Below are 212383 nucleotides of genomic sequence, written 5' to 3' on the forward strand. Positions count from 1 at the left end.
ATTTTACATCATACAGAGGTCAAAAAGGGCTTTTTGGAAGTAGTAAAAATGGAACTTCATCTTAGTATATTCAAAGTTCATTTTGTTACATAAATAAATGTTGTAATGTTTACTGAAGTTACGTTTACAAACTGTCGTTTTTTTTTCTAATTTTGGGCCCAAAATAAATAATAAAGAGGTTAGGGTAATAGGCCTGTACCTTTTAACTCATAGGTACTAGTAGTAGTTATAAAAAAAATTGGACTGGATTTTGAAAATGTGTCATTTTTGGAGCCCTAAAACCACATGTGGGACTGGTGGCAAAAATCTGAAATGTTTACACCAGTAAGTACGTTTTATGTATTTTAAAACCATATAAAATTTATTTTGTTACTCCACAGGATTGATGAGTAATGAAGCCAACAAAACCAATAAAAACACTGTTCTTTCTAACTGTTCCTTCTAAAAACGTACCCAAAAATATGTATGTAATTTTTTCAGATTATAAAAATTACAACTAAACCATTAAAATGAATAAATAAATAATTAATAAATAGTCAATTACAATATGATAACTAGTCAATTACAGAATGATAAATAATAATTACAAAATGATAAACAATTCAAATTCATTAACAAGTGGTTCAATTCATTTTTACCTTACTTTACTAATGCTAATGGAAGTTATGAATAAATCTTGCATTTTTTGATAACAAACTTATCTAACATAACTTATTGCTCCTGCCATTTTTTTATTGAGTAGAACTGATAAGTCCTCATTAGTCTTCAGTGTAATGTTATATCCTCTTCCAGTAGTTGATAGAAAAAGCTCTGAAGGCGTGAGAATCTTTAAAATATTTTCTAGTTGAACCTATGTTTGAAATCCCTCAACGATTTCCTGAATGAAGTCCCAAGACCCTGGAAAAAGTGTACTCAATATTCTTCTTCATTTTCATGTATTTTGACTTCATTGACTTCGTCTAACCACCACTTGCCATCATATACACAGCAGACAATTTTTACATTTTGGCTTTGGTAAACTTATAAAGCAGAAATACTAATGTCCTTGTGTACCGGATACTAACGTAAATGTTTCTGATTCAGAGGTCGCCCGAACTTTCAGAATACATTTCTGATTTGTTAGAACATAAGTGTGAAAGGTTCTTGTTTCTGGGATTGTTGTGATTACCTGATAACAAGAACTGAGGTATCTTTCAGTCTCTTGAATGTGTTTATTAGAGCAGAAAATAAATGTTATATTTTTAATATTGTCTTTGCAATAATTGTACATTTCAGAAGGTGTAAAAATTTGATTCTTGACTGTCCTTTGAAGACTTGCTTTAGTCACAGTCCTTTTTACAGTTCCACCAATATCCATCCATTGTCCTTTTCCGTGGTGAGGCAAAAAAATGTCATTCAGCTGCGATTTCAAAATCTTCTTGATGGTAGCACAAATTTATGAATTTTTTTTTGTTTTTATACTGGATGAGGAGCCATCAGAAAAATGTTTAAAAAATGTTTAACTTGTGGTAACAGTGTTTTTACTTTATAACTTGCTTTTGGAAGTGTTATTTCACAACGGTTAGCAGAAACCCACTGTTTGAAGATAATTTCAGAACTAAAATCTCCCAGCTCTCATACAGTAATCTGAGCATCTCATTACGCCAAGACATTTTTCACACTGTGACAGCATGCACATTTCACTTCCTATATCGCATACCATGGTTGAAAGGAGAATTTTATAATCAAATTTTTACAGCAAATAACATGAGTTTTACATTTCTGTGGGTGACAAACACACAGAGTATCTGACCCACCAGCCAGAACACAAAATTTAAGTCTTAAATCAGAAAATTTTGAAAAACCAATTTTTAAATTATGTTTACAATTCTGTGAAGGCTGTGTACAATTCTTTTAAGTTACATAAGATAAGTTTTTTGAATATTAGTTTTCTTCCAGTAAGCTTGTCTTACAGAGACACAATTCTTCTTGTCTGGTATCATTTGGCTGTGCTCATCATTCTGGTAAAAATCTTGGAAACATTTAATAACATTTTCATTAATTATGTGACTGGGTTTCTTTTTGCTGATTTGTGAAAAAATTCCACTTGTTTTAACTAATTATTTGGATTTTCAAGCTAAATACTGACTAACATTAAACTCATTTTGAATTTTTTGAATGCTCCAGGTGCTTGGTAATAAACTTAAAATATTAGTTTTTTCCTGGATTGATGTAATTGTTTTCATTTTACCCTTTATTTTAATGATTAATTCTTCATATTTCCTACTTAAATCAGCATAATTTTGTGGTACTTAACTGGTTTCTTCTGTAGAAATATTTAAATCAAAGGAATCATTTAATTTACTGGTAACTGGCTTGGCTATTTTTGTAATTTTATTTTTTTTAAAATTGGTTCCTTTGCACTGCTCTATAAAGTTTGAACCTTAATGAGGGAAATGCCAAGAGTTGAACAAGCTTTATTCACCAACTCGACTATAACACATTGAGACTCAAATATATTTTGACATTCCGGTTCGCTTTCTGTATCATCTTGTGGCTTTTGTATTTTGTTTAAGCATTTTGTATACAGTGCTCTGCCTGGAATTAATTTTAAATTTGGATTGCTTGTTGAAATTGTCAAAGGTATTTCTTGAAGAGATTTCATAACTGGTTTAGTATGATAGCTAAATGGGTCAGAGCAACTTTTCTCATTAATATGAAAGTATTTATCTAAATATTCAGTTTTATGAGAAGTACAGATATTTTTTTATTTTAGTACATCCACTTCTTAATGATAACAATGTTATTTGCTGTTCAGTAAACCCTAAAATATTGTGCAATACTGAAGATTTATTGTAAGTCAACTTGTGACATACTGTTTCATTGTGAATACCAATTGAATACTCCATAATCAGTTTTTATAAGCAAAGGGATCTTATAATAACAATTCAGTTAGTATAAATTATAAAATTACCAACTGCACCTCACTTTGTGTTATCCCAGTTTCTCTACAGCTAAAATAAAAATTTAGCTAATTAAAAAAATTAAAAATAAAAGATATCACATAAAACAGAAGAAGTTCACTGCTAATAAAAACAGTAACTGAGCCTTCTACAATGTTTACATTCAGGATTACACAAACATTCATGTCCATGCATGTCTATTAATTTTTATGTTTAAATATGAGTTTGTGTGTATGAATCCTACCTACAGAAACTATCAAACAAACCAAGTTTGTAGGATAGCTATCCTACAAACTATCTAGAATATAAGATATGTCATTATAGACATATCAAAATATTTAGTATAGTAGGCCTACATTATCATCTGAAAAAATACATGCTGTGAATTTTTTGGACACAGTTAGAAGCAACAGTGTTTTTTGCGGTTTTGATGGCTTCATTACTTATTAACCCCTTGGAGTAACAAAATAAATTTCATATAGTTTTAAAGTACATAAAACATACTTACTGCTGGAAAAATTTCAGATTTTTCCATCTGTTTCACATATGGTTCTTGGGCCCCAAAACTGAGACATTTTCAAAGACTTATGATTTGGCGGCCATTCTTTTTAATCAAGAACACTCGGTAACAGTCCAATTTTTTTTACAAGTACTAATAGTACCTAAGAGTTAAAAGGTAAAAAACAGGCCTGTTACCGTAATCCCTTCATTATTTATTTTGGGCTCAAAATTTGAAAAAAAAAAATAATAATTTGTAAATATAACTTCAGTAAACATTAAAAGATTTGGTTATGTAACAAAATGAATTTTGAGTACACTAAGATGAATCTTACTCTTTCCAAAGAGCCCTTATATAGCCCTTCTGAGTTATGTAAAATAAGAATGCTACAGCTCATGGAGAAAGTGATGAAAATGGCTGTTATTACCTGTTGGCAAGTTAGAAAAGTTTATTATTCAAGAAAAAATTTTTTTTAAATATAAAAAAAAATACTTTTTGCCACTACAATGTGGGTAGTTATCATATACCAATATCATCAAAATCAAAAATAGTGGTGCAATAAAAGTTTTGAAAATTTTTGAATTAAAATGGAATACCCCATGATTATAATAATCAGTGTACTATTTACACTGCTTACATTTCTTTTGCTTTTGATTTATTTATTTCAGTATCAAAGTGTACTATATATGTCATCATATATTATCTTTCTTTTCTTTATTTATTTTTTTCTATTTAAATTTATATATTTTTAACTCGCACCTTGATGCAAGTATATATTTTACTTCCCATAAACTGCAAATCTTAGTCTATCATGTGTATTTCATGTATAGCTGTATTGTAATTTGTAGAACAAATAAATAACTAATAATAAATGGAAACTTTAACTTTTATATAGCAGAAAATTAACTCATATTACTGAAAAAATATAAATTTTTATATTTTAAATTAACGCATTAATTTTTTTTCTTTTTATGTTTCATCTTAATGTATTTTGTACCGAGTGAATAAAAAGTTCACCCAATGTTTTACTTACTATTCTTTACATCAAAATAGGTAAAAGTTTTATAAACATAGATCAGGAACACTTAATCTTATATATCAGTCTGCCCATTTCTGTTTTAAACAGAAATTCATATCTCAAAAACAGAATGTACTATTTTAATTAAATTTAATACATATACTTAAACCCGCATCTTTTATAAAATATGTAAATATGAAAACTATTCTTTTCAAAATAAGAACTACATTTATTAATTGTTTTAAAGCATTCATGTTTTAGAAACTATTATTTTTGTAAAAATTGTTAAATTAATTAATTAGTTAAGAATTTTAATGTGAACAAAATGGCAACTTATTTCTTCAATTACAATTTACTATCAAATAAGTTATGGAGGAGATTTTTTTTTGATTCACTGCTTAAATTCCAAAAAAAAGAAAAATAATCTCAGCACAAGTAGTTTTGCCTAGATTCATCTCCTCCTTTGCAAATTTATAAAACAGGTAATTTGCTGTTGACTTCACTGTCATGACAGATTGTTAATACAAGTGAACTGATTAATACTTTATTCTTTATTCAGATCAGTACATAATTATACATTATATCATTACATATATCACATCAGAAATGGGCAGTTATGCTAGTTGTTACATAAAATAAGAGTAGTTTCTAGCAATTAGTGTCTCGACCTTTCATCCGGAGGTCCCGGGTTCAAATTCTGGTTAGGCATGTTATTTTTCATAGGCTACAAAAATTACATTTCATATTCCTACATACAAGCTTTGAGTTTCTGTAGTGAATTTCATCAAGCAAAAAAAAAAATAAATAAATAAATAAAAGCTGAAAGTGAAATGTTAAGGAGGCCAGGGGTCACATTAGCCTGTAGCACCTAGGAGAAAGTAAATAAGAAAGCAAAACATGACTACAGAAATGTCACAAAGTACAAAATTAATAAATAAACCAACTATTGATGAAAAGTCAAAATATCAATGAGCAGTAAGACTTTTCCAAATGAACAATCTTATTATTACTGTTTTCTTAATTATTAATTCATTTCTAACAAAGTTATTATTTCTAATTTCATCTTAACTTAGATTATTACATGTTTATATAATATATTTGAGTATTATTTTTTGATTTAATGCAATTGCTAGTTTTAGATTTTACATGTATGAATTTTTATGTTTTAAAAACTTAGGTCATGTGACCATTGTCAAATTGTTAAATTGATTAAAATTTTAAGAATTTTAATGTGAACAAAATGGAAATTTATTTGTCCAATTACAATTTACTATCAAATAAGTTACGGAGGAGATTTTTTGGGATTCACTGGTTAAATTCAAAAAAAGAAAAAATCTACTCAGCACAAATAGTATTACCCAGATTCACCTCGTCTACAAATTTATAAAACGGGTAATTTATTACTGACTTCAGTGTCATGACAGATCATTAGTATAAGTGAACAGATTAATAATTTATTCTTTATTTGGATCAGTACATAATTATACTTCATGTACTGATATATATACTTTAACTTGATATATATATATATATCACATGTTCAATTAGTACTCAGGTATTATGTTAATAATAATTTACAATCTTATATGACATTGGTTCTTTTTTAGTATGTGCTACAGTTAAAAAGTTACATATTTTTCTAATTTAAAATCTGCAGGTGGCAAAAGTGAGTTGTGGTTTTAATAAATCTTTATTATGGTTCTACATATGCTAAGTTAATATAATTTATTTATCACTTGTTTTGGCAGGTGTTTATGGTATATTTATTTTTTTTCAATTATTAAAAATATTAGTTTTTCCTCCATTTTGGAGTCTTTCACTTGATTTACAAAATTGATATTCATATACTTTTGTGTTTTAATAAACTTTATATTATTGCAATCGAACCATCTTAATAGCTTACACCATTATTATCTAATTTAAATAAAAAATTTTAATTTTGGTGACCATTTTGAGGTGAACCCGATAGCGGCCATTCATGTGTTTTTGTAATCCTGTAATGATGCTTAATCTGAATTCAAAATCAAAATCAGAATTTAAGACAAAAGCCTCCCAAACACACATAAGTGTTCACATGCAAACATACATACTGAATTCAAAATGAACTGCTCATTCGTTGAAAAAGTAAACTGATATTAGAATTTAAAAAAATTATTATATGAATATGTGTTCGTAGTAAAGAATTAGTACACAATGATGAATGTTAGAGAGGATAATGAATTTGCAAAAGAAAAATTTGGAGGCATTAATTTATTGTTAAATACAGTACTAAGTAGCTGAAATGTTAAATTATTAGTGACACATGTTATAATAATATGAAGAAAACTCATATTGAAAATTCATGTATGATTTAAAAACTAATTGACTGATTTGTAAAAGCAAATGCTTTCAAGTACTTTTAAATAAACAAATTGAGGTTTCTTGATGATGATGTAAACTTTTGAAAATTGCAATAATTGAAAGTTGAAAAGTTGCAATGGATGACATAAGACCCTTCTCATACACCACTGTTTTATAGTGAAGTGTATAGTTCTATTATCTGATAGAAGTAAATGTTATTATTGAGAAATGACTTATTGAGAAAAAGTTCAAAAAAAAAGGAGATGAAGTCTGATTCGACCCAATGTGCCTTCCCCCTCTAAGATCCAAATATTTCATTAATTAAAATTTCATTTGGCTATAACACCGGAACCAATGAAAATAAGTACCACTTATGATAAATAGTTGAAAAGCTCTCAATGAGGGCTTATTACTACAGTTAAGAAAAAGTCTACTGCAAAAGTGTCCAAAAAAGCTTTTTTGGACACTTTTTGTTCAGTTGATTGCAATCAAAAGGGGAGGTGCATATTTAGATACTGCAACAGTGCTAAATCCAAAATTTCAACATCCTATGGTCAATCGTTTCTGTATGTACAGACGTCACACCGAAACTAGTCGAAATGTTTTCAGGGATGGTCAAAATGGATATTTCCACTGAAATCTGAAAACTGAAAATTTTCGAGATCCCAATACTTCCTTTACTTCATACAAGGAAGTAATTGCTATTAATTTTATTATTCAACTGACTATTGTACAAGTATAGCTTAAAAACAAGATAATTTATAAACCTGATTGTGTAATGTGTAAATTACTAAAAGATAATATACAATTTCTTTTAAAAGTTTTAAATCACATTTTCAATTTGAAATCCGTCTTGATCTTAAATTGAAGCCTTGAGACTGAAATTTATTAACTAAATTATAACATCAAAAACCTATCCCTATTCATAAGTCAAATTCAAAACTGTAATCCATCAACTACAAACTGATGCGTATTTATTTAAGATATGTGCCAAAAACCATCTGAATAAATCTTTTTAAAAATGCAATTTTTTCTCTAGAAAGTGAGATGGATTCAAGGAAGGTCTAGGAGTACAAGCATATTTCAAAGTATTTATTCATTTGGATCTTGATAGTGAGGATAAATTTTAATCGTATTTTTTAATCTTTAAGAAGATTTTGAAACTACAAATCAAAATCCTAACTTGTCACTGACTATGTTTAAATACAGTTACAATGAAAAATAGTTTTGAATTCAGATACATGAATATACTCATAGCACAATATACAAACTGAATACAGCAGTGGTTACAAACACCAAAATTGTAATAATAAAACTTAACCAGATTACCAAGAACCCATGTGGTACAGGGATTATGAATCTACAATATATGCTGCTGGATAGCCTCATTGATTCTTTCACTGTGTTAGTCAGGAGAAACATGTGATGGGTCACCAAGTGAGTGTCAGTGCTTAGCAGTGAAAAAGCTTCCATCATTTCTGGTTGTAAGAATTAATATTATGTCCTACTTTAAGTTTAAATATTTTTTAAGTAATTTGTATGTACATATCATATGCATATCTCGAGTATTTTTTCATAAAAATGTAATATAAATATCTATTCAACTACACTGCTTAAATCTCATATGCTGAATATTAACTTAAGTTATTGTGATCCATCTTTTGGCTTATCTTCTTAAGCTATCATAGATTTTTTTTTAATTTCAGATGAAAGAAAACTGCTTTTTTCCCCATTTAATTCAGGTAAAAATTTTCTAGTTTATGTAGCTTTTCATAAAAAAATATTCTTTAGGTAAATCAGTGTATTATGATAAATATTAGATTTAAATTCTTTTACACATTTTTACATCAATTATTAATACCAAAAATGTTATTTTCTTAAAACATTTTGGGTTTTTATTATCTTTTTTGTTTTGAATTAGGAAGGAACTAGGAAGACAAATTATTTCCCTCTGTTGTTCTTTTCTCTCCTTCAATATTCTTTTATTCTTTCTGAAGTGAAATTATTTTTTTTTTCCTGAAACATTCTTGATATTCTCCCTGTTACAAATTGAGTTATGGTTCAACTCACATCAGCAGAGCTTTAGATAAAATATTGTACATTACTTCCAGCATTGACAGCTCTCTGTAGTTATTTAGCATAACAATTTTTTGTTCAATTCCATTGCAGTTTAGTAGTTTTTTAAAATGTTTGGCCAAGATTTTTCAATTGTCTGTGTTGTGCACAAGTTTGCTTATTTATTAAGCTGCTGTATTCTTTTTTCCTTTGTAATGTAAAAAAGTTGTCAAATTTACTTTTCTTCTTTAAATTTTCTAATCAAAATATAAATTTCTCACATTCTTTTTTGCAGAAAAGAGCTATGCTTGTTTAACAATTAATTTTTAAAGTTTTTATTAAGGAGTAAGTCAAGTAAATCAAGTGTGAAGGAATGTATAAAAAATCAAATCCTTGGCCATATTCTAGGTTTGTAAAAGTGACTAATTCTATTATTCAAACTATTTAATTATTTTCTGTATTTTGTAAAGAGTAATAAAATTTAATTGAATTCTTAGACCGATCAAAATGCTCTTCCAACCATGGTACTTTTTCAGAAACTTGATTACAACACAGCTTAAATTGTCTTTTCCTAAATTTCTTCCTCTTATTCAGTTGTGAATATTATGTAAAATGGGATATATATTCTGAACTGACTTGATATATGTACAGGTACAATCAGATGTAAAAAAGCTTTTATAGTTTTTTTTTCATTTAAAGAGAAAAGCATTATGATGTAAAAAGAAAAACAGCATTTCATAGTACCCACAACCAACAGAATAGTGGATAATTCTTTCCCTTCCAGTCCTCAGTAACATATATTAACAAGTAATCTTTTATGAGTAAAACATTTTTAAAAAAGCTCAATACAGCAATATACATCATCTTATAAGAGTCGGTCAGCCAAGTCATTGCTAAAGGAATATGTAGCAATTTCAAAATATTTTATTTTGCAGTTAAAAATTTAGGAAGAGAAATGACAACAATTGTTTCGGCACTTTTGCAAGTGCTTGTTGGATGAAGGAATATGTACATGCTGACGTATCAGTTATTTTAGCTTGTTTTTAACACTTAACTGAGTACTGCTCTAACCATAAAAATCAAACCTTTGCTAAGAATCAAATTCATGACCACTGATTTACCAGGTAGTACTGTTCTAGTCGAGCTAAATGAAGAGGTAATTTTTAATTAAAACAATATTAATAAAAAATAATTTGTTTTTTTTTAATCTTGACACAGTATTAAAAATACAAACTTCATGATCTGTGATATTTGACTAGATTTAATTTAATAAGTCAATACATATTTTTATTTTATTGTTATCATTTTTACTTTCAAATTATATTCAAATTTATAATTAAAAAAAGAATGAATTTATGATAATGATGAGCTATGCAGATTTAAAAAAATGAAATCAATCTTACAACTATTTATCTCGATAACTCTTTAGATACATTTACATCCAATAATAATGAAGCATAGTTAAGAGATATATATATTGTAAAATTTATTTTATTTACAATAAATATTTTGGTTAAATTGCATGAAAAAACTTCTATGTTGTACATTAAGTGATTTTTTTTTTTTTTTAAGAATATCACATTTATATTTTTTATGTTTCTTTTTGTCTTAGAACTGATATATGTGTTAGGTACATTAAATTACAGTAACTTTTAAATTAATTTTTAAATGCAATTCAGTGCTATTAAAAATTGAGCCTAATAAAAATATAAAAATGTACAATTTATTGTTTCATTAAAATGCTTATAAATTTAATTATGATAGTAAAAATAGAAAAAATATATGTACACTATTTCTGATTTATAAATTTATACGATAACATTATTAATTTTTTTTTTTTTTAATTTTATGTGAATTTCAGTTTTAAATTTCAAAATATTACTTTTCTTTATTACTATTGTTATTATAGATATGTACTTTCTTCTTCTTTTTTGTTGAAGGAAAAGAAAGAATATTAAAACAATATAGCAGATAAATTAACTTTAATAATTTTATCGCTAATAAATTAAGTAATATAGATTAAAGTATAACAAATAATATAAAATATGCATTAAATGCTATTTTTAACAAAACACAAAACAGTGGATAAATTCTTACAATATAAAAGTGAAATATAATAATAATACACAACAATAACACTTAATCTAGGACTTAAACAATTACATTTTTGGCCTTCATTGTACTTAAAAAATATAACTATTAAACTAATATAATAATATTAAATTGTACATAACTATTAAATAAACTAATTAAAAGATAATTTTAAAATAAAACTAAAAAAACAAATGCAATGAAAAAAATGGAATTTTATTAACAAAACTTATTAACTTTTCAATAAAACTTGTTTAAATATTTTACTCTAAAGTAAATTAACATTGATACTGGTTGAGACTTTTTTAATTAAAGTTACAAATTAAAAGTTAGTGATGTTAAATGCTTTTCTATTCAGTGTTTTGTTAAATTTTGGTAATAAATGAATTTATTTTAGTTAAGATCTAAATGGCTGTATTACCAGTGGCACTTTGGTCTTTGAATTTAATTACTATTACTGCCTCAAGTATAGCAGCCAGAGACAGGACAAGGCCAACTATCATACTTTAAATTGACTTCAACCTGTCGTGAGGCAGTGTAATCTTAAATAAATATAACAGTGAAAAACTATACTTTTCATACAAATGAATAAAATAATAAAATTGTCAATCTCCATGGCAGAATAGTGGTGTTTCAGCCTTTCATCCAGATATCCTGTGTTTGAATCTGATCAGTCATAATTTTCATTCACTTTAAAATTTCAAGCTTCCAAGTTCACATGGTGAATTAATTATAAGCAACAAAAAAATAAAAAATAAATATGTATGTAGTTATTTTAAGTGCCATAACTGTAGTCACTCATAAAAAGGTAAGCATCTTGAAAATGCTGCTTGTTTAAGCACTCCATGCCAGTCTTACTATGAAAAGAAAGAAGTGTTTCTTGTCTTTTTCACTGAACCAAATGTACAATTGCATATCAGCATGCCAAATTCATTGAAATGCAGTGATATTCAGCTCTGTAACACCTTTAATTTATTCATCATGTGGACTTGCCATTCTCTAACTCATTCCCCACAACACCATGTTAAACTGGAATATCAATTAACAGTTTTTGTTATTAAGTTATATCATTATTATTCATGTTTTTGGAGTTTAATTAATTTTACATCTACTAATTCCACGAATTACAATTTATGAATACTTATATTCCAGGAAATTCTAAACATTATTAATGAAATGATAAATATAATTAAAACTAATTTTACTAATGACAAATGGGTAAATTGTGGACCAACTCTGATTGATGAGACAAATTTCTAGTTTTTTATTGTGTTTTACTATGACTAATTTTTTACCTTAAGACAGTCAAAGCAGCAATGCCATAAACTAATTAAAAAGAATTCCACAAAAGGAGGAAGAATATGTTATAAAAAATGTGTAAATTAATTTTACAAAAAAGGAAGAATGGCTGGAATCTTGGGAAACAGTGGAATTCCAGCTTTCAAAAAAGAGGAAAAAGCAGTAATAGTACATACAGTACTACAGTACAGTAATACAGCGGTATTGTTTTTCATTAAAGCATAAAACAAACTATCTAAAATTTATAATATTGTTTTTGCAGTAAGACAGGGAGGTAAACTCTTTTTACTGAATGTTGTTTTTTATTATTCAATTTTGTTTTGGAGATTATTGTATGGAGAATAGGTGAGAAACTGAGAAAGAGTGGGTTTTTGAAAGTCTGCAAAAATTTTGACAACTTACTGTTGTTAAAAGAAAAATTGTTGATCGAATAAGTAATCTCATATCAATTTAATTAATGAAGCCAGTCATGAAAATAAAACAAAGTATATGAAACTAAGTAGAGAAATATAATAATGATTATTCTGAGCGCAAAGTATGAGTTTTTAAATAATGGAAAGATTTATGTAACTGGGTTTTGCCTTTAATGAGAACAATGATTCAGAAGGAGAAATAAAGAAACAGATTGCTGTATCTAATAGATGCTCTTATGCTTATCTCAAATTATTATCTTGTGAAATTCTTTTAGAAAATATAAAAATAAAAATATAATATAATTTAATACAATCTTTACTATTTTATGGCTGAAAAAATAGTACATTAATTAAATGATGAGAGAAATAATTAATCAACTTTAAAAATAAACTTCTAAGGAAGAATGATCTTTGGTACTATTCAAGAAAATGGCGTATGAAGATTAATCAGTAAGGTACTAAAAAATAAACACGCTGAGTAAGAGTACTGAGAAGATCAGAAGACAGTATGGTGAAGATAGCATTAAGGAGAGAATAAAAGGAATTATAAATATCTCTAGAAAACCAAATTTAAGGTGGCTGAATCAAATTCCTAAAGATCTGACGCTTACTGAACTAGTCAAAATAATAATTAATATTTTAGAGAAGCAACAAAGATTTTTTTGGAGAGATTAAAAACTTCTTAAGACTTAAGTGGGTGCAGAAGTAAGTAACAACATAAATAGAATATCACTAGTGTTTTATGTTACGTACACTAAAAATTAAATTTCAATATTTAACAATGTCACAAAAAATGTTATTTTATGTCAGATTTTTAACCTTATTAATTTGCTTAAATAAAATAAAATTTTAATTGTTAAAACTTAGTATTATGCATACGGTTGAGCAATTAAGAATTAATTACCTAAATACAGAAAATTTAACAACATAAAATATTGTAGTACATATTGAATTTAAATATGAGCTTAAATATTATAAGTTGATAATTCAGCATGTCAGAGTTGCATTATTTACTAAAAATATTTCAGGATAAAAAGCTACTTGCTGTAAAATTCAGAAAAAAGTGAGATTGCCAATCTTAAAACTTTTTGAAATCTGGACTTTCAGTTTAATTTTTATTTAACATTCAAATGAAAAGACTTTATTTCTAATTGAGAGGTGTCCACACAACTGCTTTGGAACATATGGAATATGATGTTAGATTTAAGGAAAAATTGTTTTCAGAACTAATCAGTATCTTCTTCAAACTTTCTTTCACAATTTATTTTTTGAAGAAATATGATGGCTTCAAAAGATTCACCTTCAAAAATAAAAAAGGAAGTAAATTTTATGAAAATTATTTTCCCCAAAAAATTTATTATCAAATTAGAATGTTGCGTTCTCTACAAATTTTGAAGAAATAAAAATATAACCAAAAGAAGAACATTTTTTGTCACTTGTCTAAAAGAAACTAATGTTCATAAATCTATACTTCTGGTAATACTGCACAATGAAGTTCCTAGGGCTGATAGTATAATTATTTGTCAACCTTATTTTCTGTCTCTTGGAGAGCTTCTTTGTAAACTTATTTTTTCACAAAGCATTACTTATGTACTCCTTAATCTAGATTCAGTCCTACAGAACTGTTAAGTAACTTTTATTTTAAGATGATTTGTTGTGCTTTGTTGTTTACTAATGAGTTTTTCATATATGTAATATGCCTTCAGCAATAATTTTATTTTCATAAAAATCAAAGTTGTTTTCACTGAAACATACTTTTAAAAAATACTGCTTAAAATACTCAACTTAATTAGAAAATTATTTCATACATTGAGTGTGAAATAATGATTAAAGGCACTAAACTAATTTTGGAATATTTTTATATACTAAATTATAAATATCACTGAAATAAATAAACATAGTTATTGAAAGTAAAATTATCAATCCTTTAGTTAAAAAGTACATACTTATCTCTAGCCATATCTTAAGCCTATAAATTAAGCAATTTAAGTTTATTTTGGCACATAGAAGTCCACAATTGTTTTTTTTAAGTTTTGTTTTTCTTTTTAAATGTGCAACAGTATTTAAATGACTACCACACTTCACACTTATCAAGAGGATTCATCTTTGATCTAGGAGGACAGTTGAATACTTCAGAGAATTCTTTTGAATTTGATAATGATCCGATAACTCTGAATTTTGAAGGAGCATGGGCATCTTTTTCTATCTGGAGATTCATAGCTTCATCAGTACTGGCTGAGCACCACACCTTTAAAAATACAAAAATATGTTTTATTCATAAATATGACAATTGAATTGTGATACTACATAAATGGTCCAACAGTAATCAAATTTTTTTCCACATATGCTTAAGCCAAAATGTATATCAAATCACAATAATAGTTTTCTGAAATTGTACACAAAATCTGATCAAATTATTATGTTAAAAATTTAAAGTCACAAGAATTAAAAAAAATCACATTTAAATTTTATTATATATCCAAGTTACAAATGAAATTTCTCTCTAAAACACATTTTAGAAAAATGAATTTAATGTGTAAATTATATATTTATAAATGTATCACTTACAGTGAATCTGAGCAAACATTATGATTTAAAGTTTAATGAAAATTATAAATGTGAAAATAAGCCATGTTGCTTTAAGTTAAGTTTACCAGGTCATAAGAAGTATGAAAATAAATCGCAAGACTGCAACAATTTGTAAAGCAACTGTGTGGGATATTCCATTTTTAATCTCAAATTTTCTAGTAAGTACAAATTATTGTATGGAAAAACTTAACTTGGTTTTTCAGAATGGACATTTACTTCTGTAACAGAATAATTTATTAGTATTTTCTCTTGTCTGATCTTATTTTTATTTTGGTTAAATTTTTTAAATAAGAATAATTTGTAAATTTCAAGTAACACAATATTCCAAGTGCTTACTTTAACGGTTTCTGAATTATACAAATGAACAGTTGATTACAATATTAATTAATAAATATTATTAATTTATGGCATGAGTATTACTGAGAATATTAAAGTAGTAAATTATAAACTTTACTGTTTTCAAAAACGAACAAGAATTTGAGTTGATATTGATTATATAAATAATAAAATGTTTTAACACTATACTGCTGTAACAATTCATTTATACAGAAAATATAAAAAATAAAAATATATAAATGTTGATTAGCATATAAAAAATCCAGCTCAACTTAGAAATCACTCATTTTCTAAATATATAGTTGCAAATAGCTCCATAAAGATTTGGAAATACATCTCTACACAAGTTTATGAAAGTAAGTCTTAAACTTTTAACAAAATATTGTTGTATTTCAACTCAATTATAAACTTTATTTTAATAGAACTGATCCAGTAGTAACAGAATAAAAGTTTTCTGCCATAAAGAACAGAATATCACATTTTTTACAAGACTAAAACTTTTGAATGATTTTTTTCATCTTACAGCTTAATTGCGACTAAATTATAAGAGAATATTTAAATTAACAAGATAGACAACTGACTTAAACCAATATACTGGAATAGTAAGAAATGTACGTGCAATAACAATTATTACCAATTCTGTAATAAGAATTGATCAAGAATTGATTGAGGTATTTTCAACCATTTAACTACTTCAAAGAATTTATTTTTCAAAACTTTATAAATATAGTACAAAAGATGCAGAAGGTCTTTGATAAGACCAAAGAAAGAGAAGTGATTTCCTAACCAGATGGTTCTAAAACAGTCAGGGGAAAAAAGATTCCCTAGAGGTAGGCATCTGTAAAATTTAAAGTAGTGACAGTAAGGATAAAATGATAAAAGTTAAAGCCAGGTTTAATAAACCAATTTTATATAACACCAAATTTAAAAAATTTCAAATACTGCTTTACTACATGCTGTTGACATCTATAAGTTACTAATGACTGTAGAAGTTGATGTCAACTAAAAAAAAGAAAATACATTTATTATTGAAGTGACAAGCAAGTAAAAATATTAATCAAGTCATAATGATGCACCAGATAGATTAAGATTCTAACAAGGAATTGTCTTAATGTATGAAATTCTGATTAGTTTTAAACAGTTTGTTAAGACAAGAAATCAGTAAAGATTTAAATATTAGATTTAAAATTTTTCATTGTTATAAATATATGTAGGTAAAATATATAATACAAAAATTACTTTCTTTATATAACTTGTATTAATCATTTTATAATGTTCATGAGAAACTAATAAAAAGAAAAAAAATTTTTTTCAAACAAATTATCTATGTTACATTTCATTGTCATAGTAGTTTATTTGAAAGATTTTCTTTCTGAAAAGTAATTCCTGCATTTTCTTCAGTTTTAAGGAGCCTTCCTTTACTGGAAATACAAACAGAAAAATGATTAATGCCTTTGTATAGTTCAAAGGCATTATTTTACTTGCTTTATTTTAACTCGCAATGTTTATTCAATATTTTTTCATGTTTGACCTCAAATCTTGCATCCTTAACTTAACATACTTCCTGACATAGCTGATTGATGAAATTTTGCAGTTACTAAGATCGAGTGACAATACAATATTCCACCATTACTTTTGCAAACATCTCCCCATATGGAGGTAAATTAAGGGTGCGGGTATAAAAAACTGCAAAATCTGCAAAACAGCTATATGGGTTTTTGGGGTTGCAGATGACAAATCCGATAGCCGTTTCACATAAAAAAATGACAAAAACTTGGTATGGGAGTTTTCATGGTTTCGAATTTGAGAACATTTCATTATCACTCATATATATATATATGTATACACAGATGATTTTTGGCAGAATTTTAGGATTGAAGGATCGGACAACTCCAAATTAACAGGAAGATAACCTTGCAATAATTATGCATTATCAGAGATGCACCGAATGAGAAATCTTTTATAAAAACTCATAAAAACATTTGTCGAAAATTGTGATAGTTAATTAAGTACATGAAATAAAAACTTCATTTTGTTACTTTGGAGAGTAAATGTTTGATTAAAAATTTATTTGATATTTTATTAATATATTAGGAATTCCACAATATATGATGTTACCTTTTGAAATCCAAATTAACCTACTAATTAAACTCATACAATGCATGATAATAATTTGATTAAAGTATGACTAAAAAGTATAAGACAAGTTTTTTAAAATTTTGAAAAAATTTTGTAATATTATTATAACTGAGATCACAAAGTTGTCTTTGCTTGTTAAATTTGGCAATCAGTGTAATAGATAGCTGTTTAAACTTTCCCAAATGCAAATTCAATTTCACTATATTTCCAAAAAGATATTCTTTAAGCATATTTCTATGTATTTAGAAAGTAAATTTTTGAATTTTTAAAAAATCTAGGCCTTATGAGAATAAACTTATCACAAAGATTATAATGCTATCCACTATAATGTGCACAAAAATTGGTTTCCTGTTATTGGTCAATGCAATCTGCTAACAAAATAAGATAAAAAAAGGAAGCTTTATAATCTTATTTTAGTTAGTTCGGCCCAGTATTGTTAACAGCTGCCTTTTAGATAGGTCACTTATTGAAAAATTGGCATTTAAGTTTAACAGTAACAAAACTTCTCTAAACAAAATTATCATCAATTTTATCTAATGTTGTTTATTATGTGCTCTTACAGTTGTGCAATCAAATATGATAAGCTATTCTGCTTGAGCTCCAACTCTACCACTACTCAGGTAACGGTAGTTTGGTAGCTGTGCATTAAACTACCCTATTAAATTTCCATAATGGCAAGTAACTGATCCTGGACAGAAGACTTTGGAGTAACCACTTAACTTGTCACTGTACAAGGATAAATCAGTGATATCATAGTACATTCATAATTATACACATGTATGCACTTTTTTACTGTATAAATAAATTTTATGTTGTATTAAGTTTTTAGTTTTATAATATTGAAATAATGTACACAAGGAAAAAAAAAAAATGTTGTTATTAAGGTTGAAATGATGCAAAAATACAAGTTACTGAATGAAAGGGTCTGAAAATGCATATAATAATTTCTTATAGATTACTCTATTTGCTTTTGCACAATATCTTGAATATTCTATTCACTTTTTGTTTTTCTATCCATCTATTAATAGTAAGTATAATTTACTGTATGACAGATAAATATTTCATTGACGTGCTAGTAGCAGAATGACATTTACTTTATACAATTTTATTCATTATACTTTAATTGTAAGTGTTTTTGCTTTTATAGTGCACTACTACTTCTTCAGTTAAATTTAATATACATTTTTTAATTATTTTTCTCTAAATAAATAAGACAATTTTTATGTAATATTATGTATTTTTGATACATAAATATTATCAAAATCATCTATGACTACACCAAAATGAACAGAATCCTCAAAATCAGTTTTTACTATGTAAAAATTGACAGTTGTCTTGATCACTGATAATGATGGTAATGCAGTCTGGAAATAGCATTTTAGAACTGAGAATGAATACATGAGTTATACAAACTTGTCAGTTTTTATAAGTAGCTACTTCAGTGTATTTATGAGTGATTTTTGTTTTAATTTCAACACATTAGATGACATATTTAATAAAATATTAATGTACAATGTAGGGCCCTGTTTTATGAAATTTCTTGATTAATTAAAAAATATATATAATAAATATATATTAATTATATATATAGAAAACTACTGTCAAACTATAAACAAAACTAAATGAAGATTAAATGAGCATAAAGATCACTCTGTTATTAATATGAATGACTACAGTAACTGTGAAATATCAAGGGTAAATAATTTGATTCAACAATACCTGAATGTTTTAATAAGGCAATTATTACCCATTCTACCACAATGAGTGAGGAAGATATTAAAAAACGGTACAGATAGGATTGTAGGATTGTTTATAGGAGACTAAAGAGGATACTAGAGCAATAGTTTTAAGGATAGGTGCAAATTATTTATAATGACTTATAGATGTATTCCAAAAAAAGAGATATTAGCAGGCTCTTAGAGATTGGGTACTTTGATAGGTTTAATAGGTTAATCCTTACATGCAGAAAGTTCATGTCTAATGCAAGAAGTTTTCTATTTTAGGTAAAGGTCGGTATAACAAAAAATGCACTGCTTTGTTCATTTACCTGAGCAAATCCAAGAAAGAAAAGTTGCTTATGGGTCATATTTAGTGCAGGTAGAGGTAATTCTTCTTTATTCATCTCAGCCCAGTCAGAGTATGCTCGGAATGCTGCCTTCAGTCCACCATTATCAGCAATATTTTCCCCTGGAATTATATTTTACAGTACTTGTTAGTAAAATTATATAAATAAAAATGAACATGTTAAATTTATAGCATGAAGAGTAGAAGGCATTTTTCAAACACTTTTCAAATGAAATCTGAATTATGTGTAAGAGAAAGAGTTTGTATGTATATTTTGCAAGTTTTTTATTATATTAAGCAACCCTTAAAAAAAATTAAGCAACTTATAAAGTTGTAAAGTTTACAGATGAAAGTACTACATATAATATTAGCTTTATTTTGTTAACAGACAACAAAATAAGTTACAAGTTATATATTTATTGAGAGATGTTGTGGAAACATTAATAATAAAATAGTATTCTTTAAATAAAACAAATGGTTTTTAAGAGTTATTTATCCCAGTTAAATGAACAAAATTGTGATATTCTTCAAAAAAATTTATTGTAATATTAAAATGTTTAACTGCCAATGACCATTTATCCATTAGCCATTTTTTCACAGAATGGCAGATTATGCCTCAACACTGATAATTGGAGAGAATGGTTTAATGAATATAGGTTCATTTGTTAGCTTTTTATTCATAATTCACTCTTTTCTGTTTCCAGAATACCTCTCTCTGAGCCATTGCAGGCGTTGCAGCATCATTTCCTTGCATGGGATTCAGTTTACAATCTTATCCATAATCTGACAAATTAGCTGGCTCAATGAGCAAACAATATCAATATGCTTCTTGATTAGAAAACAATATGTGTTGCAAACTTCTCTGAAGGATACAGACTTAGATGTAATTTAGTGATTTTATGTGCTTTAACTTTATAGTGTCCTACATGTGATGAAATTAAATTTTGTTAACTAAAATAATGAATAAAAATTAAATTGTATTCGCAATAATCAAGTTCTAATTTTTTAATTAATCCTTGTGGTTTAGTGATTAGTGATTTTCTTTTGATTATGTTATTCATATATTTACTGTTGTCATATAAACAGGGTGAGTGACTTAAAAACAAAACACTATAAAAAGATATTTTCACAGCCATCTTGGTAGCGATTTTTAGGCTTTTAAGAGTAAAGAAATAAAAACATAGCAAAACTCCTTAAATAATCATCTTTATTTAAGAATATTTACATATTTACTCTTATCAAATATGTTATAATTAAGAATTTTTGGTCATATGATTATTTATTTGTAAATAATCATGAAGAGTTGGCAATGATGTCAATATACTTTGAATATTTTCCTTCAGTTCACCAAAAGTATGAGCTCCTGTGTCATGAATCTTCTCAATCAAGAAGTTCAGCAAATAAAAATTTTTGTAGGGAATTCCAAGGAATGTGCAGGCGATAAAACTAATTTTAACTCTTTGTTCTTTTGTCAAAGTCCCATAGTAAGATCATTCATTATCTTGTTGAAAGAATCATCAATAAATCACTCACCAGCAATTAATTTAACCCTTGTAGGATCAAGGGGAGGCCTGTCAGCCCAACTTAAAAAATGTTGAAAAAAATTGATATTCTTGGTTACTTCGTGAACTTTATCATGCAGTTTAAAAAAATATATTTTTTTTTATTTATTACTTACTAATTACTAAAAATATCACTTTTATGGGCCTCTCAGGCCCTCTCCTTGCTCCCCCATAAAACCTATAAATTTTTTTTTAATTTCATAACCAACTGAAAAAATTAATAAATCCTGCAAAAAAATTAATTTTTTTTGGAAAAAAAAGTAGTTATTTTATTTAGTTAAATACTTATTTAGTTAAATAAGTAGTTTTATTTTTCTGCACAACTGTTGGCATTTTCTTTTTGTCAGTTGTTTCATTTGTTCATGCAACCTTTCAGTTTTTACTAAAACAGTTGAGGTTATGTTAGCTAGTTTTGAAAAATTAGTAATTTAGTAGAACAATCAAGTGAAATTGACAGTATACTTGAAGAGGAGATTACAATTATGCAATTTTTGATGTGATGTGGTTAGTAAAACAGAAGATAATGTTATACAGTTCAATTATCAGGAAGACTGATTTAGAACCTGAACCGGCAATTTTGTCACAATAATCACACGAGTCTTTGGAAAATGTACATTGTAATATTACTTTTCAGTCTACTAGAACTATTTACTTATGTAAAGGGAAAACCCCAAAATCTTACGTTAGCTGCCCTCAATGTTATCGAAGAGGGCAAACTGAAAATATTGTTAGTGAAAAGTATGGCCTAAAACCAGAAGGAAGGTATGATTCTGCAAAAGAACTATTTCAAACATTTTTCACACTAAATATTTTAAGTAAACCTGTGATTCATTCTAATAAAAAAGTTGTAAGGAGAAACATTTCAGAAACGAATGAAACAGAGATTTTGGCTTTTGCTGGTCTCCTTATTCTCAAGGGCACATACAAAGACAATAAAGTTGATCATTATGAATTACAGTCAATCTTATATGGGCGTCCTATTTATTCTGCTGTAGTGAGTCGAAATAGATTCAAAGAAATAACCAAATTAATAAGGTTTTATGATAAAGAAACAAAAAAGAGCATCAGACTGTAGATAAGTTTGCGCCAGTTAGAGATGTTTTTTAAAAAAATAAATAGCATATTTTCAAAGTATCTTTCACCTTTTTGATCACTGCAATAGATGAAATGCTTTCTTTGTTTCGAAACCGATGCCTATTTAAAGAATTCATGAAAGACAAGCCTGGAAAATATGGCGTTTTGATAAAAATACTTTGTGATTCAGTAATCCAGTATGTTTTGAATGCGGAGTTATACAGTGGAGCATCTGACTTTTTTTCCTATTTAGCCTCCGGGAATCACCATCAAGTATTACTTCAGAGGATGAATGAGGATGATATATATCAGTGTAAGTGTAGTTTTGTGCAGTCTCAGGTTGACCATTTCTGAGATGTGTGGTTAATTGAAACCCAACCACCAAAGAACACCAGTATCCACAATCTAGTATTTAAATCTGTATAAAAGTAACTGCCTTTACTAGGATTTGAACACTGGAACTCTTGACTTTGAAATCAGCTGATTTGCGAAGACGTGTTCACCACTAGACCAACCCGGTGGGATAGGATCATCTGACTTGGTAAAAGGTACTACAGCACTTGTCTGGTCTTGTCAAACCAATTGCTAAATCTGGTAGAAATTTCACGACTGATAGATTTTATATATCTGTGGATCTTGCCAAAAAATTATATTATGATTATAAGCTTACCCTTGTTGGGAGTTTGCAATTAAATAGAAAACACATTCCTACTGAATTAAAGGAAATAAAAAATAGACCTTTACATTCTTCCATGTTTGCCTTTAATATAGCTGTTTAGAAATGGCTCCAGTTACTCTAGTTTCATACATAATCAAGAAAAAGCCTAAGCATAATCTTCTCATGCCTTCTACACAACATCATGACGATAGAATGATGACGACAAGAATAAACCCGATATCATATTATTCCACAATAGTACAAAAGAAGGTGTTGATTCTATTGACCAAATAGCTAGGAATTATTCTGGTTGTCTCTGACCATGTTTTATACTCTAATTGACATCATGAGCATAAATTCATATACTCTTTTCATTGGAAACTTGGTATAAAAATCACAACAACCAGAGGCTTATCTTTTTGTGTCAACTGGCCCTGAAACTATAAAACCTCAAGTTGATGAACAAGTTAAAAATCCAACCAGCCTTAGTAAAAGAGTAATTAGGGCTATGGAAACTGTTCTAGAAAAAAAATTATTATGTGCCACCTGAAGCTGGACCTCAACAGACAGGTGACATGCAAGATGTCACACATGTGTATGGGAAGCAGCTTTGAAGAAATTGAAATATAAAATTTGGGGGTCAAAAACAACTTGTGAGCAATGTGTGGAAATCGTTGTAAAAAAAAGTAATTTGCCAAAATTGTGAAACCAATTATGAAAATGACCAAATAAATGTTAAAAATATCTTTTTTTTGAATAAGTCTGATTTATTTTCAATTTTTAACTGAGTCTGATAAATAATACATGTGTTCAGTTTACTACTCCCTACAAGTACTGGAATGACATTAAGAAATGTTGGAAATGAAATTATAAGTAAAATAAAAGTTGTATTCACAAGCTCATGTTGTAATATTTAGAACACAAATTATTTCTGTTATAGTTATATGATATTATCTATATTAATATGCATATATAATGAAAAAAATAATAATAGTAACATAGGTACTACTTTTTGTTAACGATGAATTTCAATTCATCATTAACAAGAAGGTAATATTACAAAAAATTTCATGAATTTTCTGTGGAATATAGATTTTAAAAACACCCTTTTTTAAAACCACAGCTTCACTTTTCTTATTAATTTTTTTATGAGCACTTAAAGATTTGTTTGTCAGCAGTTGCTGATCAAAAGGGAAATGCAAAAATGACTTTTATAAATATAATACTTTCTTTTTCCTGTTTAGGCTCCGGTAACTACCGTTTAGATAATTTTTCAGAGGATGAATGAGGATGATATGTATGAGTGTAAATGAAGTGCAGTCTTGTACATTCTCAGTTCGACCATTCCTGAAATGTGTGGTTAATTGAAACCCAACCACCAAAGAACACAGGTATCCACGATCTAGTATTCAAATCCGTGTAAAAATAACTGGCTTTACTAGGACTTGAATGCTGTAACTCTCGACTTCCAAATCAGCTGATTTGGGAAGACGCGTTAACCACTAGACCAATAATACTAGTATTATTAAAAATTACCTAAGGTGTTTTTTCCATTTAAATGTTTGTTATTCAACTGGTAATTTGAATACTGCTTAACAATGCAGTCAGTTTGTTTCTTAAATTTTTCAATTGTTTTGTTATTCCACCACTGATGAAGATTTCCATACTTATCATATTCACGACCTGAAATAATATATTATTTTAATATCAACAAACTGAAGCATAAAATTAGTAAATTTATATACATTTCTAGATTTCTTCTAAATCAGTTTAGAAGAGAATATACAGTAATTTTTCAATATTTAAAACAAATTGGGTTAATGTTAATAAAATTAAACAAGCTATCCCAAAAAAGCAAACAAAAATATTAATTGTTAAATATTAATTTAACAATTAAAATTTTAAAATTAATTGTAAACTGAAAAAACAGTCAAGCTAAGTAAATATGCTGTGAAATTTTAGAATTATTTGATGAAATTTATTTGTAAAATAAGTGTTGTTAAAAAATAATGAATTAAATCAAAAATATATACTTTATTTTCATCATTATAAGTTTATACATGTTAATGTGTATTTGAAATTATGAGATATGTATAGTTAGTTATATTAATAAAAAAGTGCTATGATTTAAATATAGAGAAAAATGACACTAAAAGAAAAGTAAAATATGATTTAAGAATAATTAATATATAGCATCGCCTGATGAGCTTAACAGCGTAAAGAAATATTTTATTATGATAAACAGTGAATGCGAATAATTAATAAATCCATTTAAACAATGAATGCATGTAGACAGCATTTAGTTTTGTATGTTCTTCACTTTCTTTTGACATCAAATACTTAGCATCCAGAACACCAAAACTATTCTTTTTCTTGGTCTAAACTTTTTAACTATCTTTAAAAAAAAAATGAATGCTCTTTTATTAGATTTTACTTTTCTAAACTAACCAGAATATTTTGATTAAACAATCATCAAAGCATAATTTAAAAAAATATAGAAAATAAAGACAGATTACCGATTGATCTGTAATTATTGACTTCAAACTTAACATTTTTTTGAATTGATTTAATCTTTGATAGTTTTTGTTTTTACTCCCATTAAGAAAACATTTATCTAATAAGACAATAGTCAACCAATTTTTTTTTTTTTAATAAATTTTGATTAATGTAGTCATTTTAGGTAAAGATTCTGCCCAAACCTGTCAATTTTTTTGTGATTATACTGCATACTCAATCTGTTTATGAATGAATTTTTCACCTTTTTATCTGCAATAGCTTGAACAGGGACTGTAAAATGGTTTAATGTTATTTTTAATTACATTCATTGCTGCCTCATGGAAGTACTTATTAAAGTAGTAACTTATTTCTTTGTAGGCAGCAAAACCTTTTCCTGTTTTTAACTTTTTTATTTATTTTCTAAATTTAAATATGATTCTCCTTTCAGCATTTGACATTCCTAACTTGAATGTTTACAGTTTTTTTGTTTCTTTAACCTCCAGCCTTTTTTCTGTTTAGCTACATCTAATTTATTCTGGTTCTTAATGTATTTGTACTTCTTTACTAGCTGATCTCCATTAAAAGTTTTACAAATTTATACTCATCTGTATTTTAGTATTTTTTTGTATTTTAGTTAGTAATTCTTTGTTAATATAACCAATCTTTACTTTGTGTTAATTTTTTTATAAAATTGATCTTCTTAGGACATGCAACTTCATAGTAGTGTTTGACTGCATAAAGATGTTTGTACTTTGAATTTATTCATTATGAATTGTAAACTGCTAATCAGCTCTATTTGATAAGGTGTAAATTTAAATAAATAATTTACGTTATTCTCAAATACCATTCTTTATTTTATTATTTCGTGTTGGGGTCATTTCATTACTTAGAGGAAAATTAATTAATTTCTAAATATAATCTGATAACTCTAAATCAGCTACTTTAAGTTTATCAATAAATAACTGTAATCAATTACTGTTCTGCATATATGAATAATTCTTGTAAACTCATTTACTTAAAATTTTTAATTAAAGCTTATCTCTAAAATCTAGTGTTTATTTAGTATACAGATTATTAACAACGTCACCCCCAAAAAGTTAAATACTTCTACTGAATTTACTCAAAAATATATTTCTGTAAAAAATCATGACTGAATTACTTATTAAGATACCTGGCATTATTTGTTTTAGGTTTAATAAAGTTTAACTCAAAATTTAATTTTATCCTTTAAAAGTAAAGGATACCTTTAGTATCCTTTAAAGTAAAGGAGGTTTGCAAGGGCAAACTTTTACAATATTCTGCTCTACATAAACTCAACAAGCTTCTTTGTAATTTTCTGTTGTGAATTAATTCATTAATAAAAACTATATATACAATAATAAATAATATATATATATATATATATATATATATATATAAATATATTATTTTACTAAAATTAATCTTTTCAACATATATGTACAATTATACATAAATTTTATATGTACAATATAACATACATACATATTTATACATATTTTTATATGAGCAATATTCTGCTCTACCCTTCTGATGTGGATATTTCTACCTTGAGTATTTTACCTTGATCATCAAATGCATGTGTGAGTTCATGACCCATGACGACACCCATTGCACCATAATTGAGTGCTTGTTGCTGTCTTATGTCATAGAATGGAGGCTGTAAAATTCCAGCTGGAAATACTATTTGATTACGTGTTGGAGTGTAGTAAGCATTCACTGTAGGTGGAGACATATTCCATCTGAAATAAAATATTTAATAAAATTCCGGCTTTAGCCTGATATGAATTCATCATAGTGAGGATGTAATATAATTTTGACATTTATTAAAAATGCAAATAAATTCACTACAGCAAAAATTAATGAGCAGACTAATCTTACCTCACAGTTATATAATTTTCGTTACTAAGAAAAATGTGTTTTTGAAGATAAACTTTAGTTCAAGTATTGAGTATGCAAAAAAAAAATTAATTAAATAAAATTTTAATACAAATAAGCTGTAAAAAAATTAGTGAAATAAATTCAAGAATAAGATTACACTCAAAAAATGTTTACTAAAACTTTTCTTAAGAACTAAACCTAGGTGGATATTTCAATTGTAAAACAATGATAAAATTGTTAGAACTACAGAAAAGTATACACATATAAAAAATCAGAAATAAATGAATGAAAAAAGAAATAGAAAAAATTTAATGAACTTATAGATACAACAAATAAATAGATATATTTTATTTATATTCTATATTACTTATAAATAATTTAATGCTATATTATAAAACTGCCGATCTCTGAGTATTTCATTCGGATGGCCTAAGTTCAAATTCCAGTCAGGCACGGCATTTTTATATTCCCTCACACAAGTTTCTTTGTAATTTTCTGTTGTGAATTAATTCATTAATAAAAATTATATATACAATTATAAAATAATATATATATATATATATATATATATATATATATATATATTTTACTAAAATTAATCTTTTCAACATTTATATTATTCCTCTGTACTGTTAAATTGCATTTTAAATTCTATATTATAAATCACCTAGTACAGAATATTCAGATAAGATGTATCTTACCTTAATTTTACCATGAAGTACTTTCATGGGATCCCACATCCTCAGTCATGATTGAATATTTAAATTGCATATTCAAAATTAAAATTACTAAAATAAACTATGTGCATGGTGTAATATTTGTTACATTACTCTAATATTAAAATGAAAATTGCTTATTTATTTATTGCATGAGTGCTGCTATCTGTTGCAATATTTATAAGATTGTCTCCCTTAAACACTGTCTTATGGTTTATCAAATTAAAATTCTGTTTGTATTGACATATATATATATATATATGTCAATATGTTTTTCTAATGTGTTTTTTGCCATCTTTATTAATTTCTAATATTGTGTTAATACCAGAAATATAATCTTTATTGTTTATTAGATGGTTTGCCATATTGGATATTCCTAATTTATTATTTTTGTAATTTCTATAATGTTCAATAAATCTTAGTTTCTATTTGTTTTTCTTTTATAAATACCATCACAATCATTACATTTAATTTTATAAATTGCACACAGATTATTTATTTTAATATAATTATTTTTATTTTTTAGATTTTTATTTTGTGAATATTAAGTATGTGTGCTGGTTTAAATATTTCTTTATTGTAAGTTTTAGTAATGTTTTAATGATATTATTAGTATATAAATTCTTGATGTATATTTTTCACTCTTTTGTGTCTTATTATGTATTGGTTATTATTATTTTGTTATTGTGTTTTGATAGTTATTTTTTATAAATATTATTAAAGTAGTATCATATCCATTTTCAACCGTTGTATGTTTTATGATTTTTATTTCATTATTTAACTTTTCTTTTATGAGTGTACTTGATTCCTTTATTAATCATATTTGTGTAACTGTTAATTTTATGAGACCAAGGGTGATTTAATTTTTTATGATTGTTATATTAATAGATATAGGTTTTCTTCATACTGTTATTTCAATTTGGTTGTCCTTGTTTATTTTGACATTGGCATCTAACTAATATAGCATTCTATTATTATCTATTTCAAATGTGAATTTTAAATTTTCATTAGAGGACTTTTATTTGTTTAATATTATTAAATGTTCATCGTTTATTAATGGTTTTAATATAATGAAAATGTCATCAACATACCATATTATTATTAAAACTTTATGTGTATGAATGAGGCCATGCACAAATTTCTTTAAAAATCCTGTAAATATATTTCTGACAGAATTGCTGTTAGTGTAAATTCCATAGATAAGGTATTTTTTTAAATATAATATTTCTTATTAAATTCAAAATAGTTTTGTTGACGTATATTTTCTATAAGTAATAATACGTTTAATAAATTTTAGATCTTCTGGTTACTTTTTTAATTTATTTTTTATTATTTTTATGTTGTGGTCTATATGTATGCTAGGTTACATATTAGTCATAACTAACCATTCTAGTGTCATTACATTTAAACATTTAACATTTTTTACTAATTCGTAACCATTTTTTATATTCAATTACAGGTAAATTAATTTTTTTCCTAAGAATTTTATATAATATTTTAACAAATTATATAACATTTTTATATATATATATTGCTCTTTTAATGTAATTCTATATTTATCATGTAACATGTTCTACATTAATTTTATCCTATATATCTGTTCTATACAAACCTACAATAAACTAGTGCAAATATTTTTGTACTTTTTACTTTTATTCTTCAAACCTCTTAACAATATTCACTTCATATTGTTTTGCAAATACAACTACTTTGTCAATTAATAGTTTTTATTTTTTCTTCTTTTTTCATTTATTTATTTTTTCTTCTTATTTGTTAAATTTATTTTGTCTGGAATGTCAACTACAGTTGATTGTTTAATATAACAGTTGAAGTGGCAACCTACATTTAGATAAAATTTTTGTAAATTGTTTTTGAGCATAATATTATTTTCCTACATACATAAAATTTGCATTATTATTTTTGCCAAAAAATAAAATGTCAGCTGTACAATTAATTCAGTCTAATATGAATTTGACAGCATAGAAAAAAAAAAATGTTAAAAAGGTCTACTGATAAAAAAACGATCACCACTGGATTTTTATTTCTCAATATTTTCCTTCCCTTGTCTTCAAAAATACAAAAAAATTCCTGTTACAAAAATCTGTATTTTTATTTGTTATACATGTTTACAACATATTGTATGGGGAATATCTTCCCCATACGATTCATATTACTCCTCTGCACTGTTAAATTACATAATACAAACCACCTAGTACAGAATATTGAAATAAGACATATCTTACCATAATGTTTTATGAAAGTACTTTTGTGGGATCCCGCATTCTCAATCATGATTGAATTAATTCCATTATTGCATAATAAAAATTTTAGAATAAAAGTACTAAAATAATGAAAATTGCATATTAATTTACATGAATTCTGCTATCTGCTGCAGTTTTTATAAGACTGTCTCCTTTAAATACTGTCTGATGGTTTATAAAATTGAAATTTTGTTTTTATTTATATATGTAATATTTTTCTAATATATTTAATTTGATGTCATCTTTATTAATTTCTAATATTTCTAAATTTAGAAATATTAATTAATTATAGATATTTATAAATTTAGCTTAGCATCAATCATTTTATTATAAAAGAAATTTAATTGAAATTAATATAAAAAACCATAAATACAGAGTGATTCAAAGAAACGGGAAATTTTGAAAGTTGTGTTGGTAGCCGTGGGCGATTGGTACCACTTGATAAGTGGCGCCAGCCTCTCTAACCTAACCTGCCATTTAGTTGTCATGGATCCTTGGAGTGGTGTGCAGCGTTTATTTGCTATCAAAGCGTTTTACAAAAACAATGACAGTGTGGAGGGAGCGCGTAGAGGATTTCGCCGTCATTTTAATATGGGACGGCACGACCGTGTTCCATCAGCACATGCAATTAAAACATGGATATCTAATTTTGAGGAAACTGGTTCGGCAATGAAAACGAAACCTCCAGGCCGTGAACGAACCGTCCGTACACCACAGAATGTTCAAGCTTTACAAGATGCTGTTTACAAGAAGTCCACATCGGTCAATCCGTCGTCTCTCAGCAACTTTACATTGCATAGTTCAAGTGTTCGAAGAATGTTAGTGAAAGACTTGCAATACCATCCATACAAGTTACAGATCGTCCAGGAACTGAAACCGAACGATGCAGTTGTGCGAGTACAATTCTGTAATGTAATGCTTCAGAAGATAAATGATAACGAAGAGTTTGTTCACGAACTGTGGATGTCAGACGAAGCGCATTTCCACCTCAGTGGATTTGTTAACAAGCAAAATTTCAGATACTGGGCACAAGAAAATCCTACGCAGCTACACCAGCGTCCGTTGCACAGCCAGAAAGTGATCGTGTGGTGTGCTATGTCATCTTACGGTGTTATAGGCCCTTATTTTTTTGAGGATGACAACGGTCTTGCGATTACAGTGACGTCGGCTCGTTACGTAGCCATGCTTGAAACCTTTGTTGTGGAACAAAAAAAGAGATTTCCACCAATTCTTAACACAACCTGGTTTCAACAAGACGGAGAAACGTCACATACTGCACGAATATCGATGGCAGCTGTACGTCGATTGTTTGGACAACGTGTCATTTCACGAAATGGTGACATTAGATGGCCTCCCAGATTGCCTGATCTCTCAGCTTGCGATTACTTTTTGTGGGATCATCTTAAAAGCAAAGTGTTCCACAGTAGACCTGCTACAACGAAAGAACTGAAGGCAAAGATCCGAGAAGCAATTGCGGAAATTCCAGTTGAGATTTTACGTCAAAATGAACAATTTAACGAAGAGACTTCGTGAGTGTTTACGTAGAAGAGGAGGTCACCTGCAAGATGTCATCTTTAAAAAATAAACTAAATTGTATGTATCCCAAAATGGCAACATTTGTACAATTACATGAAATAAAATTCATTTTCTAAAAAAAGTTTTTCATTAACGTTACTTAATTTTTAAAATTTCCCGTTTCTTTGAATAACTCTGTATAACCTAATAACTCATGAAATCAAAATTTATAATTTAATCAAAATTAAAAATAAAAGTAATTCTGATGTACAATTTTTTAACCAGACCAATATGTTAATAATAATAATTCAAATAAATTTAAACTTAATTTTATACATTCTCAAGAAAATTTAGATAATAACATAAGTAATAAATTTGTTAACTTAAAAAAATCAATTTTAATTATAATGAAAAATTAATCACTAATTCTTTCAAATTCAACTTTATTGATAATAATAAAATTAACACTACTACGAACATTGTCACAGATTACGAAATAAATTCCTACAAATAAAGAACAATTACATAATATTATAAACTAAAAAAAAAAAAAAAATAAAAAACCAAAAAATAGCAACCAAATATTAGCCAAATTATATACTATCACCCAAAAAAAAAAAAAAAATACTAATAAACCATTTATCAATAAACAAATTAATTAAGAGAAAAATTAAATAAAAACAATCGTTTAAATTAAAATATTAAAAACCAATTAAAAGAAATACACCAATTATGATGACAGTTGAAAAATATAATAACTTAATAAACAATACATTGTTGATAATAAGTCTGAGGAAATAAATGACTCAACTAATACATTTTTAAAAGTAACAAAAAATTTTAAAAAAAATCGCAGATCAATTTTTAATTATAATAAATTAAAATACCATTCTAGGTCAGTGTTTCACAACCTGGAGGTCGTGAAATTAGCTTACGACTTTACACGTTAACAATAATGAAGTTTTATGAGGAAAAGATCATTTATTATAAACATTTTACATTTATAAAAATATACATGCAAAGCAAATAAATTAATGAGATGGTTGAATTGTTTTTCATTTAAATTTTTTTCTATGCGTGGATTTATTAGAAACACAAAAGCAAATGATTTTCAAGTGATGAAATACGATTCCTATATTTATTAGCGCAACCATAGACGACACACCCTTTTCACAGAGGCAAGACGTGGCGAATGGGATTAATATTTGTAATGCTTCTGTGACTAAATATCTATACTCACTTCGACGAGCAAGCCAAAACGTATCCAAATCTTCAGTAACGTCTTAACGGTAGACATTTCGAGAGCTGGTCGTGAATCTCAACTGGTAACATAGCAGCTTTTGCAACATTTTCACTGAATGGATTTAGTACCCATCTCTTCAAGAAATCATTTTTATTTTCCAATAAATACTCCTTCAACTGAATTTTCAGCTTATGCAAATGCATCTTTATGCTACCAAAACTGTGGTGAAAAATAGTGTCTTCATCCAAATTTTTTTCAGTATAATCGGAAATGAGTTGAAACATATCAAAATTTTTGCTTTGAAGACGAATAATCCAGATATCAAGATTCTTAATGGAAGCACGAAATTTGTCTGTCATTAATAAAATGTTTTTATCACTTTCTTGCAAATTTGGATTCATGTCGTTTGAGTGCAAAAATACATCAGCTGAGTACGCCAACAGCAACTTATACTCATTATTCTGTAAACCCATTGAGATTGGCGTTTGTTTATCCTGGAAAAATATTATAATTCATCTTGTAATTACAATAACTGTAAGTTAAGACTTATCCTCGCGACAATCATCTGATTTCTGTTTGAAAAAGAAGAGTTTTTCTTTTCGCCATTTCATCGCATATTTTTTTGCGAACAGCCTTTTCTGTAATGGTCGACTTTTAATAAAATTAATCATTTTTTCAGCTTTACAAAAAATTTGTTTGAAATTTTTCTCAAACAAACTTTCAGATTATAGCAGGGTTTTAAATGATTATAGCTTCAGAACAAAGCATTCTAGAGAGATGAGCTGTACGTTAGATGAAAGAGAAACACTCTGTTTCATATCTGTTCAATAGATTTAAATGTGTGCTTCCTTAGTGGCCCTGCAATGCTTTGTTCCGAAGCTATAACCATTTAAAACCCCGCTATTATTTTATGGACACACTGTATATTACATTCCATGTTTTATATGAAGCAACCGAAAATCAACATTATCCTTTTTGTCAAGATTATTGGATGAACTTAAAAGTGAAATTAGATGATCAAGACAGAAATAGAGAATTTAGGCTCTGCATGACATATGTAAATCTTATACAAAAAATTTAAGACAATAATATAAAGGATATTGATATATGCTATTTGGTATTCTGATCATTTGATTGTCAAAACCATTACATTGTTCCTGTTTGTGTCTGGTTTTTATAAGAAAAACTAGGATTTCAAAAAACAAGGATCCAAATCTGCTATCAGAAAAAAGACTGTGGCTCCAATATATCTGGAGAAATCTCCAGTTATTTTTTCCAGGAAATAAAAATCTGCTAAAAGAAGATACTATAAATTATTCATCAGACTTTGAAGATGAGAGTCTGTGCTTTTGATTTAGTCAAAGGTTGATGATTTGCTAGGGGATTTGACTTACGAAAAGAGAAACTTGTTAGATGAAGATTTAAAAAAAATTGTAATGGTATAGAAATTTTGAGGAGAAACTCAAGCAAGTTTTCATAAAGAATAGGAGCTTGTGAATTGTTGCGATATCCATGGCTTGAGTGGATATTGGAAAAGTTTTTAACCACAAAAAAAAAATCATTTATATTTTGACTCAAAGTGTATACATTATGGTTAACTATTATTACTCTTGGTATTTATTAATAGCTCCTCAGAAAAGTCCATAAAAAGTTTGTTAATAACAAAGTAGGGAAACTGTTCTTGTTTTTGTGAGGTATGTTTAAAATAGTTTAAGGATATTTGATTTATATTAATATTTAGTATCTGTATCATTGAGATTTTCTTCTGTTTTTTACATTTTACTCATTTTGTGATGTGAATGATACAGAATGTAATTTAGAAATCAATTAAGCTATACCATTCCGTTTTTTATAAATTCTTTAAGTAATAAAAGGGAAATCAGTAAGCAGATCTTACTGATCTTTAAATAGAGATATTTTAAAGGCTAATAGTAAAATACAATGTGAGGAACACTGTATTTTACTATTAACCTTTAATTTTTATTATTAACCTATAAACCAGTACTCTCCACTCTATTTGTTCATTATTAATTGTTGATGTATTAGTGAATAGTAGTAATGATAATTACAAAAGTCTCTTTTGAGTTCCATCTCCTTTTATATTTATCTGAAATTAACTTTTTATGATCTAAAGATTTGAAAGGTTGAATGAGGAATTGTGATTTTTAATAATTCATATAAATTCATGCAATAAAAAAGATGTATTTAAAGAGTTCGGAATTTCTGTTTCACAAACAACTTTTACTAACCTGGTCTTATTTACAGGTTGTCCTAATTTCTGTAAATTTCTTCTCATATTGTACTGATTTGCATGTAAATTATTTGTAAAATACTGGTCTTCTTTCACATTTAGGTCATAATATTCTTCATCAAGTTGGTCACTGTTAAGAATAAAATCTGGAAAACCTATAAAAATGTTTTTTTTTCTTAGACAAAGTTATAGTTAAATAATAATAATCTTTTAAAAGTGAAAGTTTTAGTATTCAATCAGCCCATTTCTGTGTTGTTTAGTTGATTATACTTTCTGAAATACTTCTTCACCTGGAAGTAAAAGCTAAGGGACTTAAAATGTAATAATTTTCCACAAATTTCACCATCACAAAATACTTTAAATAAAATAACTTTTTCTTTGAGTGTTGAACAAACATTTTAACCCTTCCTTCACAAATGAAAGATTTAACTGTATACTTTAATCTCTCCAAGGATATCTTGTATTGTAATATTCAGCAAACCTTTCGGTTACATAAATAAATTGTAATTGTAGCACTTTGCGATAGTGTTTTCATTATAAACAATATTTTTCAATAATTTGTTATGAATAAAGTTAGTTAGTTATGATAATATATTTTTATTCGATTATTTACTACACCTAGCATTCAGTAAAAGTGAATTTTTTAGGTATAAGAAAACCTCTATTCTAGTAAATAAGATTATTATATTAAGTGTTTTATCAGTATCTGATATAGTTTGATGATAGTGATTATTTGCAGATTTTAATATTAGTGATATTTCCTCATGTCTGTAAAATTTATTACTTGTTTTACTCTGTATTTTCAGTATTAATAAAAATTATGTTTTAGAAAATTACTTAACAATAAAGTGAAGCAGCATATGATGAAAAGAGCAACAAAAATGCGAAACACTTTTAAAGTATAAAATATATAAAATTAATGTAATTAATAATTATGGAAGACATGCAATGTGCACGATTTGAGTGGATGCAAACCTGCTCGCTGCATTCACAGCACAGTGGTTTCATTTGTAAAACAAGCTATTTTTCATTTTAAAATTTAATTTTCTATTGCAAAATTTGCTATTTTTACCTCTATAAGAACAGTTTTGATACTCTGTTTTTCATTAAAAAAAAAAAGTAATAAAATTGACCCATTTTATTAATAACACCAAAAGTGGCTGAATAGTTAAGTTGGTTATCTGCTTATTATGGGTTTTTTTTATCAGTTTTTACTTCCTTCTACGAAGTAAGGCAAGTATTGTAATCGCGAAAAAATTTGGTTTTCAGATTTCAACAGAAATATACATTTTGACTAGTTTGGCGTGACGTCTATACGTACATGTATCTCGTATAACTTAAATATGATTAGCCGTAGAATGTTGAAAATTTGTATTTATGACTGTTGTAACATCTAGTTGTGCATCTCCCCTTCTGATTGCAACTGACTGGGCCAAAAAAATGTGTGTACAATCACACCTCTAAATAAAGCAGGGTTTCAATTTTGAAATATTTGGAATTTTTCTTAACTGCAGTAATAAACCATCATTGAGAGTTTTCAGTGATATTTCAAAGTAGTACTTATTTTCTCTGGTTCCAGAGTTATAGCCAAATAAAATTTTAATTAATGAAATAATTGGATCTTAGAGGGGGAAGGTACATCGGGTCGAATCAGACTTCATCTCCTTTTTTTTTTAACTTTTTCTCAATCAGAGGTTAATAATTATTAATAAATCAATATATTTAGGTTAAAAAAAAGTTAAAATATATATATGAAGTCAGATTTGAATTGATGTGTACATGGTTACAGATCCGACATTTTCTCACTTACTCCATATTACTTACTTCAGGGACGTGAAACAAAATTAATACATACACTACGATAAAATGCTAAGGAAACTTTTAGGATCATTTTTCGTGAGTGTAACTAAATGTTGCGTGTTAGTATTTTTTGATGAACACACGTAAACAGTGAACTACATGCAATATGGTTCAAATTGGTGTCCCGAAGCTCGTGATATTCAGTTATACTCACGAAAAATGGCCCTCAAAGTTTAGGGCCTTGTTTACTTGCCAAGATAGGCAGGTAAACAAGCCTATTTTGTTTTACTTTTTACACATTCTCAAAAACGATTAGCTGTAGAATATTGAAATTTTTCATTTTGGACTGTTGTAACATCTAGTTGTTCAGTATATTTAAAGCCTATATTCGTACTAACATTGATTGTGGAACAAACATTGCTCATTATTCTGCAATTTTACCTAAAAATTTGAATGTCATTGTTTTGAAACCAAAGTATATAAGAGATGTGTGACCTACTGAAAATTCACAAACTGTAGTTACAAATATTATAAAATCAGAATAAATATACAAACACAAAAACCCTACAACACCATACTTATTTTAAACCCAGTAAAAAAATGTTAAAAATGTAAACTAAAAATTTAGTAACCTTTTCCAGTTTTGTTTTTATTTTAATTAAATTTAATGAAAAATATGTATAATGATGATGAAATATGATATGTGTGAATAGGTAACACTTGATTCTCCATTTCTCCTCTGTAAATACATTTTTTTATTTATTTATGCATTTGTTTCAGCCTACTTGATAATAAATAACAATATAACATTTAGTAAACTTTCTGTTTCATTTTTGTTTTAATTTTGTTGATGATTACATCATAATATTAAAAAAAAACATAGTATTAAACATTTATTTAAAGAGTGATAAACAAATTTTTACTCTATCCTAATATTTCAGGTAAGATTGTAGAATTACTAACTGCATAAATATTTGATGTTAATAAAAACTAATATTTTAGCAATTATGTAATTGTCTATTTTATTAAAGAATTGGAGAATCGTATCTCACTTTTAAATGAAACAAGTTTAAATGAAGTGCAGCAAAAAATGCGTATATGTAATTTAATAGGCATACAAGGAGGTCATGTAGTGTCCACATCAGATTTCTTTAGAAAAGAGATAGTAGTACTAGTAAATAGGCAATTTCTCTAGGGTGTCAGTACATCAATATTTTAGTGTTTACAAAAAAAAAAATGAGTCAAAGAAATTTTGATTTAAAACTTATATGGATATTTTAAGGAATAAAGATCTACATCAAGCAATAATTAATGGCATAATTGATAAATGGTGACATTGAAGTGAAACACCATTTACTAATTGGCATCCACATACAATTTTCATTCCCAATTAGGAATTATATACATTAATCGAAGAACAAGAAGCTGATGAGTTTACATGTTGGGTTTATGGCAGTGAGATACTGTCATTAAGAAAGAATGGAAAAATGTTTGATTGTGAATATTTCAGTAATCAGTTGACATTTGCTAACCAATTCCCTGACTGAATTTGAGCTGCTGTTTGTTCATAGCAACCTGAATTTGAAATGAGCTAGAGAAGATGGAAAAAAGCTAGGTAAGACTGCGAACAAGCCAAAGTACAGAATGGGTGAAACAAGACACCATGATGTGTTAAGTTAGCTGATAATGTGCAGCTCAAATAACAGTTAACAACAAAATAATTTCCTACATTCATTGATAATATATGAGTTAAGCATTGGATGCGGTGATGAATAAGGTTTACTCGTTGACATCATTTTCTTTAACCGTGAAGGGGCTGCAGGAAAAAAATTCTCAACACCAGAAAATTGTACAGGAATCATAGTACTGAAAGATGTGAATAATTTGAACTGTGTGAAAGAACATTTAAAAGAGATAATGTCAATTATCTAGTGTTAGAAATAATATAGAAAACTTAGTTAACTCAATGTGGATGGTGATCAATTACTAAAAATTAACTGTTGTTAAATAAATTGTTATAATAATAAATGGTTTTCTGTAAATAAAGTACTTCATAAACTCAAAAATGAGTTTTATTTAGAATCAAAACCCTGTTTAGATGTGCCCAAACTTTGGACGGTGTCAATGACGGTACTGTGTAGTTTGTCCTAAAATATATATTTTATTAATAGCTCTAATTACTATTGTATTCTTTTGTTCAACGTTTAGTACAAGAAAAATATCTGTATTAAACATTAGCTAGTTTTGCAAACTGAAAAAAGTGCAAATGGCTGTAACAGATTTTAAAAAATGGGCTATTTGAAAAATAAATATTTAAATAACATAATTTCTATGAATACCAACCATATTTCAAATTTTTAGTAAATTGAATTTATTTCTGCAAAACTATAAAAACAAGAAAATGCTTCCATTATATGCAAATACATTTTTATTCATTTTTCCTAATTTTGCAAAAATTTCTTATCAACTTAGCATCCAGACTTCAAATTTGGTTAAATATTTAAGAATAAAAACACAAATTAAATAATTATAAATTTATGTTAAAGAAATTACACAATTGAATCTAAAAAATCTGGTGGACAGTTCAGTGCACTAATAATGGGTATACTTAAGTTTTATAAAATATATTCATAATTATATTTTATTTAATTTGTTTTTACTGTTATTAATAATTGGTTTTGAAAATGGTATTTTTTTCTCTAAACATATATATACAAATATTTATTTAACTAGAAAAGTTTTATTTGTCTAAAATAATAATTTTGTTGCTCAAACCTTTACATGATCTTTTCAGTTATACCAGTATTAATTTCTTGTTTGATACATGTGAAACCCTATGTCTTCAAATTATTTTTTGAGTATAATTATTTTTAATATTAATAGATAAAAATTTAAAAAAAAAAATTGTAATGATTAAAAATGAATTATCTATAAACAAACATTCCTTTTTAGAATAACAAAAAAGTAATAAAATTAAGGGAGGATTAATAAGGGAGGTTGATAATTACTTTTACTTTAATTGTTTTTACAAGTACGATTGTAAGAAATATTTTCAGAAATGTCATGCATAATCTTGACTGATTTTATTTGATTAAAACATTAAAAATGAAAAATTTACCCCAACCTTCAATGAATTATGTATGCACAGTATGGATTTTGCAAGTGGCATGGAAAAAATTAAGACTAGTATAGAAAGAAGAGGTAAAGAAGAGTTACGTTAAAAATTTTAATCTTGAAATTAAGAAAACTGTAGAGCATGATAAAAAAGCAACTAGACTTTGGAAGAGGATAATGCTATTTACTTTCATTAAACTGAAAGAGAACTAGTTATAAATTTATCAGTTGATGGCAGATAAATCAAATTGTTGTGAAAAAGCTAACAGAATTATGAATACTGGAAAGAAGAATTATATTTTTTACTTACATTGAACTCTGTAAATCACTTAATTTGCTTATTATTGATTATTAGTGAGGTAATTATTGTTTGGGATGATTACTCTTATAAAATTAAAAATAACTGCAGTTGTATATTTACATTTAATGACAACAATTGTATTTTGATTGTTATAAATTAACGTTAAAATTTTTTACATTATAAAATGATTATTTCTGAGATCAAATAAACCAAATGTGAAATATAAATATTTTCAGATATGCACATCTAGTCTTCATCAATAAAAATATTGTAATTGTTTCATTAAAATACCAACTTAAGTTCCAGCTAAAGAATACTCTTGGTTGCCTTAAACAAGACAGATATATGTTTAGAATGTGGTCACAAAGTTGGATTAAATTTGAAGTGAATCAGACTATTCAGTGCTTTGGCACTGAAATCTGGTTTTTGTGTTTGTATAATTTTTATTGTAGTAGTGTGCAAACTTATGACCTGTTTTGGTATGCAAATTACAACAGTATTTATAGCATTGTTATTGTTGCTATAAAATAACTGTTACTTAAATAATCTATATATATATATATATATATATATATATATATATATATATATATATATAACAGTTCTATATAAAGAACTACATGTTAAACATCCATACATTATGAAATACAGACAAACTAGATTACAAAGAACTAAGTATATTGAATGAAGAGACACAACTCAAGCTACTTTTTTGTCTTCATTCTAAATATACCTGTAGCCCAGAGATAAAGGACACTATCTCCATTTTTGTCGAAAATGGGTTTATGAATGAATCAAATAGTATTTTTTGCATTCTTTCCATTAGTATACAACATTATCTCCAGATGAGAGTAATAAATAAGCTACTTTTAAAATTACAGCATGTACAAATTTTAATGTAGTAAACGAAACTAAGTGCAGATATCATATTATACCTCTTAGAACAATTCTGTAGCCCTGTGTTAACGGACATCATCTCCAATTTTATAATAGAGCAATTTGAAGTGTTTAATTTTTGCTTTTTCTAATTTCCTTTGCTTATCATCATCCTTCCATCACAACTTTTTCTACTAAAATACCTTATTAAGAAATTGAACTTCTATGTATGTGTAAAATTAAGTTACCAGAAAATTACTGAATTACAATAGAATGAAATTTTTAGGGCTTTCTGGAATTCAAAAAAGGCTTACAATTTAAAAAGACAGTTCATTGTGTCCTGCATTGAAGTAAAACCAAAAGAAAGATGTAAAGGTACGGATGATACAAAACCAAAATAAAATATTTTTCATTACAGCTTAAACATAAATGGTGTAAAAATAAGGGTGTGTAAGGTAACATTTTCAAATAGACTAACTATATTTAATACAGTGTTAGTTAATAAAATTCAAAAACAAGAACGTGGAGGGATGGTGAAATAGACTAAAGAAGACGGCATACACCTGTCACGAAAACACCTGAAGAAATAATTCAAAATGATATTCAACACATAAATGTTATCCCAGAATATGAGAGCTACTCTATTCATACTTGAAAGTTAAGAAACAGTTTTTAAGTCCCGATTTAGATTTAGAGAAATTGCATTAACTGTATCAAGAATTCTGTGCTGAAAATAAAATAGGTAAAAATAGTAGCAAAAATGTGGCTTTATATGGATATATTCAACAAAAAATTCAACTTGTAATTTAAACAGCACAAACAGATACTTGTGATTCATACGTAGAAAAATTAAAGGGTGAATTAACTTCAGATGGTAAAAATCTATTCAAAGTAATTATGAATTGCACATAGGGAATCACAGAAGTAGTACGAACAAAAAAGTAGATACACAAGATGCAAAGAACAGCCAAACAGTAAAAGTGTTGACAACGGATCTACACAAAATGCTTACCAAGACCACACTGTAAACAAACACTGAAATTTTCTACTGCAGGAAGTTGTACATATTTAATTTCAAAATTTATGATTCCAATGATGACTTTGTTTTGAAGTGTAGGGCATGAAACTAAGGCAGAATGAAATAACTTCTTACATTCTAAAATGTGCTGAACAAAACATTCCCAATTCAGAAATTGAAAAAATAGTATGGGTCAGACAGTTGCTATTGCCAGAAAAAAAATTTGCTATTGTTTTCTGTTTTTTCTACATTTTACACCTACAAGTATATCCACGTATAAAGTGTATTAGTCATAAATTATTTTTAAAAAGCCATACGCGTATGGAAGCAGACAATATCCATGGGCTGATAGAACAAAACAAGAAGAAAATAATAATAAACTAATTACAGATATTGACACCTAGGGATTGGCAGCAGCTGGTTCACCAATGTTCAGAAAAGTATTATGTTTGCAATATGGAATTTTATGATTGCAAGGATTTTAAATCACTGTACAGTAAGACATTTAGATTTACTTACAGAAAATTTTTAATAAGCAGCCAATACTCCTGTCATAATTTGTTCACATTAAAATTCACCAAGAAAATATTGGTGAATTTTTTTCTAAATATGAAGCTGATGTTGACAAAGAATTTCTTTCAGTTAATTTACGAAGAAATCTGAGAAAGAATGAGATCAAGTTTTCAGATATATTTGATATTAGAGTTGATCCAAAACACATATCACTATTAAAATACAAGCACCTGTTAACTCTACTAAGTATTTACCATCAGAGTGTCATCTGTTTTATCAAAACATATTTAACTGCAGTGAAGTAAATGATTTCCCTGAAGAAGAAAGTGATGAAGACTAGAGGAAATAATCATTTTAATGAAAGATTTAATGTAGAATATTAGTTTTATTAATAGACTGTGCTTGAATTTCTTGTAGATTCACTACTGCTTAATAATTTTTTATTAATAATTAAATTTTTTGTTGAATTCTTTTTTTTTATCATACAGTAGATAATATTACTACTGAAGAAATGATTATAGTTTTTAGTTATTTGTAAATTTTTTTTGAGCATCCGTAACAATAATATTACATTGTATTACACTTTTTTGTGTGAGCAAAATAATTGTTTAATAATTAATCTTTTAATTACCTTTTTCTTTTAATTTTAAGTGTTACAGTATTGAACAATTTATTTGACTCTTGACAAATAAATCAAGGTTGTGTTGCACTATCTTTCATGTATTTTTTAATAAAATAATTTTTTGCAAAATAAAACGTAATTTTCTTCAGACTTATTGCTTTTTTTTTCACAAATGACTGGACATGGTGTTAGAATTCATTAAAAAAATATTAAGTACCTAGGGGTATAAAACACCATGTCCATTTAAAAAAATATAAAACAAAGATTAATAAATATGTAATAGCACCTGTTAAAGTAGACCTAAATAAGGTATTATAGTAGAAAAAGTTATGATGGAAGGATGTTGATGAGCAAAGGAGATTAGAAAAAGCGAATTTCAAAACTTCAAACTACTCTATTGTAAAACTGTAAAAATGGAGAAGGTGTCCTTTACCTCTGGGCTACAGATATGACATCCTAATTTATTAAAATTGTCAGCAATAATTTCAGCTAAAACTGAAATTCATACAACACTGATAATATATGTAAAGATGATTATTGAAAATGGATTGATATAAGTAAAAAATTTCATTACATTTTTAGTTGTATTAGGTTATCTTCCAAATAAAGATTTTGTCTAATTTTCACTCCTCACCATTTTAGAAAACAGAATTTTTCAGTTTAATTGTTCAATTAAAATTATAATATTACTTAAATATGTAATAATCATAATCTTACTTAGAAACATAATTATAATATATATATATAAACACGTATAATAATAAATAATCATTCAATTTACCAATCATATCAGTTATAGCATTTGCTTTATCCTCGGCTAAAAGCTGAGTTTCATCATCCATCCATTTAAGTCCTTTTAAATTTTCTTTAAATGCTGTTCGAATGTCATTTATCATTTCTTCAGCCTGGAAAATAAATTCTAAAGTATCAAAAAGCCCTTTGTAAAGTTAATTTTTAAAGTGAATTCTTCAAAAGCTCAACTTTTTAGTAATATGATAAATTGCATATGTCTATCACAAACAAGTAAGTGGAGAGTATGTGGAATGGTACACCAAGCTCTCAGAAATCTCAAAGGATTCTTTTACCTCTGAAAGACGTTTTTGAATTATCTTATTTACATTTTTAGGAAAACAAAATTCATATTTTTCATTGTGATGCGTACATTTTTGTCTGTTGTGACATAATATTGCTGTTAGAAGATGATAATAGACTATGACAGTAATTCATATAAGAGAAAAAAAAACATATTATCTCCTGCATTCAGGTAGAAAAAACCTCATCAAAGTGAAAAAACTTGAAGTGTTCTCACAAAAAAAAAAACTGGAGAAGGGGAATTTGAATTGCAAAAATGGGAAAGATTAAAATAGAGGAAATATTCCTCCTACCAGCTGCCAATGGTAATATAATAGTTACTTTCAAATGGTTTACATAATTATGCAATAGTTACTGTTCAATTTTCAGTTGTTGGATTAGTTCTGTTTTCTGTGCTGTCTTCAAACAGCTCAATGGTGTTAATTGGTGTCAAGTCAAAAAGTATGAGCATTATAAATCTTCCAAACATATGATCTTGATTATGTACTTTTTTACTAGAGAACGTATAAATCCACATTTCCTACAGAATGGTACTAAAATTTAATTAATAAAATAAATTAAATTTAACATTATAGAACATTGAAAATTAGTAATAAATTATCAAAAAGATTGTTCTGAACAGCCTCTGTATAATGAGTTTTTACCACTTTTCTTGAGTGCATGATTCTCCAGATTGAGACGTGAAGGAATAATCTTAAAATATTTTACCACATATCATTATTTTCCTGCACATTCTATTATAACTCTATAATTTGTTTGTATCAATAACATATACACTTTTAATAAGTAACAAATGATATATATATATTTATATATATATATATCATTAATGCAAGATAGATAGATGAAAACAAAATAATCGAAAACTAGAAACCACCAGTGTTAAAACAATAACTAACTAATTTATTTGATTTTGCAAATCCTTAAGGCTTAATATCACAGTTAATTAAAATATTGTACAAATGAACTGGAATAATGAGAAACTATATTAACAAGTCCCAATTTACGCGAGTGTAAAAGTTCCTAGATAAGAGAAAAAATAAATTTCCACTGAATCACAATTACTTAGAAAATTCTGCTAGTCTTTGAGACTGCTGTTTCAATTTAAGGCTTAACTCATTGTTCGCATAATACTTCATTTCTCATAATTTCAGAACCTATTCAAAGTCTCTTCTCAATACTGAGTCTTATAATAATTATTTTTAGGAGTTCTACTCATTAACAAGAAGTAAAGAATTATGAGACATCCAAATTTGCGTGATTATTTTGTAGTAATTTTTTTAAATTTATTTTTTAATATGTTAATTAATATTTATCTCAAAACTATTAGAACAGGTATTGTTAAGAATGTGTTTATAAAGATTAAATTTAGTTTTGCGGTCTAATAGTTTTATAGTACAATATTTAAAATATACTTACTTTTGCTTTTGCATCACCCTGAAACATTTCTCTAACAAACATAGCTCCAACAGCCATACCCAAAACTGTATTTGTGTCTGTGACGCAATACCTCCATTGCTCTTCACCACCCTCAGCACCTATCAGTGCTTTTCTTAAACCCTTGTATGCATCACGGAATGGTTTTGATAAGCAAGCTGTAAGGCTTCTAACAGTCTGCCAAACTAAATAGTTGTTAAGAACTCTGTAATGAAATGAATAATAATGAGCATCTAAATGTAACTGATACAACATTAATTAATGAAAGATGCTTTGATTTTTTTTTTTTTTACACATAGAATAGTTCTTAAAAATGTTTAATTTACATAATGGTGCATTTCTAAAATAAATAGTATATTTATTGTCAGGCTGAATTAAGAACAGCTTTCATGTTACTTCTACTTATAAAACGTACAATTTTACTTATATTGTTAATGGCTACTTTTATATAATTAACAATTCTAAATTTCCTTTGCATTAGTATACTGAATTTAATGTATTTTCAACATAAGACTTCATTATCGTAATTTCTACTAATATTTCCATCAGAGTTGTAGGATTAGAAACATTTACTAAAATGTATTTTTATCCTTACTCGACTGAGAGATGCCTCCTAATTCTTAAATCATCTTCAATCTTAAATAATTTACATGTAAATTGTAAATGTAGCTGTAGTTATATTAGTACAGTAAAATTAACTTAGAATGGTGGTGTAATAAGGGACTACTAATTAGAGGCACAATGAAACTCTGGGAAAATGTTTTGGCATCTAATTTAAGAAACAGAAGAATCTTGAGTCCCACATGGAAGTGATCTTTTGTTTTTTATTACTGGTTAAAAGGTGAAAGAATGGGTTTTCCATAAATAACTCAAAAAATACAAATCTTAGATAATCCACACATTTCTGTCTATAAACCAGATCAAATTCCTGACAAAACCTTTGTTAATGTGACTTTCTACAACCAAAGTGGACCAAGATAAATAGTCCTATGAATTTTTTTTCTGTTTAGCCTCTGGAACCACTCTAAGGTGTTACTTCAGAGGATGAATGAGGATAATATGTAATGAATGTAAATGAAGTGTAGTCTTGTACATTCTCAGATCGACCATTCCTGAGATGTGTGGTTAATTGAAACCCAACCATCAAAGACACCAGAACCCACAATCTAGTATTCAAATCTGAAAAAAAAATAACTGCTGGATTTGAATTATTACCCCATTTTTAATTCTTTGAAAAAGTTAGATTTTTAAGCTCATTTTTCACAAATAACTTTTTAACAGACACTCAAACCAAAAATTGTTTCAAAAAGGGGACTTGTAGGGCTTTCAATTCTTGATAATTTGCATTTTTTTTAACTCTGTACGACCCAGATTTGAGTGAGAAAAGAAGAAGAACATGTGAAAAGATTTCCCAATTTCCAAAAAAAATTATTTTCTGAAAATAAATTTACCTTTTTTATTAACAATAAATAAATCAGGTAAAAATAATAATTCTCCTTTTCTGAAATTGAAATGATTTTTTTAATTTTTTTAAAGTAATGTTAATAAAACAACTGAAAGTTTTTATTAATTTGCTATTAATAATTATATTAGGAGCACAGGTACTCAAAATAGAATCCTTTAACCTTTAGATAATAGTATATTCTATCTTGAAATTCTCTCCTTATATTTGCATACATATTAACTGTAAGGAATGGAAACACATCAGTAATCCAGCTCTTCAGGACTATATATGTTACAGGGGTTTTGTAAACATTATTCAGCCCACAAGAAAAATTTGAGGGGTATAAGGTCTGGAGAACACACTGGCCATTTCACTGATCCTGTTCGACCTATTGATTTTTCTGGAAATTCAATATTAAGAATTCTCTTACTTCTCTATTGAAGTAGGGCAATGGACCATATTGCTGGAAAATGGTTTCACCTTGCAGGAGTTGTCTGAGTATTCACCCATATTCCCTCTAACCACTGGCACAATTTCCTTCCTTAACATCTGCATACACAGCTCCTGTAAGATTGCCATCAGTGAGTTAAGGTCTGATTACATGGTTACCTAGAATGGCAATTCCAAATGTTAACTTTTTATGGTTCTGGGTATTAGATCCAAATAATAAATGTGGATTATTGTTTTTCTAGTACCTACAATTACAATTACTAACACAAGCCACTTTTTTAAAAGTGCATTCATTGCTGAAGCATGAATTGGGTTATTAATATATTTTTTTTAAGATGAATGATTTCTAGCCTCTGTGTGAAAATGCCATGCATGATAAGGATTCAAACCCGGGACTCTGGATGAAAGGCCTAGATGCTACCACTCATGCCATGGAGGCCGGCCTCCATTATAATATTGTCCATTTCTTTGCAAAATTGAATCCGGCATTCAGAATCATCTTTCTTATAATCTTTATTCAATTTGTGAGAATGGGATTTATTTTTTTAAAATATTTCTTATAAAAAAATGACTTATTTCAAACTTATTACTGACATTTCCAGTAGACTATTAGAACTGACCAAAAACTTGCAAAGAATATCAGTTTTTATCATTATTTGGAGAAGATTGACTTGTTTTTGTTGTTAACATTTCTATTTGTACTGTGCTTATCTACTAACTTTCTAAGGTACCTTTTTGAAACAGGATTATCAGGAAAGCATGATTTTGTTTTGTGATAATTTCTTTTACTTGCTCCAAAAGTAATACCATTTTTTTTTTCAAATGTGCATGCTATTATGATCAAGATTCTTGTAGGAGATCAACACATACTGGTGAAAAAACTGAGTAATCCCAGGCAAAAACAAAAAGAAGTACTGAAGAAAAACGTTTTACTGTTAAACAGTACAGCAGTTTATAGTATTAATTTTAACATTAATGTAGTAGTTGTATCACTTTCTAACCAAAAATAGATACAATTAAAGCCTGTATTCATATTGCCATTTTTATTATAAAAATAGAGTATGATTCAAACTAATCCACAATAGTATTATAAAATGTCAACAATTAAATGAATGCTGATGATTTAATTCAAATAGTTAAAAAAATGTTAAGAGAAAATCAATGAATGTAAAATGAATCAATAAATTCTCATGATTCTAATTTTCTTTTTGTATTGTTTACTTTAGATCAGAGAGTTGTACAAAGAAGCACCCTTAGTCAGTAGGCTCTTTAATAGCTAATATCTTGAAAACAGTGAAAGATATCATTGTGCAGTCTTCAACATCATCTTTTTTTGATAAATTTTATTTTGAAATGATCTGTCATATGATAATAGTGCCACTTCAAATATGGTGAAAACAAGATGACAGCCAAAATTTTAGAATAGGTTAGAAAAAGTATTTATGGCTACAATAGATATGACATAGTCAAAATTCTTTAAATTAACATTTATAGAAGAAAAAAATGGGTTGTGGACTTACTTCATATACTTTGTGTAACTTTTTAATTTCATAATAAATAACTTCGAAAACTAAGTTTTTATCAAAAATTACCTTTATTAATACTTTTATTAATTTTGTGTATTTTTAATAACATATATACAATAAGTAAAAAATTTAGTTAATATTAGATTGCCACTCTTAAAAACATGTTGAATCTATCCAATTCAAGTAAACAAAAAATTGTGTCACTTGTGTATGGACATGTAACTGGAAGTGTGGTTTGTTTTTTTTTAGTATTGAACAAAATAAAATGGTTACGAGTAAAAAATTTAAATAGCACAGGATTTTCAAAGTACAGTCATCATATGTAAAGTTACCTTAGTTAGGAAAAGCATTAGTGTGACCAAAATATTAATGATCATACTCAGTCAATTTTCACTACATTGGGAAAAATCAACATTACTTCAATTTTTCACAATAAGTAAAAGGCACCGATTTTACAAAGAAATTTATAAATAAAAACTTGTAAAAAAATGTTAAAGATGATAAAATTATTTTTATTTTGCATTCTTAATGGTCTCTCTACATTAAAGTAAAACAATTTATAGAATTCTGAAATTGAGAAAAAAGTCGTATTTTTTTTTGTAAAGAAAGAGGTACTTTTATTTGTTAATAACTTTGGAATGAGGTACTAAAAACGTAATGAAACATACTGCATTTGATAGATTAGAAAATCGCCAATAGAATCTATGTCCTTCGAATTGTTTGATAATTATGGTTGTAAGGGGAAGATTTCTTGATTAGTCACTTCTATTTCCAAAAAAATAAGCTTTAAATTTTATTAGTTAAGAGGCAGAAAGTCCCAAACAATTTTTAAATTGCCATATCTCAGATAATTCTTAAGACAGAAAATCAAGAAAGGAAGCAAATTGTCAGGAATTGAATGCTCTACAACTTTTATTTCAAATATTCATTTACAAATAATAATTTTTTAAGAAACAGGAATACTAAGGATAACCATTTAAGGAAGAATGAAGGTGCCACTTACCTTTCAAACTAGGATAACAAATGTATAAATTAAAGTTCCACTTATCAACAATTTTAAAAGTAAGTATCCGAGTACTACTGTATGTATCCCACCAAAAGTATATATCCCACCAAAAGTTGACTACTAGAATTAGGTTTTTAGTTTTCTGTTATTGTGTTTGGTGGTCAAGTTTGTTTTTTAAAGCCAACCCAGGGAGTACAGAGTCGAACAGAAAATAAAACTGAAAGTGATGTTAAAAGAGATTTTGTCAAGAATTTAATCTAGTTTAAAAAACATAAAAGTACATGGATTACTTAGAATTTACAGTTTTTGAATTATTCACAAAACGCCTAGTTTTTACCCTTCAATCTTTAATTGAAAAAAAAACACCTCTATAATGGATTTAGAACTCTTCCATTTCTTAAATTACAAGCCAAAATAAAATTTTCTTATAGTTTCACTATGCCCCAAAATTATTTTGTGCCCCTAATTACTTTCTTTGTTGAAAGTCTATTTGTAATATTTACTGTACTAAAGTTCTTACAATCATTATATACATATATATAATAAAAAAATATATATATAAAACTTTCTGAAAATTCAAATAGTTCATCAACATACTAACCACTGACCCACTTAAACTCAAAAAACATCAACTTAATTACCAAACACAGTAACAGAAAAACCTAAAAACACTAATACCAATAGTCGACTTCCATGGGATCCTGCATCATCAGTCGGTACATAATTTTACAATTACATCAACAAATAACAAAAACAAAAAAGAAATAATAACTTAAAAACTTCATTCCAGTATGACAGTGAAGTTGGCTTGTTACAAATTTTGTGGTTGTCAGGGTTTATGTTTCCTACATTTTTAAGTTTTTTTTTCTTTTCTGTTTCTGTGATTTGTTGATGTAATTGTAGAACTATGTACTGACTGATGATGCGGGATCCCACCAAACGTTGACTACTGGTATTAGTTTTTTTTAGTGTTCCTGTTACTGTGTTTGATGGTTAAGTTCTTGTTTTTTGATATATATTTATATATAAAATTTAGAATACATTGTTCTAAATTAATTATGCATTACTATTTTATAACTGAGAAAAAAAATATTTTCACTGCATAAACTTTATAAAAAGGCATTGTAATCTTTTTGTCATAAAAAGGATAATAGAAACTATCATTATTTATTTTATATAGCATGCTAAAAAAACTGATACAAAATATCAGTCCCTCAGATCAACATTGCCAGTTGTGTGACCTTTTACATGTCACCACTCCAGTGCTATATAAGGAAAGGACTATATTTTAAGTTTTAGTACAGATTGAATTCCAATTCTGTTTTTAATATCCTACATAGATATTAATATTTTTAATACTTAAAATTACACTTGAACAATTAAATAATTAATGTAATTTGTACTTACATTTTACCTTCTTTTGTATTGTTGTATTCAATTATAATTTTAGTCAAATTTGCTAAATATTCTGGTGCATAGACCACAACTTTTTCTTTATTTGTTATTTTCTTATTTACCAACCTTAGTGCATCTGAAAGGTATTCTGTCCAAGACATCTAAAAATAATAAAATTCTCACATTTTTATTCATTTATGCAATACAAAATAAGAGGAAGAATTTGTAATTATAAAGAGAAAATTAATACTATAATATAAACTATAACATAAAATATAAAATAGAATATAAATATAATATAAGTTGAATAGGGGTATTAGGAGTTACAGATAAGGAAAAACTCATTTTGTAGTTGGTTTTTTTTAAATATTGTCTTTTCTTAATTACTGTTGTAATTAATCTGTTTCTGTTCTTTGCTACACTTGTTCTACTAAATATGGTTTATAACTGTAAATGATAAGAATATAATAAATTGGAGTGATTTTCAAGTTAGAATGTTAGATCATATTTTGTCTGACTTCTCGACAATCTTATTCAGTATTTTTTTAATGATTTTTTAAATTTTCTTGCTATTAGTTTTTATTACTTTTAGTTTGAAAATTAAGTTCATATGTACTAGAACAAAATTATGAACTTTTATTAATAAACACAATAGCTGTAAATAAAAAAGTGACTGAAATTTCTTTCTGTAATTCCTTATCATTAAGATAATACTTTTAATACATTTTTTTTTTAATGATGAATTAATTCATTAATTCACCAAAGAAGCTTCCTGAAACTTGTTCATGGAAATTTTTAAATGGAAATTTGTAGTGTATGAAAGATACCAGCTTGATTGAGACTGAAAACTGGTACCTCCGGATGAAAGGGTGAGATGCTATCACTTTGCCATTGAGATCAACATTTTTAATTAATAATCTTAATTAATAGGTATTTATTATTTTGTCACTTAAAGATCAACATTCTCAACAATTTTCTAACACAAAATTTACCACTTACCACTAAACTTATTATGGTTAAAATGTAAAATTTGAAATGGAACATAAAAATGAATGTAATTTCCATTTATGTATTTTATATAATGAACAAAAAATAATTATAGTAAATTGTTTAAATATTTTCATATGAAATAATTTAAAAATGTTACCTAACTTACAAACACATTTTAAAACGTATCTATTTTTCACAAACACTAATAAAATTTATGTGATTCAGTAAGAAAAGGAATAGCAATTCAAGACTAGAATGAAAACATACTGATTTGTGGTAATACCAGTTTACTTTGGTTAAAATTAATTTTGTTGGTTCAAATTAAATCTAAATTTGTAAATTGTTGGACTCAAACTGTGAAGTTACAATAAGTACCCATTATTATTAATTGTAATGTTCTAATTCACAAATTTAATTTAAATTCCATTTAAGCATTGAAAACTATCTGCATCTCCTAATGTGTTTTAATCAAGCATTCACACTTACTCATATAGGATTAGAACAAACATAATTTTATAACTTATTTTCCTTTAATTTTACTCACAAATGGTGCTAGCTCCTCCAAATCAGCAACTGCCATTCGATGGTAAACTTTTTCTTCATCTCTTCTTTCATCAGAAGGAATTGTGATTTCTGCCAAGTGCGTTTCAAATTTTATTACTTCCCTCATTTGCTCTCTTGTTGAATTTTCTTCACCTCCCAAAAGTACACCAATCTAACATAATGAGTAAATACAATTTACAATTTCTGTTACAATAAAACAAAACCACAGCATTCAATTTGTTTTAATTATTGATAGATTATTTGGTTTCATTGTAAGTTAATCTTTTATTTCACTTCCACAAATTTGAATAGAATACTCTAGGTAAATTGTAAATTTAAAAAAATAAAAATAAACATGATTTATGTTTTCCTTTAATAATTTTTCACCAAAAATATATACATAGTAATAGTAATAATGATATAGTGATAGTAGTAGTAGTAGTGGTGGTCTAATGTAAGAAATTGTAGTTTTAAAACTGGCATTATTAGAAACTTCAGAATAAAAAAAAAATCTACCAAATTTTTTACAAATTCTATGTATTTTTAAAAATGAAAACTGTTGCATTCAAGTTTTAAGCATAAGTAGATTAAAATTTAAATGTAAAATTTATGGTCAGTCACATTTGAGTAAATCATTGGAAAACAACTTTTTCTTAATTATAATTTTTTTTTTTAATTCTTTTTTCTTATGTTTAATTTTATACAAGTTTGCCAGTGAATAATCCTTAATGTAAAAATATTAAAATTTATTTAAATTTATTTATTTAATTTTAAGAAAATTATTTCTGTAATGTTTTTTATAATTTTTTAGGTATGCATAAGAGGCTATATTAAAAACTTCATGTTAGGTACTTTTGTAACAAAATTTTGTTACAGTTAGCAATTTTTTGGCAAGAAAAATATGACTACTTAACTAGTTGAAACTGTTCACTTATTTCTACAAAACTACTGCACATTTATGTAAGCTCTCAAGCAGCTGAATTATTTTGTTTTCTCTTTTTAACACTGCTTATGATATTCTAGATTCTGATCTCAAAATGTTGTTTATGCCCAAAAAGCATGATGAAGTATATTTACTAAGAAGTTTTCACTCTAATTTTTATTAACAATTTGTTTCCATAATGTGAAGTATAAAATAGTTTGACAAAAATCACATTTTTCATTCCTCTATACCAAGAATAAAAGAATGAATTTCTTACATTCTTCCAAATTTTATTAGTCACCTTTTTAATGCTGCAACACAGAATATTACTTCATCTAGGACTCAAAATTTTCCTTCCTTGAAATTCTTTTTTTTAAATTCAATCCAGAGATTTTGATTTCGGTGTTACAATTCTTTTTTTTTTTTTGTCTTCAGTCATTTGACTGGTTTGATGCAGCTCTCCAAGATTCCCTATCTAGTGCTAGTCGTTTCATTTCAGTATACCCTCTACATCCTACATCCCTAACAATTTGTTTTACATATTCCAAACGTGGCCTGCCTACACAATTTTTTCCTTCTACCTGTCCTTCCAATATTAAAGGGACTATTCCAGGATGCCTTAGTATGTGGCCTATAAGACTGTCTCTTCTTTTAACTATATTTTTCCAAATGCTTCTTTCTTCATCTATTTGTCGCAATACCTCTTCATTTGTCACTTTATCCACCCATCTGATTTTTAACATTCTCCTATAGCACCACATTTCAAAAGCTTCTAATCTTTTAGAAGCCCAAATAACAAAATTCTTCTATCTCCATAATCTTTTCTCCTCCTATTTTCACATTCAGTGCGCCATCTTTGTTATTTCTACTACATTTCATTACTTTTGTTTTGTTCTTGTTTATTTTCATGCGATAGTTCTTGCGTAGGACTTCATCTATGCCGTTCATTGTTTCTTCTAAATCCTTTTTATTCTCGGCTAGAATTACTATATCATCAGCAAATCGTAGCATCTTTATCTTTTCACCTTGTACTGTTACTCCGAATTTAAATTGTTCTTTAACATTATTAACTGCTAGATCCATGTAAAGATTAAAAAGTAACGGAGATAGGGAACATCCTTGTCGGACTCCCTTTCTTATTACGGCTTCTTTCTTATGTTCTTCAATTATTACTGTTGCTGTTTGGTTCCTGTACATGTTTGCAATTGTTCTTCTATCTCAGTATTTGAACCCTAACTTTTTTAAAATGCTGATCATTTTATTCCAGTCTACGTTATCGAATGCCTTTTCTAGGTCTATAAACGACAAGTATGTTGGTTTGTTTTTCTTTAATCTTCCTTCTACTATTAATCTGAGGCCTAAAATTGCTTCCCTTGTCCCTATACTTTTCCTGAAACCAAATTGGTCTTCTCCTAACACTTCTTCCACTCTCCTCTCAATTCTTCTGTATAGAATTCTAGTTAAGATTTTTGATGCATGACTAGTTAAACTAATTATTCTGTATTCTTCACATTTATCTGCCCCTGCTTTCTTTGGTATCATGACTATAACACTTTTTTTGAAGTCTGACGGAAATTCCCCTTTTTCATAAATATTACACACCAGTTTGTATAATCTATCAATCGCTTCCTCCCCTGCACTGCGCAGTAATTCTACAGGTCTATTCCAGGAGCCTTTCTGCCATTTAAATCTTTTAATGCTCTCTTAAATTCAGATCTCAGTATTGTTTCTCCCATTAAAATTCTTACAGAGTTATTATATTTTAGAAAAAAAAAACAACAAAAAACAGGATTTTAATTTGATAAAGTTTATAAGATTTATTACAAACAAGAAAACTGTTCAGTTTTTGCAAATCAGTCAAATCTATCAGGAGTTTCTTCCTAATTCTAAGATGCGCTAAACAATATAATAGTGTTTATAAAACAGACTATGCTACTGCAATAATTTCTGCCCTAAAATAAAGTATCTGTGGTGAAAACAAATATTCTAGTTTTCCTTGTATGTTTTTTATCAGCCTGGTTTTGTTTGTATTTTATTTGAACTTTTGGGATTAGCAATCCAGGTCATAGCCATAGCTTTTGAATTGTATGTATACATTTATTCTAATCATACCTCCATAAAAACAGAACTCTGCAAAAAAATATCTTGTATTTCGAAATTATTAAATATAGATTTGCAATGTTTTGATAGTTATCCAAGCATTCAGTTTACCTCAGCCACTTCCCAAGATAGCAGACTGGCTGGTTTTTATTTTTATTGTGATAATTTCAGACATATCTTTTCATTATGTACATTAGCCACATATATGGATAAAGTGGAAGGTGAAAAAACTGATAATGAAACCAGATGATGTAAAAAAATGCTAAGTTAAAAAAACTGTTAATAATAATTTACTAGAGTTAATGATCGATTTTAGTTTATAGAGAAACCTTATTAACTTCTTAACTAGAAATAGTTAACCTATGAAATCTGATTTTATACCTTTGTCATATACTCAAGATATTCTTTCAGAACTTTCTCATTAGCTGTTTTATTTAGATATGTGTCTCTTGTTGGTAATGTAAGACCTCCTTGATCAACCTGAAAAAAAATGATAAACATTACAAAAATTAATTAATTTTTGTTATAGACATTGTTACTTTTTAATACTACAGTAAACATACATAAAAAACATATTACCACTCACTATCTTTTGTTTAAAACTAAAAATGTTTTGTAAAAGTTCAGCAAAATGAAAACATTACATTAAAATTAAAAAAAATTTAGATATTAATAAAAATTACAAATTAGAATGTGTAAATATTACACATTCACAAACATAAAGATCAACATAAATTTATGCACTACCAAATAAATTATTAAAGTAATGGTTTACTTGGTTTATTTAATTTAATAACTATTTTGGAATAATTAGTACAGACATTTTATATCTATCTGATTATTCTGCTAGTAAGAATAGAAAATATTTTTTTCACTGACAACTTTTATGTGAGAAAATTGTTTTAAAAAGAAATTTCTAATACATCAGTTTTTAATAGTAGTTCTTGAATAAATAGAATTCTCTATTTATATATTAAACTGTTTAGACACTTATAAAAATAATGTACTGAACTCACATCTCTTGTGATAGTAGGAGTATGATAAAAATACAAAAGTTTTATTTCTACAAAAGAAGTTGCCAAAAAGAAATGTAAGTATATTATTTAAAATATTTATAAATTTATTATTTTATGATCCTATTCATATTTCTTAAGATATCCACGTTTAGTTCACTAAGTAATGAAAAGAATTGCTAAAGGAATGATTAATATGGATTGCAAAGATTAGTGCTAATATTTGGTGGTGCAAGATATAGAAAATATTTTAATTAAAATTTAGAACAGAATAAAAAACTGGAGAAGAATATCAAACATATCAAGTAACTTTGCAAAAAATTAATTCATTAGATTAAATTATTTATCTTGTACTGGCAGCATCAATAATTTAGTAAAAGGAAAGAAAATATAAAGCGTTAAGCATAACACACAACTGAAAAGATGAAAAGAAGCACCTGCTAAAAAGGACTACATGCTAACTTTACTTTCTGTATTTGAATCAATTGAATGTGAGATTTATATATTATTTTAATAAATAAAATTTCTGTTAAATTTAAGTTTCTTTTTATTTGTATACTTTTCTCCTTCTGCAAAGTTAATAACAACAAAAATCCACAATGTGTTCTTTTGTGACTAAAATAGAGATTTTCTATTTTCGTCTGATATTCAAGTTCGGCTACCACAATTTGCAGAGTCATGCAGAAAAGGATATCTCTCATTTAAACTTCATGTTAAAGGAGATAATCTATAATTAATTAATCTTTTAAGAGAGTAAACCCATTATTTAATCTTATCCATGCTACCAGCATTTATTCTCCAAAATATGAAGCAAGCAAATAATTTTGCCTATACATGAAAATATTATTTCATTATAATTTATTTTCACATACCTGAATTATATACATGCTGGAATTTCTGTCATCTTCCATAACAGCCCATGTAAATAATCCACCCATGTTATATTTGTTCTGAAGAGTGTGCAGTGTAGTTTGTAGATTCCAGTTAGAAATGTTGAAATAATCTCCTGTTACATTCCATCCACCAACTTCACGTAATAAATCAAGCATTGGTTGAGCACCAAGTGCTTCCACTGTATCGTTGGGATCCATACACGACAGGTAATAGAGTTTAGCTTTCTTTTCTGCTTTACTCTTCATTGAATTAAATGGCTTTTCTATGTGTATATAAAAATATTGATTAGCATTTTTACTTCAGTGACTGCAATGTGCAACACATTAGAAACATGAATTTACACATTATATGCATTTTTTAAATGTTAAAAAAGACTTCTGATTATCTAGTAAACCAAATACAGAAGAAAAAAAAAATACTTATATTAAAATTGTATTTACATGAATAAATTCATTTTAAAAATTCCATCTTTATATTACCAGCATGTGAGCTAAACTATTTGTAAGTATTCTGATATTGACTATCAATTAAAGTTTTTATAAGATTCTATCATTCAGTAATCATTATATCATAGTGTGATGAATTTAATGAGTAATATCATGATTAAGAAATAAGTGATTATGTCTGTTAAAGTATGAGATATCATCTATCTTCTTTACACTTAGCTAATTAATTTATTTAATAACTAGTTATTTTAAGTTCACCATTTCAATTAAGAGAGTTTCTGCCAAAGCAAGTAAACTATCTTTTTCTTTTATTTTGCTAGGTTTCTCCTTTGCCCAGAGAAGCCAAAATATATAAGAAGGGATATTGAAAAGAGAAGGGATAGATGTGGAAAAAGGATGATCACCTTCATTAAGCAGAAATTGTGGGAAATTGTAGCACAAAATAAACAATTAGGAACAGGCAAGAAAATTCAAGGACCCTCCAAAGCTTCGGTTGCCTATCACACCTATAATCCTTACATCAAGGCATTCTTTCCCAGGATGTGAATAAAAAATTAATGACGAATGATTTTGTACTGATTGTTGAAATATATGTTGTAAAAAAAATGACTTTTCCACATAAAATTAAAGAACTAATTAAGGACAGAGTTAGGTTTTATAAAGTAACAGCCTTGCTGATACCAGAAATTTTGTAAAATGAGGAAGTATCTGATTTCACTAGTTTACTGAAGTTAAGAATTATAAGTTTTTATCTTTAACTTCAGTAAACCAGTACTGACTATGAAATTGTGATATTGCTTGCTAATTATATTTGCTTGTTAAGGCATGGTAAAAAAGAGATGATATTACAGAATTAAGTTTAGTGTTCTGCTGGCTCTTTTATTCTCCTGTAATTAAATTCCACTAAATTATTCATGTCCATTTATTTGTTCATCTGCTTTGTATCTGATGAGCTACAGCTTTCTCATTCAAATACTTCCCTAACAATTTTTTCCCTCACAATACAATAACACTAACCAATAAATTTTTTTTGTGTATCTGGAATCATATATGGTGATTTTAACTAATTTTGGGGTGCTGAATTCAAAACTTTTATCAGAATTTGTGAAGTATGTCAAATTTTTTAGATACATATGATTTATCTTCCAGTAAATGCATAATCACCGTCAAACCAATATTTAAAAAAAATTATTATTTATGTGTATTCATTTAAAATTTGTTCAAATCTACTGAATTTTTATTTATTCAAATACAGATAAATTGAAATAAATTAATATAATTTTAAAACAACAGTTTCTAAAAGTCTAAATCTTTAGAAATGTCTTTAAAACAACAATTTTTAAAAGTTTAAATCACTGGAATTGTTTTACTTTAATTTTTAAAATATGTTGACAAATGTTTTCGCTTGTATGATGTTTGATCAGTATCTCTACACAAAAACCAACAATAGTCACTCATCATTCCAAGATCCCATCTTCCGTGGTTTTTCAGTAATAAAGTTTATATGGGAGTGTAGGAAATGAATTTTTAATGACATCCTAATCCTAAACGTTTGTAGATATCCAATAGCTTATTAACCAAAATAACATAGTTTTCATCTTTCTGTTGCCTAAAAAACCACCAACAACATCTTTGAAGGACTTCCATGCAGCTAGTTCACATTTGCTAAGTTTATCGTCAAAAGTTGAGTCCTTAAGCAGTTTCTTGATTTGAAGTGATAAATATACCCTCCTTGAGCTTACCTCACTCATTAGGAAAACTTATTTTTAAATGATTAAATCCTGGTCCATCTTTGTCTAGTGCCTTTATAAAATTTTTCATGAGTCTGAATTTTATGTGAAGTGGGAGCAGTATGATTTTACCACTCTTAATTAATAATAAATGCTTTACATTTTTTTCACCTGCCACACAGTTCTGTCACAATGGCCACTTCTTTGCTTGGTAATGACTTTTTGTATTATGACTATCCCAAAGACAAAGAAAACAACAATATTTCATAAATCCATCTTCTTAACCAAGAAGTAACACAACTTTCAGATCACTGCAAATTTGCCACATATGCTCCTTGTATTTTATTGCCTCTAATATTGATACTATAAAGTTTCTTTCATATGTTTATTTCATATCGACTGCATGAGCTGATGGAATGGATGGCTGTTTCCATTATGCAATAAAACTGCTTTCATGCTAACTTTTAGAAAAGTCAATAAATGACACCATTGTTCAGGAATATGCTGAATTCCAAGCTCTTTCATCAGGCCATCGACTTCAGTACAAATGCACAATGAAATTTTCATAGTAAAACAAGTTGATAGAGTTTTATTTTGGGTTCTAAATGTAGTAACTTTTGTGTTTTCCACTAAAAGATTCCACTGTTGCAGTCTAGACCCCAGAAGTTCAGCTTGCTGCTTTGGTAGCTGTAAATCGCAAACTAAATCATTAAGCTCATGTTGTTGAATTACATGAAGTGATTTCTCATCAGATACTGGAAGAAATTTTACAGTATCCTCGACATCATCTGCTTCATTTTCAGATTGTTCTTCTAGCAATGTTGGATTAGATGGTGGTACAGGTACAGGTAATTCCTCTCTGTGTGGTACTGGCTTTAGAGCTAAGACATCTGCATATTTTATGAACTTACTATTTTTGAAAATCTAAACATATTTGTCATACAAAAGTAGCAGTCAGTGGAATAGTCCATAAGCTCTTGCCAAGCCACCAGTACAGCAAATGGCATAGCTCATCATTTCCCCTTCAACCATTCAGTTAGAGTTACTGAGCACCATATGCAAATAACATGAGGGGCCCAGATTTTATCTTTATCCAGTGTGCAATAAAAATAAAATTTTTAAGCTATTTTTATCAATTCAGAAAAAATAATCTTTTTTGAGATTTAGCCGTAAGTTTACCATAAACATAAAAAAATTGTCTGGATGATTTGAACACCCATGAACTTCAGCAGAAGCCATGTTGTACCAAATAAAAATGAGAAAAATCACTTTTTTATTATAAAGAATTGATAAAAATATGGCAAAACACTAATAACTCTGTGAAACACAATACACAGTATAGACAAATGAAGCTAGAATGAATAAGATTTTAGGCTCTGTAGTATGTAGCAACTGATGTCTGTGTGATGTCATCATACAGACATGTTTGTATGTGTCTATTTCTCATGATACAGCATATATATATATATATATATATATTTTTGTTCTTTATTAAACATCTATCCATATTTTTTAAAAGTAAAAATACAAAAACTATTCTTAATTGTAACCAGTATTTGATCAAAATGAGTCATTGTAAAAACCTTTTTTCAAATTTATGATTTATGTAAATCCTTTATGAGGTCACCTGATTCAATTATGAATCGGTTGCAAACTTGTTAACTCACATATGGCTTAAAAATGGGGCTTATTTTGTTACATTATCTTAAAAAATACATTTAAAATAAACTTAATTTTTTCAGTAAATCTAATAAAGTAAAGAAGTAAATTTCATATTAATCAAATATATAAAAAAATTTGAGCATTTTATAATTACAGTAATCGTTAAACTTTTATTTAGTTTTCATTTGTGCTCATTAACATACTGCAAAATAAGAATTTGAATTAATTAAAAAATTAAAGAGAATATTTAGAGAGAATTTTACTTGTAGTTTTGTATAGATAACCCTATCCAAATACTATACTCATGTATTGTTGCAATAAGCGTTAATTTTGTAATTTTTTGAAATCATCTAGAAACCACATATATACCAGTAAAGAGAATGCTGGATAGTCAAGGATGGGGTTATAAAAAATAGTAATGGTAAATTTTTCTGTCCATAGATTGTTAATGATGAAAGAAAGAGACCAAATTAACCCATTCTATCAAAATGTGATCTCTGACTGATACAAAATTTTAAATGGGCCAAAACAATTATTTTTGACTAATCAAGACACTGCTAATTTTCACACTTTTCAAAAAGAAATTTAAATCTTATTCAGGTCATTTTAATTATATTTCTTATATACATTAGAGCAATAAATAAGTTGTTTTACAGTGAGTGCAATTTTCTAGCACTTTTCCCTCAATATTATATTCACTATAACATCATAACACTAATTACATTATTTGTTTAGTACTTGTAAATGTGAGGTATTTATAAAACAAACAAAATTAAAAAAAAACAATAATGAATTAGAGTAATAAATGGGAAGGTGAAGTGATTTGGGTCAGTGTGGAAATGATGATTATAGTAGTATAGTAATTGTAGAGTTCCTGTAGTCAAAGAATTAATTCATTGACACAGTTAAGAAAATAATTAATAATAAAACTATTGAGGTCCTTACAACTCTTCAACATTTATATTATATTAAGTTTTTTATACATTTAAAATACTCGTATAATAAAGCACTTGTTACATTGAAATGAATAAGTGTAGCTGAGCAGTTATAGCAAGGCACTGGCAGAGGGGAGTAGATGTACAGCTGTAAGTAGAGGAGAAAGTGCCTTGCTAGAACGGCTCTGCTATAAAGTTTTTATTTTAGTATAAACCCTTAAAAAAAATAAATACTTACGTAAAGCATTCTTAACTATTAGCTGGTTTTGTTGATCGAGCTTAGTGAATGTTCCCCACATGGATTTTCCATCTGGTATAGGATTTGCTCGTACCCAGCTTCCACAAGCAAATTCATAAAAATCTTCACAAGGATCAACAGATTTATCAATGGAGGTTAATAGCGAAGCTGCCGTTGTAATACATGTTTCTGTTAAGCAGTACATCTCATCTGAAAAGTAATGATCAATAACATTAATTATTGATATCCTACATAAGATTCAAGAAGCAGTTAAGTAACAATGTTATAATTATTTTTGAAGGGTAATAAATTAGTAAATAATTACAGAAATAGTCTGTATAAACTAGATCAGGTGCTGGTTTTTAAACAGTTTTGTGTGGGAACTAGTAGCTCAAATGTTGTATCACTTACAAAAGATTTTATTGTCAAATTTCGTGCTTCATAATCTGAATTATTGAAGTTTATTCAAATGTTTATCCTGTAAACCCTTGAATATCTCAAAATAATGCTTGTATGACTTTTTCTATCGCTATATAAATTTTCCAGTTCCCAAAAATTTTCTTTTGAATAACATAATTTATGAACTATCAATTAGTAATAAATAATATAAATTTCTGCTGTATTAATAGCAATCTTATGTTATAAACAGAATTCTCTAAAAGGTCTCACTAAAAAAGTAAATTTCTGCACCAGAAATAAATGTGTAAGTGTACAAAGAATAAATTATAACTTGATTACAAAAAACAAAGACAGAAGCTAAATGCTATTGCTAAAAGATAAATTTATTTATCAATCACAATTTTTAGAAAAAATAATTTAAATTTTATAGTTTAGGCATAGAAAGTACAAAGTTTTATTTTTTCTTAGACTTTAATATATGTACTCATATGTAATTAAGTTACTTAATGTGTGTATATACACACACACACACACACACACACACACACACACACAGAGATAGAGAGAGTGAAAGACAGAGAGTGTTTCTAAAAACCATTTCAAGAATTCAGGGAATGGGTCCCCCACTTTGAAATATGGAAAAAAACTTTATATCAACATATGTCCAAATATCGCCCTGAAATTTTATATACTGCTAGGATACCTAGAGGTTTACTTGTAAAAAAAATAATAAACCTGATCTCTCAATCCGTTTCACAATGGCGGCCATGCAGACTTTAATTGTTAATAACTTCATAACCGCTGTTTGTTTAAATGTTATGAGGATGTTGAACTGACTGTTTATGATAAAGATAAAACTTGTTTTGTTTGTGTCCTCCAAACCCACGAATATGAAACTTCGATCCATTTAGAAAGATGTCGTACACTGACACCTGGACTGCACTGAAAAGCATTGATAATTTCATCAATAATAGCATCCTGTTAGACAGATCGTTTGAAGCTGGTACGAATACTAGGTAGTGAACCAGTATCGAGGAAGATTGCAAACATTCGCGCTAATTGTTTAGGTCCTGGATTTAGATCTGGAATCCTGCGATTGCAAAAACTTATTTCATATTCTGTTGCAGCAGCTGTAAGATTACCATTACACACACCCAGATTGAATTCCAAATCAGCTTATTCCTCTGTTTAACAATCCGGCTGTGGAGTCTCCAACATAAAATGATTTTCAGCCCAAAGAAAACCACAATGATGTGGCTTAAGAGCCTCACTGCTTGGCTTTTAGGTGTTACACAGACATTTTTCTGCAGGCCCAGCGACTCCTCTTGCTGGATGTTATAGACGGTTATAGAACAATCTTGCAGGAGGCAGTCTGTGTTACAGCCAGAGTCAAACCAATAGATATCTTAGCTAATGAGCATAAAGAACACTACATTTCCAAGGTAAATAACCTATTGATGCCAGAACGAAAGCAGGAGATTGAAGACCGGGACCTTGCATCTTGGCAGATCAGGTGGGATGAATCCTCACAGGTTGCTACACGCATGGTATATTTCCTGTAGTGTCTGATTTAGATGTGATTAGATGGGTTTACCCCAATCGGTATATCACACAGTTTCTCTTCAGGCATGGTGCCTTTCGGGTGAGTTTGGCTAGGTTTCGTTTGGTGAATTCGAGTCAATCGCCAGATTGTGGAACTGATGATACAGTGAACCACGTCTTCTGTGTCTGTCCCCGATATGAGGTCGAACGTTCACGAGCTGTTAGGGAACTTGAGAGAATACATTCCTTTCTGGATCTCCGTATTAACTGGATGATCCGCAAGGAGTAGTCTATAGTGGCTGGTTTTCTTCACACCCTTGCGGTATGCAGCTCTGCAGAGGGAGTTTAATCGAGGTATTTGATCATGGTAGGATCCCGGGTGGCTAGGGTTGCGGCCTAGCCATTGGATTGGTTGGAGGTAGGTGCATTGACATCGTGCCACGGTTACATTGGTATTGTTTGTGATTCGATTTGGGGTTCGCACTGGCAGGGGTGGCCGTACTGCCGGGGTATGGTAGACCGTGCGACCGGGGACGTGGCTTCGTCCCGCCGATGGCAGTCCCTGATTGTGATTTGGTAATGCCGTGAGAGACTCCATGATAGTACCGGGTGTGAGTGAGTGCGGGGTTTGTTCCCGGCTCCTGCGCGAGCCGGAATGAGGTTACGTTCCCCTTGTTAGACATAATTTGGTCGACTTATTGGATGTAGGTCTGTTTACACAATTCTATATTGCGTAATTCTATTGGTATGAGTGTAGCACTGATTTGACTTCGGCATTGGCATTCGCAGTCACGAACGTGTTATCAAATTTATATTAGGCGCGGGGTCCACGCTTCCGCGATCTCTGTTAGTTAGTTTGAGGGAATCATGTTAGGTTGAATGTGAAGATGTCCGTTTGAGGCCTACGTGAAAGCAAAATTTGATTTATATTTTACTGATGCCAGTGTTTGCCGAGGCATTTACATCGGTGGCATCCCGACCGAGGCGATGCTGATGACTGTAAGATGTAACCAGTTAGAGGGTCTAAAGACGACTTCCGGTAAAGCCCTTCTGGGCTCGGACGGAGGAGGTGATGTAGCGACCGTAACGTCACAAGGTGGCTGTCTTTCCGTACAGTGTTGGGATGTTGTAAATAAGTACAGCATTACTTCAATGGCAAACCGATCACGTTCAAACTATAATTCAGAGAAAATTTCCCTTCGCTAACGACTAGCGCAGTCGTTCCACGGTACTGGATATATATAATGTACTTTACAGAGTGATTTAAACACTAATACAGTATTGTGCACATACTTGATTAGTTGTTATCTTATTGCCAACTTTGAAATAATAATTTTTCAAATATTTTATTATATTTCTGTTATTAATAAAAAAAGTTTTTCTAAGTAATTTTTTTTATTTTTTTATTTTACTGTTGTTGTGTAATTTCCATTTTTTTTCATTTTTTAACAGTAAATTTTGTTTTAAAAAATTTTTCATAATACCAAAAAAAATTGTGGTTTTTGTTTTCATAGTACTATTCTGAAAAAGGTGTACTATTTCTAAATAAAATTCGAAATTTTCTCTTCAACTTACTTTACAGCGATTTATTCAAAATTAAATTCTCTACAAGTTGTATTTAAAGTTTTATATGTTTGTTACCAATTTAACACAGTTATTGTATGTCAAAATTAAAAAACTTTGAAAAAAATTGAGTTTTTTTTAGCCAAATTTGTTTTTACCCTAGGTTTCTCAAAAATTACTGGAGATACGGTTGTGGGACCTATTTTAGTACATTCTACAGTTCAAAGACCATTAATCATTAATTAACGTTCTAAAAATTTCAGCATGACCTCATTTCACCGGGGTAGCTGAAATCTGAGTGAAATTTTCACGAGTCGTAAGTAGCAAATTAATCATTTGTTCTTAAGAACTGTTTTCATTATTTTCACGAGTAAAATAGGTTATGAAAGTCCTGGGAAAAACCAGTGATTTCATCGTTGGTTTAAACCAACTAAAAAAATAAATTTATACTGAAACCATCAAAGGAAATTATATTGGACAGTTTCATATACAACATGAATAATCTCTGGGCCTGTTCCAGACAACAGAAACGTATTCAAAGTGGCTCCTGACTAAATTCTTAAATACCAAAGAGCACGTTTCAATTCTAGTTAAGTGCCTCCAAATCCATTTTACAAGGCCCAAATTTCTTCTCATCACTAAAACTATATTATCTCTTGTTCATTTAATAAAGCTTAGAATTAAATGTAACATCAAGATCCTTAATTCTATCTTTCTTAATATTCCAAGTACTGTAAATGTATCTAGAAACATTAGTTTTCTGAAAAAGTCTATGATCATTGTTTGTAGACATGCATGATAAATCTTAGTGTCCTCTGCATTAAGTTGAATTACATTCAAGGTCCTTACAAACATTGTTAATAAAAATAAAAAACAATGAAGAAATGAGGATGGAAACCTGCGCCACACTAGAGTATATTTTTAATTTTTAGACTGAACACCACTAAGTTTAAATGATCTTTTTTTTTAAATAGGAGAACCAACCCAGGCCATTATGTAGGAGAAAAAACATAATTCTGCTACTTGAGAAACAAAAGTTGATGTGAAACTTTATTGAAAGCTTTCTCAAAATCTAAATATATAATGTCTACTTGTCTCTGAGACTATACCAAAGGTCCAACATAGAACAGAAAATTACAAAAATTTGATATGGTTGAGCGGTTCTTAATGAAATCAGGTTCTTGTGGGCTAATAAATTGATAACAGTTGTAAACATCTTACTGATAAGACGTTTTTCTTTTAACATTGACTTATTTTAACTATTGACAATCAACTGTTATGAACAGAATAATTTTAAATTTTATTTTCATTTTGATTCCCATTTATAAAAATTTATATGCAAAACTATAAAATCCATAATTAATCAGTAATCCGTGATGATAGAGGAATAATCCAAAAGTGCTTGGATAGTAAATACTTATCATTTTTGGTTAGTGGCTACTCTATTTTTATATAAATTGTATAATACCAACGATGCCAGATGTTAAGAAAATTGAACCTAAACTATATTTATGATTATTTGTTTCAATTAGCCCTCTCTCTCTCTTTTTCTGTTTAGCCTCCAGTACTACCTTAAGGTATTACTTCAAGGATAAATGAGGGTAACATGTATGAATGTAAATGAAGTGTAGTCTTGCACAGTCTCAGGTCAACCATTCCTGAGATGTGTGGTTAATTGAAACCCAACTACCAAAGAACACTGGTATCCACGATATAGTATTCAAATCTGTATAAAAGTAACTGCCTTCACTAAGATTTGAACCTTAGAACTCTCGACTTCAAAATCAGCTGATTTGCAATTATGATTTCTTCACTAGACCAATCCAGTGGGTTCCTATTCCTATCCCTGATGGGCTTTACTGGATGTCGTCTTCTACACCCTCTAAAGTTGATAACACATCATAGTCATCAATCAGTCTGGTCTCTTTCAGCATCCCAGCGTTGTAAATTCCTCAGCAGACATTTCCATCAGTGTATTTACACAACTTATTATCACCTTCGATTGGCTTCTTCCAGCCACGACTACCTACTAAAACTAAGTAGCTGTATCATTTTTTTAATCTACCAGTATTATAGAAAATCTGTGATGATGCAGGACTCAATCTCAGATAGTTAGGTATGAGTTACTATTTGGTACTTTACAGCTGGATTCTAATTTGGTTAATAGACTCTTGTAAGATACAGTATTAATTAAAAAAAAAAAAAAATTAGAAACCACATTAAATAAAGTAGTTCCTTAAGATAACCAAAGTTATGCAGCAAGTTTTTACTTGGATATAAACAAAAATGTTACAATTAGAAAAACAAAACAATATCTATTACAATATTTTAAACACAATATTTTAAACAAAATAATTTGAAGATATTTACCACTTGTTTGAGCACCAACATGGACCACATGAAGAGGATGTTCTCTGTTCCCAGCTGCACTTAGTAAACTTCCAAATACAAAGACTATAAGCAAAAGCGAAGCTACAAGTAAAATCAAACATTTCTCCAATAAACTTCTTGATTTCCATATGGTTGAGCCCTGAAATAAATATATTCATTGATTCATCAATATATTCAAATTTTTTTAGCAGTTAAATTCTGTATAATTAATTCTAGTATATAGATTAACTCTAAAAGTATGAGAAAGCATTTCTGGGTAATAAATTTAGTTATCAAGTGCATATAGCATTACAAACTATTAAAATTATTATGCAGAAGTATTATGCAAAAAAACGAACTTAATCTATAAAATATTTACAATAATGACATCCGTAATGGCTTATTGTTGTCTTTTGGTCCTTTGATCAGCCTTAAGTTATTCAAGAAGTTGGCAGTAGTGCATCTCGTTAACTATTCATGGTCAAAATCTAGAAAAGGAAGAATTTTTGAGTCCCAGAACACAATTTCCAAGACTTTACACACAGACAATCGAGTTTTGGCTTTAATAGGGCAGCATCTCATTTTTTCATTCCATACTCACTTCTTTCTTTCTGAAGTGTAGTCATTAACCCAAGTCTCATCACAGGTGACTATGTAGTTCAAAAAAAGATCCTGGTCTCGTAAAGATCCTGAAACTGTTGGTAGATACCAAGATGAGCATTTTTTGGTCCTCCGACAGAAAACACGGGACCAACAAGTTTACATTTTCCATCACCTACGCTCATCATGAATGATTTTTTTGGATACTATTATAATTGACTTCAACCTTGGCAATAATTTCATCACACATAAGACAAAGTTCTTATGTGTTCAGTTTCCAAAAGTTTACAAAATAGAGCGAATGTATTCGTTTGTCAGCTGGTGATTTTGGCCTCTTTTTCAACCATTTTCATCATAATGAAAAAATTTTAAGCTAGAAAACCATACTTAGTTGTGAGAGAGTGGATTCCCCGAATTAGTCACATAAGTTTTCGCTGGCTAGATCGCTCCTATGTCATCGTTGTACACTGCCCTACTGACCATGCAATGCTCTAAGACTTGTGACCACCTCCTGATGTCCTCACTACATCATCTGAAGGTTGCATTGCCCTACTCCAATTTTCATGGGTCTCTGAGCAAAATCCTCGATTATATTTCATTGATGCATTGAACTGTCTTCAATGGTATCTGTTTTAACATATTACTCTTAAAAATAAAATTCTTATTTATTAATTCTTCAGATATTTAGCCAACTTTGTTTTCACAGAGAAACAAATTGAATTAGAATCAGGCCTTTTTAATTTACCTGTTGGAGATAAATCATGATTATTATTTATCTTCCAGTTCTTGCATTTCTTTCAAACAGATTTTAAAAAGCTAATTAATGCATATATTCAGTAGTTTCAGCATAAACATGTTAGTTTACCACTGCTTATGAACAGAAGATCAGTTTTAACTTCTTCAAAATTTACTTTTTCTTTTCTTGTGTTCACTGAAAACTAATATGAAACTCCTTTTTTCAAAAACCAGGTGACTGTCACTGCTAGATACCTTTCCCAGACTTGTAAATTGAGGTTTTTAAACTTAATTGATGAAATTCATTTAGCCTTTTTTAGTGCTCTAACAATCTCTTCTTTTATATTAACTTTAGAAAGAGTTTTACCTTTGAAAAACACATAAGAGCTAACTTTTCCACCTACTCATATTAAGTGTAATTGTGCATTTACATTTTTCATTGCCTCCTGTTCTAATCACAGTTGATTTGTTTCTTTTTATTTATTGTGTAACATTGGCAATTAAAAAAAAACAAAAAAAACAGAAGTAATATTTGTTAGTTAGTTCCTAGAGTTTAAAATTGGATAAAAATTATAAGTTTTTCTTAGAAATTTATGGTAATGTCAATAATGTATTATTGTTTGGATCAGGAAGATATTGTGCTGTTAATTTTTGGTACTAAAATGACTGTACTAATAAAATGTTTTAGCCAACCTAACCTTAGTGAAAGATTTTCTATATTAAAGTTATTTGCCGCTGTTAAATTTTAAGTAAGCTTTCCCTCTAGAATAATTTTAAAATTATGCATATAGTTTAATGATGATATCTTTGCTTTGAAATGTTCCGTGTTATCATAAAAACGTAGAGTAAATATAAAATGTGACTTAACACACAGCTGCAGAAACTCATGCTAATGATCAAATCATTAATGATGATTGAGCAGTATAACCTATTATTGGTAGATATAATATGAAAAGCTTGAGCAACTCAATTGGTATTTGAATAATAAATTAATGTTTGGAGAAATGGCCTGAATACTTCTTTTGATTGTGTGTTCCTATTGGTGGTTTTGTGGTGCCTATTGGTGATTTCTTTTTTTGGCAGCTATGGTCTCTAATACAGATCATCATTTCACCCTTTTTGGAAAATAATTAAAAAGAGAATTAAATTAGTTAAAAAGAGAGTTAAGAGTTTTCCATGCATCAGAATGAGTCCTGAAATTCTTGGCAAAACACGAGATCGAATAACTTCAACAGGCATCTTGCTCGCCAGACAGACTTGGCTCCCCGTGATTTTCACTTTTTCCTAAGCTTAAAATTCTACTTAAAGAAAAGAGTCTTGAAGATAGAAAAGAGCTCAAAAGAAATGCCACAAAATGTCTAATGGTGCTCACTAAAAATGATTTTGAAAAATGCTTCAACAATGGAAACATTACTGGGAAAACTTGTTACATCAGAAGGGGTCTACTTTGAAGGGAACAAGTCATTGAAATAAACAGATTAAGTATTTCTGTTTTTATGAGCCAAGGTTGGATACTTCTGATCATACTCTTACATGTTATGTTTCAACTAATGATATTATATACTAAATAATATCTATATATTATACTATATAATACTAAATAATAATTATATACTAAACATTTTTTTTTCCCAACAAATTTTCCCTAAAAAAATCTATCTGTGCTCAGTACTAATAATGTTACCTAAAGCTATGATTGGTCACAAATCATGATTTATTGTATTGAAATAGAATAAGTATGTGTAGAATATGCATTAGTAAAAAATCTTTATATCTTATCACCAAATAATACACCAAGATGATGTCTGTAGTAAACATACATCTTGATCAACTTTTCATCAAAGTAATAAACTTTGTTAGAATTGCACTATTACAACATAGTTTTTTAGAAAACTTTCTTGGATAATAAAAAAGCGAAATTTTCAAATGTTCTAATTCATGTGAGTGAAATGGCTTAAAAATGTAAACATTTAAATATTTTCTTAATAACCCCCCCCCAAAAAAAAAGCTGTTTACATTGTTTTAAATGACTATTCCTGGCCAGCAGCTTTGTCTTTTCTCTCCAATGTCACTAAAAGATTGAAGTCAATACCTGACTTTCAGGAAAGCAAAAAATGTAAGTAAGGTTAGTAAATAAATGAATATGCCGCTCTCCATGGCAGAGTGGTAGTGTCTTGGCCTTTCATCCAGAGCTCCTGGGTTCAAATCCCAGTGAAGCATGTAATTTTTCATATGCTACAAAATGCCAATTTAATATTCCCATGCACCAGGCTTCCAATTTATATGGAAAATTAATCATAAAAAAAATAAATTCAAAAGTAAAGTAGCTGTCCATAAATCTATCTAATTTAAGTAAGAAATCACAGACAGATTTTTCCTAATGACAAAATTATTTTAAGATTTTAAACATAAGTTCTTTGAAGTTTAGAATAAAAGTTTAAACTGATTATTAATATATTTATTTAATTAGAGATTCTAGCTAGTTCATGAATTGGAGCCTGCGAATGGTGTTTTTAATTACATTTGCAATTCAAGTTTTATTTTTTGACACTATTTGCTTAACGTGTAGTTGCTTCAGAATGAGATAATTTTCAAGACCTGCTAATTAAATGGATAACAATTGTGGGAGTTTTTATCTAAAAATTCTGTACTGGAGACAAACTTTTATTGTTGATTAACTTATCGCAAGTCATCCTTTTATAACCATAAACTTGTTAGCAATAAGCACAAATCTTATCTTTACTGTTCTAATCTTAGTGACTGCTTAGGCCTGCTGTGTTGAGTTATGAATAAAAACAAACATACTTAGTGAAACTTTTGATGCCCCTTACTATAAAAAATTAACAAAACACATTTCTATAACAAACTCTTGTCTGTGTAACCACCATTCTGGAAAGAAAAGTCAAATTTGATCTTAAAATCTTAAAGGTATGTAACCTGTGTTGTAAATATTACCAGTAAAAAACTATTTGCTTAGAAATTTCTAGTTTTAAAAATATATAGAATTATGTTACCTAAAATTTTTAAACTTTTTCTTAGCAATAGAAATTTCAACATTGTGATGCTGATAGAACATAAAAAATCTTTCTTTCTTTTTATATTACAAACATCAGTATGAGTGTCTATTAATTATTTGTTTAAAAATATTTGTCTGTCATATTCCTTTATTCAATATTCTCAGTGTTATTTGTTAAAAGTGATTAGTACAGTGAATTTTTATTTTAATTTTAGATTAACAATGATTACATTATTTTTGGGAATAATTTATATTAAAATGATTCAGCTTTGATCATATTCATGATTAAATTGGGAAGAAATAACTAGTAAAAGGAGAGAAAAGGTAGAAAAAGTTAGAAAAGTGTTTATACCGATTATATCTTAATGAAATTAGTAAAACAGACTATGAAGATTTTATTTAAAAAAATCAATACCATTCAATAAAAAATACTGATGAACAAATAGAAGAAAATAAATAAAATAGCAGTGGACAATGCCTCCTCAGTTTTAAAATTTGTTGTAACTTATACTTTTATCATTATCTTTTGTTCTTTCATTATTGTTTTGCTTTTATTTATTTTTAAATTAAATTTGTGTCCAGGTAATCAGTTAAAACAAATCACTATTTTTCTTAATTCATTTGTTCTTAAAATAAAACTCTAGGAATCTTTACTATTTTAATTTCTATGGATTCTGCTTGTGCTTTCAAAGTTTTCTTTGAATTCTGTTACTGCTACTTCTGTATGCAAGTTCAAAAAAAGAGTAATTATAAGTTATATTTGTATGTATTTTTAAAGAGAGATGTTATTAACCCTTAAGCTCAAGACTTTTGTACATGATCTGTTTCATAATTTGGATTTCTGGGCATGTGATATGTTGAATTTACAAAGAGTTTTTGAATTTTTCTTCTGCTTTTTTGGCACTGTGATAGATCTTTTTATTTTTAAGTATTCTGAAAAATTAAGTTTTTGAATAAGAAAAATAGTAGTGTGGCATCCTTTTGAGTAGAGTGATTGGGCAATAACCCTTTTTGGTTTTCTCTAGTTACAATAAAGAATGTGTGATAAATTGTTTTACTGAATAGACATTTATCCAGTTACAAGTCTTTTAAACAGCAATTAAAATATGAATAGCATGCTATGTTCTCAGTTCTTATATACTCATGTAGTGTATAAGATATAAATATACAGCATATTCAGTTTGAAATCAGTTCAGTTATTGATAATATTTTTATCATCATATTATTTACTCATTCATTCATTCATTTATCATAATTTTATTAGAATATTTCTCATACTGTGCATCTTTACTTGGAGAAATAAATAGTTGCTAATATTATACAGAAAATAAAATAAAAATGAAAAGTTTCCTTTTTAAAGATTTGTTAGGTATTGCATAATTCATTAACATGTATCAAGTAAAAGGAACCACTTAGAACATTCATAAATTAAATTCTAAACCAGGAATGAATTAAAAAATGAAAAAAAAATACTATAATTAATTCTTCAGGATAAAATTAGACTCTGCTACATCAGTATCAAGTTAGTTCTTGATGTAAGTATCTAGTAGATCTTGAAAGCAAATAATCACTCTACTCTCTTCCCTATCTTCTTTTTCATTACAAAACCTACTCATGCCTGCCCTTTATTTGAAGCTGTGTTAATTATTCTAAAATCACCTGACTATAAGTCATTTTCCTTTTCCCACCGAACCTCGTTAATTCCTACTACATCTACATTTAATCTATCCATTTCCCTCTTTAAATTTTCTGACTTACCGACCTTTTTTTAGACTTCTAACATTCTACAATCTGACTCGTAGAATGCTAATTTTTAATTTTCTGGTGACCTCTTCCTTACTAGTCCCCACCCAGAGATCCAGGCAAGGTTGGCATCTTGGAGTCCCTTACATTTTAATGCCAGACCTGCATCCATCAATTGTCCATTATTCAATTCTCATTGATTGTCCTTTATACTGTGTACAATATATGTGTGTTTTTTGTGCATTCCTTATTTTTGTATCTTGTTACTTCTTTCTTTTCATCAATGTCTAGTAATTGCTCAGTCTGAACAAAATGAAAATCATAAATTAGATATGCGGTTGTCTCCATTTTATCTCTTGGTCGGTGTGATGGTTATTCCTCTTTATCTGTAATAATGTTATGTCTTATTCACTTTGTACTTATACAGCCTTTCCAGAAAATATTGTAATTCCTTGGATTCATAATGCCTGAACACTAATAGCGTTAATTAATTTTTTCTCTGTATATCCTAACACACGTAGGGGAATACAATCGCCTTGAGACAATCCTGTTACCCCACCACCCCCTCCATTCCTAGCCTTGTTGAGCTTTACCTGAGGTCATCTGTTAAACCTCTAAATCTGATTGCATATCACAATCATCAGTTTGGCTTCTGTCAGGAAGCCACTGATGCAAATGCGTTGGCAGATATTTCCATCAGTGAATTTACTTAACTCTACTGCTGCCTTCATATAAGGCTTTTTCCAACCTCACCCACCTGCTCTAAATTGTAGTCCTCTCACTAACTGCTTAGTTGTTTCATGAAAGCACCATCCCCCGGCTTATCTCTAACACCAAAAGACATAAAATAACCATTTCCCATAATTAAATGTCAAACTAGATGGTATTAGCAAACATTTACTCATTTGAGACTATTAGAAAAAACTAAACTCTATTCTCATACTCTTCAAACAAGTGTTGATTGCAATACCAATAATTTTGTCTTACAAATACCTATATCCATCTCTTAATTTATCAAAGACAATCAAAAAATTCAATGTAATTCTAACAAAACATACACTAACTCTCACTATCTGGACAGCTTTCGGGAGAGAGGTCAATGTCTTCACCCTCCCACATGAGAGCTCCATCACAGAATTCCTAACACAACCTACCTCCATCCTAAAAAATGAATAGCTCAACTAAACGGGGCCAAAATGCCTATTTTGGTGAAGTAAGTGCCTAAGAGGGACCCTAGCCACTCAGATTGCTACTCTATCTATTAGAACATCAAACTCCTTCAGCAACCCACTGCTGCAAGGCCAGAAACCTAAGGAAATCAACAACTATATTACATTAACTTTGAGTTTTCCGATTCACTTGCAAATCTAAATCAGAATTAATTCTTGCAAGTTCTATAACTATTCTAGTATGTTCAGCCTTGTACTTTGAACAGATGTACAGGATATTGTGTACATTGTCAGTAACTCTACAGTCTGCACTTAAACCTGAGCCAGTCAAGCCAAACCTAGCTAGCAGACCAAAGTAAACCAAAGAAACCATCACTTTTTTGGCACAGTGATTGTTGATTGCTGTTTTTGAATTGATTAATTAGTTGCATGATATTTATATGAGTAATGCTTCCTGTTCAGCAGGGGCACTATCTGCACAGAAAAGTTAAATGGCCTAATTTTGTAAACATGTTTTTCTGCTAGACTCCATATCTTAGACCAGTCTAGATGATATACAATTTAGAGGACCTGACAGAGAAGTTTTCTTTAGCTTTTATCGATGCTGCTGAGAATCCGATTCCCTTCAATAGGTCAAGAGAGAATTGCTGCTTCATGGACAAGGAAGTTGTCTATGTTAAAGCAATCCGTCAGCCATCTCAGGCAAGCTGCTCAATGTGAGGATAACCTGGATTAGCGAGCAGTATTAGGTATTAGTAACTATTATAGGCAGAGGTCTGAATATTTTTGTACAGTTACAACATCTAAACAAGAATCTTGGTATTCTTTTGATAGGGAGCGAGGAATAAAGACCCATGGGATGTTGTGTACTTGAGTCCTAGGACATAAGCATAAGAAAGACATTCTTCTGTCAGCTCTCTTGACCAATGATGGTGTAGAGTATGTTAAAGCTGAAATTTTGTATATTTTATTAAATGATCTTTGCCAGATGATGTTGAAACCAGTGAAGCCTTGTATCATCTGTGAGTTCAAGAGGAGATTACAGAGGCTGAGGTGTCAGGTGATTTGTAATTATGGTAAGAATAAAACCCCAGATTTTGATGAATCAGGTAGAGTTCGTAGTCCATTCTGATAGAATTTGTGTTGGTACTTTGACCACTACCTTTAATAGAAAGCTCTTTGCTGGTTACTTTCCTGTTTGTAAGGAAAAAGGTGTTACTTAACTCTTATTTAAAGGTGGAGACAAGGACCCCACCATGGGCTTATCTTATAACTCTTTGATGCTCCTCCTAGTTGTTGGTAAGGTTTTTGAAAATGTTTGGTATCTGCGCATTAACAATAGGTTGAATTCACAGAAATTATTGATGAATGATTAATATGATTTCAACCCAGGCAGGAGCACGGAGGATGCCAGTCTTAAGATTACGACATTGTTTCCTCTAGTGAATCTCTCTATGTTTTAGGCATCTTTTTGGATATATCTGGGGCTTTTAAAATTTTGTGATGGCCCTCTGCCCTGTTTCAGCTTCAGAAGCAGGATTGCATGCAAAATGAGCTTAATTAATGTACTATTTAGTTATTTCAGTAATCGAGACGTTCTTTGAGATGGCAGCTTGGAGATGACCTTCTCATCTTATCCATTTTTTTTTTTTTTTCCATAGAGTTCATTTTGTTTGACTAAAAATTGCATTTCTGTCTAATTTTATCATGCTATAAAATAAATTATAATTTTAATGATTACTTGTAGTTATTTACTACATGATTTTTTCCTACAATTTTTTTTTACTAGATTATTTCTTAATTTAAATTATTAATTATTAGATTAAATTATTATTTCTTAATTTAATCTAATAATTATCTCCTTCATAATATGGTTTCGCTTGATTTCATTTTAATCCACCAGAGTACTTATATATTCCTTCAGTATACTGTTTGGACCAGACAGTCATGACTATTTATACATTTTACCTAAATTTTTTTAATTTATGACTTTAATGTAATATTTTTTTACTCCTGATGATGGCTTTCAAGTAAGCTGAAAGATCTAGAGTTTATCTCAGTGTGCTGGTTAGGTGAATTTTATTAATTGTTAATATTATTTAATTAAGTATTACTTAGGAAGAAGATTTTCTCAAATAGGAAAGAGCAAATAAAAGTGTAATTAGTTTTAAAAGTAAAAAAAAAAAATTAATTTCAGAAAAATTAAAAAAAAAAAATACACATGCATTATTTAAATTATTTTTCAGTTGTTATTTGAATACATCTGTGATATAAGTAAATTAGATTATTTTGATTTCTTACAGAATGGTAACGAATATGGGTAGCAGTGGCAGAAACTCCCTCAGCAATTTGTGTTGAACCAATACTACTTGAGTCTTCTTCAAAATCAGCTTGTTTGTAGCGAGTCATCTGTAAATAAAAAAAATAAAAAAGTATTTATATTACTTTTTATTTTAAATTTATAATATGGCAATGAAAGTTAGTTATTATTTTTCTAACTTTTGCTTATTTAAGAATGTTTAGCTTTGAACACAAGAGAACAGGAAAAGTATGTTTTCTCAATAGACCATTTTAAGTAAGTAAAAAAAGTTATGTGTTGATGTGAGCACTTGAAAAGTAATTAAGTGGATGTTCTTAAATAAATATATTGATGTTTTCTTTGAAAGGGCAAGATTATTTGAAAAGAATGATTTTTCATTCGTCAAATTCATTGGTTTGTATCAGTTGATGTATATGGTTGGGATCGTCTAATATCAATTTTTAAATAATGAATAATTCTTATTAACATACCTTTTTACTTTCCCGCCTAGCACTATAGCAAAGCTGTAGCTTTAGAAAGGAAAGTATTGTAATCGGTCCAATTTGGACATATGCAGTTTTCACCAGATATTTTTTTTTGTTAACCGAGGAATCCAAAAAACAGATGGAAATGTTCACATGTACGTGTATGTATTCGGTATTTCACACCACACATCTCCAGAACTACTGGACCAATTTTGACAAATCTTGGTCAGACTACTTCCATAAGGGGGATATTGATGACATTGAATTTTCAACGTAAAAGGTCAAGGGGGTGAGGCTTTAGAGTAAGGTCACAATCAGTATTTTGAGATTTCACCTAATTAAGGTCTTATTTTTCTTAGGCACAGTTGTTAAAATTAAAAAATAGTAATATTTTTAAAAAAAACATTTTTCAAAATCGCTTCCCCACCCCAAAATGCTCTAAATAAAGTACTGTCTACGTGGGTATGGTGCTTCATTAGTACCCCCTCTCACCGCAAGGAGCGGTAGTGTAGCACTGATGTACATCTGCTGTTGTCGTCTTTCTCTCTGTCTCTCTTTTTCTCTTTTTCTGTTTAGCCTCTAGAACCACCATAAGATACTACTTCATAGGATGAATGAAGATGATATGTATGAATGTAAATGAAGTATAGTCTTGCACAGTCACCTCAGGTCGACCATTCCTGAGATGTGTGGTTAATTGAAATCCGACCACCAAAAAACCACCTGTATCCACCATCTAGTATTCAAACCGTAAAAAAGTAATTGCCTTTACTAGGATTTGAATGTTGTAGTCGTCTGTTATGTTTAACGTCACAGGTAAGCGGTAGAATTAAATTAATGAAAAATATTTAGTGTGTAAAAAAGTATTTAAAGTGACCGCTAGAACCGCCACATCTGCGCGAATGAAATACGGTATGCGCGCGCGCTTTAGTTAGAATCATTGAATTAAATAAACAAAAAATGTTATGTTTAAATAAAATGATAAATATTTTAAATTTAATTGTTTGTGTAAGCCCGTGTATCAGTAAAAAGCATCGTGACGCGAATGTCCTACAACTGTTATCAGCTTTTTTTAGTTTTATTTATTGAATATTTATATTTTTGTGTTTTTTTAAAACATCTAAATATATATCTAATGTGTATGTGACATATAAATGAGGTATAGTCTTGTACAGACTCAGGCTGACCATTCCTGAGACGTCTAGTTAATTGAACCACAACCACCAAAGTACACCGGTATCTACTGTCTACTATTTAGATCCGTATAAAAAAAAAAATTAGCTTTTACTAGGATTTGTCCTCAGAACCTTCGACTTTGAAAATCAGCTGTAAAACTGATTTGCGATGGTGAATTAACCACTAGATAAGCCTTGTAGGCTAAACGTCTAATCGAACTTGATAATTGTTTCATTATTATAAATGTTTTATTATAAATACAACTATACAAAAATGTAAAAATTTTATACGACATAAATTTTGTAAATTTTGCACGTACTAATTTTAAAGCCTTTATTATTTAGAATTTGTTTTTACGAAAAGATTTGGTTTAAGCAATGATTATGCATTATATTGTCATTGTTATCTTGATTGATGGCATCAAAGATGGTCTTGCAATTCTCTTTTTTTGTAAGAAATAGAAAGAAGTTAACCGTTCGAGAAAAAACTGACTGGTAACTCTATACTGAACCTTGCTTGTAACCTATAAGTAAAATTGACTAATGGTTTGCGGACGACAGGTTAATTCAACCTTTACTTTTATCAGTACTAGATCACAAAAAAATGCAGTACGGGTGTCAGTGTCCACGCGAAGATTTAAAAAATATTCAATATAAATTTTATTTTTATAGGCTGGATTCTTTATCGTACTATTTTATTTTTAAAATACTCCCTGAATGAATAAATGTCGATAAACTTTATTTCCATAAAGAGAGAGGAACAAAGTGTTGTTTCTTAACATGTAGTCGCTTCGAAAATGAGATCTGGATCAGCCAGTGCAGCGGTATAAGAGAAACAACTATTTGTTATAATAATAACCTTTCTTACCAAAACTTTCAAAAATAACTAAATCTTATTTTTTGATTGACTTTATATATAATTGGTTTTATTTACACGTTAATTATATTTCAAATATTACATTTATAATTTTACAGTAATTAAATTGCAATTTTCAGTTTTACGCCTATTAATTTATACTTTATAATTACAGTTTACTTTACAGTTTCCAACTGAATCGTTGATAGTTTTTATTTTCAGCTATTTGTCGTTGTAGATGCTGAGTATTTGAAATAATGTAACGATCGGCAGAATAAAAAAATTAAAAATTATCATTCCATATTAGTTAATATTTTTCAATTACATTATACAAAATGACTGTAAATATGCTGGCGTCTTAATCATCCAGTTTCGAGTTAGATTATCGGCAAGATTTTGGCATATTTTCATCTATCGTTTTTCACCTGTCATTTCATAATCCAAAATATGTGGAAAAGCACGTCTGAGAAATAGTAAATAAAAGCTTTATGTAGAGAACGTTTTGCAATAATTTACATGATATTCACTCATAAAGAACAAGTTATGCTAGATTTTTAAATAAAAAATGTTGCTCTATGTCGATTTTTAACCACAATTTTTTGGTCTCATATGAAATTATCTGAATGCTTAAAAAATGAGAGCCCATCTTAGGATGGAGGATAAGGGAGGCGCCGGGTTTTGAGGATCTATCATGATGAGCAGGAAAGTGTCATTTAAAAAAAAAAAAAAATTTTATCGTAATTTGTGATCTAATCTAGCTTTCCAAATTATGATTATATATTGTTCAGATAAAACATCATGATTACGCCAGCACAACAGAACAATCTTATTTATTAGGTGCTTCTTTATAAGGGATTTTGTAAAAATAAAGGTTTGAGATCTTAGCTCCTTTCAAACGATCGGTATACGTTCTTAGGTCCCGTTGAATTTATAAGAAAAAAGGCCGACAGATATTTCTCTATATAATGCAATCATACGCTTCAAATTTGTCGTTCATCTCATCTTCTGAAGTAATACCTAACGGTGGTCCCGGAGGTTAAAAGAAAAAAAGTCAACCTTTGGAGAAATCTAAAATTTTGTCGGTTATCTATATCCAGATTTTATCACTTAATTTTCTCCATTATTATTTTTATACAAAAAAAAAAATGTTAAAGGTTAAAGTTATAAAGCTAAATGCAATGTAATAGTTTTGCGTAAAGAATTATCAACATTTTTAAAGATATTATTAAAATATTTATACTTTCTGCTAAGATCGTCATAATTTTTATATTGAGAACATTTATCTAACTTTCTTAGCCTCGTCATAACTAAATCGATTTCGTTATGACGAACCTAACAAATACTAAGAAAAAAAGATTTAAAGATTTTCTGAATATTATGATAATTCGTTTATATCATCTCAAGTTAACCCTTTAAACTCTGAAAGTCTAAATTTTTCGAACCCAATGGGGCTACATCCACAGAATAGTTTCTTATCTTCGTTCCTAATGTCCGTTTTCGCCCATTAGAAAATTGAGCTCATTCAATTAAGCTTTTCAGTTAAAAAAAAAAAATTGTATCTATTAATAAATATCTTTATAAAGTCTTTGAAAAATTTCAGTTATTATTATATTGCAGTTATAATCGCGTTCATCGATTTTTTATTTGTATAAAACCTCAGGAATACGGAATTTTAATACTTTGCTTTACCGTTTTTAAACGAACAAACTTGTAACATAAGTATATTTGGAAATTTTGATCGTTTTTCTGATATTTGTGTCGGTGTGTACTTCATAATTCCTTGTTTTCTGTACTGATACAAATTTTCACGGAAAACTTTTATGTTTTATAAAAGAAAAATTACTTTTATTCTTTATTATTATGTAAAAATAGTAATTAAGCTAAGGCCAATAAATGTATCTGTCTTACGTAGAAATAATTCTAGATTAAGATAGCAATTTCATTTTTAACGTACGTTTTTCTGAAACAGATACAAACACAAGCGTCATCTTTAGGTTCACAAACTGAATTATATTTTATTCTTTATTTCATCGACTTTTTTATGGAAAAAAGTTATCAGAGTGTTATATAATTGCCCCTATTTTTTTATTTTTTTCGGTATTACTTTTTCGTTGAGCTCATTCTCTATTTTATTTATTTATTTTTATCTGTAATTGCTAATTATTTCATTATTTTAATATAGCTGTCAACAATGAAGTTTTAATATTACTGAATTAATTTACTTAATTAGCACCGAACAAATAATGAGCTTATCAGTAATTATGAGGTACTGAGTAGAATATAAATTATTTCGACTGAAAAAAGAGTTCAGAATTGAAAATAATTTGTATGGTAAAAATAACAATATGTTAAAAAAATAAAGTAATCTAATTCGTAGATATACAAGAATAAAATATTTTAGCCACAACAAAATGACCCGTTCTACTTAATATGATTAAATTACATTTCCCAGAGATGCTACTACTTAAATTTAGGTCAATGTCTTTGCTGTACGTTTAGCGACCTCCTAAATATGAGAGAGGAAGCTATTACGAAATTTGCCTGTTCTGATTTTATCTGTATCTACGCATTTATATAGAAGCCGTGTCCCTGTATGTATTTTTATTTTTTTGTTTGTTTGTAGTTCCTCTGTTCTTATACTAACCACGAACTACCAATTTCATGAACTGGTTAACTACCAATAGTGAGATTTAAATAAAAAAGGCAATCGCATTTTATTTGTTAAATTTAAGACAATATTACTATAACAGTAATATAACAAAATTTACTTGTCCTGTTTTGAAAGAAAAACGGTTAAATTTTAGTAAACTTGTACTAGAGTGTAACTGTAACTCATTACATAAGTTTATTTATAATGACAGGTAAGTTTGTGCGGGATTATTTTATTTTGCTCTATTCATTTGAAATATCTGTAGTGCAATGAAAGACGAATTTTGTACAGATTATTATTCAGTACTGATAGATTACCTGTCAGGTGCAAGAGTATAATAAGTTCTTAAAAATGGAAACTCGGTTTAATTTGTTAAGTAATGAACGTCCTCTTTTAAGCCGCTTGTTAAGCAAATAATGTATCCGATGATTCCGTTTCATTAATTCTCAGAGCGTCTCTTTGGAGCTCAATTCATTTCCTTTGTCACTTTCTCATTAGAATACTTATCTTCACTTAGCTTTCAAATTTTATATAATTAAACTACTACTCAAGTTCTTTTTTTTTGTTAATAACTTAAGAATTTTATCTTAACTGGCTTGAACAGACAAGTAAAAAAAGGTAAGTATAATAAATTTGTGAAAAGGAAAACATAAGGTTACCTTACTTCTTACATGTGAAAAAAATAAATAATGAACCCAAAGTATTAGCTTAGGATTATTCAAAGTTTATTACCGACGGCTGACAATTTAGCTAATCTATTTTTTTAAACATCTTTTTAAATCAATAATACATATTAATTTTTACAAAAATAGAACCACTTTATATAAAATTTAAATAAAAGACGAAGTTAAAAAGATATTCGTTTTAATCTATTTAAGTTCCTCAGATTTTTACTCGGCGTGTTTTTAAATCTGTGCAAACTTTAGCAGTTGTGAGTAAGATAGTTCTGCGCTGACTTAAAAAGCGTAAGAACAGTTATATTCTCAGTTTAATGATAAATTATTACGATCCAATTTGGTGAATAATTAATTCAACTTGCGAGAGTTCTGTCTGATATCTCGAATGTCTAAAAATTATAAAAGCACTTGATTTCATATTTTCATATATTGTGAATAAGAGAAAACAAAACCGTAATTACACTTCATTGCCAACCCAAAATCGGTACTGTATACCAGTAATATCATCCGTATATCGATTACCACATGCTCGGTCTTTAATCGAAAATCCTGTGATCTTTAGATGAAGGGACTGAGGAAATGGGAAAAGATGCAAAAATGATTATGAATAAAGCTAAGGAAAAGAAACTTTCTTTAAAAATGTATGCATTTTAAATTTGCACATAGTACAAATTCTACGCACGACAACAGTTTACTGCGCCATTAAATCAAAAAAATTATCGGCCCAAAAATTTCTTTGATGCCGAGGAAAAAAGTATAATTTTTCTACTATCTATACACAGCTGAGAATATTAGCTGTAAAAGTAGCTTGATTATTTAGTTTGGATTTTCGTAATCTGGGATGTTGTATCGGGTAAAAAATTCATTACCTTCATTTATCATAACGAACGACGGGGACCGAACTGAATCGGTTAAGGTTTAAAATAGTTAATAAAAAAAAAAAATGTTTTATTATTTATCCGATATAAGACCTACCTGTCTTTTACGCAGACAGATGTCGTTAAAGAGCCTTAGAAAAACTCTAAGGAATGTCTGACGGAAAGGGAAAAGGTCGTAGTTTCATTCATAATTCATGATAACAGTATGATGAAATCGGAAGATGTTTTTCTTTGGAAGATGTTAAAATGATTGCGCGATGAAAAATTTTAACAAAAGAAAGAAATTATATTTATTCGACTTTGACCGCGGTGACTGCGATCACCCCAGTCACACCGTTTGTAGTACAAAAATCAATGACTCGGTCACCGATGAGGAGAAAACCGATGGCATAATAGCATCCGGTAGCTCGGAAAATATGTATGTTTATTTCTTAATTTCCTGGTTATCGTACACTGACATTCCGCACTGACAGTTTCGACAGTTTTAGCTAAAAGAGACTGAAACAGGAAATGTAAGTTAATAATTAGGAGGATAGTTTTTTGTCGCAAAATGGTTTATACGTACATTAATATCACAGACATGAATCGTGACTGAAACTTAAGAGGGGAGCTATTCTACATTTTATAACTGGTTTTGTGTTTTCCAAAACTCGTCACATTAAGAATAATAATCGAGTTATTTAAATTCCAATTCGAACATTCTCTAGAAAAATAAATTTTTATCCGAATTTTATAGAAAATAAAGTACTAAGTTTTCCTTCAATTGTGGAATAAAGTAAAAACATTCAAACACATTTTAAAATAAATTTCTTATTTTATCTTTTCAGTGCCCATTTAATAAAACCTGAGTCATGATTATAACTATAAAAAGTTTTGGTTGCAGCGAGCTGTGGAACTGTGACTGTAACAGTATAAGGTATTTTCCGTATATTACATTACATTCCGTATATTAAAAAAATTACATTTTCTATTTATACATGAACATTTTTTCTATCGCTTAAAATAATTTTTTTATTGAATTAATTCAGATTTGTACAGGCGTAATATTAATCATATTCCCACACTTATACTTCAAGGCTTATGTGGGAAATTAATTATAAAATTAAAATATCTTATATACGAGGGTAACTCAATTATTATCCGCAATGTAGTTATAAATTTTATTGCAATACAAATAGGAAACTTACATGTACATAATTTTTCAACATAGTCCCCTTGCATTTCAACGCACTTGGTCCATCGTTGCACAAGCTTCCTGATGCCCTCATAAAAGAAGGTTTTCGGTTGAGCTGCGAGCCAGGAATGCACCGCTTCTTTCACTGTTTCGTCCTATGTAAATCGGCGGTCCTTTAATGCTTCTTTGAGTGGATCAAACAAGTGGTAGTCAGAAGCGGCAAGGTCAGGACTATACGGAGGATGAACCAGTACTTCAAAGTTGAGTTTCTGGAGCGTTTCAGCAGTGTGGGCAGCAGTATGTAGACGGGCATTATCGTGCAACAACACAACACCTTTCGACAGCAGTCCTCGACGTTTGCTTTGAATTGCACGCTTCAGCTTGGCAGTAAGCATTTCACTGTAACGCGCACTGTTTATTGTCGTGCCTCTTTCCTCATAATGTTCCAGTACTGGGCCTTGTGGGTCCCAAATATCGTAAGTATAAGCCTGTGGATTTTCCTGTGGATGGTTGGGTCTTGAACGTGTTTTGCAGGGCGAATTTGGATGTTTCCATTCCATACTCTGCCGTTTACTCTCCGGCTCGTAATGATGGATCCATGTTTCGTCACCAGTGATGATTCTGTCTAAGATATCCCGTTCGTTAGCGATCCAAATTTTTTTGGCAGATGTCCAAGCGCGTTTGTTTATTTAATTGTGTGAGTTGTTTTGGGACCCATCTTGCGCAGACTTTATGAAACCCATGTCTGTTGTGGATAATTTCGTAGGCACAACCGTGACTAATTTGCAGACGATGTGCCACTTCATCAAAAGTTACTCGTCTGTCTAAGAAAACCATGTCACGTGCACACTCAATGTTTTCCTCATTTGTGGCGGTAAACAGTCGTCCGGATCCGTCGTCGTGCGTAACACTTGTGCGACCATTTTTGGATTTTTCAATCCATTCGTAGTCACTCCATTGCAGCAACACACTTTTCCCGTACTGTACCGAAAGTCTTCGATGAATTTCGGCCCCTGATATACCTTCCGACCACAAAAAACGGATCACTGAACGTTGCTCTTCTTTGGTGCAAACAGAAAGCAGAGCAGCCATGGTTAACGGCAGGGTAGCGATAATGGAACTAACATAGCAGCATCAAGCCTGCACAGACATAAAAACAATTAAACCACACATGCGTCATCTACGCAACACGACAGTACTACCAACATAAACAAAAAATATAACTAAATTGCGGATAATAATTGACTTACCCTCGTATGTGAGTGGTATTATGATCCGGATATCTCCTGGAAACCTGAGCAGTATTCTTTCAAGGCTCTCTGAAGGAATCTACAGGAAGATGTGTTTATTTTTTGTACTTGACAATATGTATGCTGTGGTGTTTCGCTCTAGGGCACCCGAACATGGATAAATGTTTATATTAAAAATTAACAAAAAATATTAGCTGAGAGACAGTATTGAGGAATGGTACCATTAAAATTTGACCGATGCGATCTCTCTATTTGTCGAGAGATTGTATAGAGAATCGGTTAGATCTTGTTCTCTTGGGGTTAAAAAGTCCACGATTATCCATCCTGTTTTTGCCGTTATAAAATTAAAGAAATTAGTTTGAATTTTCTTTTAGTGTTTAATTTATCAAAATCGGGTAATTCGAGTCCGTTCTTGAGATAGCAATTTAATGAAATTTTTTTATAAATAAAATTGAAATTTTTTCTGTAAATAGCAAATAATGTGTTCTGCACGTTATCTTCGTATCTCGTTCAAAGCTTAGGCCTAAGCTCATCGCTATAATTTGTCCCCGGCTGCAGTATTAACTTACTGCATCAATTTCTGCCTATCATCGCTAGTTTCTATTTTTATTTGATCACAAATTTAAGAACAGCAAATTTAATTTTAGCATAACTTGCAGAATAAACCCTAATTGAAATCGTATTTGTTGTTATATTATAAACTATAATATTTGGGACTGTCCCCTTTTGACGAAAAATACATTTTTAACATTCTCATTTTCCTGAATATTTTTTCATTCAAGTTATCTCCACCGATTGAGATCGCTATAAACTGATCACCAAAATCAATTAAACGATTTAATCCAATAGATACTCTTTAAGGAGAAAATTGAACAATTTTCAGTTAAATATTTTGTGAAATTGTACCGATGAGTTCCCTTTCCTTTGTAGGTAAGTATAAGAACAGAGAATCGCCATATAGTTCAGGACGTGCACGTACATGTACAGTACACATTTTCTCGAATATAAGAATTTCTGAGACATTAGCATTGTTTAAAACTAGTCGAGTATGTATTTATAAAAACACTTTACAAAAAGTTATATTTTTAGAAAGTGTTAAAATATTTTGTAATGTTTTTAAATAAAATTAAATAAAAAAATATATGATATTAATCGCATTTATTTAGTTTTGCAAACGTCTCTACGTGTTTTAAACGATACTAATTTTTTAGTTTACAAAAACGCTATTCGCAGTTTGCTGCTGATTTTTTCTTTTAAATCGTCATATACTAAGACTTGCTTTAAGGTTTTAGATGTTTGATATAAAGTTTAAGTCGGTGATACAACGTATCATATTTTGGTAATAAACTTCAATACGTACTATCTTCAAAGATTTTTAAACTTATGAAATAAGGTAATTACTGTAGCTTAAGAGAATTTAATCAGCGACTTAATGCAATATCGATTTCCTACTATTTAAGCTAACAATAATTTTTTAATTAAAAATTTCACAATTACGTAAAAAAAATTAATTAATCTGGTAATCTGAAAAATATTCATATCATTAACTCATTATTATTACTAATAGAATAATAAAAATATAAACTTATTTTAAATGTATTATAAAATTAATAATATAGAATAAATAAATAATCAGTAATTTTCTAAATTTAGTCTACATTTTCATGCGTAAATTTTTAATGCCACTGAGTATTTTCTTATAGAAATGAGAGGTTTTCTGATGGTTATTTATTCTGAACAAAACCCTACTCTCTGGTTTACGAGAATCCAAAATCTAGTTTTCGCTATTTCAAAGGAAACTTTTTATAGTTTATTTCCGATTTTTTGTTCGTACTACAATAAAAAAAACCTACCCTTAACTGATGATCCCAGGTTATGTTTTATATCACATTTATGACCCGGCCGAAGAATAAAGAACGTCGAGATGATGAAACACTCAAATCATCTGCGTCTAATAATTCTAAGAAATTTCGTAGCTGTTTATCAGGTTAAAGCAATTTTAAACGAAAATTATGCGGTGAGGAGGTGCCACATAAAAATATTATTGTTATAAATTTATTGTGAAATCACTGCTACCGCACCACAAAAAAGAGATGCGAGTCAAAGTAAACTTTATTACAAATTTTCTCTCAATTATTTTTTTAAACAGTTGTATAATACGAAATAAGGAACTAGAGTTTCTCTTAAGTACTACACTGTTTTTATTCTTATAAACAATTTTTTTCCCGTAAAGTTTTCAATTTTTTTTTTTTTCAATTTTTACAGTGGCCTACCGTAGCTTTCTCTTTAACATTAAAATGATCTCTGTTTCTAGATTGCAATATAGATCACTTAAACTGTTTTTAAATTAATTAAAAAACCAAGTAAAAAATTCACATCGGGAAACGAATGAAAGCAAAAGCAAGAAAAGAGAAGTTAGGATATTTTTAATTTAAGAATTTCGAATATCGAACGACTTTCTGAGAACAAGTAAAATTCGTAAACCGGGAAATAAGGATAAAAGTAAAAAAATGTTTCTAGAAATAACACACTAGCAAAAAAAGTGATACTTAATTAGTACAGAACCGAATTATGATAAAGGGGTGGAACCAAGTCTTTCATGATGATATGCGGATGATATTTTCTGGTCTCATCTGCAAATTATTATGAAAAATTTTAAATAATTCGAAAACTATTACTTTAAAAACGTGTTATTATGTACTTATATTATGCTATGTATTATGATTTCATTAATATGTACTTATTAGAATCCAAAGTGCTGTTTATAAATTACAAAATGATCAGATTTATAAATTTAACGATGGATGCGTTAAATTATTTATAATGAATTCCAGTTTTATAAATTGTTGACTTAGAGTATAAACGTCAAAAGATTAACGGAACTTTATTATTAAACTTACACATTTATTTAATAGTACTCATTCAATTTTTTCTCGAAGAGGGATCCTAATGATTAATATTATTTATTAGTAAAAAAAAGTATTAAAAATAATATATTATGCACTAAATTTAAAAAAAACTAGAACTTTTAAAAATTATAATTACCCTACGTATCACGTTCACTAATCGTCCATGACGACGCTGAGAATTACTACGATTGTGATTGTTTGAAGACATTCCAAAATTTAATGCCAAGTTTTAAGAGAAAAAGAAATGATAATTAATAACTGATTGATTATTGAAGTTTTTTGAAACCTTTATTTTTTATCCTAAGATAACAACAAGCCGCAATTCAAAAACACTAAACGAGTTTTGAGTTTCCTTCTTCATTTAACAACGTACAACAGGTTAGATAGTAACTAATAGCATGCTTAAATCTAATATAAATATTAAATTTAGAACCAACAATCATTATCGTCACAATATGCCTGTTTATATTAGAAAGAAATTTACGCTTATCTAAAACTGATATATTTTCTTTGATTAGAGTTTTTCCTCAATTTATTAAATATTTAATACCGACCTGCATAAGAACTGTCAAATTCAGATAGTTTTTAATTTTGAAATTTAATTACATAAATATCACAAAAGTAAAACAGTAAAATTACTGTAATCTGGCGATGAGGAATGAAGCTTAGATAAATGGTTAATATAAAAAAGACGGTTTACATACGTTAAGACAATTTTTGTGGAAAATACCTCTTCTACATCCATCTGAATATTAGAAGTTTTAAAAGTAAAAATTTAACAAATAATCTAATACAAAGTTCAATAAAAAATTTTATAAAATGTTTTAATTATGAAAACCATACATAATTAAACCGGTTAATTTCTTGTCCTTTGGAAGAAAAAAATTTAAGCCTTTTCTAGAAACGAATTTGCAAAAGAAAATTATTTTTTTTCACTGATTCAATCTGAAAAAAAATTGTCGGAATTACATAATAAAACACTATGTTTGTAAAATTATTTTATCAAGTAAACAATCCAAATTAATTTTTTCTTTAATAAGTTTTATCGTTTTAATTTTTTGATTTACAAAAATAAATTTCAGCTGGCGAACGTTTTGAATATTCGTAGTTGTGAATTTTCTGTAAGTTCCGTCAATATTTATGAAAATTAAAACATATTTTTAAAACTTATTATCCTTATCTCTTATAAGTGCATACCTTTATTATAATTGTTTACAAGCTTACTTTTTAAACTATAAAATTAAAAAAAAAAAAAAAGCTTTGTAGGTCACGCGTAACTTTGACGACTAACCTCACATTACCGAGCAGGCCGATCCGGAAAATTAAAAAACAGTTCGATTATTAAATAGCAAAGGTAAAATTAATTTTATTTTACAAAATGTTATTGCAGAGAAAAAGTAATAAACCATAAAATAAATATATATAAACAACACCACTTCCTACGGGCAGAGTGTTGCGCTTCTTCCGATCTTCCGGAAAGTCTTGGGTTCGAATACTGGTTGGGCTTGGCATTTTTCACTCGATAAAAAATTCATCGATCGTAAGATCAACTGTAATCCGACTTCAGTTTGCATTTGCTAAAAGGAAATAAATGTAACGGTCGTTTATTATAAACCACCGGGTTTTTCTACTGATAAATTCGTCGTCGCAAATCAGCTGTTTAACAACTGATTTTGGAAGTGATTGGTGGTTCAGAAGTTCAAATTCTAATGGTAAGAAACTTTAATACGAATTTGAATACTAGACAGTGGACACCGGCGTTCTTTGGTGGTCGGGGTTCAATTATCCACACATCTCAGGAATGGTCGTTCTAAGTCTATACAAGACTAAACTTCATTTACACAATTTTAAATCCATTAAAAAAGTCATTAAAAAAGGAATGTTTGCACTATTCTTAATTAGTTATATCTGGATGGACTGCCAAATAATTGAGTTATCAAGAATCAAAATTCAAATCGTGTGTTCTATACAGTTTTAGCGATAACGCCAGCAAAAAAAAAAAAAGTCTAAATTTTACAGCAGTGGGCTAAAACATTGCAGTTAAATTCAGTCTTTTTTACGTACCAGTTACTGGTCTTAAAACGACCGACCCTAGATATACTTATTTAAATATTCATTAGCTTTAAGTTAAATTCTTCAAAGCTATTGTGTTTAACTTGGAATTTTACTTACCTTAGAAACAAATAAACGTAAGCGAAGAGAATAAATAATATATCTAATCAAAAAATACATTTCATTCTAAAGAAAAAAACTAATCGCGCAGATTTTTATTTATAAATTAGAAAAAATGTTTATTGTCTGTGGCATTTTTTATCTGCATCGTTATGTGTAATTAATATTTTACTACGACTTCCTCGATTGAAAAAAATCAAAAACATTGTTTTAGATTTATGTTTTCATAGACAAAAACACTGCTTCAAGACGATTTTTTGGTCCCCTTTTCATCTAGATTTTGGACAGAGCCCTTCGTATACTTTGTCATATGTAAGCTTACTAAGATTTTTCGCTACTTAAGAAATCACTCCCTTTTTCTTATCTCTGTAATTTGTTCTTGAAACCTCAAAAAAGAAAAAGAATAAAATAGTTAGCTGTAATAAAGCAAGGCCTGTGACAGATGTAATTGTGTTTAACATTAATTTGGATTCTTTTTCTAGTATATTGAGAAGAATAATTAACAAGATGAAGCCAAATGAACGCATTTCATTTTAAGAATTTCACTGTGTGCAAGAAAAAAATTCTTTAAAGTTAGTCGGTTTAATTAATTTATAATTGTAATAAACAAAATCGTTAATTTTTTTTTCAATTATAAAGAAATTTTACCTATGAATTTAATTTTTGGAGATTAAGAAATCCCTACGTTTAATAACTTAGAAGTGGATTATTTAATATTAATCAGGGATAAGGTATCTCAAAAAATTTGATATAAAGTTAATGAAAATTAGATCGATGTGACATTAAAATGATGTAACTCTTGTAGTTAACTTATGATAAAGGTTGTGAGATTAAGTTGTAGCCATTATTTTGGCCTTACAATAACGTTTGAGCAAGTACATGTCGCGCATTCCATTTGTAAAATCAGTTACTGATTCTTGCACCAAAAAAATTATTTAACCATATTATTTGATTAAAAATATTTTTTAATGCTCACAAATTCACATAATAATTATTATCGTTAACCGACACCGCATTCATAGCTTCGGTAGCAAAAGAAACCATTTGAGTTCAAGTTACTATGAAAAAAAGAAAACATAAATAGTAAAAAAATTTAAATATCTTGAAAGAAAATGCAGTCTGATTATAGAAACTTTTTACTTCCTTGTACGAAGTATTATGCTCGCGACAAATTTGGTTTTCAGATTTCAACGGAAATATTCATTTTAACCATCCCTGAATCCATTTTTACTAGTTTCGGCGTGAATTCTGTACGTACGTATGTATCTCGTATAACTCAAAACCTGTTAGCCGTAGGATGTTGAAATGTTGGATTTAAGACTGTTGTAACACCTAGTTGCGCACCTCCTCTTTTGATTGCAATCGAATGAACCAAAAATTTCCAAAATCCAAAAAAATTGTATTCAGAATTACAGCCAAATAAAATTTTAATTAATAAATATTTAGATCTTACAAGGGGATGGCACATCGGTTCGAATCAGACTTTATCTCCTTTTTCTTTTTTTAATTTTTTATTTTAAATTTAAATATATTGATTTATTAATAATTATTAACCGCTGAGTGTATAAAGGTTTTTACGATAAATAATAGTCCAATAAAAAAAAAATCATGAAAAAATATCAGAAGTTATTAATGAACAAAATTGTATGTACTTTTCATTTTAAAAAAATGTGTAAATGTAATTTAATAGGTGTACAAGAAAGTCATGTGGGTCCACACAGATTTTTTTCAAATATTACGTCGTAATTTTATCACTGAACGAATCAGTAATTTGTTAGGTTTATTTTGTATCATATTGATCATTTTCAAAAATATTTTTCATAATCTACTCAGTCGTAGTTTGAAGCATTAAAACTTTGTTAGCGATTTTCTTAATTAAATAACTGACATTATTAGATAATTTTGGTAACATTATTGTGTAAATTATTTTTATTAATCTAAAATTTATTTTCAATTTAGATACTTGCATATATTATTTTTCAACCTTTTTTTAACTGATGAATTGTCTTACCCGCAAAAATAATGTTAAAACCCTCATAAATATGTTTTTAATTTACAGCGGACAATAAACATACGTTTAATAAATTTGCACTTCACTTTTACAACTCTTTCTCTTATTTCGTATACAATTCATTATGAAATCGTTCAACCTATTAGACTCTGCAAAATAACGTCAGTTTGATATCACATTTTATTCTTTGCCAATTCTATATCAAACTACTGAGAATATCCTTTTCTTAAAATCTATTTCAATTTCGATATAATATCCGAAAAATTCAACGTATTCAAAATTTTGTTACAAATAATAATTTATAACTTAATAATTACAGTATACATTTCTAAATAATTAATATTTAGATAACACTATTCTGTTGATAAATAAAGATAAATACTGGAATTCTGCGGAATCCTGTTGATTTTTTGTTGTATTAACATATAACTCAATAAACTTGCAGCTAGATCGTAGATAATCAGATAAATCATATCAATATAAGAACAGATTAATAATTAAAATTTGAAAATTTTAATTAATATTAAAATATTAATTAAACAAATTACTTTGTATCTAATCTGGTAGTTTTTTTTTTTTTTTTTTTTTAATTTTTCTACGTTATTATTTTGAAATATTATAATCTGTTTATTTTTTATGCGAGTACATTTTATAAGTAGAATATACTATCAGACAGCAATATACGTAGCACTACTGACATAATAAAAATCAGATGTGGACCCACATGACTTCCTAGTACGCCTGCCTATAAAATTACATATACACATTTTTAAAAGTACATAAAATTTTATTTCACCAATAACTTTTCCATCTTTTTTTATTGTTATTATTGAATTATTATTTATCGTAAAAAACTTTTTACAATCGGAGGTTAATAATTATTAATAAATCAATATATTTAAATTTAAAAGAAAGAGTTAAAAAATAAAAAAGGGAATGAAGTCGGATTTGAACCGATGTGCCTTCCCCTAGTAAAATCCAACTATTTCATTAACTAAAATTTTATTTAGTTGTAACTCTGGAACCCATGAAAATAAGTACCACTTATGATATATCGTTGGGAAAAGCAGTAAAAAAAGCAGCCTCTCTTCTCAATAGTAAGCAAAGGTAAACGGTTTTAGTAAACTAAAAATATCTTATTTTAATATTTTCCTTTTAAACATTCTTGTTAATTTTATGTATATTTCTTTAACAGGAATATTGTCTCTTAATGTAGCTGTCTTGATACGTCATTAGTATTGAATTTGTGATCTTATTCCGAGTTATATTAATTTAGAAGTACGAATAATATAATATCTACATTTTGTGTATTAGAAATTGTAAAATTTCAGACGCAAAAAGGCCATTATTTGATAATTAAAAAGTGTAGGTATTATTATTATTAAAATAATTATTTAGAACTTATTTAAGTATTAAAATATTTAAATAAAGCTGAATATATTAAAATTTTCATTTTATATACTTACAGAGTTATCGAACCCTAACTTCCTTTTAATTCTTTCCATTTTGTCTGTTGAAAACAAATAGGATTGACGATACTTATGTTCACTGATAAACCGCGTAAGTCTTAAATAAGTTAAATTATAACAAAATCGTTGCAGATTATCCGGAGTATACTATACGACATAATTTAACCACGTATATTCAAAGGGAATGAAAAGAAAATTCACAGGTAAATAATTTCATACATTAAATACATTTTACGGTGTTTATCGCTAAAGATAAGATAAAAAAAAAATCACTGGTATTGCACGTAACGTATAACTCGCAACATTTGCATAGTGAAATAAAAAGGCGCTAAGAGGACAGCCGCAGAACTCAACACATTCTGGTTAAATCAAGTTAAGCGCAATGACTAACGTCATATGTGGGGAACAATTCATTACATCAAGGTCTTAGCCTAATGTTTATGTATAATTTCATTCAGCGAAATTCTAACGTTAGAATTATGTTCGAAAGAGCATTCCTTTAAATAGATGCCTCCATTTTGTACGTTAGCCAAAATTCCAAGTTTTACGTTGAAATTCTAAATCCGTTTTTAATACAGAATAATATTTACACGTTTCTGTAAACGATTTTTTTTAACCTAAAAATCGTGTCGTTGTAATTATTTTAACTTTCTAATACTTATATGTGTTTTTTATAACCGCAACATAAAAGTGTTAACATAAAAGTCTAACTATAAAATATTTTGCTGAAAAATAATGCTCTGCAACCCTTCCAAAAAAGGTTTCTTTTGTTTGGAGTGGATGGTCAGCAAATTATTAAAGTAAATTTTTTGAAAGAATGAAATACGGGTACAGAAAGCACCGTAAATCCTGTTAATCAAGTTACACGCGTAGATACAGATTTAAATATTTCACGAAACCAAAATATATTTTTTTAGAGTTAGATCATCCTCTCTCTCTTTTTTTTTTACGAGGACCAAAACCTTCTTGATTTTACTTATAAATGGCATTAGCCCGAAGTGGTATATTGAAGTACACCTATTCTTCATATTCACACGATTTTAAAGTGAAATAAAATAAAATCATATCAAATTAAAATAAAACATTAAATAATACATACTTTTAAGTGTTAACGTAAAGTTTAAAGTTTAAATATGGCGCATTACAGCAACACAAAAAAAAACATAAAGGAACGCTAAACTGAAATTACAAAAACTGTGTTCGACTGAAATCAAATATTTTAGCTACAATTCAGATTTTGTAAGTATAAAAATATCTGTTGCCATGTCGGGTGAAAAAAAAGTGATTTTTCATTTGTTAGCTCCTATACCGTTAGTAACAAAGTAAAATAAACCCTTGTAATGTAATTAGTATCATACAATCCATTTTTAATGTGGCATGTCCTAATAAAAGAAAAAAAATGGTTTGTTCTGTGTATATAGTGGTGTGCTACTGTGCATATATATATATAAATGTTGTCCTATGAATGTACTTGAAAATATTCCGAATCGGATTCCTTGAATAATTTTTTGTTCAGAATATTTTTTTCTGAAAGTATGTTTTCTTTAAAATATTCCATTTGAAGTATACATCTTTTCTTTTTATTATCTTGGTTCTAAAAATACATCTATCTAGAAATCTTAATTTTGGGAAACCGTTTAAAAAAGATTCTTTTGAAATTTACATTGTTGGTGGTAAGGTGGAGATACGCTTAAGATTTAAATGGTGTAATGTAATTATCATTCTTTTATGCTGGTATAAACCGCACTGTTCTCTTACGGAGTTACGGCAGAATATAATAAAATTTATTTCATGATTACGGAAACTAATTTATTGCTATACAGTATCTATCCCGGTCTTTCTATAATACACGCAAAATTGTTCATTATCTTGTCAAAGAGTCTTAAAAAAAGAAGACCAAGTGAGCATCAAGCCTGAATTTACTCTTGAGGAATAAAGTATTTTCTTCCTTTTTTCAGACACCTAAATGCGACTAACTTATCCGACAATGACGATGAGGGATTAACCGAACAAATAAAACCAATATTTTTCATGAGCGGTGGAATTGTGGGACACACTCCAGTTGATCTTATGGAAGCTAATACGATAGCTGACACATTACGTCAAAGCGACTAGTGAGTCATCAGAGATTAAAAAAAGAAACAATTGGAATGTTACGATGGAAATTTTACAGAAACGAGCAAACAAAGTTAATTATCCTACTTTTGATAGATACCGAATCGAACCATCTTAAAGCCGATAAAGTAGTCCGTGATTTCAAATCGGCGTTGAAACATCCAGGAACACACGCAGTTTTGCATTTATTAAAACTGGAACAAAAAAGTTTTACGTATTGCTTCGAATGACGAACGCAACTTATGAATCGTGCTCACAATGAATTATCTAAATTATTGGGTCACCCTTTGAATGGCATTTCAAATTATGAACATTTCCAGGAGATTTCTAAGAAACCAGATCGCATCGTTATAATCATTCGCTTTACGTTGAAAAGAATGCTATGAATTTTCTTTAATAGTTAAAAGTTGTCCTTGACTTTTGGAACCGACGTTATGTTTGATAAGTAAAGTCCAGTAAATCAAAATTCAACTGTTTTCGATAAGTTACATAAAAATAGTAAAATATAAAAAAATTATACTGAAATTATTAAAAGTAATTAATAAGAATTAGCATACATATTTATTACTTTTATTTTTACAAGGAATTGCATTGTTAATTAAAATACATACAATGACCCAATTCTAATTAAAAAAACAAAAAAAAAACATTTTCTCTATTTATTAAAATACCAATTTAGATTTGATATTTTTGTATTTCGTGTAACGCGTAGTACATAATATTTTCTTATCGACCTACCTGGTATTCGTTTTTACTGTAGTAACCTTGTCAATGTGACGTGAGTTAATCAACAAAGTGTAATTTCCTAGTTGTTTTTAACAGACTTTTTTAAAAAAAAACTTATTACTTTCATCGCATGTCGGTATTACTTTCGGTCGCATGTTGAGAGTGGGGTGGTGAAAATGAACTTTCTTTCCGTTTTGAGGTATGAGTACGAAAATACCGTTCACTTAAATTCCTTATATGTTTATACATATGGTTTCCTTACACGGAGTGTTCCGCAACATATTCACTAAAATTCAGATACTGATTCAGGGAACAAAATGAGCAAAAATGTTCTATTATCGACATAAGTCGTATTTTATTTCGTTTTTCTTCTGGATTTTGTGATTTTCAACAAAAGAAATTTCTCAGGAACGGGTAAACCTACTGTAATTAAATTTGGCAGATCTAAGACTAGTATCATATTCTACAAAATGAAAAATTTTGGAAACGTCAACTTCAAAAATTTCAAAATGGCGCCCATATTAATTTTTTTAAGCTTCAATACCTTTGTAATTATTTGTTTTGTCAAATTTTTACTTATACAAAATTCATTAAGAATTTTATTTTGAACAAAATTACCTCTCATTTGTAAAAATCTGTTGACAAACAATCGAGTTATTGCAGACAATTATCCCGGTAGTTCGCTTGCGCGCCGTAATGCAAGCTGATAGTTTTTTGCCTGTTTTTATTTCCTTCATTAAAAGTAATAAAAATAAATTAATAACAATAAAAATTATCACCTTGCATTATAGTGCGCAAGCGTACTGCTGGGTTAATTGTCCGCAATAACTCGATTGTTTGTCAACGGATTTTTACAAATGAGGTGTAATTTTGTTCAAAATAAAATTCTTAATAAATTTGGTAATAAGTAAATATTTGATCAAACAAATAATTTCACTGATTTTGAAGATTTAAAAATTAAAACTTAAGAATAATTTGTTCAGAGCCCAACGTCTCCTATTGTTATCCGTGATTGGTGCTTATAGGACTGTCTCTCGAAAGGCAGTCCTTATTATTTCTGGTATTAAGCCCATTGATATTCTTACGACTGAGCCCCAATTACGTTATGATGCTAAGAAGGAAATGACACCTCTGGGTGCATAAAGAAATAAACGGACCAAGGCTTCCATTTATGGCAGATCCGGTGGACTGAACGTCCGATGGCAGTTCCATGCATGGAATTTTTTCTGATGTGAGAAGTATACAGATAGTTAGATGGATTTTCTCCAATCGGCATATTACACAGTTTCTTTCTTGACATGGTACTTTCCGATTTAGGTTGGCCAGATTTGGTTTGATTAGTTCAGATTTGTGTCCGAAGTGTAGAATCATTGATCATGTGTGCCATATCTTATGTCTGCCCCAGGTACGAAACGGAATGTACCGAAATAGCTATAGAGTTTGCAGTATGAACTCTGATTTTGATCTCCAAGTTAATTGGAAAACTGAAAAGGAATGGAATATAGTTGCTGGCTCTCTTAGATTCTGAGCTCTGCGGATGATGACTGAGGGATCTGGTGCTGTTGTAAATGTATAGATAGAATAGCAACTCGAGTGGCTAGGAGCCCGCCTTGGCGCTTACTTCGTCAAGACTGGCGTTTCGGCATCGAGTCCTGGTTAGCTGGAAAATTTCGCTGTTAGGATTAGATTGGATGCAATGGAGCTGCGGTGTGAAAAAATGTAGGCATTGATCTCGCTCCCAAAAGCTGACTAGAGCAGAGAGATAGGGTATGTTTTCATTAGAAGTTTATTAAATTTGTAAATTTGTTACTTGATTTTGAGAAAATCAAGAAGAATTTATGTAAATTGAATTGTACGAAAAAATTGTGGTTGTTTGCGATCAATACGTGTTTTGTTGGTATGAGGATAATATTTTTGGTGTTTAAAGACTCAATCAAGTAATGTGAGTGCATAGTCTAATAGAAGTTATAGGAAGAACTTTTGCGTCAAACCTTCTGTGTTAAAGGAAGGCACGAGGATCGCGCTTCCGAGAATCGGTTAATTTGATAGTTGAGGGTTGTATTTTATGATAGGTGGTCGTGGTTGGAGAGGCTATACGAAGGCGATGCGATATTAATACATTAAATACACTGATGGAAATGTCTGCCGACGCATTTTCATCGGTGGCATTCTGACAGAGGCCAAACTGATGACTGTGTTGTATTATCATGTTTTAGAGGGTCTAAAAGACGACCTCTGGTAAAACTTATAACGGCTATGAACGGTGGGAGTGGTGCTGCGACCGAAATCGTCACAAGGCGGGTGTCTTCCCCTACGGGGATCAGGTTGTGGATTTAATGTCTGTGATGGACAGAGTAAAGGTATCACTTGTAGGGCTGAATGTACCTACACTTCGGTGGGACTGCACTCTGATGAGCAATACCGTATCCGACTCGGCGAAAAGGAACAGAACACTTCAATGCTTGCCCGGAATGGGATTTACTTATTAAGGATGAGTTCCCATTTTTTGGAACGACTCGCGTTTCATACTGCATCATAAACATCTATTACACTTATACACATAAAAGAGATGTATCTAATTTAAACATCAACTTTCGAGAAAGATAATACAGTAATAACATATTGTGCTTCACTATATCGATGAACTTTGTTTGTAGATAGTATTAAACGTACAGATGTTTTCTAAATTATTAAAAATAAGTTTGCAATCATTTTCAGTAAAAATCATAAATGGTTACGGTATTAAATTAATCTTTTTAAAAAACTTCTTTAATGTAATAAGTGAGGTATTTACATGTTTAATAAATTGAAATATAAATAAAAACCTATCATTTTACACAAAATATAAAAGTGATCTTTATATTCAAAATAAATTCAATACTGTTTTGAAAATTCAATATGTTTGGACAAAGTTTGATGAAGCTAGCGACAATGTAAAAAAAAATTATAATAAAAATATTTAGCTTGTTCAAATTAAACTTTTTTAATAAATAATTCCACCGAATTAACTCTTGTTAGGAAGCGTATTAAAGAACTTAGCTTAATGATATTTTTCCATGACATATTTAAAATATTACGAAATATTAAACGATGTTAGGAAATGCATTTTTTTTCAAGGCAAATTATCGTTTCATCGCGTGTTTAAAAGACTGCCATTACAGTCTCTGAAGTGAGTTTTCTTTTTTTATCTCTGTTTGCAGTATTATCGTACATACACCAGTCTTATGCGAATAAATCATAAAATAAGCGTTTCTTTGTAAATTCACAAGGTTAACTTATCTGAATAATGAAAGTAGTGTTAGTGCTTGAGAGTGACCGCACGCACGAATTCATGTTTGCTTGCAATTTTAACTGAATAAGGGAGAAAGAAACTTAGTGTGGTGGCAGTTCAGTTAAAGCTTATTCATAATTACTTCAAAATTTTATACGCTGTAATTTACCTTTCTAAAAAAGTAATAAATGCGACGGCTATAGTGGCTCATGCGACGGCTCAGGTAATCGAAATATTTTTTATTTTAAATCAAGAAAATTAGACTTAGATATTAGGGACATTCCAAGTAGACTTACTACTATTAGTATTACCTACTCTAGTATTATTATAAGGGTCTAATTAATTAATTCCTACGTGGCATCCGAAAACTTACCTTTGTGGAGTCCATGATGAATTGCCAAATTATATTTTAAATGTGTTTTTTCTAAGGTTCTCGGTGAATTAAAAATTGATATGAAAAATAACGAAATCTCTTCACTATTAATAAGACAAACATTTTTAAAAGTTAGGGATGAGCAATTAACATTTAGCAGAAAAGTAGGTAGGTATCTACATCAATTTAAATAAAAATGTTATTATTTTGATAACATGATTACTGTTACCACCAAACGGCAACATCTCTTCCGATAGTTATTTTATATTTTTTAATTTAGTTGTCATAACAGTAATAAAACCGAAATAAACTAAAATAATACTATTTTGAATGATATTGACAATAATTTGTTATAAACATCAATTTTAATTATTAATTTTAACGTGCCTTATTTTCTAAATTTTAACTCTTCATTTAGTATGTGATGATCAAATAATTCTTCAGGTGATGACGATTTGAATAACATTAAAAAAGCCAGATATTTAGATAATATTTATCTTGTGCTTAAATATAATTATATTTAATTCTAGTCAAACATTGTACAGTTGTACCAGACTACTTCTCACTCACAAATCACAAATAAAGAACGCGGCTGCCTACAGGCCTCGAATCCAGAAAGCTTCATGGGCTATCTGGAGACTTCCGGAATATTGGTAAGAAAAATAAAAATATTGTTTTCACCCCGTGAAAGGGTTATACTCCTTCCGATAGTATTATTTTAAAAATTTATCGTCTCTTTTTGTATGATGCTTAAAAATTCAGTAAGAAAGTTACAGATCAAAAGCTAACTAAAAGTAAAATTCAAACGATAAAAACATTCACCGATCTTAATGAGGGAGTAAACATTTTTATTTTTTCTATACATACCCAGAAAAATAAATTTAGCTGGCATTATGTGCCTTACAATATGCTATTAATAGTAAAATATTTTCTTCAGGTACAAACCGACCTTTCATCACTTGATCGTATGATAATTATGTGGCCTTCACAAGGTGATATGTCAATCGCTTGAAACGGTCAGTCTTTCTGAATCTATTTATGTCCGATTGTTCAGCGTTTCAAACCGTTAAACTTCAATATTTTGAACATCTGGCTCAAAAATCTTGAGATAAGATTTGATGAGTCAGTCTTCACGAATACAAAACCTGTAGGAGAACGAGAATTGTGTTGAATGATCTTTACTTCAGTAAAGATTCCTCTTTAATAGAGATTTCTGGTTCTGGTAGTAAAAAGATTAATATTGAATTCTTTAATTTTACGGTTGTCATAAATGGAGTTATTTCTGCTGTTGTTTGGTTAATGTAATCGATTGTCCTGATTTAAAGCTGCCTTGAATGGGAAATAAAATATCCTTAGTTTTTATACGGATCTCAGGAGTTAAAGAAAATAATAATCTTAGAGAAGAATGTGCAAACAGTTAATCAATTTTAATATCATTCAGGATCGATCGTAGAACATTTTCTTTCTCATTCGAAAGAAAAAAACTCTTGAAAGAAGGCCGACTTTTCGTTATTTTATTTTGTTTCTTTTTAGAAACTATCGACTCATTCAAATTTAAAGTTTTACAAACAAAACGAATTAAGAAGTAAATAAGAAACAGAAATAAGTAAACGATCCAGAAACAGATTAAAATAAAATAAAACTAAGAAATAATTTTTATATAAATATTAATTAATTTTTATATAATAAGAAATGATTTTTATATATTTTAACAAGAAAAGCTTAAGTTAATAATTCTGAAGCTTTCACTATTTTGCAATCAGAAAGGCACAGATTTTGTGGAGTTCAACGCACCACAAACGTTAGATTAACCGATAGACCCAACACACAAGCACAAGCAGTAAGTTTCAACTCATTCTCCACTGTGACTCATTGCAAAAGGGAGTATTAATACACCACTACTCAGTCATCATAACCCTTAGGTAAAAATTACATACCCAGTCATCATGACCCTCAAAGTAGGTAAGGCTACTTGAATACGCCGAACATTATTGCTACCATTAGATACCGTAGATAAAGAAACGTCAACGTTGCAACTTGCAGCATCATAACGAACCGCGCTTCTAACTTGCCCCGCTCAAATTTTTTCGAACTTAAATTGAGCGTTACTTAAGAATGATGAAACGAATTTTCATCAAATCTTCACACGCATTACTTCAGATAAACTACTACAGTATCTAAATTTCAATGAAACCGATCTAGCAGTTTTAAAGATTTTCGAGCCAAACATTTTATACGTAGGCCTACAAATAATTATATAAGGAAACCAAAAATTAAGAGAATGGTGTTTTCGTCCTCCTCATACCTCAAAACGTAAAGAAAATTCATTTTCATCATCCACTCCCAACATTCGACAGAAAGTAATACTATACTTTTCTTCGTAAATCGGGTAAGAACAACCTAATAGACAATATTCTGAATTATCATATATGCTGTAACGATGTGGAATCTAATTAGGTGGAAGTTACTCCTTCTTTAGAGAATTTTCCCCATTTTTCAGTATAAATATTCCATCTTCAATGGAATCATATCATTAACGATATTATTATCGTTAATGATAAACACTAGCTTATAATTTTTTTTTTTTAAATTATAGAAAATATTTATCGGGAGTTATGTGTCAAACTTCCAACAGATTAAGAAGAGGAAGGTCCGCTTCACCACGAGATTCATTATGAATTTATCGATATTTGATGTTAAGAAACCGATCTTAATCTTAAGTTTCTGGAATGTAGTAAATTAACGACCAAATATCGAGAGGAATACTTTCTCTCATATTTTTGTGAACAATGATAAGTTTAATAAAATCGATTGTTCTGATGCTTGGCCTAGGAGGATGTTGGTCTCTGGTTCTTCAGTTAGATTCGATTTATTTCTTTTTATTCTGACCTACATTTTTGTTCATTGTTATATTTTAATCGACTGGCGTAAATTTTTCATTACGTTGTCCGACTTTCCTTTGCTCATTATTCCGAGTAAGATCTAAATCGGCAAAACAAAATTAAATAAATTTATAAGTTCTCTTTGGACATTTTACGCTAGTAATCTTCACGGTAGGTTTCCTTTGAATTTTCTGCTAAGTGTATCACACCAACGTAATTCATTCTTTTGTTACAATTTTCTCTCATCGACCAGCTACTTACCCAGCATTCTGATGTGCTGAACTTAGATTAAGATTTGGTGAGGGATCTAAGGGTGATTTGAAAGGCCGCAGATAAAAAATATTTTGAATCAATAAGAAAAGATAATAACAAATAATAAATTATTATAATTTATCTGATAAATTAAGAGCAAGAACACCAGGACGTTTCATTGACACGGAAAATTAAACTACAAATAATGTAATAGTGATAACAAATTAATTAATTTACTCTTTCTTTTGGTTTACACGCTGTCAACAAACATTAACATTTCTACTAGGTTCAGTAATCCTCTTTATTCATCCAGAATGAAAATCGACCTTTCTTTTGTGTACAGACAAGTCCCGACAGTAGTATAGAATTTAATATACTAACTGTCATAATCATACGAACACTCACCCTTTTCACTACAAGAAAATAAAAGCAGGAGTGCGAGGAGGAGAATATTAAAATTCAGTTCTGAATATGCAAGTTTTTTCTTCGGCTAGTTAAACCCCGGTTCAAGTTTTACTTTTAGTTGCTTAATGGTATTATTTTGCATCGATCAGTAATATTATATTGAAGACAACTTTGTTTTAGACAAGACTATGTTGTCTGTGACGATCGATGGTCAAGATAAAATTATTATTTTCATTATTAATGACAATCCAAACCAAAATAATTATTTTAACCTACTGTTTAATTTATGAGAAATCTAGAGTATTATTAATAATAACTGCATATCTAGTTGAACATTTTTGAGATAAATAAAAAATTTTTTTTTGAAAATGTTTCATCCGATAAGTCAGTAAAATTAATATCTTTGAATCAAATCTTAGTTTTATGTGTGTTCATATACACAATATTATTCGTTATCATTAATAACCATTTAATTTATTATTTATAAACATTTTAACTTTCCTGAATAGTTACAATTTATTCTTGTAATAGTATACTAAAGAAGTTAAGAGGCGTACAAATATGACCACTCAATCGATTCAGAATTTTAATTTTCGCAGATGATATTGCTGGTATGTTCGTGTCAAGTTTTACATTACAGCTTGAATGCAGGAAAAGAAAACCGGACAAGAGAGACATGACCATTAATTTAACTAAGACTTTTGGTTATCGGTTGGGGAAAGAACAAACATTATATTCAACTATATAACGAGAATCTAGGATGAAGTCGACCGCTTCAAGCATCTAGGTTTTACGAAGTGTGTCTGAGACTGGAATAGCTAATGCTAGAATAAATGATAGATCAGATTCTCTAGGAGACTATATCAGTAGAAGGTTCACAAAGAAAGAGAAGTAGGAAAGAAAACAAAAAGGTATGTTTTCAGTTGACCGAATCGACCATTAAAATTCATTTACTGAACGAAAACTCAACCCTACGACATTCTAAAGCAATTAAGTTGCACAAAAGAAATGTCTTCTCTTATATTATTCACATTGCAAAATGTCTGAAATGACAGAAATTGTGCAATTTCTGCTTTCTGTATTTGATATTACTTGTCAAATTTGTTAAAACTTAAATTTATTAAAAATCTTTATGTTGAATTTTTCCGACCGTATCTAAAATGTTGTCTTGTGTTAAAATATTTGTAGGACTAATTAAAGACGTACTATCCTTGTCTTTCTTAATTAATTATTATCTTATGTAAACCAGTAGGAGCGGAGTGTATTAAACAGTGGGGAAGGATTCACGACCAGTTCGAATGAGATGTTTAAATGTTTTAAGCACAAAAAGCAAAAAAAGTACAAAAAGTGAAATGAGAATTTTTTTAAGGCCACATTTTGTATTCCTCGACTGTTTAAAAAACATACCAAATAGTTTTTGGTCACCAATTATGCTAATTTTGTTCACAGAGGTAGAAATACTTTTTTTTTGCACAGAATTTCGTGAATATTTATTTATTATTGTATATTATCCCGATTTGACCCCGTGCGATCTTTTTCTTTGGGGGTTTATAAAGGGTTAAGTGTATATGCCACAGTTACCAGCTGACTTAGTTGACTTGAGACACAGAATTGAAGCAGCTGTCGAATTAATTACTCCAGACTTGCTGATTAAGTCGAATTGTAGTCTTTGAAGTGAGTTGTGGTGTTATTCTACGCTTTCTGATTTTCTATCGGTTTTCCAGATTTTATGGTTTTTTTATTAAGGATCGAGAGACTGTTTATTGTCGGTTAGAATACATTGAAAGTGTTTTACGTTTTTTCAAGTTTTGGACGCTGGACTAACTGTTTATTAAAGTTTTTTAGACATGAACCTCATTGTCTGTGTAAGACAATTAGACAATAAATAAGGCCTATTATTGAACTTGTTATCTTTTCCTGATAACGCTGTTTACTGGATAGTTGTTTATTATTATTAGCAATTGTATTAATTACTGATAGGGGACTATTATTTTGTAGTCTGATAACAGACTTTAGATATTAAAATTGTTTTAATTTTAACAGTGTTGATAAGATAGGACTGTAATAGCTTGACTCGTTAAGCTATTTTTAATTTTCACTGATATCAAACATATTAGAATAATAATTGTTTATTACATATTTTACCTGTTGGTGAAGTCTGGGACCCCCCTCCCCCAAAAAAAAGGGCGTGGGATCCCTCATTTAACTTGGAACCAGGTCCGCATTTCTGAGAAGTCTACACACTTACTCGACTCGTTCACACGTGCATGCGACCAAGTGCTTCCTCGTAGGTACAATTGGAGGGGCCGTCCACTTGTTTATTGGTGGACGGCTGAAATTGCAGTAAAAAGAAGAGAATACCTCAGGGCTAGGCGGGCGGCGACGAGATCCTATCTTTACTCAGCAATAACAACAAATTCGGCATTTTATAGAGTACAGAAGAAGGAGCTTGCTCGGCTGATAACGGAATCAAAAAAAATGCTGGAGGCGTTTTATCGCTGAAGTGGAGAATAATCCTTTGGGTAAACCACATCAATTACTGGTTAGAAGAGCACAGAGACCCAGAATTCCGATAACTTGTGAGCACGGAGAGATTGCGAATATAATAGAGGAGCTCTTTCCAGCTGGAGACGAGGTGCTTGCGAATGAAGTGGCTGAGGTAAGGATTATACCACTGTTTACTGCCGAGGAGCTTGATGCGGCAGTGAGTCGAGTCCCAACTGATAGAGCACCGGGACCTGACCTTTTCTCTAATGAAGTCATTAAGTTAGCAATTCAGGCTGATCCTGCGGCGTTTTTGAATGCCTGTAATGCGTGCCTGGAGGAAGGAGTATTTTCAGGAAGGTGGAGGTGACAACGATTAGTACTGGTCAAGAAGCCCGACAGAGAATTGGCTCTCCCTGCCTCTTATCGTCCACTGTCAATGATTGATACGACTACCAAGATTTTGGAAAGATTGATACTTCAGCGGCTGCCCTGCGCGGTCGAAGAAGCAGGTGGAATCCATGACAGACAATACAGTTTCAGGAGTGGTAGATCTGCATTGCACGCGATGTCTACGGTGCGTGGAATGGCAGAAAGGATTATGGCGGCTCGCCGGAGACCATCCAAAGGCAAGATGTGCGTGCTTGTGACTTTGGATGTAAAAAACGCGTTTAATTGCGTTAAACACACTGCGATCATGAGTGCAATGAGGACTCTCGGTGTTCCTCAATATATTATGAGGATGATTTGTGCTTATTTAAAAGAAAGAAGGATGATATATGAGCTTCATGATGGAATATTGGAACGGGAAGCGAATAGGAGAGTTCCCCAGGGGTCGGTTCTCGGGCTGACCCTCTGGAACATAACTGGAATGCAGTGGCGAGATTTGCCAAAGTAGTTGTAGACAAGCTGCGTGTCGCTGAAGAAGGCTACGAGGGGAAGGATTTCTGTGTGGCGGACGGGGCTGTGGTTGAGTGTCTAGGGGGCCCCCCCGACCTTGTGGGGGTCGACTGGATGCAATGAAGCCGTGGTCACTCCGCTGTCACGGGCCCGTAGGTAAGTTCCCTTTTTCTGAAGCTTAGACTGTGGACGTCCTGGTAAGTTCTGTGTAAGTATGTGGTAAATACCTGAGAGTGTGCGTGTGTGTGTGCGCGCGCGCGCGCACGTGTATGTGAGAGGCGTGTATGTGTACCGCAATTTGTTTGACTGTTGTGTGCGTTTGGCTTTTGCCTGTGAGGGCTGACTGTGTGTGTGGGCGTAATTGTGTTTTGCTGTATCTTAGTGGTGCTTGTGTTTTATATCTTTGTGTTGAGTGTGGGATTGTATTGTGTTCTTTGATTGCGGTGTCCGATTGTGTGAGCGGGCGTTTCCCCCTTCCTGAAGTAATGCTGCATAAGCGGTTTCCAGGAGGGGTGGATAGCCAGGGATGAAGGTTTAGTCGGTAGTGCGCAGGAACACATACGCACCTAATAATATCTTGCGGAACCTGTTAGCGAGCCCGACACTGTCTAGGCGCCCGTAAATGGGGTTCCTCTACTTCTATAAAAAAAAGACTTGCTGATTAAAGTACGGGATGAACTCTCCTATCGGCTGGACGTGTGCCGTGTGACCAGTGGTGTTCACATTGAACACTTATAGGAGAAACTGTTTTAGTTACTCTTTTATTTCAAATATAATTTATCAGTGTAGGTAAAATTTAATAAATATCACATAACTTTAAAAGCTCAATATTCATTTTGAAAGACACTGTACAATCGATTTGCTAATACGCTGATTCAGAGTTTGGCCCATCAATAAACTAGCATATTCTCAGAATTATTTTACCGAAAAAAAGTTTATTTAAATAAATGATTTATTGCGATTTTCAAATCACCTTAAATGAATTAAGTAATGGAAAAAATATTTTACAAGCACTCAAGAATTCTACGTTTTTTTTAATAAATGGTTCCTTCCTGAACGCTTTAAAGGGTTTTGAAATAGTTGTGCAGATTATTTTGGTTACTAAAATTATTTTAGTTGATTTTATTCATCATGGATAATTGTTATTGGATTAAATTTTATTTTTTAATAAGAGATAAAGGATAGAATATTTAGAATTAATACAGCTGTAAAAAATATCTTGAACATAATAAAAAGAAATTTAGATTGAAGATGAAATAGTAAAAATATTTAAAAAAATGTATTATGATAACACAAATAGCATGTCAAAAGCTGCATACTTCCCTACACAGATGAAAATGAAATGACAAAACATAAATAATCATATTTAAGGTTACTAATTAATTTAATTGACGTACTGTAACTGTGATGTTGTTAAAGGACAATAAAAAATAATTTTAATATATTATTAAAAATAGCTGCCTAACATTACTTTTCATCAAAATGAACTTTGCATATTTTACTGCTAAAGTAATCACAAGTAAACGCAAAAAAAAGGAAACACTCACTTTACATACGTTTTTAAACAGTAAAGTGTACAATAAGCAACGTGTTATGCGTTCCAGAGCGTTTATTATAAATACAAACAAATAGGCCTGCATACTCGTATTTACTAACATTATATATTCAACAAGCTATAAACTATCACTAGACAAATATAATTACGTTATAGTTAGGAAGAAGAGTGGGAAAAAAGTATGTTTTCGTTAATTATAAATACTCAATGTCATACAAAATAGAAGTTAAAAATAGCAAAGATACAGATAATTTTCTAGCGATGATAGATTACGTACAACCCAACATGTTTCAAGGCAGTAGGGTCAGTTTTCAGACAGTCAGTAATAATATTCTTACTAACTTGGTTATTTTTATATATTATTCACTGACAGTATTTTTAAACAGAGTATTTTTTAAAAATATGTCACTGTATTATTGGATTATTTAAGTTATTCTTTTATAATTTACTTTTCATCAAAAATAATATACAGACGGGTTCAAAAAATGTACTCGCTGTTTGTAATTAAATAATATCTAAACAAAAAACTTACACTCACTAATCTAATGTGTAATGTAGTGTAAGGTATTAAATTTATCGCGGTAGGCGGAACTGGCAATTTATGCCACGCATGCGCGGGTGGTTGGTGGTGGGACGAGCCAGTCATATTAGCCAGTAGAGTAAAAGACAGTCGAGTAGCAACAATAGCTGAGGTTTTGTTGAACGCAAGGCGTACCGAAGTGGTATTGGAAGTACGAGAACATTCACGAGGTTCAACGGCAGTGGTAGAGAGAGTTTGGAACACCGCTACCAACACGTCAAACAATTGTCCGCATTCGCGATAAATTCGAAGCCGACGGAACTGTTAAAGATGTGCAAAAGGAAAGATCCGGCCGACGTCAAACAGCTGCAAGTCCGGCGTCCAGAGCTGCGGTATTGCAACATTTTACCCAATCACCGCAAAAATCAGTGAACAGGGTGCGCGCGAAAGAGGGGTGAGCCGGTCAAGTATAAGACGCATTGTGCAAAGACGAATGCAAAGTGGAAAGTGTACATTCCAAGACTGCTGCTACACGCGGTGAATGAAGACGACCCAGATCGAAAGAAGTAGTACTGTATCTGAATGGTTTCAGCACACGGTTGGTGAGGATGAGGAATTTGCAGGGACGTTTGTATGGACTGACGAGGCGCAATTCATACTTAACGGTACAGTGAATCGCCAAAATTGTGTCTACTGGACTCCTGAAAATCCTCACGCTCATGTGGACAGGGCAGTGAATCTACCGGTGGTTGCTGTGTGGTGTGGTCTATCAGTGCGTGGTTTGACTGGTGCCTTCTTCCTCGAGGGTACCGTAACTGGTGAGGCGTATCTTGTTATGCTTCAGACAAGGATTTTGCCCGGCATCCAAAACCTGTATTGTCATGAACCTTTTTACGTGCAAAAACACGGAGCCCCGTCCCACTACCATCGAGATATCAGATTATACCTCGATAAAACTCTATCCGGACGGTGGGCGAGTCGAAGAGGTGCTTGCTGAGCACCCATCTCGGTCTTCTAATTTGACACCTCTGGATCTCTATCTCTTGGGGACCGTCAAGAATGACGTGTATCGACAAAAACCAGCAAAAATCGATGAGCTACGTAAAAAAATCATAGAGTCAGGTGCTGCCATTACGCTAACTGCCATACACTAACAGCCGTAGTTCGGTGTGCAGTTCGGCACCATGGGCATTGTATAGAAGCTGCTGATGGACATTTCGAACACATATCATAACCCTCTCTCAGTGCCAAAAATTGTCACGTCAAGTCAAATTTGTCACGAGATAAGGACTAGCAAACAGCGAGTACATTTTTGGACCCTCTAATTGTCGGTAAGAAATTTATCAATCTAAATACTGATGATGAAGAATAAATAAAACAGGAGTAGGAATAACAGAACCTCTCTATTAACCCAGTCACTGTTTCCAGCTTTTTATTTCAATAGGTCAAAGGAAATTTTTATCCTATCCATTTTCTTACAAATGTTCAGGAATATGGAAAATATCGATATTAAAATAATTAAAAAAATAATTAAAACAAATTTTTCAAGATTTATTAAGAAATTATTAAAATCGTTACAGATGAGGTTAATTGTGATGAAGAAGGAAAATGAAAAAAAAAGTACTGACAGAAGAAATTGCAGCAGTCTTACTGATAAAACTGGTTCACAATTTGTAACCAAGTAATGGCTTCCCTCTCTTTGATTAATAGTGGTGTTAAACTGTGATGATAATCTACGATAGACCATATTATTGCGTCGATAATGTTAATGCTATTTCAAAATACTTTACGAATAAAATAAAACATTATGAATTACGTATCGTTAAAAAATAAAGCTTTACTTGTACCCACGTACACGTAAACATTATTAATTATTATTGCTTGTATTTAATATAGTTTGATATTTCAATCGATTCTTTTAATAAATAATATTCAGTTAATTAGGAACAAAAATAAACTTTATAATTCCCCCTAATGAATACTTGTTATTTAACGGGATTATAACAACTTAAAATCAAGATCCCGATTAATCGAAGTTTTCGGTATTCAAGCCGATAGCAGCACCGATTATTCCAGATAACTAAGACTTACTGTGTAAATAATATGGAAAGAGACACCGGGTAGGTTAAAAGGTAAATAACGTTTATCCATTAGGAACCGATCAGTTTCTAATCCGCGGTCCCTGCCCAATACGTTTTACCTGTGATAACGGGTCATCTATTTACATTAAAGGAAGAAATCTCCACAAGGTACAGAATTAGTTTTTTATGAAAAAGAAGAATGTTTGATCGGAAACAATAAATTTGCGTCATAGCCTACTGAAGATGGATATTTTACATCACTTCGGGATAAAACAAGATACCATAAAAAAATTAAATTATTAAAATCTGCTTATTTAACGTAAAGGATAGAATTATTAAATTACAAACCTAATCACAATATTCTAAAAAAAACCAGTTTCCAGTTTATTACGGCTCCTAAAAAAAGGTTTCATCCTACATTACTGTAGATATCGAATAGCGAATAGCGACAATTATTATAGGATTGTAGAAGTCATGGTAGGTGTCGTATCGTTCTCATTAAACTGTCACTTCAACTGCCAACCCGTCTGTTAAGGCCAAAACTTATTATATTAGAGGAAGATCGGTTTCCTAGAAAAGTATTTAACCTTTTTAAGAACCAGGTAAAGTTTTTAGGGAAAAGTGAAAGATCGGTCGATTAATTGAAGAAATTAATTTCCTGTTAAAACTATTACGTCAAAAATAATATTTATTTATTTAGTCTTGTCTGAAAAATAGTGTGATTTAGCTAGTAGTCTGGCAAGTAAATGAAGCATTTTCAAGAAAACGAAAAACGATTTGCCTACGGAATTATGTTTTACCGTTATGCAAAAATTTAAAGCGACATGATTCTGAAATATGTAATTGTTGTTCGTTTTAGTTTTGTTAATTTTTGAATGAAGTCTAGCAAAATATAATATCGCACCGTAACCTTCAGAATTTACTGGACATTGTAAACTGTGTTTTATATGAAAAATAAATAAACAGGTCTTTTATTATGTAAAAAAAAAATTATTTTGAATTATGTGTAACGTAATTAACGAAAAAAAAAACAATTTATTTCATCACTGACGATTATCATGTTATCTCGATTATCTCATTCTGCACTATTAGCTTTAAAATTATACACTATTGTATGCTTCATTCTTGACTAAATTTTCTCTTGGTTAACAGATTAACTATCAGGATTACCTAGAGTGTCAAAATATTATTTTTTATGGGTATAAACTACCGACCCGGTTCTGAATTCTGCAAAATTTTCTTCTATTAATTAGTGTACATTACATTTTCTTTTAAATAAGTGTCGTTTAATAATTTTTGTTTTTATAAATAAATAGTCGATTAAAATTGAATTTTTAATTTTGTAGAAAAAACCTTGCCCGTAGTATAAATCTATATTCATGTACGAAAGGTGAACTCTTTAAAAGGTTACTTGTTAAATAATCAGGAAAGAAAGACGTTTCGATTTTGATACTACACTTCATTCTACAGCCACCTGGTTATTTCTTGAAGAAAATCGGTTTTTAGTGGCATTTCTAACCGACTAAGTTAACAAGAATTATCTATTGTGATCTTTTAATCGTATTTACTTGAAAAGATCCTATAACAATTTATATTTTAGTGTTTATTTGCGATTTAGTATAAACTACAGAAAATTGTGTAGTATTTTATTTTTAATTTGCATTTCCACTTGTAAACTATTTCGAGTGTTTATTTCGTTTTTCTCTTTTTCTTACACTCCAATTCTTTCCTTTCTATCGCGTAGTGAATAAATGCATTAAATCAGATGAATTAGAACGGACAAGAAAGGCTATTTTATCCTTAAGTTTGAACCAGTAATTATGACTCTCGTCATGGTTCTGATATTACTTCGTGTGGTGGTATAAGTACAATTTGCAACACGACAATTTTAAAAAAAATTTAATTACAGTAACAATAGCCTACATAGAATATCAAATTTATATCGATGGAGTGACCACAACAAATTAATTTCGTATCGAAATGTTTTCATGTTACAGCCTATTATCAAAGAAGTACGATAAACATGAAATTGGATACGACAAATGTGTTTTCATTAAAAAACCGAATCAATAAATTAGGAATAGTCTCTCAGCGCATGTCTTCATTCATATCAGCATATCTCTGAACAACGATACGTTATTTTTTATATAATTTATACGTACCGATGAATTTAAAATGTAGTCAAAATACAACGCTTGAATCGAAATTCTTTTTTTTCCAGTCTAAAAGAGAATGCTTCTTTATTTCTGACAGCATGTTACAATTACATAGTTTTTAAACAAAAGCTGACCGAAAATTTATTTTGGTTTTTTCTGACAATATTTTTAAAATTTTTAGTAACGCATATTTTCTTATCAAAAGAATAATGTCTTTTGATAAGCTTTGAACAGACAGCTTTGAACAAAACTGTCTGATTTTTAAAATTTAATTTAATTGCATCTGAAAAAATAAAATCTATCTTTAATTATAATTTATCACGTAATTTAACAAATAATTATTTATTTTATATTTTAAAACACAATACATTATCGTGAGTTTATACTATTCGCACAATATCGTAACATTTATTTTATTAATAAGATATACTAGTATGTCGTTTTAATTATTATAATCAATCAAATTTAATTCCTACCACAATTAATACTTTAATTCTACAATAACTTATACGCTATTAGTAAAATATCTGCTAAAAGCAAGTAGTTCGAATACAGTGACACATCACAATGGATGGTGATGACCGTTAAATTAATCCTGATTAATACTTCTTCGTTGTGAATTTTTTATCGGGTAACATAATAAAAAGTATCCAAATACCCACAAGTGGCACGAATAAGAGAGGAAAGAAAAAAATTTTAGGGAAACGTAAATACTTTCATTTGATATTTCAGCCATATTAAGTCCTGAAATAGGGTACGCAGAATAGGTTATAGGAGAAAACATTTTCCTGCGAAATGAAGAAAAATCTCTTAAGGGTTTACTCTTAAGTTATATAAGTCGAACAAAAAACATTCTTGAAATCAAAATTTAGCTTTAATTTTAATCTCATGTAAAGAACTTACCTCGTGTCCAAATCTAGTAAAATTATATCTATAATCATATTCTAATTCGGTGACATCGTTTGCGCTCTGGTCTTATTGCAAAATTCAGGAGGGTAGTGTTTAACATTCTTAGCTGTTATTCGTGTACTATTGATCTCAATTTTATGAATAGGAAGCGAAAGCTGTTTGAAGGTGTAAACAAAATTAAACAGTTGCGGAGTAGTTCATTTTCCTTTACGATCTCTTTTAAGAATAACTTAAAAATCGGTTGTATTTTTCTTTATTATATGATGTAATAAATGTTTTTTTTTTCAGCAGTTAATTTCGATTTAAGCCGAAAAAATTTAAATTATTTTATTTTTTTAGATTGATAAAATGAGATGTACTGCTTACGGAAAAAAAGTAAGGATAATAGAAGATATTAAAATGTATTTGTGTAACTTGAAAATAATCCATTAATTAATCTTGTTGTTATTTAGTTGTATAAGAAAGCGTGTTCTGCGTTCAAACATCGCTGTTTATACTACATCCATCAATTAATTTATGAATCAAGATTGCGCTAAACCAAACAAATCTGTTACATGTAAATCAATCTTCCATTCAAATAATTAAAATTTTATCCTCGATCAGAAGAAGAAACTGTGCAGAAGTAAAACAGGCGAAAGAAACTATATAAAAATAATTAAAATCTTATCTACAACATAGGAAAAATTTTATATTAAATGTAAAAAAAATTCTTGTCGTCATTTTTTATCAGATACTTGTTTAAAATTACTTGTTTTTTTAAGAATCCGATGAGTCTACAAACCAAACTTCGTAAAAGGGAAGGGGCTAAACAGGTGTAAACGATCTAAAAATGAGCATAATCTTTGGTAAAAGAGTATAAATCTTGAGTATGAGTATAAATCTTTGGTAAAATTACCAAAGATTTGATTTTTTCGTTTTGTTACGATAAAAATTTACCCTAATAGAACTTTTTAATTTCTGTAAATTTTACCCATTTTTAAACGAAATCCTTCTCGCGCGTTTTTTGGTTCTTCTTGAAAATCAAGCGTTCTACGCATGAAACAGGTCAAAGAAAATCAATTATTTTATTTTTTTATAATTATTTAGCTTAATTTTAAATTTGGATTTTAAGAAATTGAATCTATCTTGTATACATAATATATATAAATATATATATTTATATACATATTTGATTCTTTCGATCACCATTTATTACCGATCTATGAATCTTTCCAATTAGTAGTCCTGCTAGTAGCGATCTCTCCAATTCTCATCTCACGTTCATTTAGTTCAATTTTTCAGTTCATATTTTTCCTTGGTTCTTGATATTTCTTAGATCCCTTGATTTCTTATTTGTAAATTTCCTTGGATTTTGAGATCAGAATGCTATAAGTTACGAAAATTTTTGTGGCTACCCTCTAAAAGGAACGGACCTCAAATTTTGAAATTTTTGCGAATCAAGAAATGGATCTTGACCAAACCAATTTTCAAATCTGTGTAACAGCTGATTTTGAGATAATTAAGTAATTTCTCCTAACTTTAAAAAACCCCTTAAAATTAAGTTAAAATATTAATTAATTATTTATTTATTTGATAATTTAATACTTCAGTGCTTGTAATTCATTTTATCATCGAGTAAGAATGCTTGGTTAGAGCATACCGCTTCACTTTACGTTCGAAATAGTTTTAAACGTTTGAAGTAATAACTAAGCGGAAATATTAGTTTAATAGTAATCGTTTTTAAAGAAAGCCAGTTTATGTACGCATTCTTCATTCGAATAATTCGTTTTTCGTATTACGCAGTAAAGTAAACCAATAGAAAAACTTTATTTGTTGAACTGTTTTGATAAACAATATTATACTTCTATTAAAAACTAGCTGATAGCAGAACTTATTGTTGCTTTAATTTAACAGAAACTTCCTAACAACAAACTACACGCACTACTGAAATATAAACACTAATCCACAAAAATACAAATTAGGCAACAAATAAAATGAAATTAAACGTAGAAATAAATTGTGCATTTATCCGAGTTACGTATATACTACAACACACACTCTCACTTACATCCTCAGTTAAAAACTCCCTCACCAAATGGTAAAAAAAAAATTCGTTTGAAATATATAATTCTACACACCAATTCCTAGTCAGTTTCTTCCTTATACATTCCCAGCTCTTTTACTTCTCTTATCGGTTGAGAACGTGCAGTCATCAATACGAAACAGCTACCCTACATTTTATTAATTCAACTTCCAAGACTTACTGAGTTTTAAGTTACAAGTTACTAAAAAAATTAAAATTAATAATTTATTATTTTTATAGTAGGAAACGTTTCTTAAAAAAATAAAAATGGGCCACAGAAAACAAAATTATGTAATGAGTAATTGAAATTTATATTTTTTTACTGGTTATACTTTCAACATTACCAAAATCAAATCTTATCGTTTAACGAATTTTCTAAGAAAAATAATTGTTTTGAAATGTTGAACTCGTATACCTTTAAAAATAAAAACTAATTTAATTTTGGATATTTTATACGTTTTTAATTTTCTGAATCTCTATATTAGTAATTCAGGTTTTTAATGTTTTGTGATCGCTAATTGTTATTAATTTATTTATACCGAAGGCTTTCAGGCGATCGTAACTTCAGCTAATTTCAGGCTATTCCTCCATTACAATTACTGTATCTTTTTTTGATAAAGGATGAATTTTATAGCTCGTGAAAAATACCAATCCTGGCCGGGGAATTCGACCCGTAATCTTCCGAATAAAAGAGAAAGACCTCCGTGGTATTTTTTTAAGTATTTATTTTTAAGTACATTTCGTTAATCTTTAACCGGATTTAATCGGCATTTTAGTTTTTTCAACTTAAATTACCAAGCGATATGGCTTCTAGCATATTTCGCTCCATATTGCTACTTTAGTACGGACACATACACAAAGTTTCTGATCGGTTTTATAGAAGAAAGGTAGTCTGTAACATTTAAATTAGTAGTTCATAAATTTTTTATTTTATTTTATGGAAAGAAAGTAACCGTTATTTCATACAGAATTGTTAAATATAGTTATCGTCAAAGTTGAAAAAACATTATTTAGGGATTGCAAAGACAACACTATAAGTTTTCGTAACAAATTATATGATCGAATTACTCACAGGGATTTATAATTCTTTACAGACCTACTTCTAAATACAGTGCACTCGAAGCACTTTCGAAAACCTTTATGACCTGGATTTAAATAAATCTTCAATTTCCACATTTTCTGTAACCATCTAAAATAATTATTATCAATCATGACCCATAGAGAAGAATTAAGTCTTATCAAGGTTCGACTACGTAGCTCTAAAATCACAGGCAGTAGTTACCTGAATCGACTTGACGGTCGACTTTTGATATCAATTTTTTATTTCACATTAGTTCCTTTGTGTATTTCTATATGAAACGAGAAAGAAGATAATCGAAGAGCAAGTAGCTTTTTTTGTTTTGTGTTAACGATGAGAAAAAATTAAGCTCAACGATCTTCAAAGTTAGCAAGTGATCCAAACTCAATTAAATATTTAAATTTTATTCCACGAGAAATGTAATAACGACAAATAGTCTGCTAGTTACTTCGTTGTACGTCCCGATTAAATTCCCAAGAACTTCAAGACAATCTTAATTTTAACACCATCATTAAAAAAATATTGGTTTGCTTGGCATTTCTCCCGCCACCACCTCATTCGGTCGCCCTAAAGCATAAGACCGAAATGTCTGTGCCAAAAACGGCTACTGAGCCTCGAAACAGTTTATCGACCAGTGTTCTGAATAGCTTCTAGAGCTTACCTAACAGCGTGAGCGGACTAAGCGCGGTGCCAAACACCACCAGCTTACGTGTCCCAACCGCTTACTTGTAACATATTTTCTAAAATGAGTAGGCGCACCTCGTGAACTACTAAAAATATATATGAAATCCATAAATTGAAATTTACTTCGTCTAGACAGCAATTCGCTGCCACACCTAGGTCGCTGAATGCCATCAAGTACCTGTCCACCATATTAAAGTGCTTGAAGCCTTAATTGGCTGGTAATCAGCCATATATCTCTAGGTTATCTTCCCATAGCAGTGCGGTAGGAGTCTTTCCCTTAAGTAAACTACAGATGCCGGTTGAACAAAGCAACCGCATCAAGAAACTCCCAGACGGTCCGACAATGCGGCTCTCGCCACATTGACTCACCGCTTGTGAATGGCCAATTTTACCCTTGACCTCTAAGTTCCAGGGTGGCCCGGTCTCTGCCCCCCCCCCCCACCCTAAGAACAGGGCAGTCAAACATCAGGTGTTCATTTGATTGGACCTCCACGCAGACGCACAGATCATCAGCTACCAGATGGAACCGAAACATTTATTGGTTCAAATTAACATGGTTGGTGAGTACCTGGGCACCCGTTGCCCTTAAAAACGAACTCGAGGCATACCATCCCCCCAGATCCCGTATAAACTTATATAGGGATCTTCCCTTAGTCGTGGTGTCCCACTCCAGCTGCTATGCTCCCATTGCGAGGCTCTGCAGCCTCTTCTGCAGGCGGGAGATGGACAGCTGAACAAAATTTAGATCCAGTGCATTTGTAATCACCGTTCTGTTCCGGTACTGGCCCGGTCCGAAACCGCATCCTTAATACCTCGGCCTCCCGGCCTCTTCGCAATCTTCACATAGCTGCCCAAACTTTCACCACTAAATCGATTGGGAAAGCCTTTCCTAATACGGTGGTAGCCTCGTAGAAGGTTGTTTTAAAAACACCAGTGCAAACAATTAAGGCTCTGCACTGGACACTCTTTAAATTCTGAAGAAGTGCTCTATTCACATCCAACCAATGCGCCCAAACGGCCGCCGCGTGAGATCATGCTTTCGAAGACGCCTCGGTACACCATGTACATTTGACGGCCAGACAACCCATAGTCCTTCCGAGCGATCCTCCTAAGTTTGTGCATCACTGAGACGGCGTCCGACCACATTAAGCTACTTGCCTAATGTGGTTGTAACTTCTCATCAAATAAAACACCTAGGTACTTATGAACTCTCACTCGGCTGATTACACAGCCTTTATACTTAATGTGGGGGTTTCGACTGTACGATAATTTGTCTGCACCTTGAGAAGCATATACTTCCTCTTAGGTACAGAAATCTTTAAATTTTGAATGTTCATCCAACCCTCCACGGTTGATAAGGCCGTTTGGTCTCGATCTTCCAGCCGCGGTCGTGAATTACCACAAACTAAAAGGGGACAGTCATCGGCGAAAGCCTGGGCGTGACCCCTTCTGGGAATATCAATCCCAGAAACCTGTCAAATACCAGGTTTCACAGCAAAGAACCGAGAACGGAACCCTACGGGCTTCCCCTGGTGACGGATTTTCCTCAGCTAGGTGTGCATCTTTAAGCAGAGCTGTACGATTAGACAAATAGTCATGTATTACGACTTGCAGGACTACGGGAACATTGGGGCGTTCCAACTCATAGAGGACGGAACTCCAACATAAGGAAGGAAATGCTGTCTCTATCTCAATAAAAATTGCCAAAACATATTTACAGTCGGCGCTTTCCACCTCGGCAAGAGCATTTAAGAAGCAATCCTCGGTGTCAGCTCCTTTCGTGAAGCGATACTGGCCTTGATTTAGAAAACAGTTCACCTCAACGCCTTTCCAGAGCCGTTCCACAACCAGCCTTTCATGCAAACTTGCCGATTACCGGTAAGAGGCTGATGGACCGATAACTGCCGACCTCACTAGGATCCTTTCCTGGTTTTAAGAGCACCCTCATCAAAACCACTTCCAACAAGTCGGGAAGCAGCCCCTGCTTAGCACCTCTAGAACAGCCTGCCAAGCGGCTCTCTTATGACAGGCAGCAGATGGTAGAATATATCCGGGTCAAGTTGGTCAATCCCCGGTGCATTTTTCAGTGCCGTTCGAGAAACCAGTCGGTCTACATCAACGGGATCCACAGTCCGTATACCAGGGAATGGTGTCTCACCCGCCCTGATACCGACTTCTGCTTCACCCTCCGGAGCATCTGAAAATAGAATAACCAGGAACACCTGATATGTCGCCACAGATGTTACTGTGTGATCCCGACCACCAAACCCGCATCGAACACTGGACAGCACGTGCAGTGGCTTTGGTCAGTAACATAATTTCGCCGCTGACAGGGATTGCACTGCAACTCGCGCATGGAGTCTGACCAAATTAAAAAAAATATGTAAATATCGTTTGAATTCTACAAAACTTAAAAACTGTTTTTCACGGTTAAAATATCAAACTGTACATCTTGATTTTAGCTATCACAGTGTCATCTATGATTATTCCACGTGAGTTTGAAAGCAAGCCTTGATAAATAGAGTTTAGAATTTGTGAAAAAATTTAGCCGTTATCAAATTAGAAAAACACATCGTCAGACATCATTCGGTTTTTTTTCTATTTTTTTGTTCTAAAAAAAAAATTTATTTATTCTTAATCTTTGTTTTGAAGTAATTAATAAAGAATTACTAATGTAGAGGATGATCACTTGAAATATTTTCTTTGCATCCTTTTTACCCTTTTTTTATTTTTATGTTATAAAACTTTGGAGGTATGAATTCTTTCTATAAAAAGAAGAATCAAACACTGTGTATACTTCCATAATACTCTGCAGAAATAATTCAAGTTCAGTTATGACTGCACACCGTCATCTAACTTTTTACTACATTCATAAACACGTGTACTCCTTAGCTAAGTTGTCAAGGAGAAAAGAAACGAGGCGGGTGATTTGTATTGTTGGAGCGTTCGCTGTGAAATTGTAATAAAACATGATAATAATAACAACGAAAGGGACGTCACTAACATTTTCATCACATTAGTATATTGAATAAAGAATTAATTACAGTTTTAGGGGATTTAGGGACTTCCCTTTAAACAAATATTATAGGTTTAATAATAGTTAATTCTCGCGGAAACAAGATGTTATGGATATAATTCCTTACACTCTTAAAACAGAACAACTTCCTCAGAGATTTAGCTGTAATCGATAAAATAGACCGTAGTAATTACGCCCAGCAAATTAATGTTGTAACAAGAGTCTTCTACACTCACTAGATCGATCGTTTAATCCATCTCATCCTCGTTAAAATACGTGCAGAATATGACCGAAGTAGTAATACCAAAGTAGAAAATAGGTAGATAAATATCTTGTAAAACTTTAGAAATCGATTATTTCCCAGTTACTCAATATCAAGCACAAAAACTACATACGGCCTTTATTACAAACAAATAATTTAGCTCTGAAAAAATATCTAGAAATAAAATAGTGGAAAGCACTTGTATTCACTTTAAAAGGTTTTATAACTGAATTACTGCTATATCTAAAATCGTGAAAATCTATTACTTCTTAAATCATGGTATTATTTATCGATCATAGAGCACGGGTGTAGAAAAATTAATAAATAAATTTAAAATAATAAACAATTAATAAAATAATAAAAAGACAATATTCAATAGGCTACTTCTCAATGAAATAATATTTCAAAAATGTTAGGCTAACCTCCAAGGCCAACCTAAAGAGATTATTTTTTTTTTTTTTTTTTTTACCAAAAAGAAACGTTTTTGTATTCTAATTATTAAGTTGTGGAATAGAATAAACCAGGGTTTGTTACTGATCAAACCTAAAAAATCTTTAAAAAAATACTGCAGAAGAATATCTATCCGTCTTAATTGATTGTTATAGCAGTATTGAACTTCTAAAGGTATTCTAGAAGGAATGGACCAAATTGTTTCGTTATCCTCCGACATAACAACGGGTCTTTTCAACGAACGAATACTGAAAAAGCAATACATAGAAATAATTTACCTCATTCTGTAATCAAAGTTAAAAGATATTTTATTTCGTACTTTATTTATATTATTTTGATATAACAACGGGTCTTTTCAACGAACGAAAACTGAAAAAGTAATACATAGAAATAATTTACCTCATTCTGTAATCAAAGTTAAAAGATATTTTATTTCGTACTTTATTTATATTATTTTGATGGTATTAACAGTTGGAAAAAATTTCATTTACGTTAAAACTGGATGAATTAGGTTTTGACTGATACTATTTGCCCTGGTAATACATCTATGACGCATGTAAGTTATCTGAAGTAAAATAGAAACCAGAGTCGCTTTTTAAGAGTAATGATATTTACTATAAAGTCAGGTGAACAGAATGTCGGTGTCAGCTGTATGTCAGCTGAATATCTATTGCATTTCGGTGGGCTTAAATGTAACGATAAATCTCTTCACTTATCACCTTCCCAAGGTAGTAAGTCTGACACGTAAAATTGTTATTCGTAAGGATTTCTGTGTAATTATTAGGAGACCATATCAGACGTTGTACAACTTTTAAGGTTATGGCGCTTAAAGTTATATAAAAAAACTTTGAAGGATAATCCTTTTTATTAAGAGGGTCAATGTAATAGGACTCACTATTGACCAAGACCAAGACTGTCCTGACTATTGACCAAGTCGTAGCTCTTAAAATTTAGTTAATTTTCAAACTTTAAGTATATATATCTGTTTAATAACATATCCCAACTTCAGCTTAATCTGGCAAATTTGGTACGAATAGTTTTTCAGTAAAAAATAATCATTCGATAAAAAAATAAAAAAGCGATCGTGTTTGCGATAAAGAACAAATAAACGCTGTTTTGTTCTGTTTTAACGTACGGAAGGTAATGATTACTATCAAACAAACTATAATTAAACAGGAAAGTGCGTAGATAAAAATCACTTAAGTTCATCGCTCTCTTTCGGTTTAATTGTCAGCACGTTAATGTACTTCTCTCTTTACCTTAATGTTTTCTCTCAAAAAGAATTTTCAAACTTTAATGACTAAAGAATATTGACCCGAATTCCCGTCGCTCCAACGATTCTTTTATCTCAGAAATAATTGGAAATGTAATTTAGTTCGTAAAATATTAGCGTAAATTATATTAACAGAAACAGATTAAAATTATGCAGGAACACATTTTTTTAATTAAGATACAATCAAATCGGTATTCTCTGTAGTCTAAATTATTATGTTACTAGTGGAACTGGAAAAATTTAATTGAACAAAATAATAAAATACCTACACCAATAAAAATAATTTAAAAAAAATACGATAGTAATCCCTTATTCAGAAAAGAACGCGTTTTTTACTTATAACTCGTTACTATAATAATACGGACATACAGTTACAAAAAAAAAATTGATTGGAATATTCGATGTCTACTATCACATTTATTTATTACGATAACATTTTAATAATTTTGTTGTGATGACAAATTTTGCTTACAGTATTTAGAGGTACTTCACCCTGTTTGGAAGTTTATATGATAATACAGCAATTAGATTTATATTAACTAAACCTTGTAGCTTAAAATTCAACGTGAAACCAGAGTTTAACAACATTGGTTTATTGCAAAATGATTATATTTATAAATAAATGATTATAAATTAATTGTAAAGTCGCTTATAGTGAGAATCCGATTATAATGAGTAAAAATAAAAAAATTGCTTGGTTTCCTATATTTTAAATGAATCGTAAAGTTATTTTAATGAACTGATAACGAAGTTAGAATTCGGTTATAACGAGAGGATTATTTTATTTCTAATAATGAATTTGTTCCTTGAATAATTAAAAACGTGAATGATTCTAGAATACAGGTACAGAAATTAAATATTAACCATTAGTACTTTATGTTTGTAATACTGAATATAAAGATGTTCTTCATTTAGACTAGGGAGGCAATGGCATCTTCACAATAAGTGAAACTGAAGCGAAATGGAAAGCGAAAGTTTTACGAGATTCAAGGGTCTGGCAGTATGTGCTCGTTATAAACGAGTGAACCTATTCAAAACAGAAAAAACTTCCCTTCTAAACACAAATTAAATAAAAGATACACAACGTCAAAAAGAATACAACATTGTATAAGAAATTTGCCTGAACTTAAAAACAAAAATTAGAATCATATTGAATAAAATTGTAAGTACATACTTACTACTGTATATGGATAACAAATTGTAAACTTACCTAACATTGGTAAGAAGGTTATTTTTATTTGGTGAAGAGAAAATTCGCTAATTTTCCTGTGTTTCGCTTAATTATTTATTCACCTGTTGCACTCCCGGTTATTAACACATCGTCGTCAGCATGCACATAAACATTCATATTACATCTGTTAAATATGTATATTTTTGGAATCAATGATCCGAATTCACTCGGAGAGTGGTAGTTCGTTCTGGCTCGTAATCTTCTTTAGTTGCAATTGTAGCAAGACCGGATTTTTTTAAAGAATTCTGAATTGTAGTTGAAGGTACAGTATTCTACCCTCTGTTGATTAATCTGATGGGTTCAAAATTATTTGGATTATATCCTTTTTTTCTACTAAGTAGTCAAGTAATTGTAATACCAGTAAACGTCTGAAATGTACTTTAAAATGGTGGATAACGCCTTGATACATCGGTTGTAGCTTTACAGTAGTGTTTGGGGCCAAAAAGACATTTATATGTTAGTGAGATTTTCTAGTACCAGCGGTGTTCGACAGTTATCAATTAACAGTATAACATGTAATAAAAACTTCGTCCAAATCATTTTTTTCACTTATTCTTATCTTTTTTACCTGTGATTGATTTTTCTATAAAGCTACTCTAACTTATGACAGTTCTTCCAACTAGTTTAAACAGTGGAAGTAGAAAACTCATCAGTTTTTAGAATTAGGTCGCCCGTTTTCTAATTCCTCATTAATTTTTAATTTGACGTAAACTGAAAGAATCTTTTTTTAACCTCCGACATTAGTTGTGTGCAGTAAAAATTTATCAAAAACAGCACAACACGCTCGCAGAAAATACACTGACTTCAGCTCGAGTTAAACATACGAATATACTGAGCAAAGCCGTTTAAGAATCGACTATCTGAACTCAACTGTAAAATTGCTCACCTTCCCCATCGCCATACTACCTGCATAAACGTCATAATAGTGGAGGAATGGAATTTCTGAGAATCCAGAAATAGCCAGTCCAAAACTGCACATGGCTTATTATTGCTCCTGGGTTGTTTCTTATTATTCTCTTTCACTTATTGTGACCAGGTCATTGCCTCTCTAGTCTGAATGAATAATGTCGTTATATTACAAACATACAGTACTAATGACTTTAACATTTAATTTCTGTTACTGCATCTTAGAATCATTCACGTTTTTAATTATTCAGGGAAAAAATTTATTATTTGAAAGAAAATAATTTATTCATTATAATCTAACTTCGTTATTAGCTCGTTAAAACAAATCGTTATTAGCTCGTATATATACTTCGTTATTAGCTCGTTCTATTCATTAGAAATATAGGAAACCAACCAATGTTTTTATTTTTTCTCGTTGCAACAGGTATCTTGTTACAAACGACCTCGTTATAAGCGAATTCCTCTGTATTCAGAATGACTGAAATCAATTTTTTCACTTACTTTATTCAGAAAACTAATTCTGGATCACCAAAATACTTTCAGTTTAAGAAAATGCTGTTAAGATTATATTTTCTCTTTGGTTTTCCAATACGATTGTATCTTTTTTCTTTTTCCTGTTTAGCCTCCAGGAATTACCATTCAGGTATTACTTCAGAGGATGAATGAGGATGATATTTATGAGTGTAAATGAAGTATAGTCTTGTACATTCTCAGTTCGACCATTCCTGAGATGTGTGGTTAATTGAAACCCAACCACCAAAGAACACCGGTATCCACGAACTAGTATTGAAATCCGTAAAAATAACTGACTTTTCTAGGACTTGAATGATGGAACTCTCGACTTCCAAATCAGTTGATTTGGAAAATACGGTTGAATCTAGTTCACTCGTACTTTTCGTGAAATCTTTCATACAGTCTAATTATTTTCAGTGTAGAGGGTGATCTCTATACAAGGAACTACCTTTTTGTTAACCCTGCCAAAGCTTAAGAATCTATTTATTCATAACTATGGGGTTATTATCTTCACATTTATACAAAGATGTATCTCTTCACAAAGAAATATTTCTTTAAAAAAAAAACAATTTCTTCATATCTATGGTAGTCAGGATTAGGTAACCAAAAATCTTTTACGAACTTAAAATTTCCACTCGAAGTGTTTTTACAATAAATAGTATTATGTATAATGAATATAATTATGTTCTTTATACAATTTTTGCCGCTACAGGAACACACCAAACATAGCCGCCAGGTTTTCTATCCGTAGTGACAATACTCAATATACTGAAATGTAAGAATTAAAGATAAAATAGTGTATTTTTTATTATTGTAACCGTTTCTAAGATAATTCATGTTTCAGTAATATGAGTATGAAAGCCATATGTTTTATTATTTTTATTATTCGGGTACGATGCGATGGTGAATAGCCAAATCATGGACTTTTCTCCGTAAACATCTTGGAAAGAGGAAATGCCGAGCATCTACAAAGATGCAAGGCAATTGTTAAGAACATCGTCACCGTTATAGGCAGACAAAAAACGTGTCCATGGAAGTAAAGAACGGGCGTGCTGTGCTTTCTACCTTATTAGAGAATTTCAAGGCGAAAAGAAGAATCAGACGCACGAGAGCTGCTGTGGATGCTTCTACGAGCACTGCAGAGCCGGAGGAAAGTGCGATTTCTACCAGCTCGAAAGAGCCCAAGTCAGAGAAGAAGAAGAAAAAGAAAAAGGATTCTGGTGGTAAGAAAGAATCTTTACCACTCACGAGCGTTACGCAAAGGGGCATCCTTCTAACCTCAAACCATCCACAAGTGGAACCGTGGATACTCGTGGAAAGTAAGAAGAGCAAAATGAAGGGGCAGAGCTCTGAAGATAGGATGTTGTAATGGAGCAACCAAAACCTCCCTGAGGAAGCACCCAGACCAGCAAAATCAAAAAAAGAAAAAAGAGGACTCGTAAAGAAACGATCCTCGTAAAAAAGGTCAAGGGAAATAATTATTCTGAAACTCTCAGTCAAATCCGGAAGAGGTGAAACTGAAGAAAACTGAGATGAAAGAAGTGACAATAAGAAAGACCCGAGCGGGAGATGTACTGATTAAACTCCGGAGCGCCACCAGAGACAAACAGACGTTCAGTACTGCCCTGAAGGCTGTACTTGGAGAAGGTGCCGTAGTCCGCCATCTGGAACCGCGGAAGGCCCTGGAGATTCGGGATCTAGATTGCGTCACAGAGAAGGAGGATGTGGAAGCAGCACTGAGAAGAGATTTCGAAGACTTAAGAGCCACTGCTGGGTTAGCGTAACCATTGCCAATACCAGGGAGCAGAAGGTAGCAGCTGTAGAGATCGGAGGGAAGGCTGTCGCCAGATTACTCAGTCAATCCAAGATAAGGATTGGCTGGGTGTATTGCCAGATTAGGCCTAGGGCACAGGTCTTTCGGTGTTTCAGGTGCCTTGGGTATGGGCATCTGGCTCGTGGATGTAAGGGCCCTTTCAGGAGCCGGCTTTCCCGTAAGTGCGAGCGGTGGAAGCAAAAGATTAAGACGTGTTCTGCCCCTCTCGGTGCATGATCTGTCTAGAAAAAGGCGTGTGTGCACCGCAGCTGATCCATACACCCGGAATAAGAGAGTGTCAGGTTTTCCGGAAAGCCCAGGAATAAGTGAAGAAAAGGCTTTGTTAGAATGTTCAACGTCCTACAGGCCAACCTTAACAGGAGTCGGCTAACCGATGACCTGCTACTACAACTAGCCAGGGACAGGAAATACGACTTGGTGCTGATCTGCAAACAGTACCGGGACCGTGACGATTCCCAATGGTTCTGGGACTCACGTCCCGGAACCACTGGTTGTCCCGGAACCAAACTGTTGGCCTCCGACTGCAACTATTGCCCCAGTGTATGGGACGACGCCGAGTACACATTTTCTCACATGTGCTCGGTGGGCAGCAGATCGAGGGACACTAGAGGCGGAGCACTGACCCCCCACAACGTGGTTGCGATGATGCTCCATGACCTGATCAGCTGGGAGAGTGTGGTCCGATTCGTCGGGAGCATTCTCAGGCCCAAGAAGGGTGACCTGGATAGTCGTAAAAATTAAGTAGCGGCCTTCAGGCTAGAATAAGAGGGCTCGGCTTGAAGGAATATGTTAAACGGTTCCGGATCGAGTGCCTGGTAGAACGGGGGGGGGGGGGTGGTTTTAGTCGGTAGTCTGCTAATGGAGGTTGGATAAGACCCCCAGAGGGAGCCCGACAATCCGTGGGTAAATGCATTTCCACTTCCCCCCCCCCCCAAAAAAAAAATAATATTATTATTATTAATTATCGTTATTTACTTTCGACTTATCTGAAAATATCAAAAATGAAATAAATAAGGGAAATGTTTTTCTGATCAGGCCACAAATCCCTTTGAAAAATTCCACTGTAAAACCGATTACAGTATCAAATTAACCTATCGTTCGAAGTAATTTATTGCAACTGTTGCATTAGCTTTTTATAAAAGATTGCATTTACTAGAAATAATCTGTTTTTCAATTAACATTACCAGTCACTGAAACGTATGACTATTATGATTATTCTTGTTTCAAAATGAGAAGACTAAATTTAGACGTAAATTAATTTCGTTTCGGTATTAAATTATTTATATAGAATACCTAACATAAAAGAGTTATACGATTCAGAAGAAAAATAACATTAAAAATTTACAACAAATACATTCATTCGAACACGCGTACGCCCATGAATACACACTTACAAAGGATTTTTATAGTAATGTAAACGTACTTATATTCAGTAATGTGCATTTTACTCAGTAAATATTATTATTGTGATTTTTTCAAATAATAATTATAATTTTTTTTTTTTAATAAATATTCAAATAAAACTTTTTGAATTACTGCAAGACGTGCAACAGGCGTTGCACGTTTATCAACGTGTCTTGATATTTTCAAATAGCATTCTATTAAAATTAAGGACACGGTTTTCATCTAAACTTTCCATGTCTTTTTGGCAGGTATTATTTATTCAATCTATATTTTCCAAAATTTATTATATTCTTATAAGTAATCTGATTTGTATTATATTGTAAATAATTTTTTTTTTTTATTATTAAATATGTTCCTAAGATTTAATAGATAGGAATTATCTATGTACATTTTTTAGGGGACTTGGACTACCATATTATATATTAATTTTTATTTTTAAATATACATTGTTTGCCCTTCCTTTTTTTCTGTTTAGCCTCCGGAACCACTGTAAGCTATTTCTTCAGAGGATGAATGAGGATGATATGTATGAATGCAAATGAAGTGTAGTCTTGTACAGTCTCAGGTCGACCATTCCTGAGATGTATGGTTAATTGAAACCCAACCACCAAAGAACACCGGTATCCACGATCTAGTACTAAAATCCGTATAAAAGGAACTACCTTTACTAGGATTTGAACCTTAGAACTCTCGACTTCGAAATCAGCTGATTTCCGATGACGAGTTAACCACTAGACCAGCCCGGTGGGCGATATAACGTTTTCCCAGAAAGTAAGAATCGTTTGTGCATCGTATGCGCGCAGCTTCACTCACAAGTTAAGGCCAGTTGGTCTCAGATGTTGTGATAACGCTGTACGAAATTCCGAAGCTGTACTTTGACACGAAGTGATTTTGCGTGTGTTTAAAATGAATAGAAAAATGAAAATCCCGCCAACTTCGAGGTACGATTGGTCATGTGTTTTTTGAATGCGCAAGTTGTTCGTTCTGTCGAAGTTCACCGTCAAATTACTGTCGTATGTGGTGACAGTGTAATGAATGAAGGAAACGTAAGAAAGTTGTGTCGTTTATTTACAACAGGGAAAACATCTGTTCATAACAAGCAACGCTAAGGACGCTCTATTTTCATTACTGAACAACTGAAAGAGCAGATTGACAGACACGTTCAAGAGAACCGGGATTTCACGATAGACGAACTTAGTGACAAATTTCCTGTACGTTCACGATCTTTGTTACATGAAATTTTGACTGATCACCTAAATTACTGTAAAATTTGTGCCTCTGATGGATCACAAGAATGTTTACAGACAAACACAAAAAAACGAATGTTTGCTGCTTTGTCATTCCTAGAGCGGTATCATAGAAATGGCGATGAAGTGCTGGATCACATAATGACTGACTGGTAATGAATCGTGGGCTTCAAATTACACATCAGAGATTAAAGGTCAATCGCTTTAATTTTAAGCGCCAAAAAAAGTTCAAACACTTTCAAATGGCAGACTGATGGCCAGAATTTTTTGGATCGCCATGTAATCTTACTTTGTGAGTATATACCTCGCGGAGAGACAGTTAGTGCTGACTCGTCTTTGGAAATTTTGATGAAACTTCATCACGCAAGTCAAAGTCGCGGACGTGTTCTTTTGACCCATGGAGTGTGTTTGCTTCTGACAATGCACATCCACATGCTGCAAAACACTCAAGAACTTCTCAAAGGTTTTGGATGGGATTTTTTGATCATCCGCCGTACAGTTCAGATCTCGCTCCAAGCTGTTTACAAAATTGAAGGAATTCGTGGCGGAAACCGCTATGAAGGTGATAATGACGTCAAGACAGTTATTTATGAGTGGCTTACCGGACTGTGGCAGACTTTTTTGACGTCGCACACAAATCTAGGGCCACGATTTGAGAAATGCTTGAACTTAGGAGATGATTAAGCGGAAAAGTAGCTTAATTATAGTATATTACGATACGATAATTATAGTATATTACGGTTAAAAATAATACAATAAATTTTTGATAAAAAAACGATTTTAACTTTTTAAATGACCTTCGCATACAAATAAACGTTTAAATAACTTTCTACGTAACACTTGTAATTGTGACCAAGCATTTCCCTAAATAATTTTTTTAAATAAATTATCTTTAAATAAATATTTTTTTAGCTCCTTCATTGTTAACGTGTTACTTCTGTAAACTCACCTCTCGCAACTTCACATGCAGCTCCAGTTAGACATTGATTTTTATAATATGACACTCAGCCCATAATGTAAATCTTTAATAAACCTTTAAGTAAATCTTTAATCGAGAACCGATCAGCAGACAAATACGTTATATAACGATCATAAATTTACAGTAAGCAATCTACCTAAGAAAGGATACCAAATTATCACGTGGAAGACATAATACATTGTACAGTAATCTCAATTTTCTACAACAAGCCCCGCCGTTGTACCAAAAGGAGAACTCCATAGTTACATAAATATAATTAAATATTAATATACAATAAATAATTTATTTAAACAATTTATTGTCGGAGTGTTAGAGTAGCTTTTTATCTACTCGATTCAGCTGCATGCAGTAGAAAAATACAACTTATCGGATTCTTTAACTTTAAACAAAATGATAACCTAAGCTTTTCTAAACTTTGCCTATTTCTTGTATTCTATTGGACTGACTTTAACTATTCATGCGACAATAGGAATAGTTTTACGTCTACATTGAAAAAACAATTCCCCAGATGTCAAAAATTTACAAGTTTTCGACCGTTTGCTTTATTTCTTTAAAATTTATTTCAATGTAAACGGTGGGTATTGCATTTTCGCTAAGTTAATGAGGAAAGTGAAAACTCTTTTTTTTTCAAAACTTTCTAATAAAATTTTTCATCTTTCTCTTTTTATCGAGTGGATCAAACCGAGAGCTTGTTTTTTAGCAATAAAATAAAATATAAGTGTCCAAAATCCGAAATGTTAACAAATCTCATAATTTTAGGTTCAAGAACAAATCTCATTCTCATATTATTTCTAATTTTAAATAATGATCAATATGTTATACATGAAAAATAATTGTGTCAGATTAGAATTCATGCTTTATTAAAGGTCTATGTTATTGTAAATTAAGTTTCCTGTATAAGATAAGAAACGGTACCTGAAAGAAATTGCTAGAATAAAGACAGGTGTACGACTAAAATATCTATACGATTGATTTTTCCGAATAACATCTGGATATACTTTTTATTTTTCTGTTTTCTTGATAAAATTCTAACTATTATGTTTAATTATAAAATAAATAATTTTATGATTTTTGGGTGAAAATATATATATAAAATCTGATGTGGACAACACATGACTTCCTTGTACGCCTACTAAATTACATTTACACATTTTTTTTTAAATGAAAAGTACATAAAATTTTATTTCATTAATAACTTCTCATATTTTTTTATTGTTATTGAATTATTTATTGTAAAACTTTTTTTACAATCAGAGTTTAATAATTTATAAATAAATCAATATATTTAAATTTAAAAAAAGGAGATGAAGTCTGATTCGAACCGATGTGCCTTTCCCTAATGTCCAAATATTTCATTAATTAAACTTTTATTTGGCTATAACTCTGGAATCAATGAAAATAAGTACCATGATATACATCGCTGAAAAGCTCTCAATGAGTGCTTATCACTGCAGTTAAGAAAATGTCCAAAATCAAAAAAAAAAATTGGATTTTGAGCTTTTTTGGACACTTTTGGTTCAGTCGATTGCAATCAAAAGGGGAGATGCACAACTGGATGTTACAACAGTCCTAAATACAAAATTTCAACATCCTACAGCTAATAGTTTTTAAGTTATGCGAGATACATACGTATGTACAGACGTCACGCCGAAACTAGTCAATATGGATTCAGGGATAGTCAAAATGGATATTTCCTTTGAAATCTAGAAACCCGAACATTTTTGCGATTGCAAAACTTCCTTTACTTCGTACAAGGAAGTAATGAGTATTAACCATCAGTAAAAGATACAAAAATTCTTCCTTTTTGCAATAAAATATTAGATATTTTTATAATTTCTCTCTTCGTTTAACTTTATCAACAATCAACTTGTGTTTGTTGTAATTTTCATTACTTCGGGTGAACGATTGATTTGTATGTAATAGAATCGCTTGGTTTAATGTAATCTGCAGTTCAGTAAATTAATTGATGGACGTAGTATAAACAGTGATGTTTGAACGCCAGGACACGCTCGCTTTCACAATTGAATAGCAACAAGATTAATGCATGAAATCTTGCCAAGTTTGATTTACTTAATCGCTTATGTCAGCTTTATAACTTAATTTTACTGCCCTTTATTCTTCTTCTTCTTCTTCTTCTTCTTATTATTATTATTATTATTATTATTATTATTATTATTATTATTATTATTATTTCGCCGTATATCTTTTTACATCTAGTTTTATTATTAAGTTAGAAAAATTGTTTTCCCATTTTCTTATACAAAACAAAAAACTGAGAAACAAAAAAAATCGAATCCCGATAAGATATAGTGTTATTCATACGCTACAAGATTTCCATTTCATACTCCGCCGCACAGTCTTAATATTTATGAGGTGAATGAATCAACTGCCAAAAACAGGAAAATATCTTATGGAGTAAAGAATACATAGTGAAAACAAATGGAGTAAAAATACTCATAGAGAACAGTATAGAAATATAGCTTGAACAAAGGTCTTATGGCTGTTGTTTACTTTATTTTGTGAATTCAGTTTTCTTAAAACATTATATTATTTTTTATATGAAATTCTCTTTAATTAGTATGGATTTTTATATTTAATAGTAAGTAAACGGGGAAAAAAGTAGTAATTACATTTTTTATAGTAATTTTACTTCTTTTTTAATAAGAAATAATTCTTAATTCTTATTATTATTCTTATTTTTAATATCAGCAGGAAATAAGAAACCATTTTACAAGAAGTAGTTAGTAACTTTTCATTTATGAGTGTGTGTGCACGCGCGCTCCAGTGTATACTAAACTGTGCATACAAAATTAACCTTAATTTTAAGCTTAATATATGTTTAACCTCCACGTAAACTAAACGAGTATGCGTGAACGCTTAAACTTCAGCATGAAAACTACAAGAAATTTACTACTAAATTTATGGAATAAAAAAAATGTTACATTACGATTATTAATAGTCTAAATATCTCTTGTTGGCTTTATAAAAATCCAACTACTGGTGTAAATTTACTTCATCCTAAAGGTTGTTTTTTTGACTGTTCTTCTTTTTTTTCTTTTCTTTTTTTTTACTATACATCACTACAATTAATTTGAGATGTAAAATTTATTGTCATAAATTTACTAAATTTGTAAAGAAAACTAACTGTATAGTTGATCGTAAAGATAAAACGGAAATATACCAAAGGCGATTTGTTATAAAAGCTTCAAGAAATCTGATCACGGAAAAACAATATAGATATTTACCATGAATTCAAGTGTGCCTATAATGAGATCACAGAAAAAAATACACGAAGAAAATCAACCGATCAGGCCAATAATAAACTACAGGACAGCTCCGGCATACTAATTAGCTAAAAAATATTTAGAAATATTTTAAAAGAAATGGGGCGTTTGGAAAACAAATTTACAAATATGTAGTTAAAAATTCAATAGATGTGGGAAATAAATTAAAATAAATGAAGGTTACAGAAGGCTTATATTGTTCCATATAAAAATTTATATCCGTCAGTACCAGTTGAGGAAACAATTAATATTCTGGAATTTAAACTAAAAGAAATAAATAGTAACGGAAGTCTGAATAAAGAGATTGGGAACACATTGAGAGTTATTTTGAACCAAAACCAGTTTAAATTCAATAACAAAATGTATAGACCACAAGACGGACATGAATGGGAAATTCTTTGTCAGGAATTTTAAGTGAATTTTTATTCAATATATAGAAGAAAATCTGACATCAGGGATATTACAACTTGTTTTTATTGTTAATTACTTACTTAAAAATCTTGATTCATTCACTATAACTCTTTTCGTAGACGACACAACCAGTTCTATACCTGAAGATAATTATTTTTAAAAAATTGAAAATTCTATGATAGCACCTCAAAAAATAATTCAATGGATGGATTGTGACCAACTCACTTTAAATAACGATAAAACATTGTGCTTCGAAGGTAGACGTAAAATACCTGATCGTGTGGTTAGAATTCCCATTAACGATAACGATAGTACTTCTGTTGTTCCAAAGAGAAATTCTGGGTGTTTCATTAGATGACAAGTTCTAGTATGATCATATTATTTTACTCTGTAACAAATTACACTGTACTTCTTGCTTAGAAGCGTCTTAAAACGCCAAGCTTGTCATCATTATTATATAGTTATTATGCCTACATATTTTCTCGTATAAACTATAATGACATCTCTTGAAGCTCCCTCAAAATGTGAGAACGAATTTTTTAAGATACAAAAATGGGTTGACAGATAAGCTAGATTATCTGGCGTCCTAAGTGTGAATCGTGTAGACCCTTGTTTAGAAAATTAAATATGTTAAATTTCTCCCTGTGTTTATATTAATGAATGTGCAATCTATGCTAAAAAGAATGGTCAGTTTTCTTTAAAAAAAAATAACAATATCGATGAAACGGAAATATATCAATTGAAAATTGTTGTAAAAAAAATCAAGAAATCTGATCACAGAAAATCAATATTTGAGATATTTTTAGATATTTGACCATGAATCCAAGTGTGCCTATAATGAAATCACAAAAAAAATATACAAAGAAAATCAACCGATTACGCCAATAATAAACTACAAGACCATTCTGGCATACTAGTTAGCTTTTTATCTTATAATTTCTTTTTATATTTACAATCTATATTATACTAGCCGGTCAAGGCTCCGCCTCCTGGACCTCTGACGCGTTCGTATTCTCGTGGTTGTGAAAATAATAGGGTTGTACCGATTTCCGTGGCGGATTACTAATGTCTCCACCTTTCATCAGGAGATCGCGAGTTAGAATTCCGGTCAGCATGGCATTTTTCACACGCTACAAAATTATCTAGTAACTGTAAGAGGCGTTAGCCTGTTGTTACTATGTAAATAAATAAATATTAAATATTTTACAGATAATTAATTTAAAAAAACAAAATTAATCCTTTTACTTCATGATAATTCTGTTGCCAAGATGACAGAAATATAATAATGAAGTAAAAGGGTTAATTTTTTTTCTTTAATGAATATCTTTAATTTACAACTTATCCCCAAGGGGGCTAGGGCCTCAATGTGTGGCTTAAAACCTTTTCTTTTCTTTTTCTGTTTAGCCTCTGGAACCACCTTAATGTATTACTTCAGAGGATGAATGACATTAAATGCATTTTAACATTTGATAATAATTGCAATTAATATTTTTTAGACATAAAAATATGGACAAAATATAAACGGAAATTCAGAAAAGGAACAAGAAAGCTAAAAATTGGTGAGAACAATTTAAGGCATGTAAAAAAAGGAAATTCTGTTTGTAGAATGTATTATTTGTGAACCAAAAAAAAAAATTTATATAACAAAGAATTATATAACAAAGTAGACTAATAAGATACAGTGAGCTGGAAAGGCAAGATTTCTATTTCAGCTTTTTTATCCAAAACAAGAAGTACTGGTGAAGAAAGTTAAAACATAAATAGCCCCACTTAGAGATTTGTTAGAAAAGGATTTTCCTTATCTTAGTCTTTTTTATATTCTTCCTAAAGAAGTTAATGAAAAGCCGGAGTGCAAGTGACTCTGCATGGAAGAGTACTATAAATAATCAGGGATGGTAATAATGTGATGTCAGTAATTTCAGACCCCAATGAAGGAGCTGGAGAGAAATTGAAGGGGGATAAAAAAACAGTAATGATATAGGCTCAACTCAATTTCCGCATGTAAAATTAAAAATATGAATTCTATTGAAAATATGAGTACTTATCTTTCTCATTATGTCTGTGTAACATCAATATCCAGGAAAGAGTCAAAGTTTTTGAGTAAGTTTCTATTTTACACTGCATAGCCAACATCAATTTCCTCTTGAATGAGGAAATTACAAAATGAACACTAAAACAGATATAATTAGTATATTTTAAGTAGAAAAGCAAACAGAAATTTTTTATTTTCATTTATAAGGATGGATGAAAACTTATTTTCTTTAAGCGAGACGTCTTCTCAATTCATCTAATGACCATCCTCTTAAAAAACTGATTCTAGAATTTCACATACACTAACAGAAACATATAATTTTTACTAAGACTTTTAAAATTAACGTTTCAGAGAAACAAGGTTCGATAACCGATATTCCCTACTGAAAAAAAGTTAATTCTAAAAGATCTAGATTGAAATTTGAATTAAGTACTTTGAAGTATGTATACTAGACCACAGACATCCAACTTAACAGATGTTTGTGTATGTATTTTGCTTGTGAACTAATTTATAGTTACAACAACAAACTGTAATATTCACAGAACAGTTGATGGACAAAACAACTGATTTTCACCAGATTAGTAGCTGTAGAATGGCAGTGGTTTATCAGAAATTTAATATTTTCCCTTTTTAAAATTCACTTTCATCATTTTTATTTACAAGTAAATGTCTGTTTACATATTTAAATATATGTTAGGAATGTTGTAAATAATATTTGGAAATAATAAATTAAATCATTTAGAGTTGAATGACTCCAGGAAAAATTATCAATTTTATCATGAAGACAGTATTCAGTTGTGTTCTTTAAAAATACTTTTCTCTTTTTTTTTAGTACTGCAGAATAAATGTAAAAATGTTTCCGGGAAACTTAGAAAATATAAATAGTTGATTCAGTAGTTTATTTATTTATTTTTTTATGAATTTACTTAATTGTACATAACCCAAAAAAAATCTATCAGAACACAATCAAACCTTTCAAATTTATAGTTAATGCTGATGTGAAATTATTCATCTTCAAACAGCCGTCTAATAAAAAACCATTGAATAAACAAATTTATACAATCATATTATTTTTACAAGAAACTTAGTTTAAGTACAGTTGAAATTTAATTTATTAATTCTAAACGATCTATGTAGCCTCTACTCCCTTATAGTCTTCACTGAATTTCATTAATGTTATCCCTTGGGACAAGACAAAACAAATTGGTAGGGTATACAGAAGACAAGTTAATTATTATAACCTGAACTTTGAACTCGATCACTATCATTAACTTTGTAATTCCCATTTAGGAACTTAAGTTTCTCTCGTTAAATTAAACTAACTTGTAATAAAGTTAAGGATTAGAAAAAGGAGCTCCAAGTAAGAAATGCAAAACAAAATTAATACGTTTTTAGAGTTCTGTCTTTATTTTATAATTTATTTTTATACTCCCATCTAGAGACATTATAGATAACAAAGCAATATTTTTCTTTCATTCATAGAAGTAATGACTGTGTGAAACAATAGTATAACTACTGAACTTTCTTTGTACATTCACTCAAAAATTATTAAAAATAGTTTATGGTGGTGCATAAAACATTATAATTGTTTCTGTAGAAAACTGAACTCCCTTTAGTAATGTATGTGCAGAAATTAAGTTGGGAAAAATTCCTATTTGTTCCTACATTTTCAGGAAATACAGAGAATAAACTCTTGAGTTTGTAAAATAGAAAAAATTCATGTTCAGTATTATTAATTCAAGTTCAGTTTATCAGCAAAAAGTTTTAATTTTATATTTTCATAACACCAACATTCTGTTGGTGTTCTATTTAATGTGTTCTGTTGCTGGTGTTCAATTTAAATTCTGATATTCACGTGTATTGTAGTTTAAAAGGTGAAGAGCTCTTAAAAACAGGCTATAATTTTTTTAAAGGTAAGACTATCGGTATCTAAGCTAACATTTTCTTTTCATTAAGATTTTTCTGTTGGCATTGGATGTAATGCTGCTAATTGAATCAGGTTTTGAAAGATTATTGTTTATGTTATGTCTGAAAAGTGAATGATTTAAAATGTATTAAACTAATAATGATGTATTTGTTTACTTAATGTCATTTTTTATGTGTTTTTGTGTATTTTGAGACATCCAAGTGAGTGAAGTTTACATCATTTTTTTGTTCCATGTACGATTTTCATGTTGTTGATGTTTATATGTGTGCAGCTTGTTTCAATGAATTGATCTGTATATGTGGATTCAGTGAGAAGAATGAAGGGTTTTCTGTGTTTTTTACACTCAGCGCACATGTAAAAACTGCTTTTTACTAGTATATATAAAGTTTGTTACAGTCTGAGCAGTGAATCTCATATACTCCTTGTAAATGAAACTTCATGAATTTTTTCAATGTGTTTGCTTGATAATATGTATCAATGGATTTGTATGCAATCTTTTCATTTTTGTGATATTAAGCACACCCCCACCACTCACATTAGTAGATGAGTGTTAAGAATTTGTTTTTTTTTGTATGTTTATTAGTGGTCTGTCATACACACTTGCTTCAACTAAATATTTTATTGTGCATAGTTTATCCTCATATTCTTTTATAAAAGTGGAGTGTCATTTAGTCTGCTATACAGAATTCTGCTATACATTCTGAAAGCTAAAACTTTATATTGTGTGACTGATCAGAGAAGTTGTGCATGATTGTATCAGTTGTTGTGGTAGGCTTTCTATAGATTTTGAATGTTACTTCAATGAAAATCTTACATAGAAACAACAAGCAATGTAAACATGATACACTTGAATGACTCAAAATACATAAAAAAACTTACACAGAAAAAGATTTTTTAAATTATTTTTAATTTACAATGTGAACTTTTGTTGATTTTTAAAGACTTTTCAATAAACCTTCATTACTTATATATAAAATTTCATAATCAGATTGCATATCATCAAAGTTGATTCAAATAAAGATAAAATTATCATTAATTAGCAAATAGTGATATAAATCATCAGAAAATTGGGATATACCCATTCTTTCTTCTTGATGAAATCGCCATATAAGCTTGATACTTGTGTGTGGGATATGAGAATGGAATTTTTGCAGCAAAAGAAAAATGCCATAGCTGATCTGGATTTGAACCTGGGACCAAATTTGAATACATTATTTTTATATTGGTATTTCAAATTTAACTTGAAAAAAAACTTTTAATGTTGTATCAAGTACTTCGAGTAAAAACACGATTTTAGTGATTAGTTTATTACAAAAACATTTCACTTTAGTCTGTGAATACTGAGTATGCTCAAGTCAAAGCAAAATGTCTCTACCAAAAATAAATTAGTGCTATAACAGTAAGTGTTTTTACCACTCTTATATTAACTCACTCTTGGACTATGTTTGTAAGATGGACTGTGTATGTGGGATTCATGGTGCGGAACCTTTCAGTTGAATTTTTAAGCACTTCTGCTTATCCATTCGCTCTAAAATTTTGCATATAAGTTTGCTCCTGATGACAACACATTTTAGCAACAATAGACTAATTTTTTCTCCCCAGTCTTAGGTCCATTCATCACACACATGAAAAAATTGGCAAAAACATAAAATTTGTAATTTGAAGTTATGATTTTCACATATTCTAACATATCACCATCAAAGCTTGTTGTCAAATTCACTCTGAGGTACCGACCTAAAATTATTTTTTACCTTTTAGTACGTTTAATTTAAGAGTGGTGTTTTAAAAATCCTTTTTACACATTTTTTGTTGTTAGTTAAAATTGTTAAATTTAATTATAAACATAAGCCTTAACTTTTTTTTTTTTGTCTTCAGTCATTTGACTGGTTTGATGCAGCTCTCCAAGATTCACTATCTAGTGCTAGTCGTTTCATTTCAGTATACCCTCTACATCCTACATCCCTAACAATTTGTTTTACATATTCCAAACGTGGCCTGCCTACACAATTTTTTCCTTCTACCTGTCCTTCCAATATTAAAGCGACTATTCCAGGATGTATGTGGCCTATAAGTCTGTCTCTTCTTTTAACTATATTTTTCCAAATGCTTCTTTCTTCATCTATTTGCCGCAATACCTCTTCATTTGTCACTTTATCCACCCATCTGATTTTCAACATTCTCCTATAGCACCACATTTCAAAAGCTTCTAATCTTTTCTTCTCAGATACTCCGATTGTCCAAGTTTCACTTCCATATAAAGCGACACTCCAAACATACACTTTCAAAAATCTTTTCCTGACATTTAAATTAATTTTTGATGTAAACAAATTATAATTCTTACTGAAGGCTCGTTTAGCTTGTGCTACTCGGCATTTTATATCGCTCCTGCTTCGTCAATCTTTAGTAATTCTACTTCCCAAATAACAAAATTCTTCTACCTCCATAATCTTTTCTCCTCCTATTTTCATATTCAGTGGTCCATCTTTGTTATTTCTAATACATTTCATTACTTTTGTTTTGTTCTTGTTTATTTTCATGCGATAGTTCTTGCGTAGGACTTCATCTATGCCGTTCATTGTTTCTTCTAAATCCTTTTTACTCTCGGCTAGAATTACTATATCATCAGCAAATCGTAGCATCTTTATCTTTTCACCTTGTACTGTTACTCCGAATCTAAATTGTTCTTTAACATCATTAACTGCTAGATCCATGTAAAGATTAAAAAGTAACGGAGATAGGCAACATCCTTGTCGGACTCCCTTTCTTATTACGGCTTCTTTCTTATGTTCTTCAATTATTACTGTTGCTGTTTGGTTCCTGTACATGTTAGCAATTGTTCTTCTATCTCTGTATTTGAACCCTAATTTTTTTAAAATGCTGAACATTTATTCCAGTCTACGTTATCGAATGCCTTTTGTAGGTCTATAAACGCCAATTATGTTGGTTTGTCTTTCTTTAATCTTCCTTCTACTATTAATCTGAGGCCTAAAATTGCTTCCCTTGTCCCTATACTTTTCCTGAAACCAAATTGGTCTTCTCCTAACACTTCTTCCACTCTCCTCTCAATTCTTCTGTATAGAATTCTAGTTAAGATTTTTGATGCATGACTAGTTAAACTAATTGTTCTGTATTCTTCACATTTATCTGCCCCTGCTTTCTTTGGTATCATGACTATAACACTTTTTTTGAAGTCTGACGGAAATTCCCCTTTTTCATAAATATTACACACCAGTTTGTATAATCTATCAATCGCTTCCTCACCTGCACTGCGCAGTAATTCTACAGGTATTCCGTCTATTCCAGGAGTCTTTCTGCCATTTAAATCTTTTAATGCTCTCTTAAATTCAGATCTCAGTATTGTTTCTCCCATTTCATCCTCCTCAACTTCCTCTTCTTCCTCTATAACACCATTTTCTAATTCATTTCCTCCGTATAACTCTATATTCCACCCATCTATCGACTTTACCTTTCGTATTATATATTAGTGTACCATCTTTGTTTAACACATTATTAGATTTTAATTTATGTACCCCAAAATTTTCCTTAACTTTCCTGTATGCTCCGTCTATTTTTCCAATGTTCATTTCTCTTTCCACTTCTGAACACTTTTCTTTAATCCACTCTTCTTTCGCCAGTTTGCACTTCCTGTTTATAGCATTTCTTAATTGCCGATAGTTCCTTTTACTTTCTTCATCACTAGCATTCTTATATTTTCTACGTTCATCCATCAGCTGCAATATATCGTCTGAAACCCAAGGTTTTCTACTAGTTCTCTTTATTCCGCCTAAGTTTGCTTCTGCTGATTTAAGAATTTCCTTTTTAACATTCTCCCATTCTTCTTCTACATTTTCAACCTTATCTTTTTTACTCAGACCTCTTGCGATGTCCTCCTCAAAAATCTTCTTTACCTCCTCTTCCTCAACTTCTCTAAATTCCACCGATTCATCTGACACCTTTTCTTCAGATTTTTAAACCCCAATTTACATTTCATTATCACCAAATTATGGTCGCTATCAATGTCTGCTCCAGGGTAAGTTTTGCAGTCAACGAGTTGATTTCTAAATCTTTACTTAACCATGATATAATCTATCTGTTACCTTGCAGTATCGCCTGGCTTTTTCCAAGTGTATATTCTTCTATTATGATTTTTAAATTGGGTGTTGGCAATTAATAAATTATACTTCGTGCAAAACTCTATAAGTCGGTCCCCTCTTTCATTCCTTTTGCCCAGCCCGTATTCACCCACTATATTTCCTTCCTTGCCTTTTCCAATGCTTGCATTCCAATCTCCAACTATTATTAAATTTTCATCTCCTTTTACGTGTTTAATTGCTTCATCAATCTCTTCGTATACACACTACCTCATCATCATCATGGGCGCTTGTAGGCATATAGACGTTAACAATCGTTGTCGGTTTAGGTTTTGATTTTATCCTTATTACAAGTCTTAACGTCAGTTTAAAAATGAATATTCAATCAAAAGAAAAACATTTTTGGTTAGTTTTTATCAAATATTTTGATTATATTTTTTATTTTGATTGCGAAGTTTCTCATACCTCTAATTGAAGACAACCTTGGTCTTTATTAATTTTTAAACTGCTTTTAATGATTTAAGTAATTATAAATATAATTTCACACAGCAGAACTCACTGTTTGACAGCTGATTTCACAACTCTTCAGTGTATGAATTATTAAAATGATTTATAGACTCCTACATTAATTTTATATGTTATAAAAAACGCGTAACTTTCCCGGTTTCAACCTCGACAAACCTTTATTTTAAATACAGAGTGTATCACGAAGTTCTCCCGAAACTTTGATAACCTATTCTATTAGTGAAAATAATGGAAAAGATCATTTAAACATATGTCCTAAAATAGTTCGTTTGCGAGTTACGGCTAGTGAAAGATTTCGCTCGGATTTCGGCTACCCCGGTGAAATGAGTGAATTGCATTAACAATACATGAAAAAAGTTCCATTATGTATGTTTGAATTTGTACAATATACGCTAGTTGTAAAATAAGATAATTAAAGCAACGTTAATTAAAATTTCATTAAAAAAAAGACCTTGGACTGTGTCAATAATTAAATTTTTAATTACCGCCCTCCAAGTTTATAATAAGAATTACGTCAAATTTTCAGGGAGTATTTAATATGCATTTTAATCCCTGAATCAACAATTAATGATTAGTTTTAAAGATTATAAACAGGGAAATAAGGAAATTATCTCAAACTCTGAATTTCTTTAACATTTATTCGTAAAGAAATTGTGCAACTTTGAAGCCTTACAACTTCGTAGTCTTGAAGTATCTTACGTTCATTTAAGTTTCCTTTAACTTTAAATTTACGAGAACTTTTCAAAAATTGATACTATCTGCTGTAGACGGCTGACTGACTAGCTACAGATACAGTATACTAGCTGAAATACTCGATCTTCCCTAGGACAATTAATAAATCTTTCGTTTCTTTTCTTTTTTTTTTTATTTTGCATCCGCAAAATATGTGCACTTTTTGAGCTTACAAAACATTTTTCACAGGTAATTCAATATGAAATTTTAAATTCAAACTGTGAACAGAATGTATTAAATGTAAATCTTATGTTGTCGTTTTATCCTTAATATAGAGGATATAAAAAAAAATCCGGATACATGTTTTCTTTGAATTTTCGTAATTATCATCTGTGACAAGTTTTTATTTGCTCTTCGACTTATTAAGTATATCCACTGAATTAAAGAATCAATGCTTATTCTGTTTTTGATTGTGCTCTTAATGATCGTAAAATGCCAATTCCCTCTTCGTTTCCTTCGACCATCCATGTCGGCTTCTTTTTGCCACGCGTTTGTTCTGGGTAACTTTTGAATTCAACTTTATAATTACTTGCAAATTTTACTACGATTACTCAGTGTGTTCTTTATTCAACGTTGACCACTGTCGTTATACTCTTTACTAGCTGCCCGAAAATTGGGCAGCTATAGTGAAGAGTAGTGTATCGGTGAAGGATTTCCCTTACATCGTTCCTCTTCTCATCCCCGTCGAAGGGAGTAAAAAAAAACCTTTCTTTGAAATGATATCTTAAGATAAACAAAGCTACTGAATTTTGAGTTTCCAGTACTTCCAGTTTTCTCACCTCTTTCAACCCTCATTTAATTAATATAATCCCTAAGCATTGTTAATCAAAATATTTTTTCCTTGTTTTTCCTAGAATGCCCTTGTAGTAAATAAACCAAAGTTTAGCTTTCTGCGTGTACAGGAAATAGGAGAATTAACAGGCAAGTCAGCTTACTTATTTATATTATTTATATACAAAAATAAAATTATTTTCTTATTTATTATTGTATTTGCACTAGTTGAAACGCATTATACACACATCACTATGCACTACTGAAGAAATCCTACCTATCAATGTTATTTTTTTGTATTATTTTAATTTTATTCAGTAGAAGTGAGTCAAGGAGTGCGTCGTTATATTAATTTTTTATTTGTGCTAGTTGTTTTTTTACTAGGTGAATTGTAAAGCATCAGTACAATTCTAGACATGCATAAATAAAATACATGTCATAAGTTAAATCTCACTCTTGAATTCTTGGATACTAAAACATGAAGTAAATAATCTATTATTATCCATGTCACAAAAAAAAGAATTCAAAAATATGAAATTTTATAGTACACAGAAAACTAACAAAGAATGAACACTGTTATTCAATCCTTAAAGGATCCAGACATAAATTCCTAACTTTTAGAACTATGATTCACAGGCTATCCAAAACACTCATCCTACTTGAAGACTGCAAAATACCAAGAACACTAAATTCACATAAAAACGTTCTAATTGACAAAATATTACACAAAATCAAATAAACAAATAATAAATAAATAGACAAAATTCATCACTAATGTCTAAAAATTTCATTCAGAGATTAAATTTAGTGGTTTCCATTTAAATCCTAGATAACTGTCTTGAAATTTTTTTAAAAAACATGTGAACTCCTGGAAGGTTGGGTAGAGGTTAAAACAACTGACCAAATAATACTAATTTAATCACTTCTAAACAACAACATCATAAAAATTCTGAGTTTTAATTTTATTATTATTCATTTGTGAGAATTTTTAAAGATGAATTCAAGAAGGTTAAAAAATATTCAACTCCTCATAATAAAATCTCTACATTTTTAATTTTTTATGTAAATTAAGTGATAAATTTTACGTAGATATTACCCATAAGAGATACATAGAAAACGTCTACTGCTAACACTTTTGGTAGCAACCCTTGAGGTTTTTATAAGAAGTTTAACATAAATATATAAAGAATTCCATGCACTCAGTGGTCATAATTTATACCAACCCCAGCTACTAAAAAATAAAGATTTTTCCAAAGAGATTTTATGTTTAAAAATCTTCTACAAAAACATCTTAAAAGATTTCAGACCTAAAGCATTAGAGTTCTGCTGATACCCTGCAACCAAAAGCCAATAAAGTTGTATAAACCTTCCGTAATGTATGTGGCTTAGAAGTAAAGGCCTAAAATTTATATTAATGTTAAAATTTGTGTTTTTACAAGTTATCATATATTTTTTTATATTTGTCTTATGATAAATTTTAAAATTGTATCAATCCACCTATTTCAGCCAAAAATTCAACACATTCATAGATATTTGATAATAGCAAACTTCTTTCCTGTATGAAAGTTTTTCTTGTTAGTCTACTTTTGACTTTTTCAACCTAAATAATAAAATTCTGCAACATCTAGAATATTATGATCCCTAATCCTAATTATTTATTAACTTCCTTTTTTGTTTTCATTATCATTGATATCTTCTCCTACTGTCATCAATGAGTAATATTTTCTACTCTCAAATCTATCCTTTATTACTTGATATATTTCTAGGTTGAAAATCAGTGGTTATAAAAAACATTTACTAAATAAGAAGTTGATCCTTTGCCTTTTTCTTTTATGATACTTACTTGACTGATTTGCTCATTGCAAATAATTCTTCTTTCATTATACTCATATTTCACCCATTCCTAATCCCAATTTAAAAAATTGTACTACTTCTGTTTTAAGAAATACCTTCTTCAAACTAAAAATGTTATGTGGGTGGTGCTTTTATTTTTTCTTAAGCCTGCTTGGTAACATTAAGTTGAGTGAGGAGGAAACTGATTTCACTCATACCCCATGCTCTTTCTAAAATCAAATTGGTCATCTTGCTAGTTAAACATGTATTTACATCAGACATAATCAGATGATCTTAATAATTAATTACCTTTTTTTTATTTTATTTTATATCTTAATACTCTGAGATCTCAACTTCTTTTTTCTCCAAAACCTCAAATTAAATTTTTATTTTTGTACTATACCCCCTCTATAAGTCTGCCACCTGTTAGCTTGTTGTTCTATCCCTAACAGCATATTTCTCATACATCATTTTAACTACTAAATTTTGGTTTTATTTCATACATTCATTATTTTCTATATGCTGCATTTATCTGTACATAATAATTCATTCATAATAATACAGTTTATAATTATTCTCTTCTTTGACTCTCTATATTTCTTAACCTATATATTTATTTCTTAACCTCTATATTTCTTAACGTTCTTTCTTTATTGATTTACACATTTTATTTATTTTATTTCTGAAGAGTTATGACTTCCTATCTTAAACATCTTTTGCAATTTTATATCTTTCATGTACATTGTTCAGTTTTAAAATATAATCTCCTGATGTCTATGTTTTTACATTAGAATTTACTGTTTTATCTAAGATCTCACTTGTCTTAATTTTTTTTTTGTGTAATCCATTTTTTCTACATATCCATATTTTGCTAGTTATTTCTAGGTGATTCCTGTGGTTTCTTCAGAATGTACTTTTAGATCGGTAAAAATTCCTCACATCCCAGTAGTGGTTACAACATTTTCCTTTAGTCTCTTAAACTTCAGTCTATTTATCACAGCTAAATTTTGGTCAGTATCCATTCCATTTCCTGGAAAAATTGATGTACACACAATTAGGTTTTAAATTCTGTAACTAAACACTACATGTCTATACGGTTGCATATACATGCCATATTTTTTATATTTTTAAAAAGAGTGTTTACTGTAAAAATAATATATTTACTTCAAAAATTCCTAAAGAGCAGTTCCTCTTTCACCTCTTCAACTATCTTCCCTTCTCATCCTCCTTCTACTATGACATTCCAGGCTCCCGTAACTAGCAAATTTTCTTACCTTGGAGATATTTGATTAGGTTTTTTAAGATCTTTTATGTTTTTTGTGCTTTTGCTGAGGGATTTGGGCATTAGTCTTCACTATAGTTGTAATCTTAACCTTTGAATCAATACTCTCCAAATAAATTCTCTGATTATATAATTTGTAATAATATTTTCTTTATTTTATATTTTTATTACTACTTTTTCATTTCTATTATCAGATCACTTATTTCCTGCTCCTGTTTCTATTTTTCCTCACTAATTTCTACTCTCTATGCCTAACCAAACTATTTCTAGAGTGAGATAAATTTATTTTACATTAAAAATCTGTACCTATAAAGCAACTTGTCCTGACTGACTGATTGATTCACCATCACCCAGCAAAAACTACTGAAAATAAATTGATAAAAATTTCTATACGTGTTCTTATGGTGTAAGTGCACACTAAGTAAGGATTTTTTTTAAATTCCGAGTTTAAAGGGTTAAAATAGAATAAAAATTACATTTACTATTTTTTGACTTTCTCAGTAAAAACTGAAGATATTAACTTGATTTTTGGTGGGTGTAACCTTCATATGTGTATATAAAAAGCAATTTCTAAAAGCGTCTCTAATATGGCCTTCAATCACGCCGCGTCACTTCGTTTAGTTCTGAACACGAGCTAGCACGTAAACATGTCTGCTGCAATAGCATCTCCCGCCAAGTGTGAAGTGCGTGTGGTAATTCGATATCTTCAGGCTGAAGGGTGTAATGCAGCTGAAATTCATCGACGAATAAGTAATGTGTACAGTGAAACTTCAATGAGTGACAGCAAAGTGCGACAATGGTGCAGGAACTTTAAAGCAGGACGTGCAGATGTTCATGATCCAGGCGGTCAGGGAAGGAAGCGAGTGTCAACTGATGATCTCGTTGAGCGAGTGGATGAGGCAATTCGAGAAAATCGTCGGTTCACAATTTCTGTATTGAGTGATACTGAAGTTGAGTGATACTGAGTTTTCTGAAATTTCAAGGTCAGCTCTCTACACCATTGTGAGTGAGAGACTTCAGTACCGCAAACTGTGTGCGAGATGGGTCCCAAGATGCTGTCCGACCATCATAAAACAATGAGAATGGACGCACCCCTAACGTTTCTCCAGCGCTACCGCAATGAAGGAGAAGATTTGTTGAACAAAATTGTCACAGGGAACGAGACATGGGTCCATTTCGAAACTGAAGAAACAAAAGAACAATCCAAACAGTGGATGCATTCACATTCTCCCAGTAAACCAAAGAAGTTCAAGCGAACTTTCTCCAACAGAAAGTGTATGGCTACTGTGTTCTGGGACCGGAATGGTGTTCTTTTGGTGGAATTCATGGAACTTGGCACGACCATCACTGCAGCCTCATACTGCGTGACTCTTCAACGTCTACGAAGGGTAATTCAGAATAAGCGGAGAGGAATGTTATCATCAAGCATTGTCTTTCTCCATGACAATGCTCGGCCTCACACTGCAGCTGTAACAAAGAAGCTCCTGCAGAGTTTTCGTTGGGAAGTGTTTGATCACCCACCATACAGCCCGGACTTGGCTCCATCCGATTTTCACCTCTTTGATCACATGAAACGGTGGTTAGGAGGACAACATTTTGGCACACCCGTCGAGCTGCAGAACAGCGTAGAAACATGGCTGAAAACACAGGCGGCTCCGTTCTATGATGAAGGTATTGGAAAGTTGGTACCACGCTATGACAAATGTCTAAATCGGAGTGGCTTTAAGTAGAGGAATAGCTTAACTATGTAAGTACTTGTTACTAATAAAAAATTTTTTATTTCACTGTGGTTTTAATTACGCGACCGATCCGACCTTGAAAAAAAAATAATCCTTGTATAAATAAAAAAGGATCAAATCTGTACAATTTAAACATTATAAAATCTGTAAAACTAAATAAGTATTACACTAAGCTAAGAAACTCACTTCAAAACTAGTGAACGTTCCGTCATCTCCCTACACTTTTCCGACTCAAAAATTCGCCAGCCATTAATTGGAATTAAAACTAGTGTAAAGCAGGAACACTTCGATAGTTGTACCGGAGGGTATAGTATAATATCGTATGAAATAAAATATCTTTACGTTATTAAATTTAAGACGTTTCTTGAGCACACACTTTACATTTCTTAAAAATAAGATCTTTTAAGTTTAAATTCAGTTCAGTAATTCGATAAAAATTCAATTTTTTTTACGACTAAGTTATTTCTAGCCTCCAGGTTATGTAGAAAACATAACCGCTATTTTACTACTCCCGTTAAGTATAAATTCATTTTTAAATTTACGGAAACGTTTTATATCTGTCGTTATCTGATATATCAAAGACAAAGTTAAATTTGTGATCATTAAAATTGTTAACAGTCGTATCTGAAAAGAATTTCCTAACCGAATTAAGTTGAATAAACATTCGATAAATAAACTACAAAACTTTGTTTTCATAACTTTCATTATTTTCTGTGAATGTCGGCAATATTTCAACTATCTAGTGTAAGCAATTGTTACCGGTTAAAAAAAAATTATTTCCTTTTCAGAAATCCGTAGCGAAATAATTCGTACACTATCTGACTTCTATTAATAATGGAATAAAGAAAGAAGAAATATATAAGGGGAACATCTTCATGCGTTTAAGAAACATAAAAACTAATTTTTAGGACAACTAGCTCACCGATTCAAGTAAATTTTTACAGAGTTTATTAGCACTCGAATGTTTCCTGAAATCTCACCGTGTTATGTAGTAGTATTATATTGTAACAATACCGGTATAACAGACCTTAGTAAAGGATTCCTACCAATTAAGAAAACAGTAGTAGAAAATAGAATAATGGGAGAAATCCAGAAAGGGGCTAAAAGAAACCCTTTTAGTAAAAGTAACAGATCCGTTTTACAATCGTCTTTTGTAATGCTGCCCACTGACACACCTAAAAAATGTTGTCCGGGAGGAGAGTTACCGGACCAAGGTTTGGAATTTCATGGGAAAATGTGAGGGTGGTCGATCATTTTCACACTTCAAGTTGGATCCGGTCCGGCAAGTAAAGAGGATAGGAGTATAAATACTTCAGGGAAGATCAGTTGAAATGAGTTCTGCGAAATCAGTCTAAGCGAGACGTTATGCTGAGAGTCTGCGAGAGTGCTACGATAGAGAAGTCATTATACGAATTCGACGCGAGTAAGGTGACGTCACAAGTAATTTCAATACACGAAAACAAGAAATGGTTCGGTGAGTTACTGTAAGAAAGTGAAAGAGATAATGTACTAAATTTCTTTCATAAATTGTAAGGGTAGTTTTATTTGTAAACAGCAAAGGTATTTGAGCGAAAGAACTTTATACTTCTCTTATCTATTGTACTGTTGTTGTTAATAAAAAACTAGTTGTTAAAATTAGCGGTCACTCTAATGTCTTTTGTCAATGGGACTGAATTCTGGTTTTCATTATTTATTTAATTGTGAATAAATCCTGACGATTACTTTAAATTCTGTTTTGTATGTAATCACTGTCTGTTATTATTATTGTTGTGGTTCTAATTACTATGATTATTAATTGTTCGTTATTGACATTTATTATTATAAATGTTGTCATTATTATTGTTCTGATTATTATTACGGTTGTGATTATTATTATTATTGATTTATCTTGTTTTACTTATGTTTTTAAACCAATAAAATGTAATTATATAAAAATTGTTAATTGGCAATCTCTCAATATCCTGATTCCAGCCACGAACACGCGACAGTATATTAGACATTTATAGATTCCTGAATTTATGGTGCTACACCCTATGTAAAGATCACCACGAATTTGGAGATTTCTGTTAGATTAATCTGAGTTAATTTCTTGGTAAAAGTAAATGTCTTTTAATATCTTAACTCGAAAAATCAAAAAAACTTAAAAGAAATAAATACATCCTAGAATTCAGTAATTTTCAAAGTGATATGTTTAACCTTACAAAAAAAATTCTTTGAAAGAACTTGATATAAAAATCTAATCTTTCAGTACGTTATTGCCCGTACCGTTCCTTGCAGTCCGATATGAATTTTGTTTGCTCGATCGACCGATCATTTGTTCCTCCTGTTAAAAAAAAATACAGATACTTTATTATTTCCTTTAGAACTCTTGTTCGGTCCATATCGTTCAAAAAATTTATTTCTTTTGACATAAGATTGATAATCGAGATATTTGAAACTTCAAAACGGATAAATTTACTTTTAAAGGAAAATGATCGCACATGCAATACGAGTGCTGGCCCAAGATGTGGCGTCTAAACGTTGTACTTCTACACATGCAAGATGGAACTTTGTTTTAAAAGTTCTTTCGTGTTGCAAAAGCATAATTAATAAAACTAAATCGGTTATACCAGCTAACCAGAGGAAATAAAAAATTAACAAATATTTCATTTTTAAGAAAAAAGTGTTTACTCTCCCAACAGTTCTTTTATTTATTTTTTATAAATTAAAGATTTCTAAAATAAATTCAAAAATAGCGATGAACAATACAAAAATGACAAATTATAGTAAATAAATTCGTAATTTTTATAATTCTTTTCAATTTTGCCATAATATAAAGAAAATGTTTTTCTACAAACTGACTTGCAGTTTCTTCAGTTTTTTGCCTCTGACATCAATGATGATATTTCAATGTATATTTTTTGATGAACGAATAATCAATCGATAAATAAATAAGAAAATTAACGAATTCATTTTTTTTTTTTTTTTATCAAAGTCTGCTCGGGATTAAAACAGATGTAAATAAATGATGCACAAAAAACCTGAATTCATCTTTTTTAAATACATTCCAGTAAACAAAATTATTAGTAGGACAGGTCCTACATCTATAGTCACGCAGAACAAAATTATTTAATTACTTCATTTTAATTTTTTGTTTGCTTTATTTCGCTGAATAATAATTACAATACTAAGTGGGCGATTATTTAGTCGATTGTTATACGAAACGAGATTATTATACGGACTATGCTAATTGTATGATGTTAAAGTTTGTAATTTATTTTAATAATACACTAACGTTTAAAAGATGACTGTGTAAATGAATAATAACCGATATATTTGAATAGTCACCTTTATATCCTTTTATAAATAGCCTATATATGTTAATTAAGAAAATGTCGCACAAAGTTAATGAAGAATTATAAGAGCATTAGTCGTTTCAATAATACACTGTACTTGAAGAAACAAAGCACAATTTTTATAAACTATATTTTAGTTTGAAAGAATCCTTCAAATAATCTGAATGCCATTAAATTTTGTTTTAAAAAGATTATTATAGTTGGAACATCTTTTCATGTACAATCAACGAATTATTTAAACTTTGAATAATAAAGGAATATTTAATTAAGATCACTTTAGTTCTACAACAACGTTTTTAAAAGTTATTTGCGTCTGAAATAACTAAAGTTTTCCGCTCAGAACAGACATGGAATGTGTGTGTGTGTGTGTGTGTGTGTGTACACATTTTATATATATATATATATATATATATATATGTGTGTGTGTATATACACATTTGATATATATATATATATAAAACAATACAGACTACAACGATCTAAATAGATGTGTTTATATTTCACCGTTAGGTCTAAATATACATTAAATTAAAACCGCCGATCTTCATGGTAGAGTCTACCGATCCCCAAGGTTGGTCGGGTTTCTGCCTTCCACAAGATTCTAAGCTTGACTCCCGGTCAGACATGGTTTTCAAAAGCTAAAAATTTCCATATCGTATTCCAACACACAAACTTTAAGCCTATATGATGAATTAATTACGTAGAAAAAGTATAATTTTTAATATATTTATTTATTATAATAATGAATAAGCATTTATACTAATTTTTCAGCACAAGTATGCTGAAAACTACAATTATTGGTTTGTAACATTTTTGTATAACGTCGTATACAAGGAATATTATATTCATCGTTTATAATTAATTGCCTTACATATGTTTATAAGAACGCCTACTGTTCCAAAAACAAAGTTTTGTTTTCATTAGCATCTTTAATTCAAATACGGTCAGTTTCAAATAATTTCCCGTATAATGTAAAATAAATGAGATGTCAGTAAGAGATTTTATATTAATCTAATGCATTATTAGCTTCGATATCTAGTTTTCATTTTGCAATTTTTTCACTGTAATCTGTCATCTCATTCAAATTCCATCGTTTTTAAGACACGAGTATCCTCTAAAAAAAAACCCTCACTTCGAAAAAGAAATAAATTAATTAATGAAATAATAATTATGACAAGATTATTATTTTTTTTATTATTATTGTTCTTAGGATCAATAAAATATCTACACAATCTAAGGTGGCTAAAAGTTTATATTTCTTTTAATTCTAATAAAACAGTTTTATGTTGCTTTCTCTGCTTTTCATTGTGTAATTTTATTTGTACGCATTATTTGTTACTGCAGATAATAATTATAACTGTCAATTATTTTTAACCAGAAGCATTTGTCATTTTATGATTCAATAATTTTACGTTTTTTATTTTTAAGGTAAAAATCGACAAAAATAATCTTATTTAATGCGAGACAAAAGTAATAATTTTCTTATTTACATTGAATAAAAATGCTGGTATAGATAATACGTGGTAATCCTACAATTAAATCGAGTTGTACGGACCGCTTTTATTAGTCTATGATTATAAACAAAAAAAAAATACTATTTTTTAAACGAATGATTGTGTAACAGTAGTGATTAAATCGATACTTAATATTTACATATTGCAGATGTAATATTATGAATAAGGTACAAAGATATCTATATAGATATTTTCAATACTTCAAATTAAACGGATAGTAAGAACTAAATACAGACTCGTATGACAATTTCAAAAGATGTGTTTGTCAAAGAGAATTATCTCTTACTAAATATAAATTAACATTAATCATTTATTAATTGTTCATAGTTGTCTTCAAAAATCTTCTTGAACAGCAGTTGGGAATATATTTTATAATCAACAGATTAATTTCATTAAGATCTTAATTATTATCATACAATCACAAACATAAATTTTACAAGTAGCTACATATACGGTCAAAGTCTACTTATGTACAATAGAACTACGGATAGGAAATAAGCGATTATTTTAAATTAAACGTTTCGATTAGTACCTTGTTGCGGGAGGGATACACTATAGAATGTAGTTTGATTTGACACTACGAGCGATTTCAACCTTACGGTTCCTCGGTTGTTCGATTACCTTCCTTTAAACGTAGATGGCGCAGCAGAATAACGTTGTAGCCGATCGAGAAGATATATTTATGGTGAGAAGTGCAACAAACATGTAACAGCGTGAGTGACGTACTTACTTTAACTGACATAGCTCGGCGGTGTAGCAGGCGAATGAAGATTTTAAAAACTACGTCGTCAGAGCCACAGTCATGACTGCAACCGGCCTCGCCCGCCTCTCAGACACTATTGATCCATCGTACCCGACTCTAAAACACCCTACCGCCGTTCGGTACGCGCTATTCGCAACACACATAGCGCCAGCGGTTTAAAATAACCTATCACTTTCTGTTTGTCAGTTCCTCCCCGACCCTTAAATCGGCTGTTATCTTATATTTGCTATTAACTGACCGCCCTTTCCAAGTAAAATCAGTCTAAAATATACTGCTGCAAAAACGACAGAAGTCAGATAAGCCGTTGTTTTATCGACTCTAGGAATAACATCAGGTACTCTATCGTTTCACCCCTATCGTGATGCTAGTATCGCCTATGGCATATGCAACCTTACTCTGAACCATCTGTTTAACAAATTATAACGATGTAGTGAGCGATGTACTTGCGACAATTTTCAAAGATTAACTTTCATAACTGCAAATCGGATAATTGAAATTTCTTAATTTATTTAAAAAAAGAATAAATTAAATTAATCCCTGAAAATTGCAGCCGGATGAAAAATAATTTGCAAATACATTTTTAACAGTTGTTTTTTTTTGTAATGTCGAACATCGCATACATACATTATGACCGACTCTTCAGCATTTAGAAGCTAACAGTTACATCAATAACTACTAAATTCATATTGTGGTAAATATTTTCTTGAATCAAATTCAAATATTCGAATTAAATTAGCGAGTAGAAACTACATCGTTTGTAATAAAGACGCATTTATAATCATCAACGAAGTTATAATCCTGCACAAACGGAAGTTTGATGGAAAAGCAAAATTAATTAAAGGGGTAATGCGGGGAGGATATGCGAATAAATAAATCAATAAATGCTTTATTCAGACCGCTAAAAATGTTTACTTTATACAGATAAAATTTGGAGTGGGGGCCTACTCTATGAGTAACAAAAGGATGTGGTCTGTCTGAAATTGTTGCGGTTTTCACAACTATCAAGGCAAATACGTTGTTTAAAGTTTAATATTAAAATTAATCATTAAAAAAGAGTAGTAACCTGTTTTTTTTAATAGGTTAACAAGCAAACTGCGAATAATTATCATTGGCCTATGAAATAAAATAAAGATAAAAAAAGCTAAATCAGTACAGAAGAGCCAATTAAGAAATATTAGAAGACGTATCTTAAGTTTATGATAAGAAAATTAAAAAAAAATCATCTTTGTTTGATTAATACTATATAAAAAATTATAAACCGAGTAGTTAATAAGTTCGTTAGAACTTCGTCGGTAAGAGTACACAGAACTGGACGGAACGGCGAAGTCAACGAACTATGTTTACAGTTCTAAACATGATGACATAACCTAAAAGTGAAATGAAAATTAGGAAAAAAATAAGCTTGAAAACATTAAATTTCAGTTCAGTTAGGTTTTTAATGAAGAATACTTTCAAAAGAAACCTCGAATTTTGTAAGACAACGTTTTTTTCTTCCATCTGATGAACCGCAGAACTCGAATATGTCACTTTTTCCTCAAAAAGGTGGGTTTGCGAATCGCGCCGCTAGGTAGCAGTACTTGATAATACTAGGTAGCGTACAAAAACTTGATAATGTACTTGAAATAATAAAATTTAACAGAAAATATACTACAGTTTGTTTTAATAGTAAATGCTGTTATGTAAATGAAAGTACTGAAGATTAAACAATTTTTTTAATCCCATCACTTCATTAAAAAAATTGAATTATTTGTTTACAACAGATTATAGCTGCTAATAAAACACAGAAAACACGAACGGTAGAGAAGTGTGGCAAATGTGGCAACAAAGATTTGTTACATAAATCAAAAATAAATTCAATCGGTAATATTTTTATTCTGCAATTAGAATTATTTGAACTAATTGATGGAGAAAAAAATTCATTTAATAATAATATAAAAAGTGTGTCCACGAATACGATAAAAATCAAGGGTTACCACTTCCAATTTTTGTAGCGTATGAAAATACCATGCCTGATCGGGATTCGAACCCGGTACCTCCGCATGAAAGCCCGAGACGCTACCACTCTTGCCACAGAGGCCGACTACAAAGTAATAAGTGCATTATTACATCACGGATCTTCTTTTCATGAAGGTCATTATACTAGTTTTATTAAAAAAGGAAAAATATGATATGAAGTGAATGAGATATGACTATCAACAAAAAAGAATTGGCCGAGAAATTCAAAAATGCATATTTTTTTGTTCTAGAAAAGCAATAAATTTTAATAATAAATCCATAAGATAACAATCAGTAATTCATAAAATAATTTTTTTTAAATAATCTAACAAAACGCAGTGCTAACAAAAAAAAAAAAAAAAAAAAATACAATGAAATTGTAAACCATATACAGTAAGTCTCGCAGATATTTCTTCCGCTCAGAAAACAAATTTTTCTGTAATATAATTAAAACTGTTTTTAAGAAAATTATACTGATATAACAAAGGATAAGACGCTATATTTCTGTTATTAAAATTTGTTATTAATTTAGAATTTTGTTTAAAAAAATATATATATATGTAATAGACAACAGATATAAGCTAATTTTGCTTTTATTAGCAAACTTAGCACACATTTATTTATTTTCTTGTGTGCGTTATAAAAGAGTAGGTAGCCCTACTCTTTTATAACAGCTATGGTCATTAGCCCGATGGAAATTGGTAGCGTATAAAAGGATGCCGTGCCTGACCGAGATTCAAATCCGGGACCGCCACACGAAATTTCGAGACGCTACTAACTCAGCTACAGAGGTCGGTCGGCATTGTTATTGTTATAATTATTTATTCTTTTAGTGATTTAATTCACTAACAATTGCAATCATGTTTTTACAATGAGGATGAAATCAGTGCCAAGACTAAACGGAGTTCTAACTCAGAACCTTCCAGATGGAACCACTCAGCCATGACAGAGTAAATAAAAAAGTAAGTATTTTGAATTTATTAAATATTGGTCCGTATTTTATTAAATACACGATCTGTAAAATATTTAATAATGTTGACAAGTTTCACATTTTATTAAGTCATCTCGAAAAGAAACAATATGGTTTGCTCTTGTTAAAAGCGAAAGCGATCAGATCATTCTCAGAGAATTTAAAATTGATTTCACTTAATGGAAAACAGAAATATTACAGTTATCACTAACGGAAATAATATTCGGCAATTAGTAACGGTACATCTGTTTCAAAACCGCCGTAAAACAGATTTATAGTTCATTCAAAGTTACGTAATTTTCAAAAATGAATTTGCTAATTCCTAATACAGAAGTTTAAATCCTTTTAAGTAATTATCTAAATAGTATGATAATGAATGGTCTATAATTTTGAGACAGATCAATAAATATTAAGAAGCGCAACCAATCAAGGATACTGAGGAGCTCTGCGTTTTATTTAAAACTAGAGCGAGGACCTTTTGACAGTAAAATTATTTAGAATTATTATACGTAATATAACAAGTGATGACAAATAATTTTACTTCTGACGTCTGCATTATAAATTGCTTTTCACACATATTATAATAAAACTACATTTCAAAAGATTACTGCAAGCAAAAAATTATTACAGTTACGTAAATTTCCACTTTATTTTTAGTTTAATTATTTAAAATAAATAAATATATGTTTATATGATGAGTATAATGTGTAACGAGAAACGGAAAAAAAAGAATAACTGGAAATAATAATTTAATAGAGAAGTCCGTAAACAATTTCAAGGAAATTCTAATATTTAGTCTTTAAGTTCTGTTAATAGTGTTATATCTTTCCCGATGAGTATAAAGATTAATAACTCGCTTCATAACAAGGATAAAATATCGAGGATATTTTTATTTTATTCCACAATAAATTTTCTGCTAACCCGTGCAATTTTATTTCACTGTTGAAATTTGTAAACAGAAGAAAAAGTAGATAAAATACTCTTCATCATTACTTTTAAACCCAACTCAAATCTCGCCCGAGTGAAAAACGGAAAAATTATGCCTGTAAACTGTTTAATAGTTATTCCTTTCTAATTTCCCTAACCCAGTTTAGGCATTCAGTTGCTTGTCAATTATTTCAAGTAAGAGCAAATCAGGAATGTTTATTTTAATAAATTAATAAAAAATAAGATATACAAATAATAAAGTTCAGCTTTCCAACATATAAGAGTTTAAATCATTCGAGCGCTTTTGTATTATTATCCATCTTCAGGAATATCCAATTAATTATAAGATGTGTAAACATTCATTTAAAATAGTAGAAATAGAATATATTTGCAATAGTTTGTGTAATTTTAATTTTAAATTAAAGAATTTCATTGCCATTATGTTTTGGTTATAATTTAGTTAAGTTTTCTCAATATGGCACCGTCGGTATATTATATATAATATATAAATAATAAAGTTCAGCTTACCGATATATAAAAGTTTAAATCATTCGAGCGCTTTCGGATTATTATTCTACTATTTTAAATGAATTTTTACACACCTGATTAATAATTGGATATTCCTGAAGATGGATAATAATCTGAAAGCGCTCAAATGATTTAAACTTCTATATTTTGGTAAGCTAAACTTTATTATTTATATATTATATATAATATACCAACGGTGCCATGTTGAGAAAACTTAACCTAAAAAATAAAATAATTATTTTAGTAATCCGAATAAGAAATTTTGTTTAGTAATTAAAATTAACCATAACACTACAGGGAAAGAATTGTATTTAAAAAATTTCTTTAAAAAAAAAGAGCTGCTTCTAATCTCGTCTTTATGTGGTCTATATTATTACATACACTATACGGTTTCTGTTAAGCACTGTTCTATATAAAACGACAAAGCTTTTGTTGTCTTCGATTAATACAAAGGAACAATAAACGGCGGACGGTGGGAACCGAATTTTACGGAATGAACGATTAACTCCAATTATACGTTATTGGATTAAAGTCAATCACAGCCGTCTGACAGAATAAGTAGTGAGCTATTGTTGAAAATAGACTTCGTCATATTTATATAGCATGGAAATCATTAGTGCGAGATAGTCGCCTGAATAAGTCGTCTTTTATGTCTGCAAACACGCGGATTCCTCATTTCATTTTGTGTTCTAACATTTATCCAAACGTCACGTAATAACGGTACGCCACATTCTGCTTTACTGAGTATGTTATTTATCATCGCATCGAAGATTCAACTAACACACACAAATGTTGGTGATGAAATGGCTGAAACAGATAAATTATATATATATATTTTTTTTAATTTTTGTCAGGCCTCTGATTTTAATGAATTTTTTAGTTTCATATATATACATGACAACCGCTTTTGGGCGCCACAAATTAAGTTAAATACACTTCATAACCGATAGGATGTTTCACTGATGCAATCAGTGAATCCTATCTTTTAGTCATCCCATCTTTTATCTTTTAGTCTAATAGATATAATACTGTTTACGTTATATCTTTCCACTAATATAAGTTAAGTCCTTATAAGAAGCTTGTAAATTCACGGACCACCCTTGCATCAATACTTTTTTTACTTTTATTATACTCGTTTTTATTAAAATACTAGCCGGCCCGTGTAGCCAAAACCTGGACCCTCGGGACTCGGATCAGCCCAGGCGAATCTCGAACCAACTCCTGAGTTGGCTCCTTGAGACCTTCCGGGGCCAAGGGGCCTACCCTACGGTCGCAGCTTTGCTTCGCTGGCCATTCCCAATTTTCCAGGGAGACCGGCGCCCTCGACACCCGCAGAGCTCGCTTCGGTCGCCATTCCCACCTACTCAGAGCGCTCCATCCCCTGAAGATCTGCACTCTACGCTATCCTCATGTTTATGAGAATAATACTGATAAATAATAATTATAGTATTCAGACTTTATAGAAACCTGAAAAAGAAGCTAAATTACAAAAGACAGAAAAATAGTAACCATGGTAACTAAAGTACACGCAACTTTGACGACGAAAATTCATAACTTATTTCTTTTCCGAGGTGGCAGAAATATAATAATGAAGTAAACGGATTAATATATTTTTTCCTTAATGAACATCTTTAATTCACAACTTCACCTCCTTGGGGATGAATAAATAATGAATATTTTTAATATCTTAATTTTCAAGTGAGCTAGGGACTTGGTAATTGAACTTGACACATATCTTTACATATATAATTAAATAAAATAAAATATAACTTATACTAATAAACTAAGCGTTCATCCGAACATGTCCATCCGGACTGAAAGTGCATACGAGCGCTCTGGATAGGATTCTGACGTAGAATGCTAGTACCATCTTAACACTCCGTTGAGCGCTAGCACCCACTAGAGCGCAGCACCGGACGGCTCGACGTGAAACAGAACAATATATATATATATACAATTCTGAATAACCGTGATCTGTTAGATCGAGAGTGTTACCTGATGCATGCAAAAGTTACCCTTCAACCTAATAACAGATACCCCGTTTGGATTTTGAAAATAGGACGATTATTTGTTGAGATATTTTAAGAGCACTCCATTGCACCTCCCAAAATAGCGCTCCAAGGGCATCCCGTTTGTTACCAGTTGATTGTAATGATTAATCTAACCTTCTACAAGGTGCTCGCATACATCACCACTCTAGCCTCACATGAGTCTTCACGCGAAACCCATTATTGTTAAACAGACATTTTTTTTTTTAAATTTATTTAATATTATTTTTTTAACGTAAATTTAATTAGATTATTATTTTTTTAGTATTAATCATTGGATTGATTCGAATCGTTAAGTTCAACCCCAGCACACACAGTGATAGAGAACACACAGTTCACAGTTCATTAATTCAATTCATTAAAGTTTGTGCTTCAACCGGCAAATCTCCACAGATCGAGCAGTTTTTTGTTTTTCCTAAACAAACAAAAACCCTCTCCCTCTTTACATGATAGTATAGATATATAATTATAATTAAATTAAAGGAATTATTATTTATTATACTCAAGAAATAATGTACCAAATAATTATCTCCTACTATTAAAATGAAACATAATATTACTTACTGTGATTTTCCGTGAATATTTTTCATGACACTGTCAAATATGTTACGAAATAACAGGGGTGTTAATTTACCTTTCTTCCCAAGAAAGAAAATAATATTTTTTCAGACGTATCAAAACTGCAAAATTTTAACTACCCTACACAAAAATAATTCTTTTTCAGAAATATCCAGTTTTTTTTTTGAGTAGGCAAACACATACGATCTTGACATATATATAAATAAATCATATAATCGTTTGGTAAAACTTTTAAATTTGGCAAAACTCTCTTATCAGTCATTGCCATATTTTTTTGGCTTAGAGAATAGCAACTAGGTTCCTGTTAAATTCAATCTCCTGTAAAATCATTTTCTGATTAATGATAAAGGAAAGAAGGGTTCGAAGAACTTTTGATGAAATAACTTTGATGAGCCCCGTTTAGAGGAAAAAATATTTTTCAGTGCGTTGAACATTTTAGCGCGAGTTTCAGTACAACAAAGATGTCGAATAACTATTTGGGAAAACTCCCATGAACGCACTTTAACTACCGTTTGTAAGTGTGTAGAGACTTGTATTAAGTGACTTCCTGATTCAAGTTGTTTTTTCATCGGTTTTTCCAGCTAACTGCAGATCCTGAGTTGGCCACAAAATTACTATTCACTGACATGAATAGTTTTAATAAAAACCGAATAAATAATTTCCTGTTGAAAACATTAATGGGTTAATGAAAATATTCATGAGATGCTCGGAGAGGACACAACAAGAATTTTAAGTTAACGTAATGATAGGTCCTCGTACTTCATTCCCCAGACTTAATGAAACCGTCTGCAGCAGTTTTTTTTTAGAATGTTTGTGCCATCGGGTGCTGCTACCTAGCGAGGGCTAGTCTCCGGCAAGCTATGATCATACGATGGACACACCATGTCCTACATCAAAATACCGCAAGGCGTGGTCATGTGATGTAGCGACCTGTATTCATTCGGCGCCAGAATCTGACCCAGAGCGGTCGTGTTGTACATTCAGTCCGGATGGACACGCATACTAATGTTCGGATGAACGCTTATTTTCTTTTTATATTTATATGATTAAATTTAATTACATGTGTTACGTTATATGTTAAATGTTCAATCATATGTTATCGAAATGTCAAGACGACAAGATATTAAATAACCATTCAATAAGCAACAAGGCGTTGTTTCAATTCATCACCTATGCATCTACAGTTCATACTCGCTCTAAAACCTACCACAAAAGTTTTATGGTCCTCCACATCGCAAAGGATCTAACACTGCCTTAAAGAATATATTTGGAAATCAAAAAACAATTATGGTTCTTGCAAGATGGAGCCCATGACACGTAAGCCAACGAGCAAGGAAACTTTGAACAACATATATTATGAAAGATGGATAGGAAGAGGAGTTTTACTATCATGACCAGCTCTGATATACGAGTATATAGGCATATGTTCGTTATATACCTGATGATGGTATATATATGTATTGGAATACTGAAAGAGTGCGATCTTTCATGAACATATATGTTCATGTTTTCTTTACCTTAAATAGTGGACCCTTTGTACATCTTTTATAACAGACAATGCAAAATATCCTCTACTTCAGTGCTTCGAAGACTTGTAAGTCCTCACAAACATATCTTTGCAAAAGCACAAATGGTTGACGTCGATTTATGTCAACAGTGGAATCTTTTTTGCGCCATACTATTTGAAACAACTAAAAGTAGGAAGTTGTCATCGAGATCGTACATCCTTCCTTTTCCTGATTGCAATAAAATGTGTCAGTCTCAGTAAAATATTTTATTATAATCTTTTTGTCCATACGCACACCATCCATCACGATACGAACTACTTTTTTTGCCACTAGCAAATCAGATAGGCATTCGTAAAATAAATTTTATCTTTAGATTTAATTCTATCTTGCAAGATTGGTCTATCTTTTGCAAGATTACTTACGCAAGACTAATTTGCTTAGTCAGTGATAGTCAATCACAAAGTAGTTATAGTCTTATGTTTAACTATAACGAAACAAAACACTTACATTTTGCCTCTAATACGAATATGCCTTCCCTCAAGAATTGTCAATATAATAATACATAAAGATACGCCTTTTTAATGGTATTCTTTTACACGACAAGATCACCTAGAGATCAGTTATAAAAAAATAAAAATATTTATTTGTACTTATATAAAAGATGCATGCATTATATTTCAACATAATCCCCTCCTACTGCGAAGTACATTTCTTAACGAGCTTTTGAATTCTTTCATGGAAGAAAGTTTTCGGTCTGGTGTGCAGAAAATTTTTCACCGCTTCTATGGCCTCTTCATCAGATCGATAATGATTCCCTCGCAGCTCCTCTTTTAATGGCGCAAAAAATCTCTTGGAGCCAGGTCCGGACTATATGGAGGGTGGTCCAGCAGCTCAAAACCGAGATCTTGAAGGCAAAGGATTGTTTTTTGGCCGTATGGGGTCGAACGTTATCCTGAAGGAAAATCATGGCTTTAGAAAGTTTACCAAGTCTTTTGGATTTGATTTTTTTTTTCAGTAAATGCAGTAGCTCGCAGTAGTTGTCATTGTTTACTGACTGACCTTTAGGTGTGAAATAAACCAAAAGTGAACCTTCCATATCCCAGAATAAACCTCCATATCCCAGAATATCATCATCACCTTTCCTGCAGTCATCTGAGTTTTGAAATTTTTTACTGTGGAAAATGAAGGATGTTTCCACACTAAACATTGTCGCTTACTCTCAGGTTCAAAGTGATGGACCCATGTCTCATCAACTGTTTTCATTTGCTTAAGAAATGAGTCTCCTTTATCTTCGTAATGTTCTCAAAAGCTTCTGGAAAATTTTCGAACGATTCTCTTTGTGGATGCTGGTCAACTGACGTGGAACCCAGCGAGCACAGGTTTTTCGAAAGTTTAAAGTATCATGGATGGTTGAAAATGCTGAGCTATGGCTTATATTTAACACACTTGCAATGTTATCATCCCAACTCCGTAGGGGAAGATACCCGCCTTGTGACGCTTCCGGTCGCCACCCTCCCCCCACCATTCCTAGCACTGACGGGCTTTAACGGGAGTCGTCTTTTGCCCTCTAACTTTTTACATAGCATAGTAATAAGCCAAGCCTCATTGGGATGCTACCGATGTAAATGCCTCCGTAGACATTTACATCAGTGATATATAACTCAGCTTTTGCCTTCGCTGCAGGCCTCATCCGGACATCTTGAATGTCCTACATCGTTCCCCTCTGAACTAACTAACCGAGTTCTCGGAAGCACGAACCCCGCGCCTAGTTCTAAACTTTACAGAGCCAGTTTGTGCGTAAATGTCTCATAATATTCAAGACAATTGTATAAACAACATACGACCGAAAATGTTATACGGAACAACGAAATTTATTCCTAGTTCCCTTAGTAAACTCAACTTTCAGTTCATACTTCTGATTTGGTTTCATTTATGGACTCCGGTCTGGTCTACCAGGGAGAGGCGTGCAGACCTCCTACTCCTTCTCAGCTCCATTGCAGAGTCCCGTGTGACATTTATTTTCATTTACTACCATCGTCGAGATGCCGCTACACCACACGGCCGCATGGAAATCCATGCCCTCGGCAGTACAGTCGCCATCCCGCCGACAGTAATGCTTGTTCATTCAAAACGACGCTCCACCACATGGCTGCATGGTTAACCATACCCTCAGCAGTGCAGTCATCGTTCTGCCGACAGCTAACATTTAACAATAATCACCATTATTTTTATGGACTGACCGTGTCTCGATGCCAACACGCCTACCTCCGGCCAATCAACTGTCCTGGCGGTCCCTAGCCACCCGGGGTGCTACTCTACTTATGCCCCTTCAGTCGTTCTGTTGAGATCGAGGAAACGGAGGAAGCCAGCCACGACAGTACATTCTCTGCGAGTCTTCCAATTGACTCCCAGATCAAGAAAGGCATTTACTCTCTCGAGCTCCCTAACAACTCTGGTACATTCGCCTCGTACCAGTGACAAACATAAAGGACATGGTCCGCAGTGTCATCTATCCTACAGTCCGGGCGCAAGCCCGAATCAGTCAAACCAAACCTAGCCAAACTATTCCTAAAAGCACCATGTCCTGGTAGAAATTGAGTTGTGTACTGATTGGGGGAGACCCACCTAATTGCTCGTAGCTCCCTAACATTTGAAAATATATCATGCGTGTATCGACCAGCAGAAGAATCGTTCCACTTAACTTGCCAAGAGTCAAAACCTTGGTCTTCGATTTCTCGCATACGCCCAGAAGTAAGCAGGCTTTCCTTCTTAGAACCATACCGCTTGCTACGTTCCGCAGCTAAAATATCAATGGGGTTTATGCCGGCGATCACAGAGACTCTCTGCCTCTCTCGAGACAGTTCTGTAGCCCCCGACAACAGCTAACAATAGAAGACGCTGGGCTCGGAATAAAATGTCCCTATAACATTGGAATTGTAAACGATGAGCCAGATGGGCGCAACGTACAACATTATGGCCTCGCAGACACCTTTGTATAGAATACGCATGGTACAATAATTCAAACCCCAATCGGGATGGATGACTCAAGGAACACCAAAAATGGCATCTATAGCCTTCCTTGCGACAAACTGAAGGTGCTCCCTAAATTGAAGCCACTCATAAAGGAAAACACCCAGATTTCTGAACGGTGACATACCTAATCGGAAGGCCGTCCATCACAACCCGCGGGTGACAGATCGCGGCTAGACGACATTTAAGTAACATCATAGTGGTTTTCTCCGCACTGAAACCATCTTATGCTGAAAATTCCACAACCTTAGTATCTTGGATGCCAGTGTCGCTCTGAGTTCTATCTCAACACGCGAGTTATCCTCGACCAGCAGCAACCCATCGTCGGCATAAGCCAAGATGCAACAGCCACTGGCCATCCGCAACCACATTAGAGAGTCGAACTCAACGAGCCAGACGAGTGGACCTAAAACACTGCCCTGTGGATAGACACAATCACAATCTTTTGACAGAGTTTTTCCTACTTCCGTGCCGCCGTCACGAAAGACGACGGTTCTGTCGCAAAAAATAGCTCAAAAGAGTCTTAATCTCATTTTGCGTGCAGCCACGCAACTGAAACAAGGCAAAGGCTACCACAAGTTATTGAAGACCCCGGATATGTCCAAAAAGACACCGAGTACGTATTTGCACTCGCTGGCTGAAGCCAAATCCATTACTCTTAGAATACTGACCACTGTGCCCTTGCCAGGGCGAAAACCATACTGGTCGTCCGTCAGCATATGGTTAAAAGTCAACCTACTATTAATGCGGAAGTATAAGACCTTCTCGAAAAACTTACCAATTACAGACAAGAGCGTCAGAGGACGGTAAGAAGAACTTACAGTGGGGTCCTTGTCGCCACCTTTGAAGAGCAATTTCAACTCACCACGTTTCCAACACGCTAGGAAATAACTAGCAAAAAGCATCCTATTAAAAACCCTAGTTAGGGAACCAAGAATCACTGGCAACTTGCGAACAAGAAGTTCCACTGTGATACAATCATATCCGGGAGTGTTATTCCTGACCAGGCTGCAAATTACTTGATGAACTTCCGCCTCAGTAATCTCAGAAGACAAATTCTTAGAGCGAAAACCTACAACTTCCCTTCGAACACGTTGGTGATAAGAGGTTTCACCTCTTATCATCTGAAAGCAGAGCTGAGTATCATCTGGAAGCAGATCGTTCATCATAAGAATGAGGACACGATTTTTGTCTATTACAACTCCATCCTGGGCCGAGAGAGCCGACAGAAGAATGTATTTTTTCTTCTTATGACCAAGAACTCTATAAACGACACTCCATGGGTTCTTATTTCCCTGCTCTTGTACAAAAGAGCGCCAGGAATCACGCTTAGAAGACCTAACCTTTTGAAAATACTAGGTCGTTTACCGACGATAGCCAGCAAGCAAGGCTGCACGCCGATCAGGATCATCCTCACGCTGTGCGGCTATCCTGAGCCAGCTCACAGTCCGCGATCAAGTTCCGAGTCCACCATCCAGCTACTCTCTCTCGACCCATACCTCTGGGAATCGACTGATCAACGGTTTCAATTACCACAGAAGAAAACTTCTCTGCCAGGTCATCTAACGGAGCTCGTTCAGTCTTCGAGCAAAAACTCGAAGCCTGGCCGCAAAAATATTAGAAAACTTAAGCCGATCCGCCCGCCTGTGCAGGAAGCGCCCCTGCTGAACAGGGACGTACCCCCTATAGAAATCGCGCAGCCCGTCTACCAAATAAAAAACTATTAGTTCGATGATCACTTGCGCAATCATCGACTACAGACCAGTTCTGAATCCTACAAGTGATATCCTTACCATTGGTAACATCGATGTTGGTACCACAGAAAACCCTCCACAATTCAACTGCACCAGCGAAAGTATATAATTCGCCGGCTACATTAGAAACATCAAAATGAATCCTTCAATAAATTCACCGCCATCATCCGTGATTACACTGTGCCAAAGAGGCGATTTGGCATTCACATCAGCACCTATAAGAATTGGACGACCTGCTACCAGCCTAAAAATTCTATTCCATTTTTCCAAATGCTGTTCAGTGGGATCCCTGTACTGAAAGTATGAACTACAACTAGGTCCAGACCATCCACGGCAAGCTTGACAACGACGTAATTCGTGTCACAGGCTTGCCGTATGAAGACGCTATTAAAAGACCTCCTGCACAGAACGGCGGATTTACTGCCACCAACGAAAAATTTATTCCAACCAGGAAAATCTGGCAGATCATTCTTGACCACGTACGGTTGTTGTAGAAGAACAACATTGAGGCTCCGTTTTTGGACATCACCTAACTCAACTTGGACTACATAAGCACCCTGGGCATTTAGTTGACCGAATCTAACCATCGAGAGAGTTAAAATAAATCTCGACTGCTCTCTTATAACAACCACACTCCTTGCTATTTACGGAGTGCCTATGAATCTTGCGCAACCCTTTACAGTTAATGCAAGTCAGACCCTCTTTTTTTTCTGCGAAGAATCATCACACTTGTGACCCTCCTCACCACATGCGCGCAGACCGACATATACTAATGAGAACTTGGCCCTGTGGCCAAAACAATAACATTTGAAGCATCGCTTCACGTCAATGTACTCCTTGACGCGGTAGGATGTGAAGTCCAAAAAAACTATACCTTCGGACAGAAACCTCTGGAACTAGCGCCTAACTTGAATACACTGTGAGGGGGCACCACGCTTCCCTGTCTTCAGGCTGAATGCCGGCTGTCTCAAAATCGGCCTGCATTCTTTCTTGAACGCAGCCTCATCCAAGTCGGTGTTCTGATCCCTAATCAGGGTCAGAACTTTTTCATCAGAGAGACTGCGGTCTATGTCATAGATTATGACACGGGGCCTACGACCGCGCTTGAGGTCAACCTTGAGCTCAAGCTTCTTCACTGCAGGATGACTCGGACTGTCTCCTTGTTATCCGCTACCACAACTAGACCCTTTGGTCTCTTTTATGACCCTAATCTTAAGGCTCTTTCGGCTGTTACGAAGGGCAGCCTGAAAATCCCTCTTGAGGTTGGCACTTGTCTTGTTGACCAGCAACACCTCGGATTTCTTGGCCTAGCTTCCCTTTTACCACGGACGACCTCAGCATAGCGCCTGAGATGTGCTGGGGCAGAAACTGGCTTCTGAAGCACTTTGATCTCCTTGGGCTTGAAGGCCAATGTTTCGTACTCCTCTGCCACAGCAGAGAGGGCTTCTTTAATTTTCGCTAATCGAAGAAGAATTGTCTTCCTCGCACATGAGCCCACACTGCCGGGGAGCTCCAGAAACTCAATGAGGTAGTCCAGGTCGCCCTGGGCTGCCTTGACCAGCGGGGCAGAACTGCCGGGTCGGCCCTTCGCTTTCTTAAAAGCTTCAACTACGGGATTGGGTTTAACCTGGGTGGGCGTCTCTGTATCCAAATCGAAAACCTCGTACTCCGACGAAGTCGAAGGAACAGGCTCATCTATCGGGACGTCGCCCTCAAGTTCGCCTGGATCGGCCATATCAATTAATTATAATCCAAATATATATCAAGTAATATATATGTTATAAAAAAAATAATTTAAATAAAATTATTCTTACAAATTCGACTAATAGACCACATAAGCCAAAGGTAAACAAAGATCTAAATTGTCTTCGATTAAAGCAATACTGCGTAACCAAGCAAGCAGTACTCGGTTGCAGTAGGTAAATACCAGTAAACAACAAAACGAATGAAAAAAACAACAGTAAAAAAAAAAAAAACAATAGAAAAACGAAAAACAACTAAATAACAACACAAAACCCTAATAAAAACTTCAAAATACGGAGCACGAGAAAAACAAGTGCGAACGCATTCACAGCTGATTCCTTCCCAAAAAAGAATTTAAATTACCGGGTTAAAGAGGCACCCATATTAGTTTTTTTTTTTTTTTTTTTATTTTATTTGCTAAATCAAAAATATTTTTTTAATTATTCATTCCTATATTTATATTTTTTTGTGATGCACAGACATCGACTTCTAAGGTCGTTAACCCTCGTCACATTGATTAAAAATAAAGAAAAAATCACCAATAACATGTCAAATGATGGTGCACATAAAACACCAAATTAAACTTAACATTAAACACATTTTAACAAAATAGACAAATTTCTAGATAATACCAACAAAAAAAAGGAACTCTATGTTTAGGTGTAAAGAACCTTCACACATTTTACCGAAGGCTGACTACAAACGGATTAGTAATTCGCTGACATGAAGGTGAGCGACTTTGTTTCCTCTAAATCGTTTTCTAAGCCAGCACCATCTAAATCAGCACCTCATTCTGAGGTTTTCATACACTGTACTCTTCTGGTAGAATCAGAACTGTGAGGGGTTTATCACATACAATACACATTGGTCTTTCTTCGCCGGTAAGCCGGCATTGGTTCTTCAACGATAAAAATTTGTTATTCGTGTGTACCGATTCTGTCTTGTCACGCAATTTATTCCCGGCAAGACATCAGAGCGAATGCAAGTGCATCGCTCTTCCATTTATATGAGTAATTTTTAACTCATTTAATTAGATGTTTAATCTACTCCATTATTGTCACCAAATGTTTTTTTAAAATGTTGGTTAGACAATTTTTGACGTCTGCCACTCAAACAGAGATCATGTCATTATTCTGACAATTTTTTGCAATTGCGGAGGCTTCATCAGTGTTTTCATTTCTTGAGATACCAGTATGCCCTGGAGCCCATATAAAAACACATCGCTGTCTCATTCGATGTAATAGTTGTAGAATGGACAGGGAGTTTGCCAGAAAAACATTCTCAATGTTTCTGTTCTAAACAGCGCTTTAGTTTGAAATAAATAAGCTCTCTCTCTTCATAGAAGTGTTCTGTACAGCGAAGACCTTGCAGTATAGACACTGCTCATAATTGGCAGTCTCCTAGAATGAGCTCCACCATTAATGTACCAACACTATGATCAGTTTTAGAACCATCAGTATAAATTGTCATATATTATTCATAGCTACTAAGGATTGAAGAAAATTCCTATTGGATGACCACTACTTTTTTTTTTAATCTCCCGGGACCAGCGTTAGGTATTACTTCAGAGAATGAGATGAATGACAAGTTTTATAGCGTGTGAAAATGCCTTTCCTGAACAGGATTCGAACCCAGAACCTCCGGATGAAAGGCCGAGACGTGCCACGGAGGCCGGCTTGGATGACCATTACTGGTTTTTCTTTTATTTTACTATAAGAGAGATCTAATCTTGTTGTTGTGTTGGGCAAAGTCATGAAGGCCTTGTTGAAATGGTTAATGTACCATCAGATAAAGCAATTTCGTGTTTATTTGCTAACTCTCAGTATCGAAATCCGGCTGATCTGGAATATAGATAGCGTAGTATTCAAGTAAAGCAGCCAACGAATTATTATTATTAAAAGATTTATAATCTACATAGGCAGGATAGATCTATATATTTGCAGCGCATCTTAATAGTAGAATATCTCTTCTACAATGTAATGGCATTAAGCTGGCTTCAGACATTGACTATCACCGGGCTTGTAAGGAAAGCATGTGGCATGCCTAATTCCATTATTGTGTATGACGTCTAACTTTCTTAAATGCGAATTTCTAGCGGATGAATACGTGAAATACACCTTTAATCGAGTTTCAATTAAACCAATGCTTTATACAACCGGAGTATAAAAATTATTAATATTGAAAATTTCATTAATTTATCTATTAATAAAATTAAAATTATTATTACTGTGTTAATTATCTATTATTAAAAATTAAATTAAATTAAATTTATTTGATACGTCCGTGTATTTAATCAGGAATGCCTAATCCAGCATCTTAACTCTGAGGAAGCTGTCATAATATGCGTTCCACAGGTTGGGTCCCAAGATAAATCTCTGAGGAACTCCAGCGGTAATCTTCCTTTCTTTCATCCCCTTACAAGTAACGTACCTGAATCGCGAACCCCTTAGGTAGTACCCGATCCAGGCGATGAGGTAATAAGGAATACCGAACTCTGCTTCAAGTGCTTTAAAATGTCGTACCATCTGGCAAAGTTGAATGCACTCCCGGACATCCAATGTCACTCGCAGGACCTATGCCTATCCGCACGGCAAGGTGTCAATGCCTGCTCCACTGGCACCATCACTTCAGATATATAGTGTCCTTTCCAAAACCCATGGTGCCTGTTCGAAAGATTCCCGGACTTCCGAACTGCAAGTTACCATCAGGGTTTCAAAAATGTTTCCAGATATTTACCGCTCTGTCCAGCATGGATGACGGCCTATAGGCCGACGGTAAGCCAGGATCCCCCTTTCTTTAAGTTTTTTTTTTATTATTATTTTATGAACATATTTCTAAAAAAGACTGCATCATTACTCAATGAAAATTACAAAAAAAATTTGGTAGATTGCATATAGAATTCACGACTTAGTAGTACTCGTCAACTTAAAATTACATCATATTTATGTTTTATCATTAATTTTAGAAGATGAAACAAAAGATAAAGGAAACATATACAGAAATACGAACTGATTTTGAATAATCGATTACTAACTGAATTCAATGTATTTGTGTAAAAAATCAGAAATTTTATTGTTATATTTCTTGTTTGCATTATTATTAAATGAAGGTTAGAAATACGTATTTAATGCTGTAGATGTTTCAAATTAACGAACACGAATTCTTGTTGTTTTCTTTTTAATAAACATTCAAACGATATCAAAAAGTAAATAATTATACACCTAATTCAACAGGCATTTTAAAAAGAAAAAAAAACATATTTTATCTAAATCATATTTTATCAAAATCACTTGCTCGTTACCGATATATGAGTAAGCTAGAGGCTGACGTATCCATAGATTGGACTGGTTGAAAGGGTTAATGTGCGTTGAACATTTGTAGTTCTTTATTTAGGAAGTGAAGATCAAAAGATTGAAGTACCCGTGTATTACAATTAGCAAGCAGTAATTTTTCCTGTCTGAAATACACAAATTCGAAAATTAGCAAGCAATTTTACAATCGATTTTAATCAGTAGATGGAGATTCTGTCTGGGAAGTTTTATAAGCTATTATAACTACCTAAAAGATAATCATTAACTCATCCACTGGCTGAAATGAGAAAGAATGGTAAAATAAATACTGATCGAATTATCGGGTTCACAATTTTTGATTAAATCACAAGAAAAATTGGTAATAAGAGAGTTTGTACCAACAGTATCGTAAAATATACTCGTATAAGACACCAAAACAATATTAAGACGAAAATAAATAAAAGACACTTCGTCGACTAAAATAAAAAGTTAAATCGGAATATTCTCACATGCTTTTCGTGGATTTAAAAAAAACTAACGACACGCTGCCCATCAAGAGAATGTTTGAAGCCTTGAATGATTTTGCCCTAACTAAAGTGTATATAATTAGTAACAAGAAAATTTTACGTAAATCAAAAAATTATTTCAAGAAAGAAAAGCATTCCTTAAACGCGTTCAATATCTACGTCAAGGATGTTGACTTTCCCCCAAATATTATAAATCGTATTTGAATGGATATTGAATGAATGGGAGAGTAAGTGTAAAAGGATAGACAATGATTAATATCATCGGTGGATTACTATCGATCAGGAATAGCACGATTTTTTATTCCTGACCGAGACATTTAGTACCCCGTAGTCATTTTTTTAGAGCAAAAAATCATATAGAGTATACAAAATGAAAAATTATGGGAGCCTTTTTTTAATGAAGTTTAAAACTAACTTTAATGAGACAAAGAATTTGAATGGAGCAAAGGGAACTTGAGTTAAAAAAAAATAATCGAAGCATATAATCGACAGTCTTCTTGTCGGAAGGAAAAAATGTAACCTCATCAGTCGTCGTATAGGACAACGAAGAGTTGTTATTCAAAAAGTGAATTCTTCCTAGAGGTCAGAGAGCATTATGAAAACGGTAATGTAAAAACTGTAAAATAATACAATCAATAATATCCTTTTTTACGGATTGGAACTTCAGAGCTTAGGAAAAGCGATGAAGAAACATTATCGGGTAAAGATGGATAACTATTAAAACTGTAAACCGTAGACTTTCTAGGTCTCAATCCTTTGATTTCTGGAGAAGAGGCGGCAACATCGGTATGGACATTTGAAAAATGCAGAAATCTAGAAACATTCCACGAGAGAGAAGAAGACGCTGATGACCTGCAAGGCATTGGGTGTCTGAATTTATGTAAATAAAAGAGAAAGAACCTGAAAGATGATAATATGCAAGACAGAAAGCTTGGCGGTTAGAATGCGAGTGACGGGCTATGTAGCTACAAAAAAATAAATCGCCAAGTAAGGAAAATAAAACAGATGCTATTTAATATGAATAGCACTTTAGAGGAAAACAAAAACATGTTTTTCTTCATAAAGAGCTCAAATTTAGTATTGTACTAAGATATTATACGGTTCTGTGTAAACAAATTATAATTTGATTAAGAAAATAGTATTCTAATACTTCCTATTTAAAAACGAATAATTTAAAACAAAAATATGTTAGTTATGAAGATAAATCTAAAAAATATAGCATTATTTCTATTAGATTTTATCAGATCTCCAGCATTTGATCCTTTTACAAATTCGAGATCCAAGTATACTGTAAATAAGAAAATTGTGAGTGTCGGTATACAAGTATTAAAGGGATTTCATCTTGTTATATCTGAACTACTACTACGTAACGCGGCAAAAGAACGTTTCTGTACTTTGATTTATACAATTTTAATAAAAATATTTTATAAATTCTACCTTTATAAAGTATACTTCGTACTTTTATAACAATTTTTAATGTTAATAACTTTATTAATAATAATTTATATCTTTTAACTTGTTTGTTCAGTCGTGTGATAATGAAATTATATAGAGGGACTATAACATGTTATATAATCGACAATATATATTACGTATTTATGATGAAAAAAGTAATAAGTCCAGATATATAAACATTTGAAGATTAAAATCTGGCTATTAATTTCTGACTTATTTCAGTATGATTAAATTTTAACTAGTTCTATTTTAACTAATGATAACGAATGGTAAGAAAATAAATGATTAAGAAAAAAGGAATGTAATAATCGCAGTAAAATTTTCTGTGTAGGTAGCAAACCCTGCTGTTTATTATTAATTTCTTAATTTTGGTGCCTCAATAAAAAAACTGACAACAAAGTTGTAATACTCTCCTGGCAATGGTTATTTATTCTTATGCAGGAAAAAAATAATGACAAATGGAAAAAGGTACCTAAGATTTCTTTTTAGGTTGAGGGATAATTTATGATAAATTTTTATTATAAAATTATAATTACATGTTTAAATAACCGAAATAAGTTTTAAATATCAAGTATAAACCAATAAAAAACTGTTTTTTTATGGGAGGGGAGGGGTTTTGGATGTTTTTTTTTTTAATTTAGTATTTATTTTTTTCTGATCCCAACTTCCAAAATCACCTTCCAGGGACTTTTTTTGATTTTTCTACGTTTATTCTGAAAATGAAAAAATCTTTAAATGAAATAAAACGTTTTATTACTTTTTTTTGAAGAAACTAAAAAAAATTCCACTAAAAAATTTACAACTAATAAATTTACCTAAGATGTTTTTTGGAGGTGGGGAATGAATTATGATGAAGTTTTACTATTATATTATTAGTAAAAGCTTTTTATTTAAACTTTTCAATATTATTAAACCAAAAAAAGTTTGAAGAATTCATAAAATCGATATCTTTAAACTTTTATCGCCCCCCCTCCCAAATATTGCTCCCAAAGTATTTTTTGGGAGTCGCTTGCACTACTACCTAGGAAGACAGTAAAGAAATCTTTGTTAAAAAATATGCAATAAATAAAAACATAGCTTTTTTACATTTTTGGTGAAGAAGGGATTTTGGGGCAATTTTATTTTTTAAGTGGTAATATAAGCATGTACCCATGCTTACCTCACCTGACCTTAATAAAAAGTGGGGTTATGTATGGACAAAATTTTGAGAAAATTGACCATCAAAAGAAACCCCCAACCCTAGGAGATAATGACCCCAAAATTTTACAAACAATTGCTCCACGAGACTCGGTTCAAAGTTTCTTCAAAATCAGTAGATGAATTTCATCATGATCAGTTCAAACATACGTATGAACAATATCTCCTTTTTTGTGTTTTTTTTTTGGATTCTTGTCACATGAAACGTCGAGAAATGAAAAAAAAAGCCCGTACCTCATTTTTTAACTGATTGCCATACTTTCTAATGTAAAATTAGTAGATTTTAACGGAGAAAGGTTAATCAGCGTAATTTTATAATTCTTTATTTCTGATTATAAACAGTAATATTAAATATATATATATATTGTATGGTTACTTTTACTTAATCTGCTCTCCAGAAAAAAAAACTTATCCTTATAAATCATATTTAGTAACAATTCTGATGCATTCGTATGAGAAAATAAAGAAAAAGTACTTGATTAGAACACTAAAAAATGCAATATTAGATAGGGGGAGTTAACTCACCTTTGATGTACATTTCACTCTTGCTTATTAATCGTTCAAAAATTTTTATTATAAATTTTAATTTTAGATAAATATAGAAATAAATATAGCCATTTATTGTGCGGCTGAAATATCGCTAAAATATTCTATACTATTAATCTATACAATAGTAAATTACAATCGATTATTGATAGTTTATCGATTATCGGTCTCGTTTAAGCAGATAAACATATTTATGAAAAAAAGGATTGTTTGGACAGGGTTCTGACAATCATCGTCAGAACATTACTGTCCCCTTATTTCCTTATCGTCACTGTCTTCTTGACTGTGATGTCATGATATTGTCTCAAGAGATGGGTAGAAGGCTATATTAAAACAAAAAATCTCTTTCGGCACGCCGGAAGGCGGAGGTAGATTTCACTGATGCTAAAGTAGGGGATAAAAAAGATTTCCACCTTAAAGTTAAGAAAAACTTCAAATTACTCGTGAAAAATGTTTCACGTGTTTAGCATATAAGCACAGTCTTCTTACAATTCCAGCAATATTTTGGTCATCCCTTGCCGTAAGGGTTGGTCATATCAAAAATTGTTTCAGACAAAAGTTTTAGGTAATATTTAGAGGACTAATGACCACTTTAAACCGTTTCGATACTGTACCTATTAAGGGAGGTATGATTTTTTGTCTTCGAAGCCCCATTCCTCCTCCCCCCCCCCCCCTGGGCGTCATATCGCCAATGGTTGGTGATATAAAAAAACTTTACTTATATATGTTTTAGGTCCTTATCCAACAAATAATAGGAACTTTAAACAAATTCAATATTTTACTTAATATGTAACTTATAACGATTTTTTTTTTCGAAAAAGCCCTCCCAATTTCCAGTCCCCATTTTCCGATTTTTCCCACAACGAACTCGACCAAAATTTTGGGTAGTTGTATTTTTTGAATAAATTTGAAAGTAATTGGCGCAACATTACCGCAGTTATCGTGTCTTTAAATATACTTTTAAACTGACGGTGGTTTTTGGGGTCTGGGTGATGTGAAACGCAAAGATATGTCAAAATTTTCCGGAAGTCGAATCATTTAGGTAGGTAGCTTTTTTATGAAATCTACCTAAAAATGTGATCGTAGTCTTCTACCCGACCAATGTGCTGTGAGGTATACCAAGAGGTGAGTTAGAAACTCCTGTTTTCCACTACTCTGTCTATGTATTCCCTAAGAGAGAATTAGATGAACATCGATAGAAGAAGGCTATTAAATTTGTAATACTAATTTTATGAATTGACAATTCAATTTATTAAATTCTGAAATGGTTCTGAAGCCAGGTCACCTTGTATGGAGAGTTAAATTTTGCCTTCTGAAGTACTCTAATACGCTGAACTCACATTTGTAACCAGTGGTTCCCAAACTTTTCCGAGACACGGCGCCCTTTTTCAATTAAAACTTTTCCATGGCGCCCACCCTAAGTAAAAGTATGACTACTCGTAAGTAAGAGATAAAAATAAATAAAACTCGTGCATCTTCATTATTTTTTTTACTTCATTAACATTAAATTAATAATTATAAATGTCTTGGTTCAATTAATTATGAAGCTTTTACAATATTTCGCGGCGCCCCTGAGAAGAGGCCGTGGATCTTCGGGACTCCCCGGCGCACAGATTGGGAATCACTGCTCTACATGTTGACCGACAAATTTTGATCGGTAAGTATCCTTATATCTAATATTTTATAAAAAATAATTTTAAAATCCACCAAAAACAAGTAAATTTTGCAAGCTAACAATACATGCTGACAGCGATTGACAAATACATTACAGTATATTTACGATTAATATTGTCAGAATGTTTACTTTCAACTCAACATAATTAACGTATGACATTGTATTCAAACCTTTCAACAGATTAAAAGTTTCACAAATTATTCAATGATTGCGTATCAGTGCTGAATAATTGACAAAAATCAAATATTTCTCTAATTATAATGACGTTCACTTTAAATTGCATAATTATCTTCTAACATTTTTTTTTTCTAAATAAATTTAACGATACTTCCGAGTTTTTTCTATAGATAAAAAAAACGTAATGATTAAGAAACATTTTTTCTGATTACTAAATGATATTTTATACTGCCTCCATTATATTTCTGCTTAATAGGGGTTCCATTTTCAAACCGACAGAGAATTAATTAATTTTGCTTAAAATTTTGACAGCATTCTAAACAATATAAAAATACATATCTTTTTAAAATAAAAATTTCATTCTTTACAAAATGATGGAGCATTTGGCGGCGTCAATAAATGAAGAATTCAGGAATTTTTTTACGCATAATAAATGAATATTGTGACATTTTAATATATAATACAATCACTTTTATATATATTTACTTACGTTTTATGTTACATTTATATTTTTCGATCTCCAAATGGTTAATTAATTTTTTTTCATCGAAATAAATGAGATTTCATGAGATACACAAGTCTGCTGCTGATACCGTGACACCATACTTTTCAATATAAGCTGGTCTATACTCACGCCCCCATGCAAGCCCTATTGTTCATCGCCTGGTACTACAAATAGAACAAGCAAAATAGAACTTTAAGGGCGCTCTTACATATATGAGTACATACATGTACTGTACTTGTTAGGTACTTTTTTTTTGTTTAGCCTCCTGAACCACCGTACGGTATTACTTCAAAGGATGAATATCCTCTGATGATATGTGTGAATGTGAATGAAGTGTAGTCTTGTACAGTCTCAGGTCGACCACTCCTGAGAAGTGTGGTTAATTGAAACCCAACCACCAAAGAACACCGGAATCCACAATCTAGTATTCAAATCCGTATTAAATTAAGTACTAGAATTTAAACTTTAGAACTCTTGACTTCGAAACCGGCTGATTTGGGATGACGAGTTAACCACTAACCAACCCGTTGGGTTGTATGTGTTAGGTCTAATTAACCATAATAGATAGGTTCACATTACTTTTCCTTTACATTTCTTTATTTTAATTTACGTATCTATTGTTGCTGATGTCGAAACTTAAAATTACCAGATAAAATAATTTGATTTAATATAATATATAAATAAATTAATAAATATTGTAAATTATTAATGTAAAATAAAATAAAATAAAAAAATACATTGTAGCCTACTGTAAATAATTATAAAAAATAAGAAATTACAAAAAATATAACAGGCCTGCAATAAAAGATAATAATGCAAAAAAAATTAAATAAAAAAATGATATTTTGGGAAACGGTTGAAACTTAACTTTCAGAGTAAAGAATTGTCAAGTCAAAGGCAATATGCGAGTGAGAGAGATGAGAAGGGTTATGAGAAAGAGAAGGTCAGATACGTTTGAGAACATTCGACACCTCGCTTTCCTTCTGAAAGCCGTATGTAGCTACGATACTTTTACCGCCAGAACCAAACTCTCAGTAATTTTCGTATAATCGTACTAAATGGGTTTTATTACCATAAGTTTAGTAAAACGTGTTAAAACAATGTTTTATTACGCCATACACTTATGCGTGAAGTTTCTGGAATCGTGTTGAAAATCTAGAAGTTAATGGACATAATTTCATATCGAAATAGAACAAGGAGGAATTTTTTGCCCTAAGCATGAGTAGTCAGATACTCGGTCTCCTTATTATCACTTTATTTCTTAAACGCGATAATAATTAACCCCCACGTCACCTTTTCGAGGCAATTTAACGACGCCGTTCCAACGTGCGGGAGTATGTACGAACACATTCCCGGGGTCTAGTGCTACTACTTTTAATTAGAACTTTAAACTCGTACAAAAGTTTTCAGAATTTCTGAAAACTTTTTCATGAAATTAACAGAAATTATTTTATAATATAAAATACTTAATTGTTATTATAAAATATTTACAATACAAAATAATTCAGCCCTTGATTTGTAATCCAGGCGACATCGTCTAACATTTAAAATGTCTGCAGCAGACCGAAGATCCTTTATTACCGTTAAAATTAATAACAATATTAAGAAACAATGAAAACAATATACAATATTTTATTTATTCGTACATTAAATGTAATTTATAACATTATAAATTCTTGTTTGAGACTTAATTTTTTTTAAAAGAAAAAGTATTTGTGAAAGAGTTTTTATGAGATTCTTTTCCCGTAATTATAAAACAGTTTCTTTTTCTAAATATTTTTTTTTGTTAATTGTGTGACTTATTTCAGGTTATCAACGATAAATTTTGGCTTATAAAACAACTTAACTTCTTTGCATTACTGTTTAATTCTGAGAAAAATTGATTACTATAGGCGAGAAGAATCAAGATCTAAATTCGTAACTAATTACACCTCTCTCTTTTTCTGTTTAGCTTCTGGAATCACCGTAAGGTACTACTTCAGAGGATATGAAGTATATAAATGAAGTGTAGTCTCAGTTCGACCATTGAGATGACTAATAACGTCTGAAAGCTACGAACGAGTTTTATCCGATATACTAATGAGGTGGATTGTTAAAAATTAAGAACTATAAACAAACTGAAAAGCAATTTAAAATATTTCGGTGATGATTATCTTCACTTTTAATCCTGACAAAAAAATAATCACTATCACACCGCAAAGCTCAAAAATGAAGGTTTATTAGGTTAAATCAAAATATGGAAGTAACGTTCTTCTATTTGCCGCCTACATTTTTAAAGGACGATAATAGAAATTCATATCTGAAGAATTTTCAAAATTACACAATCTACTTTGCACTATTACACAATTACTTTTCTATTACACAATCTACTCAGTTATTTAACATAATCCTGTTTAAAACCAACAGTTAATTATATTTTATAATAATACTTACAGTTTGAGGAATTTCATTTATCTCTATTGCGATATCTTCAGATCTTCATAAATTTATAAAATATATTCTTCAGTTACAAAAATATATCCAATCCAGTAAAATAAAACAAAAGCATCTCATTCCTTCCGTTAATTTGTTATTCGTATTACAAATTATTAAATTAATTTAAAAAACACAAATTTTCATTGATTTTATTTTTGAATTACGTTTTCAACAAAAACAAGCTACTTCGCAATTTCTCACCGCTCTCATATCTGTTTAAAAATTACGTCATAACAAAAATTTATTACCATTAAATTTGTATCAAACGATATTAGAAAAAAAAAAATATTTGTCTATTATAAAAAAATTATCTTTAATGTAGTCATTGTTTATTATTTGTTTTGATAAAAAAAAAATTAAATACGTTATATGTAGTTATCAATTCGAAATTTATCGAAGAAATGCAGATAAGAAATGAACTTCTCTGAAATAATTCTAATGCCGATAAATACATTTTGAAACTACATACGTTAACATTTTTTCAATCTTTTTGTCTAATCAACGTTTTCCGATTCCTTAATGGGACGATAAATTTATTTCATACATGTAATTATTTAAGAATTGTCGTTGGAGAAATGTTTGTATCTCTATCGGAAACAAGTTGCCGTAACGTAGACAGTACGGTTAAGGATGATTATTTACTGAAAGAGCAGATTAAAAATCACTAAACGAGAGCGACAGTTCTTCGGGATTTGTTGAGGATATTGATAATAATTAATGTTCGACAGTCTGAGTAATAGAAACTTAAACCTAGCTTACGTTGGACTTTGAGTAGCCTACTAGAGAACGAAACTCATCATAACCTATAGAATGTTTCCTAGGATAGCTACGATAAAGCAAATAACGGAAATTTAGTAATAGGAATAATCGCAATAGGAATATTAAAACTCTATGAACGAATGTAGAAAATATAATAAGGCAAGATGATGAAGGCACGAATCTGTTCATGTTCTTCGGAAATTAAAAAAAAAAAAACAAAACAGAAGAGGGCGATCAGTTGAAGAAGTGAGACAAAAATTACGTCAAATGAAATCAGTTAAAGGTGGTTGAAAGGCAGATTACATTTAAACAAGAGATAATATGAAGAAACGAAACAAAAATCTATTCGTACCTTCAATTTTATTAAAACCCCCCACTTTTATGAAGAGAAAAAGTAAATACCTAGTGGCAGTACACAGAGATATTGCACTAATGGAAAAAATAAACGATGATAATTTGGAGGAGGAAGGAAATTGATGATCTCGTAAGACACAAATAAGGTTTGAATTTTGGCACACCATCAGAATTGTTATCTTGTTTAGGAAAAGCACAACAGAATACATTATGCAGATGACTGACTATTGCTCCATTATTAAAGTTGTTAGTTTAATAATGGAAGTCGGATAATGTTTATTGTATGGAATATTTTCCATGCAACAAGTACTGTATACAATCTATTTTCTATTTTAGCGATACTCACCAGCGTCGTTTACAAATCAAAGGTGAAGCGGCAAGCGTACTACATAAAAAATGAGATTCAGAAAGCGTGGATATAAGAGAAGCCGTTTGTTCTCGGATTAAACTTAAATAGAAGGCTGAAAAAGAAGTAGACTACGTGCATAATATTTAAAGATTTCGAAACTGTAGATAATATGTTAATCATTTTAAGGGAAATTAAATTTAAATACAGAGGAAATAGACTAGTTTACGATGTATAGAGAAATCGGGTAATATTAATTGAAGTACAAACAAGAACGAAGAAAGGAGAACAGTTCACATTTTTTCAGGTTTTTAATTTGAATGCGGGAGAAGTAATAACCGAATAAAAGTACAATAAACGGCTCGGGTAAAAAGTAAAAAGGTTCGGATCGGCAAAGCGTATTGATATTTTGATTGAAAACCAGAATGAATATACAAAAAGTAATAAATGGAAGAAGAGAGATTTGAGAATACAAAAGAAAAAGTACATAGAACGATCGGGACTTGTAGGAAAGGGAATGAGGAAAAATTTAAATATTAAGTAAGGCGAAAATATAAAATTAGATAGGCTCAAGAAGGTAAGAAAGACAACCGAAAATCTGAAGAGGAAGGAGAGTTATTTAGGATGTACAAGAATCCGGCTCTACTACGTGTACCGGTTAATGAAAGGCGAGCATCGATACGGAAAGAAGCGATTCACGCATAATTCTGTTGGTTTTCAACTAAGGAATCGAAAGAAAAATTTAAGTATCGAGTAACAGTCCAAGGAGAGAAAATAAAAACGCACAAAAGGAAAAGGTTTCCTGACCGCATCGTTCATTAGGTAAAACGACTTTAAAAAAAAGTACTTAACGACGTCGATCTATTGTTTGGAGAGAGAATAATTTTAAAATAAAATAATAATGGCTGTACAAAATGCATAAGAAAAAACATATCATTATTTAAATAATAAAATTACACGTGATAAGAATTAAGAAAACTAAAACCAGAATTCATAAATAGCACATAGTCATGTACAATTCATGAATAATTCTATTATATTATTAGTTGTTATACAACAGGAAGTAGACCTAGATCACAATATATAATTTAGAAAAAACTCAACAATTACATACGCTACAGCAAGTTTATGAAACCTGTTTTTATATATATTACCATACCAAAAAGGCGAATAGAAAATGACAATATTTTTGGAATGGAATGCAAAGTTGGCAGGAGTCTATTACTCCCTACTTTATCGCAGAACCTGGACAGAGTCCCTTGCTGCTGGATCTTTCTAATCGGGCTTGTTTTTTTAAAAGGGTTATTTTTTAATCTCGGATCTAATTTTTCAAGTTTTGTCTATTATTATTTTAGTGAATTTAAGACGGATTTAATTGCATTCCAATCCGTTGTTAAACCAGCGTTATCGAACCCATTTCATGGGCCGACCGCGGAAGGCTAGGCTTATAAAGCCTGTCCTCCCGACGTAATTCCCCTTCAGACCGTCCACTGAAGTCCTTTCGGTGCTAACTCTTTAATAGGCTAGCAGGAATACGCCACAACGGGGCACTAGCTATAAGGAGGGAGCAATGCGTCCCCTTTTCCGGAGGAGTCGCAATTGCTGGGTTATTTTATCTTACTGTAAGTTTTGAAATAGGAGAGGTTGTGTAGAAGCTCTTCATCCGCTTCTGGTATGGCTGCCCTTCAGGACGCATCTCTGCTGGGCTCTGTTCCGGACTCCAGTCCGTGATGTTGAGGCGAGTGGTTGGTCTTCCTTCTTCTTCTCCCTCTTCTTCTTCCGAAGACCTCTTCGTTCTTCTTTGGCCTGACAATATTTTTAGTTTGCTTGTAACAGAAGCCAACACGCATGCAAAATGCTAGTACATAGGTTTTCAGACCCTGCGCCAATACATTACCGATACATATACATTACCGAATATGTGCCGATACATTTACAGGTAAAAATTTATTTTGCCCGGTTCTTCTCGTTACACGACAAACACCATCAGGAGCCGATCGTTCTTCATTCTCATTTAATTTTTTAATTGCGTTTATTTCGTTTTTTAGTCAAATAACCGGAGACTGATGCAGCCAGTCGCGTCATGCATACGCTAACAGTGGCTGTGTTGGTTGAGCCGCCATGCTGTTCATCGTCGCACCCCATAAAAAATAAAAAACCCGAAAATTATTTTTAAATATTTACCTGAAGAGTATTTGCAAGCTCAAATTTACTGAATATCTCCTTTAATATAGTCAGAAATGAGAAAAATTTACAATCATTGTTAACAATCTTTTTACCTCTCTTTTTCACTCCGTTAAACGGCGAATTTCGAAAAATGTAGAATTTAGAAACATGAAGATTATATACAATAAAAATTAAGTTGATTTCTTCATTTATTATTGAGAAATTAAAAAAATTCTAAATTCATTTTAATCCTTTAAACTCAGAAACTGGTTTTAAGATATTCACATGAAGATTACACAACCAAAAATCAAATTGGTATCTTCATTTGTTACCAAGAAATTCAAAAAGTAATAAATTTCATTTTTACTTCATTTTAACCTTTAAACTCGGAATTTCAAAAAAATCCTTTCTTAGTGTGCATTTACACCGTAAGAGCGTGTATAAAAATTTTCATCAATTTACCTTCAGTAATTTTTGCTCGGTGTTGATTATGAATCAATCAAGACATGTCTTATACATACAAACAATAAAAAGCTATGAAGCATTGTTTAATATATATATATAGCTTACATGATGCATGTAACTTCATTACTTGAATAATACAGTTTACGTTAGTGTTTTTAAACTTCGTTGTTGGAACACAATTTTGTAGCAACAAAGATAAATACAGGTTAGCCCAATTTTAAATGTTCCACAAAAATAACTTAACTTTTTACAGGTCCAGTATTATTTGAAACGATAACTTTGTATCCTACAGGTCTATTCTATTTAACGATATTAGTGTTTTAAAATGAAGGTGTACGAACATGAATTCGTAAAACTCATTTAACTTTTATTTAAAGGAGATTCTGCGGCTATTGTCGCTTGTGAACTCGGAAAAATATTAGTTGAACGTGACCAGAATCGAAATAACTTGTTCTTCATGGGATAAGGTAACAACACCCTCTGCCTTAGTGGTATGCGATGTTAGTACACAAGCGCACGTGTAAACGCCACCGCTGAAAAAACCCTTGCCTGTTGTAGAATCTTAAACGAACTCTACAGCACTTTCTTTAGACGTAGGAGAAAAACTAAATTCTTATAATTATTGATTTTTCTAGAGATTAGTCTACTATAAGAGATACGAATAACGTGAAGGAAATAAGATTCTTAATTTTTATATTTACGGTCTTTAGAGTTTAGTCGGATACCCTTTACAAATTCAGGGCCCTTTATTCTGGATTTAAGGGCAATAGATGTAAATTCGATAGTTAAGTCATTTGCCAAATAAATAAATAAATATATATATATATAAACTTTCATGATACATTAGGATGATTAGAAATAAATTAAAAAGTTAGGTAATAAAATACGAGTTTAAGAACGACCAAAAAGTATGAAAAAACTACGAAAGGCAAAGATTGTTTAAGTTTTATCATCATTTTGTAGTTAAATTTTTTTGTTATTCTTTAAAACCGCACGGAAGAATTCTCTTTTCTAGTTTGTATTACATTTTATTTATTTATATTTGTTTTATTTTCTTTAAGTTTTGTTTTCGTATTTATATTTACTTCTGGTCGTTGTGTCGATGATAATGACGGCCTAAAAATACATATGTTCATCCAATTATAGATTTTTTATTTCTGTGAACAGTGTTTGTGCGGTTTCTGTCAGTAATCTTTACATTTTTACTGCACGTTTGGATGATTAAGGTAAATGTGAAAGTTAACCGGAAAAAATTACCTAAACTTGGGAAAGATTATTACAAAAGGGGAAGCTTAGGTAAGACGTAACTTTTATGCAGCAGTCAGAGATACTGGTACTCGGCAGACTATACAATAAGTGTTAGACGAACAACTTGTAAGATAACACATTTTTATCGCTAACGGTTATATTTTATAGCCGTATAAATTTTATTTTCATCAACATTTTCTGAAGAATCGTGTTTTTTTTATATTTTCATACCAATAAAAACGGAAAACGACACGCAAGGGGGGTTTTGTACATTTTACGTAAAAAAGATTCATTAATCTCACAGTGTTATTAGGTATTTTCATATTATTTTTTCTGAGACATAGAAACATGTAAAGTGATCCCCTTCCCCAAATTATATGAGGCACTCATGAAATATATGTCACTAAAACAAACCTTCAAAAAATTGAAAATTTTATTTTGCAAATTAAAAACGTTATTTTATTTTGCTTATCTAAATTCTAAAATTAGTATTAATTTAATATACATTATTAGTATTAATAATGTAAAACACAATAGATTAACAGTGGTTTAATATATATTATTAACTTTAATTTGGATGTCTTTCTGTTCCATATTTCTGTGTAAAAAATTTACACAATTTTTTTATCGTATATATATATATATATATATATATATTCATGCATTTTTTTCTTTATTCTTACGTATATTATTATTTTTTATTTACTGCATGCTGGCTAAAAACAATTAAATTGTGTTATTAGATTACATTATAAAAAGACCATGACAGTTCAATAGCATCTTATTCCTCAAACAATAAATAGCCGAGCAGGTTTTTTCTTACTACACTCATTACTAAACATAAAACCCTAATCACCATGTGTACATCCAAGAAAGAAAAACTCTACAGGTATAAAAGGTTTATAAAGACACTAGTAGGAAAAATATTGGTGAGCGCAAAGTTCTTTTTAATCATGTGTATAAAAGAATGTAGTGCTTCATAAGCGTAGCATAGGATGAAATTCTTCATCGTGCTATCTCATAGACGATGGAAGATGACGAAATATTCATTAATCGGTAGAAGGGATATCCCCACAGCAGGAAAGATGATTTCCATGCAATGGAAATTTACAATCCAAGAATGAAACAAAAACAAATGATCCTGACCAACTTACCAGCTGATCTCAAAAAATGTGTTGAATCAGTTTGAATTTGACACTGATGAGAAAAAGTTTAATGGCTGCAAGTGAAATCAGTAGAGTACACAGTGATTATTGACAAGTAAATTGATATGAAAACTTACATTAAATAGAATTTTGCAATTCTACATAAACTGCATTGTTCTGTAGACTCCAGCATAGTGGATGTTATCCACCCTTTATGAAGAAAGCAAGTAAATTAAAACTGATATTTCTTTATAAACTTCTTCCCCGGAATCCATCAAATTTCATTCCTTTTAGTTTTTATTGCATCAGTCTACTCATTATTTTAACATTTCAAAACATCATGGGAAATAAGACTAACAAGTTGTAAAAGAGAGCAAAAAATGCATTTTTGCCACTAGTTGCTACAGTCAGGCAGCCAAGAAAACCGGTTTGTTTATGACTGATTGTTAACAATGCAGTGAACTAGACAACCTTTTCCTAAACACGACTAAAAAACACTTTTTGTTAACAGATCTATTTTCCTAACAGTTTACATTTGTAATAAACCTACTATTCCAGAGGTTTTTCCTTTTTTCTGATAAGAGTTGATGACTGGGATTTCTTTTGAATAATGAGTGTGGTACAGAACTCCGGCTTGTTTATTTACTGATTGAGGAATCAAATAATCTTAGATTTGTGGTAGGTTTTAACATACTCTCCAATATGTTTAGCATTAATTATTGCTTATTTACTAAAAAATATACTACACCAATATTCATACAATAATGCATATAATCATTTCCTTTTTTCTGTTACTAATGCATATTTCTTTAACTTGTTACTTGTGACCTTTTTAAACACTTTAAAGATATTTTTATTTCAAAATTTTAAAGCTTTTATTTCAGTGACACACATCATGAGTAGCATATATTATTAAAATTATGTAGCCTCAGATTATTTAGCCTCAGATATGCTAAAAACAGGTCAAATCGTAACAATAATTTTTCAGAGGTTTTATATATATATAAAAGTGAACAAAAAATTTCATGGTATATGAAAACTTCATTTATTGCTAAGAAAAAGAAAAATAATTTAGATTGAGCATTTAAAATTACCCGCAATCTTATCTTATAACTAACATAATTACAACTAATTTGATCGTTATTTATACAATGACTGAAATAATAATGTAGTATTCGGATTGCATGTCAGTAAGACTATTCAGTAACCATTACAAATTCTCTTCACTTCAGAAAATTTTCTACAGAATCTCAGACTATTTTCATATTAACTTTTTTTATTTATTTTCAATACTGAATGTAATCGAATAGAATTCCACTGAAAAAATATTTATCAACAACATACAACTAATAAAATTCTCCATAAAAACCAACACAATGCTTTCTCTTAAATACAGCTTAACTAAAAAAATAAGTAATAAAATTTATTCACAAAAATCAGTTTCAGTAATTGAATTCAGCTTTTTTGATTTCCATACCATAAACATTATGTTTTATTTATAATTATAACAAAAATTACCCTCAATTCATGTTGTATTACATCACACATTTTTTTATTTTTCTCATTTCAATATTTCTATTTTTTGGTTGTTTATAAATATTTAAAATATTACATTTATTTAATACATAAATTTGTTTCTTTTTTTTAAGAACAACAACTACGTATAACTGCTTCATTTGAACCACACAATCCAATTTTAAATTAAATATTTAATAAAAAAAATATATTTAGTAATAACCATTACATAATTATTTTGTTGCTAAATATATTAATTTACATTTAATATTTATTAAATGATAATTTCAGTATTTCATTATTTTATAATGTATATTGCTTTTTTTCTAATTAAAAAAATCCTATTATATGGTTTAAATTTCTGATGTCTCTGGTTCCCGGAATGTCATGCCAAACAATAAAATTGAGAAGCAAATTTTAAAATGTGAAGATTTGCAGAATAAATGGCAATATTAAAAAGAAAAACAAAAAGCCAACTTACCAACAGAAGCAGAGAGTATACTACAAAAAAAATTGGAAAACTTTGAATAAAACCAGAGATAATCAATGAGATTCAGTAGAGAACCTAAGGTAATAATCAGAACTGTTTATTGAAAATAATCAATCCTGCTATGTAAAATGGGTAATACTGCGATTTTTTGAAGTGAAGAAGACGCTAGGGGAAGAGCTGAATATACAAAAAATGCGAAATGTCTTCACAAGCTGACTGAAGAGTAAAAAAATATTGAGTTTAACACCAGCTGCAATGGAAAATATCTCCATTTATTATCAAGAAATTCTATGACCACTGAAGTTTAGAAAAATCCTTAGTTCCTATGTTAACACTGCAGCCATAGAGAAACAGCTAAAATATCAATCAATACTTGGGGTTCCCAGATGCTTTTTCTTTCTAACAATGGTAAATATTAAGTCTCCATAGGTCTTTCAGCTAGAAACAAGCAGGTACCATTGCTTATGCAGATGGAAAAAATGTTTCCTTGCCAGATCATATTGAACGATTGGACACCCTCAAATTGATAGTATCAGGTTTACAACTTATATAATAACAGTTGGAATCCCCATTTTCTGGGATACTTAGGTTCAATGTCCACCACAATAAGCAGTGAAAGATATAGTTTATAGTTAGCCAATACTTTTGCTCAATATTTTTAAAGTTTACTTGATTTAAGTAAATTCTAATTGCTTGTGAGGACTTGAAGTTTAATCAAGCCTGTTGTTACCACTGCTGACGTAGGGTTGATGAGAATTGAATATACCTTAAGGTGATATCATTTGCTGTTCAAAGATATCTTTAAACTTATATCTTTGATATAAGAATTTGATACATTAATCTTACCTTTCTATAAGAATAATAATTATAAATATTAATATATTTAGTTACTAATTATAGTATTATTATAACACAGTTATTAACAACAATAAAAATGTTATTTCTTCATACACCACCGAACCATCAATTATTTCACTTTTCTATTAAGATAAAATTATTTCTTCGTAAAATTCTTTATTACGTTTCCTAAAGTTTTTAAATTTACAGAAAAAAGGATTAAAATAATGTAATAATACTTAAAATTAAATAGTGTAATGTATAAGATAAACTCATGAAATTATTTATAACTAATGTGTTAAGTGAGCAGGTTCTAACTGTAGTGAAATAAAAATATTAACTATACATGGAAGTCATATGTAAGTAACACAAAGAATGGTATTTGCTTACATTTGCTAATGGAGACAGACTAAAATCATTAATCCTCAATTAATCACCTATGTAATTTTTATGCATACAACATTTTTGTTTTCCACTATTTCTCCACACAATTTGGTACTACACTACCCTTCTAGCTTTGTTTTACTAGTTATTTGTGTTAAAGGAGCACAGTTAAAATCAGACATTATATCATTATTGTGTTCTAACCAGATGAATATCAAGGCAATTCTCTTACACAATTTTTATGCACAATTAATAATTTTGTCTGTTATGTTAACATAAAATTTACATATGATTATTATTTTTGTTTAATATATTTACGTCACACTTCCACATGATCACTATAAATCTTTAATGTCTATTGAAATTATTTTTATACATTAATTCAATCTATTTTTGTTTTGAATATTAAAGATAAACTGCAAGTATATCTTTGTTGTTTTTTTTTTTTTTTTATTGTTTATTCAGAATTACAGGTGAGAGAATTGGAAATGACAACATAATTTGTATTCTGCAAAATGAGTGCGATAGAAATGTGGACGAGGATTATTTAGAAAAAGAAATGGAAAATGTTGATGCAGAGAGCAATTATGTGTCTTAATTCTGAGGAACTAAGAGGAGATCCAGAAGAAGATGTCTTACAAGCAATCAGAAGAGCAAAAGTTATTGTATAGCCGAATAAGAAGAATAACCAACTAATGGAGGGAATAATGATAAACCTGAAGAGAATGATAATTCAGTTATTTATCATTAACTGATTTATCATATAACTTAATTTAAACTATTAAATGATTTAAATATAACTGATATTAAAGGAAATACACTAATCTGTTTGGAAAACTACAACACTCCATTCAACAAGCAAAATACCAGCTGAACATTTTAGTAACATCTACTTGGACTGAATGTGAAAGCCCAGAATTGCAAAGAAGTGGTGGAATGTGTTAAACTTATTCACAGATGATATAATGGATTTAATACACTAAAATAAAATGCACACACAATAAAATGTGTCATCAAAGGGAAAATTACAAAATGCACACAATACATTTACTCTATTAGACATTTTGATGAATGAGTTTTTTTTTGTTGTTTGTGGGTGAAAAACGCCTGGGCGTTTTCATCGCCCGGAATTTTATTAATAAAAGGGTAAAACTCCAAAATAATAAAGTTTATAAGGTGTAAATATATTACTAATCATATAATAAAAATTTATTAAAACAAGCCAAGAAGGCAAAATAAAACTTAAAACTAATGAATGAATGAGTTGCATGCTCTATTTGATTTAGTAATTTTAGCAACTGCAACCTAGAATAATTAATTATCCAATTGCAAAACATCTTTTTCATAAAATGTATTCAGCTTTGAAATCCAGTGGGACAATGAACAAACAAACTTGTTCTTGTTTCAGATAAGTGGGAAAAATTACTTGACATCTGTAAAAAGAATTACAAACCTTCAGCATATTAATTGGTAGATGAAAAATTAGTGGCATTCAGAAATCGTGTTCAATTAGAATATATACATCTTCCGACCAAGATAGGTATGGAATTACAATTTGCTCTGTGACAATGCAACAAAATATATGATTGATGTTAAACCATACTTAGGTACCTTCCGATGAACTTGTTGTTGATTATTTTGTCAAAGTGCTAATGAAAGTAATTGGACCGTGAATAGCCTTAACAAAAAAAAACCTTAGTGTAAAACAATTCACTGTGATTGAAACTATTAAAAAAAATAATGTTACATTTCCTTCAAACTTTACTAAACCAAAATTTAACCATTTTTTGTTTCAAAAAAAAATAAAAATATCTTACTGCTGTCTTGTTCATAACTTGGCCAAACAAACTACTTCTTTTAGTTTCATCAATTCATGAGGATGCTTCAATAAATAAAGTTAAAAAATTCGACAGATAGTTTTTGATAATAACAAAACTAAAGAAGGGGTTGATGCTTTCAGTCTAATATGCCACAGAACAAACTTTGGAAGAAGAATCATAAAAAAACAGACATTGACCTACTTTTTCCAATGTTAAATATCATAAATATATTATTTATACTCTTAAATTTTTTCACAGAAACAATAGAAAATATATTCTTAGATTAGAATTTTTGCTTTCCCTACACAGACAGTTATGTTAACCAGGACAAAGAAAATGAATAATTCTTTCAATTCTTCTGTCTTACTTATAAACTATGAACAGCAAAATCTTTGAAAGGCAAAAAATTAAATACAACAGTGTTTAGGATCAAATTGAGACTACTTTACAAGAAGTATCTGAAAGAGATGACAAGAAGTACAGTGTGTATTGTTCATAAGAGAAGGCATACTAATATATATTGCTTCTAATGCCAGAAACCCGTTTGTTGAGCATATCAATAGAAAATCTGCTTAAATTGTTTTAAATAATTATAATACCTAAAACAAGTAATATATATATAACATTTAATTATTACAATAGTTTAAATAAATAATAAAAAGGTAGTTTTAATGGTAATTAGTGTGTAAACTCAATACAATAAATAAGTTTGTATTTTTAAGTTTCAAATAAATGTACACTAAAGGTAGCAGTCAAGCGTTTAATATAGTAATTTATGTGTACTTGTTTTGTTATGTTTTAGGTCAATACAAAGTGATTAATATGACAATACTAATAATATTTGTAAACAATTTAACAACAAATATCAAATAATGAAAAAAAAAAAGTAATATAAATTTTCAATCAAGGGTATGTAAGTAAATTTTGCATGTGGTTAGTAATAACAGATAATAAGAAAAAGCTAAGGATTAATTAATTCATCTGAGAAGGTTAATGAAGGATTAAAGAATGTGTTTATGTAATACTTCAATTTCTTGCAATAGACATAAGCAATCACTAATTTAAATTTCTAAAATACAGTGTTATTAGGTGAATAATGCCTATCATAATTTTAGTACATATGGTGTTTTTATTATTCATGGTGTATTTATAACTTCCAAAGTTATAAGTTGTGTTGACAAAATTTTGTATTACAATTCACTCATATCCTGGCTTTGAACTCCAGTTCAATGAAAACAGAAATTCTGAACTGGTTAACAAAACAGAAATTTTCATTTACTACATCCATACTGAAATCAGATAATACCATATAATAAAACACAATAAATCACAAACAGTAATGTATAAAATAAGCGAAATTTTTCATTCAGTTAGGGAAACCACCCAGTCATTCTGACTTCAATTTTATTGAAGATACCTGGTCGTTAGTAAGGCATCATATTTCCCAGCACAATACAAAAACACATTACATACCACAAATAAATTTCTGTAAAAGAAGTTCTACTGCATCACTTCTTTTTTACATCATCAATTAAAAATAAAATAAATCCAAGCGATAACAGGAAAACTAATGGACAATGCTATTGATGTAAAATTATTTTAGATGTTGATAACATAGAATCAGATTCTGTAATGGGTAAAAAATAATATATGATGATTTATAAGGAATTATTTCTCTTACGTAAGAATTTGAAATGATTATCAAAACCAGAAAATGGCAAAATTTAGAATTACTTCTCTCTGAATGCATTAGTAAGTAGGAGAACTTATAGTTAAAATAATAACATAATTTAGACTATTAATAATTTCATTAATTAAAATAAAAGTTGTATTTACAGTTGCCAATAAATAAACATAAAACATGAAGTCAGTATAGAATAAATTTACCTTGCATTAACCTTAGCTGATTCTGAACCACTGTTAATAACTGCATGCTTTACAAACAGTTCTGTATACTTTTTAAAAATAATATTGTAATAACATTTATTTTTTATTCATATAATCTGTAACCTAATAATGTAAAAATAGTTTTATAATATTAGTTTGTGAAGACTCCTATACACAATTTACATGCTCCAATTTTATCTTAAAAATAACGTATGTTATCTTAATAACTATAACACTAAATTTATGAAAATCATACAAAAAAAGTGATAATAATAACTTATTACATGACCATTAGTACTAACCAAGTCAACCTGTCTTCTCTGTCCAGAGAGCCATAACTCTTGATAAAAGAAATTGAACAAAAAAGAAATTATACTGTTAACATCATCAACCTATTTTGCACATAATGTGTAAATGTGATACTTGACAAAGATACAAATTTATCTAACTTTTTTCTACTGATTTTATCAAATTTCATCTCGATTAAGACATTTTTAAAACATCCATGAGGATTTTTACAAAAGAAATATATTTCAAGATGTGAAGTTTGATACTGTTAGAATTGCTAAAATAACACAATTTTAACTGTAAGATAAATCATGTAAGTCAGTAGTGACCGACATTGACCTCTATTATACAAATATTCTATAGTAAGAAATTATATTAAACATCTAACTTAGTATAATGTTAACTAATAACACCACTGTTAATTAAATTTCTACAAAAGGGGTGTTGCTAAATCACACTCCAAAATATTTATGTTTTTATTATTACCTATCTCCATTGCTCATCTCCAACATTTTACTTTGATTTTGAAATTATAATTAAATTAGTGTCATCCTAAGATTAAAATGTTACACCAATCTTAACACAAAATATCTATCACTTGTATTTGATTGTTCGGCAAAAATGCTTGAGGGCAATTATGAATGTATCAAACAGGACTCTCTTTGTAAATGTAATACAAACAGAAATGAAGCCAGATCTTTTCATTATCGACTGTTTCATAAGCTGTTACACAGTTAAGTTGAATGATTAAGTAGTAGTATTATTACCAAAGGTTTGTTCATAAACTGTTCATTTATAGGAATTACAATAGCATGAACAAAATTTTGAAAGTAATTACACTTAATGACCTCCACAAGCAATAAATAAATTATACGAAAAATGTAGACCTGAAAAAAAAAACACACAAACATACTGTCACAAATAACACAATCTGCTGTTTACTGCTATGAACCTAAATTAACACACACAATGTTCAAGTTTTTATTTTAAAAAGTTATTTGGTTTATTAATTAAACAAACAATTCCTCCCTAGTATCTCTAAAAGAATATCAATAGTCACACTCAATCTTCTACTGACAGCATCTCATCCTTTCTAGCAAAATTTAGATTTAGATTTAAATCATCAGAATAAACTAATGAGCTTAAAAATACAAAAAAAATTAATAAGAGTGCATTACAAAATCCATTTACAAAGTTCATGAATGTAGAGATCTCAAGATGCACAGCCATCCAACTACAATATATTTTATATATTTAAAAAAATAAATTATCAATTTGGTGTTTAAATAATTTTTACAGGATCTCAATATTCAGATTTCTAGTAAAATGTGGAAATAAAATGAATAATTTTACATAATTTATTTAATTAAAAAAAGAGAAATGTACATACACATTTATAAAAACATATTTTGTTTCATTAGTCTTAAAAACTAGTAGAAAAATATAGACAGAAAGTTAAACCACAAAAGTAGTTACCATCAAAAATTTTTATATTACTGATAGAAATTAAGCTACACATTACTTTCTAATAAAACTACATTAAAATTTATTATACTCTAAAAGTGAGCTAAACAGCATAAATAGTATATTATCTAGATAATTTACTTTAAAAACAAAACATTTCTTAATGAATGAAAAATGTTCAAAACATTTCAAAATTAGTACTGTTTTATACATAATGTAGATTTTAACATTTAGGAAAAGAAACAGGTAGTTTTTGTATAAATGAGAAAGACCATATATTGTATAGAGTGATCGTATAGAGTTTATGATGAATTTGAATTACCCACCCTTTGAGACAGTGAAAAATAGTGACAGGAAAATTTACATCTTTTCAGTTTCTCATTCCAGTGTCTACAAGAAGGCTACCTTGTCAAACTAGTGGTGTAGCATCAAGTTTTTTATGCTCCCATTCGTTGAGTGTAAATTGTTCAATTGGAGAGTAGATTACACAATCATTCCATAAAGGAGCATAAAAATTAAGGTAGAAATTGCAAGCTATAGATAATATAAAAGCATAAATTTATTGGCAAAAAATATAAAATATGAACTCCTACATCATGGCTTGGATAAGAGATAGATGTAGAGAGTAAAAAAAAAATATTCTGCTAGAGAACATTTTCTCACCTTGGATATTTGCAGATTTTTAGGTTGAGAATTCCAATTTGACATTAAGCTTCATCCTATGAAAATAACTGTTTACACTCCACAAAAACAGGTAAGCTTATCACCAACAATTTGTCTCATATTTTTTAAGATTCAGATGGTAACTGAATAGTGGAGAACACACCTATATCTAATGAGGCACACTTTCACATGTCAGAGTATCAACAAGTGATACAAACCTAACATATGTACGCACATTTGACGTGAACAAGATGTATCATATTTTTTTATATATATATATATATATATATATACCTAAGTCACCACCACATCATGCTAGCAAAACGTTTAGTGTGGTTTGTCAACTTTAAAGATACTTATGTTCTATTTAGGAAAACAGGTGAACTATGATAGTAACGGAAGAACATGTACAAACTATTAATTTTTTTAATTTAATATATATTTAGCAGTATGTTTTCTTATTCAAAGCAATTTCAACAGCAGAAGAATTATGATGTTAGTAAATGAATCTAATTAATTAAAAATGAATTCTATTTTAATTATAAATTTGATGCAGTCGGTTGTAAAAAAAAAAAAAAATCAATAGTTTAGTATAATTTTTACTGTTAATATCCTATTATCATTTAAAGAGACATTAAAGTTCAAGTTTTAAGAGGGTAGCGGAATGGTATATAAAAAAATATAGAAGTAAACTTACCGCCACACATGAATGATGTACTAGCCAGTCATTGGGCAGTTGGTAGGAGTATGAGAGAAAAAAGAAAAGGATAACAAAATGGAATGAGAGATTAGCATGGCTCTTACTGACATGAATAGGTGTGGTCACTTTATTCATTAATTTATTTATGAAATATAACTTCCAACAGCTCTATAGTGTAAAATGTCTTTATAACTAATTTAAAGATTGTTCTACTCAGTAACTTATTTAAAAATTATTATTATTCAACAAACAGATTAACAAATTACAAAATAAGTTGTTAATGCTGAGTCCATTTCATCAGGATCATCTTCACCATTAAAGTTTTTTAGTGAATAAGAATTTGACTTATTCTCACTTTTATCATTGCCTTCATCAAACCTAATAATTAATTCATTAGTTTGTGCATCAATTAGTCAGTCTACATATTTTCATATTTGAGTAATCACAACTTTTTACTAATCTTGTGATGCCAACTCCCAAAGATTACTTTTTTCACTAGTTGTTTCCACTTTTTATCTGTAAGAGTTTCTTATTATAACATTATTTTTTACTCTTGCCCAGATTAGCTCGATGGGACTGAGTTCAAGATGATAAGGTGGTTAATGCCTTATAATAGCATATTACTGTACTGCTCCAGAATTTTATTTCTTTGAATGTTAATTTATGCAATTAAGTTCAGCTTTATACATATTCTTGCAGCATGAAATATTTTTATTTCGGAGCGATTCTAATATAATTAATTGCCTTTCTGTTAAAAGTTTTTGGGATTTTGCTAACTTTCTTATTACAAGAAGAAGCATTTTAAACCAATAAACTGACCAAGGTGATAGATTAGCATCAGTTGTAGTTTAATCCATTTCTTGTAATTTTGAGAATTCATATCATTAAGGCAATCAATCTCCCACACCCTGACCCAATTTGAATATTAATTAATATTTTATGAATGTTGCCGGTTTCACTGCCTCCAAATAAAATAATCAGCCATTGGCCATTTGATATATTTTTTTATGACCCTCTTACTAGTGCTATGCAAAACCTTTTCCATGAGTAGAGTGAATATATGCCATGTCTGAAAAAAATAATAATTTGTCAACCTTCTCTAATAAATTTCAACTTTTTTTATATAGGTGATTCTCCGGAAAAAAAATCACTTTTCTCAAGCAAAATGTTTTGATTATCATCCATCCACTACCATTTAAACCCCCACATTTAAAACAAAAAGTTTTTAGCGTTTCTCTATTGAAATCAAAACTAAGATCTGAATAATTTTTTAATATTGAAAGTTATGATCTAATACAAGGTAGTTTCTCATCATTCTTTTTGAAAACTATTGATATTGAATTTTTTTTATGATGTTTTATCTGGAGTGCTAAAGATTTCATACTCTCTTATTTTATGCCCAACCAATGTGTTTCTTAAGGTGAGAACTGAAATTATACATATATTGGAAATTTAATTTGGAATTCTTATAGTGAAATTTCTAAATTTTTGTTTCAAACTGAAATGAAAATGTTAATTACATAATTCGTCTTCTTAAAGCCTCTTAGGCTTCTTAGACCAACTTGAATTAAATGCTATAAAAACTGAGTTGAAGCATTGTCAATCATTTTTATAAATATTTAGTGAATTAAAAAAAAATTATAGGCCTATGTTAAAAAAAAAACAAAAACGTATAATGTAAAATAATATGCGCTACAATATATTAAAAATGAAAAAAGGCTGTCACATTATTAAAACAAAACAGAAGAACCATTGTGTAGGGAACATTCTGAACTACTGTGCCAGGTGACAACACACAATTGTCCTTTGGTTGAGGTGTAACCCCTGCCACTATGACACACCAGTTGTACTATGAACATCTGAAATACCAAGCTAACTTGGTAGATGTATATACACATCAAGACTACAAGAAAGTTTTTCAGGACATTTTATCTAGTGATTTCAAACATTTCATGTCTTCAGAGCTAATTTATGTCCTCCCTGGGTAACATTTGAAGCCTAACATTCAAGCTATAAAATCATGAAACAAACATTAGCTAAAGAATGCAGCATCGCAAGACAAAGAATATTTTTAATATTATACTACTTATTACTAGAGCATGTCATATGATTTTGTTACTATACAAAATGAATACACAGGGGTTACTTATATATGATTTTAAAATGCAAATAAAAATCTTTGTATTTTAGCAGAAATGTATTTTTAATCCCATTTTATTAGAAAAGTTTGAAACCCACCCTACAAGATCACTCTCTTTCACAATTTTAATAACCCTACTAAGAGCAGATATTGAGATTAAAAACATTCTAATTTTATAAGTAACTATAACTACATTCTGTTAATTTTAACAGTAACCAGTATGATGATTTTGTATAATTAATTAAAATAAATCTAATTTAGTTTTCATATTTTCTCATCAGCTTTAAATCTTTTGATGCACATTTAAGTAAATTACAAGTACTATTTTAAAATCTCTTACTTTCAAACAGGATGCGGCATAAAACCTAGATGGTCTTTAAACAGAAACAACAGTTTAATTAGAAAACATATTTTAAAATTTATAAAATGTGATATATATGTCATTTCCTAATTACACAAAAGATATGAAAAAAATTTAAAAAATGACATCCAAAAGATGTCCATTTTCACCAGGCATTTACCAGGCGCTTACCACACTAAATGTCTTATAAATAACAAAGGGAAAATTTGCTAAAACAATGAACAACTATTGCAGTAAAAGATTAACCCAAAAACTTTGACAAACTACCCCTACAAAAGGGACATAAAATACCCAAATACAACTCAATTAAATCCACAGTCTACACATTTCTTTGACCATTACCACAAGTTCTTGCAACAACAGAATGATCACTGCCTCATCCTTACAGCTTTTAATCTAGTACCTCCTTCATAGACCTTCACTTGTCCAATTATAAGAAGGAAAGGGAAAAAATGAACAAATGAAGTGTAGGTATAACAGTTGTTGAAAAAAATTTTCTAAATTATAAGTATGTCTGTCCCACAGAAGTAATAATTTTTATTTATAAATCAATTCTAATGATATCTGATCAAATGAGAAGCAATGAATGCTATGGAATGGAAAATAATAAAAAAGGATATTAACCTACAGAGGAATTCATCTACGATATTTTTTATACCTCTGTGTTCAGACTTGCCCAGGACCAAATCTGAACATGTAACTTCTCTATAGATCAATATAACTATACAATTGTAATTATGATTTTCTCATTAAAAATGTAAACAAACCTTAAACTTCTCACAAATAATAATATTATAGTTAAAAAATTATAATACTATAATACAAATTTACAATTACAAATTTTTATATTTTAATTACATTTAAAAACAAAAATGCATAATTATTATTAGGTAATTCAATTAAAATTAAAAGAACTTAAATTAAAAAAATAAATACTTATAAACAAAAGCATTCACTAATTCTACATCAACAAACTGAGAGTGCAACAAAAGGAACTTTGTAATTTATATTATGAGAATTAATAAATAATACAGAAGTAATGAAGAAAGAATAAAAATAATATATGTCTAAATAGACAAATATATAAGCAGCTACTGAAATTTTGAGTAGTTTTAATAATCAGTTTTGTTTATCACTAAGATATTACTAGAAAAAAAAAATTATGATGAGTGGAAATAAATTAATTTTCTGTTTATGTAGAAGTAAAATACAATATACTATGCAATCCTATAATTTTTTAAATAACTTAAGTGCTTTATCTTTAAACAAATTCTTATTTCTTTACCAAAATTCATTATTATTATTAGTTAACAATAAATTATTTTTGATATATGAGGAGAACATTTATTTTAGCTTACAGTAATCTAATAAGCTCAATTATACTTAAATCTACAAAACAAACAATAAAATATACATTTTATAAAAAAAAATTTAGTGATCTAATGTAACATGTAAATAGTTTAAAATTTTATAAAATATAATACTGTAAATGTATTTAAAAATATTAGTGCACTTTTGAAAAGTTAATTGGAAGGAATAAAGCAGACTGAAACTGCTATATACATATAATTTCTACACAAGCTAAATAATAAATGTAATAATTTAAAAAAAGTTATTTTAATGAAGTACAAAAACTATTTACAAGATTTTACTAACACTTTTACAACTTTTCATGAGTTCATGCATACACCTTTAACAAGGGTGGAAAAATAGTGAAAAACTGTAAATAGAATTAAAAGTCAGAATTGAAGTTATAACTTAATAACTACAAAATAAATTACAAAGGCTAAGTCTGCTAACAATTAAATAAACTTACAACGAGTTAGCTTCCAATAATTTACAGACAACATTCAATCTAGTTAGGTAATTCACCATCAATTTCCACAGATATTAGTTTTAAGTATTATAAAAACACTTATAGAGCTACTAGCATACAAACAAATACTATAACGTCATTTAATTTTTAGAATTACTGACTCATAGGGATCATTCCTGAATTGCTCATATGATTTTCATTAAAAATCTCAAGCTTATTTAGTCACAGCTCCAATTCAAATATATGACACATATTTAAAAAATATTCTGGTGGGCATATTTTTTAAACGTTCACAAAAAATTGGAAATAGATTTTTTCTGACTGAATTCAGTGCAATTAAAAACACCAATTTTTGTTATTGGTATTCTGCTTAAAGCAGAATGAGGACACAGGCTTACGATGATGGCTACCAAGATAATTGTGTCAACATATGTAAAGACATAATGAATAAAATGTGTTTACAAAATAGAAGGAAGACAAATATATGATCACACCACAAAAATGTGAGTGTGATTCTGTACATTTTTTTCTAGATCCAGATGTTCCCAGTGTAACTCTCTAAACAAAGAAAACATTATGATTTCATAATCAAAAAATTCAAAATATTTTATTCTTGTAAAATGGTATTCTCTTAAATCATATTTATTCATGTTTTTAAGTATGTAAAAAGTTTTTACAAAAATTGTTTAAAAAAATTTAACAATAATATTTACTTAAAAAACATACTAATAACTAACCGTTAATATTTAACTCTCAAAAAACATTAACTTTTAAAATTAACTAAAAAGATTAAAAATAATTCTCTAAGTTGGTGCTAACTCAAAAAAGTTGAAATTTAGAGCCAAATTAAAAAAAAAAAAAAACATTAATTTCAGTTTACTTTTTTAATTTGTTTTTAACTTTTATACAATTTTATTATATATTGTACTTTTTTAACTTATTTTTATTAAAAAAATGGATTACGAGTGTACAGGAAACGTTTACAAGAAATGCAAAGGCAATGAACCTGCATCTGGATAACAGTACATGATGAAAGGAATAAAGAAAAAATGAAAAAAAATAAATTGCTATCGAGAATGAACGTTGGCTCAATGAAAAGCAAAAACATATTTCTCATTCTAAATTTGAATATTAGAAAGATATTAGCCTACGAACTGTCACGATACAAAATTTTGAATTAAGTAAGACTGCATCAAGAATTTGAAAGTATCTTCAAATTGTCAATGTAAATAATCTCTTTTTCCATAACATAATCATACACCTATGTTATCTGGAAAAAACTTACAACAGGATGGCAGAGAAACTTCCTCTACAAAATAAAAAAAAAAAATCGTCAAAGCAGCCCATTTGATGAATAGTAACGCTTAAACATAAAAATAATAAATAAGCATAAGTTGAATTGAAAACCTTTCCCTTTTTTTGAAGTTGGTTAATACAATAAAAAATTAAACAGAAAGAACTGAAGATAAAATATAATCCATGAAATAAATAATTCACAGATTAACCTCAAACTATAAACAGATTAAAATTTGTTCTTTTTTAATGAAGTAAGTCCTCGTAATATATTTTTATACTTTGAAATTTAAAAAAAAAAATAATCATTATAACTTTGAACAACAGAAACATATCAAACTTCATCTAAAGAAATGAAAATCAAAAAAACAAAAAAAAAACTGATATATTAATAGAGAGGGAACTGGAGCGCCTAATTTCATTAAATGTCTGTGAATTTCATTACTAATGAAAAAAGTAATTTTGATAATTGATATCTGAAATGCCTTTTCAGATAGACAATTTAAATAAATACATATATTAGCATCCCTGTCGCGGCTTCACTCGCGCTATATGGTTTACTTGCGCTTTCTGTCACAGTCAGGGGATATTTAGCAGGTCATGTCACGTTTTACTTGCCCTTTCCGTCTAGCCAGAGACCTCTGACTCTTGGACCCTATTGTGTTCATTAGACTCGTGCTTGCGAGAATAATAATGATAAATAAAAATTAAAGCCTCTCAACTTATAAAAAATATCAGTGTATTGTAATTTCTTCAGAGCAACAGTTTGGTCAGTACAGGACCAGAAATTTTGAGTGATCTAAGAATGTGGATTTCAAAACAATCAGCTTCCATCTTAAAAATATTAGTTTTAACTGGTTACCGTATGAAGTACGGGTAAAAATGTATTTTTCCCAGTTCTTATTGTTACATGACAAACACCACTAGGACTTCATTCTCATTTTTTTTTTTTAATTACTTTTATTTTATGTTTTTTAGTCAACTAATTGGAGGCAGATACAGCCAGTCACGTCATACATGTGGTAACAGTAGTTGTGTTGGTTGGGCTGACACATCATAGAAGAGTATTTGCAAACCCCAATCTAATGAATATCTTTTTGTTTAGTATAGCCGGAAATGGGGGAAAATTTGCAATCGTTGTTTAAATTTGTTTACCTTTCTTCATCCCTTTCAAGGTTGAATTTCAAAAAAATTAAGAAATTGTTTTTAAGATATTTAAACGAAAATTATACATACCAAAAATCAAGCTAATATCTTCATTTGTTACAGAGAAATTAAAAAAATAGTAAATTTCATTATTACTCCATTTTAACACTTTAAACTTAGAATCCCAAAAATCCTTTCTTAGGTTACACATACACCATAAAAAGAATATGTATACAAATTTTCATAAATTTATCTTCAGTAGTTTTTGCTGGGCTTTAATGAATCAGTCAGTCAGTCAGAACAAGTTTCTTTATAAATACAGATATATAAATTAACCATTATGTTAATAAAATTTCTAGTACTGGAGAGCAGAATTTGCATATTCATCCATAACTTCAAATTTACAAAACACTAACAATTTGACAAATTCAAAATTATAAAAACTATTAATTTTTTTTTTAATTTACCTGAAAATCCAGCAAAAATCAATTCATGGAATTAATACAGTAGCTTAACTTAACTGTGTGTTGGTGGTTTAAATTTCATATAATATATATATAGTTTAAAAAAAAGAGGTTATCACCAAAAATCCACAGTATTATACAGTACAAATAAATTGATATATAACATCACGTTAGCTCTAGAGTTAATATTTATTGAACAATTATAAGAAATCTAAAAATAACATAAAATTCTGAAATATTATATAATCAAAGATCACTGCTAAAATTCTGAAACTGGACGGATGAAAAAAGCATTAGTCTTTTTGTCTAAAATCTATAATTGATTAGATGTGAATATATCAGAATAATACAAGTTTTACATTAAAGAAAAACACTAAAAATTATTACCTTTCAGATTCAGTTATTTCAAAACTGAGACAAAATAATAAACACACTATATATGAATAAAGCAGTCAAGATTATTACTACAATGAAATGGTCATAAGATGGTGATAAAAAATGTACATGCACTTTTTAAGATTAAAGGTAAAGAAATCCCATCATGAAGCATTATGTAAATCAATTTTTGTACAAAAGACTTCTGACTTTTAATGACAATTCAAACTCAGAAAGACAAGAAAAATCACGAAAAAATTAAGAAGTATAGGTGAGACACCTTTGAAAAAATTACCAAATCACACCATGGTGTAGAGATTCTGAAAGACAGATCTTCTCCTCAATTGCCACCTCAGCAAATAACTGTAAAGAATGAGCTGTTCCAGTACAGTGCACTGATTTATAAACTTTTTGATAATTAGAATAAACTGCCTATGAGCTTCATATTTAAAACAAATAATACCTATAAAGTAATCTTTAAATAACAAGAAATAGACAACACTTCATCACATAAAATTTCTAGGTCATTTTGTTTTTTAAACAGAAGGTATGAGTAAAATATCTGAGAGAATTAAAACTTTATGAAATCTTCAAAATTCATTAAAGGTATAGTAACAGTAGCTGGAGTATAGTTCAAATATATTTGATTTGATACTTGGGTTTTTCTATCTGTCTATGCAATAAGGTATTGGAAAATATAAAGAACTTTCTCACTAGCAACTGTGGGATTAGTTAATCATGACTAATGCGAGCACATAAACCTTTCAGGGTGGCTGACTATAATATGCTTCTAGTCACATCATTTGCACAGTAACAAGATGATCAATGTGATCAGATAGTAGGCTATATAATATTTTTAATCATTCTTTTGTCCTGTAAAGATACTGTACATATTTTTCTGAGACTCCAAATATGTAATTATAAACAATAAAAACATTTTTTTCTGAAATAATCCTGGTGAAATAAAATTCAATTTTTTAATAAAGAATATTTTTTGTATAGTTTTTATGTTATGTTTATGTGTAACATGTGTTTGCATATAAAAATATTACAAGATATTAACTCTTTAAATGAGAATCATTTAAACAATTGCCACTCATTATCTGACTGAAAATTAAAAAAAGTCAAGTATACTTATAAATGTTTTAAAAAGAGTTTTTAAACATTCAAAGTAATAATTTCTATAATGTAGAACTGTAAGGATATTTAAAAAAATAATTTTGTTTATTACACTGCATTAGAATACTTGCACTACATAGCAGTGGAAAATATTGTCATTGCAAGACAGTTACAATGAATAAAAAGTCATTCTCTACCATTTCAAAAGTATTATTTAATCTTTAGAGTATTTATTCAAGTTGTTTTATATTTTTTAAGTTTTTTTATTTCACATTTTTAGGTTCATCTTTGTGTTAAATGTTACTCTTAACAAAATGATATCATTTAATATATATATATATATATTATATATTATATATATATATATATATATATATATATATATATATATAAAAGACATTAGGGGGAAAAAAATGTGAATAGATCTATAAAACTAAAACCCATATAGAAAGAAGGCCATTTACCAGAAACACAAAGGCAAAAGTTTGTGCTAAAATTTTGCAACAGGATGTGCAGTTGGAAGTATTTTTTGTTCTGTGTAGAAGTAGAAAAAGTCTTTAATTACTTTTTTAATGTAATTGTACACATCTCCAGACCATTTTAGAGAGAATTTCAACATTCTAAGTCTACAGTAAGTACAATACATTAGAAAAACTTACTGAAATGAATCACTGCCCTGTCTTAAAAAATATGCATTTAAGTGGATAAAATAAATAAACTTTGAGAACTAATTTTAAGCTAGAAGAGACTTTAAAATAAAAATGTTCATAAAACAGGAAAGACAATTTTTTCTATAAATGAAGATAAAATCCATAATCTATCTAAACACGAAGGACATTAGTAAATACAGGAAATCTCAGAAAGACATAATGAGATTAGAAAAAAAAAATCAGCAAAGAATTATACAGTAAGTAGTGAGTTAAACTGTCAATTCAATTTATATAATTTATAATTTTATTAATACAACTTTAAGGGTCAATAGATGATTATTTCATCATTTTTCCCTTCATATATTTTTTTTACTACTGAGGTGGCCACTTAATTAAGCTTAAGCCATTTCACGCTTGTATACATGAGTGCCAGTAAATTGGACAAACCTGACTTTTTTTAGCTTTTTTTGTTCATATTAAAAACTGTTTAGTGTATATTCTTTTACTTTATACATTACATGTTTATATGATTTTTTTTCTTTTATAATTATATAGATTTGCACAATTTAGATAGCTACTTTATGTTATTTTTAGTGTGAAAATTAATGTGAATTATTATCTTGATTAAAATAACATCTCACAATCTTATAGAGATGTTTTAAAAAGTCTCATAAATGTTATGTAAGTATTGCAGAAAATAAATTTTATTCACAGCTTTCCATAAATAATCCATCCCACTTCTGCGAGTATACATAAATGAAATAATAGCATGCACCAAATATTAGAAAAATCCCTACTGAAAAGGATACATATTTAAATCAATTTGAACATGATATATAAAACTGCTAACTGGCACATCTTCTTTGTGTTTAACAATGATTTTTATATAAAGAGGTATAGTAAAAAAAGTTACCTTATCATTTAATATTATTAGTCTTCATAATTTATCAGTATATATTTTAACTCAAAGATGATGAAAGCAAAATAATGTTATTGAATCAGCCACCTAATAGAGTAATAAAATACAATATCTTTGAAAAATGCTTTGTCTAAGCTGTCTTCTGTCTGGACTCTTACAACCTG

At 30.2% G+C, this 212383-nt stretch overlaps 1 protein-coding gene across 3 annotated transcripts; it reads right to left on the reverse strand.

Moving 5' to 3' along the window:
- Positions 1–10079: 10079 nt before the first annotated feature.
- Nep3 (M13 family metallopeptidase neprilysin 3) lies at positions 10080–185593 on the reverse strand. 3 transcript variants are annotated; one of them, XM_075382059.1, is made up of 15 exons: positions 185364–185593; positions 78966–79073; positions 69402–69561; positions 63528–63737; positions 58495–58778; positions 56991–57089; positions 53589–53759; positions 52067–52215; positions 46216–46438; positions 44486–44609; positions 35459–35615; positions 27157–27335; positions 24616–24762; positions 19769–19908; positions 10080–14905 (listed from the first exon to the last, which is right to left on the reverse strand). In XM_075382059.1, the coding sequence occupies exons 2-15, from the start codon at positions 79071–79073 to the stop codon at positions 14729–14731; spliced, it is 2328 nt and encodes a 775-aa protein (XP_075238174.1). In that variant the 5' UTR covers positions 185364–185593; the 3' UTR covers positions 10080–14728. The 3 variants fall into 3 exon arrangements, with proteins under 3 accessions (XP_075238174.1, XP_075238175.1, XP_075238173.1); XM_075382060.1 differs by lacking the exon at positions 185364–185593 and adding an exon at positions 158246–158314; XM_075382058.1 differs by lacking the exon at positions 185364–185593 and adding an exon at positions 96667–97026.
- Positions 185594–212383: the final 26790 nt, after the last annotated feature.

The sequence above is a fragment of the Lycorma delicatula genome, chromosome 1 (assembly GCF_047948215.1).
Source record: "Lycorma delicatula isolate Av1 chromosome 1, ASM4794821v1, whole genome shotgun sequence".
In the NCBI taxonomy this organism is placed as follows: domain Eukaryota; kingdom Metazoa; phylum Arthropoda; class Insecta; order Hemiptera; family Fulgoridae; genus Lycorma; species Lycorma delicatula.

Coding starts and splice junctions, on each gene's coding strand:
- Nep3 (XM_075382058.1), bottom strand. CDS start 96,705: ATGGAAAGAATTAAAAGGAAGTTAGGGTTCGATAACTCT. Junction 57,090..58,494: donor CCAGCATGTATATAATTCAG/GTATGTGAAAAT, acceptor ATTTTTTTTCAG/GTTGATCAAGGAGGTCTTAC. Junction 52,216..53,588: donor TGGAGGAGCTAGCACCATTT/GTGAGTAAAATT, acceptor TATTATTTTTAG/ATGTCTTGGACAGAATACCT.